At 38.7% G+C, this 288,358-nt stretch overlaps 1 protein-coding gene and 1 non-coding gene across 9 annotated transcripts; one reads left to right on the top strand and one right to left on the bottom strand.

Moving 5' to 3' along the window:
* Positions 1-37,966: 37,966 nt before the first annotated feature.
* LOC133048374 (U6atac minor spliceosomal RNA) lies at positions 37,967-38,092 on the bottom strand. The gene has a single exon (XR_009691030.1). It is a non-coding gene; the product is annotated as a U6atac minor spliceosomal RNA (small nuclear RNA).
* Positions 38,093-59,136: 21,044 nt separating this feature from the next.
* Positions 59,137-174,463, top strand: HACE1 (HECT domain and ankyrin repeat containing E3 ubiquitin protein ligase 1). 8 transcript variants are annotated; one of them, XM_061131897.1, is made up of 24 exons: positions 59,139-59,427; positions 64,934-64,988; positions 66,041-66,130; positions 66,909-67,013; positions 73,091-73,166; positions 79,232-79,363; positions 93,622-93,704; positions 100,527-100,623; positions 101,827-101,928; positions 102,659-102,765; positions 113,180-113,330; positions 119,711-120,045; positions 128,567-128,635; positions 128,875-128,962; positions 135,342-135,453; positions 135,548-135,645; positions 135,812-135,899; positions 139,883-140,032; positions 140,626-140,822; positions 154,639-154,770; positions 161,006-161,104; positions 161,386-161,456; positions 172,808-172,921; positions 173,716-174,463. In XM_061131897.1, exons 1-24 carry the CDS (start codon positions 59,352-59,354, stop codon positions 173,816-173,818), a joined length of 2,730 nt encoding a protein of 909 aa, XP_060987880.1. In that variant the 5' UTR covers positions 59,139-59,351; the 3' UTR covers positions 173,819-174,463. The 8 variants fall into 8 exon arrangements, with proteins under 8 accessions (XP_060987882.1, XP_060987880.1, XP_060987883.1 ...); XM_061131899.1 differs by lacking the exons at positions 172,808-172,921; positions 173,716-174,463 and adding an exon at positions 163,036-165,533 and having other exon boundaries at positions 59,137-59,427; XM_061131900.1 differs by lacking the exon at positions 79,232-79,363.
* The last annotated feature ends 113,895 nt before the right edge of the window (positions 174,464-288,358 follow it).

A 288,358-nucleotide genomic window follows, 5' to 3' on the forward strand; every position in this document is an offset into this window, starting at 1 on the left:
GCAAGAAAATCAAGTACAGGCTCTAACGCATTTAAACATAAAACCTGAGGAGTATTTATGACTACAGATTTTTAAAAGAAAATAATATTCCATTAAAAATTACCAAATAAGAAAACTCTTTAGTCGACCAAAATTTTGTATAGTCCCTTTCACAATCAATAGCTTAATTACTTCTGAACTGATTCATCTCTAAATCTCCATTTTCCTTTTTCTCCAATCAGTTCTACTATGGATTAAGATAAATGTTAACAGATCATTTCCTAACTTGCGTTTCCTAATAAGGTCCCCAAAATTGGCAGTTTCAAATAGCACTTTGTTTAAAGAAACATCAACTCTATACCTGAAGACTGTCATGAAGACCGTTACCTGAAAACATGCATACAAGTTTTATTTAATAACTTATTTTTCTCTTAATTATGATTTGTAAATTATGATAGCAGTGTGTTATAAATACAAAAAAGTGACATGATTAGATACCAAACATTATCAAACTATTAGGTCAGATCTGCTTAATCTCTTTGTTCAGAGTAAACAGGGGGGGAAAAAAACACTTATATCCACTATATTTATTAAAATACTAGTGTTTGTTTTTTTAATTTACATGTACAACACACTTTAAGTCATTCTGAAGATTAATTTTGAATACTACCATACTAAAACTTAATCTATTTCGCTTACACAGAAGTATAGTTCACTTCATTTACCCCCATTAATACAATTTTTAATCTAAATCCTGATTGACTTCACAAATTTTTCATTGTCTCTGAAAGAAATTTGGCACAGACATATAATAAGACACTCTACAATTTGACAAGGATTAATGGGGCTTGATCATTGAATTATTTGGCTCCAGATCTATTGAGGAGCATCAATAAACAGTTTTAATAACCAACAGGAACTACAAATTGATTCATATCCTTAAATTCTCTCGATATTTTAATATCAAGCAATGATTAGCTGATCCTATTTGCAAAATGGGAAAGGCAAATAAAGCATTTTATTCATTTTTAGTACCTTCCCCTCCCCAGCAAGTACTAGAAAGAGGCCTATGTCAATTTAATTCTTAAAGCTCTTTAGGAAATTTGGGCACACTGGATTGCCCTATTTCATACATTTAGAGAGAAAGAATAATGGGAAGCAAGAGCTGTTCCCCAAATGAACAAGGATCTATTTAATCACTCATCTAAATGGAACAGTATTACCTATTGTGTTGTTAATTTATAATATGACTTCTCTATTACATTAGTGCAAACCCATAACAGAAAAAAACTAATGGCATAAATTCCATAATAATTACATTTGTATTTTGAAAATCACACAGATTGGCATAAATTCCCAATAGTTCAATTTAAAATTTTGAAGTTTCCCTGAAGTCCTTAAAAAAATTAAACTGTGATGTTTCATAACTTATTGTTGGACTTAAAAATATGCTTTACTATCAGATGCATTTTAAAAAGCGTTATTGCATTATCACCTAACTAAATACGCTAATAATCTGAACAAAAAAATGAAAGGATTTTTTTCATCCGAGTAAAAATCATTTTGTCATACTTTTCTAAGGATGGTGTTAAATGTTTTAAATTCATTCTAACATCAGTTGTCATGTGTAATTTTAACTTCCACAATATTTTGACCAAGAAATTAAAAACTGCAATAAAACACGAGTCTATCTTCCCTTGCGTTAACAGCTATAGGGATAAAAATCCTCAGTGGAGAATTTAGTCCTGTTAGCAGTAATAATACTTGATAACGTTAATATCCTGTGGATGAAAACAAATCCATAGAGAGATCAGAAAGGAACTCAAGGAAACACAGGAACCTAAGATTTCAGTCTGTGTTACATGAAACAATTCAAAATGGCGGACTATTACTTACATTTAAAAAATTTCCGCAATGAGGGCACTAAATACATACTGCAAGATGTTACTCGAAAACACTCAATATTTACCAACGTGTAGTTTGAAAAAAAAAAAAGTTTGGGGAGTACAAATCCTCGTAAGGCAACCGCATTCCGTGTTCAGTCAGTACTCCGTTACCGCTCCTGCGAATGTATCGATTCTTCTTTGGCTTTTTTCCTTTTCAAAAGCAACCTAGATCCAAGCGCGTTTTTCTCTGTTCTCCTCAAATCCTTAATTTTAATTCATGAATTTACATTACCAATCCCGAAGCAAAAAGGATCCCCGACGCCTGCGGCTACAAAGCAGCTCCGCAGCGGAGTGCGCGAAGGGCAGGAGCGGACGCCCCCTGGCGGCGCAGCCCCGCGGGCTCCAGGCGCCCGAACCCGCCGCCAGGACTCCAGCCCGCGCCGCACCATCGCGCCCGAGTGGCCCGCGCCCCCCACCCCCACCCCCACCCCCACCCCGACCCGGCCCGCCAGCTCCAGCGGCCGGGCGGCAAACCCGAGGCTATGGTGAGACCTGGCGGCCGCGCAGGCAATGCCGCGCCGGCACACAGCGCCGACCCAGCGGCTCGGAGCGGGGAGGGAAAGGTGTGAACCCGGAAGTACATCGCCTGCCCGCATCTCGGTGGGAACGCGGGGGCAATAAATCAGGGCCGGGAAGGCAGGACACCGCTCCGGCTCCCGAACAGCAACTTGCGGCGAGACCTGTTACTTCCCCACCTGGCCCCGTTCGTCCCCCTCCCTGGCGCTCACGCCTGCTCCTTCTCCCGTCTGCGCCGCACCGAGCTCCCCTCGACGTTGCTCACGTGCCAGACCCGGGGCCGCGAGCGCCGTCGGCACCCGCGCGCACACCCAGCCCCTCGAGCACTCGCCCGGCCGCGGGGCGCGCTGCTTACCTCCGGGGCCTCATGGTCGCGTTGCTCGCTCGGGCAGAGCGGGGGAGAGGGCGTGAGTACGTGTGTGGCGTTCAGTCCGGGGACGGGGCGGAGGAAGGGGCCTGGACTCTGTCACTTCCTGAGGGAGCGCGGCGGCCGGACACCCGGGATGCGCGCGGCGGGGCCGGGCCGCTCAGCACATTGTGAGCCGGCGAGGGGACGCGGCGCGGAGGGGCCGGGGAGCGAGGGCGGCGCTCGGCTGCCGGACTGGAATCCGCTGTCGCCGCCGCTCGGCCGCCACAGCCCGGCGGGGAGGAGGGGGCCGGGCCGGGGTGGGGGGCCGCGGGGCGCGGCGGCGGCGGCGACACCAGACTGCTCGACTGGAGCCCTGCGTCAGGCGGCGGCACGCGCACACCTGCCCGCCGCCGCTCCGGGCCGCACTATTGGCTGTCCGCGCGGAGCGCGCGAGATTGAACTTTCCATTCATTCTTGGGCCTGCCGGGCGCGCGCGGCGGCGGCGGAGTTTTCCCCGGGGGCTCTCGAGGACGCGCGCTGCCCGCCCCAACCCAAAGGCGCGTCCCCGCGCGGGCTGTGGGCGCGCACGGCCGCTGCCGCCAGCTCTTCGCGTGGCGGTTGCGAGCGTCGGGGCCTGTCACTCGGGGCCCGCTGCGCGCTGCGCGGGCTCCTGGAGGACTCTCAGCGGGCGGTCCCTGGGCTGCGCCTGGAGGGACGCAGCAGCGAAACTGTAAGAAGGTACCAAATAGTATCCTCAGCCCCGTGTCTGCTCCTTAACCAACAAACCCTCTGGAGGTACTGGGAGATGATGAATTGCTAACGGCAGTTCAGAATCTAGTGAGCATCATAGTGTCAGAAGTTTGATGGAACCTACTAACAGTTCTACATTGTATTTCCTAAACAACAAAATACCGAATCTCAAATTAAATGCAGACATTGTCTCACACAATGCCCAAAGATGTGTAGCCAAAAATACTGCGCTGTGTGATTTACGGTATTTCTTCCCAAAATAACGCTTCCTTCCTTTGCCCCTGTTATTTTCTGCCTAACGACTTCATAGTTATTTCTTGTCAAAATTTCTATTTTCTTAGAACCAGATGCGAAGTCCTGATCAGTCATTGTCTGACCAGCTACAAAAATGACAGGCTTGTGGTTTGTGAATGGATATGATCAAATATAGACTATTTGGTGGAACTGATTAAAAGGATTAAATATTTCAGCCAACCAAAAACTAGATGTGTATATATAACCAATTAAAGTCGAAAAATTTAAACATGACCAATAAAGGCCAGTTAGCTGGATAACCTGTAACTAAAAGGCAAGCCTCGAAACCATTCCTGTATAACGTTGATCATATTTTCCCTTCCAGCTCCTGGTTTAGGATTAGGAAGCCAGTTCATCTGTCAGGGATACCCACAATCTAGAAAAATCACTTCTAGCCTGGGGTTGAGATAAGTGCAGACAAACCAATCAGAAGCAAAATCCCATTTGACTCCCTAAGAATTTTCCAGGTCGACCACCTTTGAAACATTCCCTAAAGGGCTGCCTAATTTTCCACTGGGCATGTGTACAACTTGACTGTCTTTAAAGTTGCCTTTTCATTGGCAAGTTCATAAAGTACTTCACATTACTCATGGAGCAATACTGAGGATTCTTTTAGATACAATTCTTAGTTTTAACCATTGTATCAATCCATTGCAATTGATTTGCTACAATGCTGCATACTTTACAGTATGATTTCAAAGATAATTTAGTGGAAAAGGATGCAGACATTGATCACTGGGAATAAAAACAGCAGTTAATTATATATCACCATCTGAAATATCTGATATGCCTTGATTTAAAAGCATTATGGTAAGTTTTTATTTATGAGTAGAGCTTACAAATGAAGCTTACTTAGACCTTCCAGGACACTTAAGGTCCCTAGGCTGCGCCTGGAGGGAGGCAGCAGCAAAATGGAGGACAGTACCAAATGGTATCCTCAGGGGTGTCTGCTCCTTAACCAGCAAACCCTCTGAAGATACTAGGAGATAATGAATTCCTAACGGCAGTTCAGAGCAATGAGTAACGTATCTCAGAATCTAGTGAGCACAGTAGTGTCAGAAGTTTGGGGGAACCTACTATCAGTTCTGGGTTTCCCCCCTGCCAATACTCTTTTAGATGCTTTGTAAGACTTTAAGTATACTTATGTAATATCTGCTTAAACTCCTGAGAAGGCTTGTAATCAGAAAACAAAAAACATTAAAATGTGACCTAGACTTAGTATTCCAAACAGTCACAAAGTCATCTTTCTTTTTTATTTGAAACTAATCATTACAATGGCTCCATGCCACTGTTACAAAAATGAAAAATGAGACATTGTAATGCTTAGTGTATTATTTCATATCAGGTGACAGTAAGGGGAGATAATGAACTTTGATAGATTAAGCACTTAGTAAAGAATATCTTAGCATGATTAGAAGTGGATGAAAAGCCACAAGAGAAAGTTGGAAGCAAGTGAATTTATCATTTGGGCATGACTCATGGCAATTATTAAAAGTATATTTTTCTACTTGGGGCTGTGGTGATAATTTTGTAAGTGAGTGAGTGAAGGTCCCTTAGTCTCTTTGCGACCTCACTTACTGTAGCCCACCAGGCTCCTCTTTCCATGGAATTCTCCAGACAAGAATACTGGCATAGGGGGACTGCCCTGGCAGGCCAGTGGTTAAGACTTCGCCTTCCGAGGCAGGGCATATGAGTTCAATCCCTGGCCGGGGAGCTAGGATCCCACATGCCCTGTGGCCAAAAAACTAAAGCATAAAGAAACGGTACTGTGACAAATTCAATAAAGACTTGTAAAAAATGTCACATCAAAACAATCTAAAAAAAAAAAGAATACTGGCATAGGTAGCCATTCCATCAGCAGGGGATCTTCCAGACCCAGAGACAACCTGAGCTTGGTCTCCTACATTGCAGGTAGATTCTTCACTGTCTGAGCCACCAGGGAAGCCTAATTTGCTTTACTTTAAAAATTATATCTGATAATTACTCCCAGGGAGTGCAAGTTTTGTTTTGTTTTTTATCCGTGTTAATATCCTCAATGCCTACAACATTGCCTCACACATAGTAGATGTGAAAGAAATGTCATTTTTTAATTAGTGCATGAGGATACATTCTGAATATATTTTCAAGCAATAATTAACAAGACATTTAGAAAATAGAGTGCAGTGTGTTTTATCTCACCTTCCCCTTTTTTAGTAACTGTAGTATATGAAAATAAATCCCAGACATCATGACATTTTACTTATGCATTAGAAGTATTGAGTGTTATCATTTGAAAAACTTGGCTCTTTATGTCTTTATTCTCCTGCTCAGAAACAATTTCTAAAATAGAGTTTAAGAATAATGAAAGATTAGATTTTTAAAAAAGAAGAACTATTGTACTTCTTTGCTGGAGCCCACTCTAATTACTTCATCTTCATTTGATCATCTGCAAAGACCCTATTTCCAAATAAAGTCACATTCACAGTATTGGGGGTTAGGACTTAAGCAATTTTTGGAAGGGGCACAGTTCAGCCCATAAGGTATCGTTGTTAGAGCTAGATGATTTTGCTTCTTAACTGATAGCTTTCTGCAAGTACTGACTATGTCCACATAGGATTTTTTTCCTCCATTTATTATGGTAAGAAAAATTAACTCCAGTCACGAAAGCTTGTTTTAGACTGCTATATGCCTATCACAAACATAATTTATCTTCTTTTCAAAGTTAAAAGTTTATAAAGCAAGCACTGTCACCCAAGCTGTAAGGTAAGGTATCTATTGAACTCTCCCTCTCATATACAAAAGGGAAAAATGAAAATGGACAGGAAGCTTAACCTTCGTAAAAGTTATGACCAACTTGTACTTACCAATAAAACTAGCAAAAATGCTAGTTTGACAGCGCTGTGTTGGCAAGACTGAGTAAATCTCTACCTTCATACCCTACTGAGGGAATGCAAAAGCGGTATGACATTTAGAAAGGGCAGTTTTGTGACATCTTTTGAAATTCTAAGTGTAGCCTCTGACCTAGCAATCCCTCTTTTGGAAAATTATCCTACAGATACAAATGCCCACATGGCAAATTATGTTTATACCTGGGTTGAACATTCTTATCATAGCAAATAGAATGGAAATAACCTGGATCCATCAACAGAGGTCAAATAAATAAAAAGCAATGGTACGTTGATACAATGGAAACAGTGAAGTATGACAAGGTACTAATCCTATTTCTATGAAAACAAATGCTACTTCTTTGAAAACCAATGCTACTTCTATGAAAACCACTATTTAAAATCTATCTGCTTCTTGAAAACTCATTTGTTAAAAAATATCTCCAGAAAATGAGAGAGAATGGACTAACGAAGCAAATGTAGCAAAACCTTAACTGTTGAATCTTAGTATAGACATGTAGTAGTTTATCGTATTAGTCTCTCTAATATGATGTTTGAATATCTTCATATTTCTGAAGTTCTCTCTGTTTATATGTAGGTTTTCGTTCTTCTCATTTATTTATTTTTGTCTGTGTTGGATCTTCGTTGCTGTGCATGGGCTTTCTCCAGTTCCAGAGAAAGGGAGCTACTCTCTAGTTGTAGTGGGTGGACTTCTCATTGCGGTGGCTTCTCTTGTTGCAGAGCACAGGCTTAGGTGCCCTGCAGAATGTAGGATCTTTGCAGACCAGGGATCGAATGCATGTCCCCTGCGATGGTAGATGGATTCTTAACCAGTGGACCACCAGGAAAGTCCATCTAATGTTCTCTTAATCATTAGGATTTATAAAATCTCATGAGTTATGTAAAAATTGGATAAATTTCTAAAAAGTTAGAGAAATCAGCTGTCACTTAAAAATGGTTAATGCCAGGCTTCCCTGGTGGCTCAGTGGTAAAGAATCCGCCTGCCAATGCAAGAGACACAGGTTCAAACCCTGGTCCAGGAAGATCCCACATGCCACAAAGCAAGTAAGTCCATGTGCCAGAGCTATTGAGCCTGTGCGCTAGAGTCCAGGAGCCGCAACTAGTGAGCCCACATGCCACAACTTCTGAAGCCCGCGTGCCCTAGAGCCCATGCTCTGCAACAAGACAAGCCACTTCAGTGAGAAGCCAGTGCACAACTACAGCCCCCACTCACTGCAGCTAGAGAAAAGCCCACACAGCAACAAAGACCCAGCACAGCCAAAAATAAATTTAAAAAATTTTGTTTAATTGTTAATGCCTAAATTTCTTGGCTTTGGAGGAGTCTACCTAATTCAGAGCTTTAAGGCAGTTGGCTAGAAATAACTAGTAAAGCCTCCTTTGAACGGGTAGTCTGGTCAGGTAAGCCAACCAGGAGAAAAGGAATGCTTGGTTGAAAGATTACTTATTATTACAATATCTTTCTACATGCAACCAACAGCCTTGCCAATAGTATATGTCATAGTCATGCACAGAACTGTAGACCCCAACTTTTTAAAATTGAACTTCCTCATCTAGCTCCAACTTCTAAAAGAATCATTATAGTTCATTTTAAAATTTTTCATTTTAATTGTATTTTAAATTATTAGAGCTATGGTATAAAAATTGTATATTTTACCTCATCAATGAGCATATATCTCTTCCAGTATATATATGTATTTATAGCTTGTATGCATACTTGTGGACTAAAACCATTACACTTTCTCTTCCTGCTCCCCTTTTCCCAGCATGTGTAATTCAGTGTTTACATTATTGACTATGATTAAGAATGTTTATATAGTTAAGTTTATATAACATAATCTTATGTAAGTGACGTGTTACTCTTACTCTGTACTGCATTTTTATTTCCTTGAATTAATAATTGACTTTGTTTGCATAGGTTTCTGCGTACTTATTGCTGATTAAATCCAAAACTCTATGTTCAGACCATAAGAGTATATTATGTACATTGTAAAACATGTACAAAGTAGAATTTTAAGATAATGAGGTAAAAATCAAATTTCAATTTTGTATTTTCCATTCCTCGTTGGATTGTCTTCTGCGCTGTTTCCACTTGGAAACGCCTGGATTGGAGCATCCATGTTGGATGCCAAGGACAGTGCACAGTCCTGATCCTGCCCTGCTATTGTTTAAGATCACAATGAAAATAGAAAAGTACAGATTAATAGAAAAATGTATCCTCCTTTCTGAGCAAACTCTGGGAAGTAGCAAAGGAGAGGGAAGCCTGGCATGCTGCAGTCCACCAGGTCACAGAGTCGGCCATGACTTGGTGACTGAACAACAACATCGTCCCCATTTCTTTACTTTTGCAAAACTAAGATCCAAGATTTAATGATGTGCATCAGTAGCATCATTTTTGTGTATTACAATATTATAATAATTTAGCCCCATGAGGACAGGTGTGTTTGCTTTATTCTTTGGAGTAAATACACAAAAAAACAGTTGTGGATTAGATCCAATAGATGAATACTTGCACCAGTTTCACCCAATTCTCCCAAGTCTTTGAGACAGGAAAGGATTTATTAATACTAGCCACAGAAGGTCCAAAATCCAGGGTCTTGCAATATTAAAAAGGCAACTACATGTTTACCTCATACAGTAAAGCATAAAGAGTTTCAAAAGCTTTGGCCAATTAAAAATTAGTCTTGAGGGGCTTTCCTGGTGGCTCAGTGGTAAAGAATCCACCTGCCAATGCAGGGGACACAGGTTCAATCCCTGGTCCAGGAACATCACAGACGCTATGAAGCAACTAAGCCCACATGCCACAACTACTGAAGCCCGCGTGCTCCTTGTGCATGTGTAATCACAGGCAAGGGTTCTTTTTATGTGGCTTCTCACATGACTTCTACCTCTGCTTACTAATTAGGAAGCAAAGGTAGGCAATTTTAGTTATTTAGGGAGGGAAGGGGCAATTACTTCTAACTTTATTTGAGAAAAATAGAAGGTAAATGTATCAAAATAGAATAGAGACTTGGTGGGTGGGGATGGTGAGTGTTGGCTACTATGGGGTGGGCGGCTGGGTTAAGGCCTTTACTTGGTTGCAAGCTGTTTGGATTTTGCAACTTCTGGGCCCCCTGAGCTGGGCACACACCTGAAAGGTGATGGTGATGGTCATCTCTGCCAGAGGGGTGGCCGGTATGGGCAACGGGACAAGAATTTCCAGGATAGACACATTTGTTCTGAGTTGCTTGCAGGGTAGGGGGAATAGGGAATGGTATGTGGGCAACATAGGTGGAGGCCCCTTTGTTAATCTTCAAAACATACCCATCTTTTTTTACATAAAATTATGATTGATTCACTAGCCACTGAATGAAAGGTTAACGAATGTCATACATATAAAAATAAATTCAGGTACTTCCATCTCTCTTCAGTAATATTACTCAGAACTTTTTCTAAATATAAATCGTAAGAGGTACTAAGGCAGTATAGTTCAAGGCTCCGTTGTGTAATCATCATTTAATGCAGAAAAGGAGTGCCTGGCACCATCTGCTTTTAGTTTCGTCAGACATAAGAGACATATCAGACATTGTCAACATATGAGACAATATATTTTAAATAATTTTTATAATGGTTTTCTTTTTTTAAACTGGAAGTGCTCTTCAGACTTGTAGGTGGTGATAGCCATGAAGCTGTATCTACTCATTTTTAGAGCCCATTTTCATTTAGATTTTCCCCCAACAAAAATTCACAGAGGGGTCAAGGACTGGCCTTAAAAATAGAATTATTGAGGAAAAAAAAGACATTGGATTTATTATGTTGCAACATATTTTGAAATGTCAAAAAGGAAAAAAAGGATGCCTCAAAACTTTGCAGATTTGCACACAGCTTGTCTTGTTATTTAACTTGTTATTAAACACTTGACTTTTTAAAATATAGAGTTGATGCGTGAAGAATTCCAAATTGAGATCTTCCCTGGGTCATTTTCTCCTATGGTCTTACCTTAGTAACTGAAATTGCTGTGCTTTCAGCACTACAGATCAAGCTAGAAAGCTAGTGTTAAAGTACAAATTGTACTTGGTATTTAAGATAAACATGGGAGCTTAAATTCCCTTGGTATTTAAGATAATCATGGGGGAAAAAAAGAAAGATAATCATGGGAGCATCCCTCAGTGGTAAAGAAACCACCTGCCCGAGCAGGAGCCACAGGTTTGATCACTGATCCGGGAGGATCCCACATGCCACAGAGCAACTAAGCCCATGAGCCACAACTACTGAGCCTGTGTTCTAGAGCCCTGAGGCCATGTGCCACAGCTACTAAAGCCCCTGCACCCTAGAGCCCATGCTCTGCAACGAGAAGCCACCGCAGTGAGAAGCCTGCACACCACAAGTAGAGAGTCGCCTGCACTCGCCACAACTAGAGAGAAGCCCACGCAGCCATGAAGACTCAGCCCAGCCAAAAATAAATAAATAAAATTATATATAAAGAGGATAAGCATGAACAAGTTAGCTCAAATCATGCAACAGAATTAAAATATTGTGATAGCCATCTTGATTCCCATTTATTAGAAACGCAATATAATAATGGATGTTAACCTGAAGCAGGTGATAAACTAATGTTAAGCAGTCAGTAAAGGTATTCAGAAGTAGATCTAGCTGAAAACCAGAAGGTATTTATTGTAAAGTGAATAGGGAGAAATTATATTGTAATTCACCACTTTTTTGTATAGTGGAAAATAGCTTCTAAAACTGAAAAGACGGAGTGTGGGTAAAGAATTAACATGTATTGAATCCTAACTGCCAGACCCTGTTCTAAGCATTCATAGATATTATCTCATTTTCATCTCGTAAGAAATCTATGAAATAAGAACAATAGTTTCCCTTTAGAGAGGAGGATTCTGAGGCTACTCAATGTTTCTCAGAGATCACCTACACCAAAACCACCCAGAGAGCTTAATAGAAGTTTAAATTCTTACACCTCAAATCAGATTCCCCTGAATCATAATTTCTGGGGCACCTTCAAGAGAACCAAAAGGCATAAAATACATAAACTGTTTTGGTGAGTGGATGTTAAAGTCATCAGTTAATCTTTTTCTATTCATGACAAAGCTCCTTAGTGACCAATATCTGTATCTATGATTACATTTCTATGTTATAAATGGTCAATTACTAATTTTGCAACCTGTAAATAAAGACAGCATAATAAAGAGGAAAGAGATCAGCATTCTAGACTTTCGTGTTTACCTAGTGTCTTCCTCAGTTGACTGTCAGGAATAGCATCAAAAGCAATTGTTAGTGCCATTCTTAAGGCACACTAGTAGTTATTTTAGTAATATATCCTTTTTATTTTACTTTCCTTGTTTCCATCTCTCTTTTTCAATATCTTGTTGTACACCAGGTTTTCTTCTTCCCTTACTGTGCCTTGGGTTGTTACTAGTTTCTGCTGACTTGATGAGGTATTGAATAATACTCCATTCTACTTTCCGAGTTCTGAACCACTTAACGTATATACAGAGAAGCAAGACAGATGGAGATTAAAAAGCTAGATTGAAAACTAGGGCTTAGATCAACAACCAATCAAGCTTCCTAATACTTCTCACCATACAGACTTTGGAATGACCCACTTACCTGGAATCACTGCTTCAAATGTCGAGCCTGGAGAGTGGGAACAGATACAAGTAGTAGCCTCCAGCCATGCTTTTAGAAGACAGTTTCAAGTCAGGTATGGGTATTAGTACAATTGTATTGAGACATATTTAGAATATGTATGAGTATGTATTATGATGTAGCAGAGAGTTCTGCCTTTTTTTTTTTTTTTTTTTGCTGCCATGTAGCAGAGCAGAGAGTTCTGGACAGAATAGTATGACACAGTCTGTGGTAATGGTGACATTAGCGGTGGAGTCACTCAGCTTCAGAGAAAAAAGTGGTATACAGAGAGGAATAAGACTGTCCCACCCTCACAGCATTTATAATTTAGTAAATAAAGGAGATAGGAAGAATTTATTTCAGTAGTAGAAATAAGAAGAGTGACAGCAGCCAACATTTATCACATGTTTACTGTATCCTTACCACAGAATCAATTTTCCTAGGTACTAAAATAATGCTTTCTGTATAAATGGATAAACTGACACTCAGTGGGGGGAGGAGTGGGTATTAAATAGTGTGCTCATGGACACACAGAACAGTAGGTCCTTAAGCTAAGATTTAAACACAGAAAAAAAAAATATGCCAAGTATTAATGAACACAAAACCCAGCATATAAGATGGAACGTCAGACTTAACTGGAAAGATGTGTGAGTATGGTTGCTTTCCTCAACAGACCAACGGCTTTCCTAGAACACCGTAGCTCTTGTTGAATTGTGTGTGTATGTGTGAATAACCATGATGAGCTTACCTGGAGTTTTGGGGGAGGAAGTGGCAAGAGTCGTATTATATGCTTTTTGATTGGAGTCTGTGTTTCCATGTTTTGCTCCTGGTCTGAAGAGAGACAGGAAGGAGAGGGTTTAACAGGCTTCAGAACAGACAGAGGCCAAATAGTAAGAGAAGCGCCAAGAAATCAGGTCCCAGAGATTATGGTGGGTTCAGACACAGATCGCTAGGGCAATTAGAATATGCAAGTAATTAGCGAGAGCTAATTAGTTAACAACAGACTTCCAGCTTAAGCATTGACCACATAAAGTTGCAAAGCCACTGAAATAGCTAAAGGAAAGTTTTAGAACAATGTTCCCAACGTAGAACATCTAAATGGAAGCAGCAAACATAATTGTGAACAGGTCCAAAATACCTGAAGTGGGATATTTCTATTTTTTGTAGCAGTAGCATAGAAAACTAAAGATCGTCATAGATATGGATTTACTCTGAAAGCAATGTGACTTATACCTAAAAAGATGTATTTCTTTTATATCATTTTGTATATTTTTTCACTTTGTATAATGAGTAACTGCGGATTCACCAAGCAGAAATACTGGAGTGGGTTGCCATGCCCTCCTCCAGGGGATCTTCCCAACCCAGGGATTGAACCCAGGTCTCCCACATTGCAAACGGATCCTTTCCCATCTGAGCCACCAGAGAAGCCCCCAATAAAAGTTTATTTACGTTAAACATTTACCTTCCAGTTTGTAGAGCTAACTTCTTTAGTTTAAAGAATTGTCATAGATTCCAGTTAGTATCCCATGCTTCTGAATCCTAGTAGGGCAGCCCAATGCTATCTTATATGAGGAACTATAAGAAATATCTGATGGACAGGAGATCCAAGGATGCAGAAAGTGACATTGCTTGTTAATCTACCCATGTGAACCTCAAAGCAGGTCACAGAATTTCCTTTATTGTTTAGAGACTCAGGACCCCTTGGAGAAAACTTTGCACCTAACAGCTAGGTCCTTGTGATAATGAAATTAGTAAAAAGGGGAGATGAATTCCCCTCAGCATCTATACAGAATGAAGGTTGAGATCAATGCATCAAGTAGAGAAAACAGTTGACCACATAGCAAAAGAGACGTTCTTGCTGGTCATCAGGAACAGAATATTCCTTTCAGCCTTTTTTTTTTTTTTTTCTGTCTGTCATTCAGGTTCAGTGAATTTTGTTTATCTGTCCTTTCCTGTTGACATCTATTCTTGCCCAAAGATGCCTGTGGGAGGTGAGGTGGAGGGTATGAACATCCTGGGCCTGGTGGTGTCTGCCATCATCTTTAGTGTGGCCCTGCAGAAGCTGGGCGCTGAGAGAGAGCTGCTCATCTGCTTCTTCAGCTCCTTCAGTGATGCATCCTGGGGCTGGTCTCCTGGATCATGTGGGTAAGTGGTGGAAGGAGGAACATCTGCTCCTTCAAACCAGATGGCCTAGATTCAAATTCAGCGTCAGCTATTCCCTGGCTGTGTGACTTTGGGCAGGTGACTTTCTCTGTGCCTGTTTCCTCATCTATAAGATGGGGACAGTGCTGTATTCCATGGGAGCTAAGATTGATCCCAGAACCTTCTTGATCCTACTGGAAGATAACAAAAAGACAGCCGAGCTGTGGGCCATCTCAGGTTTTGAGATTTCAACGTCATCAAATGTTCACCTTTGGATCGATGACCAAAAGTAATGCCTGCTTGATAGGGTTATTATGAAGATGAAATGAGTGACTGAGGCATAAGTGAAGCACTTAGAAAGTGTTTTAAATGTCTAGCACCTACTAATCATTCACTTAATGTTGGCTATGATTATTACCATTATGTATGTGCTTTTGTTAAATGACCTCAGATAAGGAGGGAAAAAAACACATGCAGAGACATTCGACTTCACCCTTGCCACTTCCCTCTGCCTTGTCTCCACATGGTATCACACTGATTCTCAGGACCCATCCTGGATCAGGAGGTCAGGAGTCAGGAGACGAATGACTTCCCTGGAGGTCCAGTGAGTGAGACTCCGAGCTGCCAATGCAGGGGGTGTGGGTTCGGTCCCTGGTTGGGGAACAAGGATTCCCACATGCCAGGTGGCACAGCCAAAAGGAAAAAAAAAAGAAATTTGGAGGTAAATTAGGGCTTCTGCATTTTTACTGAGTCTTCCCCCAGTTCAAACCTGAATCTGGGGTAGTTGATACGTAAGAAGTTGCTGTGTGGAACTATTAGAAATACTTGGTGGTCAGGTCAGAGCAGGCTCTGCAGCTGGGCAGCCTGGCTTCTCATCCCGGCGCTGCCATTTCTCCGCTCTGTGCTTGGAAAAGTTACTTACCCTGCTGTTCCTCATTTTCCCCATCTGGAAAATGAACTTGATGGTACCAGGCACAGATGAGTTAATACATGTAAACTTCTTGGGACAGCGCCTGACCCATAGCGTGCCTATAGTAAACAAGCTTAGCTAATGTTTGTCAAGTACTTATATAATTTTTGGGCACATCCCATTGACTAGATGGAGAAGGCAATGGCACCCCACTCCAGTACTCTCACCTGGAAACTCCCATGGACGGAGGAGCCTGGTGGGCTGCGGTCCATGGGGTCGCCAAGAGTCGGACACGACTGAGCGACTGCACTTTCACTTTTCACTTTCATGCATTGGAGAAGGAAATGGCAACCCACTCCAGTGTTCTTGCCTGGAGAATCCCAGGGATGGGGGAGCCTGGTTGGCTGCTGTCTGTGCGGTGGCACAGAGTTGGACACGACTGAAGCGACTTAGCAGCAGCAGCAACATTGGCTAGAACCTGGGCATTTGGCCAAACCTAGTTGCACAGTTGGCTGGGAAATAGTGCTTTTCTTCTGTTATTAAAGAGGAAAAGAGGTTTGAAGACTGGTGGCTCAAGTGATAAACATTCTGCCTGCCAATCCTGGGGACATGGGTTCGATCCTTGGGTTGGGAAGATCCCCTGGAGAAGGAAACCAACCCACTCCAGTATTCTTGCCTGGGAAATCCCATGGACAGAGGAGCCTGGCAGGCTACAGTCCATGGAGTCAGAAAGAGTCAGACATGACTTATCAACTAAACAAATTCACTGCATCTATTCTGTCATCACTCTACAAATGAGCCCATCCAGTGATTTTTTTATTTTGGTTATTGTGCTATTCTATTTTCAATTTGGTTCTTTTCCTTGTATTTCTTTGCTGCAGTTTTCTGTCTTTTCATTTGTTTCAAAGGAAATCATAATTGCTTTTTGAAGCATTTTTATGATTGCTCTCTACAGTCCATGTCAGATAATTCCAATATCTGATGTACCTCAGTGTTGGCATCGTTTCTTTTTTTTTCTCATTCAGCTGGTGATTTTCCTGGCTGTTAGTATTACAGGTGATTTCCTGTTGTATCCTGGACATTTAGGCTGTTGTGTTAGGAAATTCCAGGTCCTGTTTAAATCTTTTTATTTTAGCAGGCAGTCACCCTATTTAGGTTTAGCATGCAGAACCTGGTCTACTTGTAGCCTGTGGTTTTAGTGACACTTTAATGTTGAGCCTTTGTTGTGCTGTTTTAGTTGGCTTGGCTCCTCTGGTGCCTCTAGGGTTTCTACTCATCCCTGCTGTTGCCATCTGTGGGATGAAAGGCACTTCCCCAGTCCCAGCCACCTGGTCTCTGGGTTCAAAAAGGAAGTCTTCAGCCCACACCGATGACAAGTTTTTCCCCTGGGCTACTTGTTTTCAGAGGAGCTTCCACTCTGTCCCCATTGCCAATGCCACTTGTCCTGCTTGCTCTTATTGGCAGGTCTCTTCCTTGACCTAGAGGAGGAATGAATCTACCGTGGCCATCTTCTGCCATCAGATCGGGGTTTAGGAGACATGGAGTATGAACTGCTTTTTATTACTGGATCAGTTCAGTTCAGTCACTCAGTCGTATCTGACTCTGTGACCCCTTGGACTGCAGCACACCAGGCTTCCCTGTTCATCACCAACTCCCTGAGCTTGCTCAAACTCATGTCCATCGAGTCGGTGATGCCATCCAACCATCTCATCCTCTGTCATCCCCTTCTCCTCCTGCCTTCAATCTTTCCCAGCATCAGGGTCTTTTCCAATGAGTCAGATCTTTGCATCAGGTTGGCCAAAGTATTGGAGTTTCAGCTTCAGCATCACTCCTTCCAGTGAATGTTCAGGACTGATCTCCTTTAGGATGGACTTGGATCTCCTTGCAGTCCAAGGGACTCTCAAGAGTCTTCTCCAACACCACAGTTCAAAAGCATCTATTCTTCAGTGCTCAGCTTTCTTTATAGCCCAACTCTCACATCCATACATGACTACCGGAAAAACTATAACTTTGACTAGACAGACCTTTGTCAGTAATGTCTCTGCTTTTTATATGCTGTCTAGGTTGATCATAACTTTTCTTGCAAAGAACAAGCGTCTTTTAATTTCATGCCTGTAGTCACCATCTGCAGTGATTTTGGAGCCCAAAATTTATTGCTGGGTAGGAAGGATCATAAGATACCCAGCCACTGTGATGGTCTTTTAGTCCTGGGTCCCTAGCCAGTCTGCCTTTCCCTTTTCACCTTTTAGAGTCCTCTATGGTTGCCTCTTTTGTTATCTCCAGGGTTTATAGTTGTACTTGGACAGACAAATCTATACCATTTTGTCTGGACCAAAAGCCCAAAAGAAAGGCTATTTTAAAAGGCAGTGTTGTCGTAAATATTCTCCAACCAATCCTTGAAGGACCTGGAACATTCACTGAACAAATATTGTTGAGCACTCACTATGTGTCAGGAAGTGTCATGGAGATAAAAAATGAACAAAGTAGATTTGGTGCCTTCCCTCATAGAGGGGACTGACTGTTCAGTAGAATGGGGAATTATTTCATAGTAAAATTTATACTTGGAGGCCAAAATGGTATCACTTAGAAAGAACACTTTATCATCTCTCTATCTTCCACTGTAAGGTCAATACAACAAAGACCAGGAGCACATTATGACTAGAGATGCAAAGAAGTGTGCCGACTTCAGAATGACAGTGAAAATAGGAGCCCAGAAAGCACTGACAAGGATCAGAATCCTGCAGTGTTTACCAAAGAAGAACGTGAGCTACATGGGCTGGTCAAAGAAATGGAATTGGGAGTCCTGGTCCTGATAGTAGGTAGAAGCTCAGGCCAATTCTCATCACCTCCCAGAAACACACTGGAGAGAGATGTAGAGGGTGGTTTGATTAGTCCAGGAGTTGTTTGGACAGTAATAGGAAACATGTACAGGAGACAATTAAGGCTCTGTTTCACTCAACTAATAAGAAGCCAAATTGGGACAAAAATATAATCTCTGATATTGAGTCATGGAACAGTATTTTTATCTAACAACTCCCTTTGCCATGGTGATGCTCCTACCTTCAAAAGAAAGCTATGGGGCAATTGGCCATAAAATAAACAGTGGATTCAGAGTGTTGTGGAGATGCTCAAAATTTTTAGACTCAAGTTTCTTCAGGGTTCCCTAAAGGCGTGAAGCACAGGCATTCCTACTAAGCTGAACAGGTAATCTGAAAGGGATTTCAATAATGATTAGTGTATTATGAGAGAACTGTCTGATTCAGGTTATGATATCTGTGTGTTTGTGAGCATCTGCAATATAATCACCGTCTCACAGAAACACTTGGGAGGTTGTTTTGAGGGCCAATGATTGATGCCTGTGGTCTGCTGAGCTGGAATAGTTTTCATGATTATTGGAAAAATCAGAGCACATCTATAAATGCAAAAGTAGTCCCAGCATCTTCAAATATTTGAATATTTGTAAAGTCAGTTAATTCAATAAGAGGCCCTAAACCCCTTTTTCTTGAATATTTTTTTCAAATTGATAATTAGATTATATTGAATATAATTTTTGTTGCATTCCAATAAGATTAGTGCCCTTTCTCAGCCTGTGTACTTATTCTAGTGTATTTATCTTCATCTGGAAAGATTTTTATTATTGCTATTTCTTTTTAGTCATTATTCTATCCATTTTTCTATAAGATATTTTCTTTTTATTTATACATAACCATTCTACATGTAAATTTCTGGTACTAAAATTTTATTTTCTGAAATATTAAGGCTAATTAATTTTCTAAACTTTAAAGTTATTGAAACAAAACAAGTTTAGAACAGGATAGAGGACATAATGTACCAAGTAGAATTTTCAGAGATAAGAGTTTGGTATATACTTTTCCATAGTATCAACAAAGCATTCCAATACTTTTGGTCATTTGTAGTTATCATCGGAAGTAAATCAAGACAATCAGCTGCCCAGTGTACCCCCATTTAAAAAAATTTTTGGCTGCACTGAGTGGCTTGCAGGGTCTTAGTTCTTGGGCAAGGGACGGAACCCAGCACCCTCGGCAGTGGAAGCACAGAGTCCTAACCAGGGTTGAATTGCCAGGGGGTTCCCTGTAGCCCCATTTTGAAAGTGCATGACTAAAAGCATGGGCAGTAGCAAGAAAAGCAGAGACCAAGCTACCTGGAGCCCATTCTCTAGGGCAGATGGTCAGTTGTAAGAGACCCTGAGGTCTCTCAGTTCAGTTGAGTCGCTCATTCGTGTCCAACTCTTTGTGACCCCATGAACCACAGCACGCCAGGCCTCCCTGTCCATCACCAACTCCTGGAGTTTACCCAAACCCATGTCCATTGAGTCAGTGATGTCATCCAACGATTTCCTCCTCTGTCGTCCCCTTCTCCTCCTGTCCTAATCTTTCCCAGCATCAGCACAAGCTTCTTCCAGCCCAGTGTTTCTCATGATGTACTCTGCATATAAGCTAAATAAGCAGGGTGACAATATACAGCCTTGACGTACTCCTTTTCCTATTTGGAACCAGCCTGTTAGCTACCATTAAAAAAAATTCTCCAGTCTGGATTCTTGGACCTTCTCAGGTGGCTCAGCAGTAAAGAATTGCCTTCCAAGCAGGAGATATGGATTCAGGATTGGGAAGATACCCTGGAGAAGGAAATGGCACCCCACTCCAGTATTCTTGCCTGAGAAATCCCATGGACAGAGAAGCCCAGTGGGCTATAGCCCATGGGGTCCCAAAAGAGCCTGACATGACTTATTGACTAAAATTAAAAACAACCTGGATTCTTAATCAGGCAAGAGGGCTTTGAAGTATAAGAGAAAGAGGAGTCTATGTTGGAAGTCAAATTTGTTGCAAAGGAACAAAAATGATGGGATGAAAAAGAATCAGGAAAGAAAGAAAGGAGGGAGGAAGGGAGGGAGGGAAAGGAAGCAAAGAAGGGAAAACGAAAATGAACCAGTCAGTGTCACACTGACCTGATTTCTTAACTAAAGCCTTTGGGGTTTTGCTGTTGTCATTGTTATTTGTTTTTATTGAAGTATAGTTGATTTACAATGTCCTGTTAATTTCAGATGTACAGCACGGTCTTTCATATGTACGTGTACATATTTATGCATATATGTAAATGTACTCTTTTTCAGATCTTTTCCCTTATTGATTATTATAAAATCTGTAGAGGTTAGGGCTTCCTAATGGCTCAGTGGTAAAGAATCCACCTGCCAATGCAGGAGACAAAGGTTTTATCCCTGGTCTGGTAAGATCCCGCATGCATAGGGCAACTAAGCCTGTGCGTGACGACTAGAGAACCTGTGCTCTGGAGCCCGGGAGCTGCAACTACTGACCCAGGTACAGCTACTGAAGCCCGCACACCCTAAAGCTCTTGTGTTTCTGCAACAGGAGAGACCACCCCAATGAGAAGCATGCTCTCTGCAACTAGAGTAGCCCCAGCTCTCTGCAACTAGAGAAAAGCCTGTGCAGCAACAAAGACCCAGCACAGTCAAATAAATAATTCTTTTTTTAATATTAAGGTTAGTTCCCTGTGCTATACCCATTGTTGGTTACCCATTTTATATATATAGTAGTGTGTCTATTTAACCAAATTCTTTGACTCATCCTTAAAGTAGAGAAAAAGCCAACACCCAAGGACATTCCACTGAATAAGAACTATAACATACTCTTCACAATTTGGCATCCCTGGACAGTGGTGGAGTTTCTTTTTTTAACATAAAGCTGTAACACCGTGGCTTCTTTCAGCCAGAAGCTTTTAACCCCACCCACCCCTCCACCCTTAGGCAACCAGGGGACTGGTTGATTATAGGATAAAAAGCATCAAAATGAAACCTCCACCTTTGTATTCTAAGGTAGTGATTCAAAGGTCCCCAAGTGAGTAAGAACATGCATTAAGATGATTCTAGTACACTACTTTTCCAGCAAATTGCAAGAAACACTCCTATGAAACCTGTGCAAAAATGCTGGAACAAAAGCAGAATGGACCAGAGGATGAAGAGCACACTTTGGAAGAACAAAATTTTACAAAATTTCTTTGATTCTCAAGGAGATTAAAGAAAAGAAGGACTCTACAAAGCAAGAAAAGAATGTCAAATAACCCAAATTCTATCTCTAACTCTCCATATAGTATTTACTAAAACAAGTAAGCAAAAGCACTCTAAGATTTTTTTTCTTCATCTTTAAAATGTAAAGGAAAACGTATGATCAAGTTGTGTAGGAAAGACCTGCCGATACACATTGAATCCACTTAAACACAGAATTAAGTTCAAATAACTCGTAATTATACTTAGAAGGCAGAATCTAAATCTTATAATCACTGAAAGAAAATCTTGGTGTATAACAATAATTTACCTAATAGTCTGGGACAAAATTCTCAGAGCATGCAAACAAAATGGTGAGGCTGGGGAAAATGGAAAGCAGGATTAATGCCTTATTTTCCTTCCCTGTCATAAGACATGCTCAATAGAAACATTAATTTTGTGGTGTGATTTTTGCCATGTTTTTATTTTTAAGTGAGAAAAGCCTTTTTCATTTTCTTAAAACTAAATTCAGGTGATGCAACAGACTAGCTGTATTACAGAGCCTCACATATTGAGGTTACAGAAGAGATCTCTGAGGCTATCTATGAAAATATCTAATGGCCTAACACATTCTATTGTTTCATTTCAGACTCGGAGCAAAATGATGCCAGTCAGCTGAGCCAAGTGTGTACATTCCTCACTCAACCCCAGACAGCTTAATAATGGTTCATTAAGCAGCTAATTAGACTTGCAGTACTTTCAGCCAGGCTCACAGACCCCGCCCAGTCGACACACCTTTGCCATGCTCCTTTCTCTCGGTGCTTCTCACTTGGTTTTGCTGTTTAGAAGTGGCCCAAGAGGGATTTTTATATTCTAGGAGAAACAAGCAAACAACTTTTGTATTTTAAGCATCTGTCGGTGCAGTGATTTTTGGTTTGTTTTGTTGACTGTGCAGCCAAAGAGGTGCAGTAGGGAACGCAGTGATTCCAGGACCTCAATCTAGAAGAAGAGGCTGAAAATAGGCGGGCAGGTGCCAAAAAGCTAGACAGGCGGCACCTGGGCAGGACCATAACTCGTGTGGTTCTTCCTGAAGACCGCCTTGCTCTCATGACCTGAAGGAAATCCCAAAGACATAGATTCAGACTCCACTTATTTGATTGAGGCGATTGGGTATTGCTTGTGGAGAATCCTTGCACTTAGAATTTTGTCCTGGTCCTGCCTTGGCAAAGTACCAGTTTGTGAACCTCCCTGGTGTGCAAACTGGTCACTTAAAGTGAGATTTTTGTTCTTGTTTTGAGAAATGTCATAATTGAATTATTATTTTCTAAATATAGTATGTTATATATTTCAAGCAAACATTTTATTTATTTACCAATTATCTTTTTCATCAATCATAATAAAGAAAAAAAAAATGAAACGGACCTCAGAACTGTGGGCAGGATTGCCGTTCATAAGTGCTGCCATCTAGTGGTTGCACTTTAATAAAGTTCTCTATAAAGTACTACCCAGGGAGTCTTTTCTGCGACTGCTATGGTAAGTGATTTATTTATTTATTTATTTATTGTCTAAAGGACAATTCACGGTACACATTTTATTTACACTTTTGTACATTATCTTAATATGAATGGGACCACTTTTCTACTTGAGCTATTTTTTAACCAAAGCAAAATAACCTATGTAGTGCTACAAAGTGTTAAAATACAGCATAAAGATGCAAAAACAGAGATAGTAATTCTAATTGGGGATTCGCTGATGGCTCAGTGGTAAAGAATCCACCTGCAGTGCAGGAGACGCAGGGGCCTCAGGTTCAAATCCCTGGGTCAGGAAGACCCTCTGGGGGAGGGCATGGCAACCCACTTCAGTATTCTTGCCTGAAAAATCCCACAGACAGAGGAACCTGGTGGGAACCTTGTGGGATCACAAAGTATCGGATGCGACTGAAGTGACTGAGCACAGCAATTCTAATTAGGAATGTAATTATCATGTTATTTTTTTTTATTTTAATAATCCACAATTTTGTCTAGAAAATCACACAAACATGGATCACTGATCTGAAAGAAATGCATAAATTTGTAGCAAGGCTTTGTTTTTACAAAAGACAAAATTACCAAAGAATGCACAGATTAATGTTTATTTCACCTTTGTGTCATATTCCTGTACGCTTCACTAATGTTACATAAGGAAAGAAAAAAAAAAAGCAAAACAAATGAAAAACTGAAATCAGAATCACTAATGTTACCAAGTAGGGAAACAAAATCTAGCAGCCATCAGCAAGAGTACAACACAGACAATTCTGTAAAAAGAAACAAAATTGCTAGAAAACTGTGTGCATCATATTCTTTCAAACCAGCAAAATGTGCTCCTGCATACAATGGAACATAAACAGAAGTGTTCTCGTGTAATGCACAGAAATGCAAATTCTTTTTTTTTTTCACTATTGTAGATGAATCAAATGTGTTTGTAATGGTTAATTAAACTATTACAGAATGGGCCAGGAACAAATACATTTATGGATTCTGGAGATGATGCCTACTCAAATTCTTTAAGGACAGTGGACCTAGTGATGTGGACCTAGTGAAAGTCACTCAGTTGTGTCCTACTCTTTGACTCCATGGACTATACAGTCTATGGACTTCTCCAGGCCAGAAAACTGGAGTGGGTAGCCTTTCCCTTCTCCAGGGGATCTTCTCGACCCAGGGATCAGACTCAGGTCTCCCTCACTGCAGGTGGATTCTTTACCAGCTGAGCCACAAGGGAAGCCCAAGGATACTGGAGAGGGTAGCCTATCCCTTCTCCAGGGAGGGGATCTTCCCGACCCAGGAATCGAACTGGGGTCTCCTTATTGCAGGCAGATTCTTTACCACCTGAGCTATCAGGGAAGCCCCAGTGGGCAGTGGACACTCTAGCCAAAAATTTTTTTAAAAATATAAATGCAGAAATACAGGATAAAGGTAACTGAGGCTTCTCTTATTTCTTAACATCATTTAGATGGAAATCAAATTTAAATGCAGTCCAACGTGCTTTTGAATAGGCTTTGGTTCCGCTCCCAAATCTTGATTGCTTGATGCAGTCTTCTGTGAGAATACTCAGAAGGTGTCTTCTTAAACAACACACCCATTTTTTATGGTGGAGCCGCTCTTAGTAGCTGTGTCTTCATGGGACTGATAACCTACCACTATCTTTGGAGGAAGTTCTAACCTTTGCTTGTCTCAGTTCAGTTCAGTTCAGTTCTGTCGCTCAGTCGTGTCTGACTCTTTGTGACCCCATGAACTGCAACACGCCAGGCCTCCCTGTCCATCACCAACTCCTGGAGCCCACCCAAACCCATGTCCATTGAGTTGGTGATGCCATCCAACCATCTCATCCTCTGTCATCCCCTTCTCCTGCCCTCAATCTTTCCCAGCATCAGGGTCTTTTCCAATGAGTCAGCTCTTCACATCATCTGGCCAAAGTATTGGAGTTTCAGCTTCAGCATCAGTCCTTCCAGTGAACACCCAGGACTGATCTCCTTTAGGATGGACTGGTTGGATCTCCTTGCAGTCCAAGGGACTCTCAGGAGTCTTCTCCAGCACCACAGTTCAAAAGCAACAGTTCTTCAGCGCTCAGCTTTCTTTATAGTCCAACTCTCACATCCATACATGACCACTGGAAAAACCATAGCCTTGACTAGATGGACCTTTGTTGGCAAAGTAATGTCTCTGCTTTTTAATATGATGTCTAGGTTGGTCATAACTTTCCTCCCAAGGAGTCTTTTAATTTCATGGCTGCAATCACCATCTGCAGTGATTTTGACAACTTTGAAACTAAACACAGGATTTTCAATCTTTCCTCCCCACCCCCCGCAACTATGCCCTTCACAAGTATGGTGCTTTCTCTTCATAACATCCTGCTCGATGCAATGATTTTCAGAAGGGTCATGGAGGAGAGGTGATGAGTCCTAGGGTGCAGGTAAGGAGTTTCCTGAACCTCTTGAAACACTAGTTTTAAGTCAGTCTTTAGTTCCTGCTTTTGAATGTGGATAGCATTGCTGGACGGAGAAGGAAATGGCAACCCACTCCAGTGTTCTTGCCTGAAGAATCCCAGGGACGGGGGAGCCTGGTGGGCTGCCGTCTCTGAGGTCTCACAGAGTTGGACACAACTAAAGTGACTTAGCAGCAGGAGCAGCAGCATTGCTAGATAGTCATGATGCTTAAATTTGTTGGAATTTCCTGGAAGCTTAGATCTCATACTATTTTGGTGATTAAAAAAAAAAAAAAAAGACCACTTAGAATAAAACATAACACTTATTAGGCATGTGCCCAGACTAGCCCTAGGGATACAATATGAATTATTGTGAACCTTAACACTGAGAAATCTTAAGATCAGGAAGACAAGTGTGTCGTAAAATAATTTTCATTTTGTATGAGAGGTAATGCATTGGAATTCCAGTAGAACTATTAAAAACCCTAAAGGAGGATGCCATCAAGGTGTTGCATTCAATATGTCAGCAAATCTGTAAGACCCAGCAGTGGCCACAGAACTGGAAAAGGTCAAACCTCATCTCAATTTCCAAGGGTAGTACCAAAGAATGTGCTAACCATTGGATAATTGCACTCATCTCTCATGCTGGTAAGGTCATGCTTAAAATCTTGCATGCTCAGCTTCAGCATTATGCGAACCTAGAACTTCCAGATGTTCAAACTGGGTTTCAAAAAGGAAGAGGAACCAGAGATCAAGTTGCCAACATTTGCTGAATCATAGAGAAAGCTAGGGAATTCCAGAAAAACATCTACCTCTGTTTCATCAGCTACACCAAAGCATTTGACTGTGTGTATCATAATAAACTGTGGAAAGCTCTTATGGAGATGGGAATACCAGACCATCTTACCTGTCTCCTGAGAGATGGTCAGCCATCTCCCAGAGTTTGCCCAAGTTCATGTACACTGCATCAGTGAGGCCTGGTGTGCTGTAGTCCATGAGGTTGCAAAGAATCAGACATGAGAGGACAACTGAACAACAACAGCAAATGAGAAGTAAGACTTTTGACTGTGCAAAGCACAAAGGAGAAAATTATCCGAGAGTTGGAAAATCTTTACAAAGAAGTTATCTATAAGCCAGGTTTTGAAAACTATTTATGAATTACCTAGGTGACAAAACAGAGGCATTTCAGACAGGCCACTAGCCATTCAATAAATATTTATTGAGTATCTATCATATAGTAGGTGCCTCATGGGGTATAACATGTGCAAAGGCTGGAAATATAAATGATATTTTAGAGTATGTTATTGCCAAAGCAGAAAATAGAATAAATAGATGGAGCAGTAGGAAATGAAGGTGTGAACTTCATGGAAAGACATATCCTGATTCAAATCCGATATCCACCACACTTTCTTGGTCTATCAATTCAGTTCAGTTCAGTCGCTCAGTCGTGTCTGACTCTTTGAGACCCCATGAACCACAGCACACCAGGTCTCCCTGTCCATCACTAACTCCCGGAGTCCACCCAAACCCATGTCCATTGAGTCAGTGATGCCATCCAACCATCTCATCCTCTGTCATCCCCTTCTCTTCCTGCTCTCAATCTTTCCCAGCATCAGGGTCTTTTCCAATGAGTCAGCTCTTCACATCAGGTGGCCAAAGTACTGGAGTTTCAGCTTCAGCATCAGTCCTTCCAATGAACACCCAGGACTGATTTCTTCTAGGATGGACTGGTTGGATCTCCTTGCAGTCCAAGGGACTCTCAAGTCTTCTCCAGCACCACAGTTCAAAAGCATCAGTTCTTTGGCATTCAGCTTTCTTTATAGTCCAACTCTCACATCCATACATGACCACTGGAAAAACCATAGCCTTGACTAGATGGACCTTTGTTGGCAAAGTAATGTCTCTGCTTTTTAATATGCTGTCTAGGTTGGTCATAGCTTTCCTTCCAAGGAGTAAGCATCTTTTAATTTCATGGCTGCAGTCACCATCTGCAGTGATTTTGGAGTCCAGAAAAATAAAGTCAGCCTCTGTTTCCACTGTTTCCCCATCTATTTGCCATGAAGTGATGGGACCAGATGCCGTGATCTTAGTTTTCTGAATGTTGAGCTTTAAGCCAACTTTTGCACTCTACTCTTTCACTTTCATCAAGAGGCTCTTTAGTTCTTCTTCACTTTCTGCCATAAGGGTGGTGTCATCTGCATATCTGAGGTTATTGATATTTCTCCTGGCAATCTTGATTTCAGCTTGTGCTTCCTCCAGACCAGCGTTTCTCATGATGTACTCTCCATATAAATTAAATAAGTAGGGCTATACACTTAATCAAATAACATAAGCTCATTAAATATCAGCTCTCCCGTCCAAATGATATAAGAAAGACTGTTTATTAGGTTATTGGGAAAGTTAAATGAGCTTATAGTTGTAGAGGTTCATGGCATCAAATAAGGACTAAAATATTAATTATTATAGCTATCATCTTTTGCTGAATAATAACCACAAAATATTTGTGGCCTACAATAATTAGCATTTATTTTCATGTTCATTGAGTCTGCAGGTCAACTGGTGATCAACTGATCTAGACTGTGGTTGGTCAGGAAGTTCTGCTTCAGGCATGTCTGCTTAATCCACATATCTCATTCTGGGCTCAGGTTGCAGGGACAAAGGCAATCAGGGTATGTTCTTAGAGTAATGGCAGAAGCACAAGCCCAACCACGCAAGCTCCTTTCAATCTCTATTCACGCCACATTCCTAACATACCTTCAGTCAAAGCAATCACATGGGTAAGTCAAAAGTCAGGGCAGGAAAGCACTCTATGCCTCCATGGAAACATGACAAGGATGTGGATATATAATATGGAGGGGAATAAGGTTTGGCAGTGATTTACTTTGTTTTATATATATATATATTTTGTTTGTTTGTTTGTTTGTTTTATAGCAAAGGCCTTGTGTGTCATCCTAAGGAGTTTGAACGTCATTGTTCAGGTAGTGGGAAAACACCTGATCAAACCTGTGATTTTATTTATTTATTTGTGATATTTATTTTATTTGGCTGTGCTGGGCATGTGGGCTCTTTTTTTTTTTTTTCATTTTTGACTGTGCTTGGTCTTTGCTGTTGCACCGGGGCTTTTCTCTAGTTGCAGTGTGTGGGCTTCTCATCACAGTGGCTTTTGTTTTGGAGCATGGGCTCTAGGCCACATGGGCTTCAGTAGTTGCTACACGTGGGGTCGGTAGTTGCAGCTTATGGGCTCCAGAGCACAGGCTCAGTAATTGTAGCCCATGGGCTTAGTTGCCCTATGCCATGTGGGATCTTCCTGGACCAGGGATTGAACTGGTATCCCCTGCATTGCAAGGCAGATTCCCAACCGCTGAACCACCAGGGAAACCCCCCCAGGGAGGATCTTCAATCTTGGTTGCAGCACTTGGGCTCTTTTATTTGTGGCATTTGGCATGTTTCGTCTCAGCATGTGGGATCCAGTTCCCCAACCAGAGATCAAACCCAGGCCTCTTGCATTGGGAGCTCAGAGTCTTAGCCACTGGACCATTAGGGAGGTCCCAAACCTGATTTTAGAACACAGGTTGCCCTGATGTCGTGGAGAAGAGAATTGAAGACAAATATGACTAAAAGCAGAAATACTGTCACTAAATACAAATAATATGTTGTAGCAATTTCTTAAAGATGACAAAGGCCTGAGCTAGAGTGGTGCCTTGGCTTGCATTGAGGCAAGAGACTCCACTGAATAAAACAAAGAGAATAATACAGTAGGTTAAATCCTGAGGCTAAATCTCGAAGAATTTATTAATTTTATTTTATTGCTTTGTTCTTTAAAATTATTGAATAAATCTGACTAGAGCAGTTCTTCAGGCCATGGAATTTAGACTTAATAAACTAGAAGTAATCTTTAATTGCATAAAATGGTCTCCTGTGGATGATGTAGAAAGTGAACTCAGAGGTTTATGAGAGGCAGCTTATACTGAATTGGTAAGAACCAACTGCTAAGTTATCAGGAATTTTGTGAGCCAGTTGACTTACATATTATAAATTAAAATGTTGATTTATATTATTAAAAATTAAACTGTATAAACTTACAATGAAATATACTGAAAATAAAGATAATTACTCTGCTTCCAGTCAAGATGAAGTAACAGGAAATGGATTGACTTGTCCCAGGTGGCGCTAGTGGTAAAAAACACACCTGCCAATGCAGGAGATATAAAAGACATGAGTTCAATCCCTGGGTCAGGAAGATCCCCTGGAGGAGGGCATAGCAATCCACTCCAGTATTCTTGCCTGGAGAATCCCATGGACAGAGGAGTCTGGCAGGGTCTCAAAGAGCTGGACACAACTGAAGTGACTTAACAAACACATGAAAAACAATTTTTTTTAACTTAGACAAAATACATGAAATAGCAGTTTTCTGGACATTGGACATCTGGTAACAAAAGACAGTGATCCCCAAGAGATGAGAAAAAATGAAAAGAAGCCTGCAAGTGGCCCCAGCTTACTGCCCTGAGAAAGGTTCCCAGCCATGGAGCAGAGAGAGAGCCTGCTAGCAGAGCCCAGGACTCGCTGAGCTGAGGAGACAGACCTGAGGGTCCAGGGGTAGCAAGGGAGCTCCAGAACTCTGGATAGGGTCCCACTGGAATATTATGCAGAGTACCAGCCAGTACATGCATGTAAGAAAATAGTTTGGTCCTGGAAAAACAACTATCTGAAAGGATTACAGGAAATAGTAGTCTGTGCTCACACATGATCTGAAATAGTGCCTGTTCCCACGGCTGGAAAAACTCATAATTTGGGTAAAATACTCAGAAAGGCCTTCCCTTAGTACTAGGGAACATCCAAATCTAGACTAAACACTGCTCTGGCCTCACCTTAAACACCCTGAAAATTGAGGCCCGAAAGGAGCAAACTGTTTTCAAATAACTTAACTACATCTCAGAAAAAGCTCAAGAAGATGTACAGGAGTACATCAATGGGTTTCACTCAACAAAGTAAAATTCAGAATGTCTAACCCCAGATTACAGGATTGCAAAGCAGCAGGAAAACAGGAGCTGGAGAAAGAAAAATTAATCAATTAAAACCAACTCAGAACATACAGAGGTCGTAATTGACAGAAAGACTATAAAACTGTTATTTATTTTAGCTCTATTCCATGTGCTCAATGTTTAAGTACAAATACAGATGTTAGGAAGTTGGTGAAGTTGAATACATAGCAATAGAAATAAAACCTAAAGAGTAAAAAGAAAATTTTTAAATGAAATGAGCATCACTGAACTTGGAGATAGATGGATAAACAAATTATACTATGTTCATACAATGGAATATGGCTCAACAATGAAAAGGACAAGTTATTGATACATACAATATGGGTGAATCTCAAAATAATTAGTCTCTGAGAGAAGTATCATAATGAAAGGGTATACATTGTATGATTCTACACATACAAAGTTCTAGAAAATCCAAATTATAGTGACGGTAGATATCAGTGATTGCTTGAGGAACAGAATAAGGATGGTAGGGGCAGAAGGAAGGGATTACAAAAGGGTACAAGGGAAGTTTGGGGGGTGGTGGATAGTCTATTGATGGTTTCATGGGTACATAAATATATCAAAAATTATCAAATCGTACACTTTACACGTGTGCTTTTTTTTTATGCCAATGAGACCTCAGTTAAAAAAAAAATTCTGACCCACAGTGGTGATTTAGTAAAATTTGGCTGTATTGAACACATACAGATAAGAAATATTCAGAACTTATTTCCTAATTATTTTCCCACATTCTGTTGTCATCTGTGTTCTTGGGATTACTGTTTACATCTATTGTATCAGTATGGTCACATGTGATACTGTGCCACTTTTCATCTCTGCACAATCCCACATTTGCTGATATCATGCTGGTAGCTTGAAATGGGTCATGGTGGGAACGTATACATGACAGAAATTGGCAAATGCTGCAAATTACGGCCACTCACCTTCCACCCCACCCCCACCCCAATTCCAAGAGCTGTAGTTAGTTAGAGATACAGGTCTAAAACCAGGTATTCTGTTCCTAAGTCCAGTGATCCTTTCGCCAAACCATGCTACCCATCTCACCGGCATAACTAGAAACTGCTCAGAGACACACAGGGGAGTTGCAGGCAGAAGCTGAGACTGAAAGGGCCGTTTCCTCTGCCTTCCAGCCTGAGGAGCAGCATGAGTTAACACTTGGAGGCAAACGACATTTTCTTCATTGTTTCCTCTCATTTTCACTTGCTCCCTACTCCCTTAGCTCCCTCGCCACCTTCTTTTCATCTGATGAAGAAACCGATCTGCTCTCAGACAGCAGTGCTTAACAAAAAGGGATACATTATTTATAGTGGAATTTTGGCAATCTCTGAAAATGATTTTTCTTTTAGCAAGGGATCTTCCCAACACTTTTTGATGATAATATAGGAATATGTCAACTAAATTTCTGCTCCCAAATGGGACATATAATTTAAAGATGAAATTTATGCATTTCCATGGTTTATTTGAAATCTGGATTTTACCAGGAAAATCCACATATGCCAAATTTCTGTCTTCACCAGACTGTGTGTATAACAAATAGAGTTAAATTAGTTAAATGTTAATCACTTAGTCACGTCCAAATCTTTGTTTCCCCATGGACTGTAACCCTCCAGGCTCCTCTTTCCATGGAATTCTCCAGGGAAGAGTACTGGAGTGGGTGGCCATCCCTTCTCCAGCGGATCTTCCCAACCCATGGATCAAATGCAGGTCTCCTGAATTGCAGGCAGTTTCTTTACTATTTGAGCCATCAGGGAAGCCGGGAGTTAAATAAGGGATCAATCAAATTTCACATTCCTGCCCCCAACTACTATCACTGGATTTCCAGAATCCCTCTGAATTCTTAGGGCATGTTTCACATCAGCTTAGGAAGTCCTCTCAAATGCTCTGGGGTTCTGGTTACCTGGTTAATGTGTTTCCCAGGAACGGAAGCCCCTGAAAGTGGTGCCTGCCACTGTTGCCTATGTCCAGGATAAGGTAGAATCTATTGAAGCTGCCATCTTTCATTGCTTTCAGAGCTGCCAAATCTGGAGGTGCCAAAGCAGCCCTATATTTTCTATTGCTGGTGATGCCAAGTCATGCTGATCTGTGAAAAGACAAGTGGAGGATACCCCTCTTCCTGGATTATCTCAAGTTGTGTTCCCCTAGCTCCTAGAGTGCCATATAATACATTCCTTGGATTTTTTGGTAACTTTTCTTTCTGGAGGGCTCCAGGAAGAACAAAGGGAGTGGAGTCGGGGGACGAGTATCCAAGACACAGAACTTATGGTTTCTTCCATCTTTGGCTTCAGGTATGTGATTGGGAGGCAGGGGGACTATGCAGGTGTCAGAGATGGCAGAGGAGAAAAGAAAAGTAGAAAAACAAGATAGAAGTCTGGTCCAGACATGTCTAAATGCTGGTTTTGACTCAACAGGGCTCTGCTACATCCAATCATGTGAATAACCTTTAATTTTTCCTATCGTGGTAAAAATTGGTCTCATTTAAACTCCTTGAACTAATTCTTACCATACTGGTGAGATGTCTGGGTGGCACATACAGAGATGGTCTGTGGTTGTTTAGGAAATTATGCAAGTGTTAGATCATATTGCCTAGTAGCTTAACATTTGTTTTGTATTTTTAACTAATGATCCTTCTCATTCTATCACTGAAACTGGTATTTTTGTTTTTGTGGGTGAAAAATTGAGAAGGGTGCTTTCAAATGGCAGGAAGAAATGCACAATACAGAATCTTTTCCTTTTCCTTCTTTCAGATAATGTTAGCATTAACTAAGGTATAGATCCTAGCACATGAAATCAGTTTTATAAAGAGAAAAATGAGGCTCTGAGGAATTCAATGTGTTAAATTCACAAAGTCCTAGAAGGCAGAGATGAACTAAAAGTCTGTGTGCCTTGACTCCTAAATCAGCAGCCGACCCTCTGTGTTGGCTGCTTGCTTATCACTTTATATTATCTACTCAAATCATAAAGCCCAATCTGCTGATAAATGTTATGAAGGAAGACCTTTCTGTTATATTTTGATATTTGTTCATGACTGCAACCCATGCAGTTGCTGAGGATTTTCACATGTACAGCCTTTACATCGTGGGTATTGGGGAAATCATGAAAGCTTTACAGAATGGTAAAGTAAGAAGTCAAGAGACACCTGGAGTAACAGAAAAATTTGGCCTTGGAGTACAAAACGAAGCAGGGCAAAGGCTGACAGAGTTTTGCCAAGAAAACGCACTGGTCATAGCAAACACCCTCTTCCAACAACACAAGAGAAGACTCTACACATGAACATCACCAGATGGTCAACACCGAAATCAGATTGATTATATTCTTTGCAGCCAAAGGTGGAGAAGCTCTATACAGTCAGCAAAAACAAGACCAGGAGCTGACTGTGGCTCAGATCATGAACTCCTTATTGCCAAATTCAGACTGAAATTGAAGAAAGTAGGGAAAAGCACCAGACCATTCAGGTATGACCTAAATCAAATCCCTTATGATTATACAGTGGAAGTGAGAAATAGATTCAAGGGATCAGATCTGATAGACAGAGTGCCTGAAGAACTATGAACGGAGGTTTGTGACATTGTACAGGAGACAGGGATCAAGACCATCCCCAAGAAAAAGAAATGCAAAAAGGCAAAATGGTTGTCTGAGGAGGCCTTATATATAGCTGAGAAAAGAAGAGAAGCTAAAGGTAAAGGAGAAAAGGAAGGATATACCCATTTGAATGCAGAGTTCCAAAGAATAGCAAGGAGAGATAAGAAAGCCTTCCTCAGCAATCAATGCAAAGAAATAGAGGCAAACAATAGAATGGGAAAAACTAGAGAACTCTTCAAGGAATTTAGAGATACCAAGGGAACATTTCATGCAAAGATGGGCACAATAAAGGACATAAATGGTATGGACGTAACAGAAGCAGAAGATATTAATAAGAGGTGGCAAGAATACACAGAACAACTATACAAAAAAGATCTTCATGACCCAGATAACCACAAGGGTGTGATCATTCGCCTAGAGCCAGACATCCTGGAATGTGAAATCAAGTGGGCCTGAGGAAGCATCACTACGAGCAAAGCTAGTGGAGGTGATGAAATTCCAGTTGAGCTCTTTCAAATCCTAAAAGATGATGCTGTGAAAGTGCTGCATTCAATATGCCAGCAAATTTGGAAAACTTAGCAGTGGCCACAGGACTAGAAAAGGTCAGTTTTCATTCCAATCCCAAAAAAGGGCAATGACAAAGAATGTTCAAACTCCCGCACAATTGTACTCATCTCACATACTAGCAAAGTAATGCTCAAAATTCTGCAAGCCAGGCTTCAACAGTACATGAACCATAAACTTCCAGATGTTTTCAAGGTGGATTTAGAAAAGGCAGAGAAACCAGAGATCACATTACCAACATCTGTTGGATCATTGAAAAAGCAAGAGAGTTCCAGGAAAAAAAAAATCTATTTCTGCTTTATTGACTACACCAAAGCCTTTGACTGTGTGGATCACAACAAATTGTGGAAAATTCTTGAAGAGATGGGAATACCAGGCCACCTGACCTGTCTCCTGAGAAATCTTTATGCAGGTCAAGAAGCAACAGTTAGAACTGGACATGGAACAACAGACTGGTTCCAATTCGGGAAAGGAGTATGTCAAGGCTGTATATTGTCACCCTGCTTATTTAACTTATATGCAGGGTACATCATGAGAAACGCTGGGCTGGAAGAAGCCCAGGCTGGAATCAAGGTTGCCGGGAGAAATCTCAGTAACCTCAGATATGCAGATGACACCACCCTTATGGTAAAAAGTGAAGAAGAACTAAGGAGCCTCTTGATGAAAGTGAAAGAGGAGAGTGAAAAAGTTGGCTTAAAATTCAACATTCAGAAAACTAAGATCATGGCATCTGGTCCAATCACTTCATGGCAAATAGATGGGAAACAATGGAAATAGTGAGAGCCTTTAATTTTGGGGGCTCCAAAATCACTGCAGGTGGTGCCTACAGCCATGAAATTAAAAGGCACTTACTCCTTGGAAGGAAAGCTATGACCAACCTAGACAGCATATTAAAAAGCAGAGGCACTACTTTGCCAACAGTCTGTCTATTCAAAGCTATGTTTTTTCCAGTAGTCAAGTATGGATGTGAGAGTTGGACTATAAAGAAAGCTGAATGCTGAAGAATTGATGCTTTTGAACTGTGGTGTTGGAGAAGACTCTTGAGACTCTCTTTGACTGCAAGGAGATTCAACCAGTTTATCCTAAAGGAAATCAGTCCTGAATATTCACTGGAAGGACTGATGCTGAAGCTGAAACTCCAATACTTTGGCCACCTGATGCGAAGAACTGACTCACTAGAAAAGACCCTGATGCTGGGAAAGATTGAAGGCAGAAGGAGAAGGAGACGACAGAGGATGAGATGGGAGGATGGCATCAGTGACTCGATGGACATAACTGTGAGTAAGCTCCGGGAGTTGGTGATGGACAGGGAAGCCTGGAGTGCTGCGGTCCATGGGGTTGCAAAGAGTCAGACACAACTGAGTGACTGAAGTGAGAAAATCTTTCGATAAATCATAAACCCCCAGGAATGCATTGTTGTTAAATAGTGTGTTTTTAAATCTCCTGTAATTCCCCAGAGACACATCACTTGAAAATCAAAACTTGGAATGTTTAATATCATACTTCTAAACTTCTAAAGCTGCAGAAGCAACTGAATGATTTAGTTCAGACAGGGGGTTTGTAGGACTTGGTTCTAATATTAGACAAATCAGTTCCCTCATCTCTTGCTGACCTATTTGTTCATCCATCCAAGTCATTACCCTAATCTCTCTATAGCTTCTGTGTTCTGTGTACAGTAATTAGCACATATGGGATCCATTTGTAGCAAGCTGTGTCACAGACTGTAGCAGGCAGTCTTTGATAATAAGTTTAAATACAAACATTTATGAAAAACTTCTTTCCCTAAGAGGAGCAGCAGGTTGATTAATTAGAAACAGTTAAGCAGTACATTGCTTCCCAGGTGGTGCTAGCAGTAAGGAACCTGCCTGCCAATGCAGGTAGATGTAAGAGATGTGGGTTCAGTCCCTGCATCAGGAATATCCCCTGGAGGAAGGCATGGGATCCCACTCCAGCATTCTTGCCTGGAGAATCCCATGGACAGAGGAGCCTGGTGGGCTGCTGTCCATAGGGCCACAGAGTCAGTCACAACTGAAGAGACTTAGCACATAAGCAAGGTGTACCTTGGCAATGGTTGACAGGCAAGTGCAGAAGTCTCTTCACTCCAGATCTGAATACTGTTCTACAATGTGACACTGGAAGACCTCTTCGCTACATGAATGGGTGTGTCCGGTACCTTATGGGGTGGGAGGCACTGATTGCAAAAATCTAGTTAACTAGATGGCTATGCAATGACCATTTCTACTCATCCAATCATACTCTGTTAGCTCCTTTATGTAGCTTTTGAAATTATATATGAAAGTTGTGTTCTGCAAAAGTGGGAACTGTGAACTAGAGAAAATATGTAAATATAATTACATATACACATATTTTATACATTCATTATTATAGGTGTGTCTATATATATATATATATATATATATATATATATATACATATATTTTATCTATTTTCTATATCAAATACACACACCTATACTCAGATGGTAAACAGTCTGCCTGTAATGCAAAAGACCCGGGTTCGATCCCTGGGTCAGGAAGATCCCCTGGAGAAGGAAATGGCAACCCACTCCAGTGTTCCTGCCTGGAAAATCCCATGGACAGAGGAGCCTGGTGGGCTACAGTCCATGTAGTTGCAAAGAGTCTCATATGACTGAGCTAATCACGCTGACTGATGATACACAAACAGATTTTCTCCACAAAACATAGAAGAAAGTTTCTTCTCTTGAATTGTTGCTTAAATAGCTCTGCTGTGAGGAAGAAAATCAAGGAGGATAATGATACTCCACCTGAGTCTGTTTTATTCATTTACTCCTCAATCTTTGCAATAAACACTGCTATAAACGTTGCTGCTCATATGGAATGGATATATCATATTCTTTTCCAAAGGACAAGGTCGAAAACAAAACATATACAGCATGGCCTTATCATTCCTTTGAAAAAAAGAGTCACCCATCTTTAGAAAGTTATTTACAGTTCCCTGGTTTTCATTGATAGGCCCTCATTCCAATACTTTTCTTTAGGCCAAGTAACTCTAATCTTCTAACCTTTTTTCCTGGCAGGAGTTGATAAACTATTTTCCAGGGTCAAATCTGGCTTGTTGTCTATTTAACCTAAGAATTTTTTTTTAAACATTGTTTAATTGTTGTTTAAACATTTTTTTTTTTTAAGTGAAGGAGAATATGTGCTGGAGAAGAATATAGGGCCTACCAAAATCTAAAAATATTTACTCTATGGCCCTTTATAGATATAGTTCATTGATCTCTAGTCTAGGAGTTAGCTCCAAGGCCCTAATCATTGCATGGGCAGAATGAAAATCATGATGGTCTAGGCTTGTTTCTTTTATTTTTTTTTTCATTTATTTTTATTAGTTGGAGGCTAATTACTTTACAATATTGTAGTGGTTTTTGTCATAAAAACAGTGATTAGATGTCACGAAGTAGGTGGCAATGCCTTAATCATATGCATGTTGTCAGGCCCGAGAGCCTCTTCCATCCTTGTCAAGGGGAGTGCTAACCTTCTCTCCTTTCATACAACACTAGGCTTGTTTCTTGATAGTCCTAGTTATTAGGCAAGACCTGACTGTGTTAGACAGTAGTATAGTTTCCTCTATTTCTCTGACCAGAGAATGAGTCTTTTATCTAGAAAGTTATCCTATAACCAACAAAGCACAAGTTTGGCAAAAGTACTTATGGAGCATTGAACAAGTTTGAACACATCCACAGAGTCACATGATACCAAATCCATTGAGTCGGCCAATGAACTTATGTGAATACCACCTTACAGTTGCATCCATGATAATTATGCAGGTGAGGTAGCAAAATAAAGTGGGTATATTTTGCTGCTCTACTGTTTTTGCTTGCTCATTTGCCAAACTCTTGAACTTCTCCTTCCAGTTTCTTTCCACTTACTTGGCCAGCATTTTCAGTCTCTGAGGAAAGAGTCTGATGATAAGCATCTTACCTCTTATACTCTTGGTTTGTTTCTGTAAGACTGCCCTTTATTTAAATTATATAAAGGTACTTCCCTGGTGGTCCAGTGGCTGGGACTCCAAGCTCCCAGTGCAGGGGGCCTGGGTTGGGGAACTGGTCCAGTTGGGGAACATGCCACCGCTAGGAGTTTGCACGCTGCAATATTTAAAAATATGTAATAAGAGATTATAAGGATTCTGTTTTTACCCTTAAGTAAGCAGTGATTTTCTTCTTGAATGGAAAAAGAACTTTTCCCTATATACTCCGCTTACTTATTTTTCCCAATTGTTTTGGCATCCATTTATCTATTTTGGATAAAATCAAGACAAAAAGGTCTTCTCAACTTATATGCATGTGTATACACACACACACACACACACACACACACATACACACACACATTTGTGGTTTTCTTCCTAAAGCAGGTTCATATAAAGTCATTCTTTGTCTTGAGAGAAAAAGTTAAAATGAAGTTCCTCACATAAGGATGGGAATAATCATGTCAGTTCTCTTCAGTTTTCCCCGTTCCCCAGTTACCTCACTTTCTTTTCTTTTCTTTTTTTTTTAAATCTTCTCTGGTTCCCTGGGTTAATGCAAAATAATCAGTAGTGAATTAAGTTATTTGCTTCCAAAATGTCAAGTCCACTAGGGCTCCAGAGGACCCGGGTCACAGGTGTGGCCTCCAATTAATGGTGCTCATGACTGTGAGCACTGCAAATGCTAGCTCTTACCTGTCCACACAGGGTCATTGTTTAAAATGATTATCTCACTGTTATTGGCACACATTGAGTACTTTTGAATTTGAATCAACGTGAATTGAATTGAGTCAGATCAAAGGGCAGGAGGACTGTACTCTCTGTGACCAGTTGTTGGCATCTGCTTGCCTGCTTCTTCACTTCAAAGTGCTGTTTCTAGTTCTCAAGTCTGAATGCTTTCCCTTTTCTATTTTGTTCAGCCTCAGCTTGCACCTCCAGCCTTTGTGTCCTCAGATTTGGCTTTTCCTTTCCCCACGCGTGACTTTTGGATGCCTTATGTTGAGACCGTTACCGTGCCTCCGCCTGGGCTCCGTGGATGCCAGGCTGGCCTCTGCAGCTGTCCGCTGAACTGTGTCTGTGCTGTCACCCCAGCCGCTCCTGCCTGATGCGCAGTGAAACATGCTTTTCTGTAAAAGCAAACTATCCAGAGCAGAGATGTGAAGGGCCACGTGTCCCTCTCCATGGTCCTGAATTGCCACTGCACTGAAACCCCACGGTGGTGTCGTCTTCTCCGATCTGCCTACACTCCGTTTATCGCACTCTTCAGGCTGGTTCACAGTCTTGGCCTCTGAGTTCTCTTCTGCCAAGCTTTGGGTGTGAGCACTGTTTTTAAGCTGTGAAGCACCTCTAGGAGGATGCTATGTGGAGACCCTGAAATAGTGGATTTGGCCTGTATCTGCCATCTGAGTTTATTTTCATTTGATCAAAAGATGTTTAAAACCAAAAGCAATGGCTTGAAAGAAAATGTTGTGTGTGGGGGTAACTCTTAGATCTTTCAGATCTTTTTTCCAAGTTATTTTCTTCTCCAATCCCTCTATATTACTCAACACTTTAACTATGCCCTGCCTGGCTTCTGTATGTCAATGTACACTGACAAAATAATCATTTTGGTACTTTGCACAGGATTTTTATTTTTATTTTTGGTACTTTATTTTTGTCACAGGGACAGAGAAAATCTTAGAGCATCTTGATGTTAAATAAGTTTGCCCAGAGAGTTGTGAGACTCTGATAACTGACTATATCATTAATGAAAGATGATTTCAAAGCCTAATGAACACCACTGGGAATGCTGAGTTGATAAGAATCCAGATATTTATAAAATTTTTCCTTTATCTTTAGATAAAGATGATTACAAAGAAGAATAGGTTATATGAGTAGAGAAAGTAAAGTTTTCATTTTAGGCAAATAAACTTGGTCATAAATTGATAATCATAGAAGCTGGGCTGTCAATACATGGGGGCTTCTTACATATATTCCCTCTACTTTTGTTCATGTTTGAAAAACATAAAATTTTTTAGAGTTTTAGATAGTTGGAAGTAAAAGACTTATGAAAAAATTATACTACATCTATATGCTAAAATACCAGATACATGTTAAAATTATTTCTAAGTGTTTTATGTAAATAGGCTTATAACTAAGTCATAGAAACAGAGCTATTAGACACATGGGAAATTCTATCAAGTCTGTGTCAAATTCTGTTTAACCAATTCATGAAGTATTTTGTTTTTAAACTGGCAAGATTAATACTTACTACAATTTGGGATTTTGATTAAAAACTTAAAAAATATAAAGACATGAAGAGTATAAATTTCTCCATATTGCCTTAACTTTTCTTCTCTTGATACAATGTCTCTCCTCAGAAGTGACACCTTTATCAGGTTCCTGGTATTATCCTTGAAGACTGTTTAAAAAGTGAACTAATATCAGTGTGTAAATTTATAAATACATAGTTCTATTATACATATATGTGTTAACACACTATGCAATGTTTTCCTGACAACTGAACTTTAAACTTAGCTGTATTTGGAAGATAGTAGTAGTCATTTAGAAGGAAATTACTCCTCCATTTAAAATACCTATTTCATCTTACAACTTGGTCTGTCATCTCATTATTCTAGTGACAAGATTCTGAGCCTTGCGGGTATAGAAGAGGGAAAAAAGGATGCAATTTTAAAGATAAAAGAAAATATTTACCACCTATTATTACCACAGTCCATGTAGGTATGACTAATTGTTAGCCTGAGCTAACAAAATACCTGGCAGTATTTTACAAGGAAATACTTCTCTAGTTTTCTGAGTCCTGGTACTGAGCCAAAATTAGACCTCCAATCATGGTGAATTTTGCTCTGGTCCATAATTACAGCCTAACCTGCAGAGTCTGACAACATTGTTCTGGGTCATCCATGTGCTCAGACTGCTTGTCAGTTGTTCTCTGTTAGTTTTGTTGCACATACAATTATTGCAATTACAGCATCAAAGCACTGTCAGGGACATAAACAATTATCTAATTTGCTTAATGAGGGTGATAGCATAAAGCCACCTCATATTATTGACATGTCACTGTTTTAAAACATTACCTGCTCCCTTAAATCCCAGATTATTTTTTCCTCTTGCAGTAGCAGTTTTCTTTGTGTTTTTTCCCCATTTTATTGGGATGTGATGTACCTTTAAGGTACACAGTATATTGATTTGATACATTTATAAATTGCAAAATGATTGCCACTTCTCTACTATCACATTGTTACCATTTCTTTTCTGTGGTGAGAACATCTGAAAGCTACTCTGTTAGCAACATTCAAGTATATGATACCATGTTGGTAGATTTAATCACCATGCTGTATGTTACATGGCCAAACTTGTTAATCTTATAGCTGAAAGTTTGTACCCCTTGACCAAGATCCCTCCCCTTCCCCCCGACCACACCATCCTCTGGTAACCACCATTCTACTCTCTATTTCTCTGAATTTGTCTGTTTTAGATTCCCCATATAAATGATATTATAGATTATTTGTCTTTCTCAAAACCCCAATTTCTTTGCCTTTGTGTAAGTTACATCACCTAAACATCACTGAGGCAGCTCAGCAATGGTGTTATAAGATACTGACTTTTTTTTTAAGAAGAGTTTTTTTTTTTTTTTTAATTGGAGGGGGTCTTCTTGCTGCATGTGGGCTTTTGCTATTTGTAGCAAGTGAGGGCTACTGTTTGTTGCAGCACTAAGGCTTCTCACTGCAGTGGTTTCTCTTGTTGGGGAGCAGGCTCTCGTGTGCAGGCTCAGCAGTTGCAGCCCATGGGCTTAGTTGCCCCAAAGCACATGGAATCTTCCCACACCAGGGATTAAACCCATGTCTCCTGCATTGGCAGGTGGATTCTTAATCACTGGACCACTAAGGATGTCCAAAACATTGACTTTTAAATACATTATGATAGAATTTCTGTGTACATGAAATTGATAAAACCTGGATAACTTTTCCTGAGGCAGTGTAGCCTCTTATCAATGAGACTTGCTGCTGGGGTGATAACTTTTAATATTTTCTACTTAAAATCACATGTCCTTTCCATATCATGGTGGTAGTGGGTTAGTCGCTAAGTCGTGTCTGACTCTTGAGACCCCATGGACTGTAGTCCGCCAGGCTCCTCTGTCCATGGGATTTCCCAGGCAAGAATACTGGAGTGGATTGTATTTTCTTTTCCAAGGGATCTCCTCAATCCAGGGATTGAACTTGAATCTCTTGCATTGCAGGCGGATTCTTTACCACAGTTGTTTTCCAGTTGCTCAGTCGTGTCCGAATCTTTGCAAACCCATGGACTGCAGCACACCAGGCCTCCCTGTCCCTCACCATCTCCCGGAGCTTGTTCAAACTCATGTCCATTGAGTTGGTGATGCCATCCAGTCATCTCATCCTCCATCATCCCCTTCTCCTCCTGCCTTCAATCTTTCCCAGCATCAGAGTTTTTTCCAATGTGTCAGCTCTTTGCATCACATGGCCAAAGTATTGGAGCTTCAACCTCAGCATCAGTCTCTCCCCTGAAAATTCAGGATTGATTTCCTTTAGGGTTGACTGATTTGATCTCCTTGCAGTTCAAGGAACTCCCTAGAGTCTTCTCCAACACCACAATTCAAAAGCATCAATTCTTTGATGTTCAGCCTTCTTTATAGTCCAATTCTCACATCTGTATGTGACTGCTGGAAAAACCATAGCTTTGACTAGATGGACCTTTGTTGGCAACGTAATACGCCAGGTTTTTTGTTTGTTTGTTTGTTTGTTTTTTTAATACCAGGTTTTTTAATGTGCTGTCTAGGTTTGTCATAGCTTTTCTTGCAAGGAGCAAGCATCTTTAATTTCATGGCTGCAGTGATTTTGGAGCCCAAGTAATAAAGTCTCTCACTGTATCATTTTCCTATCTATTTGCCATTAAGTGATGGGACCAGATGCCATGATCGTAGTTTTTTGAATGATGAATTTTAAGCCAGCCTTTTCACTCTCCTCTTTCACCTTCATTAAGAGGCTCTTTAGTTCTTCTTTGCTTTCTGCCATAAGGGTGATGTCATCTGCATATCTGAGGTTATTGATATTTCTCCTGGCAATTTTGATTCCAGCTTGTGCTTCATCTAGCCTGGTATTTTGCATGATATACTCTGTGCAAAAGTTAAAAATAAGCAGGGTGACAATATACAGCCTTGACGTACTCCTTTCCCGATTTGGAACCAGTCCATTGTTTCATGTCTGGTTCTAACTTTTGATTCTTGGCCTGCATACAGGTTCCACAGGAGGCAGGTAAGGTGGTCTATTTTTCCCATCTATTTAAGAATTTTCCACAATTTGTTGTGATCCACACAGTCAAAGGCTTTAGCCTAGTTACTGAAGCAGAAGTAGATGTTTTTCTGGAATTCTCTTGCTTTTTCTATGCTCTAATGGGTGTTGGCAATTTGATCTCTGATTTCTCTGCCTTTTCTAAATCCAGCTTGAACATCTGGAAGTTCATGGTTCATGTACTGTTGAAGCCTAGCTTGGAGAATTCTGAACATTACTTTGCTAGCATGTGAGATGAATGCAGTTGTGCGGTAGTTTGAACATTTTTTTGGCATTGCCTTTCTTTGGAACTGGAATGAAAACTGACCTTTTCTAGTCCAGAGCCAGCAGGGAAAGCCTAACTCTTCCATATGCAGGAACGTATTTCCAGAATCAAATCTGTAGTAAGATTTTTATAGGAGGCAATATGTTTTGAACAAGAGTAGCCACAGTAGGAAGGAGAGAGTAGTGAGTTAGGTATTTAGAATTCTCGTTTTGCCATAACTAGCCTTGTAGATCTGGACAGCTCATCTAATTTGCTTAGATCTCAATCTCATCTGTCTAGTGGAAAGTCTTTTCTGCCTCCAGTGATACTTTTTTTCCCATCACCAAGTATTTTTTGAATATTTAAGGCAGTGAGAATATAGAGATAGAAAGACTACCTCAAAGAAATCACTTAGTGAGAACTTCCTTGGTGGTCCAGTGCTTAAGACTCTAAGCTTTTGATAGCTTACGGTGAAGGGTGTCAGATTTGTGATCTCCAAAGAAGAAAATTTAGCTTCAGGGCTAGGGACGAGGCTTGATCACTCAGAACTTTTGTGTAGCAGAGTTTTATTACAGTCAAAAATGGACAGAGAAAGGTTCTAACATAAGAAGGGGGCAGAGTGTGCCCTGCTTACTAGTTTGGGTGAGGCTTTATATAATTTTTCCCCTGCTTACTAAGAATAGATTAAAAGAATGCCTCAAGGTTTTAAAGGTCTTAACAGATCCACTCCTGCAACATAGGTCTTAAAATAACAAGATTAGTTAGAAGGTTCTTAAGAAGGAGAAACATGTCCTGGAGCAAGATATATTATTGTTATATAATCATTAGTACAGAGTTTAAGGAAAAACATACTCTTAGGCAAGATGAGTTGTTTTGTTGTGTAATCATTAGCTCTAGGCTTAAAGAAAAAACATCTTATGTGACTGAGAAGAAAGAATATGGAAAAAAACATTTATCCTTTTTCTCCTCCTCAAGGGTCCTGGACCCCTCTCTCCTCCTCAAGGGCTCCGTACTCCTTATCAACCTACCTAAGAATTTACTCTCTCACTTCCAAGAGCTTCTAATGCAAGGGCAATGGGTTCAATCTCTGGTCAGGGAACCACTATCTCATATGCCATGGGACATGGACAAAAAATATTTTAAAAAAGAAAGAGAAATCAATTAGTGAGAAGGACAGTAAAATAACCTAACATGTGGTGATTAAACTGTAATGTATGAAGTGAAAATATTAGTTGCTCAGTTCTGTCTGACTCTTTGTGTGTAGAATAAGCAGTGAGGTCCTAGAAGCCAAACCCCTAACTCATCTAAGGAGTGGCATGAGCTGAGTCTTGAAGAAAAAGTAGGAGCTAGGCAAGTAAATGAGGCTGGAAGAACATTTTAAAGAAAGGCAACAGCACATCATAGATGTGATATGTGAGAAAACACTATGTATTTAGAGAAAAAGTATTTTGTCATGGTTGGAGTAAGGGGTTCATCTATCAGAACATGAAAATAAGATGAAGCTGAAAATGGAGCTTTAGAAGAGCCTTTTATGCCATTCTACTAATCTACTAATCTAAACTGTGTCATGAACATGACAAAGACCACTTGATAATGAATTTTCTGGCAGTTCAGTGGTTAAGACTTCGGGCTTTCAACTGTTGAGGGTCAGGGTTCAATCCCTGATTGGGGAACTAAGCTCCCACAAGCTGCATGGCATGGACGAAAAAGACGACTTGACAGATTTTAAGTAGGGGAATGATGTGATTAAATATTAGAAAGAGACTTGTATTATAGGAGTATGAAGATTGATTGCAAAGGGTGAGGCCTGACTCAAGTGAACCAATAGAATACTATAGCAAATATTCAGGAAGAATATCCAAGAGGAAGGGATGAATGCCTAATTGTGGCCATGATAATGGGGATAGAGATAAAAGAATAGATACAAGAAAGGCTTAAAGGATGGGGGTGGAGGAAATGGTAAAGGTGATCAAAAGGTGCAAACTTCCAGCTGTATGGTAAATCAGCTTAGGCAATGTAATTTACATCATGGTACAGTTAATATTGCATTTTGTAGTTGAAAGTTGCTAAAAAAGTAGATCTTAAAAGTTTTCATTATAAGAAAAAAGTGTAACTAAAGTGAATAAATATTAACTAAACTTATGGTGGTAGCCATTTTGCAACATATATATATATATATATATATATATATATATAAAATCAATATGTGGTATACCTAAAACTAAAAGTAATGTCAATAGTGTCTCAATAAACTTGGAGGGGGAGAAGAAGTTCTTAAGATGGGTGGGGCAGGTAGACAGGTGCAATAGAATTGTGAGACCTATTAGATATAAAAATAAACAATTCAAAGATGATGTGTGATTTCTGGCTTATGCATTTGAATGGATGTAGATAAATACTGACCCACTCCAGTACTCTTGAGTGGAAAATCCCACGGATGGAGGAGCCTGGTAGGCTGCAGTCCACAGGGTCACAAAGAGTTGGACACGATTGAGCGACTCCCCTTTCACTTTTCACTTGAGTGCATTGGAGAAGGAAATGGCAACCCATTCCAGTGTTCTTGCCTGGAGAATCCCAGGGACGGGGGAGCCTGGTGGGCTGCCTGCCGTCTCTGGGGTCGCACAGAGTCGGACATGACTGAAGCGATTTAGCTGCAGCAGCAGCAGCAGATAAATACTGAGATCAAGAATATGGATAGAATAACAAGACAGTGGACATTTGTTGTTTTTGTGGCTGCCCAGCAGCAGAACTCCTTTCTTTTTGAGGGCAACTCTCCATAAGTCTTAGCTACAGTCAGCACCCACCTCTCACCATAGATGCTAAGGACCAGTTCTGCTGTGGCATCCATTGTTTGTGTCAGCAGCTAGCAGTTGATAGCAGCCGCGTGGCTGTGGTTCCTGGCATTCATTAGCCGTCACATTGGACTCTTTCTGTGGAGTGATCTGGCTGCTGTCCAGATCCCCATGAAATTGCCTGCTTCCCAAGCCTGGCTGTATGCTTTCTAATGTCTTCTCTTCAGGTTAAATCAGTCAGATAAATTTCTGATGCTTGCAGTTAAGTTCTTTGATGATACTAACAAATTTGGAGGGTAAATGTGTAGGGCTGTAGAGAAAATATTTTTATGTTTCTCTCTAGCTCGGGCTTTCTGAACAATGTTACTGGAACTTGCTCTAGCAAGCTCTTAAAAGTGACTTATGACTAATTAGATAATAAGAGAGTTCCAGAGAGATTTAACTCAGAGAGGCATGTATTTAGAGTTGGGGATGAGGCATATGAAAGCCAGGATGTTGGAGGCATCCCTGGGCTATAAAGCTGAAGACAATTGTCTTATCTTTTCCATGAGAGCTCTATTTTCAGAGAATAGAGACAAGGACCCTTTTCCATCCCACCTGAGAATCCAGGACCCTTTCCATCCCACCTCCAAAGAGACTTTCTGAAGGAAAGTGAAAAGTGAAAGTGAAAGTGAGTCGCTCAGTCGTGTCTGACTCTTTGTGACCCTGTGGACTGTAGCCCACCAGGCTCATCCGTCCATGGGATTCTCCAGGCAAGAGTACTGGAGTGGGGTGCCATTTCCTTCTCCAGGGGATCTTCCCGACCCAGGGTTTAAACCCGGGTTTCCCGCATTGGAGGCAGACGCTTTAAGCTCTGAGCCACCAGGGAAGATATTCTGAAGGAAAGGGGACAGCTACCCGATTCCTTTAAACAAATGTAGTAGTAGTAGTAATGTTAGTTGTTCAGTTGTGTCCAACTCTTTGCAATCCCATAGACTATAGCCCGCCAGGCTCCTCTGTCCATGGAATTCTCCAGGCAAGAATATTAGAGTGGATAGCCATTCCCTTCTCCAGGGGATCTTTCTGACCCAAAGCTTGAACCCAGGTCTTCTGCACCACAGGCAGATTCTTTACCATTTGAGCCAACAGGGAAGACCTTTGTAAATGTACTGATTGCTTTTTGTAGGTGGTGGGAACTCCTTTCCTCCAACACAATCCCTCTATTTGTGGAGTAATATCTGGCTTTTGTTGTATTACCCCAGGGGAAAGAATAGGGACATGGGGAACCACAGGGTGGTTATTTGCTTTTTGTTAAATTAAAAAAAATTATTGAAGCATAATTGCTTTACAATGTTGTATTAGTTTCTGCTATATGACAAAGTTAATCAACTATATGTGTACGTATATATAGAGAGAGCTCCCTCTCAGAGCTCCCTTCCACCCCCGCTCCCTGTTCTTTTGTTTTTAAGTGAATAATAAGGATCTGTCTCTGCTTTAGAAACTTCATGTGTGTGTGTATGTGTGTGTATTCAGGATAATATTAACACACAAGGAAAGAGAGGAAGAAATAGTAAATATGTTCATGTATCTTAGAGACATCAGTGGACTGAAGAAATCAATTTTCAGATGATCATAGAGTAATGACTAGGGGACTAAAATTTTGAAGTGATGGCAAAAGATAAGAAATGGATTAAAGTTTTACTAAGAAAAAAGTTGTGCTGGTAGAGAACTGATAGTTGGAGAGAAACAAGAGCAGAGAACAAAGGGCTTACCACCTGGAAGATACACATCCTCAGGGACAGGGTCTAATCCAACTAGTCGGGAAATTAGAATAGGAATCCTTTCCCTCCTGAACCTCATTCTTGCCAACAAGCATTTGTGCACCTGCACTTGCCAAGTACTGTGATAGGTCCTGAAGATACAGCCATGAGCAAAAATAGACAAAGGTCCTGCCCTCACAGATCATACATTCTACTGTGGGAAGATTAAACAAACAACTCTGTGTATCAGGCAGAAATAAACATAATGATAAAAAGTAAGATGAATGATCTTAAAAATGACAGGAGGAGTCAGATAGGTATTGTTTAAAGGTAAACTGAGGCATGCTAAAATGTTTAAGGGTTTATTTGAGCAAAAATCCATTCAAATGGGGCAGCATTCAACTGGAAGTGATTAGAAGTGCTCCACTAACAGGAGCTGGGGCAAGACTTTAGTAGAGAAGACATGAAAGCTAAGCAAGGAAATTATATGATGGCTATAGGTTGAGTGGTTGCCTTATTTGGGAAAGCCTAGTTGGTTATTTGTGATTGGCTGTTCTTAGGTTTTGTGATCTTAAAATTGAGAAACTAACAGGCTTAGTATGTGTTCAGTGAATTAAAATGTGCATGTCTTAATTATTTTCTGTCAAGTATTTCACCTCTCTTTTATCTCCACCACCAGCTTTCACTTGCTCTTTTCTTAAAGACAAAGATAGCACCTTATATTTAACCAGTGTCTCCTTCAGCATGAAACAGATGTTCTGCCCTTGTTCCATCTATTGAGCACATGATGAAATAGGGATTTGGAGAAATAAAGAGGTGTCAGAAGGATGAAAAGCTTTCTTTTAGCCTTGCAGGCTGATGATATCTTCCAAAAATGTTTAAATTATAATCAACTCAATTATAAAAAGCTATTCAGAAAAGAACAGCTAATAGAGAAGCTATTCTGTAATTATATTAGAATAGCTATACTAGAATAGTGCTGGCCTACTGTCACTTTTCTGAGCAACATTGTAAGAGGTTCATAGTCATGTGGGTCTCTCACTGAGAATCTGACTTCTCACCCTCAATACTCCTGGGAACACCCCTTCCAGAAATGAGGTGTTCAGAGTCATCTAATTTGACAACAGAAAGCTTGGTCTGAGCACAGGAGTATAGAAGATCCCCACGCCCCCCCCCCCCCCCGACTATTTATCAGACATCCAACCTGGAGCACCCAGTTCCCCTTTCATCTGCCTTCTGCCCCAGTCCCCACCAAACCTCTCTCCACGTGACCCAGGAAGTATAAGTGGACCTATTGTATTGAAATTCAGAGAGAGAGAGAGAGAGAGAAACTAAAGATTCTATATAAATTTATTTCAGAAAATGAAAAGAAATCATCCCCCTCCAACCTATTGCTCAGCTAAGAAAGTATCATTAAGCATCAAAGATTTGCTCCATCCTATTTCTATGTGTGGATACTTGCATTGCCAGGTATCCACATTTTAGGTAATTGTGAAGAAAAAATAAATCCAACCATCTTTATTGTTTTTTGGCACAGATTTCCATATGAAGTGAAACCCTGGCCTTTGTGAATACTATACGTATACTAAGTCACAAATGTAATTTGAAGAATTAATGCTCAAAATGTTAAAATGTAGAGGTTAAACTGGATTATGTGATTAGGTAGGAAGTAGGGTGGGGCCCTGGGATTCTCTTGTAGCTCAGTCAGTAAAGAATCTGCTTGCAATGCAGGAGACCAGGGTTCAATTCCTGGATCACGAAGATCCCCTGGAGAAGGAAATGGCAACTCACTCCAATATTCTTGCCTGGAAAATCCCTCAGACAGAGGAGCGTGGTGGGCTACAGTCCATGGGGTCGCAAGAGTCAGACACGACTGAGCAACTAAAATAACAAAACAGAGTGGGGCCCAGAAGTCAATGGTTAATTGACTAAGGTTAAATGAAGACTTCGGAGTTGTGGTATGTATCCAGGTGAAATAAAGCTCTAAGAAAATTGCTCTCCCTTGATAGCATGAAATACATCACCTCCAAGGCTCAGAGTAGGGACCAAATATTCTGGACCTTGTTCCAAATGGCTAATTTGGGTGAGGAGGCAGAATCTTCTATGATGGCTATTATGGAGGAAAGGTGGAACAGCAGGTTCTGTTAGATCACCTCAGCTTACTTTTTTCAAACCCCTCCACCCCCGCCCCAAGTACTAAGGTATTCAATTAATCAAGAATTCCTGGGGGTGTGATAGTGCTAAAAATGAAGAATTCAAGAGACAAATGCAAGGCTGGGGGAAATAGCAAAAACAATTAAAAGAAGAAAAAAATAAAAAACTTGGAAGAATAGATGTCAAGGTTGTGCCAAGTAAGGATGTTATTTTCTAGACACAGACATAGAGTTGAATAAATAAGTCTACTTCCTCTATATTGGTCAAAATTATTTTGCATCTCTCAGCTTCTACCTTTTGAGGAACTATAATACATCTCCCATGCACATGGTTTCTAAGAAAACAGCCTATTTAAATAGTTTGACCCTGTGCCTTGATCTAGGAATGAGCCATCAAGAAAAGCTGTAAAATGTGAGATCATGTTTCCCACCATGAAATGCAGAATGAAATAAGTGAAATAAGACAGATTACTGGAATCACCCCCATTTTGCAAATGATGAAAATGGGGTTTTCCAGAGGTGAAGGAAGTTTTTTCAAGGCACATGGTTAGTAGGGATAAAGCCAGGAATTCTAATCATAGCTTGTTTCCCTCTAAGACAAATCCTGGTTGCAGTAAGCACTCAGTAAACACAGGCAACAATTAAAACAAGCCTGGAAAGTTTGTTTGAGAACAGATTGTGTCATGCTTTGGATAATTTGCTTAGGAGGTTAAATTATGGAGAATGAGGACAGCTGCATAGATTCTGAGGCAGGAAGTAAAATGTTTCCAGTTGTTCTTTAAGAAGATAACTCTGACAGAGACCAGAGAACATTCTTCTAATGGTGCCTCCTTCCCTTGGAGTCCTCAAGCCATCCTTTTGGATTAATGAATTTTTATTTTCTATATGCTAGCTGAAGCCATGTTTCTGTCACTTGCAACTGGAAAAGTCCTGATTAATAAATTTCAGTTTTTAGATGAGGAAACTTGAAACCAAACAGTTGAAATGAATCACAGTTTTTTGGTGTCAACGTCAATACTATGTCTCCAAAGAGAGTTCCAGAAAAATATCTACTTCTGCTTTATTGACTATGCCAAAGCCTTTGACTGTGTGGACCACAACAAACTCTGGAAAATTCTTGAAGTGATGGGAATACCAGACCCCACCTGACCTGCCTCTTGAGAAATCTGTATGCAGGTTAGGAAGCAACAGTTAGAACTGGACATGGAACAACAGACTGGTTCCAAGTCAGGAAAGGAGTATGTCAAGGCTGTATATTGTCACCCTGTTTATTTAACTTATATGCAGAGTACATTATGAGCAATGCTGGGCTGGATGAAGCACAAGCTGGAATCAAGATTGCAGGGAGAAATGTCAATCACCTCAGATATGCAGATGACACCACCCTTATGGCAGAATGTGAAGAAGAACTAAAGAGCCTCTTGATGAAAGTGAAAGAGGAGAGTGGAAAAAGCTGGCTTAAAACTCAACATTCAGAATACTAAGATCATGGCATCTGGTCCCATCACTTCATGGCACATAGATGGGGAAGCAATGGAAACATTGAGAGACTTTATTTTTTGGGACTCCAAATCACTGCAGATGGTGCCTGCAGCCATGAAATTAAAAGATGCTTACTCCTTGGAAGAAAAGTTAAGACCAACCTAGACAGCATATCAAAAAGCAGAGACATTACTTTACCAACAAAGGTCCATCTAGTCAAAGCTATGGTTTTTCCAGTGGTCATGCATGGATGTGAGAGTTGGACTCTAAAGAAAATTGAGCACCGAAGAATTGATGCTTTTCAACTGTGGTGTTGGAGAAGACTTTTGAGAGTCCCTTGGACTGTGAGGAAATCCAACCAGTTTCTAAAGGAAATCAGTCCTGAATATTCATTGGAAGGACTGATGCTGAAGCTGAAGCTCCAATACTTTGGCCACCTGATGTGAAGAACTGACTCATTTGAAAAGACCCTGATGCTGGGAGAGATTGAAGGTGGGAGGAGAAGGGGACTACAGAGGATGAGATGGTTGGATGGCATCACTGACTCAATGGACATGAATTTAAGTAAGCTCCAGAGTTGGTGATGGACAGGGAGGCCTGGCATGCTGCAGTCCATGGGGTCACAAAGAGTCAGACACGACTGAGCAACTGAACTGAACTGAACTGAAACTACCCTACCCTGGGAAATTAGACCTTTTAATTTTTTAACTGCACTATTTGTCTCAAAAAAAAAAAAATGTGAACACAATAATTCTTCAGGGGAAATTGAAAGTGATTTTTTAGTATAATTGAAACCCACACTATTATAGATGTGGAAAACCAGCATTCAGAAGCAAGAGGCATTTATTAAATATATCTAGTGTAGGATTGTTCCATGGGTGTGTGTGTGTTCATTCACTTCAGTCGTGTCTGACTCTTTGCGGCACTATGGACTGCAGCCTGCCAGACTCCTCTGTCCATTGGATTCTTCAGGCAAGAATACTGGAGTGGTTGCCATGCCCTCCTCCAGGAGATCTTCCTCACCCAAGGATTGAACCGGTGTCTGCTGCGTCTCCTGCTTTGCAAGTGGTTTCTTTACTGCTGAGCCGCCAGGGAAGCCCCAGGATTATCTCATACTCAAGACTCAATCTTGATAAGGTTCTTCAGATTCTGCAATCTAATGATTTGGAGTTAGAGACCCAGAATTTGCAACTTTTGAACAGCCTTTTTCCTCTCAAAAGAACTTACCCCTGACTACCACTGATCTTGGAGTCATCTTTAACTCTTACCCATCTACTCAATTGTTCATCTAGAATCAAGATTCTGCCTCCTGTCAATCTACAGTACTCATATATATTTTCCTTCACTCCTACCTTAAGTACAGTTTTGTTTCCACTCACCTGTAATTGAAGTGGTCTCTTAAATCATCCAACTGTTACCCTTCTTTTCTACCACCATCTGATTATGTTGTTCCCTGCTGCTTGCAGAACTGGCTTCAAGCTCCTGTTCATGACCTTCAAGGCTAACTGAAAGCTGACTAACACGTTAGCCTTAATTCTCCAATTACCCACAAGCCTCGGCTAAAAAGCTACTGATGCTTAACAAGTATCAACTGTTAATATTTGTTGTTAATCATATTTTCCTGTTTGTTTCTGTTTCCCATGTGTCAACATGACCTCCTTTCAAGCATGGAATTTTCCTTCATTTTATTCCCTCCCCACATGAAGTGATGATTCTCTCCCTTACATCCCCAGGGTTTTCAGCTCAGGGTAAAGGACTCTCCAGTTGAATTGAATGTTTTAAAAAAGCAGTTATTGAAATGAGGGAAAAGATAATAATTTCAAATATACACCAGTTCAGTGATGCTGGTCTTCTTGGCACTGTTATTTTATTTTTTGGCAGGAAACATTATCTTTCATGTTCTCTCCAGCGATCACTAAGATTATTAAACTTACTACAAAATTTGGAAAATTCTTTCATAGTGATTTCATGAAATTACTGATTTTACCTCATTATGCAAGTCAGATTTCTACAAATGTACTAATGGTTTAAATTTTAAAATTCTCAGTATGAGTCTCATTTTGGATGTTATCTATCTCTATGCATATACTCACGCCTCACTTTGGAAGACATAACTAATGCCTCACTTTGGAAGACGTAGCACTGCTCTTAATATTAGCGTGAACCTTACAAATCTGAAATAGAGGCACAGATCTAGCAAACAGACGTCTGGACACCGAGGCGGGAAGCGGGGCGGTGGGATGAATTGGGAGACTGGGATTGATGCATATATGCACTACTATGTATAAAGTAGATAGCTAATGAGGACCGACTGTATTGCACAGGGCACTGTGCTCAGAGTTCCGTGGTGACCTGAAGGGGAAGCGAACCCAAAACAGAGGGGATATATGTGTACGGACAGCTGATTCACTTGGCCGTACGGCAGAAACTGACACAGCAGTGTAAAGGAACTATACTTCAATTAAAAATATATATATATCAGTAGGAACTGTGAAGTTTTTGCAATAGGTGTATGAAAATTTGAAACATCAAGATTATTTTAGTCATAGCACAAAGCTCCTACTTTCCACAATCCCAATTTACACAGAAATCCCATACTTTACCTCTCTCCCAAGAGCTAATGCATTTTTAATCCTAAACTTTATATAGGCTTGCAGTAACCTACTCCTGAGAAAGTTCTGGTGGCTTGCAATTCATATCCACGGGGAACAGATGCTGTTGGCATATACTTCCTTCCCAAGGTTGATATGCAGTGAGGAGAATTGGTTTTTATAGTGCTTTGAATTCGTAGTTAGATATGGAATATTTTTTAATGGATGAAAACTTGTTGTTTTTTCAAATTGAAGGATAATTGCTTTACAGTATTTTGTGGTTTTCTGTCAAACATCAACAAGTATCAGCCATAGGTACACCCATGTGCCCTCCCTCCCAAACCTCCTTCCCACCCCCCTCCCCATCCCTCCCTTCCAGATCGTCACGGAGCCCCTGTTTGAGTTCCCTGAATCACATAGCAAATTCCCATTGGCTATCTATTTTACGTATGGTTTTGTAAATTTCCATGTTACTCTCTCCATACATCTCACCCTCTCCATTGTCCACTACCCCCTAGATATGGATTTTTAATGTATATCCTCCATGTTTGTAATGTGTTATCTCAGGACACAAGAAAATAGAAATAAAATTTCTTGCACTTATATTTTTCCAGAACTAATTCTTTCCCATTTATTAAGCATATATGTTGTCTGGAAAGGAGAACATCTTCCATCCTATCCACAATTTACTCTGTTTATATTTTCTGTGATTATGGCCATAGATATATTAGGACTTATTTTTACCATCTTATTTTTGTCTTTTGTTTCTTCAATGGTAGTTCTTTGTTCTTTGCTTTGTTCTCTCGATCTCTTCCTGTTTTTTAATTAAATTAATTGTGTTCTTCTTTTAAATGGGGAAACTTAAGCAAGGGTATATCCAATAAAACCAATTTTCAGGGAGGAAAAAAAACTAGAAATAGAAAAAATAAAGTTAAAACTAGGTCACAGAAAAATCTAGATTCTTATCAGTGAAAAGCTCTATGCTTTTGATAATGGATGTTATGATACAAAATATCCTTTTAAAGCTTTCATTTGATATTCTTGGTGTTGGTTTCCACCGGGAAGTGAGAATCTTAAATTCTTTAACTATAATGTATGAGGAACTATTTCGTTTTTTTGTTGTACTCATGGGCAGTTCCTTTTTGGTATGATAAACTGTTCTGTCCAATATGGAAACCGGTAGGCCCATGTGGCTCCTTAAGACGACAGAGGATGAGATGGCTGGATGGCATCACCAACTTGATGGACAAAAGTTTGAGTAAACTCCAGGAGTTGGTGATGGACAGGGAGGCCTGGCGTGCTGCGGTTCATGGGGTCACAAAGAGTCGGACATGACTGAGCGACTGAACTGAACTGAACTGAATCAGACTAATTACATTTAAATTCATATTTAAAATCTAATTGCCCTGGCCACATCTCAAGCACCCAGCAGCACCATTTGGTTAGTCCCTACTATTCTGGACAGTGCAGATTATGGAACATGGCTTTCATCGTAGAAAGTTCTATTGGACAGGCAGTGATAAGCCTATAGTGGTACTACGGTTTCGTATGCCTTACAGCAGAACTGTTTGAGAGAATGCATCGAGTTACAGAATTCAGAACTGACAATCCACTGCTGCATTCTGTAACTATAATTCTTTCATTATCTTCTGCTCCTATGGTGAATAGTGACCATCATAGGGAGTGATGCTCACTATGGAGGCTATTGGGGGCCTCTGCTCTGCACATAAACTCTAGACTTGGTGCCCACAGGGCATCAGAAGTGGTTTATATGGAGTAACAGCTTAAGGAGTGGCAGCGATAGAGGCTGAGATGCTAACATCTGTAGAGGAGTGGGGATCTTGACTTTCTGAATGGTATGAGGAAGCCAAGAAAAGGAGGGGCATTTCCAGGTGAAGCTAGGTTGCCAAGGGTTGGACATGGCCTGGTTCATAGTATTTGAATTCCTTTGAAGCTCTGACATCTCCACCTTGTTCGACTGGTTTAGGTCTCATCTGAATCAACTGGTTAGGAAGTCTGTCCTGAGCCTGTTGGATCACTGGCATGCATGACTGATGGCAGCAGGTCGGAACTGATTCAGGATGGCATTGACAGGGAACACCCAGGCCAGCCACCATCTGCCCTTGTATATCCTGGCAAGTGAGATTCTCTTATGCCTCCTAGGCCAGCCAGTATGTAACACCAACATACATGTGCTCATTCATTGTAGGAACAGCTTTGCCTCTTTGAGGGAGGAGAAGCTGAGAAAGACCAAGCTCTTTGGTTCTCTCTTAACTCCAGCATTATTTGGACACTGGTTATATCCAAGAAGAGACAATTTCTCCCTTTTTGTTGTCAGTGGTGTCATTAGGCTCTTATTCACTTGACTTGGATTAATTCTTTCATGTTTTAGTTGCTTCAAATTTGTTTTTATCCTGACTTGTGCCCAACTTCTGTGTAGAGCTGACAAACAGGATTTTCCCCCACGAATTTCTTTGTAGTTCATTTCTTCCACACGTTGTTGGTACTGTCGAGTTTTTTGCAGCTCCCACTATCAGCCTCTGAATTTTCCACTGGTATCTGTGATCACCTTGATGCTTTAGCATTGTGCCAAATAAACTAAAGTTTTCCTTCAGGATATCATCATCAATATCTTCCCCAGTTTTAACTTTGTATTAGGTGCTGTGGTAAATATGAGAATGCAAGGCACACGATAGAGTGACAGTTTTGCCCTCACGAAGCCGCCTGACTGATAATCAAGCTACAGTTAAGTTTCTTGACTCTGTGGATCACAACAAACTGTGGGAAATTCTTCAAGAGATGGGAATACCAGGGCACCTTACCTGCCTCTTGAGAAATCTGTATGCAGGTTAGGAAGCAACAGTTAGAACTGGACATGGAACAACATTTCAGTTCCAAATAGGAAAAGGAGTACCTCAAGGCTGCAGATTGTCACCCTGCTTATTTAACTTATATGCAGAGTACATCATGAGAAACGCTGGGATGGATGAAGCACAAGCTGGAATCAAGATTGCTGGGAGAAATATCAATAACCTCAGATATGCAGATGACACCACCCTTACGGCAGAAAGTGAAGAAGAACTAAAGAGCCTCTTGATGAAAGTGAAAGAGGAGAGTGGAAAAAGCTGGCTTAAAACTCAACATTCAGAATACTAAGATCATGGCATCTGGTCCCATCACTTCATGGCAAATAGATGGGGAATCAATGGAAACAGTGAGAGACTTTATTTTTTGGGACTCCAAATCACTGCAGACGGTGCCTGCAGCCATGAAATTAAAAGATGCTTGCTCCTTGGAAGAAAAACCATGACCAACTTCGACAGCATATTAAAAAGCAGAGACATTACTTTGCCAACAAAGATCCATCTAGTCAAAGCTGTGGTTTTTCCAGTAGTCATGTATGGATGTGAGAGTTGGACTATAAAGAAAACTGAGTGCCGAAGAATTGATGCTTTTGAACTGTGCTGTTGGAGAAGACTCTTGAGAGTCCCTTGGACAGCAAGGAGATCCAACCAGTCCATCCTAAAGGAAATCAGCCCTGAATATTCATTGGAAGGAGTGATGCTGAAGCTCCAATACTTTGGCCAGCTAATAGGAAGAACTGACTCATTTGAAAAGACCCTGGTGCTGGGAAAGGTTGAGGGCAGGAGGAGACGGAGACGACAGAGGATGAGATGGTTGGATGGCATCACCAACTCAATGGACATGAGTTTGAGCAAGCTCAGGGAGTTGGTGATGGACAGGAAAGCCTGGCTTGCTGCTGTCCACGGGGTCGCAAAGGGTCGGACACTACTGAGCGACTGAACTGAACTGAATGAAGGAAAAAGTATATTCTGCGTTTGTATTTCTTTGACTTTATGATTGTTTAAATCTGACATATGAAAATGTACCATTTCAAAAGTTCCTGTATCTGAAAAAACCTATCAATACTTGCATGATTGAGGATGGATTTTTATTTTTTTAAGAACAATTGTGCAAATCCCCAATCGGCTATATAACGGAGTTGAAGGGAGCTGCTCGCGTAAAACTTTGTGGAGCAGGAAAAGAGGGCGTGAGAACACGCTGGTATTTTCCTCAGGAGCTTGCGGGTACGCCCAGGTTGCGCACTGGTTCCCGCACACACCGCTCTACCCCGGCGTCTGCGTGGTGGAGGCGTGGAGCCACGGGCGCCGCGAGCGTGGCTCCGCCCCGGGCGCGCGGCCCCAAACTACTGCTCCCAGAAGGCTGTGCGAGCCGAGAGGGAAGCGGCGGCGGCGGCCGCAGGAAGGGCGAGAGCGCCGTCTTCGTCGGCGGGTGTCTCCTCGGTCGTCGGACCGACAGCCCCCGGACGGAGGACGCGCCACGAGCTTTCCCCGCCGCCCAGGGAGTTAGTCCGGGCGAGCCGGCACCACCGCCCGCGGGACGGGCGCGGGGCGGGATGTAGGGCTCCGAGCGCGGAGGCCGCGGGCGGGCTGGGGGAGCGCCGAGGGCGCGCCGAGGATGGAGAGAGCGATGGAGCAGCTCAATCGCCTGACGCGCTCGCTGCGCCGCGCGCGCACCGTGGAGCTGCCCGATGGTGAGCGGGCCGCGGGGCTGGGGCCGCCGGCGGCGGGGCTCGGGGAGCTGCGGGGGGTGGGGGCAACTAACCGAAAGCTGAACAAACGCCCACGTTCACTTTCCTTGGCAGGGAGGGGCCGGTCCGGGACCCCTGGCCACCTCTCGGCCGCCTCTCCTGCCCCGGGCAGGTGGAGTCTGTGGGAGGGGCCCGGGCCGTGCGTGTCCTGCCACTGGAAGCAGCAGGACTTGAAGGAAGTCTCTCCAGACTATCGGTTAGGGGTTTCGGAGAAGGAGCAGAAATATCACCCGGATGGCGGAGACCCGGATTCAGAAGACAGCATAGTTGTTGGCCTTTTTCCATTCGCTGCCTGGAAATGCTGGAGAGGTGGGGTAGAGAGATCCCACCCCTCAACCCGCGTAGTGCCGTTTACTTTAAGCTGCTGAGGGTAGTTAAGCGGTCTTTTCTTTTTCAACGTGTAGAGCACCATTTTATTTTTACAATAAGCAGATAAATAAAAGGATGTCAAATATCAAACGTGTACTTGGAAGTGCTTGTTTGTTTACATGTGCACACTTTAATATGCATATCCACTTCTTCATTTATTCATCAGACAGGTTGGGGCTACGGTGCTTCTACAAAGGGGTAGGCATGATCCTTGTAGTTCAGTAATTTTCAGTTAAGTGTGTAAGAGTTCCTTCAGGATAGGTAGCACACAACTAGAAAAAGGTGAGAAAGCCGTTTTGTTTGCAGCCTCATGAACGGTTCAGTGGTAGTGTGTGAGAGCCGTGCTGCCTCTAAGAGGCTTTTGATTGTGTACTCGCAACTGAGAGAAAGGGTGGCAATTATGGCTGGTGATTTGTTTTTCTTTTTAGTGCGTTGCATTAGTTTATATCCGTCCCCGCCCCCGCCCGGAAACTTTCTTTGAATTGCTGCTGGAGCAGTGATTTTTAAGTTAGGGAAGGAGACCTTGGCACAGAGTCATCAGAGAAATGTGGACTGGGGCCCTAGGGATGATTTCCCTGAAAAGATTTTCCCTTGTTTCTACGTAAGATTCAGAACAGCAAAATTTGAGTCAACTGTTTCTGAAAAATAAGTTTGTGCTTGGTACTTTGCTAGTATAAAGTAACAGACTGAAAATAATCCCGATGTTAGGAACAAGACTTTTGCCTTCAGCTTACTCTTTCTCTGTTTTGTTTCCACTTTGAGTCCATTTTTTAAGTGCTTACTAATTTCTCACAGATTTTTTCGTGTCTGCTGCTGCGTGTGTAGTTTCATTGACAGCAATTTGTACTGCTCAGCTTAAGTCTCTCCCTCTCTTTTTTTTTTTTAACATAAATGTGACCTAGAATACTTGGATAATATTTCCTGGTTTTAAAGGTAGTATGTTTTCATTGTAGAAAATCTTGAAAGCAAGAAAAATAATCTATTATTTCTCACCCAGTAATAAACAATGCCTAGTATTTTCTTGAGTTCTTTCTATTATTATTTCTTTCTATACCAAATTAAGATCATACTGCATATAGTCTTTTGTTGTGCTTTTAGAAAGCATAACGCTTTTTATATCTTTAAACATGCTTAATAATTTTTTAGGCTTTCATATGATAATATGTAACAAACATTGAATCTAATTTTTTATAATAGATTTTATGAGGAACAGCTTTGATTTTTAAATCTTAGTCTGCCTTTATAATTATTTCCTTAGGATTATTACATAGAAGAATATAGATCTAATTATATCAACATTTTAAAGACTAAGTATCAACCTCTCAAGTTACTCTCTGGAACAGAAAGTTCCACTGACAGTCTGAGAGTCCCTGGACACTGGAGTAATGAAAAATAAAACTTTTCTGCATGTTGCTTACATTTGTTTTTCGTAGATTATAATGAATTTGCTCATCTTGTTTTAAAATTGTTCATCAATTTTATCCCCAAATTCTGATGAATCTTTTTGAATTCTTTGAGATTGGCTCTTTGAAGTGCACTCGGCCAGGCATGCGTGCATGTGTGTGGATGTGTTACATCCAGATTGTTGTGCTTACATTTTAAGGGCTGAACAGAATTTCTGAGATCTATCTAAATTTAGGAAATAATCAAATATTTATCTTGCCTTGTTAGAATCCAGTTATTAATCATTTAATTGGAATAAGTTATTAAGGTTGGCGTTTTTAATCAGACTTCACTCTAAAGTTAACTTTGTTGCATAGGATTAAACTGCAGATATTTACTGAATTGGATACTGCGAGGACATATTTATGTTCCCTTGAGATGATGAAAACCTGAGTATTCCCACTAAGTAATGGAGTGCAGGTATTAGGCAGGGCTAACAGGAATCTCGTGAGATAGGAAGTAAGGGGAAACAATGATTTTAGGGATATAGATTCTCAGTGCACTTTAAAAAGTTGGCTTATATTGTTCGTTTATGTGGGGAAAAAAATCTTAAACTACTGCATTTACAATGAATGTAATTTGTTTAATAAAATAATAGAACTTGAGCCCATTGGAGTATATGCTTGAATGATGATTAGGATAATTACCAATTAAAAAAAAATTCTCTTCCATTTTATGGTTTGAGGAGAAAATTGAATATAGCATAGTGAATCTGAGCTTTCTGTTCTTTGAGGTTTTCCTTTAAATAGTTTTTGAAACTATTAATAAAAATGGCCAGCCAATGTATCTAATAAAGTGAGAGAAAGTTTAGTCTTACCACTCTTAAATGAGAGAAAGTTTAATCTTATCACTCTGAACTGTCATTATATACCTAATTCTCAGGATTTCTTTATGAGTGTGGAGGAGGAAGCACCTGGCAGCAAATTTTATTCAGTATTTTCTTAGTATTTGCTGGAGAGTCTCCTAGCATCACCGTTGTGGTTCTATTTGTGTCTTCATAACTTTTAGTGTATGTAAGCTATATTTTTAAAATAAGGTTAGGTATGACTTAAAAATAAGGTCTATATATAAATTTATCTAAATACTGTAACTAAACCCATGTGAACTTATGATGTTCACTTAAAATTGTGAACTATCTTGTTATGTAAGTTTAAATTCACAAATAAGGGTATTTCCTGTTTATGACTTTATTATGGAGTGACTTAATTGAAATTGTCTTGATTTTTGGGGGCAAGTGTATTATAAGAGAGAAAGAGTGTTGTCATGCTGAGGGAGGCTTAGTCCAGTGTTTTTTCAACTCCTATTGGTGATAGGGAATGAGAATGACTTAGTGATTGCAGTTAGCATTTTGAAAAAATCGAAATAGAAGAGAATAAAACAGACTGTATTGTACATGTCAAGAATAAGTACTGTATTGTAGACCTTTTGGTTATATGTAGTGTATACTGTGTGCACTGTAAAATTTTTACAATGGGGGCTTTGGAATCAGCCAGCTTTGAATTCCAGTTTAGGCACTTAACGCCACCATCACATACTTACTGCTTAACTAGTGCGTCAATTTTCTAATTTGCAAAATGAGGATAATACTAGTACCTACTTCATAATGTGCCTGTGAGGATAAAAGAGATGATGCATTTGTATGTGAAGTGTTTAGAACAGTGCCTTGAAGATAATGGTTTAAAACATGTTGGCTGTTAGTTATTAATAGGATTCCTTGGTTATTAACTTTATTTTTATAGTGAAAGAACTGTTGCATTTGCACACTGGACTTGTGAAATTTACTGGGACTAAATTGTTCTTCATGTTCATACTCAAATAGTTAAAATAATGAACAAAAATGTGCAGAAATGGTAACTTCTGTTCCATGAATACTTCAAGATATATTTCTAAATATGTTTTTTCAGGCATAATCACAATACCATTATTAGAGCCAACACAACAGTAATTTTTAATTCTCATCAAATACCCAGTTCATCATATTCAGTTTTCTCCTCTCAAAAATAAACAGTTGGTTTGTTTGAATCAGTATCCGGTCATAGTCCACACCTTAATTACATTTGGTTGACTCATCTCTTAGGGATTTTAATAACTTTTCCTTTTCCTTTTTTTTTTTTAAACTTTCCATTTTTAAGTAATTTAGGCTTACAGAAAAGTTGCATAAATACTACTCAGTTCTTGTATACCCTTCAACCAGCTTCCCCTCATGTTCACATCTTATACAACCAAAATACAATGATTAAAACTAAGGAGTTAATATTGGTGTATTGCTATTAGCATTTAAGATGTTTATTAGAGATATTTATTAGAGACATTACAGACGTTTATTAGAATGTCAGGAGTTTTCCTACTAATGCCTTTTTTTCTATTTTAGGATCCAATCCAGGATACCACATTGCATTTAGTTGTCATGTTTCCTTAGCCTCCCTTGAACTGTGATAATTCTAATTTTTCCTTGTCTTTCATGGTCTTGAGACTTTTTTAAGAGGACTGATCAGGTATTTTGTGGAATTCCCCCTAATTTGGATTTGTCTAATGTTTTCCCATGAGTAGATTAATGTTAAAGATTTTTGGCAAGAATATTGTGAAAGTGATATGCTCTTAGTGGAAACTCAAGCACTGTGAAATATTGATATGTATTATTTCTGGTGATGTTACCCTTTTTGAGTTGATTAAGGTGATATCTGCTGGGTTCTCCACTGTAAATTCACTATTTTTCCTTTGTAATTAGTATTTGGGGGAGATGCTTTGATATGCGAATACTCTTTTTCTCAAACTTTAACTCATTCATTTTAGCACGGCTGTTATCTTTTTAAGGACTAAATGGGATGTATCAGGGTTATTCATTGTAAATAGCTTATTAAAAAATATGAAGCTCTAAAATGCATTGAATTGAGGAATGACCACTGCTGCTGCTGCTAAGTCACTTCAGTCGTGTCCGACTCTGTGCAACCCCATAAAAGGCAGCCCACCAGGCTCCCCTGTCCCTGGGATTCTCCAGGCAAGAACACGGGAGTGGGTTGCCATTTCCTTCTCCAGCACATAAAAGTGAAAGTGAAGTCGCTCAGTCGTGTCCAACTCTTAGTGACCTCATGGACTGCAGCCTACTAGTAATATATAAAAGTAAATGCAAACACTGGCTGAAATTTACATAAGTGTTGCATGAGATCATAGGTGTTACTGACTTTTAACTTCTTTTGAATCATTTCTGTGAATTCTATAAAAAATGAAAACATAAATAAAGTGATAAGTAAAAGTAAGACTTTAATGCTGTTTTATAAAAACTTCTAAAAATTTCTTATGTTACAGTATTGACACGAGGCAACTATTATGAACTATTATGTTCATAATATTATATTTAAGTTTTAAATTTATTTTAGCATATATATCTTTGATATTCATATATACTTAAAATTCCTCCAAAATCCTAGTAGGTATGGTGAAACATTCTACATTTTTGCAAATAGTATGTGTAATACTTCTGGTGTTTTGCACTGTTCATAATTAACTTCCACTTCTTCTCCTAGTGTTTTATTTAGAGTTAAGAAAACTTTAAAATAGTCGTAAGTATCACCCTTTGGAAGAAACAGGAGATAAATTAATTCCTTTTTCTGTTTTTTTTTTTTTTTTTAATACTTAGATAATGAAACTGCTGTTTATACATTAATGCCAATGGTAATGGCTGATCAACACAGGTGAGTGCCTATTTCAGAAATTTATATTTTTTAAGAATATGAATTTACCTAAATGTTGCCTGTATAAACATGGACACAGAGTTTGGACATTTTGACCTGGGGCAACTTATTTAACTCTGTTATAATTTGCTGTCTGTGAAATAAGAAACAAGATTTTCCAAGTTCTTTATCAACTATAATAATCTATGGTTAGAGATTTTCTTTAATTTTTCAAAAAATTTACATATTTTATTGAAGTATAGTTGGTTTACAGTGTTGTGAAGAGATTTTCTAAATGAATAGTCAGAAATTAAAATAACTATTTGCTTGGTTACTGAGAGTGGAAAATATGGTTTCTGTTAGAGGTTACTTTACTACTGACCTTTGTAGCAGAAAGTTAGGCCTGATGGACAACTTATTCCTTAATATTTTGCTATTTTGAAGTTCTTTTCTTTGAATATTCTTTTTATTAATGTAGCATTGACACTTTTTTTTTTTAAAGGGCTTATGTGAGATACAGTTGTCTGGCTGTGTGATGAGGTGTGACTTGTAACAGACAACTCTGCTGTGGTTAGCCATTGGGTAGTTTGGTATTATGAGGAGAAAGAGACACTGTATTTTGAAACAAGTTTAAAATATAAATGATTCTTTTTTTTTTTTTGCTTTGAAATTCCTGTCTGATATAATTAAAATGTTTGTCTGATTTTTCTTATTTGGCCAAAATTAATATAGATAGGCTCAACTTTCTGCAAAGGGAGCAGCCAGCCCAACTGTCTTTGTTTCTCAAGAATCTAGTGGGAGCTGAAGCCAACTTAGGTGTCCTCAGAGCAGGTGACATAGTCAGAGCGGCAGATGAGGAGCCTTCAGCGCCAGTTTATAGGTGAGGGCAGTTGGATTTTGGATGATGCTGCACTGGCTGCCGTGCTCTGCTTAGAGAGTAGTGCCTTGTTTTTTGGCTGATGTGAGACAAAACCTTTTGAATAGTTGGTAAGGGTAACACTAAAGAGCTATTAACTTGAGTTATTATGTTTTTAAAAACTTTTTTTTAAACATTGACTCTTCTTTTTGCATAGGTCTGTTTCTGAACTACTATCAAATTCAAAGTTTGATGTCAATTATGCATTTGGACGTGTGAAAAGAAGCTTGCTTCACATTGCAGCAAAGTAAGACTAAATATTTTGGATTAAGCTATGGTCTAAAGTAATGGTCAGCAAGCTCTGAAGCAATGTGATTCCATAGTAGTTAGGGAGAGATGAGAACAGATAGCTGAGTGGTTCTTTGTCTTATTGAGGCCACAGTGTGCCACGCTTGCAGCCTTTCTCTAGATAGTTTTTTAATGTTGGAATTGGACTCAAGTCATGTCTGATGTTTTCGCTTGTCCTAGATCAGATTAGAGGAGGTTAGGCATGGCGTTTATCTTTCCTGGATATACTTAAGAGGGTACATTCATCAAAATTTTACTTTTATCCCACCAATGTAAGATTTTATATGCTAATTGCATGTGAAGTTGTTGGCTTTATACTTTTTTCTTAGGTGTGAGAATGATTTTTATTCATAATGTTCCAGTGTGTAATTAATCAGTTTGTTGATATCACCTTTTAAGATTTTAGGTGGTGCTAACTCTCCCTAAATAAAATTGATTTTTCAATATAAATTTGGCTTCTGGAAGGCCAAAAGTTGAGAGTATTGTATGATTTCTTTTATATGCTAATGCTACTTTATTTTGTTTCATATGAACTTCTCAAATACTTCATAGATTTCGTAGTAGAATGTGCCATCTTGAAAGTAGAGGTTATTTACTCTTTGTGACAGGAGTAAAATTGTAGGTCAATATGGACCCCCAAAATAATGTGTTTAATAGAGCTTTTTGTTTTTTAATTAAGCTTTGTCAACTATGGCTGTAGGTTAAATGCATCTGAATTGTTCTTAATATTGTTTTAGTTGTGGATCAGTGGAATGCTTGGTTCTGCTTTTAAAGAAAGGAGCAAATCCTAACTATCAAGATATTTCGGGCTGTACACCTCTTCATTTGGCAGCTAGAAATGGGTAAATATTTTTTCTTGAGTAGCTTAAGTTGGATTATCAGTTATGACATAGGAAAGCACTCTGCCTTCATTTGGTAATTTTTTTCCCCCAATATTTGCCTTGGGAAGAGGGTCTTGGATTATTATGTTATCCTTTTAAATAACTATAATAATATCAATAATTTATTAAGTTGTTCACTAATATTTTTCTTCTTAAATATGTGTTTATCAGAGTTTTATTTTTACTTATAATGACATTTTTTGAAAAGCATAATTTTCACCTCTTTGTTTCAGTGTCCTTTTTCCTGCTAGTCTTTTGCCACGTCTGACTCCATAACTTATTTTCCAAATTGTTTAGTTAATTTCATTAATGCAATTAAGGACAGAATAAATATATTTTACCTAGTTTATGATTATTTGTGAATGAGTGTACTAACTCATTGTGTGCTGTTTTAAACCCTACTGTACTTTTTTATGGATTTCTCCTTTTTTGTTGAGAATTTCACAGTCACATCTGTTTCTGCCTCTACAATATTTTTCACTTCTTAAAATTCTCTTGGACTGAGAAACTGGACCAAAATGGTTGGAATTATGTTTACAATGAAAATAAGTAGTTTTTGATTCAGAGTTTAAGGAACTTTCAGAAAACTTCTCTTTGAAAAATATTTCTATGTGTTTATTCTTTTGATTACTCTGGAAAGTATTTTTGTTGCCTGTTTTGAACTGAAATTCTGGGTAGTTAAGGTGGCTGCCTAAGTGAGATAGATATGGGGCTAAAATTGTCCACTTTATCAATGTGAAACCAAATTTTTTCAGACAAGGATTAAAGTGGAACCAGTGTAATAAGAATGATAGTGATATCTAGGTTGGACATGGGACAGGTGTAGTCTTTGACCCTGTCTGGTCTGTTCCATTTCCTGATTTAGCATGTGAACCAGTTTAGTTGTCCATGTTGTGAAAGACAACGTGCTGGGTAAGCAGTTGGTTTTGATCGTAACTGGCCACACTAGGTGTGTTGTGGGTGTCAGAGCCAAGGGCAGAGCAAACAGGGTAAACACAGAGCGTCGGACCTGGAAGGAGTCGGACACGACTGCGTGAACGACGGCGAGAGTAAATCACTGGTTCTTTTGCTGCACTGATCTCAGGTCTAGATCCGTTATCCCATGTGTTGGTAGGTTAGTGACAAAGCTCTTTTTAGAAGCTGCATGTAAAAAATTGTCTCAACAACTGTAAATGGAAGGACAGGTTGGTGCACAGCAGGGACAAAACGCCTGCTCCTGCTGTAGTAGGGGACTTTGTCATTTAGGAGACCATTGCTTCCCGCCCCCTTCCCCCCTTTGTTGAAGTATAATTGGCAAATAAAATTATAAATATAGTGTACATCATGATTTTATCTATACATTGTGAAGGGATTTCTCCCATCCATCACCTCAAATATTTATCTTTCTTTTTTTGGTGAGACATTCAATTTAGAGACCATTACATTTTAAAGATGAAAACATATGACATATTATTTCATAATTCATATGGCAAATCAGTCAAGAGAAAAGGAATAAGAGTCCATAACCCTTACATAGCATCTAACTTGGATGCATTTCATTCCTATAAAGATTACTTTTGATATTCAGTACATAACTATTTTGTTTTTTATTTACTAAATGGGTGCCTTGTACAGCTTAGGGGCACCTTGTTCAACTTAAAAGCTACTTGTTCCTGTAGCTTTTGATGGTTTCAGAAAACGTTTTTTGGTGTGATTTCTCTACAAGTTCAGGTTTGTTTAGACTGAAGCAGAAGTCATAGGTGAATTCTGTCCCTTTGGCTGGCCCATCTGATTTGTGGGATTTTTTGTTTTGTTCCCTCATCTGTCATTGTCAGAAAGGTAGAGTATTTCTCTTGGCCAGCTTTAGAGTTTCTATCTTCAGCCATCAGTGCTGGGTATGTTAGTACTAAATTGCCTTCCTTTCTAGTGGAAGACCCCTTAAGTTGCCTCAGAGCACTTGGATGACTGGTCCCTCTGTCCTTCGGGTTACCATAAACTTATAATTGTTGCAGTATCCAGGCAGGAAAGTTGTTGCTTCCTGTACAATAGGATCCAGCATTGCTCATGATTGTATGAGAATTTTAAAAGAGAAGACTTAAAAATTATTGTGTATCTTTAGGTTGCGTATTGGTCAGTTTTGAAACATTTTTTCACTGTTTTTCTTGAGCTAGATTGTGAGCTCATAAAGGGTAGAGCTCATGTATTAGTTAATATTTTAGCTCCAACCTAAGCAAAAGAGGTGAGCACTTAATGGGTCTTTCTGGTTTACTCAAGGTTATGGAAAATAGTAGTGATGATTGTTAAGTACGAGAAAGGATGTATTACACTCACATAGTGCCCTGTATCTTTTGCAGTTCATTTTGGGAGGGGGAGCATTATGTTTTGCTGCTTCTCTTCAACAAACCTGTGCCCTAAACACTTCTTTGGAACCCTTTCCCTGGCACAGTCCTACCTAAGTGTTTATTTTGATAATAGGCCAGCGGTCCACATCAGGCTTCTGAATAGATTTTAGAAGTCCCACATTATGGGTGCCATCACACACACACACATGCATAATTTAAACAATGTAAAATTAATTTTAATAGGATTTTGTGATCTGTTGCCTCACAGTTATGAGGATTTATTTCCTAAGATTTTCATAACTGTATTTGATGAAAAAAATTTGTAAACGTTTAAACTTTTAAGTTTACTGAGAGCTTTACTTTCTTTGATTAAAGTGCTGATTTTAGTTGAATTTAACTTCATTTTAGAAATAAAGAGTCATAACAGGAAAAGTAATTTGTTTTCTTTTAAAAGGTTTATCCAGTTAATAGCAATTATAACTATTATATATACAGAGGATGAGACGGTTGAATGGCATTGCCGGCTTGATGGACATGAGTTTGATTAAGCTCCAGGAGTTGGTGATGGACAGGGAATCCTGGTATGCTGTAGTCCATGGGGTCACAGGTCGGACACGACCTGTGTATGTGAACCTGTGTGTGTGTTCAGTCACCTGAGTGACTGAACTGATAGCTTATTATAAGATTGAATAATTAGTAATTAGTTAGCTGTGCTTAGTATTGAGTTGATTAAAGAAATGTGATAGGGTATGAAGAAATTTATTATCAGAATAAATAGTTATTATATTACATGTATTATGTATATTCTCTATATACTATATATTATTATATATGTATAGCATATTTGCAAAGGGTTCCTGGACCCAATTCCAGTGTGTGTATGTGGAGGGGGGAAGTTGTAGGCTTCATCAAACCAACAGGCAAGTCTCAAATGACAGCATTTCCTAAAAGTCAGATCATATCTAACACTGTGATGTACCTTCAGGTAGAAGCAGATTCTGTTGGTCAAGGACTCAGTCCTGTAGACCACTCTCCACTTCAGACGCCAGTTGCCAGGTCAGTTTCAAGTAGTTCTCTGACTGATTGGCTACAGATTGGAGGTTCTGCCATCCCCTTCCAACTCAGGATTCCTGTTGAGAGGGCAGGTTGTAACTAGTACTTTTGACCAACTGGCTAGAAATCAGTTTCCCGTGATCCCTTTCTTGGGCTTAATTAATTTGCTAGAAGGGCTCATGAACTCAGGAAAATTTGTTTGTTTACTTACTAGAGTACCGATTTTTTTTTTTATAAGAGTATTAAAGGATATGAGTCAGTAACCATATGAAGAGATAGACACACTGGGTGAGGTCTTGAACAAAGCGATTTGGGCATGGTCGCAGGTAGAAGCATTTTGGTTCCCCTCCATGAAAGCTCTTCCTGAAAGGGACAAAAAATTGTCCTTTTGGGTCTTTGTAGACATCATTACATAGTCATTATTGACTTAAATCATTAGCTGTTAGCAGCTGATTCAACCTCTGGTTGCTATCCCCTCCCTGGAAATAGGAGTGGGACTGAAAGTGCCCTCTAATATGTGGTTGATTCTCCTGGCAACCAGCCCCCACCGTTGGGTGGGACCTAAAAGTCACCTTCCCTGAAAGGTTTTCAGGAAAAGAGGCCCATTGCTTTGAATTGTTTAGGGTTTAGAACTGTGAGCCAAGAAGTGTGGATTAAGACCAAATAAATATACAAATATATATAAATATATATTCTTACTGTAAATCACAGTATCTCAGTATTCACATTAATACTATATGTACTATATATTGTGTGTGTGTATATCACTTTGTTTCCAAAGCATGAGTTTTCATTTAATTATTAATGAAGGAGAAATTGAGATAAACACTGAAGAGTGAGGAAGAATGGATCAGGCTAGAAGAAAACATTATGAGCAAAATGACAGGCAGTTCAAAAGGCGGCAACATACTTTTGTAGATACATCTCCAAGTAAGATATACAGGTGTCCAGAACAAGAAAGGATGCTTAATATCCCTAATCAGGGAAATGCCAGTTAAAACTACCATGAGACACCAACTCAGATTCATTAGTATGGCTGTCAAAAAAAAACATGACAAGTGTTGATGAGGGTGTGGAGAAATTGGACCCCTTGTGCTGTGTTGGTGGGAAAGGGAAATGGTATAGATGCTCTGGAAACTAGTTCATTGCTTCCTCAAAAATAAAAATAGAATTATACTATGATCCAGCAATTCCACTTCTGGGTATATACCCCCCAAAATTTCATGTAGAGTCTTGCAGAAATATTTGTATACCTGAATTCATAGCAGTATTATTCATAATAGCTAAAATAAAGGAACCTAAGCATCCATTTGCACATGAATGGATAAACTAAATGTGGTATATACATACAGTGGAATATTATTCAGCCTTACCTAAGTGCTAAGTCGCTTCAGCTGAGTTTGACTCTGAGCGACCCTGTGGATTGTAGCCTGCCAGGCTCCTCTATCCATCGAATTCTCCAGGCAAGAATACTAGAGTGGGTTGCCATGCCCTTCTCCAGGGGATCTTCCCAACCCAAGAATTGAACCCGTGTTTCTTATGTCTCCTGCATTGGCAGGCAGGTTCTTTACTACTAGCACCACCTGGGAAGCCCCTTAAAAGCAAGGAAATTCTGTATCCATGTTGTATGCTGCAACATGGATGAGCCTTGAGGAGATTATACTAAGTGAAATAAGCCAGTCACAAAAAGACAAACTGTATGATTCCACTTCTGTGAGACATTTAGATAAGGGCAAATCGTAAAGTGTAGAATAGTGGTTGCTGGGAACTAGCAGGAGAGGGAATGGGGAGTTAACTGTTTAATGGATGCAGAGTTTCAGAAAGCTGATAAGTGTTCTTGAGATGGATGGTGATGGTGGTTGCACAACAATATGAATATACTTAATATTGCTGATCAAGTGATCAAATGTTAGTTGCTCAGTTGTATCTGACTCTTTGCAACCCCATGGACTGCAGCCTGCCAAGCTTCTCTGTCCATGGAATTCTCCAGGCAAGAATACTGGAGTTGGGTAGTCATTCCTTTCTCCAGGGGATCTTCCTGACCCAGGGATTGAACCCAGGCCTCCTGCATTGCAGGCAGATTCTTTACTGTCTGAGGCAGCAGGGAACCCTAATATCACTGAACTGTACTCTTAAAAATGGCTAAGATGATAAATTTACGTGATGTGTATTTTACTACAGTAAAAAAGCTGAAAAAAAATTAAGTGGGTAAGGGGATGAATAGATAGCCATTTTATTAATTTGTTATTTTTACAACTCATTTTAAATATTATACAATCAAGAATATAGGATACAGCATTCATTGAGACATCATTTTACTCTGTCCATTCCACTTCCATTAAACTTATGAATGTCTTAGATTTTTAATGAAGATTACTATTTCAAGTATTCTGTCAACACTAGAAATTTCATAGCATTTTGAATGATGAATTTGTCCCAATGGCATTAAAACCTCATTGTGCCTTTTTAAAATCCTATTATCTTTGAATCATAGAAACAATATTGTTTCCTATGCTACATTTATTTATTGAAATATTTATTTAAATATTGCAGATACAGGTTATTTGCTATCAATATTGAGTGTAGTTAATATTTCAGTTAAATAATTTTCATTTGTTTATTTCTCTAGTAACAGTTGTCTTTACTGTCTCTTTTTCTTTTCAGGCAAAAGAAATGCATGAGTAAATTATTAGAATACAGTGCTGATGTCAACATTTGTAATAATGAAGGTCTTACTGCAGTAAGTGCTAAGAGTTTTTGTCTGAGATTTTAGAAATACTTTTAGAAAATAATATCAAAAGTAATAGTAATACAAAGTGTAGTACAAATATTTCTGCAGTTATTTCTTTGTGGTAATTGGGAAGGTACAGAATGATTTCAGGTACACTTCTTAGCTAATTTATACATATTGATGTTAAGGGTGAAATGTTTATACTTGGTTTGTTCTGAACTCAGCAAAATTATAAAAGTTGAGGCAATAAGAATGAAGTGATCTTTGTTTGGTTATGTTGCCTATGCTGTCTCCCAACTACTGTCAAACAAAATTCATTGCCTCTAAGAGTCCTATGAGGAAAAAGCAGAGGAACATCAGTAAGAAAAACTGAAGGCAGTGGGTGAGTTTCTTCACACAGGTGGCAGAGCCAGAGTGAAACATGTATCTTCTGTATCCATCTCAGGAAATGGAAGTGCTAATGGGTACAGGGCTTCTTTGGGAGAAATGAAAATGTTCTAAAATTGATTGTAGTGATGATTGCACAACTCTGTGAATATACTAAAACCCAGTAAGCTGTATGCTTTAAATAGATGAATTGTAAGGCCTGTGAATTATATGGTACTTTATGTCAAATAAATGTACATCTACTTCATGACACTCTTAGCCTGAAAAAAATAAACATTCTCTTTGTTTTTCTTTAATTTCTCTTTTCTTTTGAACTTTTTGTTCTGTATTGGGGTGCAGCCAGTTAACAGGGCTTCCCAGGTGGCGCAGTGATCAGGAGGCCGCCTGCCAGTGCGAGTGATGCAGGAGATGCGGGTTTACTCCCTGGGTCGGGAAGAGCCCCGCGAGTAGGGAATGGCAGCCCACTCCAGCATGCCTGAAAGATTCCATGGACAGAGGAGCCTGGGAGACTACAGTCCATGGGACTGCAAAAAGTGAACATGACTGAGCAACCGAGCACACACACACATAGACGGTTTCCAACGCTGTGGTGGTCTCAGGTGGACAGCAGAGGGACGCAGCCATATATACACCTGTGCCCTTTCTTCCCTCAGCCTCCCTCCCACCCCTGCTGCCACATAGCACTGCGCAGAGTTCCAAGTGCTACACAGTCAGCCCCAAGGGCTGTAAATACAGCATGTATATGTGGCCATCTCAAACTCCCTAAGTATCCCTTCCCCTGGCAACCACAAGTTCATTTTATAAGTCTGAGTCTCTTTCTGTTTTGTAAATAAGTTCATTTGTATCATTTCTTTCTTAGATTTCTTATATAAGGGATGTCATATGACATTTCTTTATCTGACTTACTTCACTCAGTATGACAGTCTCTGGGCCCATCCATGTTACTATAAGTGGCATTATTTCATTCCTTTTAATGGCTGAGTAATATTCCTTTGTATATATTTACCACATCTTCTTTATCCATTCCTCTGTCAGTGGACATTTAGGTTGCCTCCTCTTTTGGCTGTTGTAAACAGGGCTGCAGTGAACATTGGGATGCATGTGTCCTTTCAGATCTTGTTTTTCTCTGGTTATATGCCCAGGAGTGGGATTGCAGGGTCATATGGTAGCTCTATTTTTTAGTTTTTAAAGAAACCTACATACTCTTCTCCATAGTGGCTGTACCAATTTATATTCCTGCTAACAGTGTAGGTGGGTTCCTTTCTCTCCATACCCTCTCCAGCATTTATTGTTTGTGATTTTTTTGATGATAGTTAATAGTTTTAATTTGCAGTTCTCTAATAATTAGCAGTGTTGAACATCTTTTCATGTGATTATTGGCCATCTGTATGTCTTCGTTGGAGAAATGTCTATTTAGGTCTTCTGTGTATTTTTTTAGTGGGTTGTTTCTTTTGATGCTATTAAATGTCATAAGCTGTTTGTAAATTTTGGAGACTAATCCCTTATCAGTCACAAATATTTGCAAATATTTTCTCCCAATTTGTTGGCTGTCTTTTCATTTGTATTTTTGTTTCCTTTGTGCAAAAGCTTTTGAGTTTAAGTAGGCCCAATTTATTTATTTTTTATTTCCATTATTCTGGGAGGTAGATCAGAAAGATGTTGCTGTGATTTATGTCAGAGAGTGTTCTGCCTTTGTTTTCCTCTAGGAGTTTTATAGTGTCTGGTTTCACATCTAGGTCTTTAGTAACATTCTTTTGACCTTCCTCCTCAGCTTCCAAATTTCTCACTCCACAGTCAACTTTTCTCAATTATTTTAATAGATTTAAAAATTTTGTTTCTCTAATTCTAAATAACATGCTAGTATTACTACTTTTTGACTTTTCAGTTTTAGGCATCACCTATTGACTTTCTGGAATATAAAGTTAAGTGTTTCTTTTTTAGCCTTACCTCCTCTTCTCCCATCAAGTACAAGCACATTTCCCTCACACCCATCCAATAGAGCTATAATTTTTGTTAGGTCATTTTTCAGTGTTTTAATTTTTTGGCTAAATAAAAACTGGTCATAGTTAGGCCAAAAAGTTTACCACAGTTGCTTTTTGGGGGTGGGGGGACGCTGTGTTTTGTGGCATGTGGGTTGTTAGTACCATGACCAGGCATCATACCCATGTCCCCTGCACTGGGAGTGCAGAGTCTTAACCATTGGACTGCCAGGGAAGTCCTTGTAGTTGCTTTTCTTTCTCTCATAGCATTTTGTTTTTCATGTGATTAATAATTGTATTTTCAAAAATGAGATACTTGTAGATTCATACGCAGCTGTAAGAAATAATACAAAGAAATCTTCTGTATATTTTGCACAGTTTTCCTCAATGGTAACATTTTATAAAACCATAGTATAATGTTATGACCAGGATGTTGACAATGATACAATTTATGTTATTTAGATTTCTCTAGTTTAACTTGTATCCACTTGTACCTGTTTATGTATCTATGTTAAGTTTTAGACAGATTTACTACCTTTATAGCTCTATGTGTCCACTACTGCAGTCAATATTCTTAGTATTTCCAACTCCAAAAAGATGTTTTTTGTTTTCTTTTATAACCACACCTTTCCTTTCCTTCATCCCGTGCCTAACCCTGGCAACCAGTAATCTGTTTTTCATTTCTAAAATTTTGTCATTTCAAGACTATAATATAAATGGAATCATACTAGGAATGGGCTTTTGTGTGCTCATCATTATTCCATGGGGATGGATCTTGATTGTGTGTATTAATAATTCATTCCTCTACACTGCTGACCAGTATTTCTTGGTGTAGATGTACCACTGATGGTTTAACCATTCACCTGTTGAAAGACATCTGAGTTGTTTCCTGTTTGAGCCTATTGTGAATAAAACTGCCATGAACATAGTGTACAGGTTTTTGTGCGAACATAAAGGTTTCATGTTTTAGGGAGTAAAATGCCCAGGAATACAGTTGCTAGGTTGTATGGTAGTTTCATGTTTAGTTTTAAAATGCACTGGAAAGCTTTTCCAGGCTCACTGTATCATCTTATACTCCCACCTGCAACATATGAATGATCTAGTTTTCTGTCGTTCTCGCCAGCATTTGGTGTTGTCACTGTATTTTATTTTAGTCATCTTGATAGGTATGTATGTAGTGATAATCTCATTGTGGTTTTAATTCACGTTTACCTAATTGCCAATGTTGAACAGCTTTTTGTGTGTTTTATTTGCCATCTGTATATCCTATTTTGTGAAATGAGTTCAAGTCATTTGCCCTTTTTCTGTTTGTTTTTTTTTTTAATTGAATTGTTAGAATTCTTTGTATTTTGGAGATACCAAACCTTTGTCAGGTATGTGACTTGCAAATATTTTCTCCCAGTCTTTACTTTGCCTTTTAAAACTCTTAACTGGGTCTTTTGTAGTATGAAAGTTTTAAATTTTGATGAAGTTTAGTATATCAGTTTTTATGTTTATGGATTGTGTTTTTGGTGTCAAGTTTAGGAACTCTTTACCTTGCTGTAGAGCCCGAAGATTTTTTCTTACCTTTTTCAAAAAGTTTTATAATTTTCCATTTTATATCTAAGCCTATGATCTGATTTAAGCTAATATTTGTCTGTGGTGCTTAAGTCAAGGCTCATTTTTTTACCTATGGATTCCAGTTACTTTCTCACTATTTGTTGTAAAGACTATATACTTCCTGTGTGAAATTAGCTTTGTATCTCTCTCAAAAATGTTTTAGGCATACCTGTATGGGGTTATTTCTGGGTCCTCAGTTCTGTCCCAGTGATCTATGTGCATTTGCCATTATATAAATGGCACCCATCTGTATAAATTTTAGAATAAACTTGTCTATGATGAAAAACCCTGCTGAGGTTTTTTTAATTGGAATTGCATTAGGCCTATAGATCAATTTGGGGAGAATTGACATCTTTACTATGTTGAGTCTTCCAATCTGTAAACACAGTATGTCTCTCTGTTTATTTAAATCTTTGATTTCTTTCATTAGAATTTTATGTTGCTCAGCGTACAGATCTTGTGCAAGTTTTAAGTGTATAGCTAGATATTTTATTTTCTTTGTAGCAATTGTAAATAACATTATTTTTAATTTTGATTTCTGCATGTTCATTGATAGTACATAGAGATACAATTGCTTTTTGTGTGTTGATCACATATCTTGTGACCTTGCTGAACTCACTTGATTAATTCAGGAGTTTCTGGTAGACTCCTTAGGATTTTCTACATAGATAATCATATCATCTGCAAATTAAGATAATTATGGCTTTTCCTTTTCAATCCATATGTCTTTTCTGTTACTCCCTTCATTGCAGCTCAAAATTTTGTTTTCTAAATGTGTATTGTCAGTTCATTACTAGAATTTCCCTGAACTTTGTAAATATCCTCATAACATATGTTTACTACCTTTCATCTTGAATAGTTTTGAGGGAGTCTCTTATGGAGACTGCTGTTAGATTTAAGTCATAATGGTTGATTTCTTGGCTTCCTGTACAGCGTTATTTGGAATATCTGTTCACCATCATCCTGGAGATGCCTTTGCCTTTCTCTTGTTTTGGGTTTTTATTTATATACATACCTTGGAGATACTGCAGGTTCTGTTCCTGACCATGTTATTAAAATGAATGCTGCAGTAAAGCGAGTCACACAGATCTTTTGGTTTCCTAGTTCATGTAAAAGTTATATGTAACTAAGAGACACTGCAGGGTGCTTGCTACCTCTTCTTGAGCTTTTGGGGAGTTCTGTGATCTTAAGTTTCCTTCTTAGTGTTCTCTCTTACTGGTTTAGGGGTCATCTTTCTGTTCTGACAAAACAGACAAAAGCTTTAAAATGTGTTGCTATTGTACTCTCTCCTGTTCTTTATCTTAATGTGCATATTCATTTGCTCAGTAGTGTCCGACTCTTTGCAACCCCTTGGACTGTTGCCTCGGAGGCTGCTCTGTCAATGGGATTTTCCCAGCAAGAATACTGGAGTGGGTTGCCATTTCCTCCTCTATTATCTTAATAGATCTGTTGTTTAAGAAAAAGTACCCTTTACTGACATTTCAGAGGTTTGGGAAGAAGTGGGAGCTGGTGCTTGGGTTCAAAGCTACCATTTGAAAACAAGTTGCATGATATATTTTCTTAATGGAAAAAAGGCAGATGAAAAATACGTGGACAGGATAGACCAAAGTTATAGCATTATCTTTGAGTTGTAGACTTCTAGGTGTTTTATATTTTTTATCTTCCCCATGTATGTTACTTATGTATGTTTTATGGATTACCTGTAAAATATAGGAAATAAAGAATATGACCCCTACTGTGTTGATTACTTTTTGACTTATGTTTGTTTCTGGGGAAGGGAAAACATTCAGTACCTCTTCTCTAGAGATAAACTATACATACAGTCCATGGTCATCTAAGAAGCAGAGTATTAGTGATCCTCAGTTTAGGATTTTTAATTACTTTGAACATTGAAATGCTTGATTTCGAAGTACGTGACTGTGTAACCTACATCCTGATACATATTTTCCCGCATTTAAAATATAGGGAAAAATTATATTGGCTTAAATTTTAGTTTTAATCTTTGGTATGCATGTAGTGCTCACAGTTGAGAAATAATTGAATTATTTATTTGCTGTTTTTATATGAAATACTCCTGCATAAATGTTAAGTAACTAAATGGCTGTACAGATACACTGGCTGGCTGTGAATGGGCGGACAGAACTACTCCATGACCTTGTACAACACGTCAGTGACGTCGATGTTGAGGATGCGATGGGGCAGACAGCACTGCATGTGGCCTGCCAGAATGGTCACAAGACGGTAAATTAAGCCTCAAGGACTTTAAGTTGCATGTGTGTTTTTTTTTTTTAAACTTTGAATTCATGAGAAGTTTTTCACTGTGCATAATTGGAAACATAAAGCAAAATCTTAAAACATTTTCTGCATCATGTGCACTTCTGATTAGTATATTCTGTGTGGATAAAAGGAACAGAAAATAGTGCTTTTAAATATGTCTAATGTAATTTGGACTTCAATTTTATTTTTGATTCATAGATTTATTAACTGTGTGTTTTAAATTTTAAATATTAACAAATAATTAAGTTTATAATGTTTATTCTGTTCTCAGTTTTATCAAACAACTTTTTCATATATTTTTTTGTTTATCATTTTCATATTTTTACCATTAAGCCTCAAGTTTTGGAATTAGACCATGAAGAGAGTAAGCTCCAACTTTGCTTAAATAGTTCAACTTGGGTTATCATATTTTTTTACTCCCTTGACGTATAAGTACTATATAAGTACTAGAATCACAGCTATTTTCTTTCTTACTGTTGATTTCTAAAATCATGCATTTGTTTTATGGCAGAACTTTACTGTTATCCCTATGTATAAACATTTGGCTTTTAAAATTGCCAGTAGTTTTCTTTCTCATTAGGAGACTGCTACCTTATTTAAAGATTGTTAGCTTAAGATTTTAGATTGACTTTCTGCTTTTTATAATTTCATATCCTGGTTACTTTCAGTTTTTTCCCACATTTAGCATTATGGCTAATAGAATATTATTTATTTGCCAACTAAAATAAAAAACCAACTGAAAACAAAAAAACACCATTGGAATCTACAAAGATAAAAAGTTTATGTTTATTATTTTGTACACATTCTGAGTCTAATGGTTTTGTTGGGAGAATTCTTGGTGGAATCTGGATTTCTGTCTTTGCAAACACTTTTTTCCTAACACGGGTTCAGTATGTTGGCTCCTGCATACCAAGATGCTTTATGTATAACCTCAATTCACAAAATATTGCACTTCTTTAAGGTAGTGAGCTCCAAGTTGACACTGTCATATGTTTAATAAGAGTTGGATAAAAGAGAGATATGAATATTTTTTTCTTTCCTGGCATTTCTTCTGAACACCAGTGTTCATTATTCTTTATTGTCTTTTATCATCTGAAAACTTATTCAGTGTTTTCAGGATTATTCCTTTTCATTACTTTTTACTTTCTGCAAGTCAGTATTGCTAAATTTAAGAAGTATTCTGGGTGGGGAAAAAAATCATCTAAAATGTTCTAATCTTGACAGGCCCCAGTAAGCAACTGTTGCCTGTTAGAGTCCTGCTGGTAGCTCTTACTCAACAGAAAAGTACCTGCTTTAATATTAAACACTCTGCTGAAACAAATGAGTGGCATATCATTTACTAAGATTGTAAACTATATCTGTTGCCCAGTAACTTGTGTAGTAAATTCAGATTAGGAATTATCTACAAAAGCTAATTTTAGGTTCTTTGAGCCAGTGAAGAAGCAAAAATTACTCAGAAAACCTTGGTTCAAAACATGTGCATTACAGGGTGCACTGAAAATTTAGAATTGCCTCCTGAAGTTATTGAAGAGTAGTTGGTATAAGTATAATACACTCCATATGGTTTACAACCTAAAGCAGGTGTGGTAAAGTAAGGGAGAATTGCTCATAGTCAGATGGCCTTTGAAGAACTGTATTTTCAGATTTATAGGTGGCTTGACTTCATGGTGGTGATGGGTTTCACAGGGTGAGATTTTGCAGATATAGTAAAGGAGGACGAGCATAAAAAGCCCTGTTGACTTGTGGTTGATCGTAGTAGTGAGTGAGGTTCCTTTCTGACCTATTTGGTCCGTTATAGTTACCTGCGAGGATCATACACAAAGGGAGTGTTTAGCACTATTTTCCGATTCATTGTATGTATTTTTAATCCTTCAATTAGGGCAAGAAAGAATCTTGAAAAATTAGTCCATTTCCTAGCCTCCAGACGGAATTCCACCTCTAAAAATCTGTGTTGATAGTTGTGTTAATATTACCTATTGTCATAATGTATTTGTGGGACCTGTTCAAATCTTAGTGGATGAGCATATTCTTTTATCTTAAGTTGAATTTGGTTTAAGGGTTCTGAGATGTAAGTTATAGGGTGTAGGGATTATTGATTTTGTTTTTAACTGCATATCTTTCCATAAGTTGGACAAAGTCTAAAATGCTTTGTCAGGATCAGAAAATGAAAATGGCCTTTGTGTTGTCTCAAAGTAGTTAGCTTTTGCATAAACTCATTAAAAGATCTTCAAAACTTATGTTCATGTAGACATATACCAGTCCACATAGGTTTTAAGATGCTATTTTTAAGTTTAGAATCAATACTATATGTTGATTATATATTTTATGGGGCTCCCCAGAAGGCTTAGTGGTAGAGAATTCACCTGCCAGTGCAGGAGCCACAGGAGATGTGGGTTGGACCCCTGGGTTGGGAAGATCCCCTGGAGTAGCAAATGGCAACCCACTCCAGTATTCTTGCCTGGAAAATTCCGTGGACAGAGGAGCCTGGTGGACTGCAGTGCATGAGTCACAAAGAGTCGGACAGGACTGAGCATACGCACATCTTTTATAGAATAAAATGTAAAACTTTAGAGAGGGAAAGAAACTCCATTAAAAATATTTTTAAAAGCATATCAGCTCTTTTCAAATTAAAGAGGATGATATGATAAAGAAATGCTCTGAAATTTACCTTTTAATCTCATTTTAGGGAAAATCTGAAGAATACATGAAAAGATTTTGAACTGGCTAAGAGCTCTAAAGCTTTGTAGAACTTATAATTGAATACTGTATTCGTGCTTTGATGACACATAAATTATAGATTTACATTACCTTTTTTTTGCAGGTAAAAGATTTGCAAGAAAGATTGATTTTGTCATAATTAAGAAATTGAGTAATTTTTGACATAATTTCATATAGATGCATGTTAGAGGTAAATCAAGATAAGGATCGTTTCATCCTCTTGCTGGAAGGAAGTGGTTTGGTCAGTTGAAGAGTACAGTATGATCATTTTTGTCCTTGTGACATAATAGCATTATGATTTTAAACTACTTCAGTTCTGACTCTTGGACCCCCTGGACTGCGCCAGGCTTCCCAGTCCTTCACTGTCTCCTGGAATTTGCTCAAATTCATGTCCATTGAGTCAGTGATGCCATCTAACCATCTCATCCTCTGCTACCCTCTTTTCCTTTTGCCTTCGGTCTTACCCAGCCTCAGGATCTTTTCCAGTGAGTTGGCTTTTTTCTTCAGGTGACCAAAGTATTGGAGCATCAGCTTTAGCATCAGTCCTTCCAGTGAATGTTCAGGATTGATTTCCTTTAGGATTGACTGGTTTCATCTCCTTGCAGTCTAAGGGACTCTTAAGAATATTCTCCAGCACTGCAATTCAAAAGCATCAATTCTTGGGCACTCAGCCTTCTTTATGGTCCAACTCTCATATCCATACATGACCACTGGAAAAACCATAGCTTTGACTATATGGACCTTTGTCATCAAAGTGACGTCTCTACTTTTAATATGCTGTCTAGGTTTGTCATGGCTCTTCTTCCAGGGAGCAAGTGTCTTTTAATTTCATGGCTGTAGTCAGCATCTGCAGTGATTTTGAAGCCCAAGAAAAGAAAATCTGTCATTGCTTCCACTTTTTCCTCTTCTGTTTGCCATGAAGTGATGGGACCAGATGCCATGATCTTAGTTATTTGAATGTTGAGTTTAAGCCAGCTTTTTTGCTTTCCTTTTTCACCCTCATCAAAAAGCTCTTTAGTTCCTCTTTACTTTCTACCATTAGAATGGTATCCTCTGCATATCTGAGATTGTTGATATTTTTCCCTGCAATCTTGATTCCAGCCTGTGATTCATCCAGCCCAACATATCGAATGACGTACCCTGCATAGATGTTAAATAAGCAGGGTGACAATATATAGCCTTGTCTTAACACCTTTCCCAATTTTGAACCAGTCTGTTGTTCCATGTCCGGTTCTGTTGCTTCTTTACCCGCATACAGGTTTCTCAGGAGACGGGTAAGGTGGCCTGATATTCCCATCTTCTTAAGAATTTTCCACAGTTAGCTGTAATCCACAAAATCAAAGGCTTTAGTGTAGTCAATGAAGCAGAACTAGATGTTTTTCTGGAATTACCTTGCTTTCTCTATAATCCAACGGATGTTGGCAATTTGATCTCTGGTTCCTCTACCTTTTCTAAATCCAGTCTGTACATCTAGAAGTTCTCAGTTCATATACTGCTGAAGCCTAGCTTGAAAGATTTTGAACATTTCTTTACTAGCATGCGAAACATGCAGTTGTCCAGTAGTTTGAACATTCGTTAGCATTGCAGTGAAAGCTGACCTTTTCCAGCCCTGTGGCCACTGCTGAGTTTCCAAATCTGCTGACACTGAGTGCAGCACTTTCACAGCATCGTCTAGGATTCGAGATAGCTCGGCTGGGGTTCCATCCCCTCCACTCGCCTTTTTTATAGTACTGCTTCACACTCCAGGGGTCTGCCTCTAGATGAGTGACGACAGCATTGTGGTTATCCAGATCATTAAGACCTTTTTTGTACAGTTCTTCTGTGTATTCTTGCCACCTCTTCTGTTTCTGTTAGGTCCTTACTGTTTCTGTCCTTTATCTTGCCCATTCTTCATTCTTGCATGAAACATTCCCTTTCTCCAGTTTTCTTGACGAGATCTTTAGTCTTATCCATTCTATTGTTTTCCTCTATTTCTCAGCACTGTTCATTTAAGAAGGCCTTCTTAGCTCTCCTTGCTATACTCTGGAACTCTGCATTCAGTTTGGTATACCTTTCCCTTTCTTTCTAGCTTTTCACTTCTTTTCTTTCCTTGGTATTGGTAAAGCCTCCTCAGACAACCATTTTGCCTTACATTTCTTTTTCTTTGGGATGATTTTGGTCACTGCCACCTGTACGTTGTTCCAGTCCTCTGTCCATAGTTCTTTAGGCACTCTGTCGACTGGATGTAATCCCTTAAATCTATTTGTCATCTCCACTGTATAATCATAAGGGAGATGATTATACCTGAATGGCCTAGTGGTTTTCCCTACTTTTCTTCAATTAAGCCTGAATTTTGCAATAGGGAGCTGATGATCTGAGCCACAGTCAGCTCCAGGTCTTGTTTTTACTGACTTTATAGAGCTTCTCCATCTTTGGCTACAAAGAGTATAGTCAGTCTGATTTTAATATTGACGATTTGGTGATGTCCATGTGTAGAGTTGTCTCTTGTGTTGTTGGAAAAGGGTGGTTCCTGTGACCAGTGTATTCTCTTGACCAAATTCTCTTAATATTTGCCCTGCTTCATTTTGTACTCCAAGACCAAACTTAACTGTTACTCCAGGTATCTCTTGACTTCCTACCTTTGCATTCCAATCCCCTCTGATGAAAAGCACATCTTTTTTGGTGTTAGTTCTAGAAGTTCTTGTATATCTTCATCAGTTCAGTTCATTTCAGTCACTCAGTCGTGTCTGACTCTTTGCGACCCCATGAATCGCAGCATCTTCATAGAACCAGTCTATTTCAACTTCTTCGGCATCAGTGGTTGAGGCATAGACTTGAATTACTGTGATGTTGAATTGTTCGCCTTAGAAATGAATGGAGATCATTCTGTCATTTTTTAGATTGCACCCAAGTACTGCATTTTGGACTCTTGTTGACTATATGGGCTGCTCCATTTCTTCTAAGGGATTCTTGCCCACAGTAGTAGATATAATGGTCATCTGAATTAAATTTGTTCATTCCTGTCCATTTTTGTTTACTGATTCCTAAAACGTAGATGTCCATTCTTGTCATCTCCTGCTTGACCACATCTAATTTATTCAGTTGCTAAGTCATGTCTGACTCTTTGCAACCCCATGAACTGCAGCATGCCAGGCTTCCCTGTTTTTCACTATCTCCCTGAGTTTGCTCACTGCTCATTGAGTCAGTGATGCCATCAACCATCTCTTCCTCTGGTGTCCCCTTCTCCTTCTGCCGCCAATCTTTCCCAGCATCAGGGTCTTTTCCAATGTGTCAGCTCTTTGCCTTGATTCATAGACCTATCATTCTATGTTCCTATGCAATAGTCTTCTTTACAGTATCAGACTTCACTTTCAACACATCTACAACTGAGCATCGTTTCCACCTTGGCCCAACTACTTCATTCTTTCTGGAGCTATTAGTAATTGCCCTCTAATTTTCCCTAATAGCATATTAGACACCTTTTGACCTGGGTAACTCATCTTCTGGTGTCATATCTTTTTGCCTTTTCATACTGTTCATGTGGTTCTTGAGGTTAGAATACTGGAATGGTTTGCCATTCCCTGCTCCAGTGGATCACATTTTGTCAGAACTCTTCACTATGACCTGTCTGTCTTGGGTGGCCCTGCACGGCATTGCTCTTCACTTTATTAAGTTACACCAGCCCCTTCATCAAGACAGGCTGTGATCCATGAAGGGGAGCTATACAATACCAGAATTATTGTATTGTCTGTGGCTATTGATTTCAAATAGAAAATCGTTTGAGAATTTGGTTATTCATCTGGCTTACTATATAGTCTGGCAGCTTTTTTCTTCTTCTATCCTTATCTGTCTCCTAAGGTATAATCTGTCTACTGATTACATAATTAAAGAAAGTGTTGTGAACACTTTGGAAGACACTTAAGAGTAATGATAGTATTGGTACTGTTATTGCCATTATTAATATTGATATGAATCTGTAAGAACAGTACAAAGATCACTACCTGAACTCTTTAATTCATTTACTCTTGTGCAGTAAGCTAGGCCCAGTGTGTTGTTTGATTTTTAATCTCACTTTTAGAAGTATAGAAAAAAAAACTAATATTGTCATGAAGGTGTAGTCACTCAGTCATGTCCAACTCTTTGTGACTCCATGGACTATAGCCTGCCAGGCTCCTCTGTCCATGGGATTCTCCAGGCAAGATATATGTATAATTGACTCCAATTTTTTTGACGATGAATTGAACTTACTTTTTGATAACTTATTTCATTGTCTTTAGGTCTTTAAGATTTATTGACACGTTGAATTGCCACAAATGGTTGATTACTGTTTTCCTGGAATAACTTGGATTTAGAAACTCTGGAGAACTGTCAGTTGCTTCAGTCTCAATTTATGTAAGTCAGAGTATATAGCAGGGTTAGTTTTTGGACTAATTTCAATTCACTTAAAAAAGAAATTTTATTTTTATCAGAATAAACTTTATAGTGCTAAATTTATACAGTGATATGAAGGTTCACAAGCAATATGAAATGATAGTTGAACTGTGCTTAGAGTTAGATGATCTTTGATAGAACTGACTGCATTTTTTTCCCCCTAAAATTGTAGGCTTGTTAAGGAACAGTTCACTTACGTTCAGTCAGCCCTCTTGAAATTTTTAGCCAGCTTCCAAGCTTTTCATCCAGAGAATTATAGGACAGCCATGCAAACTTAATTGAAAGCTTTTGCAAAAACATCAACTGAATTCAGCCTTGAGGCACAATGGTAGATGTACTTAACATTTCGGAGTGTGTTTTTAGGTTCAGAGTAATTTTATTTATTCTGATGTTAGAATTTTCCTTTCATCACTTCTGAGAAATGTGACCATGTAATAGAAAGTTCTGTTACTGTGGGTTTTTTTCTAACACAACTGGATAATATTGATTTTTGCTCGATACTACATATGGATTCAAAATCTCGATAGGCTTAGGTGGACAGGTTTCTAGAGAAGACCTGTATAAACCAGTCACTGATTAGTGAGTTGGCCATTTTATTTAGTATATAAGTTGTTTATGCATTGCTGTCCTGTCATCAGAATTACTTTTAAGAAGAGGTGAAAGATCCTTTTTTTGTTTTTTGATTATCATTGCTTTAGTAATGATAATACAGCAACTCAGATTTTTACTTATGGTTTAATATTGAGTATCTGTTCCTTTTTACTTTGATCATTGTTGTTCAGAGAGTTGACATTGATAAAGTAGAGCTGCCTTGGATTTCTTGCTTTGTAATTTATCAGCTTATTGGGCACAGGTGGTCTTGGTTAGTCGCTGCCTCCAATTAAATGACTTTTGAGATTGACCCATACATTAGGTTTGCACATTAGTTTTCCACTCAGGATGTTGTTTTATCACTTGAAAGGTCATGAAGTCTGTTGAAAGTGTAGTTTCTTTTTATGGATTTCTTGAAGGCCATATGCAAATCCCCTTTCAGTGCTTTTCTTTCAGGATTCCTTGCCAGCAGTTTCTTACTCTGTAAGGAGGAAGACTCCCATTGTAGATTACCTACGAATAGGAGAAGAGTGTGATGTTGTTGTTTTAAAGGGAAGGGGGCTGGACGGGGAATTTGAAGGTCTGAATTATTTAAAAAGCATGTTTTCCTGACCTATATTAGATGCATAAAATGATTTCAGTTCAGTGTAGTTCTTCAAATTGTTATGTTAACTTGAAACATATAGGTAATCAGCTATCAGTCACAGATATTTATGTTACTATAGCTTTACATGTTTACCTTTACTAAATTGTAAGCTGCTAAGCTTAATTTTTGCAAGTAAGTGAGAAGCCATGAAATTTTAAAAATGGGAACTTAGGACAGTTGTAAATTACAATGATTTTTTTTTTTGGACTGCATGGCTTGTAGTCTTTTAAACAGATGCAGTGCAGTTTTCACAGAAGTATTTGTGTGTAGGGGCTTAGGGGTGAGAAATTTGCTAAAACAAATTGAATCCAGATCTGCCATAGAGAATCCTATCAGTTTTTCTGATAGCACTAAATCACTGTCTAGCACACTACGTATTTTATTTTTTATGTCCCTTTGTTTTCCTTTTCCATGAGAATGTAAACTTTATGAAGGCAGATGTATGTCCATTTTGTTCATTGCTGGGACTCTTGCATCTAAAGTGGTCCCCACTACTAGCACATACAAACTTTGAAATTTTTGATATAAGGGAGAATGGACTATTCAAATGCAAAATCATTCCAACCAGTGTTCTTCTGCCATTTTCTTTCCATTTCTGAATGTTTCTTTTGTAACTTTAAGAGAAGTGTATGTTGATAGTGCTTATTCTTATAAAGGATTGTATCTGATTTGTTTGTCTGTTACTGAAAACTCCTTGGGGATTTTAGTAGCTGAATCCAGAGTTCTCTTCAATTATATTTTGCCTTGTGCCTCTGTATAATTTTAAGATCCTTAAGTAGTATTGTTTGTTCAAGACCTTTTATGTTTTTAATTTAATAAATACTCAAGAGTTTCCTCCAACTGAGTTTTCCTAGTTTCAGAGTTATTTTACCCTTCATATACATATAGGTAGTTTAACATAGACTGGAAATTAAAAAAAAACCCAAACTTTTAAGTTATGTGACTTTCTTGCTTGTTTTATTATGTAATTTAATCGATAATTGAATTCTGCATTATCCTTTCTGTTTCTGTTACAGAGCTTTTACAAAAAGAAATCTGCGAACTTTTTTTTCAAATCACAAAGATTGATGACTTTTCACTCATTTCAGTGCTGCAAGGCAATTTTTTTTTCTTTACCTTCAAATCCCTTTATGTATTTTTTTATTCTTACTCTGAGGGAAGTGGGTTTTTCTCCTTGTTTGTCTTTAGGCAACATTTCATCTACATGGGGTCTATTGAAGCTTTTAAAAAATATATGTTTCTTTTAATAGTTGTGTATTTTGAGGCTCTTAATTGGGATAATTTTTTTAGAAAAGCAGAAAGATTTATGAATATAAAAGAAAATGCTGAATGAGTTTTTTCTTCTTTCTTAATCAAGTGTTTTCCTTTCTTAAGAACAGAATTTTTAATGTATTTGTAGAATATTTCCTATGTACAAAGATATGATAGAAACATATTACAGTTCATATTGTGCATCATACTTTCTTGCTATGATTTGCCTGAAGTTTGTCTTACTACTTTGTAGAGGAATATGTTGGTCTAATGACTAGTTCATTTTCCTGTGAGCTCTACAGTATAAATTTTAAAAATGAAGAAATGTGAAAACTATGTGGATATAGAAATGGCATTATTTAAAAACTAAACACAAATAACTTATGTTGGTCCTTGAGCTTGACTCTTAAGTAGTTATTTATAGGGGACTATTAGATCATCTACAATTAATGTAATTTAAGAAGATATTCCAGATTAACCATAATTATATTTAATATTCTGAATTTACAAAAATTAGAATTTCTGTTTTTTTGGTAAATTGTCTAGTGGTTATGACCATGGACTTAGGTTTTAATTCCTGCTCCCCTATTTATTTGTGTATTGGGGTGCATATTACTTGACTCCTTTGAGACTGAGTTTCCTACTTGTAAAACTGGAGAAAAGAATATCAACTTCCCCACAGGATGCAGTAAATTAAATGATAAATGCTTATTAGCACAGTGTCCAACCACATGCTAAGGTTATTTGTATTATATCATTATATGCTTTTAGCTATTATATAATTTTTATGAATGCATAATATGTTTTGTTAATTACTTTATTTCAACTCTTCTCTGGTTGCTGCATCTTAATTGAATATTAATATGGGTTTTTGATGTAATTGACTTCATCTCTTCTGTGCCTTTTGAGAGATGGCTTGTTGTCTATAGACTTTCTGTAACAGTCAGTGAACATTATTGCTGCTGTCCGTCTCACTTTGGATTTGGATCACACAAACACAGCTTCTAGGTCAGTTGTCAGAAAGGCAAAAGCCACGATCAAAAGGTTCAAGTAGGCCTTGCCTTATAAAATAATAACCTAAGTGCTTATTTTCTTATATTTGAGAGTTGTTCTTGACCACTCCTCCTGAGTTTACAATTGCATAGCTGATAATAAAGTTTAATATAATAATGTTGCCACTATATAGATTTTTGAATTCCTCCTGAGATAGAAGTAAATTCAAATAGCAATAATACATGAATAACTTATCTCTTAAAATGTTTTTATCAAAATCTTTGTAATAAAAATTTATAGTCCCTTAAATACCCTTCTTTCTCAATTTGCAATCACTAGGTGACAATTTTCGATTCTTTTAGCTTCTCTTATTGTATCTATTTCCACGTAATATTCTTCTTTCTTAGTTTATGACTTTTAGATATCACTGAATCATTTCTTGTTATAGTGAGTGAGGATTTAACTAATTTAAATCCTCTTACCATGCCCTATCTTCACATTTCTAAAATTAATTATATCAGATTTTTGTGAGACAATATTAGTTGTATATAGTTTGGTAAAGATTGTTTACTGCTGAGTCAAGTAGTGTAATACAGTAACATTTTCTCTAGGATAGCTATTAGCTTTGCCCAGTTTTTGTTTATGGTATGTGAATCAGTTGTTTAGTCACTGAATCATGTCCACCTCTTTGCTACCTCATAGGCTGCAGCATACCAGGTTTCCTTGTCCTTCACCATCTCCTGGAGTTTGCTCAAACTCATGTCCATTGCGTCAGTGATGCCATCCAACCGTCTCATCCTATGTTGCCCTCTTCTCCTCCTGCTTTCAATCTTTCTCAGCATCAGTGTTTCCCAGTGAGTTGGCTCTTTGCATCAGGTGGTCAAAGTATTGGAGCTTTAGCATTAGTCCTCCCAATGAATATTCAGGATTGATTTCCTTTAGGACTGACTGATTTGATCTTACTTGTCCAGGGGACTCTCAAGAGTCTTCTCCAGCACCACAGTTCAAAAGCATTGATTTTTCAGTGCTCAGCTTTCTTTATGGTTCAATTCTAACATCTCTATGTGACTATTGGAAAAACCATAGCTTTGACTATATGGACCTTTGTTGGCAAAGTGATGTCTCTGCTTTTTAATACGCTGTCTAGGTTTGTCATAGCTTTTCTTCCAAGGAGCAAGCGTCTTTTAATTTTGTGGCTGTGATCACTGTTCGCAGTGGTTTTGGAGCCCGAGAAAGTAAAGTCTGCCACTGTTTCTACTCTTTCCCCATCTATTTAACATGAAGTGATGGGAACAGATGCCATGATTTTAGTTTTTTTTTTTTGAATGTTGAGTTTTTAAGCCAGTGTTTTCATCTTTAGTTCCTCCTCCCTTTCTTCCATTAGAGTGATATCAATGCATATCTGAGGTTGTTAGTATTTCTCCCTGCAATTTTGACTGTAGCCTGTGATTCATTAAACCCAACATTTCACATGATGTACTCTGCATATACATTAAATAAGCAAGGTGACAGTGTACAGCCTTGACGTACTCCTTTCCCAATTTTGAGCCAGTCCATTGTCCTTTGTCTGGTTCTAACTGTTTCTTCTTGACCTGCACACAGGTTTCTCAGGAGACAGGTAAGGTGGCCTCGTATTCCCATCTCTTTAATAATTTTCCACAGTTTATTGTGATCCATACAGTCAAAGGCTTTACGTAGTCAATGAAGCAAAAATAGATTTTTTCTTTTTTTAATTTTCCTTGCTTTTTCTATGATCCAATAGGTGTAAGTCAGTAATTCTTCCTATGTGCTCCCACAAAATCTTTCTCAGTACCGGTTTCTTCAAAGACAAAATCATTAGATAATGTCACTTGCATTGTTTTTCTCTAACCCTGAGTATTCCTTAATCTCACCTATGTTTTATCTTCAGTATTCTAGATTCCACATCTTCTATTTTGATATATTGCATTCCCTTGTTTTGGAGGAGAATATCCTCCAGTAGCTTCTTGAGAACAGATGTGCTGAAGTTAATTTTTTTTATATCTTACATAGCTAAGCATGTTTTTTATTTAAAAGCTTATATTTGAATGATAGTGTGGCTGGCTGTGGAATTTTACATTGAAAGTCATTCACTTTACAGTTTTGGGGTGTTTCATCTTTTACATTTCCATGTTGCTCTTGAAAAGTTTAGTGGCAATCTGAATTCTGTTTATCTCTGGAATCTTATTATCCTCAGTATTATGAAATTTTACTTTGATACGCCTTGTTGTAGGTCTTTTAATGTATTAAGCTGTGCACTGGTGAGCCTTTTCAATCTAGCAACTTACGTTCTTCAGTTCTTGGAGATTTTTTTGGTATTGTTTCTTGATTACTTTCTTTTGGTCTCTCGCCTCCTTTATTTCCTTTTTTTCTCAGTTTCTATAACATGCCTCCTTGGATTGATTGGCTAGTTTTCCTGTTTCCTTTGTCTTTTTGATTCTTGTAGAATTTTTCAACACTCTATTTCTAAACTTCTATTGAATTTTTGGGCTTCTCAGGTGGTGCTAGTGGTACAGAACCCACCTACATGCCACTGCAGGAGACACAAGAGATCCAGGTTCTGTCTTTGGGTTGGGAAGATCCCCTGGAGAAGGAAATGGCAACGCACTTCAGTATTCGTGCCTAGAGAACCCCATGGACAGAGGAGCCTGGTGGGCTATATAGAGTTCATGGGCTCGCAGAGAGTCAGACACGACTGAAGTGGCTTCACATGCATATATACATTGAATTTTTACTCTTCCATCAAATTTTTAATGTCTTATTCTCTGAATATTTTCCCCCCAGAATCTTGTTTGTGTCCCATGAATAGTATTTAGTCTGTCTTAAAAGTATTAGTTACTTTTTAAATCTTTTTGCTGTTTTCTTTTATTCCCTTTATTTCTTTATTTTTCTTCCTTTTTCTGTTTGTTTTTCAGGTTAGAGGCCTGCTTCAGTTCTATCTTAAATGTTGTCTGTCCATTCATGTTTAGTTATCCTATAGACATGTGATAACATGTACCCTAGTACCCATCAGATGATTGCAGAAGTAGAGCTTAGGGGACAAGAGTGTATGTGAATGACTATCAGAGAAACTGCGTTGTCATTGGCTACTGTGACCTGTAAAGGACTTCTTAGCTTTTTAATATTTTGTAGTAATTATTATGCTCTTTGAATTTTGAGAAGGTTAGAGCTTTGGTATCTACTTTTTATTTTTAGAGGCAAAAAATTCAGATATCTAGAGCAGCACTGTCCAGTTTACTAGCCGTTATGTGGCTATTTAAACCTAATTATAATAAAATAAAATTTAAAATTCCATTCCTCAGTTGTACTGGCCACATTTCAAGTGTTTGATATCTACTTCATGTGTCAGTGATTTTCTGGAACCTTCCCAGGTTAACACAATTTACATTACATTGATAATTCCACAAATACTGTGCAGTGCCTGAAGCTCGAAGCTTACCAAAAAGTGTAATTTATTCAGCCATCATCATTGTCATGTTGCTACTCTTCTTTAAAGCTTTGGGTTGTGGTAAGAACTTTCCTTATTAATGGATTAATTGTCGTAACTGTCTTTGTTTGACTTCTCTGGCTTTAGTTTTGTTTCTTTTCTTCCCAGACAGTGCAGTGCTTGCTGGACAGTGGTGCTGATATTAACAGACCAAATGTATCAGGAGCCACTCCACTGTACTTTGCTTGCAGGTATGATACTTTATATTGCCCGATGCTCTCATTAAAGAAAGTTGTATCTGCTGTATTTCCAAACACAAACATGCTTTTATATTTTCTAAAACTCTTGTTTTCCCAGAAATACTGTGCTCTCTTTTAAGATGACATATGTAGTGTTATGTTTCTTTTATTTAACTGCATGATGAAAAGTGTTTTATACTGCCAGTGTTTTCATATGTTGTAGGTGGAAGCTTTTGATTTACTTGATTACTTAAATTTTAGGCTAATTACTTGGTAAGTAATAAGAAAGGTGTATCAATAATCCAGTAATTTCCATCATTTTCTTTATCAAGTACCAACTTAGTTTTAATAGGATATGCTATTAAACTATGTCTTAGTTCAGAGCTGTGTCTTTGCTTTCTCTGGATTTGTAACTTAAAAATTCTTGAATCATTCTTATTAAATATTGTTATGCTTTAAGTTGTTTTTACGCTTTTGTCCTAGTTCATTTTCTTTAAGCATACTTTTTATTCACTGATTCACTCATGTAATAAGCAAACATTTATTTAGCACTCACTGTGTGCCATGCATTATTATAGGCATTAGTGATACAGTAATAAATAAACCCCAGTCCTTAAGGAGCTGACAGTGTATTAATTATACACATACCTCCTCCTCGACCCCATACAACATGTCCAGTTAGTTGCAGTTAGGAGCAATTCATAGTACACTTGACTTTTCTTTTTGGTTTAGATTTTAAGAATTGTAGTATTTATTTAAGCTCCCTATTTTAGCTATAATGCTCTCCAGAAAGCTCTTGTCTTTTTCATGTCATTTTACTGGGGTTTTAAAAAAATTTTTTGGTCGTACTATATTGCTTGCAGGATCTTATTTCCTTGACCAGGGATTGAGCCTGGGACTTGGAGGTAAAAGAGCTGAGTCCTAACCACTGGACCGCCCAGGAATTCCCTGAAGATTTGTTTTAGATGAGACATCTGCTTTTCTCCTTGTTTAACTTCTCTTTTAGGGTCTCTGATGTTGCTTTGATCTGACTGATTCAAATTATTAAACCTTAAATTAGAACACAAAGACTTCTGAATCTGTAGACCTCTAGATCTTACCTGAATTCAGTTTTTTTCTCATGTTATACTTACAATTCAATTGCTTGACTAGAACACCCTTTTCTTTTAGTGTCCTGAATTTATGAATAATATCATTGATTTCCTGAAATCATATCCTATCTTGAGGGCTTATCTCTAGATCAGACCTTTCTTTGAGACTTCAGGTTTGAATGTCCAGTTCTTGATTTACATCATCACTTGGAAGTCTTAGAGAATCTCAACTGTTGACATATCCAAAATATTGCTTCTGATGTCCTTTTCAAGCCTTTTCTCCAGTTTTTCTCATCTCAGTCATTGGAACCCATATCTTCTCAGTTGTGTAAGCCAGAAACTAGTCATTATTTTTTATTTCTCTTTCTCTCTCTCTCTGACCCTCAACTTGGAGTATATTAGTAAGTTTTATAATTTCCACTTTCAGAATACATTCTGAATCTCATCACTTCTCTCCACCTTGCTAAACCACTTTAGTTAAAGTTGTAACCTCTTGTTTAGAATGCTGTAATAGCTTGTTAACTGGTCTTCCTGATTCCTCTGTTGTTTCCTTACCTTCTGTTCTTTTCCTCAGAAGCCCCGGTGACCTTCTAAAAAATGATTTGGCTGTTATCTTTTTGTGTTTAAACCTTGTATTTAAACTTTTCAGTCCCTCTTTATTAAATTTCCATTAAAATCCAAACCCTGCCTTCTTTTTTAGAGGAAAAATTGGCAACCCACTCTAGTATTCTTGCTTGAAAAATCCCGTGAACAGAGGTGCCTGGCAGGGTACATTTCATGGGGTCACAAAGAGTTGGACATAACTGAGCAACTGAGCATGCATGTACGCCTTCTTTCACGAGATCTGTGTGGTCTGACCGTGCTTAGCTCACTGTGGTTCAGCCACATTGGTTCTCCTTGAGTTCCTCAAATGCAGTGGATTCTTTCCAGCAGGCTTTTCAACATGCTGTTTGTTTTGCCTGAAGTGTTCTTCCATAGACTTTCTATGTGGCTGACTCCATGTGCTTCATTGTTAATTTTTAGGAAGAAATTCCTGACCAATCTAAGTAGGCCTCTCTGCATACCTATCACAGGATCATGATCATTTCCTTCATAGTACTTTGTATTTTATAGTGTTTATTTACTGGTTTATAATGTATCTCCCTGCTAGACTGAAAGCCCAATGAAAGAAAGAATTTTGTCTTATTCATCACTTCATATTCTTTGTGTGGTACAGTGCTTTGTGCTTAGATGCCTTGTAAATGTTTTTGAATGAGTGAATCACTGTAATTACATTTTTGAAAAATATGTAAAACAATGCATGTGTACTGGTAAAATATAGGTATATTAGTGTTGTACTTAACTGTGATATTCGTATAGTTAGTCTGAGCATAGGGATGTGTAAAAGAATTTTTTAGAAGTGCTTTCTGCTAGTATTTCATACCCGTCATTAAGTTTTAACTTGGCAAACATTATATCTCATTGAAGAAAGATGGTTAAGCAAATGCGATTAAAATTGAAAGTAGAAAATAAATTCTTTTTGTAGCAGGATGATAAATATGGAACATGGAAGATGATTCATTTTGTAGGTGGACTTCTAATTGTGTTCACTATATCTAAATGTATACATTAAAAATTAGAAATTATTCCTTATGTATTGTCTCTGATAAAAGGGAAAGGAAAGTGAGAAATAGAATAAGTTGATCTTATAGACAAGTTACAGGGCTCTAAGATAAAAAAGCTGAACATAATGTAAGTTTTTATTGTTGAGAGATGTTAGTAGGTATATCATCATGTGTCTCATTCAAAGATCAGCTGAAACAGGTTTTTGTTTTTTTTTTTAATTGAGAACATATTGAACTATATAGGAGGTGGGGTTCAAATCACAGTCCCAAAACTGTGCAACTTTCTTGACCTCTGAAGCTTTGTTTCTTTTGAAATGGAAATACTGATATATACCTTGTGGAACCATAGTGCTAATTAAATGAGATGGCTTATTTAAAGCATCCTGCAGAGGATTTTACACTTGGTAGTTGGTAGATGCTCACTAAGCCCTAGCACACTTTTCCACACCCAGTGAGCACAGAGTTGTTTGGTCCTCATTCAGTTTCATTGCTCTGCATGTTTTTCTAAGAAATTTGACTCTTATCCCATAGTACAGGCGAGCCTTTCTTTCTTCCTTTGTATTCTAATTCTGAGCACTATTTAATAAAATAATACTTCTGTGAGTGAGTCATTTCAGATTGCTTTTGAACTAAAATTATGACAGGAACTGTCTCCTGGCTACTTTCCCTCTCTAGGTATTTTGTATGAGAATTAGGATAATTCACTAGATTTTTTTGATGTGGACTATAAGCACACATTGACTTTCTCCTTCTGCCCAAATCTTCAGGTGCCCTTGTTTTCAAGACTTTTATATGGTATCTGCAAATGCTTCAGATCCTTAAATGATTAGGTTGGTTTTTTATTCAGGCATAATACTTCCCATTCCCTTAACTTCGTTTTTTTAATAAAGGTTTGGATGTGTAGTGATTTTCAAATAGTTTCTGTAACTGCAGATAACTTTTATTCTGTTAAGGAAAGCAAGGTTTAGCTGGGGTTTATAAATTCAGTAAGAGAGATTTTTATGGCATTTTGGAGGTCTGTAATCAAAGTGAGAGAGGTAAGATTCTGAACCTGGTTTACAGCTACTACCAGGCAACTCCTTTCAGTTAGGAATTCCACTACAAAGTAGCTACATAAAACAGTCCATAGACTCAAAATCGCAAACTTTTAGAATAGGAAAGAACCATTATTAGAAAATACAGAAAATACAGCCTCTTTATTTCATCAGCAGTTCCAAAAAATGTTGTGATATGTGTACTATATGCAAATTAGCCAAGTTTCCAAATTGTATCACTACAAGAGTCTATTAAAGTTGGAAACCTGAAAGTTCTTTAGAAATGCTACAGGTTTCTTATTAAATCTTTGACAACTTCTTAGTTTCCATAAAATATATTGGCACTTCCTTAAAGGGAGTTATCTCAATCAGTATAAAAAAATAAGTTGAATTGTAAAGAATAGTTATTGAGCACATGTTTGTAGTTATTTGAACTGAAAAATCTTTCATGCAGCATTTTGAGAAGTCTGTAACAGGATAATTTTTGCAATTTTTTCACATGAGTCACTTGTGACCCTGATGAGGTTATGCAGATTTTATGTACTATTAGCAATTGTTTCTTTTAACTTACTTTTGAAATGAAATGCCACCTGGTTACAGATGAGATTTTAATGTAGTTTTGGAAATTACTCCAGCTTCATAAGAATGTCATAGTGATATTTTTTCCTTGATATTAATTATTCTTGTTGCTATATGTGGTAAGAAATTAATCCTAAATAAATTATCATTCATGGTTTTTTGTTGTTAATTTTTGGTAGCTCAGTACCTTATTTAATGCTCACTTATCAAATGAATGGTAATCTAAAATTAGAGCCTGTCATATAACTCAGCAGATGAGTACATGTTATAAGCCAATTGCCCTGCTTGGTGCTATGGAATAAATTATTGTCAAGAACTTTACAGTTTAGTTGGGAAGATTGCTCATCTGACCCAGGTAGTGAATATTTGTAAAAGAAATGTCACTAAAGTCGAACAGAACAACTTTGTAAATCTGGAGTTTTCATAACCTTAGTATTAGTACTAGTACTAAGTGACTTCATTCGTGTCTGACTCTTTGCAAACCTTGGGTCCTAGCAAAGAAAATCATTGTTTCCTTAAGTTAAGTAAGCTCGAGTTAGTTTCTTTTCTCAGTCCTTATTTTTAGGTATTCTACAGAATAGGGCAGTGTTATTTGTAAAATAATTACTGTTAACTATATAATACATAACGTGTTGGCCAGAACTCCACTGAAATGATGCTTGATGAAGACTTTTCTTAATGTAGACTAGTAAAAGTAATTTCTATTGCTTTTGGAGGGATTGCTGTTTTACTTGGTTTCTTGATTTTCTGCTTTTTTTAAGTAAATTAGAAACTGTTCTTAAGTTATTTTTCATCTGTTGATATTTGTTTTAAGGAAGGTAATCAGTATTATAATCAAGTTTCAAGAGAGTGATACACCTAATATCTGCCACCAGGTTAATACTAGGATGCTGTTTTCGAAATTAATTTCAGTTATACTTTATGCAGTGTCATTTTGTGGAAAAGAATGAATAGGTTGTTTTTATCTGTTTAAGTTTCTGAGGATGAGATGGTTGGATGGCATCACCAACTCGATGGACATGGTAAACTCCGGGAGTTGGTGATGGACAGGGAGGCTTGGCGTGCTGTGGTTCATGGGGTCGCAAAGAGTTGGACACGACTGAGTGACTGAACTGAACTGAACTGAATCTGTATAGTCTTTTTCTCTATGAAATAACATACCTTTTTGGGTAATGGTACTGTGGGAAGAGTATTGGTATAGAAAACCAGAGATATGAGTTCGAGTTTCACTTGTGCTTGAGTAGTAGTTTGTTTCATCCACAAAATAAAATTGTTTGATCAGATATTCTTTGAAACTGTATGACTTCCTTGGGCATTTTGTAAAAGTAGCTTTAAATAATGAAACCTAGAGGCTTTGCTGGTGACTCAGTGGTAAAGAATCTGCCTGCCAGTGCAGGAAACATGGGTTTAAACCCTGGATTGGGAAGATCCCCTGGAGAAGGGAATGGCTACCCATTCCAGTATGTTTGCCTGGAGAATTCCATGGACAGAGGAGCCTGGTGGGCTATGATCCATGGGGTCACAAAGAGTCAGACACGACTGAGTGACTAACACTTCCACTTTCAGGGGTTTCCCTGGTGGGTCAGTGGTAAAGAATCTGCCTGCCAGTGCAGGAGACATGGATTCGATCTCTGGTCCAGGAAGATCCCGCATGCCTTGGAGCAACTAAGTCCGTGTGCCATAGCTACTGAGCCTGTGCTCCAAAGCCAGGGGGCTGCAATTACTGAGCCCATGTGCAGCAACTATTGAAGCCCGAGTGCTCTAGAGCCTGTGCTCTACAACAGGGGAAGCCACTGCAATGAGAAGCCCATGCACCACAACTAGAGAAAAGCCCAGGCAGCAACTAAGACCTAGTGCAGCCAAAAACATTAAATTAAAAAATTAAAAAAAAAAATCTTATTAAAAAATAATGAAATCTAGAGTTTAGTGGATAAGAATTTTTCATTGTAGGTCAGATTGAATAGCTGTCAGCAGAAACCAGACTGAATGGGCTGATAAAATGAAGGTTGGAAATTAGATAGTATCTTTGGCTAATTAATCTCCCCCCATTTATTTATTTTGATTTTTGTCTTTTCTTCTTCTTTTGTTTTTATTTTTTTACCAAGTAATGAAGCGTCATAAAATGTACACTTGTTTTTTGTATTGAGATTCTTTTGGACTAAGAAATCTGGAGACTTGGATCTTTGTGGTGGAAAGCAGGTCAGGCTACAATTGAGAAGAAAGTGATTGAAAGGAAAAAACAGCATAAGCCTGAGTAGCAGCAACTTATATCAAAATGTTATGAGTTATTATATGTCCCAAGTTGAGTTCTAAGATTCACTAGGTCAGTTTCTTATCTACATTATTAAAGGATGACTTAACATTGGTAAGTTTTTCTAACTGTTGAGGTTGTAGCTCAGATCTTCCTCTCAGTGTGTCAGAACTGTCATCCTCTGTTGATTGATACTAACTGTCTATAACTTATTGAGAAAGACATAAAAAGAATTAAAAAGAATCACATGTTAACTTGGTTCTGTTTCTATACAGTCATGGTCAGAGAGACACAGCACAGATTCTTCTGTTGCGAGGAGCCAAGTATCTGTCAGATAAAAACGGAGTAACCCCTCTGGATTTATGTGTACAGGTATGTTGTTAATGTATATTCCTATTGTAGGCTACCCATTCCAGTATTCTTGGGCTTCTCTGGTGGCTTGGCTGGTAAAGAATCTGCCTGCAATGCAGGGGACCTGAGTTCGACCCCTGGGTTGGGAAGTTCCCTGGAGAAGAAAATGGCTACCCATTCCAGTATTCTGGCCTGGAGAAGTCCATGCACTGTATAGTCCATGGGGTCACAAAGAGTCGGCCACAACAGAGCGACTTTCACTTCACTTCACTTTACTTTGTAATAGAAACTGGGACAGGTGAGATGGTTTTTTTTTTTTTTTTCCTCAAGTGAGAGGATGGGTGCAAAGATTGTTACTCTGTTAAGAATATGATCTTTAAAAGGAACTGTGATAGTATAAGAAATATATATTTGCCTATATCCCAGTTACTAACACAAGAGGTTCTAAGACCCTTGGAATCTCCAGAGTAATAAGAATGTCTTTTTGTGTATTAATGAGATGACTGATGACTGAAAGACTCTAGGTAGCTTCAGGAAAGGGACTGGTTGACAGAAGAGCCATCCATGTTGTTAGAGGCAGCCTCCTTTCCCATTCCTGGGGAGGGAGTTGAGCTAGAGGCTGAGTTTAGTTACCAGTGACTGATAACTTAATCATTCATGCCTGTGTAATGGAACTTTCATAAAAACCCTGAACAGTGTGGTTTTCAGAGAGCTTCTGGGTTGGTGAACATATCAAAGTGCTGAGAGGGTGGCTCAGCCAGAGAGGGCGCAGAAGCCCTGGGCCCCTTCCTACATACTTGGCCCTGTGTGTCTCTTCTGTTCGCCTGTTCCTGAGTTGTAGCCTTTATAGTAAACATGTAAGTGAAGTGTTTCCCTGAATTCCATTAACAATTCTAGCAAATTATTAAACTTGAGGAGTAGGTCTTGGGAGCACCTTACTTATAGGTTAGTCAAAGTATGGGTGATGTGGACTTGTGATTGGCTTTTGAATTGGGGCCACTCTTGCAGGACTGACTCCCTACTGTGTAGTATGCCCTAACTCCAGACAGTTAGCATCATAATTGAATTAAACGGTGGGATACCCAGTCAGTGTCCACAGAGAACTGGACAGTTGCTGGGTGTGGAAAACTCACATATTTGATACCAAATTTATGTGTAGAAGAAACTCATTTTCCTTTAGGAATTTTGTTTTTAAACCTAGATAATTTTAAATCTTGTTTTTAGGGTGGATATGGAGAGACCTGTGAAGTATTAATTCAGTATCACCCTCGGCTTTTCCAGACAATTATTCAAATGACACAGAATGAAGATCTCCGAGAAAACATGGTAGTATAATTATGCTAATAGCTTGTAAACTCCAGGAGTTGGTGATGGACAGGGAGGCCTGGCGTGCTGCAATTCATGGGGTCGCAGAGTCGGACACGACTGAGTGACTGAACTGAACTGAATAGCTTATAAATGAATAAGGTGTATATGGCATTTTACAAATGTGTTTAGTAATTTTATTATGTAAATACTTTAATAATTTGAATTGGCTTATCTGCTTATAGGATTGGTATGAATTGCATAATAATTAATAAACTCTGTGCTAATATTTGGCCCTGTGAGTCGTCTGTCCTCTGCACCTTTGATCTCTTCTTAAGATAATTAGAATATTTCCCATAGGTAGAGGAAAAGAACCTAAGAAGGAATATCATGTTATGATTAGTAATCACCAGTTTACTGAGCTCTGTATTTGTAATACTCTACTCTTTGAATCACTATAGAGTTTAAGTTTTTTTTACATTTTAGAAGTTTGGCATTAATTTCCATAAAAAAACTTGGTGACTTCTGTCTATCTATTTATACTTTTTCACTGGGTGATTTTGAACAAAGATTTTATGTCATCTTATCTCTGTATAAGCTTTTGATTTTATGCAAGGCCAGATAATTGTAAAGGACTTGGTTCAGCTAATTGAGCTTTGGGATAGTTACCAAGCTATTAAGTACTTCATTTCTTGAAAAAGTTTATTGGATTATTATGTAATTATTTTTTTTTTATTTGTAAAAAATTTAGTTACGGCAAGTTCTGGAGCATTTGTCTCAGCAAAGTGAAAGCCAGTATTTAAAGATTCTAACAAGCCTTGCTGAAGTTGCCACAACAAATGGTCATAAATTGCTTAGGTAAGTGTTTAAAAATACACACAAATCAATAGGCAACAATATCTGTCAGCCTTGTCTCTTTTTAGGCTTTTCTGGGAATAGTTTATTTTATTGATGCCTTTTGTCAGTGTTAAGATGTTCTAAAAATTTGCTGAGTTATCATTGTTTGTTTTGTTTTAAAGGACTCGGGCACTTAACTGAGGAGACTTTAGTCTGTCTAAAGAGGCTCAACTAGAGACTGACTTAAGTGGATTTGGGGTTATATGTCTAGAATTTTATAAAATGATTGCTTAGACTAGTCATATATGTAAAGTGTTCATAAAAAAGTATCAGAATGTAGTTTAGAAAGCTTTAATTTACAAAACTGGGTATAGACTATTGTTCAACCCGGCAGTATTCTTTCTGAAAAATCAACTTTATAAACAATCAACCCTCAAAAAAAAAAAAAAAAAAAGAATCAACCCTCATGATTCTTTATAAAGTTTTCTCCCTGAACTGTCCCCCTCAATTCAGTTCTTTGTTCTTTCCAATTCTTTGGTTTTAGTGGCTCATAGCTAAGTCCATTAAGTTAATGCTTTATAATATTTTCCTGCACCTCCGCTTATTTGTATGTGGTTAGCCACCCCAGTTAGGACTAAACAGCCATTTAAAAATAGTTAATGTGTTATTTCTTAGCTTACAGATTTGGCACACTTCTAGTTTGGGTACTTTCTTCCTTTGTAGCTTTCTTTTTACTTCAACTTTTAATACATTGGTGGTCTTAGAATAGATCATGATCTTCTCTCACCTCTGTGTGCAACTGGGTTTTGTTCCTCCCAGCCTGATGCTGCTTCTATAAATCAGCTACATTGTCAAATCCATTATGTCAGCCCTTTTTTCCTGTCTTCCTTCGTACTTTTCACATACTTCAGACCAGAATCATACTCTGTACTATTTGCTTCAAGCGTTTCTTACATTCGTGGTCCAAGATTGCTTTCCTGGATTTATTTATTATCTGTTAAGTCTTTCTTAAACAGTCCTACTCAGTATACCATTTGATAATTTTTCTATTATTCTCTTTTACCTTTGAGACAACTTTAGACGCTGTCTTTAAGATTCGTTGAATTCCAGCTTAACGTAATGCTCTCCTTTTATCAGTCATTTCTGTTAATCCGTTTATATGATGAGGACCTTCTAAAATGTACTGAGTGTAAGTGTGGGCTATGGAGTTAGCTGGACTCAGGTTTAAATTCAGACATCACCATTGACTGTGTGTCTCCAGCAGGTGACTTTTTGGAGTTTCTCTTATCATCCACCCATCTGGCCAATACATATTTTTGAGTGCCTGCTATCCACTAGGCCATCTGCTACAAAATGATGATTAACACAGACAAAATCTCATCCTATGTTTACTTTATAGTCTAGTCAACATTTAATTTCCTTGTTGAAAAGTGATAGTAAATATCTTAATGAATTGTTGTGAGAATGAAATGTTAAGATGTTGTAAGCATACTGCCAAGCATTGTGTCTGGCACATAGTAGAGATGATGGTGGTGATAATGATGGTTCTTTTTTAAATTCCTCATAATATCTTTATCCTGTTTTCCTACATTAGAAAACTTATCTGTTTTTTCTGCTTAAATATTTGCCCTATTTTCCACTCTTCCTAGTAATCAGAAGGTTTTGTATTTTTGTGTTTCTCTGTTTTTTTTTATGTTCACCTTTAATACATATCTAAGAAGCTTCTAATAAGCTGTGGAATATTCAAATACATTATTTCCTTTAAACCTCACAGTAGCTTTGTGATGTAGGTATTATTTCCATTTTATGTATAAGAAATTTGATGTTCAGTGATTTGCTAGCTAGAAGAACCAGGACTTATATCCTTACTAATTAATGAAGAGCAGATCCTGGGCTCCAGTTTAGCTGTTAAAAATGACAGAGTTATTAGTGGGACAGGGGAAACAGAGTAAGAAGAAGTGTTCCATGGCCAGAACAAGTTTTAAAACCACTTTGCTAAACTGTACTGCCTCACCACTTACAAAGATACCTTTCAGATATCTTATGGAATCAGTTGTTTTGGCCAGTTTGGTCTGTAAACATCTCTGTTAGAATTGACAGTGAGCATTGGTTATTAGTACTGTGTTAGAATTTGTTGTATTGGTGCTGTCTTGGCAAAACCTAGTCCTCCTCCTGCGTTTCTCCTTTACTTTGACACACTACCACTTTTCACAACATTTCAGAAACCAAGTGTATGAATTTTTATTTCTGACACCAAGCAATTCTTTGGTAGGACACTTAGGACACCAGCTGGTATCCTACAGTTTAACTCAATTCTGACACCGTCTACCTGGAGAAAGCATCAGATCCCATAGGTTAAGGACTCAGTCCTAGGAGACTGCCCCCCACCTCAGATATCAGTTGCAAATAGTGGATCCCCAGATTACCCACAACTTTTGTTACCTGACTACACACATCAGAGGTTTTCATGATCACCTGCCATTTGGATTACTAGAACAGCTCACAGAATTCAGGGAAACACTTACTTTTGTTTACCATTTCCCTTGTGGCTCAGCTGATAAAGAATCCGCCTGCAATGCAGGAGACCTGGGTTGGGAAGATCTCCTGGAGAAGGGAATGGCTACCCACTCCAATATTCTGGCCTGGAGAATTCCATGGATAGTACAGTCCATGGGGTTGCAAAGAGTTGGACATAGCTGAGTGACTTTCACTTTTTTCACTTTATTAAAGGATGCTGTGACCATCTTCAGGGGATCTTCCCAACCCAGAGATCAAATCCACGTCTCCTGCATTGGCAGGCAGGTTCTTTATCACCAGCACCATCTGGGAAGCCCATAATAAAGGACACAGATGAACAACTAGATGAATAGATACATAGAATGAAGTGTGGAAGGATCCAGAGTATAGGAGTTGCCATAGAGTTGGGGTGTGTCACCTTGTACTACGTGTATGTGTATGCATGCTTGGAAGCTTACTGAACCCCCAATGTTTTTGTTTTCTGTATGGAAGTTTCATCACATAGATGAGTTAGTCATTAATTCCATTTGCAGCCCCTACCCTTCTCTGGAGAATGGAGATTGAAGCTGAAAATTCTAGGCTTCTAATCATTACTTGATTACTTGGTCTTTCTAGTGACCAGCCCCCATCCAAAAACCCAGTAATAGTTGCCTCATTCAGTTCAGTTCAGTCACTCAGTTGTGTCCGACTGTTTGCGACACCATGAATTGCAGCACGCCAGGCCTCCCTGTCCATCATCAACTCCCAGAGTTTACTCAAACTCATGTCCATCGAGTTGGTGATGCCATCCAGCCGTTTCATCCTCTGTCCTCCCCTTCTCTTCCTGCCCCCAATCCCTCCCAGCATCAAGGTCTTTTCCAATGAGTCAGCTCTTCACATGAGGTGGCCAAAGTATTGGAGTTTCAGCTTCAACATCGGCCCTTCCAATGAACACCCATGACTGATCTCCTCTAGGATGGACTAGTTGGATCTCCTTGCAGTCCAAGGGACTCTCAAGAGTCTTCTCCAACACCATAGTTCAAAAGCATCAATTTTTCGGCGCTCAGCTTTCTTCACAGTCCAACTCTCACATCCATACATGACCACTGGAAAAACCATAGCCTTGACTAGATGGACCTTTGTTGGCAAAGTAATGTCTCTGCTTTTTAATATACTGTCTAGGTTGGTCATAACTTTCCTTCCAAGGAGTAAGCATCTTTTAATTTCATGGCTGCAGTCACCATCTGCAGTGATTTTGGAGTCCAAAAAAATAAAGTCTGACACTGTTTCCACTGTTTCCCCATCTATTTGCCATGAAGTGATGGGACTGGATGCCATGATCTTATTTTTCTGAATGTTAAGCTTTAAGCCAACTTTTTCACTCTCCTCTTTCACTTTCATTTAGAGGCTTTTTAGTTCCTCTTCACTTTCTGCCATAAGGGTGGTGTCATCTGCATATCTGAGGTTATTGATATTTCTCCCGGCAATCCAGATTCCAGCTTGTGCTTCTTCCAGCTCAGCGTTTCTCATGATGTACTCTGCATAGAAGTTAAATAATCAGAGTGACAATATACAGCCTTGATGTACTCCTTTTCCTATTTGGAACCAGTCTGTTGTTCCATGTCCAGTTCTAACTGTTGCTTCCTGACTTGCATACACGTTTCTCAAGAGTCAGGTCAGGTGGTCTGGTATTCCCATTTCTTTCAGAATTTTCCACAGTTTTTTGTGATCCACACAGTTGAAGGCTTTGGCGTAGTCAATGAAGCAGAAATAGATGTTTTTCTGGAACTCTCTTGCTTTTTTGATGATCCAGCGGATGTTTGCAATCTGATCTCTGGTTCCTCTGCCTTTTCTAAAACCAGCTTGAACATCTGGAAGTTCACGGTTCACGTATTGCTGAAGCCTGACTTGGAGAATTTTGAGTATTACTTAACTAGCATGTGAAATGAGTGCAATTGTGCGGTAGTTTGAGCATTCTTGGGATTCCCTTTCTTTGGGATTGGAATGAAAACTGACCTTTTCCAGTCCTGTGGCCACTGCTGAGTTTTCCAAATTTGCTGGCATATTGAGTGCAGCACTTTCACAGCATCCTTTTCAGGATTTGAAAGAGCTCAACTGGAATTCCATCACCTCCACTAGCTTTGCTCTTAGTGATGCTTTCTAAGGCCTTCTTGATTCCATATTCCAGGATGTCTGGCTCTAGGTGAGTGATCACACCATCGTGATTATCTGGATCATGAAGATCTTTTTTGTACAGTTCTTCTGTGTATTCTTGCCACCTCTTCTTAATATCTTCTGCTTCTGTTAGGTCCATACCATTTCTGTCCTTTATTGAACCCATCTTTGCATGAAATGTTCCCTTGGTATCTCTAATTTTCTTGAAGAGATCTCTAGTCTTTCCCATTCTGTTGTTTTCCTCTTTTTCTTTGCACTGATCACTGAGGAAGGCTTTCTTATCTCTCCTTCCTATTCTTTGGAACTCTGCATTCAAATGGGAACATCTTTCCTTTTCTCCTTTGTTTTTCGCTTCTCTTCTTTTCACAGCTAGTTGTGACAACCATTTTGCCTTTTTGCATTTCTTTTCCATGGAGATCGTCTTGATTCCTGTCTCCTGTACAGTGTCACGAACCTCCGTCCATAGTTCATCAAGCACTCTGTCTCTCAGATCTAGTCCCTTAAATCTATTTCTCACTTCCACTGTATAGTCATAAGGGATTTGATTTAGGTCATACCTGAATGGTCTAGTGGTTTTCTCTACTTTCTTCAGTTTAAGTCTGAATTTGGCAATAAGGAGTTCATGATTTGAGCCACAGTCATCTCCCAGTCTTGTTTTTGCTGACTACATGGAGCTTCTCCATCTTTGGCTGCAAAGAATATAATCAACCTGATTTCAGGGTTGACCATCTGGTGATGTCCAGGTATAGAGTCTTCTCTTTTGTTGTTGGAAGAGGGTATTTGCTATGACCAGTGCGTTCTCTTGGCAAAACTCTATTAGCCTTTGTCCTGCTTCATTCCATACTCCAAGGCCAAATTTGCCTGTTACTCCAGGTGTTTCTTGACTTCCTACTTTTGCATTCCAGTCTCCTATAAGTTGCCTCATTACAACAAAAGATGCTGGTTTCACCCAAGAAGTTCCATGGGATTTAGGAACTCTGTGTCAGGAACTGTGGTCAAAGACCCAATATGAGAGCGAAAGATGCTCCTAGTGTCCTTATTAGTTTGGAAATCGTAAGGGTTTTAGGAACTTCATGCCAGGAACATGGGGAGAGGGGCAGAAGACAATATTTATTTTTTCTACTATGTCACAGCTACCAGGTTAGTTTCTTAAGAAGACCTCAAATACAAATCATCCCTGTCTGCCAGGTTAGTTTAATGGTACTTTTTGCAGATTGTCTTTATTTTGTTCATTTATTTGTGAATCATTTTTTGTTTCTTAACTCACAATGTGATGTAATTTTGGCCATTTTATATGAAATTTTAATTAAAATAATTCAAATATGTATTATTAATTAGCAACGATTGAGATGTTCTTTAGCATACTTTGGGAAAAATGGATAGCGTTTTGTCTAACTGATATAGGAATATTTGTTAAAGATAAATATTTAATGAGGGTCCTTTTGCACGTAGTGTTGTATTTCACTAACGAAGCGAGTTATCTTGCTTCGTATATATTTATGATTGAAGGCAAAGATAGTTATCAGTGTGCTATCTTTGTAAAAGAGAAATGTAAAAGAGAAATCACAGCTATTTGCTAAATAAGACACTGAATGAAAGTATACTCTTATATTCACCAAAAGTAAGTAGGTTCACAGGGCTTTGAATTAGGAAGTTCACAATATAAAAGTTATATTAACTTTTTAACTCTTATATTGAGACCTGGTGGCTTGGGAAGAAATTATCATTTTATGATGAGCTGGAGAAGTTTGTGATGAAGTTTGGATTCTGTGATCTTTCTGTATATTATGAAAGATATTTCACAGGTTGGAAAGTGAAAAATGACATTGTTTAGATCAGTGACTTAACTTGGAAGAAGTTTAAACTGGGTAAAGTAATATTCATATAGTCTAATCATCTTATATTAGATTATTTCTTGTTGTTGTTGTTCAGTCACTAAGTCGTGTCTGACTCTTTGTGACCCCATGAATTACAGCATGCCAGGCTTCCTTGTCCTTCGCTATCTCCCTTAGTTTGCTCAAACTTAGGTCCATTGAGTCAGTGATGCCATCCAAACATCTCATCCTCTGTCATCTACTTCTCTTGCCCTCACTCTTTCCCAGCAAGTCTTTCCCAAGCAAGGTCTTTTCCAGTGAGTCAGCTCTTCCCATCACGTGGCCACAGTATTGGAGCTTCAGCTTCAGAACCAATCCTTCCATTGAATATTCATGCTTTATTTCCTTTAGGATTGACTGGTTGGATCTCCTTGCTGTCCAAGGGACTTCCAACAGTCTTCTTCAGCACTACAGTTCGAAAGCATAAATTCTTTGGTGCCTGCCTTCCTTATGGTCCAACTCTCACATCTATACATTACTTACGGAAAAACCAAAGCTTTGACTATATGGACGTTTGTTGGCAAAGTGATGTCTCTGCCTTTTAATACACTGTCTAGGTTTGTCATAGCTATTCTTCCAAGGAGCAAGCGTCTTTTAACTTTGTGGCTGCAGTCACCATCTGTATTGATTTGGGAGCCCAAGAGAATGAAATCTGACAGTTTCCACATTTCCCCATTTATTTGCCATGAAGTGATGGGACCGGATGCCATAATCTGCATTTTTTGAATGTTGAGTTTTAAGCCAGCTTTTTTATTCTTCTCTTTCACCCTCATCAAGAGGCTCTTTAGTTCCTTTTCATTTTCTGCCATTAAAGTGGTATCATCTGCATATTTGAGGTTGTTGATATTTCTCCCAGCAATCTTGATTCCAGCTTGTGATTCATCCAGCCTGACATTTTGCATGATGTACTCTGCATGTAAGTTAAGTAAACAGGGTGACAATGTACAGCCTTGATGTACTCCTTTCCCAATTAGAACCAGTCTGTTGTTCCATATCTAGTTTTAACAGTTCCTTCTTGTGCTTCATACACATTTCTGAGGAAGCCGGTGATGTGGTCTCGTATTTCTATCTCATTAAGAATATTCCTTAGTTTACTGTGATCCACACAGTCAAAGGCTTTAGCATAGTCAGTGATGCAAAAGTAGAAGTAGTTTTTCTGGAATTCCCTTGCATTTTCTATGATCCGGTGGATGTTGGCAATTTGATCTCTGGTTCCTCTGCCTTTTTTAAATCCAGCTTGTACATCTGGAAATTCTTGGTTCACCTACTGCTGAAGCCCAGCTTGAAGGATTTTGAGCATTACCTTCCTAGCATGTGAAATGAGTGTAATAGTATGGTAATTTGAACATTCTTTGGCATTGCCTTTCTTTGGGATTAAAATGAAAACTGACCTTTTCCAGTCCTATGGCTTACTACTGAGTTTTACTCCAGGGCCAAACTTGCTTGTTATTCTAGGTATCTCTTAACTTCCTACTTTTGCATTCCAGTTCCCTATGATGCGAAGAACATCTTTTTTGGGGTGTTGGTTCTAGAAAATCTTGTAGGTCCTCATAGAATCATTTAGCTTCATCTTCTTTAGCTTCTTCTTCAGTGGTTGGGGCACAGACTTGGGTTACTGTGATGTTGAATGATTTGCCTTGGAAATGAACCGAGATCATTCTTTCATTTTTGAGAGTGCAGTCAGGTACTGCATTTCAGACTCTTTTGTTGACTATGAGGGCTACTCCATTTTTTATAAGGGATTCTTGCTCACAGTAGTAGATACAATGGTTATTTGAATTAAATTTGCCCATTCTCATCCATTTTAGTTCACTGATTCTTGAGATGTCAGTGTTCACCCCTGCTATCTTCTGTTTGACCACATCCAATTTACCTTGATTCATGGACCTAACGTTCCAGGTTCCTATGCAGTATTGTTCTTTATGGCATCGGATTTTACTTTCACCACCAGATGAGAACCACAGCTGGGTGTCATTTCCGCATTAGCTCAGCCTCTTCATTCTTTCTGTAGCTATTTCTCTGCTCTTCCCTAGTAGTATATTGGACACCTAGTGACCTGGGGAGTTCATCTTTCAGTGTCCTATCTTTTTGCCTTTTCATACTGTTAGTGGGTTTCTCAAGGCAAGAATACTGAAGTGGTTTGCCATTCCCTTCTCCAGTGGACCACGTTTTGTCAGGTCCTGACTAGCAGGGACGTGCTTTAGCCACTCATTGTAGCTGGGTGGCATGCCCAGTACCCTCGTTGTCCCACTGCTGGTCCTCATTGAGTGTATAATGACTGTTATTAAACTATGTTAATAATGGATGATATTCATACTCCACTGAAAATATTTCTTACCTTAAAATTAACTCATTAAGATCTCTAGATCAGGTTCTTAAAGCGAATATTTATATAGTAATTTCACTGAGGAAAATTAAATTCACATCTTTCTCATAGAAAAATTTGAGTCATTGGAGCTAATGTTGCAATAGTTGCTGCACAATAAAAGATAGAAATATTAGTTTTAATCACATTCCTTTTTTCTTTTGTCAGTCTCAAGAGTCTTATGTTGTAGAATTAAAAGGCAAATATGTAAAAATCCGTGCAAGTTAAACTAACGATTCTATGCACGTTAGATCTACAGTTACTAAAACAAAAAGTTTTGCTAATGTGTTGTAGCTATCCTAGTCAAATACAGTATGGATGGCAATAGCTGTTATATTTTACTAACACTTGTAACTGATAGTTAATTTTTATTTATTAAATAATTTTTTGAAACAGCATGAATGTTGAAATTAAAGTGTCATGAAATTTTGGTTCAGTTGTCATTAGAATAGAGAATACCCTCTGATTTTTCACTTATCAAATCAGAATACTTAGAATCAGCATTTGCTATTTCTTCATTACCAATCATTATTGTTTTCAATGTTAAAGGATACCCAAAAATATCATAAAGGAAGATTTTAATGAACTGAGGAAGGTAGGGTAAGCTTTGATGATTAAATTTATACAAAGGCAGTCATAACATTCTGCCCAAATGTTTATGCAGCTCTTTTACTCTGCTTTTGTGTAACCATTGTAATACAAGATAACTTATGTTGAAGGTTTCAAAATAAAACCACCCCCTGAACAACAACGACAAATTTTTTTTTTAAGATCAGTTGTTAGATTCCATACACTTTTAGTCGAACTCCTTCATTTTCTCAGTGGAAGAGTAATGATTGATATCCATAATGATGATGAACAATTTCCAGGCAGTATGGGATTTTAAAGGGCTTTTTGATTTGTCAAAGAAAAGTTATTAATATGGTTTAGAATTACTCGCATCAGCCTTTTTCATAGTAGGATATATTTCTTTTATGTACAGTCATTAGACAACCCATTATAGGGAACCACCCTGATAGAGATAGTAACTTTAAGATTATTTAATTTGTATATGTTCTGTATGTGAACATTTGGTTTCTATTCTGGGATGGGCTAGGCAAAATGGGGTTATGGATAGAATAACAAAGTTCAATCTCTACCATTGAAGTGTAGGTTGGCCTAAGATTATAATCAACATTTCAACTATTGGTTCTCAGTGAAATGTTCTCAGAGTTCTAAACAGTCAGCCTAATTTATAAATGTACTGTTCTATAGTGGTGATTTTCTTCATATTTTATACTTTGATCATTGGTATATTCTAGTTGCTTAAAAGCTAATAACTCTTTCATATACAATCCAAATAATGTGTATTTGCTAACTTTCTGGTAAACAAAACATTCCATCCCATATCATGATAGTAAAGAAATTTTATTCATTAAATTATCAAACAGATGGTAAGCGTAATAAAATGTTTTTAAAATAAGTATTTTAAGATGAATTTGTTTTACTCCACCTAATCTATTCATATTTTAATTTTTATTTTCAGCATATCTAGTAATTACGATGCTCAAATGAAGAGCCTTTTAAGGATTGTGAGGATATTTTGTCATGTCTTTCGTATTGGTCCATCCTCTCCCAGTAATGGAATTGATATGGGCTACAATGGGAATAAAACTCCAAGGAGCCAGGTGTTCAAGGTCAGAAAAGTATATGATGTTGTTAGGAAGATAGATGTAAAAGAGATGATTTTGAAAAGCAAACATTCATTAATCAGAAACCTTTTGAACAGGATGTAACTTTGGTTTATACCTGTGACTGACACTTTTTAAACCAAGACCTTTCTCCTTTCTTCTGTCTAATCAGCAGCAAGTCAGTTGGTGAGCTTTCTATGTTTCTCTTACAAGTGAAATTTTAATTCTACTAGTCTTTTACTCTAAGAGTAATGATATTTAATGTTTAAATCTAATTAAATCTACTTAAAAAAATTGGATTATAGGTCTTAAATGTAGCCATCACGATTTTTAAAAAAATATTTCTTACTCAGAAAGAGAAAAAACATCCAGTTTTTATTTAGGTTTTATTATCGTGTGTGTTGTGTGTGTGTGTATTTTTTAAAGTAAGTTTACTTTAATTTATTGGGTTTACTAGCAATTCCTTGGATAACTTCAAGTTAAGAAACATTGAGATATTTTCTTAATGTATTTTGTATTGCTTCAGCTCTGTGTCTTTTTTCCCCTTCCTTTTTTTCCCCCATTGTGCCATCTCCTGGAAGAATGAAGTTGTGCATCTTGTAATTCAGATTTTAGCTTTTCAGTGTACCACTTTCTTTAATACTGGTTAGAAGTGATAATTTCCTGTCTTTGTAAAATTCAAGTCTGAATTATTGATCTGTTTTGTTACTGCTGTTTTAAGTGGGTTTTACTACTCAGACATTCACATTACAAGAAGTTGTTCTTAATGTGTTTCTAATATGACTTATGCTGTTAGTTACTGAATCTACCCCTGATTGATTTTTCTACTTGTTCTTCTATTCATCTGTAATGATGGGTAAACAATCAAACCAAATATAGATATAGTCACTATAGACAAACTGAGTATAGATTATATTTATTATTGTCTTTGTTTTGTTATGATTTCAATTTGCTACCTATTGCTAATGATATCAGAAAATAATTATGTGCTAATAAGTAACCTCTTTATAGGCATCTAGTGCTTGATTTAAATGTTATTTTTCTACCCAGCCAGTCAGTACAGATAAAACATGGTAGAAAAAGATATCATTGTTTATTTTAGCATTTTCTTATGGAATCCAGACTCTTTGTTTTTATTGTTATATATCAATGAAGTATATAATATATTAGTTTGGTGCAAAAGTAATTGTGGTTTTACATGGTTGCACTTTGCCATATGATATTGGAATAGTTTCTTAAATAAATGTGGTTCTGTTATAGATGATTTTAATGCACATTTCTCACTTTGTTTTTTTGCTTATGACATTACTTGCTATTTATATTTATTTTAGACTATTGAAATTATGGTAAATGAAAAGTAAATTCAAGTGATTTTTAAAATTTGAGTTCAAAATGGGTTGCAAAGCAGCAGAGACAACTTGCAACATCAACCATGCATTTAGCCCAGGAACTGCTAATGAATGTCCAGTGCAGTGGTGGTTCAAGAAGTTTTGCAAAGGAGATGAGAGCCTCGAAGATGAGAAGCGTAGTTATTGGTCATCAGAAGTTGATAACAACCGAGAGCAGTCATCAAAGCTGATCCACTTAAAACTACACGAACAATTGCCAAAGAGCTCAGTGTCAGCCATTCTATAGTCATTCGGCAGTTGAAGCAAATTGTGAAGATGAAAGAGCTCAATAAGTGGGTGCCTCGTGAGCTCACCAGAAATCAAAAAAATCGTCGTTTTGAAGTGTCTTCTCTTATTCTGTGCAATGCCAATGAACCATTTCTTGATCTAATTATGACATGTGATGAAAAATGGATTTTATATGACAACTGACAATGATCAGCTCAGTGACTGAACCAAGAAGAAGCTCCAAAGCACTTCTGAAAGAGAAATTTGCACCAAAAAAAAAGAGTCATGGTCACTGTTTTGTAGTCTGCTGCTGGTCTGATCCACTACAGCTTTATGAATACTGGTGAAACCATTACATCTGAGAAGTATGCTCAGCAAATCGATGAGATCCACCAAAAGCTGCAGTATTAGTCAATAGAATGTGGTCAATAGAATGGCTCCAGTTCTCCATGACAGTGCCCAACCACACGTTGCACAGCCAACACTTCAAAAGTTGAACAGATTGGGCTCTGAAGTTCTGCCTCATCTGCGTGTTCACCTGACCTCTTGCCAGCCGACTACCACTTCAAGCATCTCAACAACTTTAGTAGGAAAACACTTCCACAACCACCTGGAGGCAGAAAATACTTTTCAAGAGTTCATCCAAGCCTGAAGCGTGGGTTTTTACACTACAGGAATAAAAAAACTTATTTCTCATTGGCAAAAATGTGTTGATTGTAATGGTTCCTATTTTGATTAATAAAGATGTGTTTGAGCCTAGTTATAATGATTTAAAATTCATGGTTCAAAATCACAATTACATTTTCATCAACCTAATATAAAGTTCTTTACTTATATTTTATTTCATTTGTTAGTATCTTTATTTCTGTTCTTGAGGAATATTTTTTTCTGTGTCATACAATTGCTTTTGTTTCTGACCACTTATTTTCTCTTAAATTTTGACCTTTCTCTTTGGCAAAACATTTTTGTTGCAAAACTCAGTTTTTTTTTTTTTTTTTAGAACACTAGCTAGTGTTTCTCTTAAGGAATTAATTGCTTTCTATCTAATTTTATGAATTGTGTGGACTCTCTGGAGGATGGCAAAATGATCTTCCCTCCCACTTATAAGGATGAAAAATAGAAACTACATTGTGACCCATGTATTTAATGTCTTTTGTTCATTGTGGGATGATTGAAGTTATAAAAATCTGAACCATCTGCTGAGTTGCTACAGTGTAAGATTGGAAATACCATTTTAATTTTTACCACATTTTGTCTAAGGTAGCAGTTGATCCCTACTTTCTGTTTCATTAACTAGGTACTCTTAACATGTCACTTTATTGTTGGGATTAGCTAATGGGTTTTCCATTAAGAATGAGTGGGTTTATAGGCCATGTGTTTTTAGTAGGTGAAATGGTTTAACATCCTGTTATTAGTCTTCTGATTTATCTTAGAAGTACTTTAAGTTAATCTTAACACTTAGCCATTCTTTCAGTGTTAAGAGATTTTTATCTAGAGCCTTGCAAACTTTGAAACATCTGAAGGAGAAGGTAGTTCTGGTTATCGAAGCAGGGTGAGCATGAGGAAAACAGTTTAGGCTTCTTGAATCCTGATATGCTCTTTTTTTGTGAGTAGTAAACTGTGACTGTTAATGGTTTCATAGAATTATAATTGGAGAAATTTAGAAGCCAAGAAAGATTGAGAAACTTTTAACTTTAAGATCTTATCCTTTGGATTATGGCATTTGACATTATGAGGCGAGAATAGACTAACAGAATTTCAAGATACTGTTGATGAATTTAAGTTAATAATGCTTTCCGGTCAAATTTGTATCTAATTTGGCACATGGATCGTGAAGTTTTTTTAATTGTCCAACAAGTTTGGGATTTTTATGTTATAGCTTTGACTTGCGAATTTGAAATGTTTTGAAAGTCATTGATGTTATAGGTAGAATATAGTTTTGTGGTGAAAATCAACTCAGTAATAAGAAATGAAGTATTATTTTCATAGTGCCAAGAAGCCTAACATTTTCCATAGCCATTGACTCATTTTTCTGTAACAGTTGATATGTATGGTTCTGTGTATCTAGTGTTTTTTATCAGTATTATTTATGAATAGATATGGTTTGCAATTATTTATTTTTAATTTTTAAAATTTATTTTAACCTTTTTTGTCTGTTACTGCTACTGCAGGTAGAAATTAAAGTTATTTTCACAGCATTCTTTTTGTTATTGAGAAATGAATTTTCTGAACAAGTGTTCAAAGGGAAACTCCTTAAGTAAAAATGCTTTACGGTTGAGATTTCATTTTAGTGCACATATGCATGAGGAAATGTACAGTGAGAAAAAGAGAAAATAAAGAAAGGCCTAAGATGACTACTTCTCTACTTTTTTTCCTCATTCTCTTTTAATTCTTAGCTGTGCTACTTTATTGAAAACTCTTTCTATCTTTTCTCAGTATCATTATTGTCACTGTCATTTTTACAGAGATCAGCTTTTTTGGATATTATTTCTGGAATTATTCAGACTTCACCTTTGTCAGTTTTTGAGAATAGGATGGTTGCAGTTCAGGCTCAGTGCTCTCATCCGCACATAAGCAGTAGGTATCGCTTCCTGCCTCAGCCTTCATCTCCACCCAGTGTGGGGATTTTCTGAGTTTTGTCAGTCTCACTTAGAGGCCGTTTATTCCTTTTGTTTGAAGCAGTTTTTCATCACCACCTGTTCTTTCTTTAGAGGGTGTTTATTTTTTTGATGTAAAGCTAGTAGTTTTGCTGACATAAAAAGTTCTTTTTCATGTTTTATAGCAGGGTTAATGTTTTTCTCATGAAGAGAAACTATAGACCCAAACCTGGATCATGATTAAAATGAAGACATTTTCAGTGAAGGTACCGTGTCAGTATTGATGGCTGCTGGTGCTTCTTGCACTTCTTTTAAGCAGTTCAGCCATCCTTTAAGAAGTTAGGCACCCATCTCCTGTGCCTAACCTTGGAAAAGCCTTGTTTGTGGGAGAGAAGGGTGCTCATTTCAACCTCAGAAAATATTTCTCAGGAATTAGCTTCTCACTTTGTGAACCTGTTTACCTAGGCTGTATTAATTAAATATATGTTGAATGAGTGAACTGTTTTTTTGTTGATGGTGGAGGGGTTTTTTTCTTCTTGCTTTTTGGTTCAATATGTAAGTGAAAACTTAGGGGCAGTTTAAGTGTTTGCAGATTCAATAAGCAGAATATTCTCAAAAGAGAATGTTCTGGGAATCTGAAGATAGGCTGAAGGTAATAGTAGTGGGATTTATTAGATAATAATTAGAAAGAATTTCTTGGCAGAACAGAACTTTAGAAGAGTTGTAAATATGGTTGTGTAATCTTTTTACAATACTGGCCTTTGAAAAATAAGAATTTTACTTGAAATAGTTAAGGGTGGGTCTTTCAGAAGCAGATGTCTAGTTTGTAGCATTCTGTGATCATATAAGAATCAAAAAGTAAGGTTAATTTTTATATTCATTTGTAGAAAGACAGTTTATCACTCTCATTAGGAATATTGAGAATAGTGTGGGAATGGAAGACAATTTAACTACTCTCTCCCCTGCCCTCCTGTGCCTTCACTGTTCATTTTTATTTGGGTTTTAAAATGTTCTAGCAGGTCTTTTTTTCCTCTGAGTTTTATTGAGCTATAATTGTTATATAAAATGTTGAGTAACTTCAAGGTGTAGTGTGATGATTTGATACAAGTGTGTATTGCAAAATGTTTACTCCAGTAAGATTAGTTAGCACATCCTTCACCTCACATCATCACTACTTTGTTGCTCTTGTTGTGCTGATAACTTTAAAGCTTTTCTCTTGTAGCAACTTTTAAATTGTACAATACAGTGTTGATAACTATAGTGACCATGCTGTACACATCCCCAGGAGCATGTCTTTTAATAGTAGTTGGGCATTTATATTTCTCCTTCTGTTAAAAACTACTATTTACTAGAGATGATGTATGTATTTCATCTTCTCCAGTCCTTAGTCCTGTTGTGGCATTTGTGATCACATGGTATTTTAAAGATAAATTTTCATTTGCTGTTAATTTACAAAAAACATTTAATTATTCTCAAAAGGAATATTTTATATAGTGTAGAAATAATAAACTGTTTATTCCCATTTTCTTTTTTTATTAAGCTGTTAATCTTTATTTTGAATTATGGATTTGCTAGCCAATATTTGATAATTACTGCTATTAGAGATGAGTTGTGTGTGATTGGGTATGCCTCTGTGTGTATGTGTACTTGTAAATGCCGTGATATCTAAAATTTCTTGTCGTAAATTTTCAAAATGTCAGAGATTACATGTAAAGAAAAAGTGCAGTAAACCAAGTTGTTTATTAAGTTCTTTATGAATACTTATTTTTTAAATTGAAAAGCAACATAATTAAAAACAGTCAACACATTAATGCAGTAAAGATTTTAGGGAATTGTACTCATAAAGGTAATTATGGTTTTGAAACAAAATAATTGAAAATTTTTAAGAGAAAGAAAATTGCTTATAAATTTTTTTGTTAGAGTGTAGTTTTCCTTTTTTTATTCCAAGGAATAAATAAATTTAAAATAAGCTTTTGCTATTAATGAAGTAATTATATGACATTTATATTTTTGTTACTTATCTTTAGGCATTGCAGGTCACATAAACTTGGGAAAATAGAAGTATCTAGAGTAAATATTCTCTCGTATAATATTTGTCTGAGTGGGTTTCTTTTTTTTCCTGCAGTTTAAGAATGTTGGTTTTTTAAAAAAAACACTTTTCTTTTTTTCTTAGCCTCTTGAATTGCTTTGGCACTCATTAGACGAATGGCTAGTTTTAATAGCAACAGAATTGATGAAAAACAAAAAGGACTCAACGGATATCACTTCTATTTTGCTGAAACAAAAAGGCCAAGATCAAGATGGTACTTCCATTCCTCCATTTGAACCTCCAGGACCTGGGAGCTATGAAAATCTGTCCACTGGCACAGGGGAATCTAAACCAGATGCTCTTGGAGGGAAACAGGAAGCCAGTGCAGACTGTCAGGATGTTATTTCTATGACAGCTAACCGGCTAAGTGCTGTCATTCAAGCTTTTTACATGTGCTGTTCTTGTCAGATGCCTCCAGGGTAAGAAAGTTTCTGCTTATTTTGTGTGCTGATCTCTGCCTATCTGTAACCAATGTTGTGGCTGGAGCAGCCCTTGTGGTTCTTATTATGATTGCAAGACACCCTTCAGCAATAACCATCAGGAAACTTTGCAAAAAAAAAAAAAAAAGGGTTTATTACTTACAGGACCTGGAAATTACATGACACACCTGGGGCCACACAGCAAGGTTGCCAGTAGAAAGAATGCTTGAGGGCTTGGGGTTCTGTTTTTATTGGAGTTTAAGGTAGAGGCCTGGGGTTTTGAAAGCTCACTCTTTATTGGTGAATTTAAAACACTGAGAGTGGGAATTTAAAGCATGAGAAAATGCAAGTGGCTCAAATCGTCAGTTATCAAAATCAATCAAGATCTCTGAAACAAAGGAGCTTGGAGATGAGGGGTGGCTCTTTATATAGTTGTGGATCTGGCATTGTGTTTATTGGAGATAGTCATCTTTGAAGCGGACAAAGTAGAGGCAATCTGATCGATTTTCCTGGTTTGCAGTTTGAATGTATCTGGTGATTTTTCTGAGTGGCCCATCTAGCAGTAGGCATGAAGATTGTCCATATATGAGCTGTTGTGGTTATTTCTCTGAATTTTACATCAAGTTGTCCTAATCTATCTTACATGAATTTGAAAAAGGAGCAGTTTTAGTTCTCAATGATTCCAAGTGAGAAGGGTAGGAGGAAAATTGGAAACATTAATTTGGAGAATTTTAGCTAGATGTTGGAGGAAGTGAAAATTCAGTATCCAGTCCAGTTTACAGGTAAGAAAAAAACCTCACAGACAGCTAAGAGGACTAGAATCTGATATCTACAAGGGTGTACTGTAATTTTCCATTGAAATGTAATTTTTCTTTACTGTTGCCCTCATTCCTATCAGAGATGATCAAAGTAAGACTAGTATGTTTGCATAGTAAATCTAGTTTTGTTAAACTTGACCTGGTTATTTATATAGTGGAGGAAGAATAGTGATTGGTCATTTAGGCTCCTGTATGTCTGTTTTGCCAGAACTTTTCATAAGGAATCTCAGATTGAACGTTTAAAAAGCCTCTGGAGGCTAAGAAGCCAAGTCAAGGACTCACCATCACATTTTGCCTGCAGTACCTGTAGATTTGGGTGAATTCCTCTCTTCTTGAGGTCCCCAAAATATCTTGAAGTTTCTGGGCCTGCCCGGAAGTGACCTTCCTTACTTACCTGGTAATTCTGCCAGGACCCTGTAAGCAAGGTACCAGGTTGATTTTTCCACAGTTTTATTGGCTTCATAAAATTAACACCCTTAGTTCCCTAAAGTTGTCTGGTCATATCAGAGTCTATACATTCTTCTGTCAAAGGGAGACATTCCAGTCAAAGCTTTGGCAGTATAACCAGTGTTTTCAATTGTGTCGTGTTACAAGGAGAACAGATTCTTACTGAACTTAGGCAAGTAACTATATTGCCATGAAAATAAGGATACCCAGAGAGTTTCCATATTCTGGAGGGATCAGGTTAGGAGAAAAAGTAGTTGTTTCATGTTTGTTCACAGAGGTATGCTTAACCAAATTTTTGAGTTATTGCTAGCATAGAAGGAAAAGTTTCTGTAAATCTGAAAAGGAAAATATTGAAGAACTAGCAGTGTTTCAAACAAAAATTCATAAAAATTGTGATCATCCTTCATGAACTCATTAAGCCCTATATAATTCTTGATATTGATCTTTGGTTAGCAGTGTTATGAATCTGTTTTTTCCTTAAAGTTCTGTAAATGCTTACCCAGTTCAGTGGTAGGATGTGAAAATTATCAGAAACTTGTATTTGTCAGAGTCCTTTCCATGAATCAACTTAAAGATGAAGCACCTTTGCAAAAGCATCAGAGTAAAACAATAACTGTCTGTAATTGGGAAAAGACTTGAAAAATGCCAGTGGTTAAAGATATGATGAGAGTTCATTGTAATGCACTTGATAGGGGAATTTGGTTATTTCTGTGACACAACATTTTAAGATGATAGCTGGAATTATGATGAATAACATTACATATCAGAGTTTTAGGAATTTCGTATTATTTCTGGAACACTTATGTTAATAATACATATCCAAATAAGGATATTGATAAAGAAGGTTTAGCATTATTTCTTGTCTGACGTTTAATGGATTAGATAAGCCTAATTAGTTTAATGTCTCTCTTTTTATAAGGAGAGAAAACCTATCTTTTGAGATGTTCCAGGGGCCTTTTGAAAAATCCAAAAGTTACTTCTAGGTCAAAAAGACTTCATTTAGAATTTGGTTTGGGGAAGTTTATAAAAAAATATTAAAAAGATTTTAGACACTTGACTAAATAATATCACAGATCATTATGAAATAATACTTAATTATCTACCTAACCAAAGTGACAGATGATTTTAAAGGCAAATGCAGATACTTACATTGTTGTGAGCAAATCTTAACTCTTCCTGTTGAGAAGACTCATTTTTCTTAAGTAATCAAATACCTGATTAAGATAGCATGGGACTTCCCTGGTGACTCAGATGGTAAAGAGTCCACCTACAATACAGGAGACTCGGGTTCAAACCCTGGGTCAGAAGGACCCCCTGGAGAAGGAAATGGCACCCATTCCAGTATTCTTGCCTGGAGAATTCCATGGACAGAGGGGCCTAGTGGGCTACACAGTCCATGGGGTCACAAAGAGTTAGATATGACTGAGTTTCACTTAATCACTTAAAGATAGCATGAAATACAGGAAATTATTTTGATAAAATACAAAATCTTTGCTTTTCTAGCCAGATTACTTAGAGGGTAAAGGAAAACCATTTACAGTCTCTTTCTCTATCAGCAGCAGACAAACACTGCAGGAAAACTGTCCTTTTAGCAGATGAAAAAAATTGCATAAACATATCATTGATAATAAAGCTTGTTGGGAGAAAAAAATAAATCCATAGGATACCAGTTGAATTTTAGCCAGCCTGACAGTACAAGGTAAAATCCTTTCATTCTGTATCTTTCCACCTTGCTGTCTTTTCTATATCGTTTTGTTCTTTATTTCCCTCTTTCCTCTTTTGAAATAACCAGCTTTACTTTAGGACAAAATTACTTAAAATTCTCTTAGCAAAGGGGTGATAGGATGAGATGGTTGGATGGCATCACCGACTCAACGGACATGAGTTTGAGCAAACTCCAGGAGACACTATGAAGGACAGGGAAACATGGCATACTGCAGTCCACGGGGTTGCAAAGAGTCAGACAGGACTTAGCGACTGAATATCAGCAGCCTCATCCCAAAAACACAAACCTCATACCAAAACACATCCTGCTTTCCTTGCATTCAGAGACAGTTCCTCTCTTATATTCACTAGTTTAAATTACATATATTAATCAGAATTCTTAACCCTTAGAAACTTTACTTTCTAGTGAAAATTGAGAAGCAAGCAACTATAAACTGCCCGTTATATCAGCATTCTTTTTATTGGCAAATCTATGAATAAGCTTCATAATTTCTAGAAGCACATGCTTTCTTATAGTATAATTTTTCAGTGTGGTACAAGACATGTTTACTAAGGAGAACCAAATTTATCATTAGCCCCTCTGTAATGAAAAGCTCAAAGTGGATAAACTGATGTTCAGTATTAGTGTTTTACCTTATTTGGAAATGACCCAGATAGTCAATAAATTTTCCATCATTTAACTCAGCAGAACTTTGAAGTTTCAAGCCACCAAAGAGATTTGGTGGTGCTTCCCTGGTGGCTCAAAGGTTAAAGCGTCTGCCTCCAATGTGGGAAACCCGGGTTCGATCCCTGGGTCAGGAAGATCCCCTGGAGAAGGAAATGGCAACCCACTGCAGTATTCTTGCCTGGAGAATCCCATGGATGGAGGAGCTTGGTAGGCTACAGTCCACGGGGTCGCAAAGAGTCGGACACGACTGAGTGACTTCACTTCACTTCTTCACTTCATTTTTACGAAGATATTCCATAAAATACATATGGATGTGAGAGTTGGACCATAAAGAAGGCTGAGTGCAGAAGAATTGATGCTTTTGATCTGTAGTGTTGGAGAAGACTCTTGAGAGTCCCTTGGACTGCAGGGAGATCAAACCAGTCAGTTGTAAAGGAACTCAATCCTGAATATTTATTGGAAGGACTGATGCTGAAGCTCCAATACCACTTAATGTGAAGAATTGACTCATTGGAAAACACCCTGATGCTGGGAAAGATTGAAGGCAGGAGGAGAAGGGGATGACAGAGGATGAGATGGTTGGATGGCATCACCAGCTTGATGGACATGAGTTTGAGCAGGCTCTGGAAGATGGTGAAGGACAGGGAAGCTTGGTGTGCTGCAGTCCATGGGGTCGCAAAGAGTCGGACACGACTGAGCGACTGAACAGCAACAACAAAACTATTGCTGAAAAGTTCACCTAAACTCTTATTCTACTTACGTCTGTTTAAGTCGCTTGTTCTTAACAGTTATCTTTAGATTACTCGTAACAGTTATCTTTAGATTACTCATGAAAGTCTCATGAGACATTAGGCAAAATTGGTGATCATCCCAAATAATTTTTCTTGCTGACAAATTTTGTAACCTAGATAACATGAACTTATTTGAATAGTAAACCCAAGTAGAATAAAAGCTGCATGTCTGTATTATATCTAGTATTGATAAATTTGAGACATGACTTTTAATTGAACTAACAAACTTAAACTACCTTTTATTTATAGAAGATTATCCCAGATCACATGGAATTGAAAAATGTTTGGATTAGTTCATGTATTACTGAGTTTCAGAATACTTAATTCATAGTATTTATTTTTAGGCCAATTAAATACAGAATTTTACAAATTAATTTTGTCAATACTTTCCAAAGATAGAGAAAAAAAGTCACTTGCATGTAACGTATATCCATAGGCATACAGAAACATGCAGCCAGACAGAACCACCCTATAGTTTCCGTTCCAAAATTTTCCCTGTGAATCAGGGTGCAACAATATACAACTTACTATTTTATAGACTACCTTTGAGTCCAGAATGTGTCTGGCAGATGGAACAAGTTAAGGTTTCCTGCTTCTGTGACTAGAGCTTTTTACTAGCATTTGTGGAGAAGACTTCTAAGATTTGTATTTGTCTTTGGCAAGTTATCTTCAGGAGGGTGTGGACTAGATTTTCAGTAAGAGAGATTTTACAACAGTTTATATTTTAAAAGGCCTCTTTCCCTCCCACTTTTTCCTTCAGTCTCTGGTGATTGTGGGCAGAGTTTTAGTTACCTTCTTGGGTATTTTTGTTTCAAAGACATGGTGAGACTTACATCTTCAGGGACAGAGGAAGAATGTAAGTTTCCTCCCAGAATTTTTAGTGCCTTTTGGATGGTTTTCGTATACCAACACAAGGTAGTAGGGCTACCTTGTACTTAGGGTGAGTGTCCTGTAAAAATAATTCTCTGGACTCAGGGTCAAATGGGGCTTATCCAGGGTTAAAAATGAAGAGGCAGTCAATTTGGTCACTTTGGTCATGGACATGATGAACCCATTGGATCATGCCAATTTTGTGCAGCAGGAGGTGGGCCTCATCTTAATATTTTCCATTCACAGTGAGTCTTAGCAGTGATCACTATGATGGAAAAGTTGGCATGGGGTCAGGCATTAAATACCCAAGTGAGGGGAGGCAGTGCCCTGGTAATGAATATTGGTGGGTCCGGGGGGCTTTTGCCTTCTCGTGTCCCTTTCTTTCCTCACTCACAGCCTTGATAACCCTGTCAGCTTTTGATTTGGCAGCAGGGAAGCCTCATGAGGCATGTTTCCTAGTTCTGCCTTGTGCAGGAGAAAGTGGAAGGTGGGTCAGGATCTGTATTAGACTATTGTTCTCCTTGTTCAGTTGCTCAGTCTTGTCCAACTCTTTGCCACCCCATGGACTGCAGCACTCCAGGCTTCCCTGTCCTTCACTATTTCCAGGACTTTGCTCAGACTCATGTCTGTTGTGTCAATGACGCCATCCAACCGTCTTATTCTCTGTCAGTTAAGGAGTAGTTTTTGATCTCAGTTTCTGCTTCTTTTTTTTTTTTTCCCTTTTACCTTAATCTTATGTGTTTTTACTGGAAAATTTTAGATGACAACACTGTGAGCCTCTTTGTAGGTGGCTGCTTTCCTTTCCAGGGTGTCCCAAGGGAGCATTCCAGAATGGTGGTTTGCCTCTATTAGCATCATAAGCTCAGGCTCTTGGGAAAAGCTCCCAGGCTTCTGAAATGTTACATAAAATTCTTAGTGTATTAGTATGCATGGCCCAGGAAGTGGCCAGGAGGTTTTGTGTTTATCAAAGAGCTATTGTACCTCCTCAGGGTTCCTAGGAGGCACTGGCACCAGAGGTTTAGAATATTTTTATTTGTCCATTCATTTTTTAGCAGCTTTATACCAGGGATTGGACTCAATGTCCCATTGGGTTAGGGGACAGAGAGCAACGGTAGTGAGTGAAGTAGTGACATGGGGTCCATACTCTTCTCTGGAGGTACCATTGGTTTCCATTGTGAAGCTATTTTAACTCTTCTAGGTTAGGACTTGTAGTCTAGGCACAACCCACTGACTCTGTGGTTGCATGTGGGAGTCTCCCTTCCTCACCTAAGGGAGTCTTCTTCTTGTGCCTTTAGCCAGAGCCTTTCCTCACGTGGTGGTGATAGTCTTGCTATCCAGTTCACTCTCCTTGGCTCTTTTTGGCCTTGAGGTGTGGAGGACCCTCACACACATTAATAGTCAACTAAGGTCTTTATAATTAGTGGTCTCATCATCTCATTGGACCATATGGCCTTGATCACACTTCTCTGAGATTGTTGGGTTATGGCATCCATGACCTTTTGGGTTGGATGCCTCAGGCAGCACATGATAAGCACTGTGTAAAAGCAGGTTGCAGCAAGACAGACCCTCAGCAAGTGACTCCTTTCCCAGATGGTGTTACTCACCAAGTTAAGTGGTAGTAAGCAAGCTGCAGCTAACAGGCATTCCCCTTGATTTACTGCAATGGTAATCATGCAGTCCTGCTGACTATGCCAACTGTTTTATGTGCAATCTCCACCTATCAATAACCAGTGTTATGGCTGGACTAATCCTTGATTCTTATTATGATTACAGATGTCCTTCAGCAATAACCATTGGAAACCTTTGAGGGGAGAAAGATTTATTAAATTACATGGCACACCTGGGGCCACACAGTGAGGTTATTGTAGAGGGAGAGAGAAAAAGTGCACATAAGCCTGGGGTTGAGGGTGGAGGGGCACTCGGGTTTTGAAAAGTGAAAGTCACTCAGTCGTGTCTGACTCTTTGTGATCCCATGGACTATATAGTTTTCTTCAGGCCAGAATACTGGGTTGGGTAGCCGTTCCCTTCTCCAGGGGACCTTCCCAACCCAGGGATCGAACTCGGGTCTCCCATATTGCAGGCGGATTCTTTACCAGCTGAGCCACCAGAATACTGAAGTGGGTAGCCTATCCCTTCTCCAGTGGATCTTCCCAACCTAGGAATCAAACCATGGTCTCCTGCATTGCATGCAGATTCTTTACCAGCTGAGCTATTAGGCCCTATAATGACATGAATGAATTACATCCCAAGGCACTCTGTTGCTCTTTAATTATATGGTCATCATGTAATCTTCTGGTTATTTTTTATTTTTCAAGTCTTTGTCCAGGGAATCCCAAGAATAATGGAGTGGGTTGCCATGCCCTTCTCCAGGGGATCTTCCCAACCCAGGGATCAAACCCACATCTCTTGTATCTCCTGCATTGGCAGGCAGGTTCTTTACCACTAGCGCCACCTGGGAAAGGTTTCGAGGACTCACTTTTTATTGGTGAATTTAAAACTTAAGAGTGGGAATATAAAGCATGAGAAGAGTAAAAGGCAAGTGATCCAAATGGCCAGTTATCAAAGTTAACCAAAATCTCTAAACACAGGAGCCTCAGTGGGAGGTATCCTGACTCTTTATCTAGTTGTGGGGCTGGCTTTGTGTTTACTCAAGATAGCCGTCTTTGAAGTGGATGCCTCACTAACCAAGCCTTAAATCAGGTACTTGCATTACAAAGTAGAGAAAACCCAGTTTCTGATGAAGAAAAGCTATAATTTTTTTGTAATTGCAGAAATAAATAATACTTTGCTGTTTTGGTTCTATTCTAATCTTCAGGATACTCATTGAACTGATCTGGAATTAATACAGAATATTTGAGTTTTAAACATCCATGTATGTTATTAACATGTAGGATGGTGAATGTTACTTTCTATAGGATCATTTAATTATATGTTGGAAACAGATACTTAAAACTTCAAGGTTTTTAAAAAGTCACTTTCTATCATCTGTTAATGAAAAGTTATTTTATTATCTATATCTGAGTGTGTGTGTATATTTATATATTTTACATTATAAATTGACTAGGCATGCCTCAGAGTCTATAAAGACAATCCAAACCCCATTTTGTTTTTTGATTAGAAGCCAGTTGAATTCAATGCATAGTCAAATTTACCATATCACCAACTTCTGTCTATGTGTTCTGATTGTTTTTTACCCTCCACAGAATGACTTCGCCCCGTTTCATTGAATTTGTCTGCAAACATGATGAAGTTTTAAAATGCTTTGTTAACAGGTAAAACTTTCTTGGTTTAATGGACTGCTCTTGTAACTTTTTCTTTCTTACAGTTTTTATCTCAACAGAAAAAATATTCTGTTATTATCTAAAAAATATTCAGTGCCAAGTATGAGTATAGTAGGTGGGGGTTAATATGTATTTTTATTCTATTTCAATATCTATGTATCTAAATTTATATGTCACTTAATGCTACTCATCCTTCCCATTTATACAAGCAGCGCGTCTTTTTCTTTTAGGAATCCCAAGATTATATTTGACCACTTTCACTTCCTTCTTGAATGTCCTGAATTGATGTCAAGATTCATGCATATCATAAAGTCACAGGTAGTGCTTTTTAAAATCTCTCTTTAGCCTGTCTAAGGAAAATTAAGTTTTTAATTTGAATACTCTTCAGTAGAGTAATTACTAGAGACCACCTGCTGTAAGTGAAGTGACATTACCTTATTCTTTAGTATATGGAATTACCCTAGTGTGTTACTTTCGAATGAGGAGTAAATTTAAGAAATGTGTATTGAGTGCCTACTGTGTGCAAAGATAGCACCTTGTCACATTCCTCAAATGGAACACTAATCCTGTAAAGCCAGTGGTTCTTGGGGATAAAATCCCCAAATACATTTGGGAAATATAACAAATGCCTTGTTGGGGATTTATAAAGCATATCAGCAGTTTACTAAAGACTTTGGAAGCCCTTTGGTAAATATAGTGGTTTAGCTTTGTTAATCCTCCAAACTTATCTGACCTTTCCTTCCCAAGAGAGCTTTCCTTCCCAAGGGTTCATTCTGTATATCTCATTTTTTATGAGACACGCTTGGGAAAAGCTCATTTTGCTACTTATCAGATATGTGACTTTGGGCATCTTTCTAACATTCTTGAGCCTTGAGATCTTCATTTACAAAAATAGAGATAATGACTCTTTAACTTCATAAAACGTGTGTTGTGAAGAATATGTTTTAAATAGTGACTGGTACATATATTCAATAAGTGATAATTGTTTTGGAGATCAAAAGTATATGTTCCATCTCCAGAGGGATCTTAATTCACCCTAGCAGGGGAGATAATAAATGTACCTGTAAAATATTGTAACTGTAGTACCACAGTGTTACCTAGTTCTTCAGGAGTTTGAGGGAGGAAGGGCTTGCTTTTGGCTGCTTTAGTCAAGGGAGATTTTAAAGAGGAGGTGGATTTACATGCAAATTTTTGATAGGAATAAATGGGGATGCTGGGAGAGATTGGGGGCAGGAGGAGAAGGGGACGACAGAGGATGAGATGGCTGGATGGCATCACCGACTCGATGGGCATGAGTTTGAGTAAACTCCGGGAGTTTGTGATGGACAGGGAGGCCTGGCGTGCTGTGATTCATGGGGTCGCAAAGAGTTGGACACGACTGAGTGACTGAACTGAAATGGGGAAGATGAACATTCTAGCCAAGATATGGATCAGGACATGTAGATGGGAAAGTTGGTTAAAGCAGGAATTTTGTGTAGGTGAGGAATGAGATATAATTCTGGGAAGGTAGATTAGGATTATACTACATGGATCCTTGATTGCCAGATTGAAGAATTTTCATTTGCTAGACTGTCAGGAGCCATTGATAACTTTATTTCAGGAGAATAACATGAGCCTGCCAAAGTTTTAGGAAATAATTTGTCTGAAATGTAGGCTAGACTGGAGGCAAAGGTTTGGTTATTAGTCATAAGATAAGTGCTATAGGTGTTTTAAAATGTCTTCAGGGACAGTACTCCTTTCAATAATTAAAAAAAAGCTAAGAACTAAGCCTTATAAAATTATACACATGTATATAGGTCTTCTTTGGCATCTGTTTAATATTGATGATATAAAAGAGAAAGTAGTGGTGATAATTTACATTTATTGAATGCTAACTTTAGGTCAGGTTCCATACATTTGTTTTATATAGATTATTTTATTTTCATACCAATCATATGATATAGATACTTATTTACTGAAGAGGTTAAATAACTTGTTTAAGTCATTCAGCTGCTTAGTGGGGGAACTAGAATCTAAAAAATTTTCTCTGGTTCTTAAATTCATTTTCTTAATCTGCACCATTAGCCATTCTAGAGTAAATGCGATTATAGGTAAAAGAAACATAGCTTTTGAAACAGGTAGTTTGCTATTTTTAATACTGTCTCTGTTTTTCACTTCCTTTTCCCTCTTCCCTTCCTGAGTGATTCATTCAAAAAGCATCTGCATTAGCCATCCACCTTCTTGACTCACAGAGGGGTTTTGTCACCTAACCAATACAGGTGTCCACATGCATAGTGGTGGCCCAGTGGGAGGTTTTGGAGCTTGGACGTGCTAAAGGAGGGTGTATGTGTGGAAGAGGAGCTCACCATAGAGTGTGTGAGTTGGAGCAATATATGGAGGATGTCCAGTGTGCAAGCTGGTGATAGTTGCTCAGAGTAGTTTGACAGAACTTGAGTAGGGTAACAGAGCTTGAGTGGGGTATAGCGTGTCTGTGCAGTGAATGGTTCACATCAGTGACTGAAGATTGATTATGTATGAGGTAAGGCAGTTGACTGAATTAGTAAAGATAATGGAAGCCTAGTGTCTTACTGTTGGAGAAAGGAGTTAAAAGTTGGAGGAAAACAATGAATCATGTACTGTTGAATTAGAATTGGAGATACCAGTGTGAACTTAGAGTTTCCAGTGTCGCTAGATAGATATAGCAAACCTGGGATCCACTTCTTGGCCTCTGAATGCCATTCTCAGTAGACTAGGGCCTGTTGGAGAAATGGCTAATTCAGGGAAAGTGTGAGATGAGCCTGGATCATCTTATTGTGCAAGAAAGTTGTTCAAAGAATGATGAATGATGAGGTTGTGTCAAAATGATTCAGAAGCAACTTGAATAGACTCCAGTGGCCAAATCTGGAATAATCTGAACATCAAAATAAATAATGATGGCAAAATGCTGCAAATAAAATTGAAGCTTGTAAATCTATAGTGAAAGAATTAATGAATAAATGGAAACTATGATGAAGGGTGGTATATTTTTATAATCTCAAAGTATCTCCTTTTAGAATACTAATTACAAAGATTAAAAAGGAACTTTACAGTGGAAAAGCTTGGCAATGATCCCAGCAGACATACCAGCATGCCAGCACTGAGAATATGGCATCACTTCTTAGATATTGCTGTCACAGATGCATACCCTGATTTAATCATGGGAAATCATGGTGGTTGTTATTCTGTCACTAAGTTGTGTCCCATTCTCTGTGACACCATAATAGTCAGACTAACTCTACTTGAGAGGCATTCTACAACATAACTGACTTGCAGTCTTTAAATGTAGGTCCTGAAAATTAAGAAAGCACAGAATAGCTGTGCCAAATGAAAGAGACAGCTATTAATAAATACAGTTCATGAGTCATTATGCTATACAGGATATTATTTGGAACCTGGCAAAACTTGAAATGGGGTCTGAAGATTAGATATAATAATATTATCAGTGTTAATTTCCTGATTTTGATGATTGTGAACTGCTTATGTAGATGAATTCTCTTGTTTGTAGGAAATATATACTAAAGTATTTTCTAGGACTGTCTGGACATCATGTTAGCAACTTACTCACGTTAGGGGGAAAAAGACACCATTGTACTATACTAAGAAACTGGAGGCTATGACAGAAAAAAGTAAAAACAACTACCTCTGCTAAGGGATTGACTTCTTCTCCTGTTGGTGGTTTTCAGGTGGCCGGGTAGTTAAAGGGAGAGATATTTTGTATTGCTGTACAGATACTGTTAAGAGGAGCCTCTGTTATCAGTCCTGTTTTGTGAATTATTTTATGGAAATACAGGTACTCAGAAAGTTTACATACAGAAATGTGTCCTTTGGTTTTGTAGGCATATGTACATATATGTGTTGGGGAGATATTTTGATCTTAACAGGTAACTTACTAGCTTTTTGTACCTTTTAATGTTACATTTGAATTACTTAAAAGAAAAAGTTGTCATATATGTTTATTTTAAAACTGGTTCTCATTTTCTAGATAAAGGATTGAGTTTAATATTTAATCTCTTAAAATGGCAAGTAGGTTTACTGTCATTTAAAATACTTACTTGCAGTCATTTTAACATTGGTGTGAGTGATAAGAACAGTATCTGTTAGCATTCTCAGTTCAGTTCAGTTGCTCAGTCTTGTCCGACTCTTTGCGACCCCATGGTCTGCAGCACACCAGGCTTCCCTGTCTGTCACCAGCTCCCAGAGCCTGCTCAAACTCATATCCAGTGAGTTGGTGATGCCATCCAACCATCTCATCCTCTGTTGTCGCTTTCTCCTCCTACCTTCAATCTTTCCCAGCAACAGGGTCTTTTCTAATGATTAGAGTCAGTTTTTCGCATCAGGTGGCCAAAGTTCGGATTCTGGGAGTTGAGTATTTGCACAAATTACCTAACCTCTTGGTGCTGCACTTTTCCCTTCTGTGAAATGGGGATAATAATAATGAGTCCCTTTTTCTCAGAGTGTTGTAAGGGTTATATGTGAAAATGCATGTTAAGTGCTTAAAATAGTACCTGGCTTATAGGTGCTTTAATAAACATTAGTTAATTTGTGATTATAATAATTACTGTCTTCCTTTAATCCTCAGAATTAGAATTCCAAGTAGGTATTATTTTCCCCCACTTTACAGGTAGGAAGACTGAGAGGATTACATGTAGGAAGTTCTGAGAGGATTTGTAATTTCCCTCAGGTTACAAACCTAGTAGTGATAGATCTAGGATTTCAAAACATTGTTTATCAAAATTCAAAGCCCTATTTAAATTACTTCTGTGTAATGTTTTCTCCTCTTTTACCTAGATTTTAGGAATAATCAGCATTAAAATATCAAGCACTTAACATTCTAGTCTGTGTACTAAAAATGAAATAACCCAGTAATGAATATAACAATAGCAACATTTTATTCAAAATGTGGAAAACTTCTAGAAGTATGGATAAAATTATACATTTAATTTTGGAAAGGGAACATTTTTCTTATTGGAAGAACAGATATTAAAAGGCAAAAATTATTCTTGCACAAGTTATTCTCATAAAAATATTTTATTAAGAATTGGTTAAAAGTGGTGTTTAAGTCTTTTGAAGCAAAATAATATTTTGCTCAGATAAAGAAATTTACTGGTGTCCTAAAAACTGCATGAGAGAGACCCTCTTTGTGGTGTTGGATATTGATCATATTTGTCTCTTGAAACTGTTGGCTTTTGTGGTAGTGCAGCACCCTGATTCTCCTTTGACTTTTCTAGCTGTGTGTATCATTTGGTAATAAGCAAATTCTCAGTATTGACCTGTGATCATAAACTTCTCTATTCTTGGTGTATGTCCCTATATCTTTAATCTCTTGAACATGAGATACTACCTTGTCTCCTATATTATCTTCATTCATGACTCTTTCCAGTGTCTCACCTGCAGAACATTCTAGTATTTATTTCCAAGCTCTTAGTAGTTATATCCCTATTAACCTTAAATTCAGAATTTTTAAGATCTCATTTGTTATGTTTACCAGTACCTTCTAGGAATTGAGATAGATAGTGGTGGGGCAGGGGGTTTCCCCTCTCAGCTATTTCTGATGTAAAGTTCTGTCCTTAGAGACCTTCTCTTAAAGGAGTAATGTCTTTCAGATTTTCTTTATTGTTCTTTTCTACTATGACCAGGACCATATCACTCAGTTAGGTACCTTCAGTGGCCATTGTGTCTTGATTCGAAGGATCAATAATTATGTCCTTGATTTACTTACAAAAACTTACTTCCTTCAATGTATATAGGGCTATGCTGGCACCGTCACTGCATCTCCCAGGGGACATGTTTCTTTTGTGCCTTTTTCTTGTCTCCCTTAGCCTGCTGTGCTTTCTCTCCCCTCTGCTTGAACAGATCCTCCCCACCTGTAAGTCCTGCTTCAGACCAGGGTCTCATGAAGCCATTGTTCTCCACTCATCTGCACAGTCTCGGGATTCTTAGTACACTGTGATCTGTATGTTACTGTTTAGAACTTGGTATCATTATATGTGTTGAATTGTTTCAGTGTTAGTCTTATCTCTTTATACTGGACAGTTTCTAACAGTGAAATTTTTACAGCTCTTATGTTACCTGGAGTATCTGCACGTACTAGGTACTCAGTAATACTTTCTGATTAATAAAATTACAAACCACAGTTTGCATATCTGGCAAATGAATGAAAGGTAGAGACTATCTTAACTGTTCACAAGATCTTATTTTTCAGTTTTTAGGGTGGAGGAAGGAAAGAAAAAAGTTTAACAAATTCCATTTTAGTTGCTGCATGTGTTCAAAGGATAGAAGTTAGAATTAGGTGTAAAGATTGTTTTCATGGAAAATTAAATGGAGTATGCAACATAATTTTTCTGGATATGGAAATTCATTCTTACAAACCTTTTGGGGTTTAAAAGAAATTGAGTGTGTGTTCAATTGTATGTCTGATATTAAATTCTTTTATCAAGTCTTTTCTGTAGATAATGCAGGGAATTAAAAGAAATACACTATCTAGGTAGTCAAAGTATTTCAACTTAGATAGGCCTTTTTGTGAATAGTAGATGAAATGTCAGAACATTATTTAGAACTAATTGTAAATGTATAAGAATGATTATTTGTAGAAAGGACATTTAGAATGCTAGTTAAGTAAATCTGATAGTTAAGTGACTGAAATCCTGCTAACATATTTCACTGTTATTTGTTGGGGTAGCCATTTAAAGATCGCTGTGAATGGTTCTATGAACATCTGCATTCAGGACAGCCAGATTCAGACATGGTGCACAGGCCAGTGAATGAAAATGATATCCTGCTGGTTCATAGAGGTATGTTTAGAAATAAAGTGATGTGTGTATAAGGCACAAAATACTAATTTTTGTAAATTTTAGTATGTAAAATTAACCATTGCTACATATTTAGATTCTATTTTTAGGAGTAGCTGTGAAGTTGTGTCAAAAGCAAATTGTGCAAAGCTAAAGCAAGGAATTGCTGTACGGTTTCATGGAGAAGAAGGCATGGTGAGTGTACAAATAAGTGTTGTTAAGATCACTGTCTATAAAAGATTGAAAAGCCCTTGCATAAAGTTTAATATTTAATTGATAATGGAAGAAATTTAATGTTATTATAATTTAGAAAAAATTTCACCATTTCTATTGATACTTAATCTTATTTTCTTGAACTCAGGGTCAAGGTGTTGTCCGTGAGTGGTTTGATATTCTGTCTAATGAGATAGTCAATCCTGATTATGCATTGTTTACCCAGTCAGCTGATGGTAAGTTGTACAGTCGAGATAACTTTTTCTGTGACTTGTCACATTTTCAGACTACACTACTTCAGTGCCTTTTATCCTTTGATTTCTATAGTAGCCTTGTGAGCTAGGGTGACTGTTCCCTTTTCATAGATGAGGAAATTGAAATTCAGAATTTTTGTCTATAATAGCCGTTCACAAGTGGTAGGATCATGAGTAGAACCTGACAGCGTAGCATTCTTTCCTCTATAAGCAGTTGGTTCTCAAATGCTTATCTCAAGTACTGTTGCTAGCCTCAAGGAAGTTTTCATCAGTTATTTGTAAAATAAAACTAAATTTATTCAATTTAAGGCTTGTCCTTTAGTCTACTTTTCTTGAATTAAAATTGCCTTTTATAAAATGATGCTAGTAGGTGAACTTTCAAAAAAATATAAGTGCTTGTTTGGAAAAATTAAAATCTGCTAACCCTATATGAGTTTCCAACTCTTGGAAGTTTTTTGATCATTAAAAACAAAGTCTAGGAGTCATGGTATTAAATGTTAACTTATAGTATGTTTACATTACTATAGTAACTTTGTTTTCAGTCCTTTTAAAAGATTGACGAGGTAACTAAAAAGCTTTTATTTAACCATGTAATACAGATAAAAAACTCTGCCTTATTGAAATGTTGTTTGCTGCCTACAGACTTACTATTTGATATTGTAGGCTAAAGGACTTCCCTGGTGGCTCAGACAGTGTAGAGATCTGCCTGCATTGTGGGAGACCCGGGTTCGATTCCTGGGTGGGGAAGATCCCCTGGAGAAGGGAATGGCAACCCACGCCAGTATTCTGGCCTGAAGGATTTCATGGACAGAGGAGACTGCTGGACTCTGTCCATGGATTCCTAAGAGTCGGACACAGCTAAGCGACTAATACACATACATTGTAGACTAAATGGAAGTGGTTAACACCTCATGTGTATAAGATATATACTTGAGAGTCTTTTTAACTTAAGAAGACTTACATCCAGGTGAAGATGGGATTTTAGTTTTTAAATGCTTTGTACAGTTGCTTTTATTTTCTGAAATTTTTTTCTTTCTCAGTGTTTAAATTCTTCTGTAAGAAGAGAGTGTCTCATTAATTATAGTTTCTGATTGCATTCAACCAAGCCAGCAGAAATCTCCACTGAATAAGAAGGATGACTCTAAGAGAAGCAAGTGGGGCTGGGCTTCATGATTCTAGGCAACTGCAGGAATTCACCTGTTTGATGGGCTCCTCAAACACACTTGGTGTATTTGAAATTATCTAGAAATATGGAACTTGCTGCTTTAATTCTGTAACCTTTTGATTATTTTCTCTGAGATAAATTGGCATCTTTGTGATTTTTATGACAAGTTTGATGAAGCCCTGGTTTAGCTATTTAGGCCTAATCTTTGAAGCAAGATTTAGCATTAAGACATTGTATGTTAGATTTATATCTTTTCTTTATAGTCCCTTATTCTAAACTGTCTCTTTAGTTTCATATCTGAGAAATATATTTGGTGTGAAATCATTAGAAATCACACCAGATGTACTTACTCATTCCTGCTGGCTCAGTTGGTAAAGAATCCGCCTGTAATGCAGAAGACAGCCTGCAGTGCAGAAGATCTGAGTTTGATCCCTGGGTCAGGAAGATCCCCTGAGAAGGAATGGCACCCTACTCCAGTATTCTTGCCTGGGAACTTTCAGGGACAGAGGAGCCTGGCAGGCTACAGTCCATGGGGTTGCAAGAGTTAGACACAACTTAGATATTAAACCACCACCACCACTTACTCTATAGATTTATAGCAGATAATATGTTGAAGCACATAGACTGTAAAGTTTGTGACTCGTCCTTTTCGTAAGCCATATAGGTTTTCTCTTTGGGGTTATATTATTAATAAAAAGTAGATGAAACATTTTCTTGTTCTAGAAAGTTACATTTAGGATTCCCAAATATGGGAGATGCTTGGGTAGACCTAATATGTACAGTAATTTCTTTAAAATGTGCTTTCTGATTAAATTAAAATGCTTTCTATAGAGCAGTGTCTTTGGTGTGTTCTACTCAATGTCAGTCCTTGTGCTGTCCTTCTTTTTGCTATGATCTTGGGCTTGTAAATGTAATATTTCTGGAGCTCAGTTCCCTTATTTGAAAATGATGATTACCCGTGGTTTGTAATGTAGTGGGAAATCAGCTGATGTGTAAAAATGCTTAGTCCAATGCCTGGCACATAGAAGTCAGAAATAAATATTAGGGTCTATTATTACTATTCTGTGAAGATGATATTTTCTTTTTGAATAGGTTTTTTCTGAGATGATGAAATGTCACAGTTTTACGGATTTGAACTTAAAGCATGACATTATAAAACTTTATAAAACTTTATATTCTATCTTAATGCATTTTCAAGTTAAAAACTTACGCATTTCCTGAAGACTTTTCCCCTTGTTTATTTCCTTTTTGTTCTTTTGATTTCTCTGTATCTATTCTTTTTGATAATTCAGATTTCCCAGTAAGTACTTAAAGAAGTTATGTACAGACTTGTGAGGGGAAATAGGTAAAATTGTGATTATTCTCAGAATATTGTTATTTTTGAAATTATATTTGTTTGTCTTTGAAGTCTTTCTTCATCTCACAAAACTTTGCTTTGACTTTTAATACCCAGTCTTACATTGTGACTGGGAATGATTCTCAAAAGATACTTAACAGTGGCCCTTTTAAGTCATTCAGCTGTAAGCATCCGTATGTGTACCTTACATTTAAGTAAACGTACTGGTCATGGTAATTTAGTCCAGTGCCAGCACTGATAAAGACCAGCGAAGCACAAAGAGTTAGAGTATGTATGCTCCTGTTGAGTAAAGTTTCACTTGTGTATCTGTCACGTCATCCAGCAAGTGAGACAGAGACTGCCCTTGCCTGGTCACTTTCATGTCTTTAATTCCCAGAGCTGTGCAGGGGTTAGAGGTGATGCTCACCGATGGGTATTGAATAAATTTGGCCATCAAACAAGAATGTATGCTCAATAGCCAAACATTTTACTTTCCAATACTTTGCTTTTCCTTTATTTATTTTTGATGTTATTTCACTAGATTTATCAGTTATTCTTTCTTTTTGCCTAAGTGCCTAGAAGAGAAGTAAATAGCATGATCTTAATAAATATTTCTTGAGTGAATGAGAAGATTTGTAATTTGAGGTAGTGATCACATGAAAAAATAAGAAAAGAGGATTGAGATCTTGCTGTTTAGGTTTTTCCATTGCACTGGATTTTTTTTTTTTTTTTTTTTGAGACCGTTTCATTGTGGTAAAATATACATAACAAAATCTACCATTTTAACCATTTAGAAGTGTATACTTCACTGGCCTTAAGTACATTCATCACTATCTGTTTCCAGGCTTTTTTTTTTTCCCCACATAAATGAAATTGCACTCTATTGTGCTGGAGTTTGGCAGTAGTAACTATTACTGATACTGTTTTAACTTTTATACCTCAGTGGTACCTATTCAAACTTGTTTATTTGTTATGATGAAAACAGTTGTACATTTAGAAATTTTAGTTATTTTCTTGCAGTGCTCTATTCTTTGAGGAACAAAATGAGGTGAATACCTGCTACACTGGGCATGTATAGATGAATGAGACAATGTCTGCCCTAATTCACAGCCTAAATAGCTATTTCCACACTGCTTGGGAAAATGTGAACACATGTGCACGTGTGTTTGTTTATGTGTTTCTAGGATCTCTCTGACAGATCTTCCAGCTACCTTCAGTGAAAAGTATTCTAAAATTTTCTCTCTGCACAGGCTTACTTTGATAAGTTTATGAAAATTAATGATTATCTTTAGTATTTCCAATTCCACTGTTAAATATTCCACACAGAACGTTCTTATGGAAGTGTATGCACAATGTAACCTTAGCTTTGCTGAAGTTGTCTGTGAACTAATAATTTACCTGCATTGAGATGACCTCTCTCATACATAATCTTAAAAATAAATTATTTTATCTTGATTTTAATAGGGACAACTTTTCAACCCAATAGCAACTCCTCTGTAAATCCTGATCACTTGAACTATTTCCGGTTTGCTGGACAGATCTTGGGATTAGCTCTGAACCACAGGCAACTGGTGAACATTTACTTCACGAGGTCATTCTATAAGCATATTCTTGGTATGGCTCTATTGTTATTTCCATAGACATATATTTAGAGTGTTTTTTTATTTTTATTATTTATTTATTTATTTATTTTTAGAGTGTTTTTTTAATAGTCTTTAGGGAAAGCTAAGTAAGTCGTGGCAGTTGGGTGAAATAATTTTTATTTTGATTGGAGGTTTATTTGATTGATGTTATTTTGCTCTGCCTCTGCTGTTTTGCTGTCTGCATATGTAAGGCATTGAGGGCCTGAGGGAGAGGAAAAAAATAATCTACATTTTTGATAAAATTTTTTTTCCCATTTTAGTGTGAATATGTTTATGCTAAAAATACATTTTAATATGAATATATGTAAGAGAATTGGCACTTTTAAAAGTTTACAATAATTTCCTAAAGAGCTCTTTCAAAGAAAGGCTACATTGTAGAAATGTGGCAGTAACATGATAGACTTCCAAATTTAGGAATTAGCGTTCATTTCAATCTTGCTGTGAATTGGATTATAATATTCTGCAGTTTTACAGAGTATCTGTAGAGGGCAGTGTCTCACCATTAAACAGACAGGGGAAGGCAGAAACATTTAGAATGTAACTGCTGTATGTTTGCATTTTTAGGTATTCCTGTGAATTACCAAGATGTGGCATCCATTGATCCAGAATATGCCAAAAACTTGCAATGGATTTTAGATAATGATATTAGTGATTTGGGTCTAGAATTAACTTTTTCTGTTGAGACTGATGTGTTTGGAGCAATGGAAGAGGTGCCCTTGAAACCCGGGGGTGGAAGTATTCTTGTAACACAAAATAACAAAGTAAGTATTCAGATTTTTACCTTAGCCATTGTTTGTAATTTAGCCCTGATATTTTGCTAATTGCTCTAAAGTCTTGGCACTAGCTAGAAAAACTTTTACTGTTAGAGTTTTGTAACATTTATAGCAGATAAAATATTTAAATTGACTAAACCATCAAATAAACTTCAAATTATAAAGGATCATTTCTGTGCTGTGTTAGATATCCTGAGGCAATTTCTTAAGCAGCCTAGAGCACAGTTCAGTTGATTGTATAAGTTGGGAATGTGCATATCAAAACGTGCAATTAGAAATATAAACTCACATCAATATCATATTTGCACTAAATCACTGTAAAATATTGAGTTCCAACACAGAGAAAAAACTCCAGTGTTTAAATTTTGTACACACTTTTGGGATCCAGTATATTCTGTTAGACCTCTGAATTTGATTTTTTTTTTAACTTTATAACTTGATTATTTTTATTTAATATTATATCTCCTGTTTGTATATATATTTTTAAAAACTTGGTGCATGTTTTAAAATACACTGTTAAAAGTTATATTACTTTAATATATAATATGGGCTTCCCTTGTGGCTCAACTGGTAAAGAATCCGCCTGCAATGTGGGAAACGGGGGTTCAATCTCTGGGTTGGGAAGATCCCCTGGAGAATGGAAAGGCTACCTACTCCAATATTCTGGCCTGGAGAATTCCATGGACTGTATAGTCCATGGGATCACAAAGAGTCAGACACACCTAAGTGACTTTCACTTTCACTTTTTTTTCCCAATATGTCTTATGTTTTGATAAATTAGGAAACTGAGAGTTAGAAAATCTGATTTTGGAATTCCAATTCAGTCATTTACCAGTAGCAAGTTATGGTAAACCAGAACTAAAACCTTTTTCCTTTTCTTTCATTGGATTTTAGTTCCAAGACTGCTTCAGGATCAGCTAACTATAAAAATAATAATCATTGAATTGTTTTGTAGACTAAAGATTTAATACAATTTGTTTGTTTTTTTAAAGGCCAAAAGACTTGGCCATATTTTAACCTCTTTGAGCCTCAGTTTTCTATTCTGTATAACTGGAATAATAACACCTTCCATGCAGAATTGGTACCAGCATTTTGTAAACTGAAAAACACAACCCAAACATTAGTTGTTATTGAATAGTTTTCTATAAAAATAGGTTCATGGGTTTCATTTATCTATAGGAATGAAGACCTAAGTTAAGCTATATAGTTTTACTTTTTGAAACTTAGATACTATGCATATTTAAAAAAATACATGAAATTTAGTTTTGGAAAATAAAATCAGGAGCTGAGTTTTTGCACATTTATACTTACTAATTTTGGTCTACCCTGTCATTTTACACATGAAGACACTGAAGTCTGAAGAGTTAATGGTAAAGCTGGAGCCAAAACCCAGGTCTCCTAGTTTCAAGTCTAATGTTCTTCATCCTGTTAGCAAAATTAATCACATTGAGGAAGATCTTTTAATATATTTTTAATATAATGAATATGTTTAGCTCTAGAAGATTAAAATGCTATTAAAATAGCAAAGTTAGATTGATGAATTTGTCAGTGAATGGAAATATTTTTAAAAATTTAATTATTAGATTGTCTGTCTCATAGTACTTCCCAAGTGCACTAGTGCTAAAGAGCCCACCTGCCAATGCAGGAGAAATAAGAGATATAGGTTTGATCCCTGGGTTGGGGAGATACCCTGGAGGAGGGCTTGGCAACCCACTCCAGTGTTCTTGCCTGGAAAAATCCCATGGACAGAGGAACCTGGTGGACTACAGTCCATTGGGTTGCAAAGAGTCAGACATGACTGAAGCGACTCAGCACACACACACTCATAGTGCATTTATTATTTTATTTTACACTGGATACTTCCTCTCAGTTAGGGGTAATAAAGTCATAGAATAGAATCTTCATTATAACCAAGAGATTGCTTTTCATGGGAGACCCTCATACGTGACTCCTCTCTGTGAATACACTATCTGGTAGGTGGATCTGTCATTCCTCTCAGATATATTTTATATGAGGAAGTATAAAGGCTCATTAGCAATTGCGTGGTAAATAGCTATATTTATACTTGTATCTCCTAACAGCATCCCTCCCACTCTGATGTGATTTTTGTTTAGATTTTTAAAATGTTCTTTATTAATTCTTTTGCCTTTGTATCTTTCTGTTGAAATCTAGAATGAAGGAATATTTTTAATAAATAATAACAAATACAAATACATTTACATTAAGGTTATACCCTTGATCATGGGCTAGCCTGAGGCTGGAATAGTCCTGTAACATTAAAAAGCTTGGAAGTTTTGTTTCTAAGTTTAACACTGTACTATTGACATTGTTTTGTTAATGACAGGCTAACTGCTTTTTGTTTTTAATTGGAGAATAATTGGTTTACAATGTTGTATTGGTTTCTGCCATACAACAGGGTGAATCAGTCATAACTATATGTTTATCCCCTTACTCTTGAGCCTTCCTGTCACCCTGCCCACCCCTGTAGGTCATCACAGAATGCCAGGCTGGGCTCCCTGTGTTATATAGGAGCTTCCCACTAGCTGTCTATTTCACACGTGGTGGTGTATATATGTCAGTGTTACTTTCTCATGATGAGCTTCGGTAACCGAGGATCTCAATCACTAATATGTTCTCTGCTTTTGTTTTTCTAATATAAACAATTGCCACAATAAATTGAGCCTTTTCATTTTCTAATATTACCAGTAAGCAATAAGCAAGCTGATTTTTTAAATTAAAAATCTTTAGAAATATCTTAAATTGATCACTTGATTTAGAATTCAGTTTACAAATAAAATTTTCAAATTGTCTTCTTTAGACATGTTATTTTTTAACGTATATTTCTGTCATGAACTTTTGTTATTCTAGGGTCAGCCTTTTACTTATTTATCTTTATAGATGTAAAGTTATAATTGCCACATTTGGAGTCAGCTTCAGAATTTGTAAGCATATTGAATCTTAAATGACTTGCCAAGCTTGTTAGTAAGAAAAAAGTGTATGTAAGCTGATCTCCACATGGGGGAGTCATTTATTCCTGTTTTATTGAAAGGCTTTGGTAATTACAGACTGGAACCAAATAGGTAAAATACATTTGTTTAAAAAAAAGTACATTAATAAATACAGGTAATATAGGGAGAACAATATATATCTGCTCCACATTTGAAATAAAATGCTGTTTTAAATTTAATTTTGTATCTGTGGTTTGTTTTAAAATCTAGAGGAAAAAAAAACCCTTTCACTTTAGAAAATGACTGAATTACCAGGGGATGAACATTTACATTTAAATGCTATTTTCAGCTTTTTAAAGAAGAGCTTTTTCCTTTCACTTTTCATTTTCAGTTTTAAATTCTTGACCAAAGGGTGTTAGGAATGAAATATTTTTGTTAGACCTTCAGTTCTAGTTCTTAGAACTGAAGAGTAAGCTTTGTGGCTTTTAAGCGTTAACACCTTTACCCTACTAATCATAAAGTTCATTCAGGCTAGGACGGGAAAAAAGTGAGGTGAGATGGGACAGGATATCAGGGAATGTATGAAATAGCATGGAAGTTGAGTTGCAGAGGAAAAGCATTAAGTGATCAGATAGGAGTAATGAAGGGGAGAAAGAAACATTCTGGGCTTATAGGAAAGCACAGAGATGATAGAGCATGATACGTTGCGGTAAGCATGGGTAGGTCAGAGTTGTAGATGTTAGCTTAGATCGCAGAGTAAATGAATGGGAGACGATGAAGTGGAGGAAGTAGACAGGGGCCAAATCCTGAAAGACATTGCATCCACCATTAGAAATTTGAAAGTTACTGTGAAGGCTAGGGGATGATTGCAGATGCTGTAGTAGTTAATGACATGATTGAATTTCTGTTTTTCTTTTTTTAAAGGGAGGTGTAAATTAGGAGTTTGGGATTAGCAGATACGTGCTACTCTACATATAACAGATAGACAACAAGGACCTACCATGAAGCACAGGGAACTATACTCAATGTACTGTAGTAACCTATGATGGAAAAGAATATGAAAAAGAAGACACACACACACACACACACACACATATGTAACTGAATCATTTTGCTGCACATCTGAAAATAATACCATTTTGTAAATCAACTGTACTTCAATTTAAAAAACTTGGTATAGTTTCCTCCATTTCATTATTTGGTTGTTCTCAGTGTGTATGTTAACTATGCTGTGCTCAGTTGTGTCTGACTTTTTGTGACTTCATGGACTGTAGTCCACCAGGCTCCTCTGTCCATGGGGATTCTCCAGGCAGAGATACTGGAGTGGGTTGCCATGCCATTCTCCAGGGGATCTTCCCAACCCAGGAATCGAACCCAGGTCTCCCACATTGCAGGCGGATTTTTTACTTTCTGAGTCATTGGAGAAGCCCAGTGTGTGTGTGTACTCATTATTATATTTTATTGCCGGTTTCATTTGATTCATTTCACATACAGACACGTTTGATGCCTGTACTAGTAAAAAATCCAAACTCCTCTATATAGATTATTGACGTAAAGTGGTTTGCTTATGTGTGTCTTCAGAAAAGTATACTATGGAAGATCTTTTAATACTCTGAAAACTTTTAAAACAGTTTAGGTCTGAGGTTCTCAATATTGAGTGTATTTTTTGATTTGGGTGTTAAATTATCTTTAGTATCTTTTTGTCAACAATGGAGAATATATTTTTCTTTGCATTTTAGTTCATATATTCTAAAAATTCACTTTAAAAATCACCAAATCCATGTAATGGTAATCTGAAGAATCCCTATTTTCAATGACTGAATTTGTTCCAAGGAAACTGAAATAATAGGATATTTATCATACTGTCAATCTTTATAGCTTAATTTGTGACCTTAAAAATAATATACTGGTAAAGGATAAATTACTGGAAAATGTTACATTGTTTAAATGTGCCTCTCTTTTCTTATACCTACTTATTCATGCGGAAGAAACCTGGTGTCCTTTGAGTTTTCCCTGAAGAAATTTTCAGTAAGAACTCTTACATATGATAGCAATAGTAATCAAGTGGATAAGCCCAGGAAAGAAGCTTTTATTGTTAAAGGATTTATATTCAAACAGTGAATTGCATTGTGCCAGTTATAATGCCATTTAAACTGTTCATTTAAAACTAAAAATAACTATTTCAAACAATTCTACGGGTATGTCCAAGTTTATCAGTTTACTTCGAGGGGGATAAGAACATCTTGCTTTCACTATTAAAAGTTAACTATTGTAAGTATATCTTTTAAGAAATAGTGAAAAAACTTTTCAAGAGGAAAAATAGCTTTAAAAAAATGTGTCAGTTTTCAGCATTACCACTACTCCTCATAAAAAGACATAATTTAGACTCAAAGCCTGAAAAGAAGTTAAAATTTTAAGGAAGATTTCAAGGGATGATATTGTTCATTCCATACATTCAGAAAACTAGGAGATTTTATTTTATTTTATTTATTTATTTTTTTTTTTTCCAGAAAACTAGGAGATTTTAAAACAAAATGTTTCTGTAACTACCTATGTATTTAGCTAATAATATTATGTCTGAAAACTGAAGCTCAGTCTTACTATTTTTATTTTTTCCCTTTGCAGTTATTTTTTGCTTATCTATCTTATATCAGTTATAAGGCTCGGGGTTGAGCTTGAAAGAATTTGACAAGGCTCTTTTTTATTGTTGTTATGATAGCGTATGGTGAAAGATGTTGAATTCATGATGTCTGAAGATTTGGCTTCAGGACCAGGGACCAGGCTTGATCATTCAAGAGCTTTTGTACAGCAGAGTTTTATTAAAATATGAAAAGTGACAGAGAAAGCGTCTGACATAAACATCAGAAGGGGGATGGAGAGTGCTCCCCGTCGATAGTCTTAGAAAAGGGAGTTACATATTTTTTAAATTGCTTATTACAATAAATCAAAAGAATGTTTCAAGGTTGTAAAGATCTTACTAGACCCACTCCTGTAATTTACATTTTAAGATAACAGGATTAGCCAGAAGGTTTTCAGGAAGGAGAAACTGTCCTCCAGCAGGGTACATTGTTGTTATATAATCCTTAGTACAGAGTTTAAGCTGAGTTGTTTGTTGTGTAATCATCAGTTCCAGCTTAAAGAAGTTCCAGCTTAAAGAAAAAAACATTTTACGTGATTTAAGACTAAGGAATGTAGAGGAAAAAAAAGACATTTGTCCTTTCCTCCTTGAGAATCCCAGACCCCTGTCTCCACTTCGAGAGCCCCAGACCCCTTTCTCCTCCTCAGGGACCTCGGACTTCTTATCAACCTGCCTAGGAATTGGCTCTCTCATTCCCCCTTTTTCTTTTAGGAGAATTATGTTGCCAAGGGAAAGGGGCATCATTTTTGTTCCGTAACTACTTCCTGCTGTTGAGGCACATTTTTCCTAAATTGTTGAGGCAACATATTCTCCTAACCCTCATATTGAGGGTCTCTGATCCAGGGGCCTTAAGTAATAGTTGGAGAAGGCTGTGGTACTTGTAGGAGCCTGGGCAACCATGTGTAACTTAAAAGCTTTCAGACAGTTAGAAATAAACCCCATTATAGAGTTACAGGTGAAGGTAAAATAGTCATTAAACCAAGTTAACACATAATCAAAATTAAAAGTCACATTATGTCCATAGTTACATCAGTCCATCCTAGGATTGTTAGATGTCATCAGATCAGTAAGAGGCGTCACATACAATTGTTGTCAGTGAAGGTATTCGTGGAGCTGAAGAAAGTCTTTTCCTTGAAGTGGGGAAACCCACTGTGCAAAGCCTTTTTCTGATGAGGAGGCTGAAAAGCTGAAAGCTGAGTCATATACTTAATTCTAAGGCTTTGGAATCTATGACAGTATCTGTGCACAAAAAACAGCCTGCTATAGAGAAAGTCCCTTCTTCTTAGGGGCAGTTTGAGCCCTTATTAAAGCTATGGGTCAAACTTTAAACCAACTGTCTTGTGTTTCCTGAGTTAGCTTATGCAGATGCCTCTTAATAGTGTCATTAGCCTTTTCAACTTTTTTCTGAAGATTGGGGTCTCCAGGAACAGTGTAAGCGATATTCTATTCCTCAAGCTTTTGATACCCCCTGAGTTACAACAGCTTTAAAGGTAGAGCATTGTTGCTCTGAACTTTAGAGTTTAAAATCCCACTTATATCATGAGAAGTCAGTACAGTAAGATTTTACCCATTCATTAACCTTGGGCTTTAGTGGATACTGCTTTTGATGTGAAATTATGTGAGGGTCATTGAGTTTGATAAAGACAGGAAAGCATTTTGTGCTCAACCCATAGTTTTTCCATCGGCCCATACTCTAGGATTTACATTTTGTTCAATTAGTGAGAGAGAAAGAGCAGGTTCCATATTCATGACAACAGAGGCCTGGACCTTGTTCAGTATATCCCTCCCCAGAAGAGGTGAGGGAGACCCTGACACAATTAGAAACTCATGAGAAAATGGTACAGAGTCCCAGTTGCAGCTTAAAGGATGACGGAAATAACAGCATTTGGCTTGTCCTGAAGTCCCATTACAGTGGTGGATTGGGAGGAAGCAGACCAGGGGCTTCAGTGAGCACAGAGAAAATTGCCCCAGGGTCCAAAAGAAAATCTACTGATTGGCCCTCCACAGTTATTAACACCTAGGGTTCTTCAGGTGTAATTAGGATGGAGCTTGTGTGGGGACCCCTGGGGCACCTTCATCCTGATTGCCTTGAGAGTCCGACCCCTGGGGCCTACACCTCGGAGGGAAGTCTCTTCTCCAGTATGGTCCTTTGCAGACCGAACATGGAGCCAAGGGGCGGCTTAGATGCCTGAAGTCAATCCCGCTTGAGATGCCCCTCCTTTCCACAGTAATAATAAATCCATCCTTTTTTACCTGGGTTCCTCTGGGCATTTTTCTCAGGCTGTTTCAGAGCAGATCTAACAGCCATTGTTGGGGCTTCAGTCTTTTGCCTGGTTCTTTTTTTCCTCCTATTTTCCTCCTCATGTTCTCTACCATAATACACCATTTGAGCCAGCTACAACAGTTTTTTAAAGACTGATGTGGTCCGAACGCCTGTTTTTTCATAACTTAACGGCAGATATCTGGAGCTGACTGAGTGAGAATCTATCTTTTACGATTATTCCTTTCTGTGCACTTTGGCGATCAACATCAGAAACCTTTCAGAGAGCTTCCCACAGTCTATGTAGGAATTTACCAGGAGTTTCCTTCTTTCCCTGTTATATGTCAGCCCACTTAGCATAGAGTCTTAGCACATGCTCACTTGAGCCCTATAAGAATACATCTGACAAAGTGGCTATGTTATGGGAACCACTTGGCTCCCGGTAGGGAGGAGGGCTATTTTGTGTTCCCTCTTTCCCCTTGCCTTCAAGCCATTCATCTCCAAAAGCAGTAGCTTCCCCCAAAACTTGAGCTGTCAAGTCAGGAGTCAGTGTCTGTCCCAAGACAGATCCTCTAAATAGTCTACCAAGACTGAGGTAACCCCTCCTAGAAGGGTGCCCTGATTCTCAGCCTGTTCAGTTGGGAGCCCTGGATACAGGGACAAATTAAGAGGACGGGAGGGAACTGAAGGTTTAACACACAAATCTGTACCCTTAGGACATAAGTCTGGCAGGTCTTGCAGAGAGATAAAGAGCACCACATATGGCACTTCTACCCATTTCCCTTATTTTCTACAGAACTGGTCTAGTTGTAAAATAGTATCAGAGTTAAGATCCTTCAACTGGTCAGCATTCCCCATCTTCCAAAGGATACTGTGGCCATTCAGTGTCATAGAAGATCAGGAGTGTCTTTTTTAAACTCTGGGGATCAAACTTGTCCCAGTTTTTAAAATGCATTTTAAAGGAGTGGTTCAGTAATTGTTAGCTCCTATCTGTAAGAGAGAAAAAAGCAGCATCTATACCTGTCGCTTCTTTCCACCAGAGGCATCCTTCCCTGCTCTAGATGGGGATGTAGACAGACTTTCCACTGAAACTTTCCTTCCCTGGTCGGACTTAGTCTCTCCCTTACCAACACAGGCGCCTTACTTGTCCCTTCCGGTTCTACCATCAAGGCAGGGTGGAGATGCACCAGGGGTAGACTCAATGTCATCCCAGAATGATTTAGTTCCTTACCACCAGGACCTTTGTTTGATTTGACTTTTTCCCTGATGCCACGCAGAGTGTAACAGAGTAGCTTTCCTGGAATGTTTCCCAAGCCAGTACTACTAGGGGAAGCATCTGTATTCTGTGTGCCTGTGCTCATGTCTGAGTCCAGTCCTGACCGCAGGAGAAGTGGTGAGTTATAAAGGGACAAACAACAATCAAGATGTCCCTTCTGAGTGTCATCACGCTAGTATATGTGATAGCAAAAGAGGTGGTGGAGGGTTGGCCAGCGAGGAAACAGTTTGTTTTTGTCTGCAAACTATTGGGCCAATCCTTCCAGTTCATTTCCACAGATTCCACAAATGACTGTATAAGGCGTTGAGACAAAAGCCATCAGAGAGCCTCCTCTGGTCCACTAAGAGCTAGTGCTACCAAAGGAAGAAGCCCATTGCATTTCTAGTCTTACCAGATCCTGCAGTTCCCGATCTGTGTCCTCAAAAACCTCATGGTCACCAGCAGTGCTTCTTTCTTTTTTTTTTTTTTACCAGCAGTGCTTCTATCCACATAGATTGGACTCACTTTCAGGTTGCTGGCCCCTGAGGCAGGGAGCCAAGAGAGTGACCTCTAGCCTGAGAGATATTCCTGGAGCTAGAGCTCTGCCTCACTCCCAAACATGCTCTTGTAACTTTTGTCTCCTGGCAAGTCTAGGTGCGTTCATACATGGGGTCTAAGTAAAAGTACATAGTAACAGCAAAGTCTATGATCTGACAGATTAGGTTAGTAGTTCTCCGGAAAAGACCAAGATTTCTCCATATTTAAATTAATATGGAGACTGGGATTTGAAGGAACTGATTTTTCACAAACTGATATCCAATAACTATGGACCAGAGCTACAAAAATAAGTGTGGGAAAAGTATATTTGTGAAAACTAATTTTTTAAAATAGAATGTATGTGGGAAAATAGGAATTAATTGATAGAAAAGTATGTACTATTCAGATAAATATGGAATGCAGTGGCAAATTAAAATAGTGGCATATTAAAATACTTGAGCAGTTCATGCTTCATAATTTGAGGTGTTGATTAATGACTCAAGTGAATAGTACCTTAAGATAACAAAAGCAAAATCTCTTGAGAGAAATATATAATTAATGAATGGAGCAGAAAAATTTTTAGTATTTTCATTAAGCAGTTTAGTTAGAGCAGACATCAATTAAAAGATAATCATGTGTTAGTGCAAAAATCATTGGTAGTTAGTTATTATGTGTATATTTTATTTCTTAGATTGGATCCTGAAGATTCAGTTTGTGTTTCTGTTTGATTGGCACACATTTCTATGACCCCCTCTCTCTAAATACCTGGATGTTACTTGTAGAATCTGATTAATTCCTGTTCAATGGAGAAAAACCTTTGGGTGGTTGGGAGTGAGATTTGGAGTGAGAGTAGATTGGTAGCATGGTATATAGATGGTAATAGATGGTAGCTTTTCTCATGCCAGATTGCAGAAGGAGCCATGCAGGGTTGGGGGAAGCTGTGAGCAATCCATTGTGACATTTCTGTAGCTCTGAGATGTATGAAGAATTCATAGCTGGAGTCATGTACAACGTGTTGGCTCAGTGCCTGTGGGAATTTTTTAGGGGTTGAGGGTAACAGTGTCAGATTAATAGCCCCCCAAAAAAAAGATTAAAAGAAGGGGCCTAAAATAGGCTTTCTCTCTGTGTATTTAGAGCATTCGTTCCTGGGAGGTGAGAACTATATACATATTGCTTTTAATTCTTGAAGTTTCACCTAGATGGGTAATAATGGGAACTGGCAACCCACTCTGGTATTCTTGCCTGGAGAATTCTGTGGACAGAGGAGTCTGGTGGGCTGCATTCCATCGAGTCACAAAGAGTCGGACATGACTGAGCTACTAACACACACATGCACGAATAATAACAATGATAGGGTTTATATACAGAGAGATACGGTCATTCACTTTGATCTGAGCCAAAATACATTTTTTACTGCTAGTTAAATTTTAAGTGACACTATTCTTGATAATGTATATTTTAAATGTGTCAAAATAGCTTACTGTAACTCAGAATGTTGTTGTTTAACTCAGAATAGGCTGCACTTAATTGAGTCATTTGATCAAGTTCAAAGTGTGTTTTAAATGAATTTATTGAATGTATATTCATCATGTTATTTGTTGAACAGAAAGCAGCAGCCACATTTTTAAGAGCTGAGGATCAGTTCAGTTCAGTTCAGTTGCTAAATCCTATCTGACTGTTTGCAACCGCATGGACTGCAGCACGCCAGGCCTCCCTGTCCATCACCAACTCCTGGAGTTTACTCAAACTCATCTCCATTGAGTCGGTGATTCCATCCAACCATCTCATCCTCTGTCGTCCCCTTCTCCTCCCGCCTTCAATCTTTCCCAGCATCAGGGTCTTTTCAAATGATTCAGCTCTTCACATCAGGTGGCTAAACTATTGGACTTTCAGCCTCAACATCAGTCCTTCCAATGAACACCCAGGACTGATGATCTTTAGGATGGACTGGTTGGATCTCCTTGCAGTCCAAGGGACTCTCAAGAGTCTTCTCCAACACCGCAGTTCAAAAGCTTTAATTCTTCTGTGCTCAGTTTTCTTCACAGTCCAACTCTCACATCCATACCTGACCACTGGAAAAACCATAGCCTTGACTAGATGGACCTTTGTTGGCAAAGTAATGTCTCTGCTTTTTAACATGCTGTCTAAGTTCGTCATAAATTTCCTTCCAAGGAGTAAGCGTCTTTTAATTTCACGGCTGCAGTCACTATCTGCAGTGATTTTGGAGCCACCAGAAATAAAGTCAGCCACTGTTTCCACTGTTCCCCCATCTATTCGCCATGAAGTGATGGGACTGGATGCCATGATCTTAGTTTTCTGAATGTTGAGCTTTAAGCCACCTTTTTCACTCTCCTCTTTCACTTTCATCAAGAGGCTCTTTAGTTCTTCGTTTTCTGCCATAAGTGTGGTGTCATCTGCATATCTGAGGTTATTGGTATCTCTCCTAGCAGTCTTGATTCCAGCCTGTTTTATCCAGCCCAGCGTTTCTCATGATGTACTCTGCATAGAAGTTAAATAAGCAGAGTGACAATATACAGCCTTGACATACTCCTTTTCCTATTTGGAGCCAGTCTGTTGTCCCATGTCCAGTTCTAACTGTTGCTTCTTGACCTGCATACAGATTTCTCAAGAGGCAGGTCAGGTGGTCTGGTATTCCCATCTCTTTCAGAATTTTCCACAGTTTATTGTGATCTAGACAATAAGCTTTGGCGTAGTCAATAAAGCAGAAATAGATGTTTTCTGGAACTCTCTTGCTTTTTCAATGATCCAGCGGATGTTGGCAATTTGATCTCTGGTTCCTCTGCCTTTTCTAAAACCAGCTTGAGCATCTGGAAGTTCACGGTTCACGTATTGTTGAAGCCTGGCTTGGAGAATTTTGAGCATTACTTTACTAGCATGTGAGATGCATGCAATTGTGTGGTAGTTTTAGCATTCTTTGGCATTGCCTTGCAAAGAGTCGGACATGACTGAGCGACTGAACTGAACTGAACTGACCTGGCATTGCCTTTCTTTGGGATTGGATGAAAACTGACCTTTTCCAGTCCTGTGGCCACTGCTGAGTTTTCCAAATTTGCTGACATTGAGTGCAGCACTTTCACAGCATCATCTTTTAGGATTTGAAATAGCTCAACTGGAATTCTGTCCCCTCCACTAGCTTTGTTCGTAGTGATGCTTCCTAAGGCCCACTTGACTTCACATTCCAGAATGTCTGGCTCTAGGTGAGTGATCACACCATTGTGATTATCTGGGTCATGAAGATCTTTTTTGTACAGTTCTTCTGTGTATTCTTGCCACCTCTTCTTAATATGTTCTGCTTCTGTTAGGTCCATACCATTTCTGTCTTTTATTGTGTCCATATTTACATGAAATGTTCCCTTGGTATCTCTTTTCTTGAAGAGATCTCTAGTCTTTTCCATTCGATTGTTTTCCTCTATTTCTTTGCACTGATTACTGAGGAAGAGCTGAGGATATATACTGGTAAACAAAACAGAACCTCTGCTTGCAGAGAGATTACAGTCTAATGAGACATTTAAGAAAAAAAAAGCAGTAAGTATACGGACGGTGAGAGCTGAACAAGCTGTGTTTGGGGGACAGAGTGAGGGGACAAAGGGGAGAGTGGGAGGGAATGAGAGTGTGAGGCAGAGGGTGGGTCGTTTGGAGCCTTGTGGGCTGTGGGAGGGGTTTGGACTTTACTCCACGTGTCATGGGAAGTCATTGTAGCGTTTTTGAAAAGAGGGTTATGTGATCTGAATTATATATGTACACACATAGAGTAAAAAGTCGCTGTGATGTGGAGAGGAAGCCATACAGAGGCAAGCATGGCAGCAGTGACCCAGGTAGCCTGACGTCCAGGCAAGAGATGGTGATGGCTTGGACCAGGGTGCCACAAGTGGAGGTGATGCCGCAAGGCCTGGCTGAGAATGGTTTTTGAAGACAGAGGTGATAGCACTCGCTGACAGAGGTGTGAGAGAAACCTGGATGATTGACTCCTAGGATTTTGGCCTAAACAGCTTAGTGAACGATAGATGACTGTTTTGCTGAGATGTGTGAACATTGGTGCCAAATTAATTCTAAACCTTTATTTCTAAAAGGAGAAATGGTCAGTAGTATCTTAAGTATGTGAAATTAAAAAAAAAATAATCGCAGAAACCTTTTTTTTTTAATAGGCGGAGTACGTCCAGCTTGTCACTGAACTGCGAATGACAAGAGCCATTCAGCCTCAGATCAATGCTTTTTTACAGGGCTTTCATATGTTCATTCCACCGTCCCTCATACAACTTTTTGATGAATACGAATTGGTAAGGAAAAGCATCAGTTCTTCTGCTGTTACAACACAAAACTCCATTTGATGTAATTTAGAAATAATTCTATTGGACTAGGACATGGCAACCCACTCCAGTGTTCTTGCCTGGAGAATCCCAGGGACGGTGGAGCCTGGTGGGCTTCCATCTATGGGGTTGCACAGAGTCAGACACAACTGAAGCGACTTAGCAGCAGCAGCAGAAATAATTTTAGTGCACAATAATGAATGGAATAATGTAGAAGATATGGTAAACCATTAAAATGTTCATGTTTAGGGAGTTGTAAGATTTGTGATTGTGCTTCTCTAAAGGTTAATAACTAGGTTAGCAGTTCTTAATGAGAAGTAGAGTATAGGTGGTGATTAACAAAAATGGAATATATTTCCAAAATGTTCCACATGGGAGATGATGAAGGCCAGTATTCCCAGAGGCACTGTTTATATTATTTCTGAATTTTTTTATTTGGTAAAGGAAACTTCTTGTACTTCCCAAAAGAAAAATTGATAGAAGAATTTTCTTGTTATATTTATGTTATCTTCTCCAGCTTATTTCATCATATATATAAGTTAGTAATTTTCCATCTTAAGCCTGTATGGAGTCCACTGTCTTTGCTTGCCTCTAGTCTCTAATGAATGTTTGTTTTGCTTCTTTAATTTGCCTGCTTTTTACTGTGATCTAACAGTTCTGATTTTATATGATATATGTCTGCGTTTTCCCCCATTTCTTTTCCTCTCTTTTATTTTTGGTGTTAAATTATTTTCAAACTCTAGAGTTATCTAATGTCTTAATAAAACCATACAGTGTTTTAAATAGAGTATAGCTGTTATCTTAGTTTAAAAAGTATAATTTGGAATAATAAAGTTTAGGTTGATGGAAAAGAATTCATTGGTTTTTATTCTGTCTCATGAGTTAGTTTTACCCTGTGCCTTTCATTTTAATACATGAATAAATACATTGGTATGTACTGGTTAATTTTACATATAGCAGTATTTTGAATTTATCACTCATAGTATATCATAATATAGTAGTGGAGAAAATTTAATAAATAATGTGAAAGGCCATGGTGACTTAGTTTCACTAAACATCAGCTTTGAGTGTTTTGTCCCTGTTTTTAGATTTAGGGCGAATGGTTTTCTTTAGCATAGGAGCATATAGTTTTTGCATACCCATAAGAGTTACTATTTTTAGCATTCAAAAATGAAGGTGTACTTAGATGAGTTATTAAACAGAAAATTATATTATTTTTCTGGACCAGCGTATAAAAAACAAATAGCAACAATACAGATAATTGACAAAAACTTTGCCTCATAATTTATTGATGCTGATAAGTTTTATGAAACTTCTTATTGAGTTACAGTATACATGAGAAAAGTATAACCTAACCCTAACATGCTATAAATATATAGCTTGATGAATTTTCACACTGTGTACACCCATGAAATAGCATCCGGATCAAGAAACTGAGAAATCCTAATACCCTAGATCCTTCTCATGTTTTCTTCCAGTCACTTTCCCCTCATGGGTATCCACTCTCCTGATTTGTAATGATATAGGTTAGGTTACCTGTTTTTGAACTTAATGTAAACAGAATAGTCACCTAGAATATGTCTGACTTCTTTAGCACAACTTTTTGTTTGTGAGAATTATTTGTACTGTTGCATGCAGTTGTAACATGTTCCTTTTCATTGCTCTATAGTACTTCATTGTGTCAGTCTACTTTTTTTTTTCTGTCCTTTCTACTCTTGGTGAACATTTGGTGGGTACTTTTGAGTTTCAGACTATTTAAACTGGTTCTGCTACAAACACTAGTACATGTTTTTAGGAGAACATACGTATGCATTCTGTAGATTATATGTCTTGGAGTGGAATTGCTGGGATTTCGGCTATGCATTTATTTATTTTTTCTTTTTTTTTCGGCTATGCATTTAGTTCATTAGAGTAGATACTAGCAAGTAGTTTTCCAAAGTATTGTGTCAGTTTACACTCCCACCAACAGGTATAAGAGTTCTGGGTATTCTGTATCCTAGCCAGCTTTTGTTATTTCTCTGTCTTTTTTTTTTATTTCTACCATTCTGGTGTAGAGTATTGGTATTTCTTTATGATTTTAATTTGCGTTTCCTGGATGATCAGTGAGATTGAGTATATTTTATATGTTTATTGGCCATTTATATACTCTGATTTTGAAGTGTTTATTGATGTAATTTGTTTTTCTATTGCATTCTTTTTTTTTTTCTTTTTTACACTGATTTGTAGATGTCTTGAGGAGAAGGAAATGGCAGCCCACTCCAGTATTCTTGCCTGGAGAATCCTGTGAGCAGAGGAGCCTGGTGGGCTGCTGTCTATGGGATTGCACAGAGTTGGTCACAGCTGAAGGGACTTAGCATGCATGCATTGGAGAAGGGAATGGCAACCCACTCCAGTATTCTTGCCTGCAGAATCCCAGGGACAGAGGAGCCTGGTGGGCTGCCATTTTTGGGGTCGCACAGAATCGGACACGACTGAAGTGACTTAGCAGCAGCAGTAGGAGGTTTTATATAATCCCTTACAGGAGTCTTTGTTAGATGTATGTATTGTGGATATCTTCTTTTCTGGTGTCTTACAATTTTTAGATTTAACACAGTTCAGTTTATTATTTGTTCTTTTTTTGTTTTAAATGAATGGAACTTTTGCGTCCTGTTTAAGAAATTGTTTCTTATTCCAGGGTCATGAAAGTATTTTCTTGTGTTTCCTTCTGAATATTTAATTCCTTTGTCTTTCACTTTTGAGTCTGTTACTGCTAAGTTTTTAATTGTGGTTCACACATTAGAAGGTAGGTCAGGATTCCTAGTCTGTCTTAGACTCTGGCTATACTAAGTGAGCTGATTCAGATGGTGGGATTGTTTGGGAAGAGCACTGTTGTTAGCATGACACTGACTTATGCAGTAATGATGATGATGATTATTATTAAACACTTAGTATTTGCCAGGTACCTCATGTGTATTAACTTTTAAAACCTTCACATCAGACCCCTTCACATCATATGTTATTCTCATTTTATAGATGAGGAAAACTAGGCCAAAGAAGGTATGGGACTTGCCCACATTCACAGAGTATGTGTTACAGTCAGACTGTGAACCATGTTCTCTGACCCATAGCCCAGTCTCTCCATCAGTATTGCCTCTCAGTGGTGTGAGTTACAAATGAGACTTGGATTTGGAATCTTTTTTGTGACTTGTGTGTCTTTCATAGGAAAGGGCTCTAGAGGCTACACTGGGATAGGAAACTTTTTTTGAAAAAAGTTGGCTAAAATATCTAAGTTCATTTCATCTAAGTTCATGGCATAAACATGTTCATCAGAATTAAAGATACAGGTTAGATTCTAGAGTTTTCATGAGAAGAAAGTATCTAGTAGCATCAGTGTCCTTACAAATTGAGATGTATTCATCAATTTGTGGACAGAATGCAGTCTCAAGTCAAGAGATAATCATCAGGTTCAAAAATGGTGACAACATTGTTGTGATTACTATATCTATAGTGTTATTACAGTTGAAGGGTTCCTCAAATGTCTGAGGGACTGCCCTGCCATCCTCTGCTGCTCATGAGTTTATCCATGGTGGTACCAGGGCATTAAAATGCTGAGCCATGTGAACACGAGGTAAACTAACGGCTGTGAGCACTCGCATGACTCAGTTTCTGACTGTTAGTTTTTGGGATATATATTTTGTACCCAGTTCCAAAAGATCAATTGTTTTGTCATATTTTAAAAAATAATAAATTGTTGATTTGGACTAAAGTCTTTTGCTATATGTATATGTATTGGTATTTTTTATTGTGTACTTCCAATTTCATCTTCTTTTAGTCAACTTAATAATTCCCCCCCCCAGTGTTAAATGAGCTAATAAGGATATTTTGTTCCTGTCACAAAATCATAACATATGATGTTCATGAAATATTTCAAGTTCCTTGAGAGAATATAGTCTCATTTTTATTCACAATTATTAACAACGTAAGCATACTCAATATTATTAAAAGCTTATCTTCAGCCTAGAAGGGAAGAGGATTAAACTCATGGATTGTGAGAAACATGTAACAATCATCCATATTCCTTTTTTGGCAGATCTGTATCAGGGTAGCGCCAGGGAACAGAATTTCCCTAGATGGCTCAAATAAAGAAACTTTAATGAAGGAACTTACAGAGGCATGCGTAGGTTAAGAATAAACAAGATATGTTTGAGGCATCCAGAGAATAGCAACAGGAGAAAGCCTTTATCATCCCTAAAATTGAAGACACATGGAGGAATTGCTCTGAGGAGCCCTGTGTGAGTCTGAATCACCAGGTGGTAGCTATAGTTGAGGAGGCATAGCTGCTGCAAAGATGTACTGGAGAGGGAAGGAGCAGAGTGTACTCTCACCTTCAGACTCCTGCCTGTTTCCCAGTGATGGAACCCAATCTGAGGCCAACAGGCAAGAGAGCCAGTCTGCAGGGATCAGCCACCTGGGGCACAGAATGTGCAAAGGAAGATGGAAAATGTATTTGGGGGTGGTAAATGGACCCTACCAGAATGCCTTCATCAGTTAAAACATTTTATAATACTATGGTCAGTCAGTTTAGTTTGCTCAGTTGTGTCCAACTCTTTGCGACCCCATGGACTGCAACACGCCAGGCTTCTTTGTCCATCACCAACTCCTGGAGCTTGCTCAAACTCATGTCCATCAAGTCGGTGATGCCATCCAACCATCTTGTCCTCTGTTGTCCCCTTCTCCTCCTGCCTTCAACCTTTCCCAGCATCAGGGTCTTTTTCTAATGGGTCAGTTCTTCACATCAAGTGGCTAAAGTATTGACCATAGCCAAATACTTAGTAAGGAGGACTAAAAGACACCCTAGACAGGCAATTATTAAATTATTTGGTCTTAAGACACCTTATAAGAAAAGAGTTTATGTTGGTTATAGTAATTGATATTTTAAATTTGAACAGAAATGTAAAATATTTTATTAGCTCATATAAGAATAACAATTCATTACATATTAACATAAATAAGATTTAAGAAATTAAAGCTAAAAGATAAATAAAATTATTTATTTTCCAGAATAAAAGATAAATAGTGGGAAAGTATTATTATTTTATATCTTTCCAAATTTAATGTCTGGCATCATAGAAGAAAATGGGTTCTCATATCTGTTTCTGCTTATAATCTGTTGTGAAATGTTTAACTGAAATATATAGAGAAAATTCAGCCTCAGTTGGAAAAGGGCGAACCTTGCAGACTCCTTGAATAGATCTCAAACACCCAAGATTTCTCAGACACCACCCTATATCGACCTCCGTTAATCTTTTTCAGAGCACACTCTATATATATACCTTACATATTTTTGAGGAGTTGCTGTAGGAGAAGTGACTCTTTCTGTGCAATAACAAAATCTGCTGTTCTGGCTTGTCAGTGTTGAGTGTAGGCTAGTTATTGCCTTACTTTATTGAGTAAACCCATGCAACTGTGAGATATGGTTTGATTCAGAGTTGTGGACAAGCTTTTCTCATGTTCTGTTTTCACTTGAGGAATACTATGGTAAAATACTTTTGCCATTCTTAATTTCATTCTTAGTTATTTGATTGATATTTTGTTTGTTTGATGATCTTCCTGAAAAAAAGGATACCAAAAGTCATTAGTAGGAAAATTGCGGTTTTTTTCACCTTATGGAAATTTGACTTTAAAGGATTGGAATTATTTCATAATAGAGTTCCTCTAAGGCCTAAATCTGTTTTGATATTTTTAAAAATAACTTGTTATTATAACTTCTTTTTTCTAGTGATTAGAGTTTCTTGATCTTTTTCTTTGCTTAACTCAGATTTATTTAGGTCTCTGTTGTTATTTCTATATTGAGAGTATAGTATCTTTATAAAAGTTAACAAATTCATAAAATATATACAAACCAAAAAGAATAATGTTCATAAAATTGTTGCACATATAAACTTGTGGCATATGTGTTCCTATATAAACATGAAGGATTATCGCTTATGTTTTAATTAAATTGTATTAGTGTAGCGACATCTCCACATCTCACAATATTTGTGATTATCAGTATCAAGGGTTCTCTACCATGTAGTACTTGTTACTGATAACATGCAGACACTATCACAGAAATAAATCAGTTTTACATGGGATTAGTTTCTAATTAAGACAAATTTGCTATTTAAATGTAATCTCTTTTTTCCCCCAAAGAAGATTAATGAAATATTTTTCTTCTTTCCCAAAGGAGCTACTGCTTTCTGGCATGCCAGAAATTGATGTGAGTGATTGGATAAAAAATACAGAATACACAAGTGGCTATGAAAGAGAAGATCCAGTTATTCAGGTAAAGTTTCTCTAGAGCTTAGAATGAAGTTAAGTTTAGCCATTTAATCTTATAAGCTTTTCAGCACTATTGAATGAAAACCTGTATTAATTAACAAAGTAAAGTTTTTCCCTAAATTCTTCTCAAGGGAATTCCATATGAAAGCTTTGTATGAAGTCTTTTTTTATAAATGAGTTTCATAGAATAAAATATGCTTTATGAATATTGCATATTGCTCTGGTACTAAGAAGCCTACAATTGCTCTGAAATGTGAGTTTAGTTTTTTCTTTTGTTGTTTTTAGTGGTTCTGGGAAGTTGTGGAAGATATTACTCCAGAGGAGAGAGTTCTTCTCTTGCAGTTTGTTACTGGCAGGTAAGAAGTGTTTTTATGATAATGTAGAAAGAATTTAATGTATTCCATTTCTAATGGATTAGAGATAAGCAACTCAGAGTGAGTTATTACTCTGAATTGTTTGTTTCTCACCTCCTTTTTTATATTTTTAGACATGAAACAAAGGTTTATTTAGGCATTAAAGTTAAAATATATAGTAGTACCCAAAATATGTTTATTTAAGGTATAAAAAATTATTCCTGTCAGAACTGTCAACATATATATTATTTTGTAACTTGGTAGTCTTTTCAATCTGTAAGCCAATAATAGTAGCCAATAGTTGTTGCTGGGACCACACACACACACACACACACACACACACACACAGAGTACATATAATATCCATACACAGCATTTTTTCTTCAATTTTTGTCAAATTTTAATGTTCTAAGATTTGTGGCCTAAAAAGTAATTTGTGATACCATACATTGAAAAGTCTACGTTTGGAAACAATTAAACATCATCAATGTTAGAAAACTAAATGATTTAAATCTCTCTTAACTTATAGTTCTGAAAGATGTAAAAGAAAGGTGTGATTTTCATTCTTGATAACTTAGAATTTCATCTGTATCCTGTTTATGAAAATATAGTTCAGTTGTTTCATTATAAATTTGCATGGTTCTTCTAAAAAAAATTGGAACATAGAAAACTAAAAGAAATAAGAAAAACCATCACTTGCCAGCAATAACCATTATAAATAATTTGATATATTTATTTTTTACTACCTGTTTCAAATACATAGTGTAAATGTATGTCTATATTACATATATGTAACTTAAAGTCTGTTGTATTATTTTTTAAATTTTACTTATTTGTCTGCACTGCATTTTAGTGGTGGCGTGCAGGCTGTTTGATTTTTTTCGCAGCATGCAGGTTCTTTAGTTGTAGCATGTGGGATCTAGTTCCCCAACCAGGAATCTAACCCAGGCCCCCGGCACTGAGAGAGCAGAGTCTTTGCCATTGGACCACCAGTGAAGTCCCCACTGTTTTATTTTTAAAGTAGTTTGTAATCATTCTAGAAAATTTGGAAAATGGAGAATATAGATAGGAGAAAATGAAAATCCCATTAAGTAATTACACTGTTCTTAGATAACACTATTAATATTTTGCTGAATTTTTTAGTTTTTTAAGTATGTAGTTAGAAAAATAGTTGGAGTTACAATGTATACCTAATTTTAAAGAATAAATAAAGCATTAATTAATCACAGATTATAGACTAAAAATATGAAATAAAATCTTGTAATTTTTTTGTTTACTTGGCTTCTTAGTGCCAAGAAATACCTAGAGATTTGAGTAATTTAATAAAAAGAGTTAAAAATTATTTTTTATATGTAGGAAGGTTAGACTAAAATTTTATAAAATCATCTCTTATCTCAGTCTCTTAATGTAATCTATTTTGGTTATTCTTCCAGAGTTTTTCTGACATATACAAATTTTTATTTTTTAAAAGCATTGTTCCTCTTATAACTTTTGAATTTAGAAATATATTGTTTAAAATAAATTCATTTATAGATCTAATTTTTTAAATGGCTATCTATTCTTAAATCTATTGACCTCTCAGCAGACGTGAAGAGATACCTCATGTCCAAGGTAAGAGAAACCCAAGCAAGACAGTAGGTGCTAAGAGAGGGCATCAGAGGACGGAAACCACGATCACAGACAACTAGCCAGTCTGATCACATGGACCACAGCCTTGTCTAACTCAACGTAAGCCATGCCGTGTGGGGCCACCCAAGATGGATGGGTCATGGTGAAGAGGTCTGACAGAATGTGGTCCACTGGAGAAGGAAATGGCAAACCACTTCAGTATTCTTGCCTTGAGAACCCCATGAACAGTATGAAAAGGCAAAAAGACAGGACACTGAAAGATGAACTCCCCAGGTCGGTAGGTGCCTAATATGCTACTGGAGATCAGTAGAGAAATAACTCCAGAAAGAATGAAGGGATGGAGCCAAAGCAACAACAACACCCAGTTGTGGATGTGACTGGTGATAGAAGCAAGGTCCAGTGCTGTAAAGAGCAGCATTGCATAGGAACCTGGAATGTTAGGTCCATGAATCAAGGCAAATTGGAAGTGGTCAAATAGGAGATAGCAAGAGCGAATGTTGACATTCTATAGGAATCAGTGAACTAAAATGGACTGGAATGGGTGAATTTAGCTCAGATGGCCATTACATCTACTACTGTGGGCCGGAATCCCTAAAAAGAAATGGAGTAGCCATGATAGTCAACAAAGAGTCCAAAATGCAGTACTTGGATGCAATCTCCGAAATGACAGAATGATCTCTGTTTGTTTCCAAGGCAAACCATTCAATGTCATGGTAATCCAAGTCTATACCCCGACCAGTAATGCTGAAGAAGCTGAACTTGAATGGTTCTATGAAGACCTACAAGGCCTTTTGGAACTAACACCCAAAAAAGATGTCCTTTTCATTATAGGGGACTGGAATGCAAAAGGAGGAAGTCAAGACACCCCTGGAATAACAGGCAAGTTTGGCCTTGGAGTACAGAATGAAGCAGGGCAAAGGCTAAAAGAGTTTTGCCAAGAGAACACACTGGTCACAGCAAACACCCTCTTCCAACAACACAAGAGAAGACTCTACACATGGACATCACCAGATGGCCAACACCGAAATCAGATTGATTATATTCTTTGCAGCCAAAGATGGAGAAGCTCTATGTAGTCAGCAAAAATAAGACCAGGAACTGACTGTGGCTCAGATCATGCACTCCTTATTGCCAAATTCAGACTAAAATTGAAGAAAGTAGAGAAAACCACTAGACCATTCAGGTATGACCTAGATCAAATCCCTTAATGATTATACAGTGGAAGTGAGAAATAGATTTAAGGGACTAGATCTGATAGACAGAGTGCCTGATGAACTATGGGCAGAGGTTTGTGACATTGTACAGGAGATAGGGATCAAGACCATCCCTAAGAAAAAGAAATTCAAAAAAGCAAAATGGCTGTCTGAGGAGGCCTTACAAATAGCTGTGAAAAGAAGAGAAGCGAAAAGCAAAGGAGAAAAGGAAAGATATTCCCATTTGAATGCAGAATTCCAAAGAAGAGCAAGGAGAAATAAGAAAGCCTTCCTCAGCGATCAATGCAAAGAAATAGAGGAAAACAGTAGAATGGGAAAGACTAGAGATCTCTTCAAGAAAATTAGAGATTACAAGGGGACATTTCATGCAAAGATGGGTTCAATAAAGGACAGAAATGGTAGGAACCTAACAGAAGCACAAGATACTGAGAAGAGGTGGCAAGAATACACAGAAGAACTCTACAGAAAAGATCTTCATGACCCAGATAATCACGATGGTGTAATCACTAACCTAGAGCCAGACATCCTGGAATGTGAAGTCAAGTGGGCCTTAGGAAACATCACTACGAACAAAGCTAGTGTTGGTAATGGAATTCCAGGTGAGCTCTTTCAAATCCTAAAAGATAATGCTGTGAAAGTGCTGTACTCAATATGCCAGCAAATTTGGAAAACTCAGCAGTGGCCACAGGACTGGAAAAGGTCAGTTTTCATTCCAGTCCCTAAGAAAGGCAATGCCAAAGAATGCTCAAACTACCGCACAATTGCACTCATCTTACATGCTGGTAAAGTACTGCTCAAAATTCTCCAAGCCAGGCTTCAACAATACGTGAACCGTGAACTTTCAGATGTTTAAGCTGGTTTTAGAAAAGGCAGAGGAACCAGAGATCAAATTGGCAACAGCTGCTGGATCATCAAAAAAGCAAGAGAGTTCCAGAAAAACATCTACTTCTGCTTTATTGACTATGCCAAAGTCTTTAACTGTGTGGATCACAATAAACTGTGGAAAATTCTGAAAGAGATAGGAATGCCAGACCACCTGACCTGACTCTTGAGAAACCTGTATGCAGGTCAAGAAGCAACAGTTAGAACTGGACATGGAACAACAGACTGGTTCCAAATCGGGAAAGGAGTACGTCAAGGCTGTATATTGTCACCCTGCTTATTTAACTTATATGCAGAGTACACTATGAGAAACGCTGGGTTGGAAGAAGCACAAGCTGGAATCAAGATTGCCGGGAGAAATATCAATAACCTCAGATATGCAGATGATACCACCCTTATGGCAGAAAGCGAAGAAGAACTAAAGAGCCTCTTGATGAAAGTGAAAGAAGAGAGTGAAAAAGTTGGGATAAAGCTCAACATTCAGAAAACTAAGATCATGGCATCCAGTCCCATCACTTCATGGCAAATAGATGGGGAAACAGTGGAAACAGTGGCAGACTTTATTTCTAGGGGCTCCAAAATCACTGCAGATAGTGACTGCAGCCATGAAATTAAAAGACGCTTACTCCTTGGAAGGAAAGTTTTGACCAACCTAGATAGCATATTAAAAAGCAGAGACATTACTTTGCCAACAAAGGTCTGTCTAGTCAAGGCTATTGTTTTTCCAGTAGTCATGTATGGATGTGAGAGTTGGACTATAAAGAAAGCTGAGCGCCGAAGAAGGTGATGCTTTTGAACTGTGGTGTTGGAGAAGACTCTTGAGAGTCCCTTGGACTGCAAGGAGATCCAACCAGTCCATCCTAAAGGAGATCAGTCTGGATATTCATTGGAAGGACTGATGTTGTAGTGGAAAGTCCAATACTTTGGCCACCTGATGCGAAGAGCTGACTCATTTGAAAAGACCCTTGATGCTGGGAAAGATTGAGGGCAGGAGGAGAAGGTGATGACAGATGATGAGATGGTTGGATGGAATCACCAACTCAATGGACATAAGTTTGGGTAAACTCCAGGAGCTGGTGATGGACAGGGAGGCCTGGCTTGCTGCGCCTCATGAGGTCACAAAGAGTCAGACAGGACTGAGTGACTGAACTGAACTGAATGGATATTGTCCTTCATTGCTAAATTTTCCTGTTTATGAATAATGCTGAGCAAGTAAGGAATTTGTATGCTTTTTATACTGGCAGATCAGTTTGATTATTATTTTTTTCAGTTCTTGCCTGGAGAACCTCAGGGACGGCGGATCCTGGTAGACTGCTGTCTGTGGGGTCGCACAGAGTCGGACACGACTGAAGCGACTTAGCAGCAGCAACAGTTTGATTATTTATAAATATAGGATAAGTAGGATAAGTATATAGGGAAAATTCTTAAAAGGGAAATTTTTGCATGCAGAGTATATAAATTTTTATAACTTTGAGACATTCCTCACTTAAACTTCAGAAAAATCCCATTATTGACATCAGCAGGGAATTAGAGTCCCTGTTTCTTATATTCTGTCAATGTAAGAAATAATCATTTTTATTTCCATAGTTTCTTATATGTTTACTTTGTATTGGAATAGATTTCCTGTCTTTATTTTTTTACATTATTCTACCATCATTTCAAAAAATTGTTTTTTAATGTCCCTAGATATACAGATAGGGACATTTATAACTCTGCAGATATTTTTCCCAGTTTATCATTTGCCTTTTAATTTTATTAAGGTAGACATATAGATTTCCATATAGATTATAAATTTATAAAAATTTGATAATGAAGATTCTAAGTTAGGTTGCAAGTTGATTATTACTTTCCTTACTTTTTTTTTTTTTAAATATATTCTTCCCTACTCACAAGATTTTGTATACTTATATGTTTTTCTACATTTTTTGGTAACATTTTTGTTTCTGTTTTTACATACCAGTTTTTAAGCCATCTGGACTTTATTTTGGTTTATGTTATAAGCCAGGGCTCTTTAATTTTTTTCTAAGTGGTTTATATTTAAATGCTGTTTAATAAATTACTCTATTTTCCTTCATGATTTGGTTGGTATGAGCTTTTAAAATGCAGGAAATAATTATTCAAGTTCTTTAGTACTAAAATTGTTAGTTTGCTACTGTTATAGAATTAAAAACACTTGGATTAGTGATACACAATATGTCTCCTGGGCCTATAGTCATAGTTAGCAATGCTGAAAAGAACTGCACATTTTGCTATTTAACTGATAGAGAAGTATAGTGGCAAATCCATTTAAACTGTGGTGCAGGATTTGGGCAAAGAGCAGAAGCCACGGAGGCTGGGGGGAAACTACATGGACCTCAGCTTTATCTTCAAGTGAAAAATCCACTTTTCAGCACTTGGTCAAAATGGAGTCCTTGCTTTGAATTTAACCAGAGTAAATCTTAAAGTTTTTTAAACCATAACTTTCCTTTTACACTAGACCCAGTAATCAATAGGTATAGTGTTTGCCCTTCTAGACCAAAACTATGTACTTTTCCCCTTTTTTGCACTTTCTGGAAAATTCTGTTTATCCTTTAGATTGTAAAATGTCTTCTTCCATATCCGTTATTTAATCTAGAACAATCTTACTGAAGAGCTGTAGGAGACTAGAGTTGTGTTCTAGTTGTAGGAGCAAGAATCTGTATCATCAGTAACTTTAAAGTATTTTTATCTTGCTGACAGTATTTTGTTTATCTACAGGACAGCCTTAAATTTCTAACTTTTGTTTCATTATCTGTTAGTAATGAATGTCAGACTATATGACTACTTTGTATAAAATAGAAATATGTCATTTTTATTAACTGTAATTTTACATTGTATAATTCAGGTGTCATAATACTCAACCAAAGACAGTTTCATTTATTTTTCTCATACATGCTTAAGCTTGATGAGCCATAATCTTAGCTTAAGATCCACTGGTTATTCAGGTAGGGGGCCCAGTCATTGTTTATAGTTTAGAAGAGGAGTAAGGTTTCAGGTATTATTTGTGAATATCAGTTTACAGAATATTTTCAGTCTAGATATTAAAATTGGAGGCTCACCTAATTTTTCAAAATTTATTTATATGAATTGTGATATTGAAATTCTGTGCTATAATTTGTGTAAGAATCAGTGTCAAGGCTCATTTTCTCACCTGTCCTGATGAAGTGGTATATTTGTATTTAAAATCTGCCTCTAATATCTTTCATCCCTTTTTATTTTTGGTCACCTTTGTTAATTTTTTAGGCAAAGGTTAATATGCATAGATAAACTAATGTTGAATTTTATTTCACTTTATTGACATATATATTCAGGTCTTTAGATATTCTCTTGCCCTAAGTAGGAATTGCTCATATGTTAGGGTTTTGTTAGGAAGATTTAGGCATCCTTTTAACATTCACTTGAATTTCTAAGGTAAGTTTAGGCATTTCATCAATAAAGTATTTAATAGTATTTAATAGTGACCAAACTTACTTCCTAGCTAGAAAAGAAAACTTTTAGAGATCTATTTCTATTGGATTGTTTTTTTTCTCTGTGAATATGTGCATATCATCTGTGAAATAAATATTAATAGAAAATCTTGGTGCATTATTTGACAATTTTTTTTAGTGTATGTGGTAAGATATATTTAACATTTAAATCATTTTTAAATGTACAGTTCTATGTACATTCACATTGTCATACAGCCATCACTTCCATTCATCTCCTGAGATTTTTTATTTTCCTCAGTTGAAATTGTGCCCATTAAACACTAACTTTCCATTTCCCATACCCCCTGTCTCTGGCAACCACCATTCTACTCTCTGTCTATATGAGTTTGATTACTTTAGGTCCCTTATAGGTAGAATCAATATGGTGCCTTTTTGTGATAGGCTTATTTCACTTAGCATAATGTCCTCAAGATTCATCCATAGTGTAGCATATGTCAGAATTCCCTTCCTTTTTAAGGGTGAATAGTATTCTGTTGTATGTGTTTACTGCATTGTGCTTATCCTTCCATCCATGGATGGTTACTTATGTTGCATCCACAATTTGGCTGTTGTGAGTAATGCTGTTATGAACGTGGCATATACAAAAATCTGAGTCTCTGCTTTCTGTTCTTTTGGATACATACTATAATCCTTTGCTTAATTTTTTGAGAAACTGTCTTACTGTTTTCCATAGTTGGCTGCACCGTTTTATATTACCCTCAGCAGTTGCATAAGGGTTTCAATTTCTGCAAGTCCTTTCCCAAACTGTATTTTTTCTGATGCCTTTTTTTAAAAAATAACTGTCATCTTAATACCTGTGAGTTAGATAGCTCAGTGTAGGTTTTTTTTTTAACATTAAAAAAATCAATTTACTTCTTTTGGCTGTGCTGGGTCTTCACCGCTGCACAGGCTTTTCTGCAGTTGCAGGGATCAGGGGTTACTTGCTAGCTGTGGTGTGCAGGCCTCTCATTGCCATGCCTTCTCTTGTTGTGGAGCACGAGGTCTAAGGCATGCAGGCTTCAGCAGTTGTGGTGCATGTGCTCAGTAGTTGCAAGTCACAGGCTCTAGAGGACAGACTCAGTAGGTGTAGCACACGGGCTTAGTTTAAGCTCCTCAGCATGTGAGATCTTCCTGGACCAGGGATCAAACCCATTGGAAGGTGGACTCTACCACTGAACCACCAGGGAAGCCCTCAGCCCTCAGTGTGGTTTTGATATGCATTTCCCTAATGACAGGTGATTTTTGATTGAACATTTTTTGAATGCTTATAAGCCATTTGTGTATTTTCTTTGGAAAAATGTCTGTTTGAACCCTGTCCCTATTTTTTAAATTGGATTTTTGTTGTTAAGTTGTAGGAGCTCTATATATTGGGTTGGGCAAAAAGTTCATTTGGGTTTTCCCATAAGATATTGCAGAAGAAACTTAACGTACGTTTTGGCCAATGTATTTTCTCAATATTGATTCCTTGTCATATTTATGATTTAAAAATATTTTCTTTTGTGGCTCACCTTTTCATTCAGTTCATGGTATCCTTTGGCACCCAAGTTTTAATTTTATGTCCAATTTATCTATTTTTCTTTTGTTGCCTGTGTCTTTGGTATCATATCCTAGAAATCATTACCAAATCCAGTGTCATAAAGCTTTTCCCCTGGATTTTCTTCTAAGAATTTTATAGGTTTACCTCTTCATCTAGTTCTCTGATTCATTTTGAGTTAACTGTATATGGTGTTAGGAAAAGGTCTAACTTCATTTTTTTGTAGTGAATATTCAGTTTTCTCAGCACAATTTGTTGAAAGGACTGTCCTTTTTCTGTTGAATGTTCTTAACACTCCTGTCAAAAATCATTTGGCTGTATATTTGAGGGTTTATTTTGAGGTTCTCCATTCTATTTCTATCTGTCTTTATGTCAGTACGCACTGTTTTGATTACTGTAGATTTGTAGTTTAAATTTCAAAATTAGAAACTGTGAGACTTCTGACTTTGTTCACCTTTCTGTAGTCTCACTATGTTCAGTTCAGTCACTCAGTCGTGTCTGACTCTTTGAGCCCCCATAGACTGCAGCTCACCAGGCTTCCCTGTGCATCAAGAGCTCCTGGAGCTTACTGAAACCTATGTCCATAGAGTCGGTGATGCCATCCAACCATCTCATCCTCTGTTGTCCTCTTCTCCTCCCTCTTTCCCACCATCAGGAGCTTTTCAAATGAGTCATCTCTTCACATCAGGTGGCCAAAGTATTGGAGCTTCAACTTCAGCATCAGTTCTTCCAATGAATATTCAGGACTGAATTCCTTTAGGATGGACTGGTTGGATCTCCTTGCAGTCCAAGGGACTCTCAAGAGTCTTCTCCAACACCACAGTTCAAAAGCATCAGTTCTTTGGTGCTCAGCTTTGTTTATTGTCCAACTCTCACATCCATACACGACTACTGGAAAACCATAGCTTTGACTAGACAAGACTTTTGTTGGCCAAGTAATGTCTCTGCTTTTTAATATGCTGTCTAGGTTGGTCATAACTTTCCTTCCAAGGAGTAAGCGTCTTTTAATTTCATGGTTCCATGCACCATCACTGATTTTGGAGCCCAAGAAAATAAAATCTGCCACTGTTTCCCCATCTATTTGCCATGAAGTGATGGGACCAGATGCCATGATCTTAGTTTTCTGAATGTTGAGCTTTAGCCAACTTTTTCACTCTCCTCTTTCACTTTCATTTAGAGGCTCTTTAGTTCTTCTTCACTTTCTGCCATAAGGGCGGTGTCATCTGCATATTTGAGGTTATTGATATTTTTCCTGGCAATCTTGATTCCAGCTTGTGCTTCATCCAGGCAAGCATTTCTCATGATGTACTGTGCATATAAGTTAAATAAGCAGGGTGACAATATACAGCCTTGACATACTCCTTTCCCGATTTGGAACCAGTCTGTTGTTCCATGTCCAGTTCTAACTGTTGCTTCTTGACCTGCATACAGGTTTCTCAAGAGTCAGGTCTGGTGGTCTGGCATTCCTACCTCTTTCAGAATTTTCCACAGTTTGTTGTGATCTACATAGTCAAAGGCTTTGGCATAGTCAATAAAGCAGAAATAGATGTTTTTCTGGAACTCTCTTGCTTTTTCGTTGATCCAGCAGATGTTGCCAATTTGATCTCTGGTTCCTCTGCCTTTTCTAAAACCAGCTTGAACATCTGGAAGTTCACGGTTCACATATTGTTGAAGCCTGGCTTGGAGAATTTTGAGCAGTACTTTACCAGCATGTAAGATGAGTGCAATTGTGTGGTAGTTTGAGCGATCTTTGGCATTGCCTTTCTTTGGGATTGGAATAAAACTGGCCTTTTCCAGTCCTGTGGCCACTGCTTGAGTTTTCCAAATTTGCTGACATATTGAGTGCAGCACTTTCACAGCATCATCTTTTAGGATTTGAAATAGTTCAACTGGAATTCCATCACCTCCACTAGCTTTGTTCGTAGTGATGCTTCCTAAGGCCCACTTGACTTCACATTCCAGGACATCTGACTCCAAGTAAGTGATCACACCATCGTGGTTATCTGGGTCATGAAGATCTTTTTTGTATAGTTCTTCCGTGTATTCTTGCCACCTCTTCTTAATATCTTCTACTTCTATTAGGTCCATACCATTTCTGTCCTTTATTGAGCCCATCTTTGCATGAAATGTTCCCTTGGTATCTCTAATTTTCTTGAAGAGATCTCTAGTCTTTCCCATTCTATTGTTTTCCTCTATTTCTTTGCATTGATCCCTGAGGAAGGCTTTCTTATTTCTCCTTGCTATTCTTTGGAACTCTGCATTCAAATGCATTCTCATTATGTCAGGTAACATTTAAAAAAATGCATTCAACGTAAATCTCTGGAAAGATAAGTGTAAAGAATTTTCTGGTTTTCCCACTGTGTAAAAGAATACAAAACAAAAACCTTTGAGCCTAGATATTTTTCACAGACAGGGAAATCATTTTGGATTGCACATAAAAGCCTCTGTTGCTTGAATTAATCAAGTAAACCATTTATTTATTCATCAAATATTTAATGAATGCTAGATAAGAGTCATTTTTTTTTATATGAGTCATTTTTATAATTTGAAATATATCTATTTCAAAGATTTTTCTTGCATGGTTACAACTTACTAGATATGAACTCTTAGTTCCAGGGTCCCACATGGTGGATTTGCTAATATCATGGGTGGAAGTGGATTGCAAAACTTCACAATTGCTGCTGTGCCATATACTCCAAATCTTCTACCTACTTCAAGCACATGGTATGTTAAATTGGTTTATTTAAATGCACTGTGAATTGTCTGATTAATTTTAAATGATCAAGGGTCAGACTGCTTATTGCTTCATTGAGAGGAAAATCTCAACAGTGATCTCTGTTCATTTTGTAATCACTGATGAAGAACTAGATATTAATAGTTTCTCGCCTTCCGCTTTGTAGGTAGGGAAAATGTTTGAGGAAACCACCTACTTATATTCTGTGTGTGCATGCATGCTAAGTCGCTTCAGTTGTGTCTGACTCTTTGCGACTGTATGGACTGTAGCCCGCCAGGCTTCTTTGTCCATAGGATTCTCCAGGCAAGAATACTGGAGTCAGTTGCCTTGCTCTCCTCCAGGGATCTTCCCAACCAAGGGACCAAACCCATGTCTCTTTTGTCTCCTGCATCGGCAGGTGGGCTCTTTACCACTAATGCCACCTGGGAAGCCCCACCTATACCCTGATTGGATACATATAGTTCAAATATCACTAAAGTTACACTGTCACAAGTATCACTGAGTTACGCCATCATTTCAAACTTAATTGCCCTATTGCTTATTTATTTTAGGCTGGAGGGAACTTATTTTTGTCTGGTACATTTGCATACTAAAGGAAACTGCAGTGCAGCAGGGTTTGGTGTTTTTTTTTCCTTTTTAAATACTACTTCAGGGTTTTCCAATTTGAATGCAAATTTGAGAGGGTGGTTTTATGTTAATTTTGAGTAGTGTTTTCACTTCTAGACAAAACAATAAAATATTTCAGAGCTTTCCTATTTAATAGTGGTATATTTTTCTTTTAAAGCATCAACATGCTCAAGTTACCTGAATACCCAAGCAAAGAAATACTCAAGGACAGGCTTCTTGTGGCGCTGCATTGTGGCAGCTATGGTTACACAATGGCATGATGAAGTCTGGGAAATTCATCTGACCGCTGATGCGCAATTCAGAGTGGCAGAAGTAATTTAGGAAACTGTCAACAGAAAAGCAGCCCAAATGCAGCCCACAGGCAGGGCTGATGTTTGAAATTCATAAAGGATCAGGTTTTCTTTTTTTTCTCTCTCACTTTCCCTTTTATGTTTTCTCAGTTTGTGATACAATTAGAAAATATAAAATCACAGTAGTTGTCATTTCAAAAATGCTAATTGAAAATAATAGAAACTGTCCTTTTTCACATTTCTTTAATCTTATCCAAGAGTGTGTTAAGGCAGCATCCTATTCTACATTCCACATCTCCTATGTAACTGTTATGTTAAAAAGGTGTTCTCTCTTTATTTTTCTATATAATAAATTGTATTAGGACATCCAGCCTGGTATGTCCTATTGCATGTAAAGTGCCATTTATATTTTGGAAAACTACTGTATAGAATGGGTTAATTTACATTGTGTATAAAGCCACAAATATGTATTTTCCCATATTGAATCTATATTGCAATGATGTTTTTTAGCTTTTCAGTATTTTAATATGTAAAGTTTAGACTGATGTGACTAATAAACAGCTGATGAAGTGACATCTGATTTATATATTAAAGCCTTTGCTTGTATTGTATGAATTATTGTCTCAAAGTTATTTTTATGCTTTGTTTTAATTATATTTAGATAAAATAACATTTTACCATGTTTCTTTTCATTACTATTGTTTTATCTATGAACTGTAATGTCACATTTGAAAACATAATCCAGTGTGCAGATTACAATTTAAGTATGTAATTCTTCCTTAAATTTGCTTTTTATGGTTAAAATATTGAATTCAAGTGATATATACCTAATGCAGAGCATTGGATTTTTAAATTTTAGCGTGGGCTAATCAGTTTTTTTTTGAAAAGACATATTTGAATAGTTACAGCATACCTTTTAAGGGGGAAGCAGGAACACTCCGACATTCAAAAATATTAATGGAGGAATTTGTAATGTTTAGGGCCTTGCCTCTGGAAACTAAAAATAGACTATCCTGTGGCATCATTATTGGTAAAACGACTCTTATATGCATATTTTCTCATATATATGCAAATACAGCACCACTGTAGTTGTCACTGACAAATATAGACAATGTGTATATCAGTATAGACAAAATGTATATACGTGTACATAGGCTTGTATGTTGAAAAAAGCTTTGCTAAGTTATAAAACTTCTTTAATACATGTTTTTGGTCCTCTTCCATTATTGTTGGTTTTTTTAATGTTAAGAAAACATGTTTCAACAGATTACATTAGAAACAAGGAAATCTCTTAAAATTACTAGTAGCTTTAAAATTAGAATTCAGATGCTTTATTTATAATAAATGAAGCTAGTAGTTTTTAAAACATTGGGTTTTGAAATTTTTGTACAAGAGGTCATTGCCTTCTAACTTCAAATAGGTTATTTAATATTATGTTGCTTATAATTTTAGTATTTATAAACATTTATTTCTGTTTATAATCATACATTGGCTTTGTCAGGCTGGTCCTTTTGCAGGTATTTATGGAGAGGAGATAATAAAACATTTACAAATCTCATGGCTTTATATCCATGAATTTGAATATTTTTATATAGAGCTAGCAATTTTAGAGTTTATTCTTTTATATTATCTTTAGTTTCTAAACTTTAAGAATTTAGTTAATATAAAAAGGTTTTATATGGATTAAAATTCCTATTTAAACTAGAGGCAGCAGGTCTTTAATTTATTCTGTTCCCACAATTTCTTCTGTAAGTAGATGAATATGTTGAATGCAAGTATAAAAAAGTGATTAGAGATTTTCTTCCCCTTTGGGTAAAAGATTATACTAATAGGAAAATAACTCTTACAACATGTGGTAATTTCATATAAGGAAGAAAACAGAAATACAGCATTTTACAGAAATGAAACTAGAAGGCAAAGGAGCGTATTGTAGGAAACTAATGAACACATCTGGTCAGGAGTAATATTATTGATATTATAATCATTATATCTATAATATGATTAAAATAAGTCTAATTAAAGTTATTTGAGAGGCTAGTGACCACATAGTTAATAAAAACCATCTTCTAATTCATCTAAAAACAAAAGGTAATATAATCTAATGAAATCTATGCTAAGCACAGCCAGTTGTGGTGATGTCTTTGTTGGCTTTGGTGGCAGAATGATAGCTTTAAACACAGGTTATGTGTTGGAGGCTCACAGATAATTCCCACTCACACATGGGTTTTGTTTGTCATGCCAGTTGTAAATGTTGAATAAGTTGTCAACATTTTAAAAAATCAGGAGATTTCGCTTAGAAGTCAGTATTTTTGATTTTTGGGAAATGAGATAATTTACTGTTGGGCAGAGATTCCCTAGAAGCATTAGCAGGAGGCTGGAACTGAGTAAAAGTCCCTTCTTGGAATGCTGAACACACTCTCCAATTTGCCATTTTCTTGCCCCAACCTGCTTCACTATTTTCCTGGACATCGATGGCATTGGAGTTTGCTTTTTTTTTTAAAGAAAAAAAATTGTGTTGATTAGAAATGTTCTCTTGGAGCATAAAGTGAAACAAATTCTTTGGAAGGCAATTTGGCAATATTAGACTTTTAAAACGTACACAAGTCTTTGACTCAACAATTCTACATCTAAGAATTCATCTGTGGAGATACTTGTACACATATTTAACATATTTGTACAAGAATGTTCACTGAAGACTTGTTCATTATAGAGAAAAATGGAAATAAATATCAGTAAGGGGTCGCTAATTGTGTTATATCTGTACCAATAGAGGAGAAGGCAATGGCAACCCACTCCAGTACTCTTGCCCGGCAAATCCCATGGATGGAGGAGCCTTGTAAGCTGCAGTCCATGGGGTCGCGAAGAGTCCGACACGACTGAGCAACTTCACTTTCTTTTCACTTTCATGCACTGGAGAAGGAAATGGCAACCCACTCCAGTGTTCTTGCCTGGAGAATCCCAGGGACGGGGGAGCCTGGTGGGCTGCCGTCTATGGGGTCGCACAGAGTCGGACATGACTGAAGCGACTTAGCAGCAGCAGCAGCAGCAGCATACCAATAGAATATTAATTCACATTTACAAAGAATGAAATCGATGTGTACTTTTGATATGTAAATGTTTCTTAAGTTCATTAAATGAAATAAGATTATCAAAGTGCTGTTACTATTAGTGTGTAAATACTGTATATATGTAGGGTTATATGCAAGAAAAGTTTCTGGGCCAGAGACATGCTATATATATCTGGGAAAGCGTAAGATGGGATGAAGACTTTTTCATTATATAATGTTTTTATCCTATTTGTCTAAATCACAGTTCAGTTCCGCTGCTAAGTCGTGTCTGACTCTTTGCGACCCCATGGACTGCAGCACGCCAGGCCTCCCTGTCCATCACCAACTCCCGGAGCTTACTCAACTCGTGTTCATAGAGTTGATAATGCCATCCAACCATCTCATCCTCTGTCATCCCCTTCTCCCCCTGCTTTCAATCTTTCCCAGCATCAGGGTCTTTTCAAATGAGTCTGTTCTTTGCATCAGGTGGCCAAAGTATTGGAGCTTCAGCTTCAGCATTAGTCCTTCCAATGAGTATTCAGGACTGATGTCCTTTAGGATGGACTGGTTGGATCTCCTTGCAGTCCAAGGGACTCTCAAGAGTCTTCTCCAACACCACAGTTCAAAAGCATCAATTCTTTGGCCCTCAGATTTCTTTATAGTCCAGCTCTCACATCCATACATGACTACTGGAAAAATGATAGCTTTGACTAGATGGACCTTTGTTGGTAAAATAGTATCTCTGCTTTTTAATATGCTGTCTAGTTTGGTCATAGTTTTTCTTCCAGGGAGCAAGCATCTAAATCACAAGCCTGTGTTATTTTCTATATGATATATCTATTACATGTCCAGTATCCTAAATCAAGAGAAATCTCAGTAGTAGGTTTTATTGAATATATAAAATGCCGCAGCAATAGTGATACATAATATTTTAATAATCACAAAACATTTTATAAAATGATTAAAATATCCTAATTAAATTCTTTTCCTAACAAAGTCAAAGAAAGAAATGCCTCCTTGCCCACAAAGCTCTGTTTCCATGTTGCCTGATAAACAGCACTGTATAGTGCTCTTAAATCCTATTAATGAGAAATTTATTTGAATTTACACCTCCCCACCCCAGTTTTTGTTTTTTTTAAATAACAGAAGTGGTACTTATTTATTATGGTAAAATATGGAAAGCATGGATTCGTGTAGACTGGAAATAGCACTAAATTATACTACCCAATAATTGTATTTCCTTCTAATCTTTCTCAATGCATTTTCCCCATAGTTGAATTCATAAAGGACATAGCATTTAGTATCTTTTTAATTTATTCATCATTTATATTAAGCTTTTCCTATGTTATTGCACCTTATTTGTAAACTTTTTAAAAATGATGGCACAATGTTCTGTCATATAGATGTTTCATAATTTACTTGACCAGATCTGTAAAAAAAAATTAACACTTAGATTTCTAGTATTTTTTGCTTTTATAAATAAATAATAGGTGGCTTCTTTTAGCACTAGTTATATTCCAGGAGTAAGTAACATTTTCTGGGTTATTTGTTGAAATGTTCATCAGTTGCTCCATAGTTGTGGAATTACTGTTTGACGGCTCAGGAGGAGGCTGTTAGAACAGAGAACCCTTAAGGAGGACTGATAGGATTGTTCCAAAAGCACAATTAGGGCTGTGTACCCTCCCAGAATGTGAAAGGGTTAGAGCTAGAAGGCTGTGACAAAGGTAAATTACTTTTAATAATTGCTTACTTCCAGTCTTCTCCCCAAGAATAGGGAAGGAAATTCATCTTGTATGTGACACAAGACCCAGTCTCAGGATCTGGAACTTAAACATTTAATATTATATAGTTCAGCTACATCAAGGGTCACTTACGTGCTTATGTGTTAAACTAGAAACCTAGGTTCCGTTTATAAGACTTCCCAAAAATGAACTCATGGGTTTTTTTTGGAGTGCAACCCTTTTGTCAATTGGAGAATGTGTAATAGCTGTCTTTGTGAGTGGGCGTTTAGCTAATGTCAAAATTTTGGTTATTTTCACCACAAAATTTAGGCATATCCATGTGTACCTATAGTCACAGTTGCTTTTTCATGTGAAACATGCTCCTCTGTTTGCACTTATTAGGCAACAAAACATACTTTTAAGGTTAACAGTGGTAACATAAACCCCAACTTTGCAGTTTGATTTAAGATAATGTGGACAAGATTTCTGTTAGAATGTTTTTTGTGAAATTCTTAGGTCTTGGGTTATGGTTACCTGACTATTGGTCTGGTGTAAATTGGCATAAATTTGTTTATTTAATTTACAACTAGTCCTTTCATTTTACAGATGAGAAAATTAGAGACTGGAGAGGTGATGACTTCTTAAGCCTTCATGGCTACTTAATCAAGCTAGAATGTAGAACTTAGATTTTCTGATTTTTAGTCCACTAGGTTTTCTTTTACTCCATGCTGTCTCTTTATGACATAACTGCATTATAAAAAGACTCTTAGAAAAACACGTGCAGCCTACTAATAGTCATGTAAGACAAGCCTGTTGGGAAACCATATCTTAATAAGCTGATAGTTAAGAGTGATTAATTGGACTGTATTTCTTCTCTCCTACAGTGCCACAATAAGCGAGGGTGGATATTTTACCATCTCAAGATGAAAAAGAACAGATGTATTGTCAGATCGTAGATCATGGGTAGTCATTAACTTTTATTATCTTTATAAAAGTGTTCAATTTCAAGCATACTTGGTGCTTGGAAAGACATTGTGCATCTAATGTTGCAAAACCATTAAAACCTAAACTGAGAATATAATGACTATAATGGTATATTCGTGTGCATGAATCGAGTCTAGCTGGGTGAAATGGAGGGGAAGAAGTCCTAGGTGGGTGCTGGTTATATGGTTAGTGGAGAAAACTTTTCTAAACAATTCAGCAAATTCCCTTAAATGCCTTGTATGTAATCAGTACTGGTTTAGGGACAGTGGCCAGGTCACTCCCCTCAAAGAAAATAAAATGAAGTTGGGCAGATGGAAGGCCTACTTGGCGAGGTTTTAAAACTGTGGCATGTGGCATATGATAAGGGTAAAAACTAGTTACAGAAAGTATTAGTGAGGAGAAGAAGAGATTCATACAGACTGACTGTCCAAGATGGCTTTAAGCACCTGGTCTAATTGAATTGTCAAATTGCCCTCTAGATTTGGAGACAAATTGATTAGCCTGTTGATTGAGCAAATAGGTGAAAATGTTAAACATGATAAACTTAGAGTGAAATAAAACTAATATGTGCTAGTCACTGAGTTTTTCTAAAGTTTTTCATTACTGTATTATTAGCCTGCTCAGTTCTGTGTTCTGATTATTCATTGAGAATTCTGATCTGGTGGCATCATGATTTGAAGGCTATTGTGTATGGCTGTCTGTGTTTTTCTGAGAAGAGTGGCAATATCTGACTTTTTGAAAAGCTTATTGTGAAAGTGGGGAAGAGTTCTTAAAGTGGTGGCTATACAGTATTCAAGTAAAATTAATATTGTCATTCAAATTCCAAACCTCTAAAACAGTATGGAGGTTCCTCAGAAAATTAAACATAAGAGTTACCATATGATCCATCAGTTCCAGTTCTGAATAGTTATCTGAAGGAAATGAAAATACTTGAAAAGAAATCTGCACCTCCATATTCTTCCGCAGCATTATTTACAATAGCCATGATATGGATGCATAAGTGTCCATAGATGGATAAATGGACAAGGAAAATGTGGTACATGTATGAATGGAATATTCTTCAGCCATAAAAACAGGAAATCTTGCCATTTGTGACAACATGGATGGACCTTGAGGGTACTATGCTAAGTGAAGTAAGTCAGAAAGATGAACATCATATGATCTCAATGACGTGTGGAATCTTGAGAAACAAAAAGGACAAGTTCTCAGAACAGATGGGTGGTTGCAAGAGGTAGGAGGGTAGAGGGTGGATGAAACAGGTGAAAAGAGTCAAAAGGTATAAACCTAAAGTAAATAAATCATGGAAATGTAAACCATTACATTGATCACATTTAAGTATTATGATTAAGTATTACATTAATCACAACTTGGTGATTACAGTTCATAATTACTGCATATTTGAAAGTTGCTAAGAGAATCAATCTTACAAGAAAAGATTTTGTAATTATGTTACAAAAATATGACAGATGTTAACTAGACTTACTGTGGTGATCATTTTGCAATATATACAAATATTGAATTGATATGTTTTACATCTGAAACTAATATGTCAATTACATCTCAGTTTTTAAAAAGATAGCTATGGACTAGAAAAATGGGAGTTAGTAAACAACATGAAACAAACAGTTAAATATAAAATTTCATATCTTGCTTTAAAGAAAAAAGTTGAAAATATAGGGAACATGTGGCTTGAGAGTAATTAATCAGGGGGAAACTACCCTGAGGATTTTTGGTGACTACTAGCTAGCTTCATAGAAGTAAAAATTGTAACATGAATGAATGAATACATAGTAGGGTATCAATGCATTAATAACCATATTTATTTCTTGCCATAAAGAGAAGTAGTAGGCACACTGCTGTTTTCTTTTCAGGCCATATACGGAGTGTATGTCCAGGGTTTCTCAACCTTGGTACCACTGATATTTTGGATACTTATGTTGTAGGGGGCTGTCTTGTGCAGTGTAGGATGTTTAGCAGCATTCCCGGCTCTTCTGTGGGCTTCCCTGATGGCTCAGTGATAAGGAATCTGCCTGCAATGCGGGAGACACGGGTTCAATCCTTGCATCAGGAAGATCCCCTGGAGAAGGAAATAGCAACCCACTCCAGTATTCTTGCCTGGAAAATCCTATGGACAGAGGAGCCTGGCAGGCTACAGTCCACGGGGTGGCCGAAGAGTCAGACATGATATAGCAACTAAACAAAACTGGCCTCTACCCACTTTGTTGTGGTTCAGTCACTCAGTTGTGTCTGACTCTTTGCAATCCCTTGGACTGCAGCATGCCAGGTCTCCCTGTCTCTCATCATCTCCCGGAGTTTGCTCAAACTCATGTCCATGGAGTTGGTGATGCCATCCAAACATCTCTTCCTCTGTTGTCCCCTTCTCCTCCTGCCTTCAGTCTTTCCCAGCATCAGGGTCCTTTCCAGTGACTCGACTCTTCGCATCAGATGGCCAAAGTATTGGAGCTTCAGATTCAGCATTAGTCCTTCCCATGAATATTCAGGGTTGATTTCCTTTAGGATTGATCATACATTAGGTATGATCTCCCTGCAGTCCAAGGGACTCTGTGCAAGAGTCTTCTCCAACACCACAGTTTGAAAGCATCAATTCTTTTTTCTTTCTTTCACTCAGCTTTCTTTATGGTCCAACTCTCACATCCTGGTCCAACTCTCACATCCACACATACTACTGGTAAAACCATAGCTTTGACTATACAGACCTTTGTTGGCAAACTAATGTCTCTGGCTTTTTAATATGCTGTCTAGGTTTGTCATAGCTTTTCTTCCAAGGAACAAGCGTCTCTACCCACTAGATGTCAGTAGCATCTGTCCCTGGGTCATGACATTCAAAAATACCTGCAGATGTTGCCAATTGTCCCGTGGGAGGCAAAACTGCCTCTACTTGAGAACCACTGAGCTGGAGATGCCTCTGCAGACAGCTACTTTCACTTTCAAGGGGCACTTGGATGCGGTGACATCTGACTCTAAGGCTGGCTCCTTTAGGGTGGGACTGCTTTGATTCTGCTAGGCATCTGGGTGCACCACCAACCCAGGATCATTCTAAACCCTAGTCCTACCTTGACATTTCTTTGATACCACTCCAATGGTATGAATTTGGACTAGAAGCCCAAATGAAGGTCTGTTTTGTGGTTACAAATTCTTAGGCTTTTTCCTCTGCTACTAGTACTGCTGCTACTGCTGCTAAGTCGCTTCGGTCGTGTCCGACTCTGTGCAACCCCATAGACGGCAGCCCACCAGGCTCCCCCGTCCCTGGGATTCTCCAGGCAAGAACACTGGAGTGGGTTGCCATTTCCTTCTCCAATGAATGAAAGTGAAAAGTGAAAGTGAAGTCGCTCAGTCGTGTCCAACTCTTCGAGACCCCATGGACTGCAGCCCACCAGGCTCCTCCGTCCATGGGATTTTCCAGGCAAGAGCTACTAGCCCTAGGGAATGAGAAATTATTAATAGGTTTTCTTATCTGTGACGGAGGAGGCAGTGGATCTATGGGTCACTGAAGTCTCCTATTAGCCTTCCTTCCTTGGTCAGGCCCTGGACTTTGACTTGTGTCTCCATCCCCACAACCCTATGAAATCAAAAGCAAGGTCCTCAGGATCAGTGAACATCATGAGTCAAGATCGACTTCATGGTTCAGCTTGCCTCTCTAGGCCCACATTTTCTTTTGATTTTAGGCACCTCAGTGTTTTTTACTTTCCTGCCAGCTTGTTAGCATGTTAAAATTTTTTTTTAAATTTGGGTTTATGTATCAATTTTGGGTGTTTTTTAGTGAGATGGTAAGTTGGACTGACCATCTATGCTGTACTATGACCTGACATGAAAGTATTTATTATTGATTTTAGTAAGAAAAATTAATGAAATTTCTCAGAATTCAGGAAGTCTTCCCTAATTCATCATTACTGCCACACAGTAACCGGAGCACAAGTGAGAGATTCAGTTTGCCTAGGCTGGCATCTTATTTTTAATATTTGCTAGCTGTGTGGTCACAGATGAGTTAATCAACCTCTTGTTGCCTCAGTCTTCTCATCAGAAGAACAGTACCTATTTAATGTAGCTATGATGAGAATTTAATAACTAATATAGAGCATTTAGGATAATGGAAAATATTAAGTGCTTGATATACATTAGTTATTTTTGGCCCTGCCGTGTGGCTTGCAGGATCTCAGTTCCTCATCTAAGGACTGAACCTGGGCCCCGGCAGTGGAAGTGCCGAGTCTAAACCACTAGGCCACAAGGAAACTCCCTACCTCTTATTTTGACCATTCTTTCATATACCTTCTAGCCAATCTACTCTTTCATTGCCCTTTAAACTACGTGTCAATATTTTTCTTAAAGCTCTCTTCCAACTGTTAATAAAGCGGAAGTCATTCTCAAAGAATACTTGTCCCATCACTTAGGGAGAATTTGAGAATCTTCAGCACTGCCCTGTACCAAACCCCACACATTTACTGCTGCCTCCATATCTGTTCTGTTTCTTTCTCGAAAGTGTGGAAGGGTTCTCTGTAGGGAGCAGAGGGACTCGGACAGTGCCGCCCTACTCAGGAATAGGACCCTCAACACTGCTATCCCCCCTTAACCCAGCTACTCTAGACTGACACTAGAACCGAAGCTCCAGTAACAAGATTTCCAGCATTGGGAAGACCTCAAAACTCGAGGTCATCAGATCTAGGTTTGAGTTTCAGCCCTGGGAGTTTGCTAATGATGTAAATGATGCTACCATTTCTACCGACCTCTCAGCGCTGTGATATGATAATTAAACAAGAAAAAGTACTTAAAGATCTTGATAACTGTAAAGCCCTAAATTGGTACGAGCATTATTAAGAGTGTGGGAACCCTTGTTTAAAAGAGGGAGTCATTAAAAGCACCAATGCAAACATCTTGAGGAATGGAGCACACCATTGAGCACACCTCACCATTGTGAGGATAGTGGGTTATATGACATGAAGCCTGGTGGATGATATAAGCATGAACTGACATCACCACACACAGGAGTGTGCTCCTCCACCAGACCCAAAGCAGTGATCACTAACCCATGCACAAGAGGCTAGGGTTTGTGTGTCAACACAGAGTTCTGCTGTCTGTGCTTACTCCTCTAAGTACTTGTGACGCACCATGTCAAGGGTTCAGCAGCTGAGTTTCACATAGGGCAGTGTGATTCATCGGGATTATTAGGATCCTCCAGGAATAACTTCCCTGAGTTGATTGCCTTTGACAGATCAGTTTGCTTAGATTAAAAAGCAATTGCTGCTGTCTAGTCAAATTTAAACACTTTGGCTACAAGTAGCTGAACTCTAACTGTGTCCAGTCTATAGAAACACCTTGATGTGAAAATTGCATCCACTGTAGTGAAGAGAAAACTGAGTTAGCAATACTCTGGGGTATGGTTTTGTAATAATGTGAAGGAGTGTAAATGCCAGACAAAAGTGACCCTAGGCATATGCGAGGGAGGGAAGGGTACATTGCTTTTAATAGCAACTTTATTCGTGCCCAATGTACTGTGAAGGTGGTGACAGATGTGTGAGGTACTACTCTGATCACATTTGTACAACGCTGACCACTGTTAGAACTGGAGGAGGAAGCACTCACCTTCTGGTTGAACAATGGGAAGTATTTTGAGATATACGCAGGTGTCTCACAATTCCCCCTTTCTGAACATACCCCAGAATTTAATAGAAGAAACAATACTATCAAGAAGAAGAAACAGTGGTATGCTGAGATTTAAATCATCTTTTAAAAAGTGAGTGGAATATCTGACTTAAGTGAAATTTAAGCCTGATGTCTGAAATTACATCCCCAGCCTGCCTTAGCTGTAGATAAAAAAAGAGATTGAGGTGACATTAAGCTGACATCCACTCTATCTCTGATGAATCAGCAAAACAGAGTCCTGAAACAAGAGTGAGTAAGAAGAAAGTTTCATACACACCAACCCTTTTATCACAGCTCTCTTATATTTACGCTCCTTGATCTCTTTGAATATGGAAGGGGATGGAGAGGAGGAGGAGATGAGAAGCCTAGCTTGATGGGCTCCTGTCTACTGTCTTAGGAGTTAAAGTCCCTTGAGAGTATAATCCTCACTTGGACCTAGGCTGCAGAAAGCCTTGGTTGTACAGTTTTAATTTTAGTGAATTTCTAGTGAACTTTTGTCAACAAACAGCATCATTACCATGTTCATCTATTAGTATCTTTTGTCGACTTGTGTGACCATCATGATGGCCTGAGTTTAGACCATTTTCATCATCCCAAAGAAACCCAAGTATCAGGAATCAATGACTCCACCTGCATGGAGGATAGCAAAGATCATCACAGTGCCAGTCACCAGGAAGATGAATCTAAACGCTCTGCCCACTGCATCGTGGTATCCGAGTCATCAAGGGGAACACAACACAGTCAAGTACCGGATGGACCAACAATGTCACTCACACAGAGAAGAGGGGGAGCAAGATGAGCTCTAACAGGCTACTGGTCGCTTCTGGCTAGTGCTTCCCCAGCGGAACCTGACACCCGGTAATCGGCCTACACACACCCATCTCCAACCACATCAGAAGAACCTCAGTCCCTCCCCTGTGCGATCTGAAATACTAAAAACTGCGGGTGCACCTGAGGACCGCTGAGTAGACAGAACAAAGGACATTCACTGAGTCTGGGGAGGAGGTGGCCACGTGTTGGGCGACAAGGACCAAGAAGCAGAGCAGTTCTGGACACACTGGGCTGCCGGCAGCAGCCGCAGGCAGCCCCAGCCCTGCGCGTCCAGTCCGTCCGCCACCTGGACTCCTCCGGCTCCGGATACGCAGGCGCCCTGCGGGGAGGAGCCCCGGGAGGCCGAGGAAGTCCTGGTGCTAGCGTGGGGCCAGAAGCTTCTGGAAGCCGCGGAAAGCCCAGGGGTGGGCGACCCTCTCCTCCGCGCTGCTGCTGGTGCCGCAGGGATGGAGCAGGTGCTCTGGAGCTCCTTGGCGCCCGGCCCTCTGGGCGCTGTGTTCCGGGCATCGCGGGCGTCCGAGGGGCCCTGAAGGGCCCTGAGCGTCATTCGTTCACACCCGGCCAGGTGCACCTCTTACCGCGAGAGGGCGCTGCGCGGCTCCACGGCCGGCCGTCACGTGCAGGGCGGCGGCCAGTCTCTGCCAGCGCGGGCCCCCGCACGCCAGCTGCGAGCCTGGCGCTCGGCACTCGCTGCTCTAGGTGCCAGTGGCCGGCCACCCTGTGCCCTGGTACCGTCGCCGCCCCCACCGGCTCCGCACCTTATGGGCCATGGTTACCCAACGTGGGTAGTCCCTCTGGCGGGTGCTCTGTGCCCACGGCCTGGGGTTCTCGGCCTGGGCTTTCTCCTCTGGACTCGAAAAGGAAGCAGGTCCAGGAGTGGATGGCTGTGGCATGGTCCAGTCGGAGCCGCCACCGCTCTCTCTGTGGCAGGGAGGAGCCCCCAGGGCTGTCGGGCCCAGGCTCCCGGACTCCCAGGCCCTGGGCGGGGCCACGGCCGGCCGGCACAGGTGTGCTCCCTCAGGGGCAGGTCCCGGCACTGGAAGGTGAAGACCGCGAGGAAGGCCAGCGTCGTGTAGGCCCCTCCAGCTCCCAGAACGCTCTGAGCAGCTTTCACCACACGTGTGTGGATGACCTGGAAGAGCGAGAGGCAAAGCCTTGCTGTGACAGAGCCTTTCTGTGGCCGAATGTCTGCGAGCCGCTCCCCGCAGGCTCTGCAGAATCACCTGTGACTTCGTAGGCTCTCTGTCTGCTGCGATGACCTCAGTCACTGCATCGACAGCCTTCGCCTTCTTCAGCAGCTGCTCTTGGACTAAACCAGCACAGCAGGAGCTAGAAGGTCAGTGTGTGCGGCAGCGGCGCCCAGGTCCGGGCAGCGGCAGTGCGTGAGCTCCAGCCCCGCCCTAGAGGCTGAGGCTGCGGGGGCCCCGCGGGGCGGGGCAGGTACGTGGCCCACACGTGGCCCAAGCCCGTAAAGCAGGGTGAAGGGGAAGCAGAATACCGCCAGTTGATAGGAGCTGCAGCCCTGTCTGGATGCCGCAGGCCCAGAGCAGCAGCGCAAAGGTCATCCAGCCCTGGTGGATGATGCTCCACACCATCATGGCGATAAGGGCACACATATGCCACATGAGCTGACTCAGGTGGTGCAGTGGAGGTGTCTCTCTAGGTTCAGCCAGCCTGGGGCTGCCGGATGGCATGTGGCCAGACTGGTCATGCACGGTGCAGTGCGGTCGTCTGTATCAGGTCCCATAGGAATGGGCATCGTATTCTGGGCCGCCTCCTCCTCTTTGGCAGCATCAGCCCTGGCCTGGTCCATCTCCATCACCTCCCCTTTCCCCTCCTCACCACTGGCCATGAATTTCCTCTGGTCCAAGGAGCTTCAGGAGGAGGTTCAGAAGCTCAACTGTAAGACCTACTGGGCCCTGAAAAAGATCTTGAAGAGACTGCAGTTCAAGGTCGTGGGTCTGGAGCAGATTAGCCTGGACAAAGATGATGCCTCAGCTCTCTTAGACATGATCAAGTAACTAGGACTGAACTCCCACCACACAACATCTCTTTCAACAAGCACATAGGTGCTGGGGCCAGCAGGCTGCTCCGGCCTGGGGCAGTAGACCTGTTAAACAGTACGCAGATATCCTAAGGTGAGCTTGGCGTGGGTGCCTGTTAAGTCGCTTCAGTCGAGTCCAACTCTGCGACCCTATGGACTGGAGCCCGCTAGGCTCCTCTGGGAGGACCAAAACCTCCTGTAGGGAAGAGGGGCAAAACCTCCCTTGATGTTGATATTCCATATGAATACAGACCATGAAAGTGGAGCCTCGTGATCCTGCTGACATTTTGCATTTTAAGTAGGAGATGTCAGAAGAGTTACCAGAGGCATAACTGACTTGGGGCAGCCAAGTATTCATAGCGATGCTGCTCTTCCATTCTTCGATGTTGGCTCTTTTTATCATTGTGAAGCACAATTCATCAACGGTCAGATTGTTCACCCGAATAGAGAATGTGAGCTGGAATTTCACTGTGGAGAGACAGGTTAGTTTCACTCTACTGTTGACATGTTGTTGCCGTGGTAATGCTGATTAGTTTAAGAGGAACCACCCAGTCATTTTAAATAAACAATTCTGGAATTCGTTTTAAATTCAAAGATGTGTACTGAGTTTCACACTTTTGAATTCTATTTTGCTAATGAAATCTGAATGGAAAAATTTAACAAACTTTCTACAGTCATATTTTAGACACTCAGAATTTTGTTCCTGGAAAGGTTTTGGACATTATCTGGCCCAGGAATTACACAGCGGTCACTCAGAGCCAGTCAGTGCCAGTCCATTGTCGCTAGACTGGACTGAGGGCCTAGTGATGCTGGATCTTCCAATTAAAAAAAAATAATGGAAATCTGGAAATTTACGGGGAATCTTCAAATTTTTAAATAGCAGCAATGAATTGAAAACTCTTAAAACTCTGTTAAAGTCAGAGACCCTGCTGTTTTGTTTATATCCTGCTTTGTCCTCAGCTTGCTGTGAATTGGTGATGGATTTAGCTAAAGAATATAACTGAAGGAGTTCTAGAAGACGGTCTTGCTAGACCTTAACACTGACACACACAAGCAAAAAGTTATCAGCTGTAGCCTTTTAGTATAAATTTTGGCTATTTGGAGCCAGATTGGTATTAAGAAGCTATATCAGTGAACTTTCTTCCCTCTTTAAGCTTTCACACTCGATGAGCCAGTAGCTTATGAAATTGGATCTTCAAAGACACTTTATGTTAGCCCTGGGAGTTGTCCCCTTTACTCAGCTAGAACTTGACAAAGTGCTTTAAAATTAAGCATCTCTTCCCCTACTCAGTTCAAGTTTTAAGAATTGGTATCTTTTGGAAGAGAAGCTCTCATAAAGAAGCATCCTGGGCACTTTGACATTCAAGGTACATGGCCTAGGACACATGACCATAGAAAATCCAGGGCCATTATGCAAAGCAGTATATTTAAAACTCTCAATATATTTAATACTATATTTGCAAGTGACTAAAGATGCATTTTAAAAACTGAGAATGGGTGCTTTTTTTTTTTTTTTTTTTTGCAGCTAGAGATAGAATATCCTTTGTGATCTTTTTCTTCTTACTGATAATGGGATTTGATTTTTTTGTTTAGAAAAAGACCTGGCTTGAGCATTTTGTGCTCAAAAGTGGTTTGAGCTCTTTACAGATGACTGCCATAGTCCTTGGTTTCCCAATTCCTTTCTTACTTGAGATTTCCTTCCTGGGGACTTTGTCTCACAGCGGAAGAATGAAGCCTCTGGCCACATCTTGTCATTCTGGTGTGTGGTCAGTCTTTTACAAATTTCAGGGAAAGGCAAGGTGAAGTAGGTGCCTAACTTTTCTCTTTTCTGCCTATAAGCATTTAGAACTAGAAACCTTTGAACCAGCATGACTGGGTGTCTAAATATGTTTTGCCAAATAAGGCAGTTCTTTTATTTTTTAAAATTAATTAATTTATTTTAATTGGAGTATAATTACAATCTTGTGGTGGTTTTTGCCATACATCGACATGAATCAGCCATGGGTGCACATGTGTCCCACCATCCTGAACGTCACCCCACCTCCCTCCCCACCCCATCCCTCTGGGTTGTCCCAGAGCACAACCCTGAGTGTCCTGCTTCATGCATTGAACTTGCACTGGTTTTCTGTTTTACATATGGTAATATATATGCTTCAGTGCTATTCTCTCAAATCATCCCACACTCAGTTTCTCCCACAGAGTCCAAAAGTCTGTTCTTTACATCTGTGTCTCTTTTGCTGCCTTGCATATAGAATCGTGGAACCATTTAACGGTGAAAATGAAAATCTTGAACAATCAGCCCAGGAGAATGCCTGATGCTAGAAAATTTTTAAAAATGTGATGAGACCCCCTTACTGAAACACTGAAGTGCTTTTTCTCCCTTGTGTGTGTTGTACTCCGTAGGTACTATCGATTTCCCCCCTTAATGAATAAGCAATTGAAGTATACATTTTATGTGCTGGTAGGTGACTGTGAGATGCTTCTGAAGATTAGCCAATAGCAAGTACACTTCATGTGTGAAGCAACCTTTTTGTGGCAGCTGGACTTAGCTTAAAATTGAGAATGTCCTAAACTGGCTTTCAGGATCATAAATTAATTCCATGTGGAACCCCACCAAACCTTTTGGCATTAAATGGAGCATTATATTAATGTTTGAAATGTATATCACACTTGATGAGATGGCTGACCTTTCTGATAAAAAGTGAGTCCAGAGGCTAGACATCTGGTGGTGCTGTTTATGTAAAATATATTGTCAAATTTCAGCATATAAAAAAGTAATGATTGTTGTTCTCTTGTTGCCATTCCTCCGGGGAGCATGTTATTGTCTGCTTGCTAGTCAAAATTATATTAAATGACAATAATAATAATAATAATGATAGATAAGCTTCACAGGGTTTCAAACTTACCATTACCAGTTGGTTGTTCTTAGGGAATGTGACTTATGATCTCTGCTTTGTGATGCTGGAGTTTCTTTTTCACACATATAGGTGAGATCCACTCAAAGGATAAAGGAGGAAGATGTATGTTTTTCAAATGCTGGCTTCCCCTTTACCACCTGCTTTTATTTATGTAAAAAAAGAACATATTGTATTTCTTTCTCTTCTGAAAGTAATTTATTCCATTTCAGTTAGCTTTCCAGTTCTAGTTAATACTTACTTCGAAGGTATGCTTTATAATTTTCATCAGATTCTTAGTTTTACTTTTGTAAAATTTAAGACCTGTGACTTCAAATTATTATTATTTCTTTACCCATTAGAAGTCACCTTTATGTGTTTAATCTAAAGGAGCTTCAAAATACTTAAGCTAATGAAGATAGTATGTGTTTCAGTGGTTTAAGTTTACCATGATAATTGTTTGAGATATTCTGAATTTGAATTTAAAGAATGTAGATGTGATTTTATCTGAATATCTTATCTATTTCCCATGCTTCAGAGTGGGAAAGAGGTGCTGGTATCCATTCATCTCTATTCTGTCTGGAAAACATTCCAACCATTCCTTTGTACATTTGTTAAATCCTACTTATCCTTCAAGCATTTTGGTATAGGTAGCATTCATTGCTTGTTCCACAAGCTCCTTACACTGATACCCAAAGAAAACCTTCTTTCATGCAAGTGAAAAGTGAGAGTGTTAGTTGCTCAGTCATGTCGACTCTTTGCGACCCTGTGGACTGTAGCCTGTCAGGCTCCTCTGTCCATGGGATTCTCCAGGCAAGAGTTCTAGAGTGGGTAGCTATTCCCTTCTCCAAGGGATAGTCCCAACCCAGGGATCGAACCCAGGTTTCCTGCTTTGCAGGCAGATTCTTTACCATCTAAGCCATGAAGGAAGCCCCTCTTTCATGCAGTGTTCCTTTAAACATGGGAAGTTTTAAACGGACCACCTTGGGACTATCCTTTCAATAGTATCTTGAAGAGACTGTCCTCACATTGTTACTGTCAAGGAGAACCTAGACCTGTGTTAAAGCAAGCAATACAAAGTAATTTATATTGATGAAAAAAAAAATCTAAACTTTAGTGGAATCACTGTATTTGTTCACCAACAAAAAATGAGACTGTAATTTTGAAGACCTTGTCCAGTGACTGAACTGCATTTGACTGAATTGTCCTGGCCTCCTGTGAGTGGATCCCAACCAATAAAGTGAAATCTCTTTGTTGCTTGAGGTTATAAGTTTTTGTTCTTTGATAATAGATTTAGTCCAGAGATATTTCTTTCTTTCATATGTCCAGAGATATTTATTTCATATATCTCCACTGAAGTGCTCATAAACAGTATCTGCTTCCATTACGGGTGGAAGAACCAAGTTGTAGCATCTTGTAGAGTAAGCATATGCACTAAGAATCAATATGTGTTTTATTAGCACTGAGAGACTCATTGGATTGATTTTTTTTTCTTCTTTTTACCTTTATGGGCAATTGCTATAAAAAGGTAAATTAAAAAGTTAACCATCTGCTACCTCACTTTTCATTTAAAATCTTTTATTTGATTACTCTTTCCAGGTAATCAATGCTTTCTATTTTGCGATTATGCTGGTTAGTGAATGAAGGTGGTTTTAATTTATAGCTTTTATTTGTCTAACAGTATTGTCAGAGTCACAATCTTTATGCATCCTATTAGTAGTCTGGAAAATATTTCTTACTACATCGAAACAGAGCAAAATTCAATTTAGAAATATAATTTCCTGCCATGGAGACACTTGATAACAGGGTGGAGATTAATGGAGCCCAGTGACAGAAACTTGATTTAAAGCAGGAGATTAATACTGCTTTATCAGCCTACACTGCAAGTGAATTGGCTCTGAAAGAAAAAAAATCTGTTTGAAGTTGCTGAGTTGTCAGCTTGGTTGGTTGAGAAAAGGTCTCTGGACATTTATTTTGTTATTGCTGAGTATTTGCTGCGTGCTTGTCTATTTGACAACATAGGAGGAAACCTGCACACAACACCAGCCTTGCTTATTTTACGGTAGTAACATGTTTCTTATTATTCCTTTTGATCCCACAGGAAGTTTGAATGCTGTGGAGGTCAGCTTCTGACTTAAGGGGATTATACTCAGTAAATCATGTCAAAATTAACGAATAGAATTGCGCTGACACTCTAGTTTGGTTGGATTTAAGTAAAATGTTTAAATGGTATTTTTAATTGCAAAGCTCCTGCCCCTAAATCCCATTATAAATACTCCCCACCCCCATCCTTTATAGAAGTCATTAATTTCCTTTCCCAACTATAAAAGTATGAATCTTCCAAAAGAATTAAGTCAAATCTGAAGATTACCCAAGGGGATGGAATGCCCACTAGAATTGTTCTGAAACAAAATTTGGAGCTTGGTGAACTGAGTACTTAAGGAAGTGGGTCCAAATTTTGATTTTTAAAAAAATGTTCTTCCCAGGAAATTTTAAGTATTTGTATTGCTGGGATTAAATCTTTTGAATTTATGCTTGAGCTTTATGAATTTTTAAACTTGGTATTTGTCTAACAAATCCCTCCTGGAAAATAGAAAAGAAATAGAGTAAGTTCCTTACCCAGGAGCTTCACAGAAATGGCTGCATGTTTTTCAAAAGCTTGACTCTTTACATAATTACTTACAGATGAATTACTTAGTTACTTTTTTACTTAGGGAGAGAGAGATGTTTAACAACTTTTATTTTAACTGACTGAAAACTTGAAGAAATGAACTGATACAAATTTTTCATTAATTTTTATTAAGTTCTCTAATAGAACATTTTGCTAGAGGTCAGAATATCTAGGCTGTAGTTTAAGGTCATTTAACAACATTGTGTTCTAATGGACATTTTTAAACCACTTTTCTTAACAAGAGAGCTGAATAGTAATAATATCAGCTTTACTATATCACAGGTTATTGAGAATATCAAATGAGATGATTTATACAAAACATTTAGATACTAAAGGACTATAAGAATATAATCAGTTTCACTTAAAATAGTATTCGTATATGTAGACTGCTTTAAATATATTGCATTTAGGACTTTGTTGGAGGAAAATGCTTTTTCTCATAGAGTCTACCTTAGTATTATGTTGACGTAACTAAAGCTATCAGTATTTTTTGGAATTGACCTACTGAAGGTTGTTTAGATATTTTTAAGTATGTGGAGAGTAACTACCTATAGTTTGTTTCTCTTTGGAACTAAACACTTGGAATAAATGAAGTAAAAGAAATTTAAGGCCACTTAGATTTGCTCATGGTGGGCTCTCAGTACAAGTTAAAAAAAGATGGTAATGAATGAAGGATAGTGAAGATGGTCAGCTTAGTGAATGTGAGCTCTGGGGATGAGCTTGGTGCTTTGAGTGGCGCTCTGTCTGATGTCACCCCTTGTGGCCTTTTTAGGTCTTATTAGCTTGTGGACCCTGTTTGTTCGCTGCTTGCCATAATTGCATATGTCCAAAGGGAATAGAAGACCCTGTTAAAACTTTTCCTGGCTGAAGGCATGTATGAAACTCTAGGCTAAGCATAAAGTGGCTACACATTGACTCAGAGGGGAAAGAGTTTCAGGAAGGAATTGAAAATCATTTTCAAGCCATAAGAATTTAACAGAGAGGACAACCTAAAAGGGTCTTTAACGTCAGTGAACATGCCTGTGCTTTTATTCCATCTTGTTCACTGATCCAGAGAGACCTTCAGTGAATATGCCCCTTTGACCTTTACCTAGTCATCAAATTACCCTCATCCTGCTTTTTCTCTTTTTCACTTCCTTTTCCAAATGGCCTTTCTTTGGTGATGCAGTTTAAATTGTGCAGTGCCTCCTCCAGACATTGCCACTTGGATTAATTTTAATCCCCTCCATTCTGATCTTGCTGGGACATGACCATCAAGCGTGCTGACCTCTTGGGAGTCAGTCTGGGCTCTGCCTGGGGTTCACGGTAACCTCAGATCTATACAAACATTTTATTTTCCATAGTATTGAAGATTTTGCTTCTCTTTTGTTTTTCCTTTTACATCGCCTCTTCTCTGTGTTAAGAGTGACATTTGGGAACAGGAGAGCAGGTATGAAGGTTACTGACTATGACAACTGTGTGGCCCTTGAGTCCAAGTTGGCAAATCAGATTCTGGAGACACAGACAGGCTTTAATCTAACACTGCTCTTACTGAACTTTTTGGAAGGGAAGATGACAAGAGACTCAGCAAGGAAATACAGCGTCGTCAACTCATGGGGAGGCCTGGCAGGTACCCTAGTAGCAGCTTTTTTTTTTTTTTTTTTTTGGCCCCCTCACCCATGCAAGGCCAAAGTGTGAGAGCCAAGGCGTGTGGGGTCACCTTGTTACAAAGAGGCCACGGTCTCTTTTCTCCCATCAGTCTTGTATATGGTTTTCATCAGGCCTGAGATCTGCATGCCAGCTCGCAGATCCCCAACCCAGGTTTTTGTTTCACACAGTACAGAGGGAGAGACAACTGTTCTCTATTTATCTTAACTCTTCTGTTTCCAAGGAAACAGGGCCTTGGGAGACCGAGGTCATTCTCAGGCAGGCCTGCCTCAGCCAGGCCTGGTGTTAACCCTTTGCTCGCACTTATACATACTGCTATAGAAATGGTAGCATCACTAGATGCAGTGCTAATGCCAAGCTTCAGTGTTCCAGTAGAGTGTCTGTAGTATGAACATTTACCGTTGTATAGTTTCCAGGGCACTAAATAGAGACAGTCTTAGATACTCCACACTCACTGAGTGTACACCGCGTGTCTCACCTGATTTTAGGTACTGAGGATGCAAAAATGGACAGGACAGAGACCTGGCCACTGAACACTTCAGAATCTGGAGGGCAGTTCTCTCTGCATCTGAGTTACTGCAAACCTCTGAGTTCCATGTGGAGCTGAGCGCTCTTTATGGGAGCATGAAGAAAGCAACTTACTCTTCTGCCATTATTTTGTGTCTTATAGACCTTATTCAGCCTTTCCTTACAAGCATGATCATATAGAATAGTAACTGATGTTCATAATGATGATTCTTGGATTTGTAAGGTCATAAAGTGCCCTCTGAATCACTGAAAATAGAGTTTGGAATTATCTGTAATTTATTATATTCTAGACCACAAATATTCACATCGTCTTGGATTCCTCCCTCTATATGAAGACAGTATTGTGTGTCTAAGAAGCAAAGGAGAAAGACTTGTTAAATTAAGTCTAGATAATATCCCTAGGAGCATTTCATGATATTCGAGACATTAAGTTATGGAAAAATAAACAAGAGTACTCCAAATCCAAACTTATGGAGATACTGCCTTCCAAGACATCATATTATGTGCTGAAAAAGCAGAATTACTGAAAACACATTAGCTAAGTCCATTAGCTGTAGTTCTGTAATGGATTATTGACAGGGAGAGTGTTAAGGGATGTTATATCCCTATTCTTGAAACAGATGTCAAAGTATATAACCACTGCCTCATACAACCTGAGTCTGGATATCCCCAGTAGATGCAGTTATAAGTAGGGGAAGGCAGGGATCTAACCCAGTCATTCTGGTTTCTTTACCTAGGATACTTTGTTTGTAACAGTCACTGATGGTATTCATTTATTTTCCTTATTATCTGAGTAGAAAATTCATTCATGAGTCTTTTGCCAGTGAGAATCCAGGTTTAATGTTAGCTGAGAACATGTTCAATATTCAGATTTTGTTTCAACAAACAGTTTCTGAGTTTCTACTAAATGCCAGGCACTTCCACATGAATTATCTAATTTGATTCTTACTAGAAATAAGCCTTTTATAATGTTTCATTTTTCAACTGAGGACATTAAATTAGAAAAAGTTGAATAACTTGACTGAATCACACAACTGGAAAATGGGAGAGCTGGAATTTGAACCCCTGTCTTTTGAGTCAAAAGATGTCCTATTTATTATGCCACCACCAACTGTAAATTGGGAGGGAAAAAGCAAGAAAAACTTTATGGGACTATTTAGAGGTCACTAGGTAAGAAGTTGTAAAGAAGCCTTAAAAACATAATATCTTTTTAGCTCCTCAAACAAAGCAAATTTAGCACATGTTCCTTGCTTTGGTAACTTCTAGGTTTTTTGCAAGTCTCAACTCAAATGCGACCACTTCAGAGACCTTCTCTTTGTCTTCTATCTCAGTGTAATGTTTGTTTTCTTTATTGCATATTTCTTAATTTTTACTTCGTGTTTACCTTCTAAAAATCTACTTCTTGTCTGTTTTTGCCTTGGGCTATGAGGTTGGTAAAGGCATTGTCTTTCCAGTGTTTAGCATGATGACTACCATATGGCAGACCCTTAATTGATGTTTGTGGAATTAATTAATGACTATATGAAATATGACCAATGAACAGGCCCAAAATAGATGTCTGTCACCTTTCATCCTGATTAAAAATTAGAATTGGTAAAATCAGAATTGTTTAAAATTGGCTGATTGAGCACACATATTTAACCACCATTCTCCCCCCAACCCCACTAAAATACGAGTAAAAGGTTTTATTAAACAAGGAATACATCTTCAAGGAAAAGGAGATCAGGAGAAGACAACAGCCATGAAATTTCGGATGCTGGAGAACAGATGGACTCTTTACAAATGCCGAAGCAGATTCGAGAAGTCTGAAGCCTGGCCCAGAGTTGGGAAAGTTAAAAAAGCATCCTGAGTAGCACTGCAAAACTCTGATAAAGCCTCCCATTGGTGTCACATGTTCTGGAAGGAGACGTGGAGGTGGACCAAGGACAGGGGCACTGATTGAAAAATCTGTCTGGTAAGTGTTAAAGCTTCTCTCCCCAGATCCAATCTTCCTTGCTTCCTTTTGAAACAGAACCCCCTCATCACCGAGTTTTAGCTGCGCATGTGCTGCCCAGAGAGCAACTGGCATTTCTTGGACTTATTTTGCAGGGAGAGATGGCTACGTGAATCAGTTTTAGCTAATGGGATGTGATGGGTCAGGCTTTCGGAAAAGAAGTTAATTGCCCTTCAGTTTCTCTCTCCTCTCTTCCTGTGGGCTGGAGTGTAGATATCACGCTGCGTTAACCTTGACCATGCCCATACCGATGAGGAGGACCTCCTAGGAGAAGGTGGAGCAACAGTTAGAATGCCCCTGGATTTTTCTTTTTCTTTTTTTTTTCCTTTTTTTCTCCTCATGAAGCACAACCTACCCACCCATGACCATCTGTCAACTTCTGAACTATTTTTTGAGATAAAAATTAAGTATCCTCCTAATTAACAAAAAAACAGATCTTAGGACCTTCTCTCTAACTCTGCACAGCCAGGTGACTGCTTCTTGCCTACATGGCAGAACACTGGAGGTTTATTTATCCAGGACCATACCTACGTGGTATGGTAGTAAAAAATCCACCTGCTAATGCAGGAGATGCAAAAGATGCAGATTTGATCCCTGGGTCAGGAAGATCCCTTGGAGTAGGAAATGGCAACCCACTCCAATACTCTTGTCTGGAAAATTCCATGGACAGAAGAGCCAGGCAGGCTTCAGTACATGGGGATTGCACGGTTGGACATGACTGAGCGACTGAACATGTCCACATGCATACTAAAAATAGAGAGATTAAGTGAATGTTTACATACTGGTAGTGTGGTTCCAATTCCCCTTTTACTTCTCCTGTCAGTTCCCAGGTTAGAGAGTCAGGCTTTACTTATATGCAGGAAACTTGAAAGAGTCTGAAAAATCTGATCAACCCAAGAGAAAGACCTTCATTTTCTGACATTGAGTGAATGGACCTTGGCAGGTGACTACACAGAAGAACAAAGTTGCCAAACCTCATCCAGGTATACAGTGAAAGATCTCTAAATAGATGCAGACAACCGGAGATCTTCATGCCTTTTAGGAAAATGTCTATTAAGACAGACAGAGATGAAAACAGCCTAAAAAAAGCATCTTGGAATAAGCACTAGGGAAGCAATAGAAGAAGAAAATAGAACCAGAAGAAATTACTAATATAATCAGGGATGGAAGAACACACTGCAGCCATGGGCCAAAAAAATAGTGGCTATAAAAATAACATTCAGAAAAAAATAAGCGATCCTAAAAGTTTAAACTATGAGAGAAGAAATGAAAAGTCAGTGGAAGGGCATGGAGATAAAGTTGAAGAAATAAGCCAGAAGATAGACCAAAAAATAATATTTAAAACATTGCAGTACAGAAGGACAAGAGTTTCCAGAATCAAAGAGCCCATGGCCTGGTGGGCATATCAATGTATCAGACCACTGTGGTGTTACATGTGGAGGGGAGAGTAGGCATAAGGTAAGAGACAGTGTTTTATAAGAGGACTGTCCCCCATTTGACCATTTAAAATATTCACATGTGTAACTTGGTTAAAAGTAACATTTTAAAGAAAGCTATTATGTTGAATTCTTTTCATAACAATAATAGCTACTGTTTACTGAGGACATTGTTAGTCATGAAAGTAAGTTTTTTGAGACATTATTCCTTTTTTTTTTAAGTTTTTTTTTGACCGGACCACTTTTTTAGTCTTTATTGAGTTTGTTACAATATTGCTTTCATTTTCTGTTTTGTTTGTTTTTATTTTAGCCAGGAGGCATGTGGATCTTAGCTCCCTGACATGGGATCTAACCCACATTCCCTGCATTGGAAGGCAGAGTCTTAACCACTGGACCATTAGGGAAGTCCTAGAGACTTTATTTCTATTTTTTTTTTATGAACCCTGAATTAGCATCACCTTGTATAGAGAAGAAAACTACCCCTCAAGAACAGTTAAATGACTTTACCAACACCACATCTGTGACCCCAAAGCCCACCTGGTGCCCTCTAGACCTGCCTTTACTTACCTGCAGTAGTTACCCCGGACCTGCCTGGAGATAACTGTATTCCTGGCTTTATGGGGGTCCTGGGACTCAGCCTCATGTGGCTTTTCTGTGTAACATACATTCATGATGGTGGCAGAAGAACAGGAAGTGCTGCATTTGATCACAAGAAGTGACAACTTTGTTCTCTCCTAGCTATGGAGGCTTTTAGAAGACTTTTCTGCTGGCCACTGCTGAGGGAGAGAGAGCCCTTGGATGCCAGAGGCATCCAGGTAGCATCATGTTGAGTAGAAGCAGGAGGGTGAATGACAAATGTCAATATGTGAATGAAATCTGGCTTTTGATTCTCTTATTTTGTGAGCTGGTTTTAGACTGTTAAGTTCTGTTGAGGTAACTTCCGTGTAAAGTAGAACTGACAGATAATAAACATATAGCTAGGGCTGTAGCAACAGAAATCGATGCACTTCAAGTTCCACATAGGAGAAAACAGTCAAGATGTCTCAGGTCCTTTTAGAGTGATAAATGCAATTTACACAATAAGCAAGAAGCAATGATTGGGAATAGATGGTGTAAGATCCCGTCTAGGAGATGGCCAAGAGGTGTTTGATGGGGGTGATGTTGCTAACCTTAGAAGCTGTCAACAAATTGGCTCTGAAAGTTATAAAACACTTGTAAATATAAACCAAAAAGACAGGAAAAACTTCAGTTCTGTGTGGCTCCCCATCACCTACATAATGGTGACAAGGCCTGGCCTGGATGGTGTAGCTGGTTGTTGTTGTAAGCAGTACTGCCTTGCTGGTCTGAGAGAAGTGGAACCAAACAACAACTGTGTATAAACACAGAAAACATTTCAGGCCAAATACAGGCAAGAGGAGCCTGTGTTTCCAGAGCACTTTCCCCAGACTAAATTGTCTACTATACCATTTGCCATACATAATCTGAATGGCACACTTCTTTGATGGGAGACTTTGTGGGAAGCAAGATGCACTCACTGAAGTTTTATGGTGATATCTATTATAAAATAGGTTTTGTGAATGTCCCAGTCTGTAAAGATTGTGTATGTCAGTAGTCTCATTACAGGACCTTGGGAGTGGGGACATATCCCTATTCCCTCTCCAAAGATTATACTGTTTATGCTGATCCCTCTTTCTGAAGAGGGAGTCTTGCAAGGAGGCAGGGAGATGTCTCATGGGCCGAGTCTGGTCCGTGGGACCAGTTACCAGAGCAGAGAGGCCCTGAGTAAGGTTTCCAGCTGCTTTCTCAAGGCCACCGTTGACCCTGGGCAAGTTTCCTAACCTCTCTGGAACTAGGTATCTTTTGTTGGAAACAGGGATGATGCTAGGCCCTACTTTAGAGCGCAGCTGTGAGCAGTCAGCGGGATAATGCACATGGAGCAGGCAGCAGGGCGTGCATGCAGTCAGCACTCAAAAGGCATCAGTTCTCAACTCTAAGCTCTGCTTCCTAAATCCTTGAATGGGGACAATAAACCCCTGTCCATGGAGTCTGTGGAATTAGAGCTGCTGTAGGTGGAGAGTCTGACTCATGCTGAGTCCTTGGTGAATGGTCGCCCTTGTCCCTGAGCCCTGCAGACCCCATCAGAGGTTGGAGTTGCAGAAGGATTCAGCAGTGTGATAGCTGATGCCATGAGACACACAAACCTCATGGAGCTTAGTTAGGTTAATGAGATACGGTCTCTTTTTACTCTCTTTACCTCCTTCAGTTAGGCTCATGGAGTTGATGCATCCCTGGCTTCTGAGGTTCCAGCTCAAGGCACCAACCCAGACAGTGACTGGGTGGGTGTGCCTAGTTTCCTGCATCCCCGGCCCAGTTGCTCCCCTAGACTGTCTCCCTTTCTTGTTTAATGGCTAGCAGCTAGAGAAAAGGCTTCCCTGGTGGCTCAGATGGTAAAGAATATGCCTGCAATGCAGGAGACCCAGTTTTGATCCTTGGGTTGGGAAGATGCCCTGGAGAAAGGAATGGCAAACCTCTCCAGTATTCTGGCCTGGAGATCCCACGGCCAGAGGAGCTTGGCAGGTCTGCAGCCCACGGGGTCACAAAGAGTCAGACACGATTGAGACTTTCACTCACTCACTGACTCAGAGAAAAGATCTAAAGAAAGTGTCTCTACTCTTTCTTACCTGCTCCTCTCCCCTTTGCTGCATACAAAAAGATTAAGAAGGTATGATTTAAGGAAGTAAATCTAGTCTGGCATATTCCAGTGTTCTAGTTAACTGTTTTTTTTTTTTTTTTTTTAATAGCCTAAATTGTAAAGACTTAGAACATCAACAACCATTTTATTGTCTCCGACAATTCCCAATAAGGAATTTGGGGAGGGCTCAGCTGGACAGTTCCAACTCTGGGTCTCTCATGTCTTTACCTCAGACAGTGGCTGGAAATGGAACTCAGGGGCCTTGAGTAGCTGGGTGCTACCTGGCACTGTTCTCTTCATGTCGTCTCAGCACTCGTGTTCCCCTTGGTTGGGATAGTTTGGTTTCCTCATAGCATAGTGGCCTCAGGGTAATTCAGACTGCTTATGTGGTAGCTTAGGGCTCAGGCATGCATGTTCTAGAATACCAAATGAAAGCCGTATTGCCTTTATGACCCAGATTCAGAAGCAGGACTGGCTCTATAATTTGTGGGGCTTGGTGCAAAAGGAAAATGTGGGTCCTTTGTTCAAAAATTGCTAAGAATCTCAAGATTGTAATAGCAGAGCATTAAACCAAGTGAGGGGCTTCCCAGGCGGCGCTAGTGGTAAAGAAGCCATCTGCCAGTCCAGGAGACGTAAGAGAGACGGGTTCTATTCCTGGGTCAGGAAGGTTCCCTGGAGGAGGGCGTGGCAACACACTCTAGTATTCTTTCCTGGAGAATGTCACGGACTGAGGAGCTTGTTGGGCTATAGTCCATAGAGTCACAAAAAGAGACATGACTGAAACGACTTACGCACATGCAAACCAAGAGAGAGGCATGCTGCCCTCTATGATGTCGTATGTCCCACAGCTGTGAAAGTCACATTGTGTCCCTATCATCATGTACTCCTGCTGGACCCATCACTAAGGTCAACCATATTCAAGGACATGGAACTTGGAGACCCATCTTGAGATGACAAGAGTGTCAGTGAATTTGCAGACATGAAATTACATGCTGCCTCTGCCTTTTTAGGACTTTTCTGTGTTCTGCTGATCATTCTCTTTATTCTTGTTGCATTCTCTTTCCTTAGATGAGGGTCCTTAGTACTATTTGTAGATTTTTTTTTTCTGTTTTAATTTGAGGTTCAGTCAGTCAGTTCAGTCGCTCAGTCGTGTCCGACTCTTTGCGACCCCATGAATCGCAGCACGCCAGGCCTCCCTGTCCATCACCAAATCCCAGAGTTCACTCAAATTCATGCCTATCGAGTCGGTGATGCCATCCAGCCATCTCATCCTCTGTCGTCTCCTTCTCCTCCTGCCCCTAATCCCTCCCAGCATCAGGGTCTTTTCCAATGAGTCAACCCTTCACATGAGGTGGCCAAAGTACTGGAGTTTCAGCTTCAGCATCAGTCCTTCCAATGAACAGCCAGGACTGATCTCCTTTAGGATGGACTGGTTGGATATTCTTGCAGTCCAAGGGACTCTCAGGAGTCTTCTCCAACACCACAGTTCAAAAGCATCAATTTTTCGGCGCTCAGCTTTCTTCACAGTCCAACTCTCACATCCATACATGACCACTGGAAAAACCATAGCCTTGACCAGATGGACCTTTGTTGGCAAAGTAATGTCTCTGCTTTTTAATATGCCATCAAGGTTGGTCATAACTTCCCTTCCAAGGAGTAAGCGTCTTTTAATTTCATGGCTGCAGTCACCATCTGCAGTGATTTTGGAGCCCAAAAAAATGAAGTCTGCCACTGTTTCCACTGACTCCCCACCTATTTCCCATGAGGTGATGGGACCAGATGCCGTGATCTTAGTTTTCTGAATGTTGAGCTTTAAGCCAACTTTTTCACTATCCTCTTTCACTTTCATCAAGAGGCTTTTTAGTTCCTCTTCACTTTCTGCCAAAAGGGTGGTGTCATCTGCATATCTGAGGTTATTGATATTTCTCCCGGCAACCTTGATTCCAGCTTGTGCTTCTTCCAGCCCAGTATTTCTCATGATGTACTCTGCATATAAGTTAAGTAAGTAGGGTGACAATATACAGCCTTGACATACTCCTTTTCCTATTTGGAACCAGTCTGTTGTTCCATGTCCAGTTCTAACTGTTGCTTCCTGACCTGCATACAGGTTTCTCAAGAGGCAGGTCAGGTGGTATGGAATTCCCATCTCTTTCAGAATTTTCCACAGTTTATTGTGATCTACACAGTCGAAGGCTTTGGCATAGTCACTAAAGCAGAAGTAGATGTTTTTCCTGGAACTCTCTTGCTTTTCAATGATCCAGCGGATGTTTGCAATTTGATCTCTGGTTCCTCTGCCTTTTCTAAAACCAGCTTGAATATCTGGAAGTTCTCGGTTCACGTATTGCCGAAGCCTGGCTTGGGGAATTTTGAGCATTACTTTACTAGTGTGTGAGATGAGTGCAATTGTGCGGTAGTCTGAGCATTCTTTGGCATTGCCTTTCTTAGGGATTGGAATGAAAACTGACCTTTTTCCGTCCTGTGGCCACTGCTGAGTTTTCCAAATTTGCTGGCATACTGAGTACAGCACTTTCACAGCATCATCTTTCAGGGTTTGAAAGAGCCTAACTGGAATTCCATCACATCCACTAGCTTTGTTCATAGTGATGCTTTCTAAGGCCCATTTGACTTCACATTCCAGGAGGTCTGGCTCTAGGTGAGTGATCACACCATCATGATTATCTGGGTCGTGAAGCTCTCTTTTGTACAGTTCTTCCGTGTATTCTTGCCACCTCTTCTTAATATCGTCTGCTTCTGTTAGGTCCATACCAATTCTGTCCTTTATCGAACCCATCTTTGCTTGAAATGTTCCCTTGGTATCTCTAATTTTCTTGAAGAGATCTCTAGTCTTTCCCATTCTGTTGTTTTCCTCTATTTCTTTGCATTGATCGCTGAGGAAGGCTTTCTTATCTCTCCTGGCTATTCTTTGGAACTCTGCATTCAAATGGGAATATCTTTCCTTTTCTCCTTTGCTTTTTGCTTCTCTTCTTTTCACAGCTATTTGTAAGGCCTCCTCAGACAGCCATTTTGCCTTTTTGCATTTCTTTTTCTTGGGGAGGGTCTTGATCCCTGTCTCCTGCACAGTGTCACGAACCTCCATCTATAGTTCATCAGGCTCTCTGTCTATCAGATCTAGTCCCTTAAATCTATTTCTCACTTCCACTGTGTAGTCATAAAGGATTTAATTTAGGTCATACCTGAATGGTCTAATGGTTTTCCCTACTTTCTTCAGTTTAAGTCTGAATTTGGCAATAAGGAGTTCATGATCTGAGCCACAGTCAGTTCCTGGTCTTGTTTTTGCTGACTGTATAGAGCTTCTCCATCTTTGGCTGCAAAGAATATAATCAATCTGATTTTGGTGTTGACCATCTGGTGATATAAATTTTAAATAATGTATCTCTAACAGCTGTATGGAGTTTTGACATTCAAATTTACTTCATGAAATGCTTCTGCCCCCGCTGGAGATGGCTTGTCAGAATTTCCTGCTTGTCACTGAGCTCTGGCCTGGGTGGCAGGCTGCCTCTGGTGTATGTCCATTTGTTTAACACCTTAAACATTTGTGCTTAACTTCTCTGCCAGGGCAGAGAAGGCAGTTAAATTCATTGAATTTCTTCAAGAGGAAGAAAAACTTCTTGAGTGGGGATCAAGCTGAAATGAAAAAAAAAAAAAAAAGTATGTCCCCTGCTCTCAGTACACACATAAACACACACACACACACACACACACACACACACCCCCCCCCAAATGGCCACTCTTTGGACAAATATATGAACAGCACCCTCTACTTGGGCCAATTGAACCTCTTGGTCTGTAGCCATGGAGGGTTTTTCTGTTTAATCCTCACTGTTGTGTAACTGGGCTTTCCAGGTGATGCTAGTGGTAAAGAACCCACCTACCAATGCAGGAGACCCGAGTTTGATCTCTGAGTAGGGAAGATGCCCTGGAGGAGGGCATGACAACCCACTTCAGTGTTCTTGCCTGGAGGATCTCCATGGACGGAGGAGCCTGGTGGGCTACACTCCGTAGTCAAGACTTTCCAGGTTATTGTCTTATAGTCAGGCCACTGAGTTTATTAATTAAATGAAACATACATATTAACCATCTTGTTTATGTTACTTAAAGTTAGTGTGCTGTGTGTGTGCTTGGTCACTTTAGTCACGTCCAACGCTTTGTGACCCAGTGGACTGTAGTCTACCAGTCTCCGAAATCCATGGGGTTTTCCAGGCAAGAATATAGGAGTGGGTTGCCATGTTCTCCTCCAGAGGCTTTTCCTGACTCAGGGGTCAAATCCGAATCTCCTGCATCTTCTGCATTGCAGGCAGATTCTTTGCTGCTTAGCCACCAGGGAAGCCCTTTGGCAATAAGCTGTCAGATATTGTTAACAGAGCAAGGCTGAGTACAGCCCTCAGCACACAGCTGTTGTTGCCGGGCACCTGTTATCCCACACCCCGTTACCAGGCAGTGGTTACCATAGCACCAGCCATGGTCCTGCACAGCCATTGGTCAGTGCCACAGTGGGCCCCGCCCACAAGCAAGCAACTGTCCAAGAGTGACCGTGAGTGGGGCATTCAGCCAACTGTCAGTGGAATGGTGGTCGTGGGGTGAGGAGTGAGGTAAGAGGCAGATTCCGGCCTTCCCCTACCCTGCCCCAGCATTCCAGCCCACCGGGTCTTGGGCCAGCGGGTGAGTTGGAGGGGCTCAAGAACAAACTGGGGGCTGTCTCCTGCATGGCTCCAGAGTCCTCTCCAGGGCCACCCACTGGCTGTATTGAGGCCTTGAGACAGTGGCGACCCTCTCCCCCATCCCTGTCCCTGTGACGTAATAGCAGCGGCAGTCTGCCTGGGTCGCAGTCTGTGGGACCTACTCAGCTCCTTCCCACTCACCTCCCCTGCCACGCTGGGTGGCCTGAGGAGTCTGAGGGCCAGTTGGGTCCTGGGCATCTGGCTCCCTCAGCTAGGACAGCTGCTGGGCAGGCTCTGGAGACCTGGCCGTGAGGGAGCTGCCAGCTGAGATCTGCTTCCTCTTCTCCAGGACCGGGAACTCAGAGGGGGAAAGTTGTGCCTTGGGACCTTGCTCTTTCTTGTCAGAGAATAACATTTGTTTGGGAGAGATTTATAGGAACATGGTTACCTCACCATGACCTGACCTCAAGAATAAAGGCTCTGACACCAAGAAGCTTGCAACAACTAACCACGTTCCTCCCTCACCCTTCTTAGAAAAGGGCTTTCCTGAAAGTTTTTTGGAAATTTGGGGTTCTTAAGGTCACCTGTCTCCTTGCATGGGCCTCAGTAAACCTACCCCTGTTGCAAACTCCGACCTTTCGGTATTGTTTGGCCTCACTGTGCATTGGGCACGGGAACTTCTGTTTTTGGTAACAGTATCAGTTAGATATTAACTAGCATGTTTATGTCACTTTGTTCACCTGTCACCTTCAAGGGTATCTTTAGGTTGGTGCGAAACTAATTGCAGTTTTGCATTGTTGAACTTTGCCATTTGATATTGGAATACATTCTTACATGTGGTTATGCTATACATCATTTTAATGCTCATTTCTCACTTTTATTTTGTTAATGACTTATTACTTGCTGTTTATTTTATATGTATGTTAGACTATAGAAATGATGTTAGAGAAAAAGCAAGTTTGAGCGATTTTCTTATTTGAGTACAAAATGGGTTGTAAAGCAGTGGAGGCAACTCACAACATCAACAACGCATTTGGCCTAGGAACAGCTAGTGAATATACAGTGCAGTGGTGGTTCAAGAAGTTTTTCAAAAGTGATTAGAGCCTTGAAAATGAGGACTGTGATGGCTGGCCATTGTAAGTTGACAAGTGACAAATTGAGAGGATCATTGAAGCTGATCCTCTTACAATTACATGAGAAGTTGCTGAAGAACTCAGCATTGACCATTCTATGGTCATTGGGCAATTTAAGCAAATTGGAAAGGTGAAAAGCTCGATAAGTGGGTGTCTCATGAAGTGATCACAAATAAAAAAAATCATATTTTGAAGTGGTTTTTCTTATCCTACACAACAACAGTGAACCATTTCTCAATCAGATTGTGATGTGCAATGAAAAGTGGATTTTATATGACAACCAGAGATGACCAGCTCAGTGGTTGGACTAAGAAAAAGCTTCAAAGCACCTATCAAAGCCAAACTTGAACCATAAAAAGGTCATGATTACTGTTTGGTGGCTTGCTACCAGTCTGATCCATTACAGCTTTCTGAATTCTGGCGAAACCATTATATCTGAGAAGTATGTTCCGCAAATTGATGAGATGCACTGAAAACTGCAATGCCTGCAACCAGCACTGGTCAACAGAAAAGGCCCAGTTCTTCTCCATGACAACCCCTGACCACACCTCCCCAACCAACATTTCAAAAGTTGAATGAATTGGGCTATGAAGTTTTTGCCTCATCCGCCATATTCATCTGACCTCTCTCACCAACCAGTTACCACTTCTTCAAGCATCTTGACAACTTTTTGTAGGGAAAATGCTTCCACAACCAGCAGGAGGCAGAAAATGCTTTCTGAGAGTTTGCTGAATTCTGAAACATGGATTTTTATGTTACAGGAATAAACAAGCATTTCTTGTTGGCAAAAATGTATTGATTGTAACGGTTCCTATTTTGATTAATAAAGATGTGTTTGAGCCTAGTTATAATGATTTAAAATTCAAGGTCCAAAACTGCAATTACTTTTGTACCAGCCTAAATATTACCCAGTTGGAAGCTCTTAAGAAAACCCTATAGTATTTGTCCCTCCAGATAGTTGAGAAAACTCAGATTCAAAATGTGAGTGCTTTTTGGAGGATCACTTAGCTTTTAAGACATGGAGCTGAAGACTGAACTCAGATCTTCTAACTCCAAATACTTGTTGTGCATTCACACTGCATCATGCTTTTCCCCACTGAATTTCAGACTTCACTGAATTTAGTGCTTGATGAACAATGAGAGATGATATACAGTCCGTTGTTCATTATCTATGTCAACAACAAGACTCAGTGGTACCAGCAGCGCTAAAGCACAGATTATTGCCTAATGTCTCAAGGCCTTGCTTGAACGTTTTTTCTTAATATTTTGAATAGATAATATATGAACATGACTGAAAAATTAAAAAGATTTCCTCCATCCTTGATCCTACAATTGTATACATGTAACTGTATACATATATCCCTTAAATGCACAAATGTGGTAGCATGCCACATGTTCTGTTCTGCACCTTGATTTATTTCTTATAATAATAATCTTATACCCTTAGATATATCTTACTGCTTTTACCAATTGCAGAATATTTCATTGTATGTGTATACTAGCACTTATTTAACCAGTTCTCCACTGAAGGGCATTTGATTTTTATCTGATTGTTTTCTATTGTCAAAAATGTTACAATTTAATTTTCATTTACATACTTATTTGTACACTTGTGAAAGTATTTTTATATTGAACATTAGGATTAGAATAAGTGTCTGTAAAATTTTCATAGACTCTAAATTTAAAGTAAGTGGAACTTATATGTCAAAAATTGTACATTTAACTGATGAGCCTATTTGTAGGGCAGCAATAGAGCTTCAGGGCTTCCCAGGTGGCAGGAGTGGTAAAGAACTTGCTTGCCAATGCTGGAGACATAGGAGACCCAGTTTTGATCCCTGGGTTGGGAAGATTCCCTGGAGGACAGCATGGCATCCCATTCCAGTATTCTTGCCTGGGAAATCCCATGGACAGAGGAGCCTGGCAGGCGAGAGTCTAGAGGGCTGCAAAGGGTCAGACACTGTTGAAGTGAGTTAGCGTGCACACAGTAGAGATGCAGACACAGAGAAGAGACTTGTGGACACAGGAGGGGAAGGAGAAGGTGGGATGAATTGAGAGCATAACATTGACACATATACATTACCGTGTGTAAAACAGACAGCCAGTGGGAATTTGCTGCAACACAGGGAGCTCAACCTGGTGCTCTGGGACAACCTAGAGGGGTGGGATGAGATGGAGGTGGGAAGGAGTTCCATGAGGGAGGGAACATATGTATACCTATGGCTGATTCATGTTGATGTATCGCAAAAACCAACACAACATTGTAAAGCAATTATCCTCCAATTAAAAATAAATAAATTTAAAAAATTTGTTTATTTATATTTTTGACAAATATTCCCAAGTATCACTGTAAAGTGCTGTTGGAGGAAATTACTGAGAGGATGTGACTGCTGGTTTTCCTGTAAGCTGGACCTTGGAAATAGCAGGCTCCTATACCCTCCCCTCGGAGAAGGCAATGGCACCCCACTCCAGTACTCTTGCCTGGAAAATCCCATGGACGGAGGAACCTGGTGGGCTGCAGTCCATGGGGTCGCTAAGAGTCGGACACGACTGAGCGACTTCACTTTCACTTTTCATTTTCATGCACTGGAGAAGGAAATGGCAACCGACTCCAGTGTTCTTGCCTGGAGAATCCCAGGGACGGGGGAGCCTGGTGGGCTGCCGCCTGTGGGGTCGCACAGAGTCGGACACAACTGAAGTGACTTAGCAGCAGCACCATACCCTCACCTGCTCATGGAATGTACATTCTGCTCAGAGTTCCCATAGATGGAGCTGTTTTAACAACACAGCTTTGAGAAAAATGTGGTGTTGAGACATCTGGACAGTGTGTGTGACTGAATGCGGTTAAGACCTCTGAGTAAACTTTTAAGGTTCTGGTGGGTGAGTGTGAAGATCTACTCATCTTGCAGCTGCCCAAGACAAGCTTTGTAAGTAAGTTCCCTTGCTTATTAAGCCTCCACTACCAGTCTAGAGCTCCTGCCTGCCTCTTCAGTTTCTCTTTGCCCACCCTGTATAGGGACCAGTTTCTGGTTTAACCTGGGAACTCCTGAGGTTACGAACCAACAGTTGCTTTACTTATATCCCACCAACATTCTGAAAGAGTATTTGTTTCACCTTTTCAATCTAATACACAGTTAAATTTTTGTTTTTCTACAGTCTGATAGTTTAAAAAAAATGGAGTCATAAGTGAGTTTCACTTATTTTGAGTAAGGTTGACTATCTTCTAATATGCTGGGAAGTCATTTATTTGTATTTAATTTTCTGTGACTCACTGTTTTTGTCTATTTTTCCCATTTGAGATGTTGATATTTCCTTATTGATTTGTTAGAGTGTTTATATGTGTTGCAAATACATTCTCCTGTGTTATTTGCAAGTGGGAGAAAGCATTTTCAGGCAGAGAGAATAGCAAGTGAAAATATCCTGAGGCAAGCAGGAAGACTAGAAAGAACAATGAGGCTATCTTTTTCCACTTTGTGATTTCTTTTCAAGTAGAAATTAAAAATTGTTGTGTAGTCAATTTATCACTTTTATATTATAGTTTTAAGATAGTTTCAAGACCATCATAATCTGAGACAGTAAAATTTTCTCGCATGTTTTCTTTTAGCAATTATAATGGTTTCATTTTGTATGTTGAAATCTTTATTTCATTTTGTTTTTTTGTATGTTGGAATCTATCCATCCATAATTTATTTTTGTGAAAGGTATAAAAGACAGAAATATATTTTCTGCCAGCTGGCTACTCAATTCTGACAGCATTTATTGGACAGTTTCTCTTTAACCTATTGATTTGGAGGGACACTTTTATCATATCCTAAATGTCTGTATGTGTTTGAGTCCATTTCAGAACTCTACGTTCTGCTCTCCTGTTCTGTACTTTCAGGTATAATACCATACTGCTTTACTTAGTATAGTTTTATAGTATCTTTCCTCCTGTGTTTGGGCTTACCTTCTCATTACTGACCTTTCTCAGAATATTCTTGACTCTTTTGTGAGTTTATCTTTTATTAACTTTAGAATTAGGTTGTTTCATTGAAAATATTCCTATTAGTGTCTTTATTGGGATAGCATTAAATGGGCATCTTTAATATTGAGTCTTACAAGCTATTCATCCAAATTTCAAGGTGATTTTTCTTGAAGTTAGCAAATGTATGAGGACAAGTATGAATAAAATTCTCATTTTATAGAGGAGAATTGAGAATGCTTTGAGAGGTTCCAAACATCCTTATTCTTCAAAGTCACAAAAATGACAAGTTTTGAAAGGGCCTAGGACTGGATTTTCTCCCTTACATAGTTGATCTCTTTCTATCACAGTACACTGTCTACACATCTAACCAGTCTCATCTGTCCCCTTGTGAAAGGGAGAGACGGGTCCGGGAGTACACCTGTCATGGCATACAACCATGCTCAGAAATCTGCTGTAGTAAAAACAGCTTTATGGTGGGAAAGACTTCAGTTCCTCTGTGACTTTGCTGTTTCCTCCCTTGCCCCTGGAATGTGCTTTCTGTACATAGAGGAAAAAATTAAAGCTAATTACTTGTCTTGAAAACTAAAACTTTTGAAAATAAGTTTCCTTATTGGAATAACATTAGCAAAATTCCAACTGTAAACTTTGAGTGAACAAGGAATTCATCAAGCTTGATTCATTTTTGGTAAAAAAGATTTTCTTCTAAGACAACTGTATGATTATATATATATATGATATCATTTATTTCACATTTTGCATCATAAGTAAAAAATTTGAGGGCTTTATCAGTTTTCCAAGGATTCTCTATTAATCCGATGGTATTTAAATATTTTTTCTTTGCTATACTCAGCTGTTATTATCCCTGCTTATTTTATATTTTTTTCAAAAAATATATATATAAAGGGTTCTATCTCTGCTGAATTATGATTCATCAATAGCTTTACTCATGATTCTGCAGTTCTCAACTATAACTTGTTGACTTTATGAATTCATTCATCTTTTGCAAGTCTGGCAATTTACTTTGTCTTGCATTGAATTTGTACTGATTTTTTCTGTAGTTTGTGATATCTAATAGTGTGAATAACCCCTCCCCCCTACCAAGGATGTCCACATCCTAATGTGTAGAACTTGTGAATGTCACCTTATATGGCAAAAGTGACTTTGCAGATATGATTAAGTTAAGGCTCTTGAGATTGTCAGAATCTTATCCTGGATTATTGGGGTGGATCTGATGCAGTCACAGAGGTCATTATAAGAGGAAGGCAGGAGATCAGAAAGAATTGTAAATGGGATGATGGAAGCAAGAGTTGGCACAGGCAATTACTAAGCCAAGGAAAGCTCACCTCCTCGAGACATTGAAAGAGGCAAGGAACAGATTCACCCCAGGAACTTCCAGAAGGAAGAAGCTCTGCTAACACTTTGATATTAGCTCCTCAAGAATCATTTTAGACTTCTGATCTCCAGAATTATAAAAGAAAAAAATGAGTGTTGTTTTAAGGGACTTAGTTTGTAGTAATAAGAATCTGATATAGCCAGATACTAATCAAAATGCTGACCTCAGAGAGGACAATAGTGATAGATGAGGTTGTGAGAATTGTGGGATGAACAGAAACCGTACGTTGGTAAATATTTTAATGACTTTAGCTTCTGTAGATAGCCTGTAACTGTGGTGTATGAGGGTCTCTGCATATGTACAATGAAGAATGAATATTTAAAAGGCAAACTTTTCCTCCTCCTGTCTTGTCAAGAAACAAGATTCTTCCTTGAACTACTGGATGTAATTGGGGAAATGTTTGGAGATGAAAACTGAAGGAACTGCAGAAGATTGATGACTGAACACAAGAAAGAGCCTAAAACTATCTGAGTAATAAAGGAAAAGATGCTGATAGATTAATGAGAAATAGAGCTTATTGATGCTGGAATATTTTAAGAGAGAGAATAAGAACAAGGGCAGCTCTGCCAAGAAACAGAACTTGGGGGACAGAGATGAGTAAGGAGGATTTTTAGAAAGTGTTCATGTGTGTTGTTCACAGTATTGTAATTTAGACCTCTGTTGCTCCTCAACCAGCTCCTCTTAATGAAAGTCTTCTGCAATGATCCAGAGTCAGGCTTTGGTTTGTTTGTTTTTTTAAAACAGCTCTGTAGTGAGGCTGGTTGTAAAGCAGGATGAGGCACATCTTTCTTTAGATTGCATGTTATCAAAATAAACTGTGACTGTTTTGATAATCTTACCAAAGGCTTCCAAGCTAGGTGTCTCTGATCTGTGATGTTCTAGGTTGGGACTAAGATGCCTTCAACCCTCTGATCTTTACCATTCTGGGTGAGGCTTTCTTGTTGATTATCTTCTTAGAGGGGTCTTTGTGGCAATTTGTGCTTCCTGAGTTGTGAGCAAGACATTCAGGAGAGAAAACTTTATAACCTCAGCTTTAGGCTTCTGTTTCTCATTTTCTTTGCTTTTCTGAACTTAACAACAGCCAAACATCTGTCATGTTGGACTTTCTTCCTCTGGCTGCAGTTTCCTTGGCCTCTCTTGTAACTGACTGTTTGGATGAATGTTCCTCTTTGGGGCAGCTGCTATGCTGTTTTGATGAGCATGGTGTGGGAATTTGAGAGAAAAGTCCACAAACTGTGTACATTGCACACAAAAGCCCATATCCTTATACTACTTCATACACCATCAACCAAAGTCTAATAATTCTGACCAGTAACAGTCACGATTATAACCATATTCAGGGTTTGTGGTCCAAAGGAAATGCAGGCTACATAGCCATTTTCCACATCATGCTTGGTGGGTTTCCGCCTGAAGCACTTGGAGGCTGCTGGGCAGTTTCAATTAGGTGTCTCCGTTACTTTGTTCTCTGTCCTATCCCCAGAGAAAATCAAAGGCAGTTTTCAATACTGAAATACCCTCTCTGTGTTATTGAGCTCCTGGGCACTGCATCAAATTATCCTATGATGTGCTATGAGATTTGAATGTTTTAGTTTTTTATTGCTATTTGTTCTCTCAGTTGAAGTGTAGCTGAATGAGTCACAGTTGGCCAGAGAGATCATTCAGGGGGTCCAGCTTACTGGGAATGCCCCTGCAGAGCCACATGTGTTCACGATCCTCATTCTCAGCAACAGCTCCCTCATGGGAAAGAGGGGTACCGTCCAAGTATTTATGATCTGAACTGATACATTCAGAGAGAACATAATAGGATTTCTTTTCCTTTAGGCTCTGAAAGTCCTGTGTTGTAGTACCCATATGGACTGTCTTGTCTTGCCAGTGCTTCGTGAAACGTGGCCAAGTGCATAGAGCCAAGGCCTCCAACTGGCCTGTGTAACTGAGAGGTAGGCATGTGGCTGTGGCTAGTAGACGCATCTTTTTTGGCACTGAGGGTATAATTAAGTCCTGAATGATTATTGAAGAGAACTAATAGCTCTGGATGTGCAAATGAGGGATGGAGTTCTTAATATTATACGAATGAGAAGCAAGGACTTGTGTCGGCAAGTTTTTTACAAAGGTGGAATACATGGACAAATCTGAGTTATCTCTTTTTAAAATGTGAATTTGGTAAGCAGAAAGAATCTGCTACAGACAGGATCATTTACAAAACAAAGATGAAAACCTTACATAAAAATCTATGTTTTGCCTGGTGGCTGGCATGTTAGGATTATTTTGACAGAAAGTAAATAGCAAGGTGATATTGAGATGTGAGAGAAAAAAATTTGGATCAATCCATGTGTTGTTCCATGAAAGGATCCAATCAATTCTGCTCCTGTTGCCAGAGGAAGAAGTTACATAGCCATGTTGAGTAAGGTTCACAAATTGCTCTCCAATCAAGAAGTAAATAATATCTAAACCCTGCAAATTGAATTTTTATTAAGAAATTTATCTCTGGTTACCCTGGGGTTTATGAAATCTTTTAGTGCTTGTGGAGGAAGGCAATATATCTCAATGTACAAAACCAGACTGATTGGGGTGAGGAATTTTAATTTTTAGGGTCAGGAACATACCTTACCTTTTAAAACAGGCTTAATGAGAAGGGAGCAGACAAATGTTGCTTTAAAAGTCATTCTAATTCTTCATGCATTGTCCTTTATCTATATTACCACTCCTGTTGCTAGTTTCATGTACTTTACAAATTGGAATTAATGGATTTTTTGCATAAGAGTTTCAAGGTCACAATTTCCTAAATTGAGTAAATAAATAAATCCCTCTCTGTCATTGCTGAGTACTTAACATCTATATATTCATTGTTTTCTGTATTCATAATATGCCAGTACTGCTATTAATAAAATTTATATTTCCTGTACAGGGCTTGTTTAACTAGAAAATGTAAGTGGTAGTTCTTAGCCTAACATTTTTCAAAGAAGAACAAGTGGAAATGTTTATTCTGCTCTTGTACTGCCCATTTTCGGATTCTCTTTTATATAAACATGTGATAATGATAACAGCAATTATTAATCCATGTTGAAAATTTACTATGTGAAAGATATTACTATGTAGGTTTTCATTTAAGAAAGATGTAATTTTCCTCATACTATGGTGGAAGAAACTGAGGCTCAGAGAGTTTAAGAACTTGCCTGTATAGTCAAGGATAATAAGTGCTTGAGCCAGGTTTTGAACCTGCCCTGTCAGGATAGGCTGGATTAAGCTGTATTAGGTCAAAATCTCGGTGGTTTAAAACAGCAAAGATTAATTGTTTATAACCCTTGGCATCACATGTCCATTTTTTCTCTAAGGGGTTTCTGATTCATGGTTTGTTCACTCAGAGTCCAGGTAGATAACTGGACACGGTGACTGGGCAAGTGGATGGGCCCCTTGGGCATTGGTTCTTATAGCCTTCTGCCTCGAAGTGATGCATGCTTGTCCTCTCATTTCATTGGCCAAAGCAGTTCACTTGGCCCTGCCTTCTCTCTGGGGCAGGGAAATGTGTTATCACCACGCGTACAGAAGGCAGGCAACAGGCATGTCAGTGGATAGCTTAATACCACATACATTTAGAAGAAACCTATGTTGGTCTTAAGTATATGTTAGCTTAAAAATATTCCAATATATGTTAGCTACAACTTAAAAAGGGCCCTAGATCTGTTAAGGTTCAGAAAAGATATGATTGCTCCAGAAATTGGTCAAATTCAGTTATCTGAATCAATGACTTTCTTGTAGAAGAATTCAGTGGTTTTATATTTTGTTTCCCCCAAATGGCAGTATTTATAATGATATGTTTGTTAGCTAGATTTTGAGGAAGAGACAGATTTAAAAGTAACCAGCACAGATATGTTGAGAAAATAATTTAAAGGACAGAAAAAATTTCCTAGCTTCTATGAGGGTTCCCATTTATATAATCCATAGCAAAGACCAAAAATTAGAATTTAGACTTTTAATCCAAGTAGGATAGATCATCTGGTACTTCTGGGATTGTTTTTGTAAAATAGGAAGGTGTAAATTAACTCCCCAGGGTCAATTTGAGTAAGCCCTTGAGGCAAATGACAGGAAGATTGGTTAGAGAAATTTCTCTAGCAGAAGAGAGGACAGTGTTGGTTGTGCTTGGAAGTAACAGAAATCTTAGCTGTTCTAAAATAAAAATTCTCTGCAGTGATGGCAATTAATAAATAGCCTGTCACACAAAAATATAATGAAATATCTGGAATTCTGTCTTGTAGTTTGTTCCAGAATTTGTGATTTTAACTTTGGCATTTAAATTTTGTGCTTCTTTCAACATTAGCTGAGCATGGCAACTCCACAAAGGCATACGCTTCTGCCTTGCCATGCTGGCCAGGGTGCTCGTGTGCTCGGTGAAAGATGCAATCACACAATCAAAGTAATATTTTCCCTGAGGTTCCCTGGGGCAGATTGGTTCTGCAATTTTCCAGTAATTGTTTGGAAAAGACAGCCCTAGATTTAGTCTTTCTCTTTAATCCCCCCCCCCCCCCCACCCCGACTCAATTCTCTGCACTGAGGCTCCTGGATTCTCTTTTGCCAGCCTCACTTAAGTACCTGGGATTGGGGTGGCGTGGTCTGTGTCGTTAATTATGGAGTGGGATTTAAGTGCCTCCCTGAATGGGCTCCTACTCCAGAAATCCCCTCTATTTCTACAGGCCAGTGCCTAGAATATCTCTCCACAATAGTTATAAAGGCTAAAGGATTCTCAAGCATTGGGCTTGTGGAAGGAAGAGCTGAGGTGACCTTTCGAGATGAACATACTTCTTTTGTTTTGAGTTTACAGCCTGGGAGATAACTAATGTTTGTACATATGGATTTTTTCCTTTTACTTATGAACCACAGGTGATTGCTATTGATTGCTTTTAAATATTTCCCCCCTCCATTTCACTGGTAAGAATACAGAGGCTCTGGGTTGTTGGCCAAGTCAAACAGAAAATGCTAGAATCTGGCTTTTTAGACTTCAAATCCAGTGCTCTTCTCTTATGCTGACATTTTCTTGTTAGCATCCAGCCATGAGGAGTAATAAAATGGAAGTAATTAATAATATTCCAATGTACTCCCATTTGAAACCCCAGTAGTTCAGCAGACCTGAACTTCTATGGGAAGCACGGCTTGAGGATGGAGTCCCTCTTGTGATGTGGTCTGCCGCCCTCTGCTGTCCATGTAGCCCACCTTTATTGTTGCTTGATCTCTTCTGGATTTGATCTTGATCTTCCTAGTGCAACGTCTCTCAGCTGAGTGTGCAGCTGTTATTTGAAGGTGAGAAACCATTCTATTTGGCACCTCACATAAGGAATATATCAGAGAAAATCAAAGAATGTAGGACTTGATATTTCTTCCGCAATATACTCCTGTGTGTGAACGTTCCCCTTCCTCCTGCCACATAACGAGGGCACTTTCACTATCTAATTCCCAGAATGGCCCTGGCCTCGCCTTGGCTCTGGCATTCTGCCAATTCCTTTTAAAAGCGAATAAACATTCTTCTCCAAATTATGCCTAGTAAGGCAGCTAAGGGGACTAATGCCAGAGATTTAGGACGCATCTAGAAGCCTGGGAGCCCTGGGAGGAATTGGGCCAGAACTCCTCGGGTCCTCAGGAAGAAAGATGGAGAAGATCCACGACTAGACTCAGAAAGCCAGGTTGGATTCTGCAGGGTGGCAGTGGCAGCATGGGTCTGTGGTGGGAAGGGGCAGGTCTTCATGGAGTGGGTCCAAGTCCAACAGATTAGCCAAGACTGCAAGGCAGGCAGTTGGAAATTGAGTGAAAGTGTGCGGGGCAGGGACAGGTGAGTGGTTTGGCTAGCTAAGAGCTGATTAATAAATAAAACGCAAGAATTCTGACAAGCTAACTTGAGATTTTTGTTGCATGATTTTCTCTGGGACAATGGAAAAGTAATAATAGGGTTGGCCAAAAAGTTTGTTCAGGTTTTTCCGTAACATCTTAACCTGAATGAATTTTTTGGCCAAACCGGTGTATCTATATACACCGGTGTATCTACATAGTAGCCTTGACCACTGTCAAAAGGAGTTGTCAGTTTGCGTAGTCTCTAATATACCATCCAAGGTTTGTTAATTATGATTACCACTCTGATGAGTCCTGTAACAATTTATATAAATGACAACACCCGTCATAACATTTTCTGGTGCAAATACCAGAACAAAGGTGGCAAATTCTCTTATATCAATGGTTCTCAGAGTGTGGTCCCTGGGCTAGCAGTATCAGCATCACTTGGAAATTTATTAGAAATGCAAATTCTCGGGCCGCATCAGACTCATTGCATCAGAAACTGGGGGCAGGGCCCAGCAATCTATCTTTTAACAAGCCCGCCAGATGATTGTTATGCATGCTCAAGTCTGAGCAGCTCTGCCCTAGATTATAAATGATGAAGCTCAGATTGCTTCCACTAGGGAAGGACTATAAATGATTTGTTGAAGAGGGAAAGGATGCAGAAAGACAAGGCAAAGATTTGAAAGACACATGTCTCTGCTGTGTTCTGAATGACTAAGATTGCTTGAAGTTTGACCACTGGATAAATTGGAGCAATAACAATACCATACTGCTTAAAGGTGGATTGCCGAGGTCACAGAAGGGCAAGGTGGAGAGTCAAAGAAATGATGACAGCCAGGATTGATCAGGCACGCTCTATGATTGTTTTGGGACGTGACCATGAACCTATTGCTCTGGGTTCTGACTCTGTGACCTTCTTTGATTTAGATGCAGTAAAATAATATCTTCCAGAAAAGGGCAAGACAAAAATTATTTCAAAGAAGTTAATTTCCTCAGATAAAAAGGAGTTGACAATGTCCTCTGAAAATTTTTATCTAAAAATATTTATTCAATTTGGGGAATAATAAATGATAAAAGCATCAGAAAGCTTCTTCTTTAATCCTTTATTAAAAGTATGATTCAAAAGTCTTCAATTAAAAAAGCACAAAAGGGCCATAAGCATCATCCTAGCCTTCACTGTCTAGTTATTTCTTTCTTGAAAGACCAGAATTTTAAAAACCATGGTGTTATATAATAAATTGCTTCTGGAGAAGTTAGGCCTTATGGCTGGAGTTCCTGAAACTGCAAAATAAGTCAGCTTGTGACAGGGAGATGAAGGGAAACCTGTTCTCAATTACCGGGCAGCTGGTATGTTTTAATTGTTTGCTTTTTATAAGCAGTAAAATAAAAGGAGTAGTCCTTAAGTATCCTTATACACCGTTAATGCAGTGCTTCCCACACTTGTCATGTATCACAATCCCCAGGGAACTTGTTAAAAATGCAGATTGCCCACCCCTTGAGGTTATGATTTAGTAGGGATATGATTTTTAACAAGCATCCAATGATTTTGGTGCAGGTGGTTTGAAGACCACACTTTTCGAAACTCTGCCCAGGGCCTACCCATAATTTATGTGCTCATTATTTGAGCATTTCTAAAAGTGACTGACGATTCACAAAAGAACAGTTTAGTGTAGGTAAAGACTTAACTGTGAGCAACACATGCTTACTCTAATAGAGCTTCATTATTTGGCATTTGGGGAAAATGAGTGTTACACACATACACACACACACAAATTTTAAAAATTAACAGACTTTATATTTTAAAGTAGTTAGGTTTACAGACACTGGAGCATGTAGTACAGAGTTCCCTCTCTCCCCTGTTGAGAGTGCTCCCTCTTGATAACATCTTGCATTAGTGTGGTATATTTATTACAACTGAACCAATATTGGTATATTATTATTAACTAAGGTCTCTAGTTTACATTGGGGCTCATTTTTGTGTCATAAAGTTCTATGGGTTTTGATAAATGCATAGTCTTGTGTCCATTATTTTAACATCCTGAAGAATAGTTCCACTGATATAAAAAAATCCTCTATGGTCTACCTATTCATCCCATTCCCACTCTTGGCAATTGATCTTTTTATTGTCACTATAGTTTTAGCTTTTCCAGTGTATCATATAATTGTAATCATGTAGTGTGTAGACTTTTCAGACTTGTTCTTTTCACTAAGAAATATGCATTTAAGATTCTGTTATGCCTTTTAATGGCTTGATAGCTTATTTCTTCTTATTGCTGAATAAAATTCCATTGTATGTATGTCCCACAGTTTGCTTATCCATTCACTTTTTGAAGGCTATCTTGTTTGCTTCCAGTTTTGGGCAATTATGAATAAAGCTGCTATAAACATTTGTGGGCTGGTTTTTGTATGGATGTAACTTGTAGCTCATTTGACTAAGTACTTAAGAGTGCGATTGCTGGATTGTATGATAAACTATATTTAATTTTGTAAGGAACTGCCAAACTTTTAAAAAGTGGCTATAAAATTTTGCATTCCTGTCAGCAATGAATGAGAATTCCTGTTGTTCCACATCCATGCCAGCATTTGCTATTGTTCATTTAAGGGATGGGATGGAGAGGGAGGCGGGAGGGGGGATCGGGATGGGGAACACATGTAAATCCATGGCTGATTCATGTCAATGTATGGCAAAAACCACTACAATATTGTAAAGTAATTAGCCTCCAACTAATAAAAATAAATGGAAAAAAAAAATAAAAACAATAAAAAAATTTTTTTGCCACTCTGATAGGTATGTCGTGGTATCCAAGTGATGTTTTAATTGCAATTCTCTAATGATATATGATGTTTAACATCTTTTTATCTGTTTATTTGCCATCTGTTTATCTTCTTTAGTGAGATATCTGGTTAGATCTTTTGCTGGTTTTGTAATTGGGTTGTTTTATTATTATTGCATTTTAAGAATTCTTTGAAGGACTTTGTATATAAGTCCTTCATCAGATATGTTTTATAAATATTTTATATCAGTTTTTGGCTTGTCTTTTTATTTTCTTAACAGTCTCTTTTGCATAACAGAAGCTTTTGATTTTCTTGAAGTCCAACTAGCCAATTTTTTCCTTCATAGATTGTGCATATGTAGTTATTCTATATAAAAACTCATTGCCAAACCCAAAATCACCTGGATTTTTTTCCGATGTTATCTTCTAGAAGTTATATAGTTTTACAGTTTACATTTAGGCCTATGATCCATTTTGAGTGTTTTTGCAAAACGTGTAAGGCCAGTGTCTAGATTCTTCTTTTTTTTTGCATGTGGATATCCAGTTGTTATAATACCATTTGTTGAAAAGTCTATCATTTCTCCCCTTAATTGTCCTTGTTTCTTTGTCAAAGATTTAGTTCAGTTCAGTTCAGTCACTCAATCGTGTCCGACTGTTTGCAACCCCATGAATCGCAGCACGCCAGGCCTCCCTGTCCATCACCAACTCCCGGAGTTCACTCAAACTCATGCCCATCGAGTCGGTGATGCCATCCAGCCATCTCATCCTCTGTCGTCCCCTTCTCCTCCTGCCCCCAACCCCTCCAAGCATCAGGGTCTTTTCCAACGAGTCAACTCTTCGCATGAGGTGGCCAAAGTACTAGAGTTTCAGATTCAGCATCCATCCTTCCAGTGAACACCCAGGACTGATCTCCTTTAGGATGGACTGGTTGGATCTCCTTGCTGTCCAAGGGATTCTCGAGAGTCTTCTCCAACACCACAGTTCAAAAGCATCAATTTTTCGGTGCTCAGCTTTCTTTATGGTCCAACTCTCACATCCATACATGACTACTGGAAAAATCATAGCTTTGACTAGATTCACCTTTGTCCGCAAAGTAATGTCTCTGCTTTTTAATATGCCCTTTAGGTTGGACATAACTTTCCTTCCGAGGAGCAAGCGTCTTTTAATTTTATGGCTGCAGTCACCATCTGCAGTGATTTTGGAGTTAAGGTTAAGTTGGTGAGAATTAATATTTTAAGGATATTGACTTTTCCTAACCAGGGAAATAAATTTTTTAATATGTAAAAAAATTTCTCTGTAAACTTTCAAACTTTGCATAATACAACACTTTCACAATAATATTAATAAAATGTAGTGTTAACTTCTCTAACTTTCTTAATGTATATGAAATAAAATTTGACATTTCCCTTATGGCTTGGGATAGTCATTATGAGTCTCACTGTGCACTGGTTGCTAATGCAGTTGTTATCTACTGTTTCATATTCTTTCTCTGTATTAGGTATCTTAGTTATTATCCTTTATGGCTAATTGTTTGCATGTCTTTGTTACCAACTGGATTGTAGGCTTCCTCAGGGCCAAGAACATGTTGTGGCCATTGCTGTCTCCCAAGTCTGAGAGACTCTTTATAAATGTTTGTCAAGTGGACCATGACTGCCTCTAATATCCATTTCTCTCTTTTAACTTTTACTTCTAGTCTATTGTACTAAAGAAAAACAGACAAATCAACTTTATTAAGAACTGTCTGCTTAAAAAGACTCTCTAAGGCTCTAAACAGAGTCCTTAGTACATTTTTTTGTGGGAGCTATTATGGCTTTTGGTGAAGCACAGTGCTATTGTGCATTTTTTTTTTTTTGGCTACTCCATGTGGCTTGCAGGATCTTATTATTAGTTCCTTTAGCAGGGTTCAAACCTGTGCCCTTGGTAGTAAAATTGCAGAACCCTAACTACTGGACCACCAGGGAATTCCTGACTACTGTATATTTTTAAACATACAGAAAGTTTGAATTCCTATGTGCTCTCCACCTAAATAAAAATAATTGTTAACATTTTTCTATCATTTCTTTTTTTCACCCTCAGTGTAGTAACACACACATATTAACACATGCAAACACATATGCTGTACTTTTTGAAAATTAGTAAAATTCCAAAATTACATATATTTCAACATGTATCATCTAACAGTAAAGACAATGGCAATAGTTTATTATACTTAAGGAAGTTAACAGTAATCAGAGAGATTATTTAGTAGTCATTCCATATTTAAGTTTCTCTAGTTGTTACAAGAATGCCTTTTATATAAGCCAGTCTAGGTTCCTACGTTGCAATTGGCTGGTGTGTTCTGTTTTCTGATGTGATATGTTAGGTTGCACTGTGTGGCTTTGGGTAAGTTCCTTTATATCCCTGTTCAGTACAGGATGATCTATAATATTGTTGTGAGCTCCAAGAGTGTCTGAGTCTACGATTGTAGCCAGTTTAGGTCAACAATTTTGTCTTTTTTTTTTTTTTTTGGTGTGAAAGGTTTATTTTTTTTTTTATTTTTATTTTTTTTAATTTTTTTTTTTATTATTATTATTATTTTTTTCCAGTGGGTTTTGTCATACATTGATATGAATCAGCCATGGATTTACATGTATTCCCAATCCCGATCCCCCCTCCCACCTCCCTCTCCACCCGATTCCTCCGGGTCTTCCCAACAATTTTGTCTTTTATCTGTTTATTTTGCTGCACTGCCCAGTGTATGGGATCTTAGTTCTCTGACTATGGGTCCAACTTTTGTCCTTTGCATTAGAAGCATTAGAGTCTTAACCACTGGACCACCAGGAAAATCCCTGTGTTTTATTTTTAAGTACTGATAAAAATAGGAATGTTATGAAATAATTTGGCAGGAACTCATAAGCCACCAAATGAAAAAGCTGTGTATTTAAGTCAGATTTTAAATACCAACCAAACCAGGCAAATGTCCATGGAGCTTTCCCCCCCAGTTTTATTGAAAAATAATTAACATATATTACATGGAACTTTTAAATTATTTCTTCTATGTTGAACTCATCTGTCTGAAAATCTACTGATGGAGATGGATGTCTTTAAATACCACTGAGAACCAAGATAGGAATCGAGGTTGTAGATCACTCGTTGAAACTTTTTCTAGCACAATAATATTCTTTAATATTATGGCTCTGGTTAGAAAATAAAACATTTTAGACAGCTGAATTAATTCCTCATGCCAAAATAGTAATGATTTTAAAACATTGAAAAACTTTTCATTTTATAATAATTTTAGACTTTTAAAAAAATTACTAAAAATAAGAACTGTACATATTCTCCACTCAGATCCTCTAGATGTTTATATCTTGCCTAGTTGAAGTGAAATTCTCAAAATTCCTTCAAACATTCCTTAAGGAATTTTCTTTTCTTTTTTTTAACTTAAGGAATATCTTCAGTCTCTGTTTTGGATGAGACTGTCCACTATTCTTGGACTTTAAAACTCCCATACCCACTTTACAGACTGGAGAAGATACTTCTTTACCACATCCTCATATTTACTTTTAAAAATTCTAACCTCATCTCCAGTTGGAGAAGGCAGTGGCACCCCACTCCAGTATTCTTGTCTAGAGAAGACTGTGGACAGAGGAGCCTGGTGGGCTGCTGTCCATAGCGTCGCACAGAGTCAGATAGGACTGAAGCGACTTAGCATGCATGCACGCATTGGAGAAGGAATTGGCAACCCACTCCAGTATTCTTGCCTGGAGAATGCCAGGGACAGAGGAGCCTGGTGGGCTACCGTCCATGGGGTCACACAGAGTTGGACATGACTGAAGCGACCTAGGAGCTGCAGCATCTCCAGTATTTTTCCTTATAAGGAGCTAGAGAAACACTACAGATATGGTAGGCTGGGTTCTGAATAATTTGTCTTTGATTTAAGCTTAAGGCTTTGTTCTAGAGAATTCCTCTTAGAATAGAACACAGAAATGGAAAAAAAGAAATATCAGTAAAGCACTTTGTGTGACAAAGTTGGCTGCAAAATCCAAAAAAATGAATGTTGGTATTTTAGCTTTCCCTAGGTTACAATTTAAAAAAAAAATTGTTATTGCCCAGAAGTGCTTAAGAGATTACAGCCGTTACTTTTTTTTTTTTTAAGGTTAAAAGTCCTGAGAATAACTTTACAGTCAAACTGCTTATTTTCGTTATTTTGGAGATGAATATGTAATGTTTAAATGGTGCCAGGTAGGGTTCCTCCCTCTACCTTGAAGCTGTATGACACTGTAAATCTTTTACATGCAAGCATTTCATTTTAAAACTATATTCCAGACTAAATAAGCTTAGCATCCTCAAGCAAAATATTTAAAATCTAATTGTAATTAACTTGACTTGTATTATGGTTTATTGTTAGCATGGGCCTTTCAATTGCTTTGGCTGATTTTATGAATTTTGATACTCGTCTTGATAAGCTTACGTAGAGAGACATTTGGAAGTGGTGTTGGTGAAATGTGGCTTAAAATTCAGGAATTTGGGTAGGCAGTTATATAAATTCAATGTAGATTCATATTTTATTTTTATGTGTACAATTTAATAATTTCAAATTTAACAGAGTATTTCTTCTATGAAGTTCACCATTATGTTCATCTTTCTTAGAGGATTAGTGAGATTAAGGCAATAGTATTAACTCAAAGCTAAGAAATTAAACTGTGAAAGCCAAAGAATCAGGCTTAGAGTACTATAACGAAAGTCTATCCAAAAAGAAATAAATTGGGGTAAGAATTAGAATACTTCTGCATATAACTCAGTTTTTTATTTTCTGTCCTTTTTAATTGGGAAAAGAGTCCTTGGTCCAAATGGACATGTTAGGTTATCAAAAGACCTAGTGCTCTTCCTATGACCTTAGGAATATTATTAGTGCCCCAAGAGTGTCATAACCAGATATCATTGATAAGATTAAGTTTCTTAAACTAGATTCCCAAAGTAAAGTATAAAATATGAGGATGAATTTAAATTTATCACTGAAGAAAGCTAAAGTCTACCTGTGTAAAAATGTTGATACCAATTGGACTATGTTAAGGATGGCAGCTGGGTGGAGGAAGAAGGGGATAACAGAATTCATCTGTGTGGACAAGTTTGGACATGTTTATCTGTTGAGTAACAGAAAATCCTGACTCAAAATGGTTTATACAATAAGGACTATTTATTATCTCACATGGCAGTAAGTCCAAATGTGAACAGCTCCAGATTTGGAGCTGTTGATTCAACTACTCAACAAGAGCAGGAATATAAGTTCCCTGCATCTTTCTGTTTTGCCCTCTTGGACCTGTTGACTTAGTTCCCCACATGGTTGCAAGGTGGCTGCCACAGCTCCAGGAATCATTACCAACACAGTGACATTGGGCACAGCGGGTGGTTATCCCCAACTATCTTTTTTGTTAATAAGAAGAGCTTTTCCAAAATTTCCCACACATCATAGTATCCAGAATTATACCTCATGTGCATATCCAAACTAATCCTTGACAATAAGAACAGGAAACCAGGCAGAGGGGAGTAGGTCTTCCTTCCTCTCCTGAGCATCACGATGTACAGAGAGGAGGAGATACCCAAACAATACAGGCATCTTTTTAGCAAAAGGGAAAAGAGAGAACTGGATTTTGGTTTCTTCTACTATAAGTAGCATCATTTTTCTATCTCTAATCAAACTTCAATATTTAGTATGATGGGATTGGGATTCTTTACCAACTGAGCTATCAGGGAAGTCTGAAGGGTTTGGGAGGAGCTATCAAATGAATTTACCACATATGGGCCAATGTGTTAATAAACCAATGTGTCAGAAAGACATTGAGGGAAAGAAAGTGCTAACTACTTTAGTCAATGAGTAAAAGTTCAGCTGTGCTGTGAGGGCTGAAGTGCATCAGTGCTGTGACCCACAAAAGAGCAGTTAACCTTCTTCATCTCAAATCTTTTTCAGCTATCTATAGAAGAGAATTTCTATTTTAAGGTGAGACTTCTGAAGAATATCTGACTGTGGAGTTTATGGGGAGGATTCTGAAAAAAGGATGCATTTTGTGTTATCTTAATAATATGATCTATCCTGAGGCTTGTTTGAAGTTGGCAAATAGAAGCATGTGGTTCCCAAAGAGATTTTTGTGTCTATACCTATATAAGAAATGTGGAAATTTTAAACACGTTTGAAATGTAAAAATACAGTTTATAGCTTATCAAAGTATATGGTAGATAAGAAATGTGACTGATTATTCTAATCCTTTACTTTGAAACTATGTTGCATGGCGTGGCCCATAACTTCTCATTCTTCCACTTACTGTGACAATAAAATCATATAAATAATAATAAAAAAGCTGAGAACCCTTTACTTCATTACCTGTGTATGTGAATACAATTCTGGTTAATTGCTTGTCTGTCCCCACAAGACTAAGCTCTCATAATGGTTTCTGAATTTTCGTGTAGGATGGCCTAGGGGCTGCAGTCTCTCTGAGGGGAGGAATGTATGGAGGACTTGAAGTTTTATTTGCCTAGTGCTAAAATCTTTGTGAAAAATGAGAAGAATGGTGGTGAGAGTAAGCATGGAGATGCTGGTTGAGATGATGGAGTTTCAAGCACCCCTCCAACCACAATTTGTTTTATGATGAGCAACTCAAAACTGGGTCTATAGTTCACTGTCATATCCCCAGCACCAAGAAATGTGATTCCAAACACCTGTTGAATGACAGGATAACGAGAATCTGCTCCCGTTTGTCAAAGGTAGAAACCAACTAACTTGTCACATGAAGTAATGAGTGGTGACTTATTATTTGTTTTCCTAATTGTAAAGCCCGTAGGAAGTGGAATGACAGATTTAAAAAAAAAAAAAATTAAACTCAAGTAGTCTAATTTTGCATATGTGTATTCCCCCTCTTTAGCATAAATCTTCAGGTGATTTTTTTTTGTGTGAAAAGATGCAAAAGAAATAAATATTCTCAGTCCTGTTTATATCTGAAAATATCTCTATCTCATCCTTACATTTGATGGGAAACTTCGATGCTGAATTTTAGTCAAAATTATCTGCTGTCAGAATTTGTGGCCATTTCTTTTCTACCTTCTAGCCTTTACTGCAACTGGTATATAAAGTGCTGGTCTTGAAATTTGTCTTCAAAGTACCCTGGAATTCAAGTCAAGAACTGTCAGAACTGATACAGTTGATAGAGACAATGGAGTCTGCAAGTTGCATGTTCAAAATCATAGGATAAGTGCAGGCAGCAGGATTTAATGGTTATAAGCATGAACTTTGAGGTCAGACAGTTCTGAGTTTAAGCCATAGCTACCCTTGGTTTTTATTTGATGTGTTACTATGGGAAATTACTTAATCTCTAAGACTAGTTTCCTAATGCATAAAATGTAGGAGGTAACAGTGTCTATAATAGGATTGTTGTGATGAATCAATGGGAGTGCTCACATAACCTATAGTACATAAAAAGATCTCAGTAAAATGTATTTTTACTCATGATTATTGTCATAATTTTTCATAATAATACTTATATAAATGTCTTAATTAGAGTATGAGGCAGCTGAATTATACAAGAAGTACATTATAAAAAATTATGAAAAAGCTGAGAACATTGAAGTGAAAATTCAAACAGCATAAATGCGAATAAAACAAAAATGAAAAGACTTTATTGTCCTACAGCCTAACCTTACTTCCCAGAGGAAGCCTCTGAAAAATATTTAAAAATTAATTTTTTATGTAAAATGTCTCCAGAATACTCATTAAGGTGATTTATCAACTTTAAATAGTGTCAATCGACCTTATGCCATAAAGTGCATTAAGGCTGCTTGCACATTTTCTTTCTACCCTCACCTCACTAGCTTCATTTGAGTTAATCATTTTTTAGTTTTTCTATTGATTATTTTTGTAAGTTTAAATTATATACCTAACCGCTATTTCTTGATATGATTTAGACAAAGTCTTGCTCCCTGTGATTGACATGAACAAATTAGCATTCCTATCCTTTCCAATTCCTCTTCCCATATAACCAACTCACAACTATTATCACATATGTTACTTGTACATTGTCAAGATATATCATATTTGTATTGTGTTTGGATATACATGTTGGTCTGTAGGTTGATTGTGAAAATAGAAAATCAACAGAGAGTTTTTATTTTATTTTTTTAAATATTCTTTTTTAAAAATAGGCACATTTGGTTTGTTTATTTATTTTTTTTTGTCCATATGGCATGTGGGACCTTAGTTCCCTAACCAAGGATTGAACCCGGGGCCCCTGCAGTGGAAGCACAGAGTCTTAACCCCTGGACCACCAGAGAAGTCCCAATAGAGTTTTTATAATATATCAATAATTTCTTTGCCAAACCAAATAGTATGATTGGACTTAGGGAGAGGTATAATTTTAATGGCACAAAATTAGTGTTGCTTATAAAAGAATGTTATAAGCACAAAGTTCAGATGGACTTTTTGTTTTAACACTCTGTCATTTTTCAAGATCATGCCACTGTTTATTTGGACCTCATTCTTTTTCATATTTGTTTCTCCTGACACTTTGTCTTTTATATAAGAAAGACAGCCTAGCCTAACATTGTCAGCTGTTTAACCATAGTTTTTCTTTAATACAGATTAACCATATTAGTGTACAAGGGAAATAAATTTTCTCGGGCTTTTACTTCTTAAACTATGTCTATCTTACCCTCATGTTGATAGGATTCTTAGGTATTGAATTTCAGATTCAGTATTATTTCCTCTGAATTTGAGGCCATTGTTTGTCTGTCTTCTAGCACTTTGTGTGACTGATGTTAAATCTAGTGTCATTATGTTTCTCATTCCTATGGGTGAAATCTGTCTTTGTTTCATGTGGTTTCTTTCATCCTCAGGAAGGTCTTCAGATCATCAGCTCCTTATTGCAAAATTCAGGCTCAAATTGAAGAAAGTAGGGAAAACCACTAGCCATTCAGGTATGACCTAAATCAAATCCCTTAAGATTATACAGTGGAGGTGACGAATAGATTCAAGGGATTAGATCTAGTAGACAGAGTGCCTGAAGAACTGTGGTTGGAGGTTTGTAACATTGTGTAGGAAGTGGTGACCAAAGCCATCCCCAAGAAAAAGAAATTCAAAAAGGCAAAGTGGTTGTCTGAGGAGGACTTACAAATAGCTGAGGAAAGAAGAGAAGTGAAAGGCAAAGGAGAAAAGGAAAGATATACCCAACTGAATGCAGAGTTCCAGAGAATAGCAACGAGAGATAAGATAGCTTTCTTAAGTGAACAATGCACAGAAATAGAGGAAAATACAATAAAATGGGAAATAGAGATCTCTTTGAGAAAACTAGACACACCAAGGGAACAATTCATGCAAAGATAGGCACAATAAAGGACAAAAATGGCAAGGACCTAACAGAGGCAGAAAAGATTAATAAAAGGTGGCAAGAAATACACAGAACTGTACAATACAGCTCTTAATGACCCAAATAACCACCATGGTGTGGTCACTCACTTAGAGCCAGAAACCTTGGAGTGTGAAGTCAGTTGGGCCTTAGGAAGCATTACTACGAACAAAGCTAGTGGAGATGATGGAATTCCCAGCTGGCTATTTCAAATCCTAAAAGATGATGCTGGTAAAGTGCTGCACTCATTATGCCAGCAAATTTGGAAAACTCAGCAGTGGCCACAGGACTGGAAAAGGTCAGTTTTCATTCCAATCCCAAAGAAAAGCAGTGCCAAAGAATGTTCAAATTACTGTACAATTGTACTCATTTTACATTCCAGCAAGATTATCAAAATCCTTCACGCTAGCTTCAGCAGTACATGAACTAAGAACTTCCAGATGTACAAGCTGGATTTAGAAAAGGCAGAGAAACCAGAGATCAAATTGCCAACATATGCTGGATCATAGATAAAGCAAGGGAATTCCAAAAATCATCTACTTCTGCTTCATTGACTATGCTAAAACCTTTGACTCTGTGGATCACAACAAACTGTGGAATATTCTTAGTGAGATGGGAATACCAGATACATTAACTGCCTCCTGAGAAACTTGTATGCAGGACAATAAGCAACAGTTAGAACTAAACATGGAACAATGGACTGGTTCCAAATTGGGAAAGGAGTACATCATGGCTATATATTGTCACCCTCGTCACCCTTGCTTATTTAATTAACTTCTATGCAGAAGTACATCATGCCAAATTCCAGACTAAATGAATCACTAACTGGAATTAAGATTGCCTGGAGAGATATCAACAACTTCAGATATGCAGATGATACTGCTTTTTTTTTTCCATTTATTTTTATTAGTTGGAGGCTAATTACTTTACAATATTGTAGTGGTTTTTGTCATACATTGACATGAATCAGCCATGGATTTACATTTGTGCCCCATCCCTATCCCCCCTCCCACCTCCCTCTCCACCCGATCCCTCTGGGTCTTCCCAGTGCACCAGGCCTGAGCACTTGTCTCATGCATCCAACTTGGGCTGATGATCTGTTTTACCCCAGACAATATACATGTTTTGATGCTGTTCTCCTGAAACATCCCACCCTCGCCTTCTCCCACAGAGTCCAAAAGTCTGTTCTGTACATCTGTGTCTCTTTTTCTGTTTTGCATATAGGGTTATCGTTACCATCTTTCTAAATTCCATATATAAGTGTTAGTATACTGTATTGGTCTTTATCTTTCTGGCTTACTTCACTCTGCATAATGGGCTCCAGTTTCATCCATCTCATTAGAACTGATTCAAATGAATTATTTTTAACGGCTGAGTAATATTCCATGGTGTATATGTACCACAGCTTCCTTATCCATTCGTCTGCTGATGGGCATCTAGGTTGCTTCCATGTCCTGGCTATTATAAACAGTGCTGCGATGAACACTGGGGTGCACGTGTCTCTTTCAGATCTGGTTTCCTCAGTGTATATGCCCAGGAGTGGGATTGCTGGGTCATATGGCAGTTCTATTTCCAGTTTTTTAAGAAATCTCCACACTGTTCTCCATAGTGGCTGTACTAGTTTGCATTCCCACCACCAGTGTAAGAGGGTTCCCTTTCCTCCACACCCTCTCCAGCATTTATTGCTTGCAGACTTTTGGGTAGCAGCCATCCTGACAACCCAAAACCTATGGGACACTGTAAAAGCAATGCTAAGGGGAAGGTTCAGAGCATTACAGGCTTACCTCAAGAAACAAGAAAAAAGTCAAATAAATAACCTAACTCTATAGCTAAAGCAACTAGAGAAGGAAGAAATGAAGAACCTCAGGGTTAGTAGAAGGAAAGAAATCTTAAAAATTAGGGCAGAAATAAATGCAAAAGAAACTAAAGAGACCATAGCAGAAGATGATACCACTTTAATGGCAGAAAGTGAAGAGGAACTGAAGAGCCTCTTGATGAAGGTGAAAGAGAAGATTGGAAAACCTGGCTTACAACTCAACATTCAAAAAACAAAGATTATGGCATCTGGTTCTATCACTTTGTGACAAATAGATGGGGAAAATGTGGAGACAGTGTCAGATTTCATTTTATTGGTCTCCAAAATCAATGCGGTTGGTGACTGTAGCCACAAAATTAAAAGCTGCTTGCTTGCTCTTTGAAAGAATAGCTATGAGAAACCTAGACAGCATATTAAAAAGCAGAGACATCACTTTGCTGACAAAAGTCTAAATAATCAAAGCTATGGTTTTTCCAGTAGTCATGTATGGATGTGAGAGTTGGACCATAAAGAAGGCTGAGTGCTGAAGAATGATGCTTCAAACTGTGGTGCTGGAGAAGACACTTGAGAATCCCTTGGACAGCAAGGAGATCAAACCAGTCAGTCCTAAAGGAAATCAACTCTGAATATTCATTGGAAGGACTGATGTTGAAGCTGAAGCCCCAGTACTTTGGCCACCTGATGCAAAGAGCCAACTCACTGGAAAAGACCCTGATACTAGGAAAGGCTGAGGGCAAAAGGAGAAGGGGGCAACTTAGGATGAGATGGTTGGATGGCATCACTGACTCAATGGACATGAGTTTGAGAAAACTCAGGGAGATAGTGAAGGACAGGGAAGCCTGGCATGCTGCAGTTATGGGGTTGGAATGAGTCAGACACAACTTAGTGGCTGAACAACAGCAACGACTTTATCCTTGGGGCTCTTGAAATTCACTGGGGTTGGTTCAGGTCTTCTGCTTGGCTGTCACTGGCACTCTCATATGAAGACTCATGTTGTTCTTCAGCTCTGGGAAATCTTCTTCAGTAATTTTTTATTTATTTCATTATCTTATCTCTTTTTTCTTACTTTTTATGAGATACAAATGTGTTCTAGAGGATTTATCGTCTATGCATCAACTTTTCTTTCATATTTTCTCTTTTTCTTTTGATTGTATAATGTATGTGACCCTTTTATATTTGTCAATCATATTTTTAGTTTCCAAGGACAATTTGTTTTCTATTTGCTTTTTTTTTTTTTTTTTGAAAGGAAGTGTTTATAATATCATCTTAGCTATCTCTGGGAATACTAAGTGGCTTTCTTTTGTATCAGGTCAGTGTTTTCTTTGCTTGTCTTGGTTCTTTTCTCTTGGGTTCTTGCTGTTCCTTGGATACCATTAATGCTTGATTTTCTGCTCAGGTTCATAATTAAAGAACAAAGTTCATAGATAAAGGTGGCTGCTGTGGATTTTCTCTGTATCATTGTGGAAAGGCACTGATTTTTGAAAGATCTTTTTTTAATTGAAAAATTAATGCATACTGATACTAAAAAATTAAAAGCAAAAAAAAAAAATGAAATGAAAAGGGGTATATACTGAAAATCATGAACCTCTCAGAAACCCTCTCAACTGTTAACCACTTTTACTTAGACTGTTTCTTTAGTCTCCTTCTAGGAAGTTTATATCTATATATAGTCCCTAATTTTACAATAATGGTAGTAAGTTATACATGTTGTTCTTCACTTTGCTTTAAAAATGATTTGTTTTGCCTGTGGATATATTATTCTTTTTCATGGCTACAGAGTTTTACTCTGAGTGGAAGTGTTTCCCTATTGATGGGAAGAAGTTGGATTCCATCTAATCTTTTGTATCACAAATGTTACTGCACCAAATATCCTTGTATAAACTTCTTGGGGCTTGAAAGTGAAAGTTTACTCACTCAGTCCTGTCTGACTCTTTGTGACTTCAGTGGACAGAAGAGCCTCCTCTGTCCATGGAATTCTCCAGGCAAGCATATTGGAGTGTATAGCCATTCCCTTCTCGAGGGGATCTTCCCAACTCAGGGATCAAACCCAGGTCTCCTGCCTTGCAGGCAAGTTCTTAACCAGTAAATATTTTTAAAGGAGATATTTCTGGATTACAGGGTATGTGTATTTGAAGCATGGATTAAATATTTTTGTTAAATTAGTTAATTTCTTGTATGGATTATAGGTGTTCATTGGAGAAAAGACCAAAGGTACAAAAAGATATAGTAAAAATTAAATCTTTTCCAACCCTTCCTTGTCTTCCTCTGATACCCTTCTCAATCTCAGCCAGACTTTTATTACATACAGGGGTTTGTGAGTGTGTTCGTGTGCATTGAAACTTTTGTAACATATGGATGTGTGCGTCTGTGTGTGTTTCTTTTCAAGTAAACTAGAAGTAAGGAGTTTAAAGATATGGGAGTCATTTCTTTTTAAAAGTGAGTGAATATTTTTTCTGTGAAAAATATTCATATTTTATATTTTTAAATGGAGCCATTTGAGCCCTCCTGTATGTGCCATGAGTCAGGTCCTGAGAGTTACATCTTATGCTCCTTCACTCACTCCTGGTTTTCCCAAATCCACATTCCATATGGATGCCAAGGGTTTTACCGGGGATGGATGTTTATCTTCACTTGTATCAGAACAGAGTAGATTCTTGCAGTTTTATATACTCTCCATTCCTTCCTTCTAGCATTAGAATCCATGGCAGATGACAAATAAAGAAATAGTGTTTGGTTCATTTGGTCTCTCTTCAGCACTGTTGAAGGTAAATGGTGCAATTAGATGTTTGCATAACAACATAAAGAGGCCAATATTTGATGCTGGGCAACTATCGGTGCAGAACAGTGTAATTGCTGAAATGCTGTTTGTCTTCCTACCCTTTCATTACTATCATTTTCGTTCATTTCTAGTGCCTTTTACAAGCTTTCATTTCTCCATCTGTGGACAGTCTTGGTTGAGTGTATGAGGTTTCTAGTGGCACTGATCTGCAGAGAGGCATATACCCCTTATTATAGCACTTAAAGAATCAGAACAGTGTCAAGAAAGCATAGTTTTTGTATTGAAATTTGCAAAGATGAGTAGTTTGTTTCATTAATTTTCATTGTTAGTCAGTTTAGGTGAACATTGTGGAGATTTACATTGATAAATAAAGCAAGACTGGGTGGTAGAATGTTAATGGAATTTAAAAATCAGCATATGTGTGATTGGAAACCATCTGTGTCTCCCAGAATCTGTGTGACCTTGGCGAAATGAAAGTAATATCTCTGTGTCTCCACTTTCTCATCTGTAAATATTCATAGGATTGTTGCAGGGATTAAAGATTTAATGTAAGCAAAGGACCTTTTCAAGTGCTATCAGTGTTATGTAAAATTATAATGTTAACGTGAGACATAGAACTTATTAAAATCAACAAGATTAATTTTCATTATAATTTCCAACATTGCACATTATGCTAGATTATTAGTTTCAGATACATTGTGTTTTCATAGTTTAATGGAAAATATGGAAGGTCATAGGTTTTTGGATGGGGTATTTCATGATTCACATATATCTTGGCCTTAATGAATGTTGCCAAAATCCCAATAGGACCAGAGCCCAGGTGTAGTGGAGCCAAGGTCAGAAGGACTGGTGATGATAGACTGGAAAAGGCATGGTATGCCAGCCCTGAGGAGAGTGGATCTTACTTGTTGAATATTGGAAATCTGTGGGGCTGTCGCTTTGGAAGCATGATATGGAATATAGAAAGATACCAACAGACACAACAAGAGGGTGAAAAATTCTTCAGTGGCAAAGGATCCCCAGAAACAGCCTCACTTGGAATAACTACATAAGGCAGAAGTCTATTTGGCATGGTCCCACATGGAAGCATAAGTCTCCCAACGTTCTATAGAGGGCACTGCTGCTGCTGACTATTTCTGTTGGTGGCGAGTTGGCCAGGAGTGAGAGATTCACCTTTACATTCTTGGCGGGTTTTATAGCCTCCTGCCACCTGTCTGACTGTGTTGTAGACACTGGCTTGGGTCTGCTTGCTTACCAGGTGCAAGAAACTGTTCCAGAAGAAGCTCAGCCCATCTCTAAGTCTTTACTCAAGAGATTGGGTGGTGGAATTGACACAGCTGAGGAGATCTAGGCTGTAGGCCTGTCTGAGTTTATTCCTGCAGGGTGCAAACAAGGTTTGTAAGAAGCGGGAAAAACAGTTGCAGAGCACAGTGGATTGGTTAAGGAGGAGGCTGAGAGCAGGAGACCACTGAGGACCATGGCCAGAGGTGAGGAGTGAAGTAGCTGTGTCCTAAGTTGGAAGGTGTAGTGGGAAGGGAGATGGCAGAGACAGTGTGAGAGAAGAATCAATCTTAGAGGAATTAGAAGAATGAATACTAGAAAGGTGGGAGGTGGGAGGGAAGAGGAGGAGGAGAAGAGATGTGACACTGTCTACCAGGAGGCTGGAAATGGAACAGGAGGTAATGGATCGGGGCACAACCTTTAGAAGAATGACATGGCCATAGGACATGACAAAAACTGGTTAGAACTGATGGCTAGGTCCAAGATGGTGGGAGATTTGATTTCCAGTAGAACTTGAGCCTCAGTATACACTCATTGTAATACATTAGCATGCTAAATGACATACCTACCAGCATCATGACCATTCTGAGGCCAACCATAAAAGGTCAAAAAAGTGGGCAGTGGCCCAATTCCCGGAAATCCCCACTCTCTTCCCCAAAATAATTGGAATGGTCTTCCCACTCACTGGGCTGTGAAATTAGCCAGCCCATAAAAACTAACCATGCCATGTTTCAGGACCCTGTCATTTCCTTTCATCTTCTGAGATGGCCTTACACTCTGTGGAGTATGTTTCTGTCTAAATAAGTACATTTCTTAGCTATCATTTCATCCCTGAATTCTTTTGCGAGGAGGAAAGGACCTTAAATTCACTGACAGCAGAAAGGCAAAAGTTAAAAGAGCATTCAGAATTAGCGGGACAGAGAATAAATTTGGAAAGTTTCATTTACAAGCCAAAGGGGAAAAACTTGGTATAATAGAAGGTTCTACAAACTGTATTCCAGTGAAACAATTTGCTTTCACAGAAGAGTTTGATTCAGATCTTACAAGATCTAATTTGAGAGAGGATGCTCAGCACCCATGCTGGCTCCGCCTTCTGTTGCCTTCCTTTAGGTCTGTGGTGCAGAAATCTTGGCACTCAGAAATCTTGGTTGAATGACTATGTGGAGCTGCAGTGTCTGGTGGACCCTGAAAGCAGCACAGTGCTCAAGGTGAGACCCACCAATTTTGAGTTATCACCCACTTACTTAGACACCATGTGTACCAGTGGTGTTCAACTTTGCTGTGCGTAAGAATAACTTGGGGAACTTTAAAAAAATCCTTAGGCCAGGGTACTATACAGACCAAATGCATTCCCCTTCTCTGGGGATTTTAATATGCATTCAAGGATCAGAAACACAGCCAGATATCCCCTCTGAGTGAAAAGCATTGTTGCTGCTCAAACAATATTGTCCTCTTGAACTGCCCTTGTGGAGTTGGTGGTGAAGGCATTCTTTCTGTGTGAACCTGCCCATGCTGTACTACAACACGATATAGAAAGATGTGGGAGGTGTGGAGGAGCTTGGGGGACTGGGGAAGAAGACGTCAAAGAGGGAAGAGGAACCAGGGAAACACCACGGCCGGGTCACCAATAGAGCGGCCTTCAGAAGTGTGACTTGGTCATCAGTGCCTGTCACTGCCAGATGCCGTGGTGATTTAGGCATGGTGAGGAGCCAGAAGAAGCCAGAGGGTGGCATTGAGTTTCAGCATATGGTGTTTGGAAGACAGTGTGTGAAATAAGTAAGGAGTAGGAGCCTGAAAACCTGGAAGTAGTGAGTACTGACAGAGGTGATCAACTGATGGTGCATGTGCCTCACAAATGTACTTTGAATGACCTTCACAGAATTGTCCTTCAAAGCATTCAAATGCTACAGAAATAGTTTTCAACACTTATAACTTGGGCAGTTTCATATAAAACATAATTTTTTATTTCTCTTGAAAAAACTGGGAGATCTGATACTAAGTGTTTGCTTCCTGTTGGCAATAATTGGTCATCTACCTTAGAAATAACTGCTTTCTTGGTTCACCACACAGTCCTGTCCCTGTGGTTATCCTTTCCACTCAGCTCATTTCTCTCATGTGCATGAACTCCCTGGACTCTGTAGGGAAGTGAATTTAAGACTTGGACTTGATGCAAATATCTGTTAGGTGGTGTGGAAGGGAGAGGAGGAGCCCCGGGCTCCTTTTGTAGGTGTTGAAGAGGAAACCAAGAGCCCTGAATGGCATCCCTTGTGTTAAAGCCCATACCAAACTTAGATTCAGCACCTGACTTAGTGGCAGTTAGGGCTTCCCTGGTGGCTCAGACTGTAAAGCGTCTGCCTACAATGTGGGATACCTGGGTTCAATTCCTGAGTCAGGAAGATCCTCTGGAGAAGGAAATTGCAACCCATTCCAGTACTCTTGCCGGGAGTGTGGTAGGCTACAGTCCATGGGGTCATTAAGAGTTGGACACGACTGAGCCACTTCACTTTTCACTTTCACTTTTAGTGGTAGTTTCAACCTTCCCCAGAACAGAACCTTAGTCAGCCCACCTGGAATATTCTGATCAGCATCAAGGAGGTAATCTGTCCCGTGGGCCCTCTCTATTGCCCACCCCTGCCCCCCAAAGGAAGAAGATAATAATCTGCATTATAGACCTCTGCTCTTCCCTCAAAAGAAGATGACCTGGCTTGAAACAGTCCTTTCTTTTCTTTTGCTAATAGCTTCTTGCCCCACCCTCCTGCTTGTAAGAACCTCCAGTTTTTGTATAGCCTTTCACTTGTTCAGTCGCTCAGTCCTGTCCAACTCTTCGCGATCCCATGGACCGCTGCACGCCAGGCTTCCCTGTCCTGCACCATATTCTGGAGCTTGCTCAAACTCATGTCGCTTGAATCGGTGATGCCATCCAGCCATCTTGTCCTCTGTCATCCCTTCTCCTCCTGCCTTCAATCTTTCCCAGCATCATGGTCTTTTCTAATGAGTCAGCTCTTTACATCAGGTGGCCAAACTGTTGGAACTTTGGCTTTAGCATCAGGGTTGAATATTCAACCAATGAATATTCAGGGTTGATTTTCCTTTAGGATGGACTGGTTGGATCTCCTTGCAGTCCAAGGGACTCTCAAGAGTCTTATCCAACACCACAGTTCAAAAGCATCAATTCTTTGGCACTCAGCCCTCTTTATGGTCCAACTCTCACATCCATACATGACTACTGGAAAAACCATAGCTTTGACTATACATATCTTTGTTGACAAAGTGATGTCTCTGTTTTTAATATGCTGTCTAGTTTTGTCACAGCTTTTCTTCCAAAGGGCACTAATGCTGAAGAAGCTGAAGTTGAACGGTTCTGTGAGGACCTACAAGACCTTCTAGAACTAACACCAAAAAAAGATGTCCTTTTCATCAAAGGGGACTGGAATGCAAGAGGAGGAAGTCAAGAGATACCTGGAGTAACAGGCAAGTTTGGCCTTGGAGTACAGAATGAAGCAGGGCAAAGGCTAATAGAGTTTTGCCAAGAGAATGCACTGGTCATAGCAAACACCCTCTTCCAACAACACAAGAGAAGACTCTACACATGGACATCACCAGATGGCCAATACCGAAATCAGATTGATTATATTCTTTGCAGCCAAAGATGGAGAGGCTCTATGTAGTCAGCAAAAACAAGACCTGGAGTTGACTGTGGCTCAGATCATGAACTCCTTATTGCAAAATTCAGACTTAAATTGCAGTAGGTAGGGAAAATCACTAGGCCATTCAGGTATGACCTAAATCAAATCCCTTATGATTATATAGTGGAAGTGACAAATAGATTCAAGAGATTAGATCTGATAGACAAGAGTGCCTGAAGAACTATGGACAGAGGTTTGTAACATTGTACAGGTGACCAAAACCATCCCCAAGAAGAAGAAATCCCAAAAGGCAAAGTGGTTGTCTGAGGAGGCCTTACAAATAGGTGAGAAAAGAAGAGAAGCGAAAGACGAAGGAGAAAGTGAAAGATATACCCAACTGAATGCAGGGTTCCAGAGAATAGCAATGAGAGATAAGAAAGCCTTCTTATGTGAACAGTGCGCAGAAATAGAGGAAAATAATAGAATGGGAAATACTAGAGATCTCTTTAAGAAAACTGGACATAACAAGGGAACGTTTCATGAAAAGATGGTACAATAAAGGACAGAAACGGTATGCACTTAACAGAAGCAGAAGATATTAAGAAGAGGTGGCAAGAATACACAGAACTATGCAAAAAGATCTTAATGGCTCAGATAGCCACGATGGTGTGATCGTTCACCTAGAGCCAGACATCCTGGAGTGCAAAGTGAAGTGGGCCTTAAGAAGCATCACTACGAACAAAGCTAGTGGAGGCGATGGAATTCCCAGCTGAGCTATTTCAGATCCTAAATGATGATGCTGTGAAACTGCTGCCTGCAAATGTGGAAAACTCAGCAGTGGCCACAGGACTGGAAAAGGTCAGTTTTCAAGCCAATCCCAAAGAAAGGCAATGCCAAAGAATGTTCAGACTACCACATAGTTGCACTCATTTCACAGCCTTTCAGAGTGCCCTTCTGTTTTCTAGATGGATGCTTCCCAATTTATGAATGGCTGAATAAAGCCAATTAGATCTTCAGATTTACTTGGTTGAATTTTTTTTTTAGCAGAGGTGAAGGGGGAGAAGTCCATGTTGAGGCTGTTGTGGGGAGTGGATAGCAGGGAATTGGAGCAGGTAGAGGGGAAGGTGGAATAAAGGAAGAGCTTCTGGGGGTTAGTCTGGAATAAGAACACAGAAGTGGGAAGGAAAAAGAGGATGTTTGAAGATAGAAAATTTGGGGAGAAGAGGAAAGAACATGAGAGCCTGTTAGTATCACAGGTTCATCACCACTAGTTAGGTAGAGGACACAGCAGTGTGTCTGAGCAGTATGGAGAAGATTTGGAGCAATCATAATAGGAATAAAGGAAAGGAATTTAAACTCAGGATGGGGAGTGGGAAACTGGCCCTGAAAAGTACTCAGTACATAAGAATTTCTGATGACTTATTTAGAAACAGCTTTTCCTTATTGATTTGAGACAATAGTTTTAAAATAGAAAATTATCTTTTGTAGCTTTTGGAGTCATGTTATTTTAAAACTCATCATTTTAAAATATAAAATTTCAGGGGCATTAGGGGTAAGTTCCATATAAACTATTAGCATAATAAAGCTTATTTACATTTTATGGTAACTCAATTATATGTTGCAAAGTTTTCTGTTCCATTGTTTTTCCAATGGTAGCACCATTTTATTAAATCATGTAAAGAAGTGGTTTAAAAGCACTTCTGCCAAAATATTCAAATGTTGTGATTCAAGCCAATATTTCTGTTTGACTGAACCCTTTCAGATAATATAAAAGCCATTTATATTTATTGAATGGAACAAATGTTTGTTTCTTAGGGAAATTTTTTTCTTTTTTGTTATTCAGGTCTGTTTATTTTTAGAGATGGAAAGCATTATATAAGCTGAAATGGTATTGCATCAAAATTGTCCTTCATCAGTTTGTTTTATACCACTTATTTTTAATTGATGCTGGCAGCTCCTAGGTTGCTCACTGGTAAATTTGTTTTGCTGACTTAAGTATTTGGAGATTGTTTCATGGAGTCTGGAGAGCATTACAAATCCTGAACTTGTATTTTAGGAGGTCATGGCTTATAGAAAAGTGGGAAGGTAAAGAATAGTATTGTTTTATTGAAGACTTTATAAGTTAGGCAGAAAATAAATTTTCATATCAAGAATTTATATATCTGTGTTTTGTATACTCCTTAGAATTGTGTTACATGACTTTTTGTACCATTTAATTTTCTTCACAAGGAGGGAAAATTTTCTATGCTTAAAAGGCAGTCTTATAAATTAGTTAACTGAATTATATAATGTGAGGGATGCTGAGTGTTGGGGTTTGAAGGGGTCAATCATGATGTTCATTACATCTCCCAGCTGAGTTTTGAATCAACTGGGAAACAGACACAGGAAATGGACACTGAGGAAAAAAAAGCAAAACAGGACTAGACTTAGATGTGGGGCCAGAATGGGCTTCCTTTTCCCCTTTCTTCCAAGTGTAGCTGGTGAGGCCTTTGTGGTGGACAGATTGTGCCTACAGAGCGCTGTTTCCCTGCTGTCTTCTTGGAAGACCGTGGGCCAGCGCACACCGAGAGGCCGCTGGCGGCCTTGCATCGCTGACCTGCCCAGCGGTGAAGAGTGGACCAAGGACGTCAGGCTCTCAGCACAAGTCACAGGAAGTTGGTCCTTCTCCCGGAAGCCAGTGGGTAGGATCCAGATAGCTACAGTTTCCACAGCTAGAGCAGAAGTTCTTATTCTGAGAGCCTGCAAGAATCTGAGGACATAAAAGGAAGGTTCCACTTATACTAGGAAACTCCGTTCCTACATACCTCTAACTAAGTGCCACACTGCACAAAGCTTTACAGTTAGGGATCATTTATCTGGGTTATTTCTTCTCTTAGTCCTGTGATTTATTGAAAATGGATATGATGGAAAGAGAAGGGCAGTTATACATAAAGTCATGAGAAGCACCATATTATTTATCAGCTAGCTTTTAACGTGTTGAGAGAGGATAATGTAGCATGAGACAAGAAACTGCTTTATGTCTTTTCCCCTTCTTTCCTCCTCTTCTTTTCTACTTCCCTTTCTCACTGCCACTGATGAAGCAGGTAGCAAATCCATGAACCTAAAGCCCAAAGTTCATTTCTAGACTTGAGTAACTGGGCCATGGTATAGTGAGGCTTTTACTTTTGCCTGATTAAATAGTTGCCCATAAAAAAGGACAAAGATGCTTTGTTTTTTAACTTGTGAAAAAATGTCACTTTATGAATTTGTTGCCCAAATTTTAGTTGACAAAACATGATCTGGTGACTACACCAATCACTCACAAATGATGCTCAGTTGAACTCAGATTTTCTTCTATCTGATCTCCTGGTTCCAGATTGTTGTTGTTGTTTAGTCGCTAAGTCATGTTTGACGCTTTGTGACCCCATGGACTGTAGCTCACCCGGCTTCTCTGTCTGTGGGATTCACAGGCAAGAATACTCAAGCGGGTTGCCATTTCCTTCTCCAGGGGATTTTCTCAACACAGGAATTAAAACCTGCATTGGCAGGTGGATTCTTTACCTCTGTGCCACCAGGGAAGCCTGGCTTCCAGACTAGCCTCCTCCAATTCCTCTTCCACAGTTCACTAGGGAAAGCTACTAAATTATATGGAAAAGCAAGAGAAGGCTAATTACCAAGTTCAGATGGATACCTTGGGGTGGGTATGTGGGAGTGGTCAGGGGGGGAGATTGGGGAGGTCTTATGGTGCCTCAGAGGCACTGGTAGAAATTTTTAAATTGCACGTTAAATACAAAGTGAAAGTGAAGTCACTCAGTTGTGTCCGACTCTTTGCAACCCCATGGACTGTAGTCTACCACGCTCCTCCATCCATGGGATTCTCCAGGCAAGAGTACTGGAGTGGGTTGCTATTTCCTTCTCCAGAGGATCTTCCCAACCCAGGGATCGAACCCGGGTCTCCCGCATTGTAGGCAGATGCTTTACCGTCTGAGCCACCAGGGAAGTCAAGCTCATTCATTTTTATTGATATTTTTCTACTTTTCACCAGTATTATTTATACTTTTTAAATAAATATTTCATCATTTGAAGTTATAAAACTATTTTAAATTATGAATATGAATCTTACCATTTATATTGTGCAATGCCAGTTTTCAGTGCTTTTAACTCAAAATGGAAGCTCCAAAATAGCATAGTTTTATTTCATATATGTATATGTATTTTGTTTTTAGTAGATCAGTGGATATGTTGTATAAAATGAACTCAATTGTTTTCATTTCACTTCTTGATACTGTTACATTCTACCAATGCTCTTCAGCTTACTGATGAGTAAGGAAGAACTGGAAAGAGAGGGAATTATGGGGTTTTTCCTTCTGTGTCATCATTTTCAGAGAGTTTGTCTATGTTTGGGGTGGCCTTTCTGTATTCTGGTGGTCTGTGGTTCCTTTTTATTGTGGAGGTTTCTCCCAGTGGGTGGGGTTGGACGATTGGCTTGTCAAGGTTTCCTGGTTAGGGAAGCTTGCGTCGGTGTTCTGGTGGGTGGAGCTGGATTTCTTCTCTCTCTTTTCAAAGACAGTGGGCTGCTTTTCTGGGTGTCTGATATCCTCTGCTAGAGATCAGAAGTTGTTTTGTGGAGTTTGCTCAACGTTCAAATGGTCTTTCGATGAATTTGTGGGGGAGAAAATGGTCTCCCCGTCCTATTCCTCTGCCATCTTGGCTCCTCTCAGTGAGTTTGTCTAATAGAGGGAAGTAACTCATGTACGAAAGAATATGGTGAAGTTCTTCGATCTTGTTTTGTAAAATGCTGCTGCCTTCCTTTTGCACTGAAAGTAAGCTCTGGCTAATATGGAAAACATGGCCTCTTGGGGTTGTCATTTATTCTGTTTTAAATATAACATACTTACTTTGTGCTCGCTTTGGATCTCATAGAATTGTCACACATTGTAGGTCCACTGGAATGCTATGCTGATGGGCATCATAAGTGCTATGCAGAAAATGAAGTTTGTATTTCTTCTGCTCATGTGCATGGTCATTGTCCCACTGGGCTTCTCTTACAAAACACAAGTTCAAAGGAAAAATTATTAAGAACTTCAGAATGGCAAGGACAGAACACTAAACCAAACCTGTAAACCTGTTGAGCACAGGTTTGTGATGAACAGGTCACACACCTGTGTCTGCTCATAGTCCTGATGGGGACTCTGGTTGGCCCAGGTTGGCTCAGGCATGGATCCCTGAACATAGCCCTTGGTCCAGTGTATGGAGCACTCTGATCGGCCAGGCCTGGCTCACCTGTCCACAAATGAAGCCAAAAACAAGGTATTGTCAGCTTTCCCAGCTAGGAGTAGGAGGGGAGTGAGTGCTTCCTCAAAAGATCCAACAATAGGCAAACAACAGATTTTAACTGTTGCTCTACATCTGTCTCCCTCACTTTCATCTCCTGCCCCTGTTTTTAATCCTTAAACACCCCATGGTGTTGCCTCAGGGACCTTTTCATCATTCCTAAAATATCCCAGGTTCTGGCATGTTGCTTTTGCAACACATTCTTCTTGGAACATGTTTCCTCTTCTGGAAAACTTTTACTAATTCCTTAACACTCAGTTCAAATTCACTTCCTCTCTGGAGTCTCCTCTGACTTCCTCTGGCAGAACGGTTTCTCACACCTTAAACATTTACTGTTCTTTATTTGTTTTTGAGTCACAGCACTGGCGCGTCTATTCCAAAGCATCTGTATTCTTGTCTACTTCTCTTCCTAGACTCTGCACTCCTTGGGAGCAGGGACTGTCTTATCCTTTTTTTCAGTGTTCAGTGTAAATAAAGCAAATGCCTGTTACATAGTAGGTTTTGGATAAGTGGTGAATAAAACACAATGAAAAGATGATGTCATATATAATATTTTCAAGCTGCCTTCTCTAATATTAAACTGGTACCCCCAAAAGGATAAGTGAATCCTGTGTTTGGGATAGCATTGGGAGCATAAGAGAATTTTCAGTTTCTTTTTTCTCAAGTACTGGGCTGTTTTCTGGATAAATGGAAGCATCTCCTTGTTGAAAACTCTCAGAAGAGACCAATTAAATGCAAAACTCAGAGAGGTAACATTTTTTAATTCAGATAAATTTCCAAGAGTCTTTTCCTAAGATCAAGCATGCTGTCTGGGGATCAGTCCTTGATTACTGTCTGCTGACAGGCAGTAGACACCATTTTCCTCCTTGCTCACTGGGCAGATCAGCCCGGGGTTTTGGGAACTCAAGAGCTACATGTGTTGCAAATATGAGAGGTCATGCATCACCTCTTATCATGATACTGTCCTCACATAATTATGCTCTATTGTAGTAGCACTGGCTAGAGGTGCAGGAAACAAATGATATGACCCTGTTCTCCCCTTGAGATCCCCTTTCCGGTTTCATGTATTTAGAAGCTCCATTCCAGCACATGTCAAAATGAAGGAGCTGCTGCTCAAAATTCTGCCTTTGGAAAATTTGCTCCAGGGAAGGAGCAGCCATTGGAACAATGTAGGCAATTTCCTGATGTTAGAAACAGGCTAAGCTGAAAGTGTAGAAAGCCCTCTGGAACATAGTACATGTAATTCTTGGACTCCAACAAGAAGGATAAAATATGGAACTAAAATACACATGATGAAATTGGCAACAATTAAAATTATATCAAAATAAGTTAAAAATCAATTATTCATAAGAAAATGATATGAATTAGTATAAAGAATAAAACAATAAAAAGAAATATGATCATGCAGAACTGTGAGAAGAAACCTCTATTGTCTCAATACCTCTGTTTTCTTGGCAAAATCTTGATCTATTTTTGCCCACTATACTTTAGGTTTAATCTTCAAATCTTGACTGTTCTCCAAGGAAATGAAACATATACAGATCATTTTTATGCAGTTGTACTTAAAATAATGTTTTTTTCTGGATAAATCACCCTACTAGCTATTATTTTCAGTTTGACATTGCATTAAAGTTTTGAAGTTGTTTTCTATTGCTCCATATTGTTGAAAACAAGCTGATAAAAGAAAACCTTAAATATAAACTGAAATGCAGTATATAATTGAGAGATTGCTGGAATTTTAAAAACATATAAAAATTGAGCAAGTCATGTGTGGGCTCCCATATTTCTAGTCCTGAATACTTTTTTGTCAATTTATTGATTCATAAAATGTTCACCATCCATCATACCTATAAGAAAACTGTAAACTATGATTAATGCACCTTGTAAGCATTATATTTTATTGGTCAGGATGCTGTATCATCATAGAAAAATTAATCACTTAAATCAATATTGAATTGAGATATATGGTTAGGATATCTAAAAACACTCTGTCTCTAATCATTATTTGGTGGTTTTTCTAATCCTGCAAGAAGATGAATGTCGTATTAGCTAATGACATCTGATTCAGGGCATCTTATAACTAACAGCTCCCAAGGAGAGAAAGTCCACTAATGGAGGTTGTTATTAAAGGGTAAAGGAAAGAATATGACACAAAAAATTAAAGGTGCCAGAAAAAATGGGCTTTAAATTGAGAGTAATGAATGTGAAGTTTTGCTCTTGCATGGCAACAACAATCTGTCACCTCCCACACCCTTCTTGGATGAAAAAAACTAATTGGTCTCAGAGATAACATCTGCTAAATGTAGTGTCAGAATAACAGGTGGTTAGAAATGTGTTTAAAAAGCACCGTAATTAAACTGATACCCATGCGTTCTCAAACCTTTATAACTTTCTATTAAATGATCACATACATTTGAAGAAATGTGCGGCTGTTTTGTAAACTGGAGATTGAATTCAAATACATTAAAAACTGTCATTGACTTAAATTGAGAATAAAAACCTCTCATTTTTTCGTCGTTTGGTAATTTACAACTCAAAAAAGAATTCATAACCAGAGACTTCTTTGGGGGTAAATGTTGAGGTGAACAATTAAATGCTCATGGGCTTTGTATATCCATGTGTATGTGGAGTGTGTGCTTGCGCGCTCAATCACTTCAGTCATCTCAGACTCTTTGTGATCCTGTGAACTGTAGCCTGCCAGGTTCCTCTGTCCGTGGGATTCACCAAGCAAGCATACTGGAGTGGGTTGCCATGCCCTCTCCAAGGGGATCTTCCTGACTCAGGGGTTGAATTTGGGTCTCTTGCATTGCAGGTGAAGTCTTTACTGCTGAGCCACCGGGAAAGCCTGTATGTGGAGTACATACAATTAAATACTCAACATTGTTCTACCATTATTAAATTTAACATATATATGAACACCAGAAATACAATAATGAGTTTCTACTTTCAAGTCTGGCCTCATTTAGCCTGGCCTTTTTCTTCTGGGATTCTATAATTCAAGTCATTCCTTTATTTGTACAACCAAATGTGAGTACTTGCTTTTCTATAAGTCTGTTCTGTTTCAGAAAATATGTTTGGAAGGAAGGTTGAATACCTGAATTCCACTTGGTTCTGAATTCAGAATACTGGTCCACAGAAAAAAGGCTTCTGTGCTCTACTGATTTTGCAGAAATACCTGATAAAACAAAGTTAAACATGTTTCTTCACATTCTTAGAGCCTGTGATATGACTGAACTGTATTGTGACTTTCTGAGAAGAGTATATAGTACCTAGCATTGACCTTCACTTTTTTTTTGACCTTCACTTTTTGACCTTGAAAACCTGGACAGAAGAATCCTTGACCATAGAATGGGAGAATATGTTGCCAAAGTCAATTTCCCTGTTTGTGATGGTCATTTTATACCTCAGAGGAGGGTTACACCTGAACTGGGAGTGAAGAAAGCGACACCTGCCTAGTAAATAGGTCCTGGGATGCCTACCCAAGAATCCACAGTGTTTTCCCTACCACACGGGATGGGCTTTGGAAGGAATGGATGACCAAGACAGGCATCCTGAACAGCACAAAGTCAGGAATCGAAGAGGGTGGGTGAACTGCAGGGGGACCCTTCCTCCATGCCACATTGCGAGCTGTTCTTTCAGCATCGTAAAATTTATTCTGTATATCTACTTTCACTATGTTTTAAAAATATTAATCTATCAACGAATGATTTACACATTAGTAAACGGATGGTGAGGCAAACCTTCCTAACGAGGAAGCTGAAGGCCAGTTCCTGTGGTCTGAGAGGCTGAAGAGCTGCCCTTAGAACAGTCTTTCATTTAGTTTGTGTAACTTTCATGTGCCATATACTCAGAGCTCTCTCATTTAACACATCACTCAAGATACGCTTTCAACTGCTTTCTGTTCAGTGTTACCCATTTGTATACCCTTTACTAAGATCTCAAATGTTTTTATGGTGATCCTTGAATATTATTGCTACCCTTGGTGGTGATGTTTGTGGCAGGGATTTGTGACACTGGGTTATCTCAAAGTTCACCTCCTTACTCTGTGTGTGTGCGTGCTAAGTCACTTCAGTTGTGTCCGATGGACTGCAGCCCGCCAGGCTCCACTGTCCATGGGATTCTCCAGGCATGAATACTAGAGTGGGTGGCCACGTCCTCCTCCATGGGATCTTCCCAACCCAGGGATCAAACCTGTGTCTCTTATGTCTACCTGCATTGGCAGGCGGATTCTTTACTACTTGGGCCTCCTGGGAAGCCATCTTGGACTGCAAAGGGTCGTGGTGGGAGCCGGCTGCCTCAGGTGCAGTCAGTGGGGGGAAGGAACATTATCCATATAGAATTTAAAAACAATAATAAAGCTAGGTCGGCCTGCTTTGTATTGCTATCATGCTCCAGTGATTTTAAACAGTGCAATGTAATAGAAATACTCCTACCTGCAGAGGCAGGTACCACCCCTAACCAATGCTATTAAAAACTTGTGTTGGAGAAACTAAACATACTTTATTTTTATATGTTATGCTTTCCCCTCCTAATCTGTCATAAGGGCAATTTAATCTCTCTTAATTGGTGAAATGGAATTATTTAAAATTAGCAATCTTAGCCACAAAAATTTAAAAATCAGTTTCTCATTAAGTTGCTTCTTGATTACTGAAAGAAAAGTGCCTATATAAGAAAAACTGCTAGGTTTAAAATGCATTAAATCCTCGGCTTTTTGTTTGTTTGTTTTAAGAGAGGAAGCACTGTATTGTTGGCTTTACTGTTTTTTAAAAAAATTATTTTATTTATTTTAATTGGAGGATAATTACAATGTTGTGATGGTTTTTGCCGTACATCAGTATGAGTTGGCCATAGGTATACATGTGTCCCCTCCATTCTGGACCCCTCTGTCACCTCCCTTCCCGCTCCATCCCTCCAGACTGTCAGAGCACCAGCTTTGGGTTCCCTGCATCCTACAGCAAACTCGCACTGGTTATCTGTTTTACATATGGTAATGTGTGTGTTTCTTTTTTTTTTTTCATTTATTTTTATTAGTTGGAGGCTAATTACAATATTGTAGTGGTTTTTGTCATACATTGACATGAATCAGCCATAGATTTACATGTATTCCCCATCCCGATCCCCCCTCCCACCTCCCTCTCTACCCGATTCCTCTGGGTCTTCCCAGTGCACCAGGCCCGAGCACTTGTCTCATGCATCCAGCCTGGGCTGGTGATCTGTTTCACCCTACATAATATACATGTTTCGATGCTGTTCTCCCGAAACATCCCACCCTCGCCTTCTCCCACAGAGTCCAAAATTCTGTTCTGTACATCTGTGTCTCTTTTTCTATTTTGCATATAGGGTTATCGTTAATGTGTATGTTTCAATGCTATTCTCTCAAATCATCCCAGCCTCTCCTTCTCCCACCATGTCCAGAAGTCTGTTCTTTACATCTATGTCTGTTTTGCTTCTCTGCATGTAGGATTGTTGGTACCATCTTTCTAGATTCCATATTTATGCATTAATATATACTATTTGTCTTTCTCTTTCTGACTTCACTCTGTATAACTGCTTTACTCTTGATGCAAAGCCCTTGGTTGTCATGGTGGCTTTGAAACTGTGTAACCATTGAAACTTTGGACACAGAGTCAACTCTCCAGGCCTCCTGGCCTCTTTTTTTTTAAAGTCAGGTTGATGCTCCTAAAAGTCATGAATAAAGGAACTAGTCAGGTAATTGAACAACATGGTCATTTCAACTAACTATGCCAAATTAGGATAATTTTCAAAAATCTGTACTAAAGGAATAATAATTGATTATATAACTATGATAGCTTTGCTCATTTTTAGAAAAACAAATATGTGAGGTCTATTAACTCTCAAATAGTAATGCTGGACATTTAAAGAGAGTCTCTCAAACTTCTAGAACTCTTAAATGGGAAGAAAAGAAATTCCTTTATGATCCAGAATTTCTGTTGCAGATGTTGAAAGTGAAAGTTAAGTCACTCAGTCGTGTCCGACTCTTTGTGACCCCGTGGACTGTAGCCCACCAGGCTCCTCCACCCATGGGATTCTCCAGGCAAGAATACTGGAGTGGGTTGCCATTTCCTTCTCCAGGGGATCTTCTCGACCCAGGGATCAAACCCAGGTCTCCTGCATTGCAGGCAGACACTTTAACCTCTGAGCCAATCCTCTTCCCTGTTGCAGATGTTAGGAGGTGAAAAAAACCCAGAAATGGTTAATGTCTACAGATGGTAGACACTTCATAATCAGGTTGAAATTAGCCCACAATGAGGATTTTGCTATTCTTGCTGCCTTGTCTCATTGTTTTCTTTGAGGTTTCTCCCAGGCTTCTTTCCTATCTTGAAACCCTCAAGCGTATACAAAAGCATTCAGTATTCATGATGGATATAATTGAATTTTTTCGGTCTTTACCTGGGAAATGAGTATTTTAAACATGGTTCCCAAAGATCTGTGAATGTCAGCTGCTTTTTCCAGTGATCAAAAAGACTGGTTTTTCTTCATTTGTTTAAAAAATAAAAGATTGCTTGCCTAGTCTGTGCTAACACCATTGTAGGGGCTGAGATTGAGCAGAGAGTGGGTTCTTTGCCTTCCAGGAACTTGCCTTCTCTTTATGGGAAAGGGAGTGGAGAAAACAGATGGAGTCAAGATGTGCAGATATAGTTTTTTTGATTCATTTAGAGTCCTTGCATAATAAACCTTTTATTCTAAACAATGAGCCCAGCAATGTGAGAGTAATGTACTTTTTGGGGTCAAAAGTTCCTACAAATATTTCCAGATGTCAATTAGACCTCATAGTTTTGACTTAGATTGAGCAGTCTGCCTGTCTTTCAGGGAAGCTAAACTCTCTCTAGGCCTGGCCCTGATCATTTTTCCTAAGCCAGTGCGGTCAGAACTTTCATTTCATCTTGTGGTAGCAGCTCTTCCCAAACCTGGCTGTGCTTCAGAATCACATAGGAAATCACTTAAGATACTAGTGAAAAAAAAAAAAAAAAATCCATTCTCAGTTATAGTCTACATTTCTAGGAATGAGGGCATGTAGGACCTGGGATCTGTGGTATTCATAAAGTGCCCCAGAAGATTCTAATTAAACCAGCTGGCACCAATTTTCAAGCCAGATTTTAGAAACTACTACCAGATTAGTCTTCCTAATGCAGAGACTTCTTCAACCTTTTCTTCTGAAAGCTCAGAACTTTACAGTGTAAAGTATAAGGTATTTGAGGAGTCAGTCAAACCCACCTTCTTTCTCCTTGATGCCATCAACACTCCTGCCTCCACTTCTTTTTCCTCACAGCCTCATGGTCCAATTCACTCTTCTCCTCAAGGTCACAGTCCCTCCTCCCTTTTCCCTTCTTCTGTATTCTTTCAAAGTCCGGCTCAAGCCCCACCTCACCTCTCAGATGACAACGTCCCCACCTTGCTGTTCTGAGTGGCCTCTGTTTTGAACTCTCTTAGTCTTTATCATTTGGATCACTCACTTGTTAACTCTTGAAAGGTATTCTAAGTGACTGGGACACATGGCATACCATTTGTGCAATTCATTAATGACAAGCAAGTAAACGGCATTCACTAACACTCTTTAGAAATTAGTGCTGCTTGCTTGTATTTCAGAAGACATTTTGTAAACTCAGTGAAGATGTGAGCCTGTCTTTGTCACTAAAGCATGCTCAATGCCTGGCACATAAAAGTCTATAATTATTTGTTGAACAAAGTTAGGAAAAATCCTATGTTATCGTCTCAAATCCTTTGGTGTAACTTTTTGATAACTGTCTGGTGCCTGCTGTAACGAGGGTTTGGATCTTGGCTTTTCACTCCTGTGTTCTCGTTATTTCCTTTTTAGCACATGGCGGGAGTTTAAGCTGCCCACTTGACACCCATGCCTGTCCCAGAATGAAGCTGTTTTTCATGACTTCAGAAGGCAAGTAGAGTAACCTGAATTACACTGTTCGTAATGTATAAACTTAGAGGTTCCTCCATGGTGAGCATTCTATTAGCTCAAAATGCTCACTCTGTTCTGTAAAAGTGATCATGTTGGCTGTTTGAGCTTGTTTATTGATGTGGGGTATAGGGCAACTTTGAGCCTCTGACTCTACTTCACTAGAGAACTTCCATATTTCTGATTTTAATTGTGTTCATGTTTCATAATATACTTCATCTTCATTGCATATGATCTTTCTGATAGCTATCGGAAATAGCCCTTGTCATGTCTGAAAGTGGACATTCCATTAATTCTCATAGTAAATCTTCAAGAGAAGAAAAAAACTGATAAAGCAGTTGCCTGTCCACATCTGGATTTAGAAAGCATCTTTTGCTACCAACTCTGCAGTTGTAAATACTCTTTGGTAATACAAAAACTTGTGTGAATGGCAGCCAAACTTTGCTTATTTTGGCATAGATATTTACTGGAAGATGAAGAATGGTTCCTTGACATATTTTTACTAAACTATACAGTGAGTTGAGTACAGTTGATTCTAAACGGGCCCTTGAGATTCAGGGTGTTTTACCCTAAACTGAAAGCAGAAAACTGGGTGTTTCTACTGGCACCAAGTGAAGGCTTCATTCATTCGTTTCTTCAGTAATTGTTTAGTGAGCATCTTTTACAGGTTAGATACCGCAGGAGGACCTGGGGTACAAAGATGAATAAGACAAGCACACCCTTATTCCATTGAAATCATAGTTTATTCAGATGGACAGACATTAGTGGAGGATTAACTAGTAATGGTTTAGTTACTGTAGGGATAGTGGTGTAAAGTAACCTAGTGTATAATGAAAAGACATGGTTAGAGCTACCAACTTCATCTGAGGTGGTGAGCTGAGAGGAGGAGAAGGAGTTCAGAAAATGCTACTTGTGTATAAAATCTTTAAAAAGTGGGAATTATCAAGGCAGAGAGAAGAGTTACCAACTCTACAAATATAAAAATAATGAATGCTTATACAAATGACATTCTTGTGATAAAATCTGTTATACACATCTAATCCTTTTTCATATTTGTCCTGTCACTGATGCTAGGTAAGAAGGACTTATGATCTGTAAAACCAGTTAAAATAACTATATTATGAGGAATAGAATGCTATTAAGGAAACTTTGAAGGTCAGGAGATGAAAAAGATTGTAAATGTTTTTGAAGAGACAATGCCTGTTTGAAGTATCACGTGAGAGTTCTAACCCATTCTACTAAACATTCATACTAAGCAGAAGACTTTTCTTTGGTATATTTCTTGACATATATGAATTATAATATATTTTAACCTTTTAGATAAAATTGTGCCTGATTGACTATCCAGTTACAAGAAAATACTTAGTATTTTGGGTGTTTAATGAAGTAGCTACTGCATTCCCCATTTGTCAAAAATAATAGAAGTTATTTTTATAATAAAGTTATAATAGAAGAAAAAGCAGACAGACAGAAGATAAGATAAGCTAGAAAGTGAAAATGTTACTCGCTCAGTTGTGTCTGACTCTTTGTGACCCCACAGACTGTAGCCTGCCAGGCTCCTCTGTCCATGGGATTCTCCAGGCAAGAATACTGGAGTGGGTTGCCATTTCCTTTTCTAGGGGATATTCCTAATCCAGGAATCGAACCCGGGTCTCCTGCATTGTAGGCAGATTCTTTACCACCTGAGCCACCAGGGAAGCCCCAAGATAAGCAAGATGGGTAAATTTAACACATTATCTTATGAAAAACATGTTTAAAATTAAGTAGATTAATTTTTCATTCTTCTTCAGAGAGTTAAATTCTCATTTAAGAACTGGAATAATTCTATGTTGACAAGAATGGTAAGCATGTTGATGGGAAAATAGTCTTGACTTTTCTCTGTACCTTACTTTTGGAGTCCCCAGTATTTTAGGTGAAAAAAACATGAAGTTCCCATGTGAAATTCACTTGTGTTTTCTTCCAATATTGGATGCTGTACTAGGTTTAAGGGCTAAGAGAGGAAAGCAACTAGCAGAGCAGTTTTAGGCAGACGTGGGCTGGGGCTGCAGTCACCTGAGTTAGCCCCTTGACTGATGCTATTGAATTTAATTCTAACAAAAACTTTTTTACATGTGGGAAAGCTGAGGCTCAGAGAGCTTAACTAATTTGCTGAAGTATTTGAACCAGGATTCAAACGTAGTCCAAAGCCCATTTTATTTCTTCTCAATTAACGAAAAAATGTTTTCCCCCCAAGAGAAAGAATGTCTGATTTTCTTTATTATTCTGGATTAGTGGTTGTCTATAAAATGCTGAGAGGTCTCATAAAGGTAAACTTACATCTGGTGTGTGGTTCAAAGAGAATTTTCTTAACTAGATGGTAAAATGTTCCTTAAAAGGGCTGAGAGTAGAAACAGAACTTGGATTGCTAATGACTTTCTTGTTCATATTTACTTTAAAGTTTTGCTTTCTTTTCTTACAAACATAGAGATGTGCAATCTTGAGAGACAGAAATACAGAAGTGCATAAAGAAAAAAAATCCCTACATGCCACCAAAGACAACTGTTTTACTACATTACTGTTTTCTGCCTATTTCTTGTGAAAGTGTATTCCCAGCCATGTATTCATACTAAATATAAAATTTTGTGTCATTTTTCACTTAAAGCTATAGTATAAGACTCTTGAATCTCTTAATTAAAAACTGTTTGTAAAGCTGATTTTAATAGATGCATATTATTCCATCGTGTAACAGAAACAAGCAAGTGAAGGATTCATGTTACAAATGGATTATTATGATTCATGTTTAGGACTGCTGAGGGAGATGTAAGGTGCAATAAAATTTCATATTTTCTTTCTGTGAAAAATCTTCTAAAAACCAATTAGTTTCCTTCAGATTAAGATATTTGCCAAATGGGATAAATTCACAGTAAACTTTGTAGGTCAGGGTGTACATCTTTTGTCTAGACTTTTGGAGAAAATTTTGATCAATTCTTTAAACTTTATGGTAATTTGGGCCAAGGCATTAGCTCATCTTTCCTGTGTCTGAAGATGTATTTGGTAGGAAGGCTTTTTGTCATTTGTATTTTGGTTGGATAAAGAAAATATTTCACCGAGTATAAAAAATAAGCCTACACCTCCTCTTGATTTTTAATCCGTAAATATTTTTATCCCAGAAAACCTGAAGCATCAAGATTCACTTCATGTACATAGTCCTACCTATAGTCGATGTTTCCTGGCTACTGAGTTAAGAGCATAGATTCTTTTTTTTTTTTTTTTAATTATTATTATTTTTTTTTTCCAGTGGGTTTTGTCATACATTGATATGAATCGCCGTGGATTTACATGTATTCCCAATCCCGATCCCCCCTCCCACCTCCCTCTCCACCCGATTCCTCTGGGTCTTCCCAGTGCACCAGGCCGGAGCACTTGTCTCGTGCATCCCACCTGGGCTGGTGATCTGTTTCACCATAGATAGTATACATGCTTTTCTTTTGAAATATCCCACCCTCACATTCTCCCACAAAGTTCAAAAGTCTGTTCTGTATTTCTGTGTCTCTTTTTCTGTTCTGCATATAGGGTTATCGTTATCACCTTTCTAAATTCCATATACATGTGTCAGTATGCTGTAATGTTCTTTATCTTTCTGGCTTACTTCACTCTGTATAATGGGCTCCAGCTTCATCCATCTCATTAGGACTGGTTCAAATGAATTCTTTTTAATGGCTGAGTAATATTCCATGGTGTATATGTACCACAGCTTCCTTATCCATTCATCTGCTGATGGGCATCTAGGTTGCTTCCATGTCCTGGCTATTATAAACAGTGCTGCGATGAACATTGGGGTGCACGTGTCTCTTTCAGATCTGGTTTCCTCAGTGTGTATGCCCAGAAGTGGGATTGCTGGGTCATATGGCAGTTCTATGTCCAGTTTTTTAAGAAATCTCCACACTGTTTTCCATAGCGGCTGTACTAGTTTGCATTCCCACCAACAGTGTAAGAGGGTTCCCTTTTCTCCACACCCTCTCCAGCATTTATTGCTTGTAGACTTTTGGATAGCAGCCATCCTGACTGGTGTGTAATGGTACCTCATTGTGGTTTTGATTTGCATTTCTCTAATAATGAGTGATGTTGAGCATCTTTTCATGTGTTTGTTAGCCATCTGTATGTCTTCTTTGGAGAAGTGTCTGTTTAGTTCTTTGGCCCATTTTTTGATTGCCTTATCTTTGACAAAGGAGGCAAGGATATACAATGGAAAAAAGACAACCTCTTTAACAAGTGGTGCTGGGAAAACTGGTCAACCACTTGTAAAAGAATGAAACTAGAACACTTTCTAACACCATACACAAAAATAAACTCAAAATGGATTAAAGATCTAAATGTAAGACCAGAAACTATAAAACTCCTAGAGGAGAACATAGGCAAAACACTCTCCGACATAAATCAAAGTAAGATCCTCTATGACCCACCTCCCAGAATATTGGAAATAAAAGCAAAACTAAACAAATGGGACCTAATGAAACTTAAAAGATTGTGCACTACAAAGGAAACTATAAGTAAGGTGAAAAGACAGCCCTCAGATTGGGAGAAAATAATAGCAAATGAAGAAACAGACAAAGGATTAATCTCAAAAATATACAAGCAACTCCTGCAGCTCAATTCCAGAAGAGCATAGATTCTTAAATTATATAGCCTGAAGTCAAATTCCGAGCCTACTACTTAGGTATTGTGTGCTTTGGAACAAGTTGCTGAACCTCTGACCTCATTTTTCTCACCTATAATGTGAACATAATAAACGTTACCTACTTCAGAAGGCTCCTATGAGGATTAAGTGGATCAATACATGTAAAGCATTTAAAATTGTGCCTGGTGCACCGCAAGTGATAAATAAATGTTAGCTATTGGACAGGGAGGCCTGGTGTGTTGCAGTCCATGGGGTTGCAGAGTCGGACACACCTGGGTGACTGAACAACAACAACAATTATTACTGTTATTATTAAGCTTTCATCTCTCATTTGGTACCAAAGATTAGATTAACTAGATCTTTGGTCAGCATGCCATTTTCACAGTAAAGCTTGGAGGTGGGATGAATTGGGAGAGTGGGATTAACACATATACACTACTAACGAGAGCCTACTAGATAGCTCTGGGAACTCTACCCGGCGCTAATGGTGATGTATGTGACCTGACGGACCGAAGCCCACCAGGCTCCTCTACCCATGGGATTCTCCAGGCAAGAATATGGGGGTGGGTTGCCACGCCCTCCTCTGGGGGAATCTTCCTGACCCAGGGGTTGAACCCGCGTCCCTTATGTCTCCTGCATTGGCAGGTGGGTTCTTAACCACCAGCGCCACCTGGGAAGCTGATATATATGCTGTGCAGTAGAAACTATCACAACATAGTAAAGCAACTACACTCCAATAAAAATTAATTAAAAAGAAAGCCTGATCCATTCTGAAATGGCTTTTGAAGGCACAGCATCTAGCTCCCTCAGGAAGGCTACCTGTTGTTTTAGCTCATTATCTTGCATCAGGTGTCTATTTCTAGATGTTTATTTCTGAGATTAGTCTTTCCTTCAGTTGCTAATTTGATTATTGATAATATGATTTGGGACTTTGGAACTCACTGTATGGTGCTGGAAACATCCCTCACATAACGGAGCCGATTCTGTAGCTACCTCCAGCAGAATTTCTGCCTGCTCCAATCTCCACTGGGACGGAAAGAGGAAAGCATGAACTGAGAACAGTGACTGTGCTCGACTGGTTGGAGTGAAGGCTTTGTTATGGGGAAGGTAGGATACAACTCATTGAATGTAGGCTGGCACTTAGAATGCTTGGATTCTATTCTGTATGTTATGGGGAGGGATAGATTGAAAGAAGGACATCTTTCCCAAGAACCCAGAGTATGAATCTCCCATCCATTTGTACCACAAATCCCCCAATTCATGTGTTCTTAAATTTAATTCATTTCTTAGCTATAGAATGTCAGGGGACATTACTTCTGCATTCCCACTAATAACCCACTTGATGCAAAGAGCTGAGTCATTGGAAAAGACCTTGATGCTGGGAAAGATTGAGGGCAGGAAGAGAAGGGGGTGACAGAGGATGAGATGGTTGGGTGGTATCACTGACTCAGTGGACGTGAGTTTGAGCAAACTCAGGGAGATAGTGGACAGGGAAGCCTAGTGTGCTGCAGTACATGGGGTCACAAAGAGTTAGATGTGACTTGGCAGCTGAACAACAAGATAACCAAGTACCGTAATCACTGAGGAAGATAGTTTTTGGGTTGTTAGTTTTTCCACAATCCTCAAGTCATCATATCCACATGGCTTCTGCTTCCATTCCTGTAGATCTGTCTCTGGACCCCAAAGATTTTGTGTGACATTTCTATTCTTTGGGAACTAGAAAAATTGAGATTCAAATATTTTATAAGCATGATTATGAAGATTATTGTTCTTTAATCCCTTAACTGTAATAAAATTTCACACTTATGAGAAGTTATTTGCTAGGCTATATACATACTCATACAAAATCAATGCTCTGAATTTCCTAAGTAATCAAAATTCCTGAGTGTTTTGCCCAGAAGTAAATGGCTGCCTTAGTCTAAAAGGTTAATTCTTTTATCAATTAAAGAAGTTCTCAAGCATCTTCCAGAACACAATTGTCTATGTAACAAAGTCACTGGTAATGAGGGGAAACATTTCTATTAATAATATAGTGCAGGAACTATGAGGCAATTGCAGTGAGGTTAAAAGATAAGAACAAAATGCCAGAAGGAAGCTGTTAATTGAAAGGCTAATTTTTATTGTGTTTTGTAACAAATTCTGTGGAAATTTTAGGTACCACCCCAGACTGCAATTAATTACACCTAGCTCTAGATTTCCACAGTTTATTCATGCCCTTATTTTAGCACTTACATATCCTGTCGTAGGCTTCCATGGTGGCTCAGATGGTAAAGAATCTGCCTGCAATACAGGAGGTCTGGGTTCAATCCCTGGATCAGAAAGATCCCCTGGAGAAGGGAATGGCTACCCATTCCAGTATTCTTGTTTGGGAATTCCCATGGACAGAGGAGCCTGGCAGTCTACCGTCCATGGGGGTCACAAAGTGTCAAACACGACTGAGTGACTAACACTTTCATATCCTGTTGTAATTAACTGGTTTATATCTGTCTTTTCCGTTAATCTGCTGATCCTTGATACTAGGGCTGGGCTACTTATTCACTGGTCCTCTGCAGCTGACACAGGCATGGTAGATAATGCATGCTCAATAAATGTTTGATCTTTGTTGAGGGAGGATCTGTGTTTATAAAAGTCAGGGTTAAGTAATAGACAACTGCCACCAGTCAGCAGCAGATTAAAAGAAAACAAACCTCATTACAAAAGTCAGGCTTAGAAATAGTATTCTCTGGCTACAAGCCAGCATCTATAGAAACTAAAAGAGACACTTGATCTGTTCTCTGTAACCTAGAAGAAGATCTACCAGACAGTGTTCATGAGTTATGATATGAAGCTTTTTTGGCAAAAAGGTATAATTAACATCAAACATCGATAGATGACTTTTCAGTTCATCTGTGACTTAGACATAAGAGTGGACCTCAGGTAGATCAGGGCTGATTTCTTTTTGTTGCTCTTGTTCAGTCACTTAGTCATGTCTGACTTTTTGTGAACCCAGGAAATGCAGTATGCCAAGCTTCCTTGTCCCTTCACCATCTCCCAGAGCTTGCTCAAACTCATGTCCATCAAGTTGGTGATGCCATCCAACCATCTCATCCTCTGTCGTTCCCTTCTCCTCCTGCCTTCAATCTTTCCCAGCATCATGGTCTTTTCCAGTGAATCAGGCTCTTTGCATTAGATGGCCAAAGTATTGGAGTTTCAGCTTCAGCATCTGTTCTCCAATGAATATTCAGGGTTAATTTCTTTTAGGATTGACCAGTTTGATCTCCTTGAAGTCCAAGGGACTCTCAAGAGTCTTCTTCAACACCACAGTTCGAAAGCATCAATTCTTTGGTGCTCAGCCTTCTTCATGGTCCAGCTCTCACATCCATACATGACTCCTGGAAAAACCATAGCTTTGACTAGACAGACCTTTGTTGGCAAAGTGTTGTCTCTGCTTTTTAATATGCTGTCTAGGTTTGTCATAGCTTTTCTTCCAAGGAGCAAGCTTCTTTTAATTTCATGGCTGCAGTTGCCATCTGCAGTGACTTTGGAGCCCAAGAAAATGAAGTGTGCCAGGTAGCAAAGGGCTTCCCAGGTGGCGCTAGTGGTAAAGAACCCACCTGCCATTACCCACCTGCCATTACAAGAGACATAAGAGATATAAGTTTGATCCCTGGGAAGATCCCCTGGAGGAGGAAATGGCTACCTATTCCAGTATTCTTGCTTAGAGATTCCCATGGACAGAGGAGCCTTGTGGGTTACAGTCCATAGGATCGCAAAGAGTTGGACGTGACTGAAGTGACTTTGCATGCACACATGCAAAGAGGCAGCAGTCGGAAGCTGAACAGCTTCAGCATTCTAGAGTCCCCTGTGTCTGCAGGATTCCTGAGTGACAGGGTAGCTCTCTGCTCTACCTGGGCTGGGGTTGGTCTGGGGAGTTCATGTGAAAACTCACCCTCAGAAGTGGTTGCTGCAGCTTATTCCGGTCATCTACTCTTTTTTTCCGACCCAGACCATCCTTAGGTCACATCCCACCCCACAGCTGATCATACATGTCTGTCTGTATCTGTGTCCTTGTTTTAGGTACAGGAAAACCATGCCAAGTGATGATAGGCAAAGGAAAGGGTGCTGACTCCCCCCATGCATATTCACAGACCCCAGACTAAATTCAGTAAATGTTCCCATTTATTCCATCTCCATCACCAGCTCTAGAGTCATTTGCCACAGCTTCCTAAGTGGTCTCCCAAATATGTGCATGTGTGCTAAGTTGCTTCAGTCATGTCCAACTCTTTAACCCTGTGGACTGTAGCCCGCCCGGCTCCTGTGTCCATGGGATTCTCCAGGCAAGAATACAGGAGTAGGTTGCCATGTTCTCCTCCAGGGGATCTCCTCCTGACCCAGGGATCAAACCCAAGTCTCTTTTGTCTCTTGCATTGGCAGGTGGATTCTTTACCTGGGAATCTGGGAAACTACCCCCTCCCAAATATCCTTATGCCTATATCCAAATCGTATCGGTCAGCAAGATACAAATCTTGCAAACCTAAGATGCAAATCCGATCATGTCACCACCCCTTGCCTTCCAATGCTTAAATTCCTGAAGTTTCCGTATCTCTTAGGATAAAATCCTAAATCCTCAGCCTGGTCCCCAAGCCCTGCATGGTGTGGCACCAGGCCTCAGCTCCTATTCTGCTCTGTCTTCCTGCATTCTCTAGTCATTTTCTCTAGTGTAGCATGCTTTCTCACAAGACCTCTGCATATACAGCTCCTTTTCCCTCATCCATCTCCCCAGTCCTTTTTGCCTGATTAATGCCTCATCCTTCAGCTTGCAGTTCAAATGCCTCTTCTCCAGTGAGGATTCACCCATTTAATTATGCTTTCATAAAACTTCCCATGCTTCCAAGCACATATCTCAGTTGGTAAGTAAACATGTATCTGTGTGATTATTGGATTAGTGTTTATCTGCTCTTTAGACTCTAAATTTCCTGTGTGCAGGGATCATGTCTGCATTTTGTGTCCTCAGTGACTAAATAGTGACATATACACAGTGGTTGCTCCATAAATATCTCATTACTAAAAAATAAAAAGAAAGGCAGCTGTCATAACTCATACTTGCTGCCTTCCAGACACATTTCTGGAGGTTATTTATAAATCATCCAGCCATCACCACACCTGTATTAGGCACATTCACTTTTATCATGCCCATTTTACAGTTAAGGAAACTAAGTCATAGAGAGATCAAGAATTCTCAGCTTACACAGTGGTTGGCAGCCTTAGCATTTGTACTGTTTCCATTCTTTATATGTCTGCTATACTGCCTCTTGGGTGAGGAGATTTATTATCTAATCCTGACACCAAGCCTATGAATTAAGTATTAACTTCTCCATCGCATGGGTAAGTAAACTGAATCTCAGTGAGTTATGGTAACTTAACCAAGGTCATGATCCTGTTAAATGATGAAGCCAAAATCTGAGTGCAAGTTCGCTAAAAATCATTGCAATTCTCTTCACTGCAGTCTTTCTCTGGGTGTGCTACAACATATTGAATGAGAAATTTTGGCTTAGAGAAAATAACTAGAAAAGTCACTAATTATGATAATACCAAGAATGACACGTGATTTAATGAGTGCTTGCTATGTGTGCAGGGCTCTGTGATGTTCTTTAGGGGGATTCCTGCCTTGAATCCTGACAAGGATCCTGTGAAGGAGAAATACCCCGGTACTTTTAAGAGCTTGGTAAAATTGTGAAAGTCCAGGGAGCAAGTATTCTTTCCCCTCCAAATCAGAAGATAGAAAGCTGCAATGGTCTGCTATTCATGTGGCCAGATGCTGATGGCTGGATTTGCTTTTGAAGCTCACTTGAGATTACAGAGAATGAAATACCAGTAAGGGATGTTTAAGCTGGAGAAAAGCTCATGATTTATGTGTTTTCCTCTTTTCATTTAAACAGTGCTGACACTGATCAGGATGGAAACCTCACAGGGAAACCCTGGTCTGAAATGCCATTTCATTCCAGTTTCTTTAGTGTTATGCAGTGTGGTTGCAAGATGTGCTGAAATGGAAATTTAGTGCTGCTGTATTCTGAGATGTGTTTACATGGTGTTTTTGTAGTCTCTGCATGTTCCTTCTGTTTATTACTAAATAAGCTCTGGTTTCATCGTTGTTGATTTAATCGAAGACTGACATGCTGACATTGAAAAGATGATTTAAGATTGTATCTCAGAGTAAAACATACAGCCTAGAAACTGGAAACGCAGAAGTAAATACCAATATCTGTGAATAAAGAAGCAATTTTCAGAATTTGCTTTACATGGCTCTTAAGGAGCCTATCACATTAATATCTATGTACATTATTTCTCACTACAAAACTAGTGAATGCTCATTTAATACTTTCAGATAAGAGTGAGGTTTTACTGAGAGCTTGATTCTTCCAGAAAAGCCAACAATGACAAGAAAAAACCCCCAAGTGTAACAAATTATTGCCTGCATTGATTACAATGCCTTTTTACTCCCAAAGAAGGTTTTTGGTTGATGCAAACCTAGTATCAAAGGAGTGATTTGCTCAGAACTGTCATTTGTGGTGTTTGGCTCCAAATTATGGGCTAAAGATACGTCAGGGCATGAATAGAAGTGTCTCTTTTTGAGAAGTGTTCATTCATGTTCCTTCTGTATGTGCTGTGAGACATGCCCATCGTCCTACAGATCCTTTCTTTTCTTCCACTAACCTCTTCCCTTGGCTTCAGAATAATCTACAGAAAAATGAAATGCAACTATATTTTATATTAAAATGGTGGGAATTTTTCTTTTACTGAGTTGAAAGACTTTTCTCAGACATAAAGATTTGCTGCTCCCTGTATCTCTGGGCTTTACCTAGCTGATAAACAGCCCATGGATTTCACAAACATAGCTGCATTTCCATTACCTCTCACTGACAAATTACAGCCTGCCAATGGAGCTGCCATAGCAGAGAGCAGGCATTTGGTTTTAAACTGTCTTCTTTTTCTTAAATCCTTAAAACAAGGCCATGATTCTTCATATTTAGTTGAAATGGAAAATGCTCAGGCTCAGTGCACACAAGGAAATTGCAATCTCGCTCTCTCCCGCTCCCCCTTTCCTATCTCCTTTCATTTACTGTAACTCTTTACTTCACTGCAGTCCTGCAAAAGCTCTCAGGGAGCCAGAACCATGGGCTGGGGGTGAAACTACGTGCCCAGCACGGCCGCCTCTTTTATAGCCAAACCACAGAACCTTGCTTGGGGTCATCTTTAACATTGTATTTCGATTTTATAGAGCTGCTTGATAGACAGAAGACAGCCACATTGCTGAGATGTGTGCAGCACAATGGCTTTATAAGAAGAGAAAAAAAACCCAAAGGTTATTCAGTTACCTACTGGGCTCATCCAGTGCTCCAGTTTTGGAGGAGATGGTGGGAGAAAGAAAAGTTCTTGTTTCAATGTGTGATGGTAGATACAGGAAGCTGCCTTGGCCAGATTAATTTTCCATGAAGAAAATATTTAATAAAAGAGATAGAAGGTGCTTACTGCTCTGCTCTCTAAGCTTTTTATTTCATCATGAAATTATATTGTATTTTGAAATAATTTGACCTAATTTCTTCTTGACAAATATATTTGTAACAGATGCTTCTGCCTTGCTTGGGTTTCTAGGACTGTGGGGTGGGGTATTTTCCTGTCTGGACCCCAGAAGCAAGAGATGCTTACTTTTACACCTTCCAGGTCATCAAAGGAAGGGTGTCTTGGTTCTGGGGACGTTTCCTGGAAATGGCCTTGGTGCATCCCTGTTGTCCAAGTGGCCCAGAAAATTCCTCTCACTGTGTTGCGAGGATGTATGATCCCCACTGGGTTCAATGCAGTGGAGACCATCCACAGAGGGCTAATTGCCTAGGTGGTAGCATCTTAAGGGAGTCCTTTTACACTCTGAGCCTCAGTTTCCTCTGAATAATTGAGACAAACAAACTTACCTTCCCCTTCCCCTACAGGGCTGAGAAAATTAAATGGGGTCTTGGATGTGAGATACTTTCTTACACAGAATGAGCTTATCAAATAGAACCTGTTTTCAGTTTCATATCATTGTTGTTAAGGAGATGGATGTTCCTGTCCTTACTTGCCCCAATCTCCGTAACTGTATTTGAGCCTTCTGTCTAGGCTTGAAAAATTACTTCTCAAATTCTTCTTCTTAGCCACTATCAGAACAGTAAATAAAATATCTGGTTTGTTGTCTGCCTTTCATACTAGGTGTCAATGCTAGGAGGAAGGTATTTCAATACTGTATTGTTTGGTTCATTTCTGTTTCCTTGTAGTCTAGTGACAAGTGCTCAGAAAGTTCACAAATCTACTGTTTGGACCTCTTTTGTTCTTCTGCTTCCACCTTCTGGTAGGGTCTTTCCTCTTGGGGACTATGAAGATATGGAGATATTTTAGGCAAGTGTGAGTTTTAATCTGGAAGAGTCTAATGATTTTACTTCTCGCTAAAATATCCCCCAGTTCTGTTATGGTTTGATTTTCTGAGCACCTACACTTCTTTTAGGAAAGTAGGCCAAATGCCCTTACTAAATCATTAGCTTTAAAAAAAAATGCTTCAAGAAATTAAAAAAATGAGTGTTTTTATACTTGTTCATTGAAACCAAACCTCTAGCTAAAAAATCCTTGCTTGTTTCATTGCTGGCCTCTCATTTGAATTTAGTTCAAGTGAAACCTAGGTTGTTTTTAGAAGCTTACAATTAAACTCAAGTCATGAAAGCAAGAAGAAAGTGATATGAGTGTTCATTTTATTTCATTGCATGCTCAGAGCTTCTAGGGATCTGTGAAATGGACTATAGTCTATAAATAGTACATTTATGATTTAATAGATTTAAAAAATAATCTTTACTAATATTACTTTATGTTGAAATCTTAATAAAGTATACAACTTTTATGAACTGTGGAATTACTGAAATGTTTTGAAAATTGTTCTTTATTCTCTCTCACTGATTCAGTGTGATACTGCAGAGAGCTTTGTGATTTTTATATTAAGTAACTAAACCTAAGATAAGATGCAGTACACTTTAGTTGCCTCTTTGAAGGACTGCAGAGCAAAAATAAAATATTTTCAGAAAAATGATTTGGAAGAGTAAATATGAAAGCTAATATATATGTTTTGTGTGTGCATATATTTATATATATGTGTGTGTGCTCAATTGCTCAGTTGTGTCTGAGTCTTTGTGACCCCATGGACTATAGCCTGCCAGACTCTTCTGTCCATGGAATTTTCCAGGTAAGATTACTGGAGTGGGTTGCCATTTCTTCATCCAGGGGATCTTCTTGAATCCCCATCTCCTGCTTCTCCTGCATCAGCAGTATATTCTTTACCATTGCACCACCTGGGAAGCCCATACAAATGTACATACAAATGTAAATATGTATATAAATGACATTTCAGAACTTTCAATAGATTCCTTTTTCTTTTTAGTTATGAAATGTTTATATAAAATAGCATCTTTAATATATATCTGATGTTACTAAGTATAATATTGGATAAGCAATCCTCAATATGAATAAATCTCAAAAAGTTCTTTAAAAATGAAAACTTTTATGCTCCCGTGAGCTCCTGTGAGCATGGTGACAATCACTACTTCATTTTAAATGTAAAATATGGTGAAATGAGTAACATTTGGTTTGTAGCGCCCAGAAACAAGGCTTGGTAGTGTAGCTTTATATCGAAGGGTGAGTGGCAGGTCATCCTGTCACCTGCCTGCCCACCTGAGCGCCTCCAGGCACCGTGGACACGCCGGCAGTGTGGTCCCTTTGTCCGGTGATCGGGCAGGATTATGAAAGCCTGGAGAGTTTTCTTAACTCAGGTTTAAGACAATAAAGGTACTGACACTGATAGAGCACTTACTGTGGAATCTGAGTTGCGTTCACTTACCTAGTATGGGTTTAAGTGCAAGTGTATTAAACAAAAATATCCAACGCTATACCAGGACACGATACACTGGGACACTCAGTGATTCCGTTCTGGCTCCTCGTGGTAGGAATTGATGACTCTTAGTTGACACTTAATTCGTATCTCTCATCACCATGGGAACTGTTTCTGTTCTGGTCGGTTCCCATTTTTCCTGTTTGTTAGTTGTTCAGTTTTTGCATGCCCTCTTCTCTCTGAGCTCTTCTGTCTTGTCCCAGTCTCCATTTGTGCTGGGATCAGCACCCTCCTGTTATCAGAACTCTTTTTACTAATTGCAGAGAATTTTCATTGTTATTTGCAGTTACTCAAAGTGAAGATTTCATCTCTTGTGCCTCCGTCACCTGTATTGCATCTGTATTGTGGGTTGCTTTCTTTGTGAGTTGCTGCAAAATCTTTGTTATTATTTGAATATAACTTTTCTGCCATTTTCTCATTTATGCATTTTTCCATTTCCATCAGGGCAGTGTCATTTTCTTGTTTACCTCTGTGCTAAAATGGAGAGGAGGGTTATGGCTCCTTTGTTCTTTATTGCTAGGAAGCGTAATTTCCACACTGGGTTTGAGCTGACAGTGGATTTCTTCACTGAGCAGACACATAGACTCCCTTATACTTTGGTCTAATGAGATTTCACTATTAGTATGGGATTACATACCATGTCTGCCGGTCACAAAGTCTTCAAAATTCTCATGAGTCAAGATAGATATTAGTTTTGAATGTAAAGTTTTCATGTAAATAATGGACATAGACAGGTAAGTTCAATATTCTGCTCTGCTCCATGAATAATTTTCATAATATGTGCATTAAAAAGTGCTTTACTGGTTTGGATAATTTCATTCTGGAAATAACTGCTTATCTTACTTTCCTGTGATTAAAAATAGATGTTGATTTACAGAGACTTTGAAAGGCTGTGGTCTGAATGAGAATACAAATACGCTGTGCTCACGTTGGAGTCATAACCCCTTTGCCTTAGTGTGGTCTCTAGACTATAAAATAGGCTTCATGTCAGAAGTCAATTGAGAACACATGTTCTTTGTTGATTGCATGTTTATGATTAGGTTCCAAATAAAATCTTAGAAGTTTTTCTTCTCCAGTTGCCAATCTTACATTGAAATACAAAGCATGATTTTCTTAAAAGACTTTTATTTTTAAGTAATTTTAAATCTGCAGAAGACTTGAAAAGATAATACAGAGAATTTCTGTATACTCTTCACCCTGCTTCCCCTTGTGGTAACATCTTACATCACCATGGTATGTTTATCAAACCAAGAAATTAGCATCAGTACAGTACTATTAAACTACAGAATTTTTTTGGATTTCACAAGTTCTTTGTTCTATGAAGGACAGATTTTAAAATCATTTTTATTTATAGAGTATAGGGTTATTTTATAAATGCTGATAAAATTATATCTTTAAGGGATTGGACTGTCTGATGTATAATAGATATATTTTTGGGAGTTTCTCAGGAAAAGTTAATGAAGAATGTTAAATAAGTTTATAATATGAAAACATTAAAACATTCAGCATCTTAATTTTGGTATACCAAAATCACAATTGATTATTTTGATCAATATGTTCATTATTCTGTATAACATGAATATAGTATTATTTATATGGATATTTCTTTCTAATGAATGTAATTTTGCTTTACTTAAAAGTCAGTAATGTGGATATAAGTAAATTTCTAAAACAGTCTCTCCTTTCATTCTGTAATCTTTGAATTCAGTGATTTTCTCACAAACTTATCCTTGTAAACATAAAGAATTTTGCACATTATGGAGAATACTGCCAGTTTTGATGAGAGCTGGAATAATTTTTATTTTCAAGGAGTGTATAAAAAGCAACCAACAATCTGATGAATAAAAAGATAGTTACTACAAAGGTGTGTAGGCAAATAGTATAATTCCATCAACCCTCCTATTTTTCATTTTATTTGATAGCTTAGCAAATATTAAGCTAAATATGTAGAAGATAGAATTTTGGCTTAGTAACTTTAATACATTTGAGAAGACCATTGTCTTTGCTTCACTTTGCCCTTCTGTGCTTCTTGTGCTTGGTAAAGGCATGATACTTTGGATCTCTGAGTTTTCAAACATTTTCTTTTCATAAATACCTGGGCACTAGGCTCAGTAGAGAGCTTCCCTGGTGGCTCAGATGGACAAGAATCCGCCTGCAGTGCAGGAGACCTGGGTTCGATCCCTGGGTCAGGAAGATCCTTTGGAGAAGGGATCAGCTACCCACTCCAGTATTCTTGCCTGGAGAATCCTATGAATGGAGGAGACTGGCAGGCTAAAGTCCATGGGGTCGCAGAGAGTCAGACATGACTGAGTAACTAACAATTACTCACAGGCTTAGTAGAACACAAAGCAACTATGTGCAGCATTCAAACAAAAAAGGAAAAATGAATTCTAACTTAAGAAAAAACAACTTATGACTCAATATACTAGAGAGTTGGAGAAGGGCTGGGACTTCTGATAAAATTTGAGGTTTTGCTCTTATCTTTTCAACAAAGCAAATAATATCTATCAGAGCTGATATTAAAATGAAGTGTGTGTGTGTGTGTGTGTGTGTGTGTGTGTTTTGGTATGTGTATGTGTGCTTCCCAAACTTTAACCCAGGAGATATGTTGTGATTATCAATAAAAAATGGATTTAAAATATAAGTGTTGGAAAAAATTCTCAGCAAGTTGAGAGTGAGGGTTATCAGTATAAATGTAAGGGGCGTAGATTAAAAAGTATTTGCCTGAACTTCCTTTGAATCTGGTAAAGGAAATCTTAAAATTGAAATTAGATTTCTTCAACAATAAATGAGATATATCAAGGAGAGGTTTACAAGGAAAGCATTTTCCCATTGCTTTGCATTAGGTTCCATTTATAAAGGTAAATTTTAAATGGAGTGGAGGAGGATCAGTGTTGTTAGGGCCAATACTAATTTAGGTATTCCTACTTGGCACTCAGTGGTGCTGCAGCAGAGCTGGACTTAAATCTATGACTATTACCAGAATGGAAGCCTATTAAAGAGAACTGTTCAAGTTGAGAGGTTGGCACATGTATTGATTTTTATGTAGGCCAATGTTGTGGAAAGATTAAAGCCAATGTTGTGGAAGTAGGGGAGTTCTCTTAGGCTTTCCGTCTTTGAATTTCCCCTGTTGGACTGTTTCCCTCCGTGGGAAGGCCCTGGGACAAGGGAGAAATCTTTCCAAGGTCTTTAAATGTTTTTGTTTCGATCTTTGTTTTGGAAATTCTCCGTAGTCTGGAACTGTCTCTTTGAATTTGCGATGTCCAACATCACTGCGCTTGCTGTGGTCAAGAAGACCTACTGTGGAGCACCTTGTAGCTAATGGTCAGTGGCAGTGCTAAATAAGGGCTGTCTCTTTTCATCAGTATTGTATTTATTTGGGGATTATAGGAACAACCTGTGCAGTGGTAGAGAAATTCCTCAGTTTCTCAAAGATAAGCAAAGAGAGTGTTATTCATTTAGATAAAATAAGAGCTCCTCTTTGGTTCACCCAAGTAAACTTGGGTTTATATTAGAGAAACGATGGTATTTAATCCAAAAGTAATTCAATTCAAATTACAAACTCTTAATAATCTTTATTGATTTAATTTTCTTTCTTGGTGTTAGTTGGGAGTTTATCCCTTTTTATTTGTCTCTGTATGTGGCAGAGTCAAGCTGGGAACTTCACGGGGTTGGGAATGGGGTGGTGGCTAACAGGAAAGAGCTGCTAAAGGAGATTGGCTGTAATACCCCCAAGCAGTGGGGGAGGAGAGAGAGCTGTGGATGTGTTTCTATTTAAATGGAGAGAGTGTCATATCCCTTGGTTACCTAAGCTTCAGGATGCCCCAAACTAACCCCAGGAAAGAAAATCATCAAGTTCCAACTAGTTGAACAAATAATTAAAGTTATAGACAACAGATCTTTGCTAGGGTTTGTTAATATCCCATGCGATATTACGGGATTATGTGAAGAATGATGTGGAATTTAATGGCCAACTTGTCCTTTTAACTTGCTACCTTTGTATGCAGCTTCACCACAGTCCTGACTTTCAACAGATGCTCAAGAAGGCATGGGGAAGATAGAATTTTACTGTATAGTTGGGTTGGGTGAAAGTAAAAAATGTCAAAGGGGGACAGAACACAATCTGAGACTGCTTTCATGGTGTACATATGAGTTACCTACTGCTGTGTAACACATTACAAACCTTAGTAGCCTAATACAATCAACATCTATTATGTCTCAGTTTCTGTGTACAGGAATCCTTACATGGCCTAACTGCAAGCTTCCACCACAGCTTCTCTCACAAGACTGCAGGCTGAGAATACAGTCTTGTCTGAAGACTCAACAGGGAGTTGTTCAGTCGATCAGTCATGTCTAACTCTTTGCCACCACATGGACTGCAGCACACCAGGCTTCCCTGGCCTTTACCATCTCCCAAAGTTTGCTCAAACTCATGTCCATTGAGTCGGTGATGCCATCCAACCATCTCATCCTTGGTCACCCCCTTCTCCTCCTGCCTTCAATCTTTCCTAGCTTCAGGGCCTTTTCTAATGAGTTGGCTCCTTGCATCAGGTTCTTTTGCATCTCCAATACGTGCCTAGTACTGGAGCTTCCCCTTCAGCATCAGTCCTTCCAACGAATAATCAGGGTTGATTTCCTTTAGGATGGACTGGTTGGATCTCCTTGCAGTCCAAGGGACTCTCAAGAGTCTTCTCCAACACCACAGTTCAAAAGCATCAATTCTTCGGTGTTCAGCCTTCTTTATGATCCATCTCTCACATCCATACATGACTACTGGAAAGACCATAGATTTGACTATACAGACTTTTGTCAGCAAAGTAATGTCTCTGCTTTTTAATTCGCTGTCTAGGTTTGTGTGGTTGTTGGCAGAACTCAGTCCTCCCCCAGTTTCTTACCCCATTGGCCTCTTCATAAGGCTTCTCACAGCATGGTGTCTGAGTTCAGGCAGAGCCAGTAAGAGAGGGCATGTACTATGGAAGCCACTGTCTCTTTGCAACTTAATCTTGGCAGTGACATCTTAGCATTTCTTCTGCCTCCTAGTTACAGAAGTAAGTGTGTAGTTTCAACCTATACTCAGGAGAAAGGAGTGCATAAAGTCATGAATATCAGAAGTTTGGGGTCAATGAGGGTCATCTTAGAGGCTGTACCCCACAGTTTACTATAGTTTTTCCCATTTCAAAGGAAAGTTGAACCACTGTTAGTTTATATAAATTATCTATGTATTGATAGAAGTTACTGATTAGATGAAGAAAATGCCATTTCTGAACTAAGATTATTGTGTGGCTAAATCTATTGGAGCATGCTCTGATAATTGCTTGAAATCTTTCTGTCTTTTCAGTTTTCTATCCCTTTCAGTAAATATTGTCGCTTGTTTTATCCTTTACCAAGGTTGATGACCTGCTCGTTAGTGTGAATTCTGTGTCCCTAACCCTTTGCCTCATTCTCCCGTATTAAATATAATCTATTCTTGTTTTTTTAAAGCACAGTTTTAAAAGATAACAAATTAAAAATATGGATTAAAAAATAAAAATTCTGACAAGTTAATTCAGAATGAGGTTTTGGCAAATAATAAGTTTTTAATGCCTTTACCTCTTCGAGTCATAACTGTATTTTGTCTTGGAATTTCCCTATGGGTTCCTCATTCTTCAAGTTCTCAAGTCCTTAGATGTCACCTTCTCAAAATAGTCTTTCTTGACCATCCTCCTTAAATAGTCCTCACACCCCCTCTGTTTTTTCTTCCCCTCACATCATCCAGTTTATACCTTCCTAACACTTCCCATTACTGAGAGTATTCACCTCATTGCCATGTTTGATTATTGCCTCTCTCCTATCACTAGAATTTAAGCTCAGTGAAGACATTGTCTTTTTTAAAAAAAATAATGAATTTATTTTAATTGGAGGATAATTACCTTACAATATTGTAATGGTTTTTGCCATCCATCAACATGGATCAGCCACAGGTGCTCATGTTTCCCCCATCCTGAACCCCCTCCCATCTCCCTCCCCTCCCCATCCCTCTGGGTTGTCCCAGAGCACCAGCTTTGAGTGCCCGCTTCATGCATCAAACTTGCACTGGTTATCTGTTTTACATATGGTAATACACATGTTTCAGTGCTATTCTTTCAAATAATCCCACCCTCGTCTTCTCCCACAGAGTCCAAAAGTCTGTTCTTTACATCTGTGTCTCTTGCTGCCTTGCAGTTAAGATCATTGTTACTGTCTTTCTAAATTCCACATATATGCGTTAATATACAGTATTGGTGTTTCTCTTTGTGACTTACTTCACTCTGTATAAAAGGCTCCAGTTTCATCCACCTCATTAGAACTGACTCAAATTTATGTTCCTTTTCATAGCTGAGTATTATTCCATTGTTTATCTGTACTACAGCTTCCTTATCCATTCACCTGTGGATGGACATCTAGGTTGCGTCCATGTCCTAGCCATTGTGAACAGAGCTGCACTGAATATTGGGGTGCACGTGTCTCTTTCAGATCTGGTTTCCTTGGTGTGTATGCCCAGCAGTGGGATTGCTGGGTCTTATGGCAGTTCTATTCCCAGTTTTTTAAGGAATCTTCACACTGTTCTCCATAGTGGCTGTACCAGTTTGCATTCCCACCAACAGTGTAAGAGGGTTCCCTTTTCTCCACACCCTCTCCAGCATTTATTGTTTGTAGACTTTTTGATGGCAGCCATTCTGACTGGTGTGAGATGATACCTCATTGTGATTTTGATTTGCATTTCTCTAATAATGAGTGATGTCTAGCATCTTTTCATGTATTTATTAGCTATCTGTTTGTCTTCTTTGGAGAAATGTCTGTTTAGTTCTTTTGCCCACTTTTTGAGTGGGTTGTTCATTTTTCTGGTATTGAACTGCATGAGCTGCTTGTATATTTTGGAGATTAATTCTCTGTCAGTTGTTTCATTTGCTATTATTTTCTCCTATTCTGAAGGCTGCCTTTTCATCTTGCTTATTGTTTCCTTCATTGTGCAAAAGCTTTTAAGTTTAGGTAGTTCCCATTTGTTTATTTTTGTTTTTATTTCCATTACTCTGGGAGGTGGATCATGGAGGAATTTGTTGTGATTTATGTCAGACAGCATTTTGCCTATATTTTCCTCTAAGAATTTTTTAGTTTCTGGCCTTGCATTTAGATCTTTAATCCACTTTGAGTTTATTTTTAACATTGCCTCTTTGTTTACTGTTATATCATCAATGTGTGTGCTAAGTCTCTTCAGCCATGTCTGATTCTTTGTGACCCTATGGACTATAGCCCACCAGACTCCTCTGTCCATGGGATTCTCCAGGCAAGAATACTGGAATGGGTTGCCATGCCCTCCTCCAGGGGATCTTCCTGACTTGGGGATTGAACTTGCATCTTCTACAGCTCTTGCATTGCAGGCAGATTCTTTACCACTGAGCCATCAGGGAAGCTCTATATCATCAATACTTAGTTCTTATCTCATAGGAGGAACTCAAGAAATATTTGTTGAATGAATGAATATGGGACTTTAGGAACCGGAGCAGGAGCAGGGAGAACTGTTTTTACCAAGACAAGCCTTTAGGTATTCCTTCCATCACACCTATTTCCTTCAACCTTGTGTTGAGTTTGTTTGACTCAAATAGTTCTAGAGTGGGCTGAAATGTGTTCAGTTGACAGGACTGGACCTATGAGTCTGAGAAGTTTAGCTGTAATGTGGTGTTAATAATAGCTGTTATGGTTAGGAGGCTCATAAAGGTGTACTTAGAATGCCTTCTAGCCTTAAAAGCTATGAATCTATGATTCCTGTTTTGACCAAATAATTAAAAAAAAGAAAGAAAGAAAATGTAAAGCTTTGGCAGAAGGAGCCACTCAACTTTGTAATCCAAGTGTCTTCTGATTTTTACAGTGATGGTTCCTACTATTAGGTATGATGACCATATTCTGGGCACCTTTAAATTATTGCAGAACAGTATAGAAAATGACAGAGAATATAAGCAAAGCTCAGGCTTCCCAGGTGGTGCTAGTGGTAAAGAACCCGCCAGCCAGTGCAGGACACATAAGAGATGTGGGTTCAATCCCTGGGTTGGGAAGATCCCATGGAGGAGGGCCTGGCAACCCACTCCAGCATTCCTGCCTGGAAAATCCCCATGGACAGAGAGGAGCCTAGCAGGCTACAGTTCATAGGGTTGCAAAGAGCTGGACATGACTGAAGCGACTTAGTATGCATGTACAAGCAAACCACAGGGAACCACATTCCAATAAATCTGTAGAGGAAAATTGCTTCAGGTTGAGATTTAAAAAAAAATCTGTCAAGAATGGTCCTGCCCTGAATAGAGCATTTTAAATTAAAAAAAAAAAAAAAAAAATCTTATGCTTTCCTTGCTTTGGTTTCGTTTTCACCCAGTGTGGAGCGTGACTTGATAGTCCTGTATTGTGTTTTAATATAGCTCATCACCGTGTTTCTTTTCCATTGCAGCAAAGTGAGTTGAAAGCTTGAAGGATTTCTCCTGCAATAATTCCCCAGATCTCATTCCTGGTCAGCACCGTGCAGCTCATTTCCATTAAGCAGACAGTCCTCCTTTTTCTTCTCTGCTCCCAGACTCATAATTCTGTGCTTATCTGCACTGAACTTCATTTGCATTTATTAGCTGGGTAGGTACTTGAAATGTCTAAAACCCTTTTATCTGTCTGCTTTGTTTCTCATTATTTGCTGTCTCTTCCAATTTAGTATTAACTGCAAACTTGAAATGTTTCTTCTGAAACTGTTGTTCAGATTCTTTGCATACCAGTGTAGGGCCTGAAACTGATGTCTGCTGGGATCCCATTCAGTAACCTGGCTCTGCTTTGAGAAAATGTAGCTTCTCACTTTTTACTTTTCTCACTTCACTGACTGAAGTCTGACCTATTAATGTACATTTGTTCATGTAGTGTTTTGTTGGACATTTGAACCTTTGAGCCTCTCCGCTATCGTAGATGGAGCTCTGAGGAACAACACATGACCAGGCAGGGGCTGCCTGTCCTCATGAAGCACGCAGACTCTTTTGTGCAGAGATGTCTGTATTGTCCATACCATTTTGCCCTCTACTCAATCCCAACAATTTTCCTGAACTTCAGTTTTTTTAGGATTTGGGCCTTCATTCAATAATATAATACAAGATGACATTCTAAAACTCAGAATTATTTTAAAAAGCCATTGTTTACTCTATTTATTTTTTCCTTTACAAAGGCCCATGGGAGAAATTACTTTCAGATTTCAGCATCAGGAATAATTCTCCTGAACCACTGATTTGTTTTTAATCATACATTGTGATTGGAGAATATCTTCTACCCACCTTTCTGTGTTGTTTGCCAAGTAACTTGCAGGCACATTTGTATTTCACCCCCAGAAAATGCACCAGATGTTACTGCAGACCTTTAAATACTACTCTCACTAGGGATTTTAGCCTGTCTCTTCTCGGCTTTCATACAATAGCCTCATAATCTCTGTCATCCACCATCTAGAATTCCTTCGTTAGCTGTAAGAAAACTGAAGTCTTATTCCTTTTATGTATTTTTCCAAACCGTCCAAGATCTTTCCCATAACATGACAAATTAGAAGTAAATAAATTATTTATATGAAGTTGGGGGGCTGTTTGAGGCATGGGTTTGGATCACTTCACTCTCCCAAACTGGTCTTCTGAGAGGAGCCTGAACAATACAAATAGCTGTGGGAACTTGAATAAGTCACATGCATGTGTGCACATGCTCAGTAACTCAGTTGTGTCCAACTCTCTGTGACCCCATGAACTGTAGCCCGCCAGGCTCCTCTGTCCACGAAATTCTCCAGGCAAGAATACTGGAGCACGTTGCCATGCCCCTCTCCAGGGGATCTTCCCCACCCAGGGATCAAACCAGACTCTGGGAGTGTCGTTGTAGGCAATCTATACATTATCTCTGAGCCTTTGCTGATTTTCTCTGTGAAATGGAGGTAATGTTACTGTGAAAGCTTCTTTTGTGTATTCATCAAGATGCATTTATCAAGCACTTGATCTACTGTGTGGCACATAGTAAGTGCTCAGTAAATGGTGGTGGTCTTGTTGCTAAGTCATGTCCAACTCTTGTGACCCCATGGGCTGTAGCCCGCCAGGCTCCTCTGTCCATGGGATTCTCCAGGCAAGAGTAGTGGAGTGGGTTGCTATTTCCTTCTTCATCGTGTGGCACATAGTAAGTGCTCAGTAAAGGGGAGCTCCTGCTATTACAATGAAAAAAATTTAAGCAATGGAAGAGTTTTAAGAAAGAGTAGCCATTACTTTTAAATGCTGCTGGCAATCACATTAGTAAGGGAGATAGCATAACTTGTGGGACAGAAACACAGAGAGCAGAATCCAAGAGTTTTGGTAGCTATGAAAACAGCAGGAAGAAATTTCCCTTAGTTATACATCTGCTATTAATTTTACATTATGGAGAACAAATACCTTGGTATCAGTTTTCTTCAAAATCAATCGCAATGAATTCTATGAGTTATGAATGCCAATGCAAATGAAATGAAATGTCGATCATTTATAATTACTTGAAAATAATACTGCATTGAAAAAGTGTTAAGGCAGTCTCATTATGCAGAGTATTAAAAACTTGCTGTACATCTATTAATCAAGGAGAGGATTTGGCAAAGGACAAAGGAAAGTATAGTTTAGGATTTAAATTTTCCTTTGTTATGGGATTCTCTTCCGACTCCTTCTTCATGGTATCATTTTACAGAAGTAAGGAGGTTCAGGACCCCCCCTCCCCCAAATCAAAAGAGGCATTCATATTTGAGTGACCATTTTTATTCCTGATACAGTCCTTGACATTGGACACTTTGCTTTAACTCCTCATCACATGTTTTCTCATCTGTGAAAACCAAAAGATACATTTTAGATTTGTATATAAAATTTCTCAATTGGCAGATCATAGCAGCTAGTTAACAAAAATACACTGTAGGCCAAACAAGTCATATTTGTGGACAGAATTTCGTTCCCAGACCACTGATTTGAAAATATGGTTCACACAAATTCTGAGATTTTAGTTAGAAAATTTAGAGATTTAGAGAGCCCTCTGTGTACTTAGCCTGCAGAATGATGCCAGGCTTGGCATAGATAAAGGGATGGCTCTTTACATCTCCCTCTGCCACAGCCGTGTCTGTGCATCTGCAGTGGATGGTCGTGCGGAACTGCTACAGTTTCTTGATCAAGACAAACAAGCGGGGGTACAGCCCCGAACCCAATAATCTGAAGGCCCGCAACTCTTTCGGCTACAATGGGCTCATTCACTACAAGAAGGTGGGAGTGGAGCTGGTGACAGACAGCAAAGCGGCCATGGTGGTGTAGTGGAGAGCCAGCCAGAGCAAACTGGCCACTTCTTGAGGCAGACCACCATCAACAAGAATGCCGGGGCCACCCTTAGCAGCATCTGGCGTCAGAACAATTACCGCACACGTTTGTGCAGGGCCGCCATCTGCAGAGTCAGCGCGATCCAGTGCGGCTAGAAGCCTGTAATGGTGAGGTGGACACCGCTCCCCCGCCATATTCCATCCACCGTCCCCACCCCCGCAAGAGCTCCTGAGCAAGTTTTTGTTTTCTTCCCCAAAGGAATAAAGCTGTCAGCAGACATTCCTCAACCAAAAAAAAAAAAAAAAAAAAAAGGGGTGTACTGAAGATGCTTCAGGCAAAGCTTTTTGCCTCAGGAGAGCTATAACTTCCTTGGAAAGACAAGATTTACCAATGAGAAACTTAGAATACAGAGTTCTGAAAGAAGGGCTTTCCTTATATACTTCAGAGATCTGAATGTCAGAAAGACCTAGTGAGTAGCACAGTTGGTTCTTGAACCAGTCTTTCTGAGCCCTCCCCAAGGTATATTCCACAGATGGTGTGTTTTCTGGTGATAGTGATGCTGTTGGGAGTTCAGAGGGAGAGAGGGGTTTGGGACTGAGATCTTCATCAAGGACATATGCGTAGAGTACTGGAGGATGAGAGGCTTAAGGGGAAAACATGGAATAAAAGCAAAAGTAATACCAAATCAAGAGTGAAGAGTAAATATGCTGTATTAAGGTGTATCAACTGGGATCAGTCAGGTAACAGGAACCATACCACTGTTTGGCAGGGAGAATGAATGTGCTATAAAGGGTTACTGGCCAGGTATTAGAGAACTGAAAAGGCACAAGAGGATAAAGAGGTATCCTAGGGACAGTAAACACAGGAAGCAGCAATTGCCTCTGGGTTTGCGGAACAAACAGGAGTCCGTATTATTAGAGTTTAGAAGTTTAGAGGAGTGGCCCCAGGAAGGCAGGACTCAAATCTGAGAAGAGCGACCACTGCTTATATCTCTGAGGGAGAATGTTAAGTTGGCTCTGGGAGTCTAAAAAAAAAAAAAAGAAAAAAAAAAGCAAACTGGAATTGCTATTGCAACTGAAACCAACTAGTTGCTTCTTCTAGGTTAAAGAAGTCTTCCAAGATGTTGACAGAAAATTAGAGAGACATAAGAAAGAGCAAGATTCTTTTCCTTTCCCAGTCCTTTCCCCTAATGCCTGTTATTGGCAGAGCCCCGCTAGGAAAACAGAAATATGATTTCTGTGCCAGTTCCAGCACCAAGTTGAGAAGGATGAGTGAGAAGCTGAGAGATAAATGCTTCTGCATAAACAGCAGATGCAGCACAGGGCAGCAGCAAGAAACTCGGTGGAGGGAGATGCTCTTTTTGGGTGTGGGAGGAGATAAGGCTGAGGGATCGACAGGGATTGGTGATGGACAGCCCCGAATGTTGAGAAGCGATATTCAGATTTGAATTTCATGAGCTACTTATAGACTAGAAGGAAAGACAGGATTCTGAATCATGATTGCATTATAGTCATCCACTTGTGTTTTCTTAACAAAGCCATTCTTCTGTTTAGGTGAAGAGATGGCTAGATGAATGTTGGTTTTAAGGGGATGACTCTTTCTCAGGAGCCGCTGGAAGAAAGTTGTCACGAGTTAAGTGCTGAGGCATGGGAGGAAGTCTTTGGTTAGCTGAGAGACATTGCTGTAATTCACAAGGTAGAATTTAATGTCACGCTCCCCTTATTCTGCACATTAGCATGTGCAGTTTTCTGTACTAGCCTATTGGCTTCCAAATAGAGAAATTGCATCACATTCACATTTGTGTATGCTGGGCACAGAAGATTGCCTGAAACATAGTAAGTCCTGAATAAATTTTAAGTAGCTCTACCTTTGTTTTGTAAATGATAAAGTTTCTACATCAGAGTCCAGACTGTGTATCCAGGTAAGAATCAGCGAATGTTTATTTGTCATTGGTAACATAAATGGATTGGATACAATGCCATAGGCTATAAAAATGTGGCAAGTTTTGCAAACATATCTTGTATGTCAGCTTACTAGTGACTTTTTTCTATGTAACAATTCTCAAATCTCAGTAGTTTATGAAAGAAATAAGGTTTTATTTTTCCTTATTTTACAGGTCAGCGGCTGTGGGTTAATGGTGGTGGCTTTGCTTCATGCTTCAGCTCTGATCCAGGTTGGGGTTTAAATCTTGGTTTGCTCTACAGACTGTCTTAACTCTGGGATCAAAAATAAAAGAGAAACTTTTCTATGGAGCAAACCCATTCTCATGATGATGGGGAACAGCCAGACTGAGCTGAATTAAACCCCAAAATCACACTGAAATATGCATTGCAGAATGTGCTGTTTGCCAAAGCAAGTCATGTAGTCAATTCATAGAGTAGAAAAGTATATTCATGTCGCTAGGATGGGAAGGAATTAATGTTTGTAACAAAGAATACGACCTGTCAGAGTCCTTGTGATGGTTAATTTGATATGCCAACTTGGCTAGGCAATGCTACTTGTGTGTTGGGTCAAACACTGATCTAGATGTTTCTGTGATGGTACTTGTAGGTGTGATTTATGTTTACAATCAGTTAACTATATCTTTTAGAAAGTTAAATTTTTATTTTGTATTGGAGTATTGTTGATTTACAACATTGCAATAGTTTTGGGTATGGGCTTCCCTGGTGGCTCAGTGGTAAAGAATCTGCCTGCCAATGCAGGAGCCACGGAAGACACAGGGTCGATATCTGGGTCAGGAAGATCCCCTGGAGAAAGAAATGGCACAGAGGAGCTTGGTAGGCTACAGTCCAGAGGGTCAAGTAGAGTCAGACACGGCTGAGTACGCACGCATGTTAGCTTCAGGCGCACAGCAAAGTGACTCAGTAAACTTTAAGTCCAGGAGAGTCCTCTTGTCCCCTCCCTAATATGAGAGGGCTGCATTCAAGCATCCAATCAATTGAAGGTCTTAAGAACAAAAATTGAAGTTTTCTCAGAGAGAGGGAATTTTGTCTCAGGACTTTAATGTAGAAATCCTGCCTAAGCTTTCAACCTGCCAGTCAGCCCTATGAACTTTGGACTTGCCAGACCCCACAATTGAGGGGTCAACTGACCTAATAAAACAAATGAGCCAATTCCTTTAAAGATGTCTATCTGTCCATCTATGTGTGTGTCTATGTATATGTAAATAGGTATGTCAGGCTCTGGTAAGCCTGAAGTCTCAGAACAGGTCATCTGAACGCTTCAGGGCCCCAGCCTGGAATCCCCTGGGAGATAAATCAGGAGATGTTCCACTGTGGGAAAGGAGGGGAGAAACTGCATCTCAGGCCCCTCCTACCAATCCAGTCTATTTCTTGAAGAAGCCAGAATGCTGTGACATGGGAGTGGTCACTAGATGTTTGCAAGATGATTGTACTTTCCAGTGTCTAAATCCTGATTGTTTCACAGCCAAATGACAAAATGAAACATGTTTTCCATATATTGATATAATATATATATAAAGGGAAGGAAGCTATGTCCACTGGTGGTATTTCTCTGACGATCCCCGACTGACACAGTTCTGTTGTTCTTATTGTGCTGTTTTTCATTGTTGTTGTTTGTTACTTTGCCTGGTATAAAGTGGGAAGTGAAGTGTACAAGAATATATTTCTTGTACCAGGAGGCCTTGGGCTTCCCCTGTGGCTCAGTAGTAAAGAATCCGGCCGAGGTGCCGGTGCAACAGATTTGATCGCTGCGTCAGGAATATTCCCTGGATAGGGTATGGCAACCCACTCCAGTATTCTTGCCTGGAGAATCCCCATGGACAGAGAAGCCTGGCGGGCTATAGTCTGTAGGGTCACAAAGAATCGGACACGATTTTTGCTAAGCAAAAGTTTGCTAAGCAACTTCGCACGCACACACGCACGCATTAGAAGGCCTTACTTTTACTTAGAGAGTGAAATTCTGGTTATTAACAGAGTTGAAGGTGGAAGAAATAGACCAGAACCTTAAGTGCCGAGTCGTGGTTGTGATAATTGCTGAGAGAAGGAGAGGGTGCTGTGGGAGTCTGTTGTGAGAGAGCCTGACCTCCTCCCCACCACCTGGGAAGTAATGGTGAGCTGAGCTCTAAAGCTTAGGGGCTGGGGGAGCAGGAGGGATGCTTCAGGCAGAGAGAACGTATGTGAAGCACTTGGGGCAACAATAAGGTGGACTTATTTGAGGACCTGAGAAAAGGCAGGTGAAGCTAGAGGTTTAAGAGTCAAAATGGAGGGGTGAGGGATGAGGCTGAGGGGTGGGCACGATCTTTGTTACGGGGCTCTGTGGGCCCCGTGGAGCCTGTGTCTGTTTTCTGTGGCAGCTGGAAAACCACTGCGGGGTGTAAGCAAAGGTGGGACGTGCTTGTGGAAGGAATGAAGGGTCATTTGAGTTACAGATATGATAACAACAATACAGGGAGACTGGAGTTTTTGATGATTCTATACAACCGTCTTAATTTTAGAGGCTTATTTATTTCCTGGTAGAATATATATATATGTGCACACACACACACACACACACACACACACATACTTACATGTATTATATAATTATTTGTTGTTTTGGCCCACTTACTATAAATAGAAAGTCTTACGTGAGCAAAAATAGAGATCAAATTTATGATTTCTAAAAAATGAAAAACAGTACCACTAATCACAAATAAGTATGAAATGTATTTATTATTAAATTTGTTAAAGAAATAATTTTAAATCATTAGTAAAGTGTAAGTAAAAGAAGTTTTTCCAAAGTAATGACACAGATTTTATTATTGAAAGTTAATAATACACATAAGGATTCCTAAAAACTTCTCCAAAGATGCACATTATTATAAATATTACAAGCCATCAAAATATCTGCCCATTGTTCATAATGGATGGTTGAATCATATATAGTTATAGCTAATCAAAAACCATTACCAATGTATTTACTGTCTTCAAACACTTCCATATTTCATTACAAATGGCCGATTGAACACTTCCACATCCATTACAGTATTATATTTCCATTCAATTTACTGGTAAATTTCTTGAACAGCTACAGTATAATAGTAGCTATTGTGCATTATAAATATTTCATCACCTCTCTTTGATAATCCATTTCTCATTTGCTTGCCAAAACTTATGAAGTGCTTATTAAACATTGATAAATAATATTCTAGCACATGGTATGAAATATTGTTGTCTTGCAAATCAGCTTATTGGTAAACCTTGAAGTTGGTGATGATTTAATCTGCATTATCCAGTATTTGTACTTCATTATAAGCTATGAATGTTGCTGTATCATTGGATTGGGGAAACATGAATCATTTTCAGAGAAATCTTCACCAGTTTAAACAATTTTCCTGTCCTATGGAGTCAATTATGTGTTTGCCTGTTAGCCTGTGAGGGAGAGCAAGTAGGGTAAACAGGGATCTTTTCCATCTAGAAACTTCTCAGACTTTCAGGGAGTCCTCAGATGTACAGTGCCCTCATTTCCTTATGTATTTTCTTTATTTCAAGTCTCTTTCTTGTCAAGCTGGGTGTCATTCTGTTTAATATTTCCAAATTTAGTGGCTTGTATTGTTCTGCTATGAACTGAGATGTACATTTAATTGTTTGTGACAAGTAGAAATTCTGGACAAGAAAAAAATATTCTCTTTTACAGAATCACAGAATGTTAGACTTGAAAGAGAATTTTGGCAACCATTTGATCTGGTAATGGTAGTTTCGTGCTCCATCTACCCTCAGCTTACCCTTCCATGGCAGACGTTACTAACTGGACGCAACAGTCCTGCTGAGCCTGGATTCAGTCTGTCTTCCAGGCTGCTACTATCTGTTGACTATTTATGGGACTTCAGGTGAAATCTATTTGCTGTCCCTAATCATGTCTGGCATTTCATTTTACAGGTAAGGAAATGGAAGCTCTTAGAAGTGAAATGATTTGGCCAAAGTCACTCATCTGGTTAGGGTCAGAGCAGGGGTTCAAGCCTAGGTCTCCTGAATATAGTACTAGCATTTGTCTCATCATCCCCCATGCAACTTTCTTGCCCTTACCTTTACCTCCAGAGGCCCTTCCAAATGGCAGTCTTTATTTCCTCATCCAATTTCAGTGTAGGAGATTGGAAATATTCTTAGTGCTCTGAATTAATTGTTTGAATTGTGTCATCATTTTTTTTATTCCTAGGTTTGATGCTTTTCAGAGGAGGCTATAGATGAAGTATGGATATTCAGCAATATATATGGTAGAAAATATATTTTAGATATTAATGCATGTATCTCTAATATAAAATTATATAAAATATCAATTTTACCTTAACTACCTTTCACACTGGAGCCACTTATCTTAGTTCCAAATTCAAAGTTTATTTTCTAATGAGCAACTGAAAGAAAGGTGTTTTTTTTTTTTTTAATTAATGAAAAATTTTCAGGAAAGACAAACATGATTGTCTTGTTTAGTAACAAGAAAAAGGATGACTGTTTTATATAATTTCTTAAAAAACTCGAGACTATGGGGAGAAAAATGTTACTTTTTCTTTGGAGGAGGATAGTAAAGGAACCAGTCTGGTTATATCTGAATAGATGTCCAGTGTGGTACCAACTTTATGGTCCTGAGAATTGTAATGGGCCTCCTATTAAAAATCACATTAACCCTCTATTGACTCTAATGACTTGTGTCTTTTGGGAGTAGGATTTCTTTCTTTATCCCATATGGGACTTATTATCCAAAGGGAAAGTTAATAAGATCTCTTCCAGACCTATTTTGCCATGAAGCCTTGTTAAATTCCAAGGCTAATAGGAAATGAATTGAGCTAATAAAAAGATACCTTAACAGTTAAAAAATCTTGGGGGAAATATTTGAAAAGGCAATTGGCAATAGCTTTAAAGAGCAACCTTAAACATTAGCTACAGAACTCATAATGACCTGTTTTTTCTTTTTATAATTTGCTTGTCCTGATGATGTATGCACACTTCCATCTTATCTGTATTAGCTTCATGATTAACTATTTGGGAGAGCATTCGTGGAGTTAAGAAGTTATTTGTCAGTTAGCATAAAGTGCTGGTAATTAACTTCCTAAGACACCTTTACTGTTGAGCAAAAAATAGACTATAAATTTATACGATGTCATACCACATGACAGAAGCTCATCCAACCTCTGATTTCAAACAAGGTATTAGAAACAGGTTGAGTTTCTTGACAAATATAACCCAGAATTGACATTTATATAAGACCAATTCATTTTATAACAGTGCTGACTCACATTGAGAAGTATGCATAGCAGGTATTTTGAGCTGACTTGGAGTGCAGATTCTTGTAATTTGACATTGTTTCCAGGGACTCTTGGAAAAGTGAAGGCTAAGTCACAGGCAGCCTAGGGACTTTTAGTCACTGTTTATGGATGCCTGGGGAGCTCAGATGAGGCAGGAATGTCATTTCTACAATTTGTAATGGGTTGGTTGGCACAAACAGCATGATAGGAATCTGAGGAAAATGAGAAAAAAGTTTCCCATTCTTTGAACTAAAAAGTATGATGCTGCAGTTTTTTTTTTTTTAAAGGAAAGTTAACAAAAGTAAACAGCAAAATTCCACCCATATCTCTTCTCAGAAGGATTTATTCTTTAAACTCAAACAATTAAGTCAAGGTTAATGTTCTTTAAAAAGTAGTCTTTACTGGTCCATATCTGTGGCTACTGAGACTGTTTCTTGAACCACTTTGAACAGGATATTTTTCTCTAAATAGAGATGGCTGGAGTTTTAAGTGCCCAGCACCGACATGAAAGTATGAGGGATACTGGATTTGGAATTAGAAGACCTTGATTCAAGCCTCAAATCTTCTATTTAGTAGTTATGTATCTTTGGACGTGTCATATAACCTTCAGTTCAGTTCAGTTCAGTTGCTCAGTCCTGTCCGACTCTTTGCGATCTCATGAATTGCAGCGCACCAGACCTCCCTGTCCATCATCAACTCCCGGAGTTTACTCAAATTCTTGTCCATTGAGTCGGTGATGCCATCCAACCATCCCATCCTCTGTCATCCCCTTCTCCTCCGCTCTCAATCTTTCCCAGCATAAGGGTCTTTTCAAATGAGTCAGCTCTTCGCATCAGGTGGCCAAGTATTGGAGTTTCAGTTTCAACATCAGTCCTTCCAATGAACACCCAGGACTGATCTCCTTCAGGATGGACTGGTTAGATTTCCTTGCAGTCCAAAGGACTGTCAAGAGTCTTCTCCAACGCCACAGTTCAAAAGCAACAATTCTTTGGCACTCAACTTTCTTCACAGTCCAACTCTCACATCCATACATGACCACTGGAAAAACCATAGCCTTGACTAGACGGACCTTTGTTGGCAAAGTAATGTCTCTGCTTTTAAATATCCTGTCTAGGTTGGTCATAACTTTTCTTCCAAGGAGTAAGCGTCTTTTAATATCATGGCTGCAATCACCATCTGCAGTGATTTTGGAGCCCAAGAAAATAAAGTCTGACTCTATTTCCACTGTTTCCCCATCTATTTCCCATGAAGTGATGGGACCAGATGCCATGATCTTAGTTTTCTGAATGTTGAGCTTTAAGCCAACTTTTTCACTCCCCTC

Source organism: Dama dama, chromosome 28, assembly GCF_033118175.1.
Source record: "Dama dama isolate Ldn47 chromosome 28, ASM3311817v1, whole genome shotgun sequence".
NCBI classification, from domain to species: Eukaryota; Metazoa; Chordata; class Mammalia; order Artiodactyla; family Cervidae; genus Dama; species Dama dama.

Coding starts and splice junctions, on each gene's coding strand:
- HACE1 (XM_061131897.1), top strand. CDS start 59,352: ATGGAGAGAGCGATGGAGCAGCTCAATCGCCTGACGCGCTCGCTGCGC. Junction 135,900..139,882: donor GTTTACCCAGTCAGCTGATG/GTAAGTTGTACA, acceptor TGATTTTAATAG/GGACAACTTTTCAACCCAAT. Junction 161,457..172,807: donor TTGCAGTTTGTTACTGGCAG/GTAAGAAGTGTT, acceptor ATGAACTCTTAG/TTCCAGGGTCCCACATGGTG.